We start from the raw sequence: 283,415 nt of genomic DNA on the forward strand, positions 1-283,415 counted from the left end.
TGTTGGTTTCAATAAAGGGGATTGGATTGACACCCTCACGACCCACCCCCAAAAGTCAAAAAACATCATCCCCCACCACAATCCCTACCCCCTCCCCCCCTACAAAAGGTTAATTGAATCCTTTTTTTTTCATTTTTTTAAAAACTCCATTCTTCTTTATCACTTTTTAAGAAGTGAATAATAAGTTAAAATTTTTGAAAAAAAATTGAAATTAACTAAAAATAAGATAAATTTTGAGATATTTCAAGAATATTAATGGTATTTCAATGAGTTAGAAATTTTTTCGTAAAATTAAGAGTAATCTTTAATAAATAAATAATAATAAAGTAAAATAAGTTTTTAAATATCAATAAATTGAATTAAATCTAATAATAATAAAGAAATAACTAAGATATGGGGGGATTTTGTTTTATTAGGACAAAGGAGAAGAAAAATGCTAAAGTTCTTTTTTTTCCCTTTTTTGGTTTTTTAAATATCCTAAATAAAGCATGAAAGGAGGGATGGAGTTTTTCAACAAAGGGGACCGCATTGACGCCCTCGCAACCAACCCTCAAAAGTCAAAAAATATCATCCGCTCCCTCCCCTACCCTCCCCTCAATTAATTGAACTTTTTTTTATTTTTTAAAACTCCATTCTTTTTTTCTCTCTTCTTTATCTTCTTTTTGTTAATAAAAAGAAGTGAATAATAAGTTTAAAATTTTGAAAAAAAAACTAGTTCAAAAGTAACTTAAAACTGCAATTTTTTAAAAAAAAATTAAGAGTAATCTTTAATAAGTAGAAAAAATATAGTAATGAAGTAAAATAAGCTTTAATATATATGTAAAAAGCTAAGAAGAATATATATTTTAGTGTGGGATTATTAATAATATCTTGTCACACTGACATAGGTATAAAAGGAGTAAGACATGAAAATTTTCACATCTTTTGAATATTAATATATTGAATGTCTCTTACCTCACCTTCTTGTTGACTGCTTTTATGGCTTCTCTCTCTTCTTTCCTAACTTTCTAGTCTTTCTCTCTCTTCATCACTATTTTCTCTCTCCTGTGCTCTTATTTCTCTCACCTCTCAATTCCTCCTTGACAAATAATCTCAGACCATAGGCTTTTGATCCATTTGATTTTCTTATTCTAAACATATTTTCTCCAATTTTCCACCATTAAATCTTGGACAACAAGTACAAGAGCCAAACACGGCAAATACTTGCAGGGGTTCTACTTGGAGCAGAGTCTAATCTTAGAGCTTTTACAAAAATCTTAGAGAGATTTAGCAAAACGTGGCTAAAATAGCAAGTCATGCATCCATTATAGGCTATTTTCAAGGTAACTTGGTAAAATAGGGGTATACCAAACTTAGGAGAGGAACAAACTATGGTTGCCTTTTAGAAAAGAACTTCTTCTTCTTCATGTCTAAGATCTCCATGGAACCTTTAGCCCTTCAACTTCATCTTTCTCCATGAATCTTGCTTCTCTGCAAGAATGGATGTTATAGGAAGCTTCCATGGATCAAACTCTACAGGTTCCATACCATCTTGACCACCGGGGATGATGCCATGTGGATCAGCAGGCAGCCCGAAATTTGTGTTGATTTTTCAACGTTGTTGTTCATTATTTCTCCATCTCCTAGACAACATTGATGCTTCTAAATCATCATTGGCACAGTGTACTTCAAGTCTCCGATGTTTAGACTCCCAAATGAAGCTCTATTTCTCATCCTTTTGTTCTCTTGAAACCCTAACTGTGCAGTCCATGGACAGCCATGAAAGCTTCAAGCCAATCTTCAATTTCTCTCAAATTTCTTGAAGATTCTTCATCATTTCATCCCTAGGATTCATTCTAGTAAAGAATTCTTGAAAATTTTGCAAGGATTGAGCAAGATTGTTGGCCAAGATTCCATACCTCAAGAGCTTCCATGGACTCAAGATTTGAGAAAAACGGGTCCAATGCTTCAATCTTAAGCTTCTAAGGTTTCAAGATTACTTCCAAACATCCAATGAACAAGGATTGAAGGTTACTTCAACAATATTGAGCAATCGGAGGCTTCATCAAGCATTTGGGGATCATTCAAACCTTCATCAAGCTATGCAAGAGGTGTTTCTCTTTAATTCTTGATCTCTCTCATTTATCCAATTTTTTAGCTTCATCTATTTGATTGAGAGATTTAAAAATTCAAAATTTCCGTCAAATTTTAGCCCATCATTGGTTAAATCAACCCACTCATGGAATGCATTGCTTACTTGATTCAAACAATGAATTAGAAGCTCTCGATTAAGTTTTTAGAATTACACTCAATCCCATTTATTAAAGACTATCTCATTGATTAAATCACTTAGTCTAATCCAATGATTTGCTGATGATTAATTGATTCATGGTAAAATATATTATAATCCATTGTAAAGGGTAAGTCAACAATGAGTCACTTTGTGGTAAGACCCTCTCCCTATTCATTTTGCCAATTTCAATCCTATTGTATCTCATGAAATGAGCTAAATGGAAATTTCAGTAATGCATATCATGTTGATTGAATAGAGTAGCATATCAGTGCCATATTGAGATTCCTAGCAAGTAAAAAAATGGATGCTAGGGGAGATAGTGGGACAATAGAGAGATGACCCTCCCCACTATTAAAGATCCCGAAGGGGTGTAACCAACCAACCCAAGGAAAACTTTATCCACCTCATGGTTCGAAGCCTGTGTAGGGAGCCTGTCCTGCCATTTTATCCCTCAAAAAAGTACCACGAGTGAAGAATTGAAGATTCAATTACTCTCAAAGATTCAAGTATCTTGAAGATCTAAACAAGGTAAAATAGGGCTTTTACATAACACTATAGGGTATAAACAAGTCACTATAGGTACCATTTTCATTATTGAGACACTTGTGCTGATAGTTTAAGTTGCCATAGGTCCTACCTAGCTCCCCACAGAGTTTGGAAGCCCTTAGGTACAACCATTTTTCTCTCATAGGTCAAAACATGGCATTTACAGGTTAAAACAAGATGCAAGCCTAGACAATTCACAGCCTCAAATATTGGATTACAGAATTTTCTATTCTAAACTTGTTATAACATGTTATAGTTCATCTTAAAGAAGGCATCATTGGCTCTATTTTAAACCAAAAATTTTGGGAATCTAGTTTTCTATCTCAAGTTATAGCCAATTTACTGACAAGGGATCCTACAGGATAGCACTCCTATGGCAAGTCATAAAGGGAAGAGTAAGACCCAGGATGAATATGCCCAACAAATCAAAGATACTTTGCTGGAAAATACACCTCAAGAGAGCCTTGAAGAGCCTCAAATGCAAGGGAGAACTTAGTTCTCTTAATTATACCATGTGTAAACATGAGAATAGACATGCTCAAAGGTATATGGAGCTACTATCCAAAGTTGAACAAATGGTAGTGTCTAGTCATCAAACGAATTCTTCTATTGAGAAGTTGGTGGATTCCACTACCCAAACAAAGGCTTTAATTGATAAATTGGTAGAATTCAATGCACAAATCACGGCTCAATTCTCTCAATGGATACAAATGCAAATGCAAATGGAAACCAAGGATGCTAGGAAGAAAGCACAATCAAACAGTGACATATTAGTCCCACTTTAGCCACCTAATCAAAATGGTTAAAGTCAAGGAATTATTGGAGGAAGAGGCATTTCCAATAGTCAATATGAAGTAGAAGAGACTTCACAAAGGCATGAAGACTATTTGGGCAATATAAATGGTGCCAATCCTCAAACTTATGGGCTGGATCCTCAAGTTTCTAGAGATACTCTATCATCAGGAAAGTTTCACACTAACTCTCAGCCACCTTTTGGAAGAGTACCATCTCATTTTGGAGGTTCAGTGCCTACTAATCGTGATCAAGCTATTTTGGGACAGCAACCTTTTCATAAAAGGGAATTGAAAGACAAAATCATTTTGGCAAATTACAATGGGCAATCATCTTCACCATCTGACCTAGAGGAATGGATTTCAAAATTAGAGTCCTATTTTGAAATATTCCCTAGAACTGATGATACTAAGATCTATTTTTCCTCATTACGTTTGAAAGGGTATATGAACCTTCTTTATCGGCTAATATTATGGCGCAAAACCCCACCACTCTTTTTGAAGCCATTGAGCTACGGAACATTATGGAAGGAAATATAGAAGAGAGTCATCATTTCAACCTAGTTTTGGACAACTAAGGATTATTTTAAAACAAGGATAAGTTGGCAATGTTTATGGCAGCAAAATCATGCACCAAATGAGAGCTTTAGAGTGCCAACTTATCTATCATTCAATGCTTCAAGACCTCAAGGCAATTTCATGATAGCAAATGATCTAAGAGTGGATTTAAAACAAGGGGCCCACAAGTTTAGATCTACTTCAATCAATGTTAATCCAAAGTCTATTCCTATGGGCCTCTACAAAATAGAAAGAAAAAGGCTTATGTTTCAAATGTGGAGAGAAGTATACATATGATCATGCAAAAAAGTGTATATACAAGAATGCAAAAGCCAAGGTCCATAGTATATTAGTCTTTGAAGACTCAAGGGATGATAATGATGAGGCAAATGCATTTATGACTACCATTGAAAATGAGGATGTTGAAGAGGAAGTTGGACAAGAACAGTTTTATGATCTTGGTAACACTTGTTCTTTTAATCCAAGTGGTAGTATTCCTTTTGATTGAGGAATTCTTGATGAGCCACATGCTATCACTAATTATTCCATCTCCATGGATTCTTGGATAAGTTCAAAGAGTCCTAAGACACTTTGTATGAAGGATAATATTTATGAAAATGATGTGTTTATCTTGATAATAGATAGTGGCAATACACACAATTTTGTTAATAAGTCAATTATAGATAGATTGAATTGTCTTCCCACTAATTTACAACAATCCAAAAGAGTTCAAGTAGCAAATGGTAAGGAAGAAATCAACACTCAAATATGCCCATAGGTCTCCTTACAATTGGCTGAAATTTATAAAGCACCAATAAACCTGAATACTCTGGAAATGGAACCCATAGATGTTGTACTCGGATGTGATTGGCTAATGACCTTAGGAAAGATTATTATGTATTTCTCAAAATTGTATATGGAGTTTGTCTTTGATGGACAGCCTATCCATTTATAGGGAATTTCTAGTAAATCTGATTTTTCAGCTTATCACCATTCAGCAACTCAAAAAGGAGTACAAGAGATGCTTGCAAATTTTTATCTTGCACCTAAATAAAAAGGTTGAAGATCAGTTCAAAAATTCAATAGACCATTCAGCTTTGAAAGCTCTTCTTGAAGAGTACATGGATTTGTTTGAAGTACCTACTTCATGACCTCCTAAGAGAGCAGTGGATCACCCTATTGATTTGGATCTAAATTCAAAGCCAATTGATATGCCACCCTATAGATTGTCTAAGTGTGAGCATAACAAAGTAGCCAAGCAAATTAAGAAGCTTCTAGAGATGGGGTTCATTGAACCCAGTTCTTCACCTCATGCATCTCTAGTCTTGTTAATGAAGAAGAAATATGGATCCTTCATTATGTATATTGACTACATGGATCTAAACAAGATCATAGTAAAGAATAGGTATCTAATATTTAGAGTTGATGATTTGCTTGATGAGCTCAAGGGGACTAGATTCTTTACCAAGATTGATTTGAGATCAGGATATCATCAGATCCAAATGCAAAAGGGTGATGAAGTTAAAACTCCTTTAGGACTATCATCGACTATACTATTTTTCTAGTGATGCCATTTGGGCTTACTAATGTTGCAGCTACATTCTAGAGTCCAATGAATAAAATTTTGCAGTCTTTCCTCTTCCAGTTTGTCCTAGTCTTCTTTGAAGACATATTGATTTACATCAAGACTCTACAGGACCATTTAACATATATAAGGAAGGTTTTTGGTGTATTAAGGCATCAAAAAATCTTTGATAAGGAGAAGAAGTGCTCTTGCATGCACACTGAGGTGCAGTACTTGGGCCATATTGTCAGTGATGAAAAAGGGATACATAGTCACCCTAAGAAGGTGCAGTGTGTTAGAGATTGGCCAACACCTACTATCACTACTTCACCTTGAGGGTTTCTTGGTCTATCATCATTTTATCGTAGATTCATCAAGCATTATGCGGCTATCATAGCTCCTTTGACTCATAGGTTGAAAAAAGAAGCTTTCTTGTGGGATGCACTTATAGATAGTAGCTTCAACTAGTTAAAGGAACTCCTTACTTCTGCTCCTATTCTAATATGCCCAGATTTTTAGAATGAGTTTACCATAAAGTGTGACACCAATGGCCGTGGCATAGGGGTTGTTTTATTACAAGAGCATGGAGTTATTGCCTTTGAAAGTCACAAGCTTACATATAAGGAAATGGCTATGAATGTCTATGACCAATAGATGTTGACTATTTTACATGCAATTAAGAAGTGACACCAGTACTTGTATGGCAGCCAATAACAATCATAGGATCCTAAAATATCTCCTCACTCAGTCAAATCCCACTCCTAAGCAGCTTAGGTGAGTAGCTACTCTGCAAAATTATGATTTTGACATCCTTCATACAAGGAGCAAAGATAATGTGGTAGCTGTTTCTCTTTCTCGCATATGGACATGTAAAGTTTCAGCTATTGGATGATTGAGCTACATAGTGATTGGATTGAAGAATTACATGAATCCTATCTTTTGGATGATGAGCCCAACCATGTTTTTCAAAAACTACAGCAAGGTCTCATGGAGAAAAACTTACATTATCAACTTAAAAATGGGCTAATTTGGTTTAATGGCAAAATTGTTATTCCCTCTACTTCTTCTTTTTTACGAGAAATTATAGAGGAGTTGCATTCTTCGCCTTTAGCTAGACATTTTGGAGTTTTTAAAACCTATGATAAGATCAACAAAAGCTTTTAATGGAAAGGACTGTGGAAATATGTTAAGGATTTTGTTATGAAGTGTATGCCTTGTCAAAATAAGGACAATACCTATAAGCCAAGTGGTTTGTTGCAGCAGCTGCACTACCTATTTCTAAGGGCAAATAGATGCACATTACCATGGACTTCATTACTAGTTTACCTACTACCAAAAGGGGATGGAATTGTATCTATATGGTAGTAGATAGACTCACCAAGGCAACCCACTTTATTCCTACCAAGGCGCAATTCACTGCTTCATAGGTGGTTAATCAATTTATGGAGCAGATCTTTAAATTACATGAATTATCCTAGGTGATTGTACATGACAGGGATTCAAAGTTCATGAGTAACTTTTTAGGCGGTATTCAGTTCCATGGGCACTAAATTGGCTCCTTCTATAGCCTATCATCCATAGATTGATGGCCAAATAGAAAGGGTAAATAAGTGGTTTGAGACTTACCTTTTCCATTTATGTTATGATGTGCAACATGCATAGGATTCTTAGTTGCATTTGGCTAAGTTTGCCTATAATAACTCCACTCATGTTAGTATTTGAGTTTCACCTTTTGAGTCTATGTATGGTTATAAAGTACCCTTACCCATAGTCATTTTCAACAAGAAAATCAATACTTGTGAAAAAGAAGAATTGGAAAGAATGTAGACCCTTCTTCAACAGTGTAAGATGAATCTTAAGAAGGCCCAAGATCAAATGAAGATATATGCATATGAGAAGAGATGACCTTTAGAGTTCCAAGAATGAAACTTAGTTTTGTTGAAAGTGCCCAAGTCTCATTACTTTGCCTTAAAGGATGGATCCAGTAACAAGCTTGCTCATAGGTTTTGTGGACCCTATAGGATTCTAAAGCGCATTAGAGACTTGGCATATAGATTGGAACTACTCTCTTCTATTAAGATTAATAATGTATTCCATCTTAGTGAGCTCAAGCCCTTCTATGGTACTCTTGTGGATACAGTTGATGAGCTGCCACCTATAGATGAAGAAGGTCCTATTCAATACATCCCTGAGGCAATCATAGATCAGTGTTAGAAGAAGCTTCGCTCTCGTTTAATCATTGAATATTTGATTAGATGGAGAGGTTTGCCATCCGAAGAAGCTTCTTGGAGGTTGAATCTATATTATATGAGTTTCCTTATCTACAGGATACATTGATGGTGGTTGAAGCATAACTATAGTGGAGCCAATTATGGAGCAGACATGATCGTGAGACAATAATCTATTTTAGAATGGTTTTTATCCTGCCTAATTTTTAGAAATATGCCACCTACATATAGTCAAAGTACTCTTCAAAATCTATGTTTTGACATGTGGCACACTTCATTTGGATAGTTTTATCAGAAGTTATGTGTGGCAAATATTTTCTTCAGCAGGGTCTGTTTTATACAACAAGTTGTCCTCTCATTCTTAAGCTTATTTATTGAAGACTTATAGGCTCCAAACTCTTTTGAAGACATTGGGATCATGTATATAGCCGAGCCTTACCTTTGCAACTTCATTTTAGTCAATATATCTTCAATCTTTCATTCATTTTCATACTTTGTATAGCTAAAAATTGAGTAATATTTTATTTCATCCATCCTTTCTACCCATTGTAAGTTTGTTTCTGTGGGCAAAAACCTTTGGGAAGGGATGGATTGTAAGAAGCTGGGAAGAATATATATTTTAGTATGAAGTTATTAATAATACCTTGTCACACTGACATAGGTATAAAAGGGGTGAGACGTGAAAATTTTCACATCTTTTGAACATTAATACATTTAATGTCTCTTACCTCACCTTCTTGTTCACGGCTTCTATGTCTTCTTTCCTAACTTTCTAGTCTTTCTCTCTCCCCTCGTCACTCTTTTCTTTCTCCTCTACTCTTCTTTCTCTCATCTCTCTCCTTGACAAAATATCAACAAATGAAATTAAATCAAATAAATTGATAAAAATTAGTAATAAGTAAGATAATTTATAAATAATAATAATAATAATAAATAAATAAATAAAGTTAAGATAAATCCTTGTAATTGAAGAAAAATCAAAGTAAATTAAAATAAATATTATAAATTTATACTAAGTAAAAATATTTTAATTTAATTTAAAATTAAATAATGATAATATATTTTGAGCTAATTAAATAAAAATAAAATTAACTCAAGCTTATACGAGGATATATGAGCATATAGAGATATAAAAACTCAATGGTATGCATGTAAGGAGAAAAAAATAGAATGGTCACACATGGTTTTCTTGGAAAATTTTTGGGTATATTATATAAAGCAAAATTTTGGTGTTTGTGGAAGCTCGTACTTGAAGCAGGGAGCGCGAGGAATAAAGCTTTGTCGTAGAGGTTGAGGATTCAAGCTTCTTCTTTCATATTGATGATTGTTTCTTGCATAGAGGTACTATTCTCATTGTTGGGATCTAGATTTGAGTCAAACAAGTACTTGCATTAAGGCTCAATTTGAAATTGCGATAGCCCGATTTGGTTACATGTCAGTAGCCATCAGTGGGTTGGAATTGATGCAATGCTTTAGATGCTCAAGAAGAGATACTAGATGCTTAGAGAGATTGATTATGATTGAAGCTTTCCAAGGGAGGAGGAGTTGGTATTCTTTTCCATTATTTTCCTCTCAAATATATGCGCATCAGAGGAGAAAATGAGAATACTTCTTGAGTGTTCACTTTGGGAGACATTGTAGCCATTTTGAGTGGAAAACAAAACATGCTATATAAGTCATAGACAACTAGGGTGGGCAAGTTGATTGTACTTCAATAGTTTGGCTCATAACTTTTACATTCAATATCGAATTGAGGTATTCCATAGCTCAAAATGAAAAGTACAATGAGAGCTACACATTTAGGTAATCACAAAGTAAATTTTGTGCAATTTTCAATCCTCTATTTTATACAAAGCATAATTCTTGTGATTTGGATAATACCTTCCAATCAAAGGCTCTGCGATTACTCCTAGCTTTGAGTTACACATAGATTCTAAAAATGTTTCTACTAGAAAGATTTAGCATACTAGATTATACTCGTTTTGTAGAGATTATATGGTTTAAATTGATTTGTGAAGTCAATTTATATGTATTTGGTCTCTATTGGTGGTTTTATGCTCAGAGATTGCTACAATACATGGAAAAACTGGCAAAAAAAATTGTTGTCTTTATGAGTAATGAAATATTAATTTGTATAAGCCTTATGTTGGTTTTGAATGGCCATTGCTTGGCTTTGATGGCACTCCATTGTAGTTCATTGGTCTATTTTGAGATTGCATTTGGGTATATCATGTTGTTTTTTGTGTGCAAATATGCTTGTTTCATTATGGCTACTTCATTAATTTCAAAGAACACATTTCACAATATTTAAAAGCTTGATGGAATAAGCTCATTATATTGGAAAGAACAAATATACAATGTATTGGTCTAGAAGAAGCCCATCACATATACTAGGATTAACTGTGAAGACATGGATGCAAATGTATTGAAGGAATTGAATGAGCTGGCACGCTCCACTATTATATTGACACTCTTAAAATATGTGTACTTTAATGTGAAAGACACAACAATTTTATATGGTGTGTGAAAAAAAGCTTGGTGACCTATATGAAAAAGGAAGTGCTGCTTCATAAGTTTATTGGTTGAGAAAACTCATTGATCTCCACATGGAGGAGGGGGCTTCAATGTCTAATCACCTTTACATTTTAGCCAATTGATATCTTAAAATATTGTCTTTCATGATTTAATTTATGCCATATTCTTGTTAGTCACCTTGCATGAGAGTTAGGATACTTTCAAGACTACCATTAGTAACTCTACACTTGTAGGTAGTTTTACAAGTGCCAGTGTTGAGACTAGTTTGCTCACTAAGGAGGTGAATAGAAAGAATAATGCAGGGTCAAAGAGATCTAGTATATTTATAATGAGAGAAAGGTCAAATGATAAGGGAAAATCTTGTGAGAGAGGCAAGTCATGCAACAAAAAGGATATAGAATGCTTCTTTTGTAATAAAAAGAAATACATAAAAAAGATTTCCTTAAAATGGAAAAAAAAAAGAAAAATGCAAAAAGGCAAATGAGGATGATGGCAAAGATTGAGGAGGCAAATGCATGTGGCAATGATGATAGCGATGCTTTGTTTGCAAAGGAAGTGGTTCTCTACTTATGACATTGGAAAGAGAGGATGTGGTTCTCTTGGAAACAACTATGCATGAAGCATTGCTATCATTGGGGATATACATTTGTAATTAGCAAATGATTCTTCTTTTATCTTGCGGAATGTATAACATATTCTTCACTTGACAAAAATTTGATCAGTACAGGGCAACTTGATAATTATGGTTATAGAGCAATCTTTGGTGGTCATGTGTGGAAGATTTACAAGGGATCTCTTATTGTGGCCAAAGGGCCAAAATCTAGTACTTTGTACCCTTTGCATGTTTCTAGTGTTAAAGGCCATATTGTAGCTATCATTGAATAGACATTTGTTTCATTATGGCATCATTGTTCAAGACATATATCAGTCACACTAAAATGAAATCTTTGTGCCATTTGAACTACCTTCACTATCCAAGATTTTAAAACCTTAATTTTTGTGAGCATTGTCTCTTTAAAAAGCAAACAATAATGTTGTATATGAGAGGTAGTGGGGATAGAAGATCAAAATGTATTGACTTGGTTCATAGTGATTTGTGTGGGCCAATGTCTATGATTTCATTGGATGGAGCTTCATACTTTGTTACTTTTATAGATGATGTCACATGAAAGGTTTGGGGTTATCCTCTTCGCAAGAAAAGTGATGTGTTGGATGCATTTCAATAGTCCTTGGTATTTGTAGAGAATCACTCATGCAAGAAATCTAAGTGTATGAGGATTGATAATAGTGAAGAATATGCTTCACATGCCTTTACAAACTTTTGTACAAGCTATGGTATCAAGAGAGAGTTGATAACTCCTAAGAATCCCACTCAAAATGGTATGGATAAGAATATCAACATGACTATTCAAGAAAGGGTCCATAGTATGCTCCCTAGATTCTAGGCTGAAGTTATAAAGTTAGCAATTTTATTTGATCAACAAGTCTCCTATAGTAAGCCATTGGATAGCAAAATACCATGGGAGTTATGTTATGGTAAGAGACCTAGTCATGATTACTTTTGTGTTTTTGGATTTGAGGTATTTATGTATATACCTAATGACAAGTGGAGTATGCTTGATACTGACTCTAAGAAGGAGGAGGGCAAGAAGCAAGCTTTTTAAGTGAGCATTGGAGCAAGCTTTTCTAGGCAACCTCCATTTCTTGTTCCATATAGTCTAATTATTCCACCCCTAGATATTTTCACTACCGCCACTGCCACTACCACCTCCACCACCACTACCACTATCCTCACCACCACTACTACCTTCACTCTCTTTCTCTCTCTCAAATTGCTCCATCTCTTTACTCCCTCTTAGTTTCTCTATGTACATGCAATTTCTCCCCCCCCTCTCTCTCTCTCTCTCTCTCTCTCTCTCTCTCTCTCTCTCTCTCTCTCTATATATATATATATATATATATATATATATATATATATATATATATATATATATACACACGCACACATATATATATTAGTCACTCCCTCTCTGTGTTTATCTCCCTTCCTCCCTCCCTCTCTCTCTCTCTCATGCATGCGATTAGTTCACATTGTATAATAATGCCTCACATCAGATTATGACATGTGTTGTAATAAACACTTCCCCTAAATCATAAATATGTATTTCTCTCCATCTTAGACTCTCTCTCTCTCTCTCTCTCTCTCTCTCTCTCTCTCTCTCTCTCTCTCTCTCTCTCTCTCTCTCATAATGTGAATGCTCATGCAGCTACTTTGTATTATTAGAACTTTAATTGCAATGGATTAGTAGCTCCCTCCTCTCCCCCCCCCCCTCTCCCTTTCCCCCTCCCCCTAATAAATTTAATACAAGATAATTGATACAAGCAATCCAAATGTACATTTATATTACATTAACTTTTGGCAATAGTGCTATTGTTGGACAAACAAAGAGAGAGAAGGTCACCAAAATCTTGTCAAATTTTTTACATAAGCTAGCTAACCAAGTGAATTGTATGGAATTATTTTCTTGATAAAATAAATGTAGTTGTGCTAAGAGGTAGTGTTGGCATTGCATTGTTGGTCACAGTATAGATGGTGTTAGAAAAGTTCTTCTACTTTCAAATATAAAATGCAAGTTTTCTTTAGTGAGTATGGGTTGGTGTATAAACATGTTTACATTTGCATCCATTTCAAGCACTCGGAGGTAAACATAGTACAAGTGCTTGCATGCCAAATATGCTTTTCCTTCTACAACACGGTCCATGAAATCCTAGCAATTACATGTTGGATTCTTTGCAATGGTACACATCATAATACTCTTGCAAGACACTTGAGTTAGGTGTCTCTAGTTTGAAAACCTCATATTTCAAGGGCTTCACCACTGCATGGCCCTCCACAATTGCATCTAGAGCCAATGCTAAGTCTATCCTTTTCCCTATAGCCTATGAAACATCTCTCCGATATCTACATGAGCCCTCGTTAGCATTCACTTCTTATGCTACCTTTTGTAAAAAAAAACCCACCACTCTCCAACATGTGGATTTCTTCTACTATCAAATTTGTGCCTCATGCCACTGGCCATACTTGTGGAACTTTGGACAATGCATGATGAATGGAAGAACAAATGTTCCATGTATGGTCCACACTATCATTATAGAAACACATGAACTAGCGTCACATTCCATGTTGATTACTAGCTTCTCCTCTTGAGCTTGACCACTCCATGATGCCCCAAAATAGAGATGTAGGCACCCCATGCATCGTGTTTTTGATTGGTTTTTTACATTTTTCCTCTCTAGCTCCCAAAGATCCTTAACACTATCTACGACTATGAGCTGGAATCCTTTTTATAGCCCAAACGGTGTTGTAAAGGACTATCTCCACCATCATTTCTTCTAAAGAATTTCATGATACTGCCCTTGATTGGTTGGAAGGCAAGGGTGTCCTTTCTTCTTAAGTATATTTTTAGCTAGATACGCTGGCTATGAGAGGTGTTTGCTTCCTCTAACCCCACTTTCCCATCAACCTTATGTTTCATCACTGTAGGCACATTGTCCCCTCGAAAATCAAGGGGTTGATGCGATTCAATTCCTCTTGCCACCTCCTTAACCATCCTTGCTTTTACTCAAGGTATGGAGCTAATTCCTTGTTTTAGTCTACTCAAAAGCTTCTCTGCACTGGGTCATGCACCATGGAACTTTCTGCCAACGAATGCATGCCATTTTGTTCTCTGTAGTAGAGCATTGGCCAAATCAATGACACATGCATTGTACAAGCTTATAGATATTTTGAATCCCTCCCCTTTCAACCAACTTGCATGCATTGACTCTGTTAAGTTCATGGTTGGCATATGAGCAATGCCCTCCACCACACATGGACAAATACAAAGACAAGAGGATATGAAGTGTGAGAAAACAATTGCACCACACATCACATCCTACTATTATGGATTAGTCTTATCTCGGCAAAGTGTCACCTTTAACATGGATATCTGATATGCTACCAACTACTACGCCAACAATCCATAGCTGGAATATTGCAATCCACAACTTTCCCTGAGGCCCACCAAGCTCGAATGAATCCATATTGCACTGATGCATCATATTCCATGGCTACACACCTCCACATGCGGTACAAACACTTATGCTCATCTTGGAAACTCTTATGAAAATAATGTGATGTGTATATTTGGAGACTTTGTTCCCAATGAAACAAGCAAGATCTCTCCCTTCCTTGCATTATATTATTTGGACTACCATTGAACAATGTGTGGATGGCCCTCCAATTGGCAGCTACCTCATCTGCCACGAATCCTCAAAAATCGGCACTTAGGTTGTCACACTTTCCATCACTTTATTCATCTTTGTTCAGAAAAGTGCATGTGCATCTGTATCCTCTTCCTTCATCTCATGTACTGCCAGAGTGATCAACTCTTGTACACTACAAAAACACAAGATAAGAATTGAAGATTAAGGAAAATTATGTTCATTAAGTCCATATTGTGATGGTAGAATCATGTAAGAGAAACTGCCTTGGGTCATACACATATGATGCCATGGTGGTCCAATCATTAATGTGATGCACATGTTCAAAGCATATCCAAATATTGCATAGGTCCCCAATGCCATTCCTTCACATACGATTCACTAAGTCAATCCCTAAGGCTAGCCTAATCATCATTGAAATTTCGAATATAAAGCACCTGCTTTCATTGTCAATAGCCTGCCCAAGAAATAGGCTACCATGGAAAAATCTATATATACAACCTTGCCTTTAACTTTAGAAGATGAGATTCATTCCTTTCTCGCTCTCACCAAGTGCTACACGGACTAATTACTATTTATTATTATTATTATTATTATTATTGATAATTAATAGTAAATAATATAAAGTAAGTGATATTAAATAATTATATTATTATAATAAATTTATTTATATTTATAAACTATTAATATTGATAGATAATAATATATTAATTAATAAACCAGTGGATATACATTAACTAATAGTGAAAAATAAAGCTTAAAATCCACCTCTGACTTTTTTTTTCTACTCAAGAAGGGGACTACCAACCCTTATTGGGTGGGTGGAAAAAAAAGCCACAAGTGGACTTATGGCTTTTTTTTTTGCTCGAGAAGGGGCTGTCGTCGTCGGCAAGGCCTTCTTGGCAAGAAAAAATAGTACATATTACATGCTCTCTCTCTCTCTCTCTCTCTCTCTCTCTCTCTCTCATCACACACACACACACACTCTCTCTCTCTCTCTCTCTCCCCTTGTTGTCTCTATTCTCAAACTTATGGTTTTATTTTTCACCTAAAAAGTTGTCAAGGATCCTATTTCAGGCAAAAAATAAAGCCACAAGTGGACTTGTGACATTTTTCTCTTCCCAAGAAAAGACTGTCTCAGTGGCAACCCCTTCTCGGCTAAAAAATAAAGCCATAAGTAGACATGTAGCTTTATTTTTCGCTCGATAAGAGACTCTTAGCAATCCATTCTTGGCAAGAGTAAACTGCACAAATCACATGTTCTCTCTACCTCTCTCTCTCCAAGAAGGGGTCACTAGCAATGATGAGAGAGAGAGAAAGAGTAATGAGAGAGAGAGTCTGTGTGTGTGTGAGCATGTGATATTTGCAATTTACTCTTGCCAAGAATGGGTCATCGTGAGCCCCTTATCAGGCTTGGGACCTATGACTTTAATTTTCACCCAATAAGGGACTATCAACAACCCCTTTCTAGCAAGAAAAAAGTACACATATCGCATGCTCTCTCTCTCTCCCCCCTCTCTCTTATCACTCTTTCTCTTTCTCTTTCCCCCATTTTCTCTCTCCTTTGCCTATAAAAGGACTTATCCCCCCATTCACATTGCAAATCATTTTTGTGACTCTCTCTCTCTCTCTCTCTCTCTCTCTCTCTCTCTCTCTCTCTTCCTTTCTCTCTCCCTTGTCTATATAAAAGGACCCCCCCTTGCAATTCAGGTTCGTGATTTCTATCCCCTACCTGTGTGTGTGTATGTGTGTGTGTGTGTGTGTGTGTGTGTGTGTGAGCCTATACTTGGATTTGTTCCTACCTAGCTACTGTTTTTACATATATCACAATTGGTATTTGATGGCAAGAAATCAAGGAAGCAATATATTTACAAGAAGTAAATATAAAACTATCCGTCGTGACTAGATCACATTTCAAATGACAAGATTATGTCACCCTTTTCTAGGGTGATGAAAGCATAAGAGAAGATTTAGTTTGTCAGACATTCGCCTCACTGACATTTCACCTTGGATAAGTGGGAGTTCTTGTCGCCATCGTGCATCATAGAGGTGTGAAGGCCCGTGGCATAGGCAATACTAAGATGACTTCAAGGAAAACACAATTGTGCAATGGCCAATGGAACAGACATTAAGAAGCCCCTCTCTTAATTTTTGTTATGGACACTTTATCTCCCCCTCTTACCTTATTTTGGATCATTATTTTCAAGAAAGAGAGAAATGACCGAACGAGTCTCCCAAGGAATTTGAGTTGCCTCCACAACATAGAGCAGGATAGATGGTTGTTACTAGCAACATTCAATTGAAAGGGGGGAGTCACCCTCCAAGAGTGAGGGGGAGAGTAACTCAAATGGATCATTGACATCCATTGAGCTGCAAGCAACCATTGCGCTTGCATGTGGGGAAGGAGTGGTACAGATGAGGAGAGTGACAACCATCAAAGCATCGAGTCCTTTAGTGCATGACAGGGGTGTAGCCATATGCAAAGCAAGAAGAAGCAAACATAAAGAACTAAAAGAAGCACATGACAAAGGCCAGGCAAGATTGCTCTCACAATCACTTGTGATAAACATATTGTGCAAGATTGCATCAAAGACTAGTTGTGATTTATTTTTTATTTTTTAACTCATATTTTAATTAAATTAATCATTTTACACAATACACTTGTGTAGGGATTTCACCCTCCCCCCTCCTTCCCATCTCATGGTCAAAGTTGAAGAGCTGCAGTGACATCTAACATGCAAGATGATGACCTAGTCCATAACGAAGAACAATGAATTATTTTAGAAGAGTAAGCAAATTTTGGAAACTAGTATCTATTGAATATAGCACTTGTTGAGGAGGAAGATGACTTAAGGGGGAGACACTCTTCCCTAAGGAGGTTAAAAATCTTTGCCCAAATTGAATTGTGCATGACACTTTATTCTACACATCAAGTAGGCCAAAAGAATCCATTCCTCCAAAAATTTCATATCTCCAACACATATGACTAGCTAGAGTCCTTTCTCACCAAACTCATTTGAGAAGCAAGAAGTTTTCCAAATAATAATTAAATCGCCATCTACTTCATCCAACAATGCTATATGCATTATATTTCAAGGAGGCGAGGAGATTGGAATGACAAATCATCAAATGTAGAAGTGCGCCAACAAGGACACATTGCTAACAAGGTGCAAGTGCAAAGAGGGCAAGCTCCACAACCACCTAAAAAATACCAATTATGCTACCGCCTAAAGAGCATGAATAAATTTTGGGGATGGCAATGCAAGGATTCACATTCCATCATAGGGATAAACCATTGAGCAACTACTAATGCATAACACATCATCATTAGAGCTACACTTACAAATTTATTAGGTTAATATGTATGAGGTTACATGACTATTAGAGTCCAAAATAGAATTTGTCAGACTCGAGCTCGGAACTCATTCCTTGCCCGGTCATTTTACTTTCTTGAATGGCTCATCTCTAATAAGTGATTGATGCAAATAGTGATGGTAAAGATGTTGAATAATGGGCTACATTTACTTTTCTATTCAATAAACTTGAGGACCCCCTGATGCTCCACCTCAAAAGTCAAGGATAAGTTTGTGGATTATTGAGGAATGTGCATGATCTTAAGCCGCAAAAGTGCGACGAGGCATTGGAAGAGAAGGGGGCTAAGAGGAAGCAAGTGTAGTTGGGTGGACATTGGTTTGTTGGCTATGATCCTAGCCCCATAGAGGACTCCTCTATGGTGGCTGATCGTTTTGGTGAGAGAGCTTCTATAGAAGGGGCTTCCCTAGAGTTTGTGTTAATGGCTAGGCCTACTCATGAGGAGGATGTGGTTGATGAGAACATGGACGTAGAATTATAAGTCTCTAGCCTTGCCTTGTTTGGCATGCATCTATGTGGTAAATTTGTAAAATTGATGGCCTTGGGCAAGGAGGCAACAAATATAGAGATTGTGGCTATTCTAGTTGTTGAGATATCGAGCTCCACTCGTGATATGCCAGGGTGACCGTTGTGCATTTATGTCACCGACTTGTTAGTTGCAGATGCGGTTGGTACGCCGCCCATGAATAATAGCTAGATGACAGCTATCCTTATCTACTCTAGTTCATGGTTCAGTTAGTATGCCACCTTAGTTATTTGAGTTTGGTTTGAGACCCATATATAGGATTCTTCTATTTCTTTGTATGTGAGTTCTTTTTGGCTTACACAACTAAGAAGAGGAAAACTGTTTTCAGCCTCCACCTTTGTGTGTATTCCCCCATTGTGCAAGCAAGAAAGCTACAAGTGAGACTCCTTCCTTCTCTCCCACAATCTTGACATGGTATCAGAGCCTTGTTCGTGGTAAGGAGCTCAAGAAAGCAAGCCAAGTTCACGGTGTTCTGGTAAGAGAACCAGTGTTGCTTTCATTTTTCTGTTTTGGGAGCAAGTCTCTACAGGTAGCACAGTCGGAAAGTGCAAGAGTGCATTGTCTCAGGTTGAGACGCCCTTCGCGGTGAAGCAAGAGGGCAGTATATGCTGGGGAGAGGGCTTTAGCCCATGGTGACCCTGTTTTTTTTATTTGAGGCCATTTCGGGGCCTGTTTTGGAGGCGGAAGTTTTCTGCATGCACTCAGGAAAAGGCCATGTTTTATGCTGTGCAACCACTATTCTACAGGTCAGTGAAAAGTTACTGTAGAAATTGCATCGTATGCCTATGCGCAGAGACATTGGGAGTTACAAAATCATCATTGTTGCCTGTTGATGCAAAATCGTCACTAGGAAGTGACTGCGTGGTCAAATACCACTTTCGTCAGTTTTGCAGATTTGCCCTTGTGAGGCTGAAGCTGTGTTCTTTGCAGTGACATAATTTTTTTGCAGTTTTTTGTAATGGCATCTGATTCTCTTTCACAGATTGTCACTGAAAAGCTTGACAAGAACAATTTCCAAGCATGGAAGTTTAGAATGACGAATTTCCTTATGGGAAAAGGATATTGTGAATTCGTTGCAGGAAATGAAGAAGAACCAGTTCTTCCTGATGTTCCCAATCAACAATAAATGCAGGCATTTAAAGCATGGCATGAGAGAGCCAGGAAAGTTATGTACTGGCTGTCTATCAGCATTTCAGACTCTATGATTGTGCATATTCAAGATGCAAGTACGCCAAAGGAGGCATGGGATACTTTGTCAAAAATGTATAACACAAATATGCAAGCCAGAAAAATGCAGCTCAAGCAAGAGTTGCACAATGTGCAAAGAGAAAGTATGAGCATCAATGACTACCACATGAAGGTGAAGAAGATTGCAGATGCACTTGCTTCCATTGGGTCGCCAGTGGAAGATGATGATTTAGTTTCTGTGACCTTGAATGGTCTAGGAAAGGATTATGCACAGTTTCGAACATCGATTTCCGTCCGTAAAAGATTTCCTGATTTTGAGGAGTTGATTGCTTTTCTAATTTCTGAGGAGCAGAGAAATGGTGGTGCATCTTCGTCAGGAGGAACTTCAAAAGAAGCTGTCTTCTACTCAAATGCTGGAAGAGGTAGAGGCAGAGGTAGAGGAGGCCGATTTGGAGGCCGTGATAGAAATTAGAATATGCAGCAAACTCAAGAAAACCAGTCCTATGGAGGAGGACGTGGTAACTCTAGAGGCAGGGGAAGCCAAAGAGGTCGTGGTGGATGGCAAAGAGGCCAAAATGCAAACAGCAATGTTGAATGGTACTACTATGGTAAATTGGGTCATATGGCTAAAGACTGCTATAAAAAGCAGAATGACATCATGAATGGAAAATTGCAACAAGGGAATTATGCATCCTCTAGTAGACAGGGTGATGATAGAAATGAGCATTTGTTTATGGTGCAGCACATGACCAATTCTGTGACAAGTGCAGAAGAAAGAAACGATGTGTGGTATGTTGACTCAGGTGCATCAAACCACATGACAGGTCATGCAGAATGGATGCAGGATGTAAGGAAAATGAAAAAACCAGGATTTGTGGAGACTGGTGATGATACTGCACATCCTATTGTGCAGATTGGAAAAATTCCTTTGTCTATGCAGGATGGGAAAAAGAAATACCTGTCGGATGTATTTCATGTCCCGAATATCACCAAGAACCTGATTTCTATTGGTCAAATGGTTGAGCAGGGCTTGCAGGTCAGATTTAATTCTCATGGATGCTTTGTTGAGTATATGAAAAATAAAGATCGCTTGATAGCAAAAGGAAAGAAGAAGGGTAGAATGTTTACGTTGGATGCAGACATGCTTGAATTGAGTGCAGCAATGTTTGCACATGGGACCGGTGTAGTTGCAGATATTGATATCTGGCATAAACGCATTGGTCATGTTAATGTACAGCGACTTAAATCAATGCAAGCCCAAAATATTGTTGCAGGATTGCCTAAATTCAAGGTTGCAGAAATGCATAAGGTATGTGGAGCCTATCAATTTGGAAAACAGGCAAGGAAACCATTTCCTAGACATGTTCAAGAGAGTAAGAAGCCATTGGAATTAATCCACTCTGATGTGTGGACTACTAAAGCTGCATCTCTTGGAGGCTGTCATTATTTTGTCACTTTTATTGATGACTATAGCAGAAAAGTTTGGGTGTATTTTATGAAAAAGAAAAGTGAAGTTTTTGGGCATTTCAAAACTCTTAAAGCTATGGTTGAAAAAGAAACAGGCCTGCAAATAAAATGCCTAAGGTCAGATGGAGGGGGAGAGTACCTCTCAAATGAGTTTGCAAGGTTCCTGCAAGAGCATGGCATAAAGCAGCAATATTCATGCAGTCATATCCCACAACAAAATGGAATTGCAGAAAGGAAAAACATGCATATTGGAGAGGTATCTCGTGCCATGCTCAACAAAAAAGACTTGCCAGATTTTTACTAAGCTGAAGCAGTTGCTACAACAATCTACATAATGAACAGGACTCCCACTGCAGCAATATATGGAATGACTCTAGAGGAGAGGTATACTGGTAGGAAACGAGATATTTCTCATTTGAAGATTTTTTGTTGCATTGCCTATGTTTATGTGCCAGATGAGTTGAGATCCAAGTTGGATCCAAAAGTTGAGAAGTGCATCTTTATTGGTTATTCTCTGTAGCAAAAAGGGTATAGATGCTATAACCCTTCTACTTGTAAGTTTACAGTGAGCAGAGATGTTATTTTTAATGAGATGAGTAGCTGGTATAAACCAGTAAATGTGATTGATAATGTAGATGCACAAAATGGTAATCCTGCACAGAATTCACAGCAGCAGTCACAAGATATTAGTGGACCTGGAGCATCCTCTAGCAGTGGTTCACATTCTTCGCCATGGACAGGCAGATTGAGATCAGGAGAATCTTCTCAAAGCAATGCAGATAGTGGTATGCAGGTATCACGAAAAGGAAAAGAGAAGGTAGATCAGCCCATGTTTGATGTGAATGCAGGTCACTCTTATGTGGATGGTGAATCCAGTGGCTCAGAACAGAGCATTGATGATGAGTTGGGTATTCCTTCTATTGTTACACCTGGAGTAAGGAAGACCAGGGATGTTTTGAGAGCACCTAGGAGTGAACCTACTTTGCGCAGGTCTACCAGAGCTAGGTATCTTGTGGATAGGCTGAAATATGATGGATTTACAGCCATTCACTATGCATATATGGTCAAAGTGATACAGGAACCAGAACCCATTTCTTTTGAGCAAGCCATGGGAAAAGAAAAATGGGAGAAAGCCATGGATGAAGAAATGGATGCCTTGGAAGCAAATGCTACATGGGAATTGGTACCTTTGCCTAAAGATAAGAATGCAATTGGTTGTAAGTGGGTTTATAAGGTGAAAGACAATGCAGATGGTTCTGTGAATAGATACAAGGCAAGATTAGTAGTCAAGGGGTATGCACAAACATATGGCATTGATTATGAAGAAACATTCAGTCCGGTTGCAAGGATGGCAACCATAAGAGCAGTCATTGCTATGGCTGCATCAAAGGGATGGTCTTTACATCAGATGGATGTAAAGAATGCCTTCTTGCATGGTGATTTGCAAGAAGAGGTCTATATGGAGCAGCTACCAGGTTATGTGCATGATGTTCATCCTGAGTTTGTTTGCAGGTTGAAGAAAGCCTTGTATGGCTTGAAGCAAGCACCTAGAGCATGGTCTGACAAGATAGGACAGTATCTTGTCACTATTGGCTTTCAGATTTCCAAGGCAGATTTTTCACTTTATGTGAGAAAAACAGAGAAAGGTATTATGCTACTTGTCATTTATGTTGATGATTTGATTATGACAGGTGACAGTGATGAAGATATCCTTCAATGTGAAAATGCTATTGAAGCAGAAGTTTTAGATGAAGGATTTGGGAGAGCTGCGTTATTTCTTGGGCATTGAGGTGATTAGATCACCAAGTGGGATACGGCTCTTGCAGAGGCAGTATGGATTGGACATGCTGTCTAAATATGGGATGATAGGCTGTAAGCTTATTTCAGTTCCTTTGGAGCAAAATGTAAAGCATAGTGCAGATGCAGGTGAGCTTCCCGAAGACCCTACTATGTACAGACGCATAGTAGGAAGTTTGATTTATATGACTATTACCAGGCCAGATTTGAGCTATGCTGTTGGATTGGTAAGTCAATTTATGCAGGCTCCAAGGAAACCGCATTTGGATGCGGCTAGATGCACACTCAGGTATGTGAAGTCCACATTGCAGTATGGACTACTTTATGAGACTGGGGTTCAGATACAGTTGCATGGATACAATGATGCTGATTGGGCTGGTAGTATTTCTGATAGACGATCTACCAGTGGATATGTGTTCTCTTTTGGGAGTGCTGGAGTCACTTGGAGCAGCAAGAAACAGCCTACAGTTGCCTTGTCGAGCACAGAGGCTGAGTACAGTGGCGCAGCAATGGCTGCATGTGAGGTAGCTTGGTTGCATAAGCTACTTTATGAGATACATCAGCCTACAGATGGACCAGCTGTCATTTATTGTGACAACATGAGTAGTATACACTTGGCAAATAACCCAGTCTATCATGCCAGAACAAAGCACATTGAGGTGCATTATCATTATGTGCGGGAGAGGGTTTTACTAGGTCTTATTGATCTAGTTTATATCAGCATAGAGGATCAGGTAGCTGACATATTTACGAAGGCATTGGGCGCAGAGAAGCTGCGCAAGTTCAAAGACCTGCTTGGTGTGCAGGAATTGGGATTGAGCTCGAGGGGGAGTGTTGAGATATCGAGCTTCACTCGTGATATGCCAGGGTGACCGTTGTGCATTTATGTCACCAACTTGTTAGTTGCAGATGCGGTTGGTACACCGCCCATGAATAATAGCTAGATGACAGCTATCCTTATCTACTCTAGTTCGTGGTTCAGTTAGTATACCACCTTAGTTATTTGATTTTGGTTTGAGACCCATATATAGGGTTCTTCTATTTCTTTGTATGTGAGTTCTTTTTGGCTTACACAACTAAGAAGAGGAAAACTGCTTTCAACCTGCACCTTTGTGTGTATTCCCCCATTGTGCAAGCAAGAAAGCTACAAGTGAGACTCCTTCCTTCTCTCCCACAATCTTGACATTAGTTGCATGCCAATAATGCATACTAGTAACAAGCTATGGCTCAAATAAAAATTCTACAACTAATATATATATAGATAATGGTATGGTTAGATGTCATATGGCATTTGTAAACCTATATTATTGCTTACTAGTACCTATGCTGACAACCTTCTATATCAACTTGGTGATATTAGAATATTATAATTTGTACTTTCCATGATATAAAGTTTGGGTTTTTAAGTTGATCGCTTGCATTTTAAGTGTTAAGGTGATGCATCTATTTATGATGGACCTAGGGATCCATATTCATATAATGGGTTCCATTTGCTTCAATGGCCTATGATGGCATGGCAATCGATCAAATGACTAGGATAGCCTTGTAGGAGTGTCTCTAACTCTTTAATTGTGAAACTATCCACTAGGTTATCTTAGGTTGCAAAAAATGAACATGTAGCAAATGATGTGGTTATAGACTATGGTGGCTATGAGCCTTAGCCTTAGGGTGGGGTATTTTTCTAATGCCACACTAAGCACATAGACTCTAGTCCTAGTCCCATCAAGGTTGACACTTATTATGGATCATTACTTACTTCATGTGCCTATAATACCACCTTTCTTCAAGATCTCCAATTTTGGTAAAGAACTAGGCAAATTTGATGGAAACCTTGTATATTTACCCCTCCACAACATGTTAAATAAGCAAGCATGGAGCACCATCTACTTATTTGATGCATCATGGAGGGGTGAGTATACCCCCCACCCCTCCCTCCCTGCCACCATAGTACCCTTGTAGCACCACATTAAACACATAATGTATCTTGTAGTCCTAGTGCCATCAAAGTTGAGTTTTATTATGGATAATTACTTGCTTCATGTGCCTATAATAGCAATTTCTTCAAGATCTCGAATTTTGGTGAAGAACTAGGCAAATTTGATAGCATGGGCGTGTTTGGAATAGCTTAGAAACCCCCTCTTAAGGTTGAGAAACTTTGAAAATAGAGGTTGGGAGCTCAAGTTACAACCTCGAAGGGGTTTGTAAAAGGTTTAGCTTGCAAAAGCTATTGAACATATTAATATTCAATTTAATAAATAACTTATTGGATTCTTGCAATATTGCCTATCATATACACGAGTGCTTTGCAATGTTGATGCTAAACGACTTGTTCATGTCTTTATAAGACTCATTCATGCCCTACACAATAAATGTGTAGTGTCAAATCCACAAAACTCAAGCCTCTATTCAAGCTCAAACAATAACCCAATGTGATTGAGTGAGATTGTGTTTGGGATGCCTACTTTCCTCATCCAAGCAATCTCTATAGAAAGCATGATCATATTGGAATCTCTTCAAAGTTCTTTGATATCCCACTACTCCACATGCACTCAAGGAAGATGATAACATGTTGGATATTTCACATGCCATCTAATGAGTGCATTACTTGCTACAACATCCTCCAATCCTCCATTCACATCATGGCCACATGGGTCTTTGGATAACAAAAGGGCACTTGGAAAACTTTAGAATGAAGAACTTCATCCAACCTCAATTCCCTTCCTTGATTGGCCACTACATGTTGTATGTTGCACAACCTTCTCATAAATTTGGCTAATGAGCCTTTGCAATTGAATGTTGCATGTTTCAACATCAACAACACACTATTGGACAGCCTATTTGTTTTGTTGTTGGGTTGGATGACTTTATGGTGCCCTATTAGGTTCTAGAATTTATGATGATATTGTTGAGAATCAAGCTCATGATCAATATCACCAACATGACCGATCTTATTTAGACAGTTAGTGACCTAGTGTGCTTTCAGTTATGTGTGATTAGGCTTTAGTCGACATTATGCAATAATGAGAAGAAGAGAATAATGAGAGCATACTACTCTATGTTACAGCTCCATGTCTTTGTCTCTCTCTCCCTTTGAATCTTGAACATGATATCAGAGCCTGAAGCTTGAAGGCTTGGCGGTGGCATTGGCATCGGCATTGCAATAGTTGGAGACTGAAATCAAGAGCTACACTGTGACCTACAGAAGTTCATGTGTTGGCAGCCACCATTGGATGAGTTGGAAGGTATGTTTCTTGTGGTTTATTGGTTCACAACCTATTGAGGCTACGTAGAGGGGTTCTCTGAAATTTGAATAAGCTCTATTGCATGAGCATTGAGGGAAAAAAATAGCTATAAGGTAAAAAATATGACCTGCATAGATTGCACAAGTTTGTTGGTCATCTTCGCTTGCTCCAATTTAGACATTGACAGTCATAAACACACTCTACTATTGATAAACAACTTGTTCGGGATCGAAGAAATCTTCATACGATTGGTATCTTAGTTCTTAGCTCATTTGTGGGATGTTCAAATCAAACATTGGCTGGAAAACAAAGCAGGTATATTGTTAATTATATAGGGACAGCATACATCTACTTGGTTGTAGCTCATTGGGAGCTATATTAACCTCTATTGATTTTTACTAATGCTTGGCAATGTATATGCCTTTACTCTCATGCATTTTGGCATGGCTTTGAGGAGTTCAACACTTAGATTTCAATGGTAATAGCAGGCTGAAATTTGTCCAGAATGCTGGCTGAAATCTGTCCTGAATATGTGATAACTTACACATGAAGTTTTGGAGCATCTTGACACCTATTTTGGTACTTGTAAGTGCTTGGATGTTGGTCCATGAATATAATATATTTTGTGGATGTAAATGAGCTGCAAGAAATTGGTTCTGAATTGCAAGAAGACTATTCCTAAACTGCAATGAGTCAGGCACTTATAGATTGCATATAGCATTGAATACCTTAGTTGCAAATATGGAAAATGCTCAAGGCACTAACAATATCACTCAAATTATGGGAGAGAAGCTTAATACCAAAAATTTTGCTATATGGAAGTTTGGGATGAAATTTTTCTTCATTAGCAAAGGCTACTGAGATTTACGTACAAGAGCTAAAGTGGAACCCGAACTACCTGAACGAAATCTGACTCATGATCAACGAAGAGCTCACCATCGACAGTGGTCAGAAAGAGCGAGCAAAGTGTTACATTGGTCCTCTTTATGCATTTCTAATGCGATGGCTATGCAAATTACTAGTTGGTCAGTCCCCCAAAGAATCCTTGGGATATTCTCATGAAGAATTATGGTAATGTTACTCATGCTAGAAAGATACAGTAGGTTGAAGCAACAATTTAATAACATGTCTAGAAATGGTAGGAGCATTCAAGCTTATACAATAGAGATAAAAACCACAGCAGATCTGCTTGCTACTATTGGTTCTAAAGTCTCAGAGAATGGCATAATTGCAGTTACATTGAATGGACTAGGCAAGGAGTATAAAGCTTTTGATACTTCAATTTTTGTGAGAGTAGATCTCCCTAACTAGGATAAATTACTTGTGTTGCTGCTACATGAGGAAGTTAAACTTGGTTTCAATACATGTTCAAGTATCTCTTAGGGCTAAGATATTGTCTTTTACTCTAGTCAGCAAGCTAGAGATGGTAGAGCTCATGGAGGTTTTGAGGTCGTGGTGACACTCGGAATACATATGGACATCGGCAAAACAGAATGCATTGCAAAGCTCAAATGTGCAAGGATAGCAAGGATCTGGAGCCTTTAGAGGCAGGGGGATCACCTAGAGGTAGAGGTGGCTCTTGGTAATCACATGAGTAGTCTAACAGGGATAAAGACTATCATTATTGTGGAAATGAAGGCAAAAGACTATCATAAAAAGCAAGCAGATACGAAGGCAAAAGGCAAACAACATGGAAATTATGCATCTTCCAATGGTACACTAGATTATCAGGGAGATAGGTTGTTTGCTATGTAGCATGTTCCTAAGACTACATCTAAGCAAAGCAAGAATGAAAAATGATATATAGACGCAAAGGATCCAATTATATAACCCCACATGGTGAGTGGTTTGATGAGATGACAGCAGGTTCCCATGGACACGTATACATTGGTGATGACACACAACATGATATTCAGCATATAGGTACGGTTTCGTTAATCATGTCTGTGTGAAAAATTAGAGTGAAGCAGCCTTGAGATGTGTATAAGAGGGAGAGAAGAGCTTAAAATTACAAGAACAAGTCTTGCTTATTAAGTTGCTCATGAAAGTACAACTTGGGTCACTCTCACTCATCACTTGATGTAAACCCATGGGCTGTTTATATAGCCCAAGATGGCTAGGGTTTGGATTTTCCCTTCCCCTCAAGACCATTCACACTCAGCTACCCTTATCCACCCTTGCATCCATAGGGTTCATATGCCTATCCCTCAATATGGAAAATCAAAGTGAAGCAGTATTGAGATGTGCACAAGAGGGAGAGAAGAGCTCAAAAGTATAAGAATAAGTCTTGCTTATTAAGTTGCTCATGAAAGCACAACTTGGGTCACTCTCACTCATCAGTTGATGTAGACCCATGGGCTATTTATATAGCCCCAGATGGCTAGGGTCAGGGTTTTCCCTTCCTATCGAGACCATTCACACTCAACTACCCTTATCCACCCTCACATACATAGGGTTCACATGTTTGTCTCTCAACACCCCCCCAATGCCAGAGTGGCATTAGACTATAAGACATGTTAATCCCCCCCCCCCCCTTCAAACAAAGTGGGATGCCTTTATAAATCAGGCTACAAGAGTGCTTATGGGTAGAGGATATATAGATTTAGAAAAGTTGATCATCAGGTGGTTTGGAGACAAAGTTGGCCTCCAATTCTTTTGGTGCTTCAGGGTTGGATGGACATTAACTTGTAATATGCCTTGTCTTCTTACATTTGTTGCACTTCATTTTGTCAATATATTTTTTCTGACAAGATGTCCCTTTTTGTTTACAGAAGGAGCATTTAGTGGATACAGTATGAACCAAGACTTGGTCACGGGCTAATGAAGAGGATGCGTAACTAGTGCTACCTTCTTTCTGATTTCTTTTCTCCTCATCTAAACAAGATTGATGGTGCTTTCCAAAGTTGGACTAGGGATATTTGTAAGAGTAGTTACAAGGGTTCGAAATACCTTCTTTACAGCCTTCAAGAGACTTGCAATGGCATCTTCATCATGAATTGGAGCTTGAACTGAGGCTAGTTGTTCCATGAGCCTCTTCATGTGAGAAATGAACTTACCTAGGTCTTCTCCTTGTTTATACTCCAAGCTAAAAAATTTGATCTTAAGGAAAATTTTAGAGTTCTTTCCTGCAACACCATAAAGCTTTTCAAGCTCATCCCATTTCACCTTGGTAGTGGAGAGTTGGTCAATGTGATGGATTAGGGATTCATCTAGATATAGCATGATTATGGCTTGGGCTCTTTCATCATCTTCTACATCAAGTGGGTTTGATGGATCAATAACCTTGGTTCCTTTAATGAAGGGCCAATAGCCCCATTTCATCATTTTATACTTCACTAGTACCTACCATGGATGAAAGTTTTTGTTGCTCATGAAAGTACAACTTGGGTCACTCTCACTCATCAGTTGATGTAGACCCATGGGCTGTTTATATAGCCCTAGATGGCTAGGGTTAGGGTTTCCCTTCCCCTTAGGACCATTCATGCTCAGCTATCCTTATCCACCCTTGCATATGTAGGGTTCACATGCCTATCTCTCAATAGCGTGATGGCCTAAAGAAGAATCTATATGATGTACTACATGTGCCTTCTATTACTAAGAATTTATTGTCGATTGTACAGATGGCACAATAGAATAGAATCTACAAGTTAGATTCAAAAGAGATGATTGCTTTATTGAGGAACATGGAAATGGTTACAAATTGATTGCTAAAGGCAAGAGAAATGGCATAATGTTTATTGTGGATGCATCTATACCTGAGTTGAAAGCAGCCATGTTTGCCCATGATAATGGAGTAGTTAGAGATATAGAAATCTGGCACAAACACATTGATCATGTAGATATTTAGAGGCTAAAAAATATGCAACAAAAAGAGGTACTTGGCTTGCCAAAGTTCAAGTATACTAATCTTGGACATGTCTGCTCTGCTTGTGAGTTTGGGAAAGAAGTAAGGTTTCCATTCATGAGACATGTTAGAAATAGTTTGAGACCTTTGCAATTGATACATTCGGATGTATGGGGTCCTACCCATAATGCATCTTTTGGTGGTGCCAAGTATTATGTGTCATTTATCGATGATTTCAGTAGGTATATATGACTATATGTCCTGAAGCACAAGGATGAGGTGCTTGGTGTATTCAAGGATTTTAAGACATGTGTTGAAAATGAGTTTGGATGTTATATCTCATGTCTGAGATCTGATGGAGGTGGAGAATATGTCTCTAGAGAGTTTGACAGGCACTTGGTAAAATATGGCATTAAAAAAAAGGCAGCTCACATGCAGTTACACACCAAAGCAAAATGGTGTGGCAAAGAGAAAGAATCGTGTACTTATGGAAGCTGCCAAGGCAATGCTTAATGAAAAGAACCTGCCAAATGCTTATTGGGCTGAAGCAGTTGTCAATGTTGTTTTATATACTGAACAGAATTCCTAGAGTTGGAATTCATGATTTGATACCGTATGAGAAGTTATATGGTCACAAGCCTGATATATCAATCACTTCAAAGTGTTTGGTTGCATTGTTTATGTACATGTACATGATGAAAAGAGGAGGAAATTAGATCTGAAAGTTATAAAAAGTGTTTTTCTTTGTTATGCACATGATAGAAAGACCTACAAGTATTATAATCCTTCTACTCAGGAGACCTTGATTATGGGGATGTAGTGTTTGATGAGCTTGCATCACGGTATGGTGGTCTGAATGTAGTGGTTTCTGATGGACTAGACAGCCCTACTCATACTGAAAATGATCCTTTAGCTAGTACTACCATGAGTGGACCTACAAATGATGGTACTTCTACTGCTAGTCTCCTTGGGCAAGACGACTATGCAGTCATGCTTCTACATCCACTTACACAAATATGTCAACGAGGGGAAGATTAGATAAAGGCAAAGAGAAGATAATGTTTGATGATATAACTGGCCCGCTTACAATTGGATACAAGTCACCTGACAGTGACAGTCTCGACAGTGAATCAGGCATACTGTCAGTTATGATGCATGGTGCAAGGCAAAGCAGGTATGTGTCACCTCATGGGAGAAAATCGCATAGTGAATCCCAATCGAGAAGGTCTGAAAGGGTCAGGAAACCAATTGACAAACTAACATATAGTGGGTATCCAGCCCAGCATTATGCATACATGACAAAAGTGATGGGATATAAAGAACCTACTAAGTTCAATGAGATAGTTGCTGATTAAAATTGGTGTGCTACCATGGATGAAGAATACACAACACTAGTTGAAAATGAAACATGGGATTTGGTTAGTTTGCCTAAAGCAAAAACACTCATTGGCTGTAAATGGGTTTAAAAAGTGAAATGCAAGGCAGATGGTTCATTGGAAAGGTACAAAGCCCAGTTGGTTGCAAAGGTATATGCATAATAGTATGGCTTAGACTTTTAGCTCGATTGCAAAGATGGCAACTGTAAGAACAATCATTACATTAGCAGCTTCTAAAAGATGGAAGTTATGGCAGATGGATGTCAAAAATGCATTCTTGAATGGTGACTTGATTGAGGAGGTGTATATGGAACATCCTGAGGGCTATGTACACCCTGACTATTTGACACATATATGTAGGCTGAAAAAGGACTTGTATGGGCTGAAACAGGCACCAGGTGCATGGAATGCTCATATTAGTACTTATTTATAGCAGCTTGGTGTTGGGGTAAAGGCGCCTCTGCCGTGCCGCCCCGTGTATTACTACACTAACAGTACCCACCACTGCACACTGCAGATGGCGGGCGCCCGTCACGTCACTTTATTCTTTACATTCATTTTTTAGTGACTAGTAAATAAAGGAAGGCCCGGTCACACATTGTGACTGTTGGAGTTCCCATTTCTTGTCTCTCTCTTTCTTGCTCTTGCTCTCCCGCCATAGCTCGTGTGCAAGCTTCGATCCTTCTCACCTTTCAACTGGTATCAGAGCTTGGCTTCCTCTTGCTCGAGCTCGACTCTGTGCTTCTCTACCTTCGCATCGACTCCCTTCACGCATTGGATCTCCATCCCGGCAGCCATATCCGATCTCCCTAAGCTCCCGTCACTCCCCGGCTTCCCGAGCACCTTCCCGGCCTATTGAGGCACCTTCAAGGCATTGATACTCAGGTATTTGATCATTCTTTCAGGGTTTTATTTCAGTCTACAGGTTGCAAACAGCAAGGGCAGCCATGGCTTCAAACCCTTGAAGCTTATTCCCCTCATATTGTGCCTTACACCTATCAAGGCTCAAAGAGGCTTGTCATAGGCCTTTGATAGGCCCTTCTTGAGCCCCCCATTACCCCCTTTTCAGCCCATGTGGAGCAGCAGCAAGTTCAGCACCAACAGGGCAGATTGCACCATTTTTTTTTCCAGGCTGTTAGCACTCGTCTACTTCAGCTCCACACTTGGCCATTGCTTCTTACTCTCTACCTTGATCAAGAGGGCTATAGACTTCATGTTTGATGCCATTCAAGCTTTGGGCATTGGTCTTGATCATTCGGGGCTGATTTCTTCAGATTTGGGACTATCATAAACTGTCATAACAGGCTGAAAACAGGGCAGCACCATTGGCATTAGCATTTGTTGCTTATACTCCATTCCGGTTGTGCTATTTGATGCCCGTATGCGGTCTACATGATGCCTAGTGCCTTGGGAATGTATGCACATGATTATGCCATGATTTTGGCCTGAAATATTGGCTGATTTGGGACTGTTATTTACTGTTATACAGTGCTGGAAACAGGGCAGCCACACTTGGCATTGGCATTTGATGCTTATACTCTACTCCGGTTACCTTGTTTGATGCCCGTATGCGGTCTACATAATGCCTAATGTCTTGGGAATGTATGCATTCGATTTGCCCATGATTTGGCATTGTTTTTGGGCTGGAAATTGACAGTTTTGAACTGTTTAGAGCTGCTGTATATGAGCGGGCTGAAGCTCATTTGTCACATGTATTGCTTCTCTATCGATACCGGATGTATGTTATGGGTTATGTCATGATGTATTACACTTTGGGGATCGACTTCGAACTCATGATCGTGATTCCGAAATGCTTTTGAGCATCGCATTTGCTCCATTGTTACTGGTTTGTCATTGGCAGTTTGGTCGACTTGACTGGCATTTGGGCCGCTTATGCCTATTGTCTGTACTTGACGGATAAGCTCTATGCATTACATGCTTTGGTCCATGGTTGATGCCTCTTAGTTCGTCCATGCTTGACAGATATTTTGGAGCTCTGATTTGGATGTTTTGAGCACTTCTGACTCACAGGGATATCGACTTTGGCTTGCTACTGGATGTATTGACTTGACAGAGATCTTGCCATCATGTATGTCATGCTCTTTGGAAGCATGTGACGCATTGACTTGGTCACTTGTCACTGGTACTTTGTCTTGGGTTGCTTGAGCCCTTAACTCGATTGTACGCCTTTTGTGCCAGTGGGAGCATCTTGCATGCTTACTTGATCTTGAGCAGGGATTACATGCTATTGGAGCAGTCTATGTCATTGAGCAGTTATGGATGTATTGAGACTTTGGGATTATACTCCGACAATTGGATGTTGCATTGAGTATATGTCTTGGTTCACAGGATGCTTATGAGCTGAGTCTCAATTTTGGATCCGCTTTCTTTTGAGCAGACACCTATTTGTGTCAGGTTTTGGCAGTTGGTTCTATATTTTGCCTAGATTGTCTGGGGTATGCCTCTTACTAGCAGATGCTATTTGACATCTCTCGGTGTTATGCTCATGTATTTTCACTGTCATTTGGCTTTGCTTTGTCCTCTTTATGCCGGCTTTGGACCTAGCATTGTTTAGTTGACATTAGATCCAGTTTTGGGACAGTTTGCTCTCATTATTGCAATTCTGAAATTTATTACATCAAGCATTTATTGGTGGACTGAGCAGTATTTTTTATGCTAAAATATCCTGATTTGGTGTACCACACCTAGTACTAAGTGGGCAGCATCTTTTGGCACACTTTTCTCGCCATTTGGAGCTCATTTCAGTGGATTTTGGGCATTTTCTGCAGTAAAACAGCCAGCAGTTTTACATTGTCTGTGTATTTCCAGCCTGCATTATGGCATGCCATATTTAACATCACAAAGTTGGATGGTACCAACTACTCTTATTGGAAGAGTCAAATTTGGCAAGTCTTGGTGCAGAAATCTCAGATTAAGCCACTTCGGTTGAGTGGGGAGCAGCCTGAAACTATGGACAATGACGACTGGCTTGAACTTGATGAGCTATGCAAGTCCACGATTGTATTGTCTCTCACTGAACAGGTACATTAAAATGTATTTGAGGAAGCACAGAGTGCATGGAATCTATGGAATAAGATCAAGAATCTTTATGATAAGAAAAGTCCGGCGAGTCAGATGTACTGGTTGAAGCAGCTTATGGATCTGCGCATGAAGGATAATGCGACTATGTCTGCTCACTTGAGCCAGTTCCATGCTATACTAAAGAACCTGACTTCGCAGGATATCACCTTTGGAGAGGAAGTAACTCCTCTTTTCTTGCTTGGGACTCTGAATGTGTCATGGGATGTATTTCGCACTGCCCTATGTGCCTCTAGTGCTACTCTGAAACTGAATGATGTTGAGAGTGCTCTTCTTCAGGAAGAGGTTAATCGCAAAAACTTGGATGCCTCTCGTGTTTCACATGCTTTGACAGTTAGAGGCAAGAATGACAGGAATGATCGTGGTAATAACCCTGGCCGTGACTCGCAGAAGGGTCGGTCTAAATCTCGTGGAAAGTCGCGTAGTAAGTCGCGTGGGCGCAACGCTAATGTCACTTGTCATCATTGTGGGAAAAAGGGACATATCAGACCATAGTGTCATGAGTTGCGCAATGAGAAGCGCAAGGATAAGGGCAAAGAGAAAGTGCAAGAGAAGTCCTCTGATCGCAGCATAGTACCTGCGAAGTCCACCGTCAAGATTGAAGAAATTAATGTCATGCAGACCGAGGATTCCGATGGTAGTGATGAGTTCATACTTGCAGCTAGTTCTTTTGATGCTTCACACTTGACTGAGACACCTAGTATGTATGCACAGTGCTAGTTATTGGATTCAGGTGCGTCCTTCCATGTGACGCCTTACCGTGAGTGGTTTCACTCTTACCGTACTGTATCTGCATCAGTCAGACTTGGAGATGACAGGTCTCTTGATATTGTGGGCTGTGGAGATATTCAGTTGCAGTTTTCCACTGGCAGTTCCTTTTTGCTCAGGGATGTACGTCATGTATCTGCGCTTACGCGCAGTCTTATGTGTGCAGGATAGTTGGATGATGCAGGGTTTCCTGTCTGTTTTGGGGATTCTGCTTGGAAGATTACCAAAGGCAGACTTGTGCTTACTAGAGGCACCAAGGTTGGCAGCCTCTATCCTCTTGTTGTATCTGGGTCTTCTGTAGACCATGTTTTGGCAGTGGGCTCTATCCCACATGTATCACTTTGGCATGCCCGTTTGGGGCATATGTCTTTGAAGGGAATGAAAATGTTATCTGGTTTGTAGTATCTTTCGCCTTTGGACTATGCACGTTTTGACTTGTGTGATCGTTGTCTTTCGCCTTTGGACTATGCACGTTTTGACTTGTGTGATCGTTGTCTTTATGGTAAGCAGAATAGGTCTACGCATAAGAAATCGGGTAGGCCATGTATGAGTGAGCCCTTGGCTTTGGTGCATTCAGATGTTTGTGGGCCCATGCCGTGTATGTCTATGGGTGGCGCGAAGTACTTTGTTACCTTCATTGATGATTTTTCTAGGAAAGTGTGGGCTTATCCCATAAAGCAAAAGTCCGATGTCTTGGCAGTCTTTCAGCGTTGGCTTGCTCTTGTTGAGAACCAGACTGGGTATAGGCTGAAATGCCTTAGGACTGACAATGGGGGAGAATATGTCTCATGTGCTTTTGAGCAGTTTTGTGATGACAGGGGTATTAAGCGTCAGTTGACCGCCCCTTACACCCCCGCCCAAAACGGTTTGGATGAGCGCATGAACATGACTATTCAGGAGCGTGTCCGCTCTATGCTTAGCCATGCAAGCCTACCACAGAGCTTTTGGGCTGAGGCAGTTAGTACGGCAGTGCATGTCATAAACCGATCGCCTTCTAGTGGATTGGATTTCCAGGTTGCAGAGGAAGTTTGGGCTGGTAAGTCACCCTCTTATGCGCATCTCCTTGTCTTTGGATGTGAGGCATTCTGCCATGTGCCCAAGGACAAGAGGAGTAAGTTGGATCCAAAGAGCATTAAATGCATCTTTCTTGGTTATGGTGATTCAGGAGAGATGGGCTATCACCTATGGGATCCGCAGGCGGGGAAAATAGTATGCAGCCATGATGTAGTCTTCCATGAAGACAAGATGCATAGGCAGCCTGAGAAAGTGGTTGAGATCCGCAGAGTGATCTTTCAGGAGGAGCCTAGAGCTTCTGCACAGCCAGTTGGACAGCCTACAACTGCAACAGATGCTCATGGTCAGGGTGTTGGACAGGCAGCTGGGCAGGCAGCAAAGCCTGCAGTGAGACCGGTCTTCTAGAGACAGACGTCCACCTGATAGATTTCAGCCCTCTATGCATTATATTTTGGTTACAGATGCAGGAGAGCCTTTCACTTATGATGAGGCTATGCACAGGGGTGACAGACACTCTTGGGAGAGGGCTATGCAGCCTGAGATCGACTCCTTGCATAAGAATGAGACTTGGGATTTGGTTGCCTTGCCTAAGGGCAAGAAGGCTTTGCCATGCAAGTGGGTGTACAAGCTGAAAGTACCCCTGGACACCCCAAGCCAGCATATAAGGCTAGATTGGTAGCAAAGGGTTTTAAGCAAGAGCATGGTGTAGACTTTGATGAGGTCTTTTCTCCTGTGGTTAAGATGACCACCCTGCGCTTGGTCTTGGCTTTGGTTGCTCAGCTTGACTTAGATCTATATTAGATGGATGTCAAGACGGCTTTCTTACATGGAGACTTGCATGATGAGATCTATATGGAGCAGCCTAAGGGCTTTGCAGAACCTGGCAGGGAGCACCTAGTGTGCAACTTGAAGAAAAGTCTTTATGGCTTGAAGTAGGCACCTAGGGAATGGTATCATAAGTTTGATGCCTTTATGCAGTCACAGGGCTACAACAGGAGTGCTATGGATCCGTGTCTTTACACGAAGAAAGCCCGTGATGGTTCATTGCTTATTTTGGTACTCTATGTGGATGATATGCTGATAGCAGGGAAAGCTCATGATGAGCTAGATGCTCTTAAATCTCAGCTGAAGAAGAGCTTTGAGATGAAGGATTTGGAACATGCCTCTCACATACTTGGTATGCGCATTAGATGCGACAGGCATCAGGCACTCCTCTACTTGTCATAGAGGGAGTATATTCATAAAGTCCTTGAGCGCTTCCGCATGTAGAACGTAAAGCCTATTGGCTGTCCATTGCCTTCTTATGTGAAGGTATCACAGGCCGATTGTCCGCAAACAGATGAGCAGAGGGCCGAGATGGCCCAAATCCCTTATGCTTCAGCCGTGGGCAGTTTGATGTATGCTATGATAGCCACTTGTCCAGATATTGCCTTTGCAGTTGGTGTTGTGGCACGCTATATGGCTACACCTGGTAGGAAACATTGGGATGCCGTGAAGGGTATCATGAGGTACCTGAAGGGCACAACAGATATGTGTATTTGCTATGGCAGCCAGGATACAGGGGTCGTGGGGTACACTGACTCCGATTATGTAGGACATTAAGATAGTAGGAAGTCCACTTCTGGCTATGTATTCACCTATGCTGGAGGTGATGTCTCTTGGATGTCTAGGGTTCAGAAGTGTACGGCTTTGTCTACCACTGAGGCCGAGTATGTTGCAGCCACTGAGGCTTGCAAGGAGGCCATATGGCTAGGCCGTCTAGTTGCTGACCTTGGGATTGATGCTATACCTACACTGCATTCGGATTCTATGAGTGCCATTCAGTTGGCTAAGAATCCGGTCTTCCATGCGAAGACAAAACACATTGAGGTGAGGTATCACTTCATACGTGGTGTCGTGGAGGACAAGTCTGTTGACCTTGTCAAGATCTCCACTAACGAGAATCTTGCAGATCTGCTCACGAAAAGCCTCACTGTGCTGAGAGCTTTGCCTTCCTCAGGAGATTGATGGGCATTCGATGAGATGTTGCCTTTCCTCATCCCTTGTATCTATGTATAGTTGTACTGTCTTTTTCTTTTCTTTCTCTCTCACTGGGGCAGATTCGCCTTTAAGTGGGAGGTTGTTGGGGTAAAGGCGCCTCCATCGTGCTGCCCCATGTATTACTACACTGACAGTACCCGCCACTGCACACTGCAGGTGGCGGGCGCCCGTCACGTCACTTTTTTCTTTACATTCATTTTTTAGTAACTAGTAAATAAAGGAAGGCCCGGTCACACATTGTGACTGTTGGAGTTCCCATTTCTTGTCTCTCTCTTTCTTGCTCTTGCTCTCCCGCCATAGCTCATGTGCAAGCTTCGATCCTTCTCACCTTTCACTTGGTTTTCAGATGGGTCATACAGACCATAGCTTGTTTACAAATAAGACAGAGAATGGTTATGTTTTCTTGGTAATTTACGTGGATGATTTGATCATCACCAAAGACGATGATCATGGGATTGCTGAAATTAAGTCATGGTTACAAGCTGAATTCAAGGTGCAGGATCTTGGAGAGATGAAATGCTTCCTTGGGATTGAGGTTGTGTCTACACCTCGAGGTATATGGTTGTTGCAAAAATAGTATGCTCATGATATGTTGCTAAAATATGACATGATGGAGTGTAAAGCCATGGAAACACCATTGGATTAGAATGTCAAACTTGTAGTTGATGTTGGGAATGAAATAGAGAATGTCACTATGTATCAACATGTGGTGGTTTGGGTAACCTGATTTATCTTACTATCACCCGTCCTGACCTCAGTTATATAATGGGGCTGATTAACCAGTTTATATAGAAGCCTCGTAAGCCACATCTAGATGTAGTCATGAGGATTATGTGGTATGTGAAGGCTAGTGCTGATTATGGGCTATTTTATGAACATGGAAAGTCATTTGACTAAATAATAAGAAGAAAAATGAGGTTGGATCTTTGATTAGTGGGAGCTGATTTAATCATTTTCTTCATTGCATATTACCATTTCACGGTGAGGTTGTAGTAGGCCTTTTGGAGGTCATATTTGGATGCGATGTGGGGAATCTTGAGGATGTTGTAGTACTCAACATCCATGAGAGGGCGGGTAGGCAAGATAAGCATGCAAAGGAGAGAGGATACCCATGAAAGGGCATGCAAGATAGGGATGAAAATGAGAGAGTGGGAATCACACAATGGCAAATTGGAAGACTATAAGAGCCTGACTTGGCCATGAAGGCCACCATAAGTATTGAGATGGCAAGCTCAATACGTGCGGACATTGATGATAGACCACTTGGGCTAGTTGGGTTTGTACATCTACACTTAGCACGTTGGTGGTCATTATGATCCTCACAAGTTATACAAATGCCGATTGGGCCAGTTGTGCCTATGATAGAAGGTCCCAGTGGTTATGCCTTTAGCCTGGGTAGTAGTATGATCAACTGGAGTAGTAAGAAGCAGCCGACTATTGCTTTATCTAGTACAACAATAGTAGAATATAGGGGTGCAACCTTGTAGCCTTAGCGGCATGGGAAGCAAATTGGCTTGTGAAACTGCTTCATGACTTGGGTATATAATTAGACAGGAAGGTCACCTTACATTGTGACAATCTCAGTAGTGTGATGTTGGCTAGCAACCCTATCTATCATGCTAGATCCAAACACATAGAAGTTAATTACCATTTCATCAGGGAGATGGTACTTGTTGGACAGATTGATCTACTCATGTGAAGATAGAATACGAGGTAGCATATATCTTTATACCAAATCACTTGGTAAAGAGAAGTTTGTGCATTTCAGGGAGCTACTTAGAGCACATCGATTAGCTTGAGGTTTAGGGGGGGTGTTGAGAATCAAGCTCGTGATCAGTATCACCAACATGACTGATCTTATCTAGACAATTGTAGTCTTAATTGTTACTCTCCATGCGTGTTGCAATAATTGAGTCGATCAGACTCAACCAGAGTTAATGGTATGATCAGTTAGTGACCTAGTGTGTTTTATCTTGTCTGACTAGGCTTTAGTAGGTATTATACAATAATGAGAAGAAGAGAACAATGAGAGCATACTACTCTGTGTTATAGCTCCATGTCTTTGTCTCTCTCTCCCTCTGAGAGCATACTACTCTGTGTTACAACTCCATGTCTTTGTCTCTCTCTCCCTTTGAATCTTGAAGAGACATTATTGAGTGCATCCACACTTAAAGTTTTGAAATAAATTTGTTCTCAACACCTAAATATTTAATCTAGACTTTAATTTTTAATTGGATACATAAGGGCCAAGGTTCTTTTGTTTTAATCAGGAAGGTATTGCATTTGTTTCTAGTCCTAATATAAATATGCATCTCTAGGGCATTTTAACTTCCTTCATTTTTGCATATCATGGTGCACAATGCACCTTGGCATAACTATGGTAACTTGGCATATTCAAAGGCAGATTCATTTCTCCTAGTAGCAATTGTGTTGTTTATATCACTCACCCTCAAATTTTGAAAGTTATTTGTTCACAATGTGATGTAGACTTTACTTTCTTATTCGATAAATAAAGGTTGAAATCATTTCTTTTGATCGAGAAGATACCAAGATTGTTTTATGAAATGTGAGTCACCAATACATTTGAATCACTTTCTTTAGCTATTAAACATATATTTTGTGGACACTTCTTCACAGGCATATCTTATGTCCCTTAAATATGTACAAAATAGTTTATTGTTGTAATTTCACAGACAATTTCATTTCTTCTAGTAGCAACCATCCCTTTATATGGACCCCTTAGTACCATGAATGTTTTCTAAACATTGTAATATGGCCAGATATTTTTGAGCTACTTTATGAAGGAGAAAATGGCCCTAAACATACTAATCTCTCTTGCTTGCACTTTTAAATTATCCAATATCTTAGTCATTTTAGTGGGGTGGTTGAACGAGTGACCCCTTTGTTTGTCAATATGTGTAACGATTGAATTTATTGGAAGTTTTTTTAACTTCTGTTTAATTAAGAAGTTTTTCTTATGGGATATTCTTTCATACATCAAGTTTACAATAGAACAAATGGCCATGACACTATAAAAGCCAATATAATACGTTGAATAAGATATTTAAAATCATTGAAGTCTATGTATCTCTCCATACCTTTTCTATCATCGTCTTCAAGGATGTAGCCATGCCTTAAATATCATTTGCATAGTTCTTGGAAATTTCAAGCCTCTTCAAGTCAATGGTGACCATCTCCTTGTGCTATTAGGATTGAGCATCCAAGCATATCTCTCCTTCTTTGAAGCCTCGTGAGGTGCAAAGCCCATGTTAAATCTTTAGTGGCCTCATTTATCCTTGTCTTAAAACTAAGGGTCTACTTGCTAGCTTTCTTTGTGAGCCTACCATTGGATGGTGTCTTGTCAAAAACCTTGCAAAAGTGTAGCAAAATTCTTAGCGGTGTCGGCTAGATTGTGAAGTAAGCTATTGTTGTGGGAAGTCATGCACAAGAGGGTAGTCATAAATTCACATCCAAAGATATTAACTCAAGCACATGAGACCATACCATTGTTGTTCAAGCTTAAAGTAATTAGATTTATAGTTCGATCTTATCCAAACAACTCCTCCATAGAGTCACAAATATATTTGTTGAACTTGTTATGGCTAAATCTCTCCTCTATTGAGTGATGTAGTGTTGTCATGGTTCAGTAGCTATCTTTCCCTCGCAGTATTGCGCTCCCAATAAAAAATCTATTTGTGGTATAATAAAAGCCATTTGAACTTTTCATAGGCTTATTTCCATGCTTTTCGCTCATAGTATTGTGCTCCCAATCAAAAATCTATTTGTGGTACAGTAAAAGCCATTTGAACATTTCATAGGCTTGTTTCCATGAGATCCTCAAATCACTATCAATATAAATAACAACCACATCTATCCTTGCATGAGAGCAACGTAACAATGCTTCGCATATCCCAATGGCAGTGCCTTGTTGGTGCTTTTTTCCCTTGCTTCTTGTTTGTTATTTTCATATTGGTTTTGCATCTAGTAGCCTTAATTAGTGATTCACTTAGAGATTGCAAATCTTCATTCATGCTATTTAAAGCCTTGCTGAATGGACCACAAAATCATTTGTTGAGGAGGGCGACTTGGAGGATGGAGAGAGACCACATCTATTCTTGCATGGGAGCAAAGTGATGGTGCTTTGTATATCCCAATGGTACTACCTTATTGGTGCTTTTTTCCCTTGCTTCTTATTTGTTATTTTCATATTGGTTTTGCATCTGGTAGCCTTACTTAGTGATTCACTTTGAGATTGTGAACCTTCATTCATGCTATTTGAAGCATTGTTGAATGGACCACAAAATCATTTGTTAAGGAGGCCGACTTGGAGGATAGAGAGTTGGATGACTTGGTGGATGATTGGGTTGTTGACTTGAGGGAAGGGTAAATGGATGACTCCATTCATAATGAGGCATAGGTGTGGGGACAATTGAAGAGATTGGTGGATTTGGGGGGATAAGAGGAGGCCCTATAGGCATATTTTGGACCTTCAAGATTGATAGAAATTCGAACTCACCATACTGGAGGGAGGCTTTGTGATAGTCTCTCTCCTCCCCTCGACCTTTCTTAAGGGAAAAAAAGGGGCTATTTTAATTTATTAGATTGTCCAAAAGCCTAATCCAATCTTTGTGGCTCTCATTATCAATCCTTTCACTATGCTTAGGCTAGTTACACATAGAGAGGAAACCTCAAGCTTCCCTAAAAAGTGAAGAAGTGTAATGCCACATGAAAGAAAGATATGTCTTGCACATTTTACAAGTTGCAGATAGATTTGGGTGGGAAACTTCCCCCATAGAGCATGCATTGTCCACGTCCAATGCATGTAAGGACAAACAAACTTGTCAATAAAAGAGAATTGCATTTAAAGAGACTTGAACTCATGCCATTGTTGTGTGAAACCATTGGTTTAACCACTACGCCATGTAAATCTTTTCATTAATGTTCAGGCGTTCTAGCTTTTAAACAAATTAAGGTGGATAGGTAGGGGACTTGTTGTATGTAATCAACCTTAGGTTCCAAAAAACCAAAGAGAAGCTTCTAGGCTACGTAAACCTTTTCGTTAATATTCGGGTATTCTAACTTTCCTTTGATGTGGACGAGTAGGGGACTTTATGTAACTAGCCTTAGGTTCCAAAAAACAAAAGAGAAGCCAAGAACCACTAGCTCAAGTAGTAGCAAAATGGTGTAATAAACCCAAGGTCGGGGTAGTGATGCAGCGCCTTGTATGATGTATGATGTGACAATTTTCGCCAGTTGGCTGGTTACTGAGATAGATGTTGTAATGGGACCACTTGTAAAATCCATGGTCAAAAGGTTGGTTACAAATATTGATGTAAACCCCAATATTCAATCAGTACAAAATCATTTCACATCCAAAAAACCAACTAGAATGAAATGTGTGTCTTGTGTTTGACCTATGACGGCAAGACATGTGAAGCCGTTCTTAGAGAGTTCAGGTGCGGCCTTGTTACTAGGGCACTCTTACGCGCCAGCAGTGGCGATTACCTGCCACCGGCCAGTGGCATGTTTCCCTCACAACTAGCCTAAGCTAGGCTACTCCTAGTCGGAAGGTTTGTCTGCCATGGGGCGGAAGAATAAGCGCACTAGGATCGAGAATCGCAAGGACGACCAGGACGCAGAAGCGCCGCCTCAACGCCAGGCGGCAGCGGCAGCACAGGCTTACCACCATCATCCGCATCATCAGAGCCCGTATGCTGGCTGGAGCCGCGCCTATGGTGCTCGGGACCCGAGCTTGTCTCCTTATCCCGCTTATTCCACCACCGCTGGCTATGGCGGCCCGCCGAGCTGGCTTAATCCTTTGCAAGCTCCACGCCTTTCTACGACCTTGTATGGTAACCATTCACCATCCCTTCATCCCGTCTATTCCCCTTTCAATAGCAGGCGCGCCATGGAACCACCTGTTATGGCGAAACGCCTGATACCTGACGACGGGACTAAAGATGAAGGCTCTTCTGCACGTGGCTATAATAATAGGGCTTCTGCCAATTCTGCCGTACTCTCAGACCTTCCTCTGGTGCCTCCGGCCCAGCCTTCGTATATGGACCTGGATAGTGCGAAGGAAAGAGCAGAAACGGCTGCAAGAAAAGCTCAGGACGAGCTTTTGGTAGCAGGAACCGGGGTAACCTTGTGGAAAGTTTCACAAGCTGTGTTGCAGGGCCTTAATGCAGATTCCTTCGAGTCGCTGGGATTCCAGCTATCTGACATCCCTAGCATGCGCAGGCTTATGTTACTTGAAGGAAAGGTAAACTTGTTTTGTATCTTCATATTCCCCCTGAAATTACTGCATTGCTGTTGCTGCTGCTTCTCCTCTACTTTGCATCTTTCCTACTTAGCATTGCTACAAGTTGGATGTGGTGGTGGCAGGTGAATGCTTATATTCAGTGTCATGTCGCAGTGAGGAAGATCACAACATTGCATGAACTAGGCTTGGAGATATCTGCAAATGAGGGTGTGAAAGACTTTGATGCATTGGGGCTTGGTCCTTTGCCAGTTCAGCCCCTGGCTATTCGATATTTTTCTCCTCCAACCGGTTCTGAAATCTGCAAACTAACAACAGAAGATATTCTTCAGTATCTTGGGGATTTCCTCAATAAGCATCAACAGTCCAAAATACAGTTGGAAGATTTCCTTGACTTCATGGTGGAGGCACGGTCTCTAGCATCTCGCCAGCACCTTTGTGCACGTATCCAGAGCTTTGGGTATGAAAGTGCTGTCCTTCACTAGATTTGGTTCTTTCAAGTCTAGCAATCATTTTTCTGTTGAAACCATATGTTTTCATTGTGGTTTTGTTTAGTATCTAGCTTCTTACAACTAAGCACATGTTCTCAAGAAAGAGGCATAGGAAACATGATTATATTTCAATTCTCCAACAAAGCCCAAAAGCACTAGAGCATAGAGAGGGAGTTTGACTGATTGTCTCCTTATCTACTTTCTTATCACACAATAACACATACAAGGATAGAGAAAACAACCAACACGTGCATGCCTTCATGGCTTAAGAGAAGGGTTTAAAGGTTCGACCTTATATACTATGAGCCACTAGTACACATTTTTGTAGATTTACAGAATTTTTGTAGCTTTGCCATTTGCTCTATAAGGGACAATCCCATGTGCAATGTGTTTGTGAACTTTGGGAATAGACTTTCCTCTCGATAGTTGTCATCAAATCCTCTTGTATTCTTGTGGAATGTCCTCATTGATGAAGTTCCTCATTCCACAGAAGAGGTTATATGCGATGTCTTTACTCTGGCATTTGTTGGTGCCATGTATAGTTGGATAGTAGTGCAGATTTGTATTCACTTTGGACGAACTAAAGACCACATTATCCTACAATGGTATAACTCTAGGAACATGATGAACATTAATTTTTTTGGGAACCTTCCATGGAATGCAATCTTAATGGGAAGAACACCATTGGATTGACCATGAAATGATGGAACACTAGAGTGCAGCCTATCACATCCTAAACATAGGCAAAAATAGTTGCGACTTTAGTTGTAGTTTTGGGATATGGGTTTTTTCTTCGGAGGGAGGGGAGATTAGGATACAGGTTGATACCAATGGAACATTCTAGCCACATAACACTTGATAGTCACTTGATTGAAACCTTTGTAATTGATATAGAAGCGTACCATATCATTTTTCTTTTTGGTGAGAAGGATAGGTGTCCCCCATGGGGATTTACTTGGCTCAATATAACTCTTAGCCAAATAATTTTAAAGTTGCCTAGCTATCACGTTCTTCTCCTCTGAGCCAAACCCACAAGGTTGCTGAGAGATAGAATGGCTAGTAGCAAGGTTTCAGTCCTATGGTCTAAGGTTTCTCGAGACGGCGGAAGTCTCCTCAAGTAGCTCAGATAGAAAAACATGAGCATACTCTTGTAATATTGAATCCAAATACTTATTTATATTTGAACTCATATTAAGATTACTATTAAAAGAAATTGAATTACATTGATAATTAGACGATTGAATTTTTTCAACAAAATAAATATAAGTAGTAATAATTGGATAGAAGAAACATTGAGTAAAATGTCAGAGTGCAGCGGTGCGGAAGCGTAGGACTGAGAGAGAGAGAACACAGAGAGAGAAGAGAGAGAAAGAGACAGTGGAGGATGAAGATCTGCTGTATAAAGTGCGCTGAATACAAAGATATGTAGATATATACACGGGCGCAGTGCGCTGGACTGCGTGTCTCCACCTCGACGATGCAACTTGCTGTTCACCTCGAAGTCCGCTGCAGTCTGTACTGTCATGTCAGAGTGTAGCGGTGCGGAAGCGTAGGACTGAGAGAGAGAGAACGCAGAGAGAGAAGAGAGAGAAAGAGACAGTGGAAGTTGAAGATCTGCTGTATAAAGTGTGCTGAATACAAAGATATGCAGATATATACACGGGCGCAGTGCGTTGGACTGCGTGTCTCCACCTCGACGATGCAACCTACTGTTCACCTCGAAGTCCGCTGCAGTCTGCACTGTCTCCTACACTTCTCTGCTTGTAGATTACAGACCGGTGGCACGCGCAGATTCCGTCTCTGTTGGTAAGACAGGCACCTTCCGGTCCATAATCGACTGGAACTCCAAGTCAATCTCTGTAGACATCTTCCCCTGTAATGCCTTCACAAACGCAAAAGCAGCCCCCTCTGACTATGAAAACTCAGTCTGCTAAGGCTCTTCCGCGTCCTGAAACTTCTTCACCCGCCGGAGGCGATGAAAAAGAAAAACCTGCACTTGAATGCTGAAAACTCAAACTTCCTCCGCTTCAAACAGCAGTAAACAGCAGCAAATCCACCACCTGGACTCCTTTCCTGTGCGCCCACATTTGCTTCAGCCTTGTTCCAAGGCGTAGCCCTCCTGTCTGCCCTCAAACGCTGAAAACGCAAATTTGTGTCGCGATAGAAACTCCTCTTCAGGTTGGTTCTGCGCTCAGACAGCCTTTTAACACTGCTCTGATACCATGTCAGAGTGCAGCGGTGCGGAAGCGTAGGACTGAGAGAGAGAGAACACAGAGAGAGAAGAGAGAGAGAGAGAGTGGAAGATGAAGATCTGCTGTATAAAGTGTGCTGAATACAAAGATATGCAAATATATACACGGGTGCAGTGCGCTGGACTGCGTGTCTCCACCTCGACGATGCAACCTGCTGTTCACCTCGAAGTCCGCTGCAGTCTGCACTGTCTCCTGTCTGAAATCTGCGAACAGACGGAATCTGCGCGTGCGACCGGTCTGTAATCTGCGAGCAGAGAAGTGTAGGAGACTGCTGAAGAACTCGGCTATTTATAGCCAGAAACTGGGCGAAAACCAGGGCGCCAGAAATAGCCTGTCGGCTGCATTTAATGTAGCCGATTGTTTGAACAGGTTGGACTGCCACGTGGCAGTCCGATTGCACAAGGACAGCACCTGTCCGATTGCACCTGCTGCTCCTGATCAGGCTGTGATCTCTAACATAAAACTCCATTGCTAAAATCATATGTACATTATTTTTTGTGATTCTAGAGGGTAAACGACCCTCAATCACATGAAAATGACCATTAAGCTCAAAAGAAAATACACGATTTTTATTTTTTCAAAGAACAATGGTATGTCAAGAATGACATTCACATGGTGAAGGCTCATAAGTCGGAAATCCATGATCTAAAGGTATTGTTGGATTGAAAGATCCAAGTTTGGTGCTACTAGATCCCAATGATTCACTGAAGGGACTTTCATATATTGGACATGATGAACTTGGTTAGTTGGTATCGTGTGGAGTAGCAGTCTTTTTGCATCAAGCGAGAATAAATAAAATTATAAATAGGATCATATTAAAAAAAATGTAACGTCTTAGTCATTTATACGGCCAATGACCTTTAAAAGATTATTTGGACCAAAAAGTGAAATTTTTAATTGGACTACTGTTGCTATTGCTAGGATTTACAAAACATTTTTCGAATTAAATTTTAGAAGAAATGCATGGAGTCTCAAGAATATTTATCAAAGACTGAGAAGTAGCCTTTGCCTTTTTAATGGGACTATTGTTGCTGTTGCTAGTATTTACAAATTATTTTTTGAATAAAATTTTAGAAAAAATACATGGAGTCTTAAGAATATTTATCAAAGTCTTGGAAGTAGACTTTACTCTTTTGTTCTGGGGAGTCTAGACTTGTGGTTCAGCAGGCTGGGCACATAGATTATTTAGGCATTTTATTTGTCATTATTTATTGAGGTTTGGCATTATTTGCAGCCAGTCGGCCAACATTTAATGCTAGCCGACTTGTCATATTGTAGGCATTTATTTTGGCCTATATATTGTTTGGTTTCCTCCTCATTCAGTCATTCATTATTGGACAGTCCTTGGAGAGAGGGAGCAGGTGCCAGTGCCTCCACAGCCGGTGACTCACATTGTATCTGTACTATCTCATGTCTTGGTATATGGATTCCATTTCCCGAGCATACATCTGAGTTCTCATCTGTATTGTGTTATGTCTTTCTTTTCTTTTGTCTTGTGTTCAGCAGTTTATTTCAGCACATGTTTATGCTTCCATTGCTGCACCACTTCTGACATGGTATCAGGTTTCAGGATTTGTGTTTCTGCTATGTTTTATTGCTGATTTCAAGACTGTTTTCCCCTTTTCTGATCAGGCGGCTGCTGCTCCATACAGGCGACCTGTTTGACCTGCGTTTTCTGCAGATTTGTCATCGCCTGCTGTCCAACACCTCCTGCTGCCTGTGTTTTCATCATCAGGCTGCTGGCGACAGTTCCGTACACCTGTTTATGGAGTGTGCAGCCTGCGTTTTGTTGTTTTTAGCACTATTTTGGGCTGGGCGACTGGCAGAACAGGCCGTTTTTGCTGTTTTTGGCAGATTTGAACTGATTTTCTGACTTTGTGCAGCAAATTTTGGCTTCTTTTGATCAGATTTTGGGTTATACTGTATGTGAATTCTTGTTTTTTGCAGTCTGTGCTCGTGGTTTGGCTGTGTTCCCTCTCCAAATACTTTCTTTTCTCTACTTCTGTTTTACATCCTCTCTAGATGCCTCCTCCGTGCACGTCCACTGCTGATACGCTACATGGAGATTCCAGTCATGCTTTTGTAGCTTCAGAGAGGGGTTTGAAAACAAAGAAGTCGAAGGCCCAATGTTACCACTGTGGCAAGAAAGGTCATTTACCGCAGGACTGGATAGAGATAGCGGCTTCCAGGAAGAAAAAGGAGCAGAAGACGAAGCGGGATGCGGACTCCTCCGATGAGTCCTTATCTGTCTCAGATTTCGATTCTGATCCTCCGACCAAGGCGAAGTCCAAGGTGCGGCAGGGATCCTCTTCTTCGGATCGTGGGAAGGGATTAGTGGCCCCTTCCTCAGCTGCTATCTAGTGGTGGTGATGAGGTCATCCCTCACGACTCTCTAGTGCCAGAGAGGGAGTGTGAGAGGGTGGTGAGATGGGGCAGCCACGCCCCATCTATATTTCTATACAGATGCACAGGATCCAGAGAGGGACATCCCTGATGCATCGACCGAAGTTTGGCAGGTACAAATCTTGGAGCTGGGATTGACATCCAGGTTCATGATGGGCTGGTTACTTGACAAAGAGCGGGTGGCTTTTGTCTGGAGCTCACATGAGGGGACACTTTGGCGGTCTGGCCAAAGACGGGGAATTCATGGTCATTTATGCGCTGCGGCATTGGTGACAGGATGGTTACGTATGCTACATCAAGGGCATTGTTGACAGATATTGAGAGCTGCTATGATCTTCTCTATCTTCAGGAGTTGGTATGATCGAGATTGACATCAGGTTCTCTCCGAGGCACCTTGGTGGTGGCTTGCACACCCACTACTTGGATATCCATGGTTCTACTATGGTGGACATTGTTGTATGTACTATGATGCGACATTATCATTGTATATTGTATTGTATCCGATCACCCATGATCTGAGAGAGGGTGTTAGCAGATTAGTTAGCTCATGGTTGAGTCTAGACTCGTGGTTTAGCAGGCTGGGTACATAGATTATTTAGGCATTTTATTTGTCATTATTTATTGAGGTTTGGGCATTATTTGCAGCCAGTCGGCCGACCTGTCATATTGTAGGCATTTATTTTGGCCTATATATTGTCTGGCTCTCTTCTCATTCAGTCATTCATCATTGGACAATCCTTGGAGAGAGGGAGCAGGTGCCAGTGCCTCCACAGTCGGTGACTCACATTGTATCTGTACTGTCTCATGTCTTGGTATATGGATTCCATTTTCCGAGCATACATATGAGTTCTCATCTGTATGTGTTATCTCTTTTCAGCACATGTTTATGCTTCCTTTGCTGTATCTGTCCAATGCATTGAGCGTCATTAAATTGATACAAATCAAAATACATCGTCCATTTGGCCACCCATGAATTGATGTTTGTCTCATCACATTTGTCCCCTTTAAAGGGATCGGTTTGAAATCAAAGAGGTAATGTCCTCATGGTTGCAGGCATAAACAGAAAATGGGGAGTGCAAAGCTCAACTAATTGCTGTTGAATTTCTTTTATTTGAGCTTGGAGACTTGCTACGAGGGACGAATCTCTGTGCAATTTGAAGGAAGAAGAGGCTTCGAGATGTTGCCCGTGCGTGTGCTCGGGTTTGGGAGAAGCCGGATCGGTATCGTCCATGTACTGAGATTCAGTGGGAATGGGCGCATCGTAAGGAGACACCTCGTGAGAAGACATGGTATTGATAAGAGAAGAGATTTTGGAGAGAGGATTTTGGAGATCAAGGGGTACGAGAGAGGAGAGGAGAAGCAACATAAATGATTTGCATTTAATGCAAAACTTGGCCTTTTGTTTTTGGAGTGGTAGCAAGCAGGGGGATAATCTTGGTAAGCAAAAAGAACACTTCTTGTCGTGGGAAAGGTTTATTATCCGACCTTTTTTTGTTTGGACCTAGTTCATTCTTCTTTCCCCTTCTTATTTTTTTTTTTTTTGATGTCCACACTCAATAAATGTGTGAGCTGCCTTCCACGAATTTAGTCCTAGAAGGGAATTGTTAGATTATGTGGCAATTAGAAGGCAACCCTTCCCACAATAGCGGCAAACGTCTTGTCCATTTGGAATTGGCTGCCCATTTGTGTGTCGAATCTCATCTCACTTGGAGAGGTGTTTTTTACAATGAGACGATGGCCTGGAGACCTCCAAACAACCGACTTGGGAGACAACTCTCGTCAGACCCTGTGCCGGTTTGTCTGTCTGTCTCTCTCCTTTTGTCATTCCAAGTGGACAATTATTGCTGCATGTAGCACATAGCGGATGGCCCCCCTCTAGGAAGGAAAGAATCCTTTCTTTCACTCCACAACATAATCATTATTCTCTCCATGAATGCTTCACTCTCTTTGCAGGGAATCAGTCCCTTTCTCTCTCCTCAATTGTTTCTTTCAAGACAATGAATTCCTTTTTTACTCCCTGGCGCAAGGTTTCTCTCTCCACATGACTTCCCCACACATTAATAGTAAAATTTAATGTGACAATAAGCATAATGTTAGCATTAGAATGAATGATAACATTAATACAAACATTAAATGATAATATCAAACTAACATTTAATGTCGATAACATTAACACTACAAATTACTATCAATCAAAATATTGATGCTTATTTGGGCTACAAGATTTTGGCTTCTAATGATGGTTTGCCATAGGAGTGGCAGCTCCCAAGCCTTTGATCATTAGAATCATAAAAATTTCTTGTGCATTAGCATTGACTCAACACAAAACCTGAGCATGAGTACAAAACAAAAGACATACCTTGCTTTGTACCCACTACTTGCAACATATGCCCCTCATGCACGCCTCTCTTGTTAGCAGTGGTCCATACCACCCTTAATGAGATAAAGGTGTACCTGTTAGGCGCTCTGAACGGGGTTTTTATGGGTTCTTGGGGTGGAAGGGGGAGGTATACCATGTCACTATGGTGGGTTGGATGGGGTGAGGGATATGATGTCGTAGTTGGTGCGTGCTGGGGGAAGGGAGAGGGGTGCCATGATGTGGTGTGGTTGGTTGGGGTGAAGGACACTATGTCTCTCTTGGTGTGTGCAGAGAGGAAGGGGGAGGGGTTTGTTATGACGTGATGGGATGGGATGGAGTGAAGGATATTGTATTGGCATTAATGAAACGTCCCCGTAGGATCCAACTTGCATATGAGACACGACACAAGCCAAACTCATCATAAAAGGGACTGGACATCTAACTCACCTCCTAGCTATAGAGCCAAATGGGCTCACTCTCCAGCCTAGGAGCTAGCAACACGTTGGGTCACGACCACATCCTAAGGGTTTCTGTCCTATACCACTAGCCCACATTATCCCAGAGTATAGATGCATCAGTCAATGGGCCAAGAGTCCAAGAATGGTGATCACACAATGAATTTGCACAATAGGGCCTTGAGTGCTATAAATAGGACTCGGCTGCCCTAACCTTGAAGTGTCCTTAGTGCATTCGCACTAAGTAACTTTATGACCATTGTGACCAATGCTACTAGGGCCCATCCGGATGTCTAGGGACATAATACATAGATGTTTAGTATCATTATTTGCGGGAGTTGGATTGGGATTTTGAGCTAGTAGTGGTCTATTGTCCCATAGAGGACAATGTAGTGGATCTTTTCACTAAGGCTTTGCCTCAAGCTTCCATGCTTCACCATATGAGTTTGTTGGGTCTTCAAACACTCCCGAGGATGTGAGAAGGTGTGTTAGCCTATTTTATTTCATATTGTCATCTCTTGGTTGTGAGATCCGTTAGAGCCTGACAGAGATGGAGGAGCTCTTACTGTTTCCAGGGTTGTATTTGAGTGTATTTCAGTTTTAGATTGTCTAGGAGTGTGTTTTCACTAGCTGTTCATTAATTCCAGCGCAGGAGAGCTCGAACGCGATGAAGATGGGGTCGTCGCCTGTGCGTCGTGCCCTGCTGCCGCTTGTTTGACCTATCGACCAGGGCCCCTGACGTCGCCCTGTTCTGTGCGCCCTGCTGCCGTTGCCCGCGCGACCTGTGACTCGCGCCCCCTGCCGTCGCCCTAACCTGCGTTTCGCCTGTGTCTCGCGCCCCTTGCTGTCGCCCTAACCTACGCCCTCTATTGCCAGGCCCCGTGGACGCCCGCCATCTGCCCGCCACTTCCGCCGCTGGTCGCTGGTTCTGTGCCAGCAAGCGGCGCCCTTCGCATCTGCCCCTCGCCGTCTGCCTTGTGCCTGTCCCCGTCACGCCTGCCCCGTCCACGTTTGACCGGTCTGCGGGACTTGCACAGAGAGAGAGAGAGAGAGAGAGAGAGAGAGAGAGAGAGAGAGAGAGAGAGAGAGAGAGAGAGAGAGAGAGAGAGAGAGAGAGAGAGAGAGAGCGCGAGTAGACAGCGGTATGGCTGGCCTGGATATGGATTTTCTCGACCGGACGGTGGCCGCCCTTGGCCCTGATTCCGACGCAGAGGAGCCGGAGGATATGGTGCCATGCACGGAGGAGCTGCCTCCGGGTTCTGAACTGCTGCCTGCCGGCAAACGCTCCAAGCATACTTCTGATGAGCCAATGGGTCCTCAGGAACGTTCCTATGCGCAAGTGGCCTCTGATCCTGTGGATTCGCAGGAAATTGACTGGGAACATTTGTTGGACTTTGCCAATACTCTGCTTGGCGATTATGTCCAGCATAACAATGAATCTTTTTCTGATGCGGGAACGGATGATGTGCTGGAAGCTACAGTGGACCCCAAATCAGTCTTGCGATCCTTCTCGGTGTTTTATGACCGTGCAGTTATACTTTTCTTCACTGGCAGGATCCCAGTGCTGTCGCATATTCGCCAGTGGATGCACCATTTATTGCAAGGGGAGTGTGTTGAGGAGATCTTCCTTGGACCTCGCGGCTTTTATGAGGTGCTGTTGAAATTGGAAACGCATCGAGCTGCTCCTGTCCAAGTTGCCACTTTTCTTTGATCGCCGCCTGGTCCATGTTGTACCATGGCGCCCCATGGCCGACTTCCAGCGTCTGCTTCAACAAGAATGCCCGGTGTGGGTGGAAGTGGAAAATTGTCCGGCGGTCTATTGGCCAATGTTGAAGGATGCGATGGCGGTTGTGGGAACAGTGCTGGTTCCCCCAAGCCTCAGGGCAATGAACTGCAACCGTTTATGCATGTTATGGGACACGGCCAGGAAAAGGCCCGCGTGGCTTCGCCTCAATTGTTCAGGCATGCATCCTTTGCATTTTCGCTTGAAATGAGGCAACTTTGCGGGACACTGCTTTTCATGTGGTAAATTGGGGCATTTCATGGCTGAATGCCCTGAAAGGCAACCGTCTTCGGAGGATACGCAGGTTGTGCTGCCCAAGGATGACATGGTGCTTGATGCCCCGCCCCAAGAAGCCCTTCACTCACCTCATGTCATGGATAAAGGCAAACAACAGGTCCTGGGTTTGGATTCCCGTCGCACTGACTGGATTGAGGCACGTCCCAAAAAAGGTAAAAAGTTGGATGCAGGCCTGGTAGATCCTGGGCCTACTGCTTCCCAGGACTCCGTGCGCACCTATACGCGCAGGAAAGAAATGGTCACTTCACAGCAGGCTGCGCGTACTATGGCCCCGTCTGCCCCCGTAATCAGTCTCCAAGGAAAGTCTATACCGACGGCCCCAAAGGCCCCCCTGCTAAGCTGGCGTTTGATACCAAAGGTAATGTGATTACACCCTGGGATCGGCGTTATCCCCGCCCCACTCCCAAGGCTGTGGATTTCCCTTCTACCTCTAAAGCAGGTCGCCAGAATTCGTTTGCAGTATTGGCTGATTTTCTGGATGAGGGCGTCCTGGATGCTCTCGCGGAAAAGGTGAAATCGAGGCAACAGGCGCCTCGTTCCTGACTTCCTTTTTGAAGATACATGAAGATAGCCACGTGGAATGTGCGAGGCATTTGCTCTCGCCATAAGCAACATGCCATGTGGACCGTCTTGCATGAGAACCAGTGGGATGTATTGTGTGCAATTGAGCACAAAAGTCACGGTGAAGCAGGAAAAGTTGTGGATTGTCATGGATTCCGTCTGTTTTATGCAGGGACCCATGCTACGCACTATTCGGGCGTGCTGATGATTGTCCATGAGAAATACCAGCCTGTCCTTGTTAAAAATGATGTGCAGGGCCGCTTTCTGGTAATCGAAGTCTTATTTGAAGGAGAGATTTTATGGTTATTGGGCCTCTATGCTCCGAATGATCCCGCATCCCGGCGGGATCTTTGGTCCACTTTGCAGGCCTCCATGTCACTTGGCCGAAGGGGGTTTTTGATGGGAGATTTCAATATGTGTGTTCACTCTTCTCAGTCCACTTCAGGGCATTCGGTAATGGATGCGCCGGAAAGCCGGGTGTGGAATTCCTTTGCTTTGCACGTACTTAAGCAAGATCTTTGGTCGTGGCTTCACCCTTCGTTTTCAGGGTTTACTTTTCATTCCGCACAATATGCAACTACTTGGTCGCAGCTGGACAGAATGTATATCATGCAGGGGGATGATTTTCTTCCCGAGATGCTGGAAATGAAGGTCTTGCAGCAGTATGCGTTGTCGGACCATTTCCCCCTCCAGCTTGAGATGCGGGCACAATCTATTGCACCTTTTATGCAGTTGCTGGACAGGCTCCCTTTACGTTTCAACTCCTCTCATTTGAAGCATTCAATTTTTCAGGGCTATATGCAGCAATTGATTGAGAGGTTCTTATTGGACTTTGCCTCTGAGGGCTTGCCTTCATTTGCACGGTTGCTCTCTAATGTGCAGCGGGTTGCTCGGCAGTATGGGATCCATCATGCCTCGCTTTGTCGCCGGCGTCGATCTGCAGCAGAGGACTTACTGGCTTTGGTCCGTTCCTTGCTCCTGGATTCCCCAGATGATGATTTTCTGCTGTCACTGGAGAGGCGTTTGGCCCATCTTCTTCAAGTGTTTCAGTTGAAATCTTATCAGCAGGCCAAGCTCCATAACCTGACTGACACATTGCAAGATAGTGCCTGCCAGTCTCATAAGTTCTTTCGCGCCTTGCATGCGTCTCCGGCTCGCGACAATATGATCAGACTCCAGGATTCGGAAGGTCGCATGGTCACTGATCCGCAGACCATTGTCAATATGTGCAGAAATTACTTTATGGAACTTCTTGGTTCTTCTTCCTTACCTTCTAGCCAGGTTACGCATGCCTGCTCGGTCTTCTATCATCTGGTCCGCCAGCAGGTTCCATTTGAGATGCAAGCCGCTTTGGAGGCGGATATTTGCGAGGAGGAGGTTATGGATGTTTTGTTGCACCTGCCTAAGGATAAAAGTCCTGGCTGGGATGGTCTCACTAATGAATTCTTTCAGAACTCGGCCACGCAGTTGGTGAAGCCATTGGTGGTCATGTTTCAGCAGGTTTGGGAAACAGGGGTCATGCCCTCCTCATGGAAAGAAGGCCTTATCAAACTGATTCCAAAGGTCCCTTCGCCGTCAAAGCTGCAACACTGGAGACCAATCTCTTTGATGGGCTCCATGTATAAAATCTACTCCAAAGTGCTGGCGAATCGGCTTCACAAGCACCTTCCTGCTATTGTGCATCCTCTCCAATATGGTTTCATTAAGGGCCGCAACATTCTGCATAATATCTTAAATGTGCAAATGGCTATTGACTATGCGCGACACTCCGGTCAGGAAGTGGTATTGATTCAATTGGACTTGGAAAAGGCGTTTGATTATGTCGACTGGTCTTTCATTGCAGATCTCATGTCTGCTATGGGCTTTGGTACCCGGATGTCCCGATTGATCTACACCATTAGTGCTGCGGCTTCCTCCAGAGTTATGCTCAATGGTGGGGTTACAGACCCATTTGTCCTTGCACGCTCGGTCAGACAGGGTTGTCCTTTGAGTCCTCTCTTCTTTGCCCTGGCGACTCACCCGGTCCTTTCGATATTATCCTCCATGGCAGCTTCTGGTCAGCTGGTAGGGTTGTCTCTTCCTTTGGGCCAGCACTTCATTAGCCAATCTTTGGCTGATGACACCTTTATGATTTTGCAGGCAGACAGGGACAACATTCGAAAGGCATTAGATGTTTGGACGCTTTTTGGTCAGGCCTTTGGGCTTCACATCAATGCCTTTAAGTCAGCCATTCTCAGTTGCACGGAGCCTGATTTACAGTCATTAGGCTGGCAAGGCCAGGTGGTTTCCCGTGGCTCCATTGTCAGGCATCTTGGATACCCATTGGGGGTGGATGTACGGCCAAAGGACCTACTGGAGTGGATTTCACAAAAACTGGCGGCGAAATTTATGTATTGGAAGTCGCAAGCGTGGCCATTCCATGTTCGCCTCAAAGTGGCTCAGACAATTATACTACCAATGCTAACGTATTTCCTGCCATTGTTGCCATGGACGTCTACTACTTTGAAGGCTCTCACTCATCCCATCCGTTTCATGCTATGGAAGAAGGATTCACTGCAGGCAGGCATTTCGTGGATTTCATGGTCACATACATGTACCCCTAAGCGCATGGGTGGTGGAGCTATTTTGGATGCAGAAACTCATATGCTAGCTCTCCGTTGGTCCCTTTTTCGCGCCATGTGTGTGGATCATCACCCGTGGACCATCATAGCCCGTTATTTTCTTGAGGACAGCGGGCTCCGCCATGGTAACACCCGGCTTCGGGCCTCCTGGTGGCATGTCCTTAATGCTGACTCTCGTTTTTCCAGTCCCTCTTTCTCTTTGTTACTGCACTTGGTCGGCTCTTGGAAAGTGGTGCTCCAAAAGGCCCGTTGGCACCCGGTAGGGGACCGCTTGCAGACTAACTCCTTTCAGCTCGAATTGTTGGCAGTATCCAGACTACTTTCATGGGAGGATAAACATCATCTCAGACTGAGATTTAACCGCATGGCCCGTTTAGGTGTGACGTCGGTTGCGGATGCTACCCTTGCCACTCGCAATGTCCTCGTATCATTTCGGACTGCTAGGCGACTTTTCAAGATTCCGCGCGGATGCCGTGATTTATGGGGAATGCTTTCGTCGGAGCTTCAGGGTAGGCAACCCTTTCCTGCCCTGGCTGTGGATTGCCCTTGGCAGGACTGGGACCTTGCAGGCCGGTTGAGTCTGGAAAAGGCCTCTACTAATCAGGTGTATCATCTTCTCATTCAAGATCACCAATGGCTGGGTGAGAAAGCTAATACTGTTTGGGGACTGCGGAAATCGCTGTCATGGTGGCAGACAACGCTGATGGAGGGCTGGCTGAATAAGGCACCTTTCAAATGCAAGGTCTTTCTTTGGCGGGTAATGATTGGTGGTCTTCCTCTTGCCTCCGCCCTTGCCAAGCGCCGTATCTCGAATGGTAATTGTTTCTTCTGTACCACAACGGCGGAATCGGCCCGACATCGTTTTCTTTCTTGCCCGCTCGCCAAGAATATCTGGTCACTCTTGTCGCACATTTGGCGCGCTGTGGTGGGGTCCTCACTAACTCCTTTCGACTGGGTTTTTGTGCGCTCGAAGTATCCCACACCGCCACAGTTGCATATGAAGATCTTATTTCACTTTTTCAGATACTGGGGATGCTGGCACATTTGGACCACGCGCAATGCTTTTCTCTTTGATTCGGTCTCTAATGTACCGCGCCATATTGCCAGGCTTAAAGGGCTCTTGCATTGGCAGCTAGATCTCATCCGACACTCCGACTTGCTCCCTCGGGAGGATTTGCATCCTTGGCATATGGCAATTGCCTCTGGGTCGTTGCCATGATTGGTGTAACCTTTTTGATGCATTACTACGGGGACTTCCCACATGTTGGCCTAGGGCCCTCGTGTCTCTTGTAATGAGAGAGAGAGAGAGAGAGAGAGAGAGAGAGAGAGAGAGAGAACCTCTTCACCTGATGGCTTAGTGTCATCATGTATCTTGTAATCAAGTAATCTTGTATTTTTTTCGTAATTAATACAATTACCTTTTACGAAAAAAAAAGAGAGAGAGAACTTCTCTTCGGAGATATTTGATAGAGAAACTCTAAATTCTGCCTTGAAAATTAGGGTTTTGAACCCCCAACTTTTGCACACTCCAAGAAACTAGCTGATTTTCTTCTTTTATGCTTTGATTTGATCAAGCTGAGTAAAGAGTGCTTCTTGGATGAGTATTAAATAGTTACAAACATAGAGTGAGCCTGAAATCTCAGCAATAGAGCTTGTGAAAGTGAATAGAGACCTCCAATATGTAGGTGTGAAGCTTGGGTGCTCAAAAGTGGAAAGAGGAGGCTATAAAAAACAAGTGTTTGCTGCCAATAACAAGTGTATTGACGATTTTCACTTTCAAATTACACATCCTACTCTAGATGCCAGATGTCAATTTTCTATAAAAAGGAAACTTCTAAACCTTCAGATCTAAAAATATCTAAACTTGTTGAGAAATTGATATAGTTGTTGAAGACAGAATTATTCTTTGCAAAGTTCAAGAGCCTTAGACACAAACAAAATTTCCATTAGAGTTACTTTAAAAAATAGTAACCTCAACTGTTGCTATGCCACATGGCATAGCTAGTTGAATTGGCTTGCTTGACTATAGAGGTGGTCGCAATTTGCTCATTGGCTTGTTCGTTGCTTGCGTTGATTGCTCGCTCGCTTGCCACCCTTGCGTGATAGCCCAAAGGCTGCATGCTGCCCGTCCAGGAGGTGTATTGCTAATAGTTTGATGGTTTGCCAATGCCTTATGAGTTCGGACACCTACTAACTCTTACAAGTTTTTAACACATGACCTTTATGTATCTAGAGAATGAATTTACATTGAGATTATAAGGGAAGCTGCCATCTCATTCTTGCAACCATGGATTTGTATGGGTATTCTATAGGTAGCGTGGGTACTTAGGCCAGCAGAGGAGACTGGATGCATTCTCTCACTTATTGGGTGGGCTGTTCATTTATTGCTGACTTGCTTTTTGTGCCATTTGGGCAATTGGCCGGTTTGTCTTGTGTATTACCCACCTTTAGTCTAGTTATGGCACTATCTTCTCCTTCAATTGATCATACTTAGCATGCTTGCATTCCTGATTGGAGAGAGGGAGATTGGGAGCACTTTGCTGATTGCAACAGCTTATGTGATTCGTACATACTCTCATGTGTTGGTATATGGAGATTGGAAAGAGGAGCTTGGGATCACTCTATTGGTTCATGAAACGTTTCCCTAGGATCCCAACCTACACACAAGATACGACGTAAGCAATACAATGAAAGAGACTGGACGTTAGATTCTTCTCCTAGCCATAGAGCCAAACATGCTCACCCTTGAGCTTGGGAGCTAGCAGCACTAGTCATGAGCATATCTCAAGGGTTGGCTTCTCATACCACTAGCCTACACAATCTTGGTATACAAATGCATTGACCAATAGGCCAAGAGTCCAAGAGCAATGATTACACAATTCATATGCACAATAGGGCCTTGAATCCTATAAATAGGACTCAACTGCCCTAATGTCAAAGTGTTCTCGGTGCATTCGCTTTGAGTCACTTAATGACCATTGTGACCAATGCTACTAGTGTCTCTGTCACGAGGACGTGAAAATTTGATGCTTTGCTAATGTTTAATTGCACATTTGATTAATCCTTTAATCAAATGCCAATTAAACATAAGCAAAGCATCAAATTTCGTGACAGAAAGCCTCTCTGGATATCCAAGGACGTAATACTTTCCTCCTTATGAATGATTATTGTCCTCAACAATATCCCTAGGAAAGGACATTGGAACAAACGTATTGACTTCCATATAGCCTTCACCTTTGGGCGGTTTTTCCACAATTAAATACTTCGGATAAATGGTTCGATGGGATTGCTTAGTTCTAAGGTTAAGAAGCAATTCGGGTTCAAGTGAAATATAATGAGCAATATCCTTAAGTCGTGGGACTTCCTCAGTGGAAGAATCAGTTCACCTTGTCCCAATTGTTCTTTCCAACAACTCATGTAGAATAGATGGTGAATTCAGATTTTCAAAGGTAAATCTAGCTCAAAGGATGCACTACTTATCTTCTTGGTAATCTGGAAAGGTCAACAATACCTTAAAGACAGTTTATAGTACTTGCTCGTGGGCATTGAATCGGATTTTGGGACTTTAAGATAAACCCATACGTCCTTCTGGAGCTCTTGAGGAGTACAATGCTGGTTAGCATAAAACATCGCATGATCGTGGGCCATGTTAATGCTTTTCCTAGCAATCGTTAACATCTCATATATATCGCACAGAAAGTCGACTATGGAGTGCATTCTCACCCCCTTGAGCTATGTGGTGATGGGTGTTTTAGCTCATAACCGTACCTAAGCATAATTGGGTTATAAACAATAGTTGAATACTTAATACTGTTATAAGCAATCTCAATTAGATGAAGATAACACTTCCAATTAGATTGTATATGGGAGACATATACATGCAACATATCCTCCATGGATTGATTTGTCTGTTCTGTCAGTCCATTGGTTTCAAGATGTCTCGAGGATGACATGGACAATTAAATTTTCAGTTTTTGGAAAACCAGTTGATAAAAATGGCCAGTGAATTAGGGTCTTGTCACTAACTATTTCGTTGGTGGGCAAACCATAAAGTTTGTAAATATGTTCGACAAAGAGACTAGCCAACTCGTGGCTTTTCACGGTCGTCTTTGTAGGAATGAATCAAGCCATTTTTGTCAATTGGTCGATCACAACCCTGATTGCATCATGATCTTGATTTGTATGGGGCAATCCTACTATAAAATCCATAGAAATGTTGCTCCACTTTCTATTGGAAATTTGTAATGGATGCAACATCTTTGCTTGTCTGTGACGTTCAACTTTATTAGGCTAACACTGTGGTCACTCATGTATATAAGATTCAACCACAGTCTTAATGTGTAGCCAATAAAAATAATGGGTGACCAAGGCCAAAGTTCGGTACATGCCAAGGTGTTCCAATGCTTGGTGCATCATGGCACTCTTATAAAATTTTCTTGTGAATATCTTGATCATTGAGCATAGACAGTTTGCCTTTTTTAAAAAGTAATCCATTCCGAATGAAATACTTTTCCGCCATTTTTCTCTCAATAACTAGCCTTGGGTGTGCGGTTTGCCTAAGCTTCTTGGGCTACTAGGTCCATCTTGAACTAGTTGCAAGATATTACCAAAGTGAAGATCATTTTGGCAATTCCCTTTGAGAGAAAGATAGAAATTGGTCGAAATTTTGGAGAAGGACACAACATTGACACTAGAAATTTGACTAAGAGTATGGCAACCATATTAATTGCGTCCTTTTTGTAGCGAATTTCAAAGTCAAACTCTTGTATAGCTCGGTCTGTCTCCCCTTGCAGCCATGGAGATTGGGTTGCCTACAAAGGTATTTTAATAAATGGTAGTCTGTCCAAATAATGAATGGGGCGTTGTACAAATAATGACACCATACTTTAAGTGTATGGATGATTGCCATAATTCATTCTCTTTGGCAGTATAATGTGTTTGGGCATCGGTGAGCTTATGGTCTCAAATACAATAGGTCGGCCATCCTAATGCTAAAGGACAACACCTAAAGCATAATCACTTTGATCTGAACTTTAGAAGGTTTATTCAAATTGATTATTTGCAACATCGATGTAGTTGTAACTAGCCGTTTCATTGTTTGTAAACATTGATTGAGCTCAGTAGTCCAAACATGTGGTAGACTAGTGTGCTTCTTCTTGCTTTAGATACTCATAAGTAAACATGTCAAGGGTTAATCAATACAAGCATATTCCTTTATGAATTTTCGAAAGAATCTTGTAAAACCTAAAAAAGATTTCGCTTGCCTTATGATCCCCAGAATAGGCCAATCAAGCACTACTTGAATCTTCTCGGGATCAATTCGAATGCCATCAAATTGAGATGAGATGACCAAGACATAATAGCTTCATAGTTGTGGGAACAACAGTTTGATACTCCTTGCTGTCATAAAGCAGCAATCCGGCTAATTCATTTTATTTTGGGCAAGCGGGGTGAAAAAATTCGCATTTAGATAGTTTGACAAACAATTATTCTCGTCTTAAAAGACGTAAGATGATGTGCTAGTGTTTTGCATACTCCTCTAATGACTTATTATAAATAAGGATGCCATCAAGGAAAACAATTGTTCACTTTTTAAAATACAAACGAGATAAATCATTTATCATTTGATGGAAAGTCGTAGGAGCATTGGTGAATCCAAAAGATATGACAAAAATAACATCTATACCGTGTTCGAAACACAGTTTTTGGGATATCCTTTGAAGCTATTCGTATCTAATGGTAACCGGACCTTCGATCGATTTTGGTGAAATATCCCATGCCACAAAGCCGATCTATAAGGCCATCCATCTTAGATAATGGATACTTTACTCTTGATGGTCACCTTTTTGAGATCTTTGTAATCGACACAAAAGCACATCATGCGATCCTTCTTTTTAGTGAGAAGGACACGTGCGTCCCATGGAAACTTGCTTGGCTCAATAAATTCTTTAGCTAAATAGTCTTGAAGTTGCCTAGTTATCTCGTTTTCCTCATTCGGGCTAAAATCTATAAGGTCGTGAAGAGATGAGATGGCTACCAGGCAACGTCTCAATCCTATGGTCTAAGGTTCCGTGAGATAGCAGAAGTCAATAAAGTAACTTGGACAGAAAGATATTAGCATCCTCATGTAATATCAGATCCAAATATTCTCTTATATTTGAATTTATATTAAGATTATTATTAAAAGAAATTGAATTACATTGCAAATTGGATGATTGAACTTTTTCAACAAAACAAATATAAGTAGTAACACTTGGATCGAAAAAACATTAAGTAAATTCTATTGTTGAAATCATATCTATATTATTCTTTGTGATCCTAGAGGATAAAGAGTCCTCCATCACATGGAAATCGCCATGAAGATCAAAAGAAAGTACATGATTTTTATAATTGATATAAAAAGAGTATTTATTATTTTAGAAGATATACTTGGAACTTTAAGCGTATTTATTAAAGTCTTAGTAGTCTTTGTCTTCTTGTTTTAGGGATACTCTTGATCGCCATGAAAGTGACCTTGTGTTTACCATTCTTTTTTTAAATGCAATTCCAAAGATGGGTGACGAGTTGCTGTCAAGGTAGTCAACTTCTTTGACTTGAAGATAGAGATAGCTCGATGGGACTCATTTTGTCGACTGGCTGTCCCTACTCGTAGCCACAGTATTATCAAAATTTTTTGCATATCTACAGACGTCATCAAGTGAATGAAGTGGATTGCGGAGCACCTCATTTTGATAGTTCGGTGGCAATCCGAAAAGGTATCTCATATAGAGTAGTGCTTAAGGATAGTCCAAGGCCTTTGTTTTGTGCAATAGATCTTTAAAGCCTTGTGAATATGCATCCAAGCTATTTTTTCCCATATCTAGCTCAAATGATTTGAAAATTTTCAATTTGGTCATTGTTCATGAAAATGTTTTCAAAAAACGGATTGAAAATCACCCCATGTCATTGGCTTGGACATAGCCTTGCCCACCAAGCATATACTTCTATTGTAACATGATTTGTATTTGTCCAATGCGCTAAGCGTCATTAAATTGATATAAATCAAAATACGCCGTCCATTTGGTCAGTCATGAATTGATGCTTGTCTCATCACATTTCTTTGTCTCTGTCTCCCTAGGATCCAATCTATATAGGAGATATGACGCAAGCCATACTCACAACGAAAGGGATTGGACATTAGACTATCTCATTGCCATAGACCAAATGGGCCCACTCTTTAGCTTGGGAGCTAGTAGTACTCCGGGTCACGACCACATCCCAAGCGTTGGCATCCCATACCGCGAGTCCATACCATCTCGATGTACAGATGTATTGGCCAATGGGCCAAGAGTCCAAGTGTCACGAGGATATGTATTTTTGAAACCTCACTTAACATGTGGATTAATTTTTAATCACATGATTAAGTAAATGTTGCACATATGAGGTGCAATTGGGGTTAAAGTAAATTTACAAGCCTGAGACCCGAGAAAATCACGAGATGTCAAAGGCAAAAGTTGCTATGAGTTATGCTGCATAGGTGCTTGGTGGTATTTGGTGCCTATTGTTGGCCTAGGTCATTCATTTTGCCATAAGTGTCAGTTGTTGCTGATACTAGAGAAGTGGCGTTTAATGGTACCTAACGCCAATCTGATGATCAAAGATGGCACAGAGACACTCGGGAATGGAAGTTGTCTAGCTAATTTAATTATTGGCCAGTCAAATTATTTTTCAAGGCACCAAAATAATTATTAGATTAATTTTCAGTATTTAAAGACTGAAAAATTGGAAAAACCATTTGGGAAGGTTGCCACTTGTCAAAAATGCCCATGCAATACTGAAAAACGTCTTTAGAGGCTGAAGAGAGGCATTTTCAGTATATTCAGCTTGCAAGAGAGAGGGAGGAGATGTTGCTGGTCTGATTTGCAGCCATTGGAGGACCTTTTGAGGCAGCTAGGGGTTGGAGAAGACCAATCAACAGTAGGTGACAACATCTATAAGCTGTTGAGACAAGGCAGCAGCAGTAAATGACTAATTTTCTTTAATTCTTTGCATGTACAAGCTGTTGTGGCAGGGCAGAAGCTGCATTTGACTGATTTTCAATCATTCTTCGCGACAAAACTCTGAATTTTCTCTCTCTACAGCTTTCTCTCTCATCTCCCAACCATTTCACAGCCTTGCTTCGAAGATTTCAGCATTTGAACCCTTGGAGGCTGAGAAATTGCAAATTTCTTTGCTGTAAACCCTAATTTACAGCAGAAATTAGAGTTTAGCAGCAGCCTTGGGAAGCGTGCCAGAATTTGGAGTCTCCAAGACTTGGATTTATGAGGATTGAAGGTGAATTTCAGCTAAATTCAGGTGGAGGACTAGCCAGCCATTGAATTTGGGGCATTTCCATTGTCTATGAAGTGAGTGAAGGCCAATTAAGTACCCGAATCAAGGGGCAAATCAGATTGAAGACTTGCTGGTCACTTTGGACAGCAAGGGGAGTTTGGATTGCGAAGGGGATTGGAAGAATCCCATTGTAAATCAACTTTTTCTTCAATAAAGCTAAAGAAATACCGAAAGGGGTACCAATTTTGGGGTCAATCGGGTGTGCATTGTCCAAGATCTATAGGTAAATTTGTATTTTCAGATTTGCATTTATTGTTTGCTACTGTAATTAAGTTGTAATTAGGGATTTACCACCCATCCATGGAAGGAAGGCTGGTTTTACCAAGAGTGGTGATTATACAATCCATATGGATAATAGGGCCTTGAGTCCTATAAATAGGACTTAGCTACCCCAACCCTAAAGTGCCCTTAGTGCATTCGCACTAAGTTCGTTTAGGATCACTCTTGTGATATACTTGCCATAGGAATAATTAGACATTAGTATGATTGGGTGGCCCTAGGTCCACCTCGTGGTGAAGCGCTTAGCCTCAACCTACAAGGATTGACTCGAGGGTTTGCAAAATTCTAGCACTTCGTTAGGACGATCACTTTGTAATCGATTGAGATCGAGGGCAAATCAATTGCCACACTTGGTTCATAGTGAGTGAGAAATGAGGGTGTTGGACTTAAACCCTTTACCTGTAAGGCCAAATCTCATTTGTGTTTCCCTAAAATGATGCTTGATTGGGTTTTATGACCAAATCCTAGGGAAGTTATCAATCAGCTCTTGCCCTAATTTTTCCATAGTTAACAAGCACTTGACTAATTGGTCCACCCAGCCATCAAGCGTCTTTGATTACCCATTATCACAGGGTTCGTTTCACATCTTCATTAGTTTGTATACACGAAATTATGGAAACCATTTCTTTCCAAAACAATTTTTACTGATGAAACAAAGTGTCACTCTTTCGATGATTGAGGACATTAGCATCATTCGAAGAGTTAATTGCTTGTCACAACACTTGCGATTGATGTTCTTTATTCCTATTGTTCTTAACCTAACGCTATTAGTCTAGTCTGAATCTTTTAGCTTTATCAGAGGATGCCGAGAATTGATTAACAATCCATTTTTAGAGTATGTTCCTAGGCATTGGATGCACACCAAGACCTCATTTTATAATTTTAAGGACTATTCCTTTGCAATATTGAAACCTTCTGAACGATTAATACTTATGGGAGATATCCTAATCTATTTCATACTCTTACGTATTGAAGAGTTATGGGAAATATTATATGTACCTTGAATCCCATAATACCATACTCATTATTCACCAATTTCTCAATTTGCTTTTTTTCAAAATGAATTTCTTTTCTCTCTACTTTAAATTTTTTGGACTTTCTTTGTTTAATTGGATGCGTATATAGATTAGAAATCACATGTTTTTAAAGAAAAAGCCAGTATCATGTCAATCTGACGCATTAGCGTGTCAATCCAATGCATTAATATGAGCAATAACCAGGATCTAGTACACTTGCTATATGTGGTGACCCAATCATTTTACTGCAACAAGAATTTATACCTCTTAGTTTTCTCATTATTTATTCAATTTAATAATACGTGTAATTTCCTAGGCTGTGATAAATTGTTCGTTTCTTCAATTGAAGCCCTCTTTTAAAACATTTGACTTTAAAATGCTTTTTATTTAATAACACATGCATAGCCTAGATTTTATATGAATACTTGGACTATTTGAATACTAATTAACTTATTAGAATGTGTGCATGAAAATAATGAGAAATCCAAAATGCATCTTTAGTTATTTTTCTTCTTTTTATGAATTAATGAACCTTACATTGACTAAAGATTGTACATCTACTAGAGATTTGTTAAAAGAAACCTTTCTACGATACTAACTTAAATTAAAAAATTAGAGAGTTTTCTTTAAAGGGAAGGGCATAATTTTTTTTGCTAGAATGATCTACTATTTCAATTATTAAAGAAAAAAATTTATTGTCTTCCAAAAGAAATATTTATAATATTAGTTTACATATATTATTCCTAGTGTTTATAGTGATGAGTCATATGAATCACATGAAGAATGCTTGGTTTTGTGCATTCAAGACATTGGTGATGTTGGTCGCATTTGTGGCCGTGTTATTGGTGGTTGATGATGGACCCACTGTGTTGGATGGCCCTGTTAGTAGCCATGTTTGTCTTTCCTTGTCATCTCCTGCTTGTGAGCCTCAGTCTAAGTCAGACAAGGGCTTTAGGAGCTCTGACTTGTCCGTCACTTGTTTTAACGGAGGAAATAGCTCATTCTAGAGCACTCAGTTTATTGCCTTTCAGTGCATTTTGTCCTCTAGTTAGGATTTTGTGTGCATTTCTTGGGCAATTTTTGCATACAATAATCTATCTCATTTGTTGGACATTATCCACTCTTTCTGAGGTTTTTTTGGTATTTTACCAGCATTAAATGCTGGTCGGCCATATTTTGACTTGAGATTTTAGGTCGTCCAAATTTGGGGGCATTTGACTATTTATAGCTTTCTCCACAATATTTTCATGAGATTTTTTGGCATTTTACCAGCATTGAATGTTGGTCGGCCGTATTTTGGCCCAGATTTCAGGTCCACCAAATTTGGGGGTATTTGGCTATTTATAGCCTTCTCCACTTAATTGGCGGATCATTAATCATCTTCCTCATTCCTTGGTAGGTGCACACTCCTACTTCGTCATCTTCCTTTGTCTCTAGTGTTGTTGTCATGATCAGCTTGATCTAGAACCCTCACTGATGCTGTGGGCTGCATGTAGGTTGTATTCAATATTCTTTCCTTGTTCATAGCAGATTTCTTGCTTCTTTTCTTGCAGTCTCTCTTTGTTCCTTTGTCTTTGTGTTTGTGTTCCTTATTCTAGTGCGCACTCATAGGCCCTAACACACGATGAATTGGATGGATCTGCCCTGTTGAGCCTCGTGTGGTAACATTGTCAAGTGGGGAGAGAGAGAGGGTTGGATTTTAAAAAAAGGGGTTCACCTAAGGTATGTTGAGAAATAACAAATGATGTATGCTCTAGGAAGAGATATCTTGAATCCCATATGCACAGTGAGGATAGTGGAGAAGCTGGAAAGTTATAAAAGCATATACTTTGTTCACTTTTTAATGCAATGCTATTGTACTTTGTACTTAGGGTCTGTAACTTTATTTACTCAAGATTGTGTTTATGAGTCCAAGCTAATCTATCTTGGAGCCTAATTCACTCGAGTGAAAGTCTGTGTCTAGTCATCAGTCTTCATGTTTTGCTTACGAGTTCAAGCCTCCATAGCTAAACTGTATTTAAGATCTATGTTTATTAACATGGTATTAGAGCCATGGTGAGCTCAGTTTAGCTCTTCTCCCTGCTTCTCCAACTTCTCATAGCTCAGCTCCAGCTTAGGACAAGTGTTTGAGTTCATCTTCTACTTTATTCTCACACATCTCTTCTTGGCTACCATAGCCAAACTGCACCTACCTTCAGTTGAGCACTTAGATCTCATCATACAGGCGATTGTAGCTCGAGGTGTCTTTTGGGAAACTCTTCATTTGCTCCCAGCGTAGCTCCCTATCACATCAAAGTGTGACATTGTTCATCGTGGAGCTTGACATTACGAGAATTTGACCTCGTTGTCTTGTTTGTGCCAGTTCTCGGTTGTACTGCTGTCGCCACCCACACAGTTCGCCATTCCTCCTGCGAGCATAGGGCAATTAAAGCTTAATATATGGGCCATCTTTTCGTCAAATATTTCGTCGAATGATCCATGCATCGAGCTGCTACAACTGAATACTCAGTCGCCTGTGTAACCCTAATTCCACCATAGCTCACTTACACTAAGAACTCATAAAACTCCTCATTTTTCTCACTCCAATATTTGCCACCTTGATTTGAGTTTGAACTCAGCCCCCAGCAAAGACGTCAGCAAGAGGAAGATTTGAGAAACCTAAGCATCAACATCAAGTTTAACATCAAGGTCTTCATTCAAGACATAGTATCTATTGATACTCAAATAGTGCTTCTTGGCACTTGAGTTTTTCATCTTACTCGAAAGTAACTCATCTTCTGATTCCTGTTTCGAAGATTAGTCTCAGGTTGTGTAATGCTTTAAAGTGACATTGATAAAATCCCTTGTAAATCTCAAATCTTCTTGTAAAAGGATAGAAATTGCCCGAGAAATCTCATGGTAAGACCTTCTACTAAGATGACTGAATTGGAGCAGGTAGCAAAATTTAATAGTGAAGGTTTTCACTCCTAGAAGGAGAAAACCATGTACCATCTCATGAGGAAAGACCTCTGGGATCTCTTTGAAGATGATGTAGATGACAAGAAAGAAGAAGTTAAAGAGGAAGATGTTGCAAAAGACCAACCTAAAATAAAGGCATGAAAGAAGATGAACAACAAAGCTCTAGGTATTATTGCATGGGGTCTATCGGATGATGTATTACACCACATGTTTGGCATCAGGGATGCAAAGAAGGCATGGGAAGAACTTGATAAGATCTTTGGTACACAAACAAAGAACTCAAAGGTAAAATTACTTATGCAATTTTATAAGTCGGATGTAAAAGACAGCTCATCTATGACTATATACATCAATAAGTTCAAGAGCCTTAAAACTTAGCTAGCAACTCTTAAAAAGAACATTGACGAGGATGAGGCAATAGTAGTGCTACTTGCCAGTGTTAATCATGGACCATATGAGAATCTTGTTTCAACACTAAGTAATGTTTCGAGTCTCTCACTTCAAGATATTGAGCACTCTCTCCTTGATGAAAAGAACAAACTAAAGAACAAGAATGCAAAAGATGGTATTGCATTATCTAGGGAAAATCTCTTATAGACCAAAGGATCTGTTGGAACCAAAGGAAGAGGTCGAGGATTCAACACCGACAATAAAAGTTGGATGACATGTCATTATTGCGGTAAGACTGGCCATATAGCCAGTGAATGTTTTCACAAGAAAAGAGCACAGCAGATGCAGAATGACTACCATCAAAACCAATTCATGAATGAAGAAGAAGAAGAAGATGCTTCCGCTACCATCAACAATTTTGACAGATTTTTCTAAGAAAATTTGTTCCCATAGTGGATCTCTATGTTTCCCTTAGTGGATTTGATTTGTAAAAACCCTTGCCAAAGATGTAAAGTCTCAAGCTTTAACTTGACTAAGCTGCTTATGAGCTAGTCTCTTGGGCCATGTTATTATGTAGGGGGGGCCAAAAGTCAGCAAGTGTCCTCATCATTTGAGGGGGGGCGTTGAGAAATAATAAATGATGAATGCTTTAGGAAGAGATGTCCTGAATCCCATATGCACAGTGAGGATAGTGGAGAAGTTGGAAAGCTATAAAAGCGTGTACTTGGTTCACTTTTTAATACAATGCTATTGTACTTTGTACTTACAGTCTATAACTCTATCCACTCAAGATTGTGTTTATGAGTCTAAGCTAAATCTATCTTGGAATCTAATTCACTTGAGTGAAAGTCTGTGTTTACTCATCAACCTTCATGTCTCTTGCTTACGAGTTTAAGCCTCCATAGCTAATTTGTGTTCAAGATCGATGTTTATCAACAAGGTGGACGCAATGATTTCGACCTTTTGTCTTCGCTCTCCCTTACTCTTTCTCGCTCTTATTGTCTCACTCTCTCTTCCTCTCAATGTTTTTCATTGCTGTTTTCCTTTTTAGCATGGCTTCACCCTATGTCTTTCTTATCTCTATCATCTAACTTTGTCCTTTATTTATAGTTGTTTGGTTGCTCACCAAACCACCCTCAAGGCCTCGCGACTAGGAGCATCTGGAGGGTATATACTAATCTAGCTAAATTGTGTGTTTATATCAATTTGTAGTACAAGGACTTTCTCCATTCCAACTCCAATAGAGGGAGTATCCAAACATTTAGATGATTAGCACCTCGTATCACATACACAAAGAGCTCCTTTTGAGTAGAGTGCTGTGCATCCTTCATGGCTCTCCTACACCCCAAGGATTGGCACCAAGATGTGCTGTCCCAAATATAAAACATAATCGTAACATTGTTCACTCTTTTGATAAAGCTTTTTAGGAGATACTTTTGTTTCCTCACATAAGAGATCCCAAAGAAAATTGTTCTATCCTATAGCTTAGAGATCCTCACACTCTCAATCCTTGCCTGCATCACAGGATCTTGAGGTGTCATGCAGTGGCAATAAGGAAGAATATATTTTTTTGAGGGGAGTTTATTTGTCATCTTTTGGAAAAAGTAGAATTTTGATTTCTCTCTTTTTTTAATCTAGAGAGTTCGTGTGTAGGTTAAAATCTTAGATTTTTAGGAGAGTGGAAGTTGAGTTGTCATAGGGAGGGAAAGAGGTTCAATCTTGTCTCTATTTTTTTGTTTTTTTTGTTTCAAAAAAATATTTGGGAGAGGGGAGAGCATGTTGATGTTAGATAGGAGGGTAGGGAAGAGAGATTACTTTTGTTCTGTACACATACACCCCTTCCTCCTCCACACACCCCACACAAACTCCCCCCCACGTCCCCACCCACACACGTGTATGTGGGGGAGGGGGATGTCTCTATCTCGATGTATGGAGGGTGTCTTTAAAAATTTAAAATTTGTTATTATTTCTATTATTTATCTTTTTTGAAAAATAGGGGGAGGGAATTAATGAAGGGCATAAGTGCGGGGAAGAACATAAGAATGACAATACTTTGAACTTAACCAACTTGATCAATTATCACCATGAAAACTTAGGGAGAGAGAGAGAGAGAGAGAGAGAGAGAGAGAGAGAGAGAGAGAGAGAGAGAGAGAACACCACGTTGAGAGGGGAACCGGATCTTCTCATTTTTTAGGAATTTATTGAAATAAAATCACGGGTATTGAGTGCTTGAACCATATGCAAAAGGGCTGATTCGTTGCAATTTTGAAAACTAGGGTTCTGAAATCCTAATTTTTGCAAACTTCGGATAGCAAGTTGATTCTCTTCTTTAGTGCTTGAATTAGATCAAGCTAAGTAGAAAGTGTTTCTTGGATGAGAGATGATAGGAGAGTACAAAGCAAACGACTGAAATTTCAGCACGAGAGCTTGTTTCAAATGAAGAGAGACCTTCAATATATAGGTGTGGAGTTTGGGTGCTCAAAAGTGGAGAGGAGAGGCTAAATGACAAGTGTTTGGTGAAAATGACAAGTGTAGGGATACTTTTCTCTTCAAAATGACATAGGTCCTCTTCTAGATGCCACATGTCACTTTTCTATAGAAAGAAGCTTCCAAACCTTCCACTCTAAAAATCTCTCAAATGGTTAAGAATTTGAGATAGTTACTGAAGACAAAATTGTTTCTTGCGAAATTTCGGAGCGTTTGTTGTGAATATAATTTTCATTTGAGAAACTTCGAAAAATAGTAACCTTCTAAATTTTAGGAGTTGCCATATTTAGATTGTGGAGAGCTTCATTATATAGGTTCATTGGTTCATGGTTTGTTTTTTCGATAATGAGCATTTTAAAACCACTCATTATATAAGCTTCTAGTCAATGTGACTATCTGAGTATAAAAGTCTTAGTCATTTGAGCTTTTTGGTCAATCTGACCGTCCGACTAAAACTTTTAATTTGTCTTGGGCATCTCGTCAATGACGACCCAAGTATAATTATAGGGCATTGTGGCCATTGTAGTGACATGTTAGGCATGAAGATCGAGACAGTCAGTAGTTATGCGCAGCGAGAGACAGAGAGAGTGAGAGAGAGCAGAGCAGAGAGTAAGCGCGTTTTTAGGTGCAATGACGAGAGTGTACCTTCAGGTTTTTAGATAGATATATATATTTGTAAGTACAAGTGCTAAGGGTGTATATTTGTAAGTACAAGTGCTAAGGGTGTGTTTACACCCGAGCACATTTAAAGGCACGAGGCCTTTATTCCCAACAACCTCCCACCTAAAGGCAATGTGCCTTAAGAGGAGAAAAGAATCAGCTAAGTCTAGGTATATACAAAGTTGAAATACATATATCTATCCAACTCCCATCATCTGTTGGCAATGAGTAAACTGCTCTGTTGGAAGACCCTTCGTGAGAAGGACTGCAAGATTATCATCTGTATGCACTTTGACAAGCTCAATGCTCTTGTTGTCAAGTACATCTCTTATGAAGTGGTTCTTCACTTGTATGTGCTTTGTCTTTGCATGAAAGACAAGATTCCGTGCTAGCATAATAGCACTCTGACTATCACAATGGAGAATGTAACTTTGTGATGCTAAGCTCTCCCACCAGACGTGAAATCCATTAAGCCTCCTTGCATGCCTTAGTGGCAGCCACATACTTTGCCTCTGTAGTAGACAATGCAACACACTTTTGTAGTCTGGAGATCCAAGAGTTTACTTCCCCTGTGAAAGTAAACACATATCCAAAAGTGGACTTCCTGCAATCCGCATGACCATCATAGTCTGCATCCATAAAGCCAACAACAGATGCCTTTTACTTCCCAAAGCAGATGCACAACTCCTTTGTGCCTTTGAGGTATCTCATAATACCTTTCATTGCATCCCAATGCTTCTTGCTAGGGGTTGCGATGTATCTGCTAACCACTCCCACTGCAAAGGTAATGTCAGGACGTGTAGCAACCATAGCATACATCAAACTGCCAATAGCTGAAGCATATGGTATCTTGGCCATTTTAACCTTCTCATCATCAGATGTAGGGCTGTCCTCTGCACTGAGTTTCACATATGGAGGCAATGGAACCCCAATTGTTTTCCCCCCCTCCATATTGAAATGCTGCAAAACTTTGGAGATATACTCCTGTTGAGATAGGTAGAGTAAGCCTTTCGATCTATCTCTGAGTATTCGCATGCCAAGAATGTGATTTGCATCACCAAGATCCTTCGTGTCAAAGCTACCATGAAGACTTTACTTCAATGAATCCAAGGCATGAATATCTCTGCCAGCAATTAGCATGTCATCAACATACAAAACCAAGATAATCAGGGTGCCATCTGCTGCCTTCTTGGTGTACAAGCAGTGATCCACTTAACTTCTATGAAAGCCTTGGGACTGCATGAATGTATCAAACTTATGATACCATTCTCTTGGTGCTTGTTTCAGCCTATACAAACTTCTTTTGAGTTTACATACCATTTTTTCTTTCCCTTGTTCAACAAACCCTTCAGGCTGCTGTATGCATATGTCTTCATGAAGATCACCATGTAAAAACGCAATCTTTATATCCATCTGTATAAGCTTCATATCCTCAATTGCAACCAAGCCCAAAATGGTTCTCAATGTAGTCATCTTGACTATAGGAGAGAAAATCTCATCAAAGTCAATTCCATGCTTCTGCTTGTACCCTTTTGCAACCAATTTTGCTTTGTACTTTGGTGAGGAATGAGAAGTGACCTTCATCTTGTAAACCCATTTGCATGGAAGGGTTTTCTGCCCTTTAGGCAATTGCACCAAGTCCCAAGTGCCATTTTTTTCAAAAGATTCCATCTCTGACATCATGGCTTTATACCATTTCTTGCTGTCCTGTTTATTCATTGCTTCCTTGAAGCAAGATGGTTCACCATAGTTTGTCAACATGACATAATCAGCCACATAATTTGCACCAGGAACAAATTTGTCAGGTTGTCTAGTAGCTGTAGACGATCTCCTAATCCAATAATCATTGTTTGTTGGCTGTTCCTGCAAATTTCCATTTTTAGCATGCTATCTTGGTATTTCAGCCTGCAAATCAGCATTAACCGCTTGCTGTCCTGGCTGTTCCTGCACATGTAGTGGCTCATTATCGTGGGCAATAGCTGGCTATTCATTTCCAGCATCATTTTCTGCATTTACAGGTTCATTTACAGCAGGTATTGCTGCTGTACAGTGGGAACATTTTGCTGTCCAAAAGATATTTCTTTCCGAAATACAATCCTACGGACCTCCTCAATCTTTTCGGGCTGTTTATGCATGCGAACTTCCCGGAAGATAACGTCATTGCTGCGTAATACTTTCCTTTTCTCGGGATCCCACAATTTATACCCCATTTCACCCTCGTCACCATATCCTAGGAAAATGCATTTACAGGACTTTGGCTCAAGTTTGCTACGTTTCTCTTTACGAATGTGCAGAAAAGCCTCGCAGCCAAACACTTTCAGATGAGCATATGAAGGTGGCTTGCCCGACCACGCTTCTTGGAGAACTCCCCTCCCCCCCCCAAGGACCTGTTTTTAATTAAGTGAACAATTGTCATAATAGCCTCTGCCCAAAAGCCATGGAGTAATGTAGCATGAGACATCATCGTACGGACCTTATCGTGTATGATCCGATTCATACGCTCTGCAACTCCATTTTGGGGTGGATTATGAGGGGTAGTGAGCTCCCTTTTTATTCCTTTGCTGTCACAAAATGCCTGAAAGGCCTTGTACACATATTCCCCACCATTGTCAGAGCAAAGATAGTTAAGTATCTTATCAATCAGATTTTCAACCAATGCCAAGAATATTTTGAACTTGTTAAGCACTTCATCCTTGCTACGAATAGGATAAACTCATACCTTTCGTGTAGCATCGTCGACAAAGGTGACAATATTTCTTTCCCCCTAAAGATAATCTTGGCATTTGATATACATCTGAATGTACTAACTCTAGAGGAGAAGATTTCAAAGAAAGAGACTTTTATGAGACATCTGTGCATGTTTACCATAAATACAATGATCACAATGCTAAAAATTAGCATAACCAAGTAACCCAAATGAGAAAGTACTTTCATTCCAGTTTGACTTATGTGTCCCAACCGGCCATGCTACAAAGAAACACTTGGCTGCTCGGTCACGACAACAACATGGTCTCACATACTAGATCATGAAGTGGATTCAAAGTATCACTCTTGCAACCTCTGCCAATAATCCTAGATCCCTTATAGATCTTCAATTTTCCATCACCAAAGGTGGTATGAAAACCATCGTCATCTAGCTGTCCTATGCTAATCAAGCTCTTCTTGAGCTGAGGTACATGTCGTAGATGATGAAGTGTGTAGACAGTTCCATGCTAAAACTGCAACTGCACACTGCCAATACTTGCAATGTTACATGCTTAGTTGTCCCCAAGATGGACAACACCTAGTCGACCTCCTGTATAGGCAGAGAACCACTCACGATGAGGGGTGACATGAAAGGAAGCACTTGAATCGAGAATCCAGGTATGCATGTCATCGTCTTTATCTGCAAGTAAAGCATGTGCACCATAATGTGAAGAGACCAAAAGTACGACACTCCGACTATCACTGTCATGAGTGACTACATTCACCTCTTCAATTTTTACATTGCTCTTTTTAGGCTGACTGTCCTTCTTCTCTTCCTTGCTATTATCTGTCTTTTTGCCCTTTCCTTTCTCTTTCTTCCATTTGTAGCAGTCATGTTTAAAGTGACCCTTCTTGCCACAATGATGGCATTTTACATCTTTGCCACGTGATTTATTGCGTCCCTTGCTATCATATTTGCCTTTCTGCTGTGATGTGCCCCTAGTATGCAAAGCACTGGAAGACTTACTGGATGCATTGTTCTGTCGATTCATTTTTTTCGTGAGTAGAGCACTCTCTACATTAGCATTCAAAAGGATCACATTAGAATTGCTCAGAGCAATCCTGAATGTATCCCAACTCTCTGGTAGAGTGCAAAGCAAGAAAGTAGCCTTAAATTCCTTATCAATCATGAACTCAAGGCAACCAGCTGGCTGAAAATGGAGTTAAACTCACTCAAGTGAGTAGACATTGCTGTACCCTCTTTCATACGCAAATCCATAAGCTTTTTCAGCCAATACACTTTGCTTGCAGCACTCTTCTATGCATACAGTTCTTCGAGTCTAGTCCATATAGCATATGCAGAATCCAAACCCTCAATGTTGAACAACAAGGCATCAGAAATCGATAGCTCTATGGTTGAGCGTGCAAGCTCATTCAGCTCATCCCAATCGTCCTGATCCATGTCTGCAGGCTTTGCCCCTTTGGTTTTGATCGGCTTTGCCGGCTTCTTTTGTAAGAGGATATTGTAGCATTGTTTTTGCCACACAGCAAAATTATGTGCGCCTTCAAGCTTCTTTATGTGCAGCAGATTACTGTTGTCATTGTTGCTAGCCATGGTTTTCAGCCCAAATGTGACAAAAAAACCAGCAAATGCAGGCCCAAACAGTCATCCAAGTGACCAAGGTACAAACAAGTACCAACCAGCAATAAATCACAACGTAGAAGCACAGATTTCAGATCTGTAAATAAATTTTCAGAAGCACCAAATCATGTGCTATAGCATTCCACAACTGATTACAGCTGTTCCAAGGGCATATACATCACATTACATGAGAAATCCCAAATTTCAGCTGCAATTTCTGTTGTACATGTACCCAGGGGCATAAAATTTGACACACACGGTCAAAATGTTAGCAGAGTATTTGTCAGCTCATGTGCGAGTCTGAGCTTGATCTGGGCTGGGCATTTTTATTAGGTATTTTAGGTATTTTTCTGGTGTGGCATTTTATGCCAATGGAGCATTTTATGCACCAGTCGGCCAGCTTTAATGCTGTCCGACCAGCATTATTGCTCCCCACTTTTTCAGCCTATTTATACTCAGTGGCTCCTCCTCAGTCAGTCACTTCATCTTCACCATCTGCAGACTCTGTGGAGAGAGGAGCCAGTGCCAGTGCCCACGCAGCCAGTGACTCACTGTTGTATGCGACTGTCTCGTGTTCAGATATATGGATTCCATTTCCCGTGCATACATCTGAGTTCTCATCTGTATCGTGTTCTTTCTTTTCTCTTTTTGTCTTGTGTTTCAGCAGTTTATTTCAGCACATGTTTATACTTCCACCGCTGCTCCACTTCTGACATGGTATCAGTTTTCAGGATTTGTGTTTTTGCTGTGTTTTCTTGCTGATTTCAGGACTGTTTTGTACCCCTGCTGATCAGACGACTGCTGTCGCAGCCAGGCGACCTGTTTTGGGGCTGTTTTCAGCTTGCGTTTTTTGCAGTTTTGCCATCGCCTGCTGCCTCCGCACCCTCTGCTGCCTACGCACCCTCTGCTGCCTGCGTTTTTCATCTGCAGCTGTTGGCAACAGTTTTCTACCTGTTTTTCTCCAGTTTTCAGCCTGCGTTTTGCTGATTCAGTGTCTCGTGGCTGGGTGACTGTTACTTCAGGCCGTTTTTGCTGTTTTTGGCAGTTTTTGACTGATTTTTTGACTTTCTACAGCAGATTTTGTCTTCTATTGATCAGATTTTGGGTTATACTGCATGTGAACTCTCATTTTCTGCAGTCTGTGCTTGTGTTTTGGCTGTGTTTCCTCTCTAAATTCCATCTCTTCTCTACTTCTCTTCTTATCCTCTCCATATGGCTCCTCTGTGCACTTCCACTGATGATAAGTTACATGGACCTGATTATCTCACATGGAGTGCTGTCATGAAAGCTTGGTTTGTGCAGAAGCGGCTATGGTACATCGTCTGTGGAGCTATTGCTCGACCTCTCCGTCCTTTTCCTCTTCCTGAAGACTTTGATGAGGACAACCATGAGGAAGCGGTGCTCACATGGGACTCGGACGATGCCCGTGCTTACTCGGCGTTGCTTCGGTGTATTTCTAAAGTAGTCTTACCGGCGGTTACCTCCTGTAGGACATCTCCTGAAGTATGGCAGAAGTTGCAGCAGATGTACGAGGCACCTTCCACCATGCGGGCCGTCACACTTTATGGCCAGCTCCAGCAGATGAAGTTTGAGCCGAAAGATACTATTCAGTCTTTTCTTCTTCGTGTTACGCAGGTACAGGACCAGCTTCGGCACATGCAATCTGCTCTTCCCGAGGTGCATCTTGTCGGGACGGTTCTCTACAAGCTCCCCCTGGAGTTTGATGGAGTGGCCAATGCTTTGCGGGCGCAGACATCATCGACTCCTGTCAGTTTTACACATATGACCTCGATGCTTCTTGAGCATGAGGCATCCTTGAGATTACAGGGGCGGCTTCCGACACATTATGGAGGTGAGGCTTATGTAGCTTCAGAGAGGGGTGACGGGAAGAAGAAGTCGAAGGCCCAGTGTTACCACTGTGGCAAGAAGGGACATTTGCGGAAGGACTGCAAGAAGTTAGCGGCTTCCAGGAAGGAGCAGCAGAAGACGAAGCGGGATGCTGACTCTACCGATGAGTCCTCTCCTTCATCAGACTCCGACTCCGATCCTCCGACCAAGGTGAAGTCCAAGGCGCGGAAGGGATCCTCTTCTTCGGATCGCGGGAAGGGCTTGGTGGCCCCTTCCTCGGCTGCTTTCTAGTGGTGGTGATGAGGTCATCCCTTACGACTCTCTTGTGCCAGAGAGGGAGTGTGAGCGGGTGTTCAGATGGGGCAGCCGCGCCTCATCTATATTTTTATACAGGTGCACAGGTTCCAGAGAGGGATGTCCCTGACGCATCGACTTCAGTCTGGCGGAATCAAATCCTGGAGCTGGGATTGACATCCAGGTTCATGCTGAGCTGGTTATCTGACAGAGAGCGGGAGGCTTTCGTCTGGAGCTCACATGAGGGGACACTTTGGCGGTCTGGCCAAAGGCGGGGAATCCATGGTCACCTATGTTCAGCGGCATTTTTGACAGGATGGTCTTGTATGCTCATGCGAGACATTGATGATGGACACAGAGACATGCTATGATCTTCTCTATTTTCAGGTGTTTGGTACGATCGACATCGACATGAGGTTCTCTCCGAGGCACCTTGGTGGTGGCTTGATCACCCACTGCTTGGGTATCCATGGTTCTACTTGGTGGTTCTATGTTATATAGTTTCTGATCCCTTTTCATTGTACTATTGTATTGTATCAGATTACTCATGATCGGAGAGAGGGTGTTAGCAGAGTATTTGTCAGCTCATGTGTGAGTCTGAGCTTGATCTGGGCTGGGCATTTTTATTAGGTATTTTAGGTATTTTTCTGGTGTGGCATTTTATGCCAGTGGAGCATTTTATGCACTAGTCGGCCAGCTTTAATGCTGTCCGACCAGCATTATTGCTCCCCACTTTTTCAGCCTATTTATACTCAGTGGCTTCTCCTCAGTCAGTCACTTCATCTTCACCATCTGCAGACTCTGTGGAGAGAGGAGCCAGTGCCAGTGCCCACGCAGCCAGTGACTCACTGTTGTATGCAACTGTCTCGTGTTCAGATATATGGATTGCATTTCCCGTGCATACATCTGAGTTCTCATCTGTATCGTGTTTTTTCTTTTCTCTTTTTGTCTTGTGTTTCAGCAGTTTATTTCAGCACATGTTTATGCTTCCACCGCTGCTCCACTTCTGACACAAAAGCCCCAAAATTTTTGTGCTCAAAGCATCAACCACACATTTGCATTTTCTTTGTCATGCATAGAACATGTCAATTTTGCCAAAATAGAGCAATTTCAGCAAAATCCCCAAATTTTACCAAGTGTTGATGTCCAAATTGCGTGGAATCCAACCTGCATGAACATAAAATGACCAAATGCTGCATAGTTTTTTCCCAAACTGCAAAAGCCCCAAATTGCACGGGGTCCAATGTGCCTCAATGTCGAGAAATTGGGTAAATTTCACCCCAATTTGTGCTTGTACATGAAAAGCCTCAAATGTCGCAAATTCCTGCAATTTCTGAGACAGATATCACTGTTGCATCTTGCTCGCATCAAATCTAGACAAATCTCCAAATTTTCCAAGTCCTGCGTACACTAATTTCAGTGAAATTGAAAGAATTTCACTAAAATGTGAAAAGCCCCAAATTTCCCAGGCAAATGTGCACCAACTTTGCAATTTCTGAGTCAGATTGTCCAATTGTGAGTTGAGATCCCTAAATTCGGGAAAAGCCCCAAATTTTGGAGCACAGTTGCACAATTCTGGCCTTTTGTGCCTAGCGTGCGAACCCCGTCAAGAAAGGGGTGTGAAAGTTGAATTTTTTTTTCTTTAAAAAAAAGGTGTGGTGGGGTCAGTTGACCTCGTGCAGGTCGCCGACTGGACGTCACCTACGCCTACCCGCCACGAATTCGTCGTGCGACTGCTACCCGATGGTCACGCTCTGGACTGTCACGCGCCGACTGCTGCTCGATGGTCACGCTCTGGACTGTCACGCGCCGACTGCTGCCCTTGTCAATTTCTGCATACGCTGTCCGTTGCCTGTCGTGGCCTGCCGCCGTGATGTGTCTCCACTCTAGAGTCTCACGTGGCGCCTGTTCACAATGCGTGTAGCTGTCGACTGTCCTCACTGCCTGCGACTACCCACCGTGTCTGCAGTTGTCTCTTGCCAGCTCTGATACCAGTTTGTAGTGATAGGTTAGGCACAAAGATCGAGACAGTCAGTAGTGACGCATAGCGAGAGACAGAGAGAGCGAGAGAGAGCAAAGCAGAGAGTGAGCATGTTTTTAGGTACAATGACGAGAGTGTACCTCTAGGTTTTTAGATAGATATATATGTGTAAGTACAAGTGCTAAGGGTGTGTTCACACTTGAGCACATTTAGAGGCACGAGGTCTTTATTCCCAACAGCCATTGGCTACTCTTAAATAGAAAAATAAACATTTAATCATATCTTGAAGTATTTAAATAATACAAATTGCCTTTCAAAGTACATGAGCATCAAATTGATTTGGAATCATTGAGCCAATATGTCTTGGTAATAATTGATATGCAAAAGGTTTGTTACAAAGAGGGAGGGGCGGGGGCGAGGAGGGGGGGTGTTATCTTTCGGCCATTTAGGCCATCCCCCCTTTCCCCTCTTTCACCCTCTTATAAAGCCTTTAATAAAGGCTTTTTCATTTTTTTTTCTCTTTAGTTTTTTCGTTTTTAAAAATTATCATTTTATAAGTTTCTTGGATATATTACAATAGTGACCAATGCTACTAGCATCCATCCACATGTTGAGGGACGTAATAGTTTCCATAGCTTGTGTAGTTTATATACACTCTCATGTCCGGATGTCTCTATTACTAAGTTCATATGTGTTGTCTTTTTGTTCAATACATCATACATACACAAGTTGCATGTTTTTTGCTTCCATTGCATCTCTTCGTCTCGCATAAGTATTTTTGTTGGCAATATACAATTTTCGGTGATGGAAAGAGTAGAAAATGTTACGGGGATGTGAAATTTTGAGATGCTTTAATCTTGCTAGTAACATTTGATTAAGTTACTAATCAAATGTGCAAGGTTGTTTAGCACATGTGATGCACATGGCAGTTATTTCATGGGAACATGCCAAGGATCCCGAGGATGCAGTGGGTGTTAAAGGCAAAAGTTGTGTCAAGTTATGCCAACTGAGTTTTGGTGGTTAGTTGGTGCCAGGTTGGACCCTAGGACAATTGTTTGGCCATTAAGTGTCAGTGGTGACACTAGGGACTAGAATTAATTAATTAATTAATGCTAGTCTGAGGGTCAACGGAGGTTGGGAACCACTCCAAGTTGCAAATGGCCTAGCCAATTTCATTCCAGATGGGCATGTTTAATTTTGGGCAGGGTCAAAAGGGCTGAAATTAATTTTCAGTATTATTAATTAATTCTGAAAAATTAATTTAATGGCTGAAAATTCTTTAGGAAGGCTGCCACTTGGCAAAACTTTCCCATGCGATACTAGGGAGAAGGCTGTTGGAGGGTGGTGGAAGTTGAATGGCAGCCATTCGGAGCTTGGTGGAGGGAGAGGAGGTGATCAGATTTGGGTCTGAGAGGCGACGACGACGACTGATCGCGCGCCGCGACAGGACAAGGAGCAGCAGGTTTTCTCTTCCGCCTCAAGAGAGGCGGCGGCAAGAGAGGAGGGCTCGCCCACTTAGCTAGTGTTTTACCCCCCTTTTGAAGCTGTTGTGCCATCAGATTTGTCATCAGAGCTACGAATTTCTCTCTTTCTACAGCATTCTCTCATCTCCTCCAGTCTATCTCAAGTATTCTTAGCAATTCTCAGCCATGGCTAGCAGAGCACAGCCAAATTTGGTGGACAGCAGAGAGTTTACTGCTGTAAACCCTAAATTACAGCAGTAATTAGGGTTTAGCAGCCACCTTGGGACCCATGCCATAAGTCAAAGGCATTGTACACTGAAATCAGCACCGGAAATTCGTGGAATTGTGAGGATTTCAGATGCCAGCCCATCTATTGTGAATTTGGGGCAGCATTTGACCAGTTGGGGTTCCATTAGAGCAAGTCTTGGGTGAAAATCAAGGGGCAATTTGCCCGAATGCTTTGCTGATTATTGGAACAGCAAGGGGCTTTTGAATCAGCCAAGGAGATTGTGAAATCTTGGCTTGTAATTTATCCATTAGCAATTGAAATTAAAGAATAACCGAAAGGGGCGCCAGTTTTGGGGCCAATAGGGTGTCCACTGTCCAAGCTTATGAAGGTAAAGTGAGCATTTCAGTTTATGTTCATTTGCTAATTGCTGTAATTAAGTGCTTAATTAGGTTAAACCACCCTATCCGAGAAGGAAGGCTGGTTTTAGAAAATGTTGTAGATATATGATTGGTCAAAGTTTTGGATGTCTAAAATGGCACTAAATGGTTTTCTTAATGATCAAAAGGTGGGATTTAATGATTTGGCCGACCTTGCAATTATTTTGAAACTTCGGGCTACTTTGCAAAATTTTAGATAGTTTTGGGCTATTTAAAGCAACTCTTGGTCCTTAATTGAGTTGTCATTAGTATCATAACTTGGAGTCCTCTTCTCCTTGGCAAGATCTCATCTAAAGAGCGATCAAGGTCTTCTCCTTGTGAGCCATTAGTAGCAATTGCAAGATGGTGTGAGTGGCGAGTGATTTGAGGAGTGTGGATTGGAGTGTGCATGTGTACATTGCTCCTTGGTCTCATAAACGACTAGCAAGCTTGCTAATTGGTTTGCCCCTTGATTTACCTAGGGATTGACCTCAAAAGCTTAGTTGATCATTGGCGGGTCAAATCTAGCCCCAAATCGGATTGGGATGGGCTGACCTCTTGGAAATGTTGAAATTACACAACTTCTAGCCCTATTTCAAGTACTAGGTCTTCAATCTTCGAGCATGGGACATGAGGTGGTTGCTAATCCTTACTTATTCCTGTAAATTAGGGTTCATTGCAGTAAATACACTTGCTGTCCACCAAACTTGGCTGATTTCTGTACAAATGGTTGAGATTTTCTAAGCAAAGTAATAAAATTTACGTCCTTGTGACATGAGATGCTATCGTTTGCTACAACAGGTCCTTTTGGGGCTGTCACTTGTTGTTGCTCCGGGCTCCTCTGATGGCTGCAATGGCTTCCTAACATTTGGTACAACTCTCTCTCTCTCTCTCTCTCTCTCTCACACACACACACCCCCCCCCCCCCCCCCCCCCCCCCCCCCCCCCTCCAACAGGCTTCTCACCACTGGCATGGAAAAGTTTTGTCAAATGGCAGCCTTTTTAATCCAATTTCAGCAAATTTCGGTCATTTAATTAATTTTCAGAATTAACTAATTCGAAAAATTAATTGCCCTTTGTCCCTACCCAAAAAATTGAGTGTGCCCATCCACAATTAAATTGGCTAGGCTATTTTGACCCCCAAAGTGATCTTGTGCATTATTTGATCTTGAAGTGGCATTAATTTATTAATTAATGCCTAGTTTCTAGTATCACCACTAACACTTAATGGTCAAATAATTGTCCTAGGTCCTAACACCAGGTACTACCAAGTACTTGTGAAGTACAACTTATTGCAACTTTGGCCTTTGGCACCAATTGATATCTTGGGTCCTTGGCTTGCTAACATTGTGAAGTAACCAACTTGCACATCACATGTGCATTTCATATTTGCGCATTTGATTAACAACTTAATCAAATGCTAAGCAAAGCATTAAAATTTTCACATCCTGGTGATGCACGCAATGTAGGAGGAGCTCGATTCAATTGAGTGAAATGAAACTTGGGATTTGGTTCTACGTTTAGGCAAACAAATAGGGCTTTTTGTGAAGTGGGTCTATAAGAGCAAATAGTTGATTGATGGTGCCTTGGACATCCAAAAGGCGAAGCTTGTTGCCAAGGGATTTGGTTAAAGGGCAAGGTTAACTATTCATAGAATTTTGCTCTGATAGCTTGTATGTCTTCTTTTCAGGCCATCTTGGCTCTTACAGCCCACCATCATTGGCCTGTTTATCAGATGGACATGAAATTTGCCTTCTTGAATGGTGTCTTTCAAGAGGAGATTGATGATAACCAGCCTCACGGTTTCCTCGTGCTTGAAGTAGGACCATGTCTATTGCTTGCAGAAGGCCTATACGGTTTGAAGCAAGCTCCTTGGGCTTGGTACTGGCATATTTACATATTTCTTCTTTGTTTTCAATGTTTAGACCATGACCCCAATCTTTACAATCTGTTGGAGGGTCAAGAGTGTGTCTTAGCCATCCTTTATGTGGATGATTTGCTTGTTATAGGTAGCCACACATGGGAGGTTTGAGTCAGGAATTTGATATGATAGATTTGGGCATCCTCCATTTCTTCTTTTTATTGGAGATCTATAAGTTTGCTCAAGGTAGTTTCATTTCTCAGCACAGGTACATATCTGAGCTTCTCTTGGAGTTTGGCAGGGATACATGTAATCCCATAATCCATTTCATGCCCCATAGATCTAGAGTCCAAGTTATCTATTGCAGGTGATCCCCTACAAGATGCTACCTATTATTAAAGTATGTACAGGAACAAACTGTCTAAGTCTTTGTGGTGGTTGTTTTAGAGAATGAGTTTAAGGTTGGGGAGAATGATTGGGTGGCTTGCCCAGTAAGCTTTGCTATTACAATGTATTGAGTTCATAAGGCTAACCCTTGATAGATGTGTGTCGCTTTTAACATTCTGTATTTGTAGATTTGTTCTTTGCCGTCTTGGGTTGTCACCATTGATTGAATGTGCTGGGCTAAAATTATCTGATTGATTGAATGCTTTATTTTAAATTGTAAATCTCATCTTGAAATATTTTCAGAATGTATATGCACTTTATTCGACGAGAAAAAAAAGCAGAGCAAGTAATTGCTAGCCACAGGGCGAACCTAGCTGCAGCTAAAGAATCAATTGCACGGCAGCCTCAAGAGCTGAGTATTACAAAGCGAGTTGACTCATTCCTTACACTTGCCAAAAAGAGTGCTCATGCTTCAGATGATGAATACACAGAAGAGGGCCTTTCAAATAGCAAAGGTGATGTGGGACAAGGCTCCCTTACTCATAATAGCTGTCCCTATCCTTCAGCAGCAGAAGAGCGCATCAGATTACTTTCAAAGATCCGTGCAGATTTAGGTAGTGATTTTCCTGAAAGTGCATATGGAATGTCAAAACAGGCACTTGGAGATTTCATTGCTACTTGGAAAGGGGTCTGCCAGAATCTTTCTGTCTCAGAGGTGGGTTTTTAGGTTGTAATAATAGGCAGCTTGAATGGTGATAGGAAAATTAATGAGATTCTTGACCGATGAAATATGGCTTCAACAATTGCATTGAACATGTAGTCGATATTGTCACTTACCCCAAGGGATGCTTAATTTGAATTCTATTTTTGTAAAAGTAGATGTTTTGATGCTGCTTGAAGATCCTTTAGACCTTGCTGCTAAAGTTCTGAAGGAATGATGGCTTGACAGGTCTATTTTTTGGTGGTTCTTATTTGCACGTTGTAGCTTATGGGTTGCTCAATGTGGGCTATATAGGTACTTGCACATATGCTCTGGTCGTTAGGGGAGTCTCGGAAGAGTTCAAAAAAGAAGAGAAAGCTTGCAAAGCTTTTCAGGCAGAATCCTGCCATTGGGATACTCAATGTTGCGGTAATACTCACCTGTGGTTCAATCTTGTGTTTTCCATGTATACTGAAAGCATTTTGAGGTAGTGATCATGACATACAGTTGGTTAATGGTAAGGGTCTTTCTCTATATGCTGGGACCTAAGAAGGTACCCAGCAGCAGACACATGGGTGCCAGTCCACACATCCTCATAGGATGGTCAGAAACATAAACTTGCAGATGCATTGGGATTGATTGCACATCTTGTAACCTCAAATGAGGCATAATTTGGGGTCTCAGTTATATGCATTTATTGCATTTGTACAAGTGGAATAACACAGTTAAAGTGCCGGGCCTCAATACCATTCAGTGATTTCATGTTAGCTTAGCTTACTATTGACAAATTATAATGGCCAATCAGTAATAGTCCCGCTTGAGTTTATAGAGGCATCTTTAACTAACACTCCCAAACTCAAAGTGTCACATTCCAAGGAACACTCGAGCTCTGCTCATGAAGGTTGGAAACCCTGATGAACTCCATCAATGGCTGCTGAGTTCTAACCATGGAAAAGACCTCCCAAGCCTCATGGTTTAGCAAAAAACTTGAGATTAACTTCTTGGATACCAGGAAGGTTCCCTAAAAAGTTCATACCTCACTTCCGATGAGGTGGGTACTGGGTAGTCCCTAATCAGTGACAACCGGCATGGGTCTCAGAGGCCCACTCAGCCTTCATAGTAGTCAAGTAATCCACCCAATCTGACTCAGTAGTCTTGGTGGTCACATTCTAGGTAATCCCTAGAGAGGTCTGTAACAAATAGCAACCACCTGCTTCTATGTCTTGGCTTGAATTCTGTCTGCGGCTCAGAACCCTTCTGCTGCAGTCATTGAATCTCCTATTGAAGGAGCTGATAACAGGCCGTTCCTGCTCTTTTCAGGCTGCCTGGGGTTCAAATGCAGCCTTTTCTGCTGACCTGAAGAAGAGGAATTGGGAAACTGTGCCATAGCTGTTTGGGTGCAAAATGAAATAGAGCATGCTTAATTGGAGGAGGGAAAGTAGAGCCTGTGCTGCTATCTTCTGACAAAAGCACAGTGGGGCAGATCTGATCTACGTTATTCTGAGTCTGATTAGAGTCAAAACACAAAGCTGGAGAGGCTGCAGCATTGTCACTTTGGTGGCAGAAATTTGGGACTGGTGAAAGGCAGCCTAGGAATGTGGAAAAGGCAAAAATTGCTCCATTTTGGTTGCTGTTCTGTTACCTGCACAGTGCCTTGCTCTTGCTGAAAACTGCTTTGATACCAATTGCAACTGCTCAGGTCACAAAGCTGCTAAGAGCTTTGAACTCATCCATAATGAACAACTTAAACAGAGATGGGGAATACGGATGGAAGAGGGCTGTGCCCAAACTGCTACACATTGATTCTGAGTGACTTATGCATGCGAATATGTCTGCTCATGAGTGTGAGACTGAGTAAATACATATGAGGGTTTACCGACACATTTACCCATTTTGACAACACCTAAATCAGGTTGGACCTGAAAAATAATCAGGTCACAGATAAAACTCCTAAAATAACTCAAGACTGTGAAAATGATAAAAGGATAGGGAACATTATGTTAGATATGCTCAATGCCTTACCCTTGTAAGGTGCCACCAGTGATCCATGGTGCTCAAAGTTGTAAGGCCCCTATTATGAGGAGAAGCCTTGTGTGAGCTTGGACATTGATGGGTCTTGACTTGTATTTCAGATGAGGTCTATGTGTTTGGATGGCCAAAAGGAGACTGTTGGAGGTCTAGCCTTTGGGTTAGACATAGTAGTTAAAGCTGGTAGTAACTCGAGGCACACCAGTACGAGTTGCGGGGTAAGGAAGTTATTAGGGACTCCTATTTCGGATCTAAGGGCAGTAGAAGTAGCCCTTGGCTAGGGTAGTGAATATTCATTGGAATATTCCTTGGTCAACTAGTCGAGGTGCATATGGAAGGTTAACAGACACGTGTGCACATGGAAGGTCAACAGACACAAGTGTATATGGAAGGTCATCCATCATGACCCCCTTCACAGGCTATAAAAGGTAGACCTCTTCACAGATTTCATGATCCATTCTTCACCCAATCAGAGTTATTTCAACTAGCTTTAAGCTTTCCACCTATCTTCTGTCTGAATTGCCATCTAAGCTTCACATTGGAAGCGGATGGGTGGCCAGAGCCATCTTTGTTTCAGATTGTTTGGAGTTAAAGAAAAATTTTGTTCTCCTTCTATTTGATGTGTACTCTCTTTCTCTATCTCTTGCTCATATTCTATTCGTTGTGCCGTGTAATTTTTACATGGTATTAGAGCACAGGGGACTCTAGGGATTGAAGAGTATGTGAGAGGCAAAGGCTTCAATAGCAAGGAGGAGTAATGTTGACTTCTGCAAGTGGTTTTGGCAAATCAAAAAGCAACTTTGGAGATGGTGCTGTTGTATTGGCTATTTAAACATTGAGGATTCGTCCACCAACCTTCAACAAAGGCAAGTTAGATGGTACAAACTATACTTTGTGGAAGCTTAAAATCACTACAATCCTTGATTCTTATGAGCTCTTGGAGACGGTGTTGGGTTCTGGCCCAGAACCACAATGGATCCCAACCCATCAAATTCGAGTGTGATGATTCCTCCAAATGTGGATGTTCTACGATCTTGGAAATAAAGGAACCTAGTTGCATTGTGTGCCTTGGTTACAGGCTATTTTGATAGTGTTTTGACTTTGATTCAACATATAACCAAGGCATCAGAAGCGTGGAAAGCAAGAATAAAGTAAATGCTCCTCTAGGGTTGGTACATGCTGACTTGTGTGGTTAGATGCCTATACAAGCCTTGGGAGAATCTTCTTATGTCATGTTGACCATCGGCGATTATAGTAGGAAGACGTGGGTGTACTTTCTTTGTGATAAGGCTTAAGCTTTTGGTAAGTTTAAAGAATGGCTAAAACTTGTTGAGAATGAAACATGGAAAAGTGTGAAGAAATTTAGAATAGATGGTGGTGGTGAGTTCAACTCAAAAGGAGTTTGAAGACTTTTGCAAGAGGAAAGGAATTAAGCGTTGATTGATGGTGCCTCATACACCTCAACAGAATGGTGTTGTGGAATGTAGAAATCACATCATTGTGGATATGGCAAGGTGCATGCTAAAAGGCAAGGGATTACTAAACCATTTTTGGGCCGAAGCTGTAAATACTACAATCTATATTTTCAATCGAAGATATACAAAGGCTCTCAAGAAAATAACACCTCATGAAGCTTACATTGGTACAAAACCATTTGTCTCACATTTCAAAACTTTTGAATGTGAATGCTATGCACATGTTCTTGATGAGAAAAGAAATCAGTTAAAACCAAAATTCAAAAAATGTATCTGCTTGGGTTATAGTGATGAGCAAAAGACTTACAAATTGTATGACCAAGAGGCAAAGAAGATCATAGCGAGTGGTGATGTGGTGTTCAAGGAGTGGCTGCATACAGTGGAGGAGAAGAAGGTAAGTTCTTCTAGTTTATCATCAACCGAAGTAGTCCACTATGAACTTGTTCCAAGAGCTATCCCTATCCTTAAGGAGGAGGAAGAATCATCTTTGGATGATGAAGAGAAAGTTCACCAACCTAACATCACAACACTGGAAAAACCATTGCCGTGATGGGTGAAGCAATGAGAGAAGTAAATGAGCCATCTAACTTGGAAGAAACACTTGCAGATCTAGTATGGAAGGCAGCTATGCAAGCTGAGTATGACAGTATTATGAAGAATGATACTTGGGATTTAGTGGATCTACCACCAACGAGAAAGATTATTTGCACTAAGTGGGTCTAGAAGGTCAAGTATAAGACGGATGGAAGCTTAGAAAAGTACAAAGCCAGATTGGTTGCACAAGGATTTCCACAGTTTGAAGGGTTTGATTTTCAAGATTCATTTGTTCCAATTGCTAGAATGACCACTATTCGCATAGTAGTTGTAGTGGCCGTCCACAATAAGTGGCTAGTTTACCAAATGGATGTTAAATCAGCGTTCTTGAATGGTGACCTCAAGGAGGAGGTGTGTCATGAGGACGTGAAAATTTGATGCTTTGCTTATGTTTAGTTGACATTTGATTAAAGGATTAATCAAATGTGTAATTAAAAGATGCACATGTGTTGCACATATGAGGTGCAAGCTACTTTTTCACAGTTGAAGGCCGAAGGACCTTGTGAAAAAGATGGGTGTTAAAGGCAAAAGTTGTAACAAGTTACACTTGTTAGATTCTAGGTGAATTATGGTGTCAGTTTGCCCCTAGGACCATTAATTGGCCATTAAGTATTAGTGGTGACACTAGGGACTAGCCATTAATTAATGGATTAATGCTTGTCCAAGGGTCAATTAATGCATGGAAATATAGCAAATGTACCCTTTTTGCAGCAGCCCCTATATGACAATTTAATCCCCATAGGTCCAGCAAAGGACTATGATGAGGGAGGTAAAAGTGTGAAATTTGAACCGTTCAGGGGTGCACAAGATAGGCTGAAAGCTTTGACTTTCATTCAGCAGTTTGATGCAGTCTATTCCGGGTGAAACTTCACCGAATCCTCTAAGATTCGAAAGGCAACCACTTTCTTGAAGGGAAATGCATTGCAGTGGTGGTCCACGCTCTTGATGCAAGGTAGAGCACCATCAACATGGGTACAATTCAAGCAAATGTTTGCATCGAATTGGTTGACTAGTACCTTTGAGGTGGACATCATGACAGCTTGGAACAAGCTTGATGCAAAGGAATGCAAGAATTTAGAGCAATACAATAAGAAGTTTTGGGATGCATTGCTGCCCGTCACTTCTTATCGGTCAGTTCCCCTTTATGAGCAAGTGGAGAAGTATGTATGTGGTTTGCCTAAAGGAATCAGGGATTTTTGTATTAAATCCACTGTTTCAAGCATGTCTCAGCTTATAGAAACTGCTACTATAGCTGATACATTGCTAGGGAAATGGAATTTGATGATGCATTCAAGAATCGAATGAGGGTAGCAACCAATATCTTTGCTGAATTGGCAAAAGATCCTCAGTGTACTCGGTTTTTGAACACTCCTACAAAGGACAACAAGGGCAAGAAGAGAAAATCCTCTTCTAGAACTTCGGGACAGTCAGATGCACCAAAGAACAAGCCAAAGCCTTCTCAAGATGCTCCTAAAGATGCTCATGGTTAAAAGCAGTTGTTGCCGGTTGGGCAAGAAATGCAAATGTAAGTTCATGATGTAAATGCTAATCCTATGGTTTTTGGACAGCAAGGTTTGCATGAGAATTTGGGGCAGCCAGCTTACTTTGGTGGTAGCACAATTTTTCATGCTATGGTGGGTGAGTGACAGAATGTGGGAATGTATGGCACACCTCCCTATAATTTTCAGCAACCAATGCTTGCATAACCCAATGTACTCGGGTATGGCTCATGGAATGCATAATCCAATGTATGGCGGCATCGGTATGATGCCTGGTGTGCAAAATCACGCATATGGGCAAGCATCGGTAACCCGTCGTGCTTTTGGGGCTCCAGGAATAAGTGCTAGTCCTGCAAATGCTCGCTATCATGGAAATTGCCTCTACACTAGCGGATACACTATGCCTTTCATGTGAGCTTGTTGAGGCCTTTTTATGCTGATGTGCCTAAGGATGTATTTGCTGAAATTTAGTCCAATGTAGAGGAGCTGAATGAGATATTGGTATCCGAGCAGATTTTGGCACATAAAGAGAAAAGGTCAAAGGTAAAGCTTCCATAAGCTATTGGGTGAAGTTTCACAACTGTTCACCAATGGATGCTAAATGGATGGAAGAGGATGACTTGGCAGACCATCCTCAGTTGTTGCAGCTTTACCTTGATGCCTTTCACTTAGAGCGGACTTTGGATCGGGCTCTTTCAGGTTCAGTAGGGCAAGGGTCCAGAGTACCACCTGATACTGAAGGGGGAGGTATTCAGCATGCTCTCGTGTATAGTGGATCTCGGATGTATTCAGCATGCATCCAAGGTACTGTGCTGACAGCATGTCTGCCATGAGGTAACTATTCAGTGTACATTGTAGTATGTATGCAAATGGGTATGGTTTTCACTATAGCTCTGAAACTGTACATTGCATCAAGTTATGATCATGAGAAACTGATTACCGAGTGCTAGTTTTCAGTGTATGATCATTAGTTTCAGTGGTATTCAGCTGGTTCTATGGACAATGGCATGTGTATTAAATGCCATTGACAATTCAGCCATGGTTTTGGCTCGGTTTATGCTTTACTATGGTTGTGTAGTCAGCACTGTTGAGAAACAAGAGTTTGGGATGCATCCAATGAGTTTCTAGCAACAATTCTGAACTATTGTTGAGCTTTATGCTATGTTTATGCTGGCTGGAAATTTTTAGCAAATGGTGGGCATATGAGATAGTTAGCCAATAGTGGCCAATGTTGTGTTGACTATGATGCCTTGTGGAAATTCCAGTGCAGTATTGTTTACTTTGACACATTACAGTGCAATCGAGGACGATTGTAAGGATTTCAAGGGGATGGTTTGTCACGAGGACGTGAAAATTTGATGCTTTGCTTATGTTTAATTGACATTTGATTAAAGGATTAATCAAATGTGCAATTAAAAGATACACATGTGTTGCACATGTGAGGTGCAAGCTACTTTTTCACAGTTGAAGGTCGAATGACCCTGTGAAAAAGATGGGTGTCAAAGGCAAAAGTTGTAACAAGTTACACTTAGATTCTAGGTGAACTTTGGTGTCAGTTTGCCCATAGGACCATTAATTGGCCATTAAGTGTCAGTGGTGACACTAGGGACTGGGCATTAATTAATGGATTAATGCTTGTCCAAGGGTCAATTAATACATGGGACCACTTTGGGTTGCAAATAGCCTAGCCAATTAATTTTTGGATGGGCAAGGTCAATTTTCTTGGGCATGGATTAAGGGCTGAATTAATTTTCAGAATCAATTAATTCTGAAAATTAATTAAATGGCTGGAAATTGCTGAAAATGGATTAAGAAAGCTGCCACTTGGCAAAACTTTCCCATGTAAGTGGGGGAAAGGCTAAATAGGGCTGAAGGGAGAGGAAAATCTCGTGTTTTCATTTTGGAGCTGTTGGGAAGAGGTGTTGGACTGTTGTTGCCAACTTTTGGGGCCATTTCCCTGCCATTGGAGACCATTTTGGTGATGGGGATTGCATATTCTTGACCTTGGGAAGTTGGCAATTGTTGCTGATGCACTTTCTCCTGAAGATCACAGTCTCTGATGCTCTTATTCTTGTTGGTGTATCCGTTTGGGGTTGGTATAGCAGGGTAGCAGCTAAACGCAAACTATGGGTGAAGGGTTTGGCGCCCCTTTTTGGGGCTGCAAATCCTAAACGCAAAACGCAGAAATGCAAAAACGCAAACTGTGGGTGAAGGGTTTGTCAACACCCCCTCTTAGGCCCAAAAAAGGAAAGAAGAGAAGAGTGAGGTGGAGATGAAATGCTACATGTTGAAGAATGCTCATGCAGCAGGTGCCACTTGGACAGTGTCCCTTGTGGGGAAATTGTTCACTTGCCCAAGTGCCGTAGTACAAAGATGATGAAAATATGCAATGCATAGGAGGAATGTCAAGCTTTGTGTGGTGCTGAGAACCATAAGGATATGCCCGTACTCGATCTCGGGAGTTGGCTCCATACTGACCAAGTGACCAAGGCAAGAAGAAAAGGAGGAAGAAGATGTAGAGGATCCGTAAGATCCAAGATTTCCACCTGAAAGGTAACGTGCAGTAAAGAAGAGTAGACACAGCGAACTAGAGAACTCGAAACTCAACCTCGGGACAGAAGCCACTAGCTCTGTGTATCCATGCAAGAACGAATACAAAGGCCTTGTCACCAAGTCATGGTTGAACCTCCAAGGCCCCGATCTAGGTAGATCCTCGAGATCACGGGTATCAAAAGGTGAGATGACCGCTGAAAGGAAGCCACCCCATCCAAGGGTAGAAGAAGAAGGCAAAAGGCCTTCGCCAAGGTGTGCGAAGGACTGAGCGATGGGCGAGGACCCCCTGTGAAACTGGAGGAATAGGAGCCCCCTCTAAAGTTGTAGTAGATGTAGATGTCTCCTCCGAGGGCAAAGAAAGATCATCCCCCTTTGAATCTCCCTTTGAGGTAGATAGGGAATCCAAAAACTCATGGATTACGGACTCTGAAATGTCTGAGGATGAAGGAAGTGCCATTGGTCATGCCAAAGAAGGTACCTGGGGTGGTGAAGAACTCCCAGAGGTGGCCTCTCGAACCTGAGTAGGGGAGGGTGAAGGGTGGGGCTTAGACTGAGCAATGAGTGGGCAACAGTCTCTGCTTCTCAATGGAGCGGACCAGGAAGTCGAAGAAGAGGAAGGAGTTGAGCAGCCACTGTCTCTCGAAGGAGTGGATTGACGAGAAGACGGTATCAAACAATCATTGTCTTTCGATGGAGCGGACTGCAGAAGTGCAGGTTGTGGTAGCCACTGTACTCGAAAATAGGTGGAAGAAGACTGCCGTTGGCATTGCGACGATCTCCAAGAGGTCGTAGTGCCAATTGATCCTCCATGTGCTTGAAAGGACTTAGTGCACATCGGATGCGTCTTATTGCCTTGAGCATAGTACTCTGATAGCCGATGCAGAACGATCTCTGTGGCCCAGAAAGGAGAGGTGTCACAAGGAGTGCCTGGTGGAAGACACGTATACTCCGGGGGGGGGGTGGGGGGAGCAAAGGTCGAAGTCAGCAAGCACCCGGTAGTCTGGTCATCTGTTAGCAAAGAAGCCACAGTATAAGCACCCAGTAGTCTAGTCATCTGTTTGCAAAGAAGCCATGGGTACCAGTGTGCCTTGCTGAAGAAGGAAGAGGTCAGCCACGAACCATGAGCCGCAATGTTCGGCTCAAGGGGTGTGAGGGCAGTGTGCAGCACAAATAGCAATGTCCGCCTCAGGGGGTGTGAGGGCGGTGGAAGGGCTGGAAGTGAGTTGTCAGTGGGAGGAGGATGCTACCTGCAGTAAGAGGTTGCAACCAGTAGAAAAACGCAAGTGAGGAGAGAGAAAGACTAAAAACGTAGGTGAGGAGAGAGAGAGAGAGACTTTGCATTTTGATTATTCCTGCCTGTTCCAATTCCTTAGATGGACTGTCTTGTGGCATATTTGGCGTACTCGGAATGTCTTTATTTTTGATTCGGCTTCGGGCATCCATTCTCCTGTGGCCCGTATTCGAGGTTTAGTGCTATGGCACATTTTTTCTATGATATTCTGACCTCGTTCTTTCGGACATTGTTGCCGCCTTGCTGGCTATTGTTTGCTCTACACAGGCAATGTGATTTTCTCTTTGTGTTAAAGTCCTGATAGTCTTTCGTCACTTTCTTTGATGACTTGATGGTCTGATGTAAGAAAATGTAAGAGATTTAGTGAGAATGCTGACCAAATGGTTTGATGTATATATTTTCTACTTAATTTAATTATCTTTACGAAAAAAAGGACTAAAAATGCAGTGAGGAGAGAGACTAAAAAAGCAGGAAAAACCAGCAGTAGCAGTCAACATGCTAAAATCAGCTCCGAATAGTGTGTGATAGGTTGGAAACAGACACGAGATTGTTGTAGATAGCAATGGCCAGCTTGGACTGCGATGTCCTCCGCGTCTAGGGTGTGAGCAATCTCGTAGATAGCAATGGCCAGCTTGGACTATGATGTTCTCCTCGTCTAGGGTGTGGGCAACAAGCTGAAATACCCAAAATCTGCAAAAAAGAGATTGTTTTCTGAATGGAGAGTGATCAGCAACGGTCACCTTGCTGTAAACAGCTGCACACTGTGGGTGGAAGGCTGGAAATAGGTGCTAGACTGTGGATGACAGCAAGGGACAGTTGAGACTGTGAGGTCCTCCACGAAAGGGGTGTGGGCAGCAAGCTGAAAACACTTGAAACATGCAAAAACGAGATTTTGATGCAGCGGAAGAAGAAGAGAAGTTTATGCTGAACCCGCCATCGGTCTTTGCTGTCATTGGAGTGGAGGATCTTTGCCACTGTTTGAACATATCCAGCTTTGATACCATGTCAAAAGATAACGTACCAATGAGACAATAGGGTTTGTGGGGAGGAACACAGAGTGAACTCGGCAAACATGGAGAAGAGAAGAGAAGAGAGAAGAAACTCTGATGAATGGAATGATGAAATTTTGAATCATGGAGGGAATGTGATACAAGGGAACAAGGGTGCTGTAGCACAAGGAAGATGATGAAGACAACCACGAACCACGAACTGCAATGTCCTCTTGAAGGGGTGTGAGGGCAGTAGAGAGGCTGGAGAGAAGAGGTGACGGACTGAATGAATCAGCCATGAGCAATGAATGAGAGAGTGGCCTATAAATAGGCACAGTCAGTCTAGGGTGGCGCCCCTTTTTAGGGCTGCAAACCCTAAACGCAAAACGCAGAAACACAAAAACGCAAACTGCAAGTGAAGGGTTTCTCAACACAACTATCAAGGAATAATCCTTGATGAAGCTTTTGCTCCATCTTGTAAGTCCTAGAAATCCAATCCTGGACATCCTTGATCTTAGTATGCCCTCCTTTGAGACAATGAATCCTAAGTACTCAATCATTTTTTTAAAGAAGGCATATTTGGACTTCTTAGCAAAAAGTTTGTTTGCTCAAAGAGTCTCTAAGACAATTCATAAATGACCTGGGTGATCTTTCTCTTCTTTTGAATAAGTTAAAATATCATCGAAGAAGGTGAGGTGTCACGAGGATGTGAAATTTTAATGCTTTGCTTATCATTTGTTTAAAAGTTAATCGAATGTACAAAGGTAACTTGCATACGTGAGGTGCAAGTTAATTGTTTTATCATATGGGACCTAGGACCTTGAGATATCAGCTGGTGCCAAAGACAAGTTGTGATAAGTTATGCTTGATAGGTATTAGGTGATACCCAGTGTCAAATTTGGGCTTAGACCAATTTATTTGCTACTAATGTCAGTGGTGACATTAGAGAGTACGCATTAATTAATTAATTAATTAATGCCAATGTAAGGGTCAATAATTGCTCAGGGATACTTGGGAGACAAATTGGCCTAGCCAATTTAATTATTGATTGGTGAAAATTTTTTTGGTACTAAAATAATTATTAAATTAATTTTTAGAATTAATATTCTGAAAATAAATTAGATAAGCTGGATAACATTGGAAAATGGGATTAGAAGACTTATACTTGGCAAAACTTGCCTATGCAAATGGGAAAAACGTTTCAATATGCATCTAGGATACTGTCTGTTGATAATATATTTGCTAGGAGGTCACTATTTAGTGTACTAGTCACTGTAGTTGGAATGCAAATGGGTATGGTTTTCATTGCAGCTCTGAATTTATACATTTGCATCAATGTATGATCATTAGAGTATGGTCATCAGATTATGACATCGGACAGTGAGTATCAGTTGCCGGTTTTCAGCGTACGGTCATTGGTTCTTAGTGGTATTTAGCTGGTTTTGTGGACAACAAGAAGCTTTATGAATGCCTTTGGTAGGCCATGGTGTATGCTTAGTTTATGCTTTGCTATAGTTGTTTGGCTAGAATAGTTGAGATATGCTAATGAGAAATGCATTCTATGGGTTTGTGGCAGCAGTCTTGGATTCTTTATGAGTCTTATACTTTGTTCACGCTAGCTGGTATTTTCAACAAATGTTTAGCATCAGCATGGTTAAGCAGCAATGGCGAGTTTTGTTCTCACTATGATGCATTTTGGAAAATTCGAGTGAAGTATGTTTTTCTTTGGCACATTGTAGTGAAATCGAGGAGAATTGCAAGGATTTCAAGGGGGAGATTTGTCACGGGGATGAAAATTTTAAATCTTTGCTTAGCATTTGATTAGAAATTAATCAAATGTTTAAAGGTGACTTGCACATGTGAGGTGTAAGTTAATTATTTCATTGTGTGGAACTTAAGACCTTGAGATATCAATTGGTGTCAAAGATAAAAGTTGTAGTAAGCTATGCGTGACAGGTACTAGGTGGTAAGCGGTGTCAAATTTGAGCCTAGACTAATTTATTGGCCATTAATGTTAGTAGTGAGAATAGAGACTAGACATTAATTAATTAATTAGTGCCGGTCTAAGGGTCAAGCAACTACTCATGGATACTTGGGAGACATTGATGAGTGATTTCTTTTTCTTTTGGGCACTAAAATAATTATTTGCTTGAGTTGATAATGTTTTCCTTTCATTTGCTAGTTCTACTAAAAGTTTCCTGGCAGATTTTGGATTTAACTTTAGCTTTTTTGCACACTTAGGAGAAATAATCAAATGGGAAGCTCTGCAATCAATTAAGATTTAGAAAGGTAACGAGAATTGATGTCCCATACCTTGGTTATTTACAGCTGCATCAATAGATCATCTTTTAACTTCCTCTTCAAGATAAGGATCTACTTTATCAACCACAACAACACATGCACAAACTCTAGCTTCACATCATACTCCTTTGCTTACTCCCTAGTTGGGACATTGAGCTTGGAAGTGGCTAAGTTGATTACATTTATAACATTATGGTTCATTTTCTCGATTTTCACCATTTTGTTATTGCCATTTTGATTCAAAGGAGTGTTGCTGCAAGGTTAGCTCGACCCCAATTGTTATCTCCCTATTGAGAGCTCACTTGAGCTCTTTTGGGATAGGAAAACCTATTTTTATTCTAGTCGAACATGTTATTTTACTTGGAAAGAGTGGCTACTAGTGGTTGCATCCTCATTGAAGCATCCTCTAGACCATTAGGCCTCATCGCCTCAAGTTGGGCATTAGGAGGCGGATTCAGTCCTCGGTAGAAATGCGCCACTTGTTGGCTCATGGACATGTGGGAAGCATACTTTTGCAATGTGACAAAAGGTGAATAATAATCCTCTAGGGTCAATCCATGATGCTTTAGACTAAAAAACATTCATTTGCAGAGTTTGATAGGTAGGTGATAGATATCGGCCTTGAACTGCAGCCTTGATTTGTCCCATGTTACAATGGCTTTAGATGCTTTAGATATTGCATTATCACAGTACCGTTGCTTCCACCATAGGTGTGCTTCCCCTGTAAGCAATCATCACCTGATTAGCCATAGTAGTTTTGTAGCAGAGAAGTAGTCTTCCATTTGCTCAATCTAGGTTTCTGGATTGGTTTCTACCTTCATTTCTTCTCCATTAAATTCAAGGGGTTTAACCTCTTTTAGAAGGAATTTCCTCTCCTTTTCCTATGTCAAATTGGCAGTAGTAGGATAGAGGTTGCAAGTTTGGATCTTTGTACATATAATTCACCTAAATAAAAGCTCCACCACAAATATGCAAAGACTTGTATTACTCACTTTTCTTTTTATATATTGGTAAACAGGACAAGACTATACAATGTGCTTTTAACACACATTCTCATGCTTCTCTAGGGTATTATTCATGTAATGATAGTTACAAACCATGTGGAGGAATTGGTGAATTGTATAACCCATATATGGTGCTTGTAGAAAGCTGAATATTTCATATTGAGGAATTGCTGGTGGGTAATACTTCTAGAGTTGGATTCAGAACGGTGCGAACATATTATGGTTTCTAAGGCTGAGGTGCAAAGGTTGCTGAAACCAGCCTTTCTTCCGTGGATGGGTGGTAATTCCCTGATAATAACTTAGTTACAATAGTAACATTTATTATAAAATTGAGAAATGCAAAATAACTTCCAATTTTGGATAATGGACACTTTGTTGGCCCTAAAACTGGCCCCCCTTTCGGGTATTTCTTTAACTTAATTGAAGAAAAAGTTGATGCACAATGGGATTCTTCCAATCCCTTTCGGTATTCCAACTCCCCTTGCTGTCCAAAATGACCAGCACGTCTTCAATCTGATTCGCCCCTTGATTCGGGCAATCAATTGGCCTTCATTTGCTTTGATGGAGATGAAAAATGCTCCAAATTCATTGATGGTTGGTCCCTCCACCTGAATTTGACTGGAAACAGTCTCAGCCTTGTTGAATCCAAGTCTTGGAGCTTCCAATTTTTGGCATGCTTATCGAGGTCACTACTAAACCCCAATTTCTACTGTAGATCATGGTTTACAGCGGAGAAATCCGAAATTTCTCAGCCTCTAGTGATCTCAATGTTGTAATCTTTGGAGCAAGGCTATGGAAAGGTTGGGAGATGAGAGAATGTTGAGGAGAGAGAAAATCCATACTTTCTTCGCAAAGAATTGAAGAAAATCAGTCATTTACTGCTGTTGCCCTACTTCAACAGCTTGTAGATGCAAAGAACTGAAGAAATTAAGTCTTTCACTGTTGCTGCCCTATCTCAACAGCCTGTAGATGCTGTCACGTGTTGTTGATTGGTCTTCTCCTGCCCCTGGCTCCTTCTGAAGGTCCTCCAATGGCTGCAAATCAGACCAATAGCGTCTCCTCCCTCTCTCTTGTAGATTGAATGGACTAAAATTCCTCTCTTTAGCCTCTAAAGATGTTTTTCAGTCTTGCATGGGCATTTTTGACAAGTGGCAGCCTTTCCAAATGGTTTTTCAGCATTATTCATAATTAAATATTAATTTTCAGTCTTAAAATACTAAAAATTGATCTAATAAATATTTCGGTGCCCAAAAAAAAAGGACAGGCCAATAATTAAATTGGCTAGGCAACTTCCATTCTTGAGTGTCTCTGCACTATCTTTTGACCATCAAATTGGCGTTAGATACCATTAAATACCACTTCTCTAGTATCACCAACTGACACTTATGGCCAAATGAATGACCTAGGCTAACAATTGGTACCAGATACCACCAAGTACTTGTGTTGCATAACTTATAGCAACTTTTGTCTCTGGCATCTAGTGATTTCCTTAGATCCCAGGCTCATAAATTTACTAGTTACACCTCACGTGTAAGATTTACTTAACCATGTGATTAAAAATTAATCCACATGTTAAGCTAGGTTTAAAAAATACATGTCCTTATGAAAACCCTTCTCTTAAAATTTTTGCAATCGTCCTTGATTGCATTGTCAAATGCATCAAAAGCAAAATAGTGGATTGGAATTTCCACAAGGCATCATAGTTAATACAACATTACACGCAATCAATAACCATCTAATAGCCAAAGCTTTTCCCGCACTGTTGCTCAACCATTCCATATGCCCAACACATGCTGAAAACTACCAGCCAATTATAACATAATATAAGACTCACAAAGAATCTCAAAAACATTGCCAGATTATCATGTGACATGTCTATTTCTCATGAGCTCATTTCATCTGGCAAAACCAAACCTTAGCATAGTATAACCAAGCAGAACATATGTTGTTGTCCATGGCACCAGATGTAAACCATTGAAAATTGAGTATAATCTGATCACAAACTGATGACTTGCTGATCTGAGAACTGATCATAAACTGCTGCGAATGTGATCCTAGACTGATCACAAACTCATTGCAAAAACTGACAAGCAATCAATGCAAAAACTGATGCAAAGCTGATCCCAAAAGTGACCATAAATAGTCCTCAAGCCAATCAAAAGTTGAGCTCAAAGTGATCAATATTTTTATCTCAAAATTGGGGCAAAATTCATGCCAAATTGATCATGCCCTTGTTGCCTGTTGCATAAGCTGCTCATGCTCCCCCTGCTAGTCGAGGGAATGTCCAGCTCTAACACCCCCTCTCAGAGCTTGGACACAGCAGAAGACTAAGGGATTTGGAGTGCTATCGAAGTTAAACCTGGGGAAGCGCCTTGGTAAACAAGTCAACAAGATTGTCTTCGGTCTTACAGTATTCCACGTCGATGGTCTCACTCAAAAGCTTCTCCTTGATGAAGTGGTACTGGATCTTGATGTGCTTCGTCTGGACATGGAATACGCGATTTCGTGCCAAGGTGATGCAGCTCTCATTGTCACACCACGAAAGAGTAGGATGAGTCTGGGGGCAACCAAGCTTCTCCAATAATCACCGAAGCTACACAGCCTCACATGTGGTAGAAGATGCGGCCCGATACTCTGCCTCAGTCAAAGAGAGAGCTACCGTGGGCTGCTTCTTGCTACTCCAAGAGATGACACCAACACCCAAGGTAAAACAATACCCTATAGTGGACCGCCTAAGGTCCATATTTCCAGCCCAATCCGAGTCACTCCAACCTACGAGAACAAGATCGGAAGGACATGTACCTACTGGATAGGAAATCCCGAGGTCGGAGGCCCCTCTCAGAAATCATAGTATCCTTTGAGCAGCTTGCCAAAGCACTTGCTGAGGTGCACTCATGAATCCAGCCAAGAGACCTACAACAAAACATAGATCTACTCGTGTGTTGAGGAGCCAAATCAATGATCCAATTAGCTGATGGTAGTGGGTAGCATCTGCCAAAGAAGAATTAGAATGTGAAGTGGCCTTCCAGTTTGGATCCATAGGAGTAGAAATAGAGTGATAATCCTCCATCTCAAAAGTCGCCAAGAGCTCTTGCACATATCTCTGCTGAGAGATGAAAATCCCCCTTTGAGTTTGATAAATCTTGTGGCCCAAAAAGAAATGGAGAAGTCCTAAATCCGTCATCTCGAAGTTCTGATGTAAGGCTTTGTTCGTCTCTTCGACCTTCTGGGCATGGTCACCTATAACAATCAAGCCATCAACACACAAAACAAACAACTCACGACCACCCTTGGTAGTGTATATATAAAGTTGCGGATCGGCCCTAGAATGTCAATACCCGAACTTGGCTTGGAGAAATGAATCAATCTTCTCGTTCCGAGCACCTGGAGCTTGCTTTAGGCCATACAAGGCCTTCTTCAACTTGTAAACCTTCCCATCAGAGGAACCAAAGCCAGGAGGCTGCCCTACATAGATCTTCTCCTTTAAATCACCGTTCAAGAGGACCGACTTCACATCCAAGTGAAAGACGGACCATCTCCTATGACCAACCAAGGCAAGAACAACACGGATAGTTGCCATACGAGCAGTAGAGCAAAAGTATCATGGAAATCAACACCTAGGCGTTGAGCAAAACCTTTAGTAACAAGGCGAGCCTTGTTCTTGTCGAAAGAGCCATCACTATGGTATTTGGTCTTGAAGACCCATTTGACACCAATCACCTTCTTATGAGAGGGATGAGGCACAAGGTACCAAGTGCCGACTGTGAAGCCTCCTTCACGGAGGTAGGCTCTCTATCCTGCATAACATGGGACATCAAATAGTAGTTAGAGCAAACAAGCTCCTTAGAATGTGCTCGGTGCTTCCGTGACCGCCACGGTCCATCCTGCTGTTGCCACTCCTTAGGGGTCCCCTTGATCCTTGAATCTTGGAGGGTGTCACGGGCCCAATGAGGAAGAGGCTGGATCTCGCCTCGGTGCTCTCTATCTACTGGAGTTTCTGGAAGGTCCACTGACAATGGAGGACCAATCGGTGAATTCGGTGGTTGGGAACTAGGCTCCTCATCCGAAGAAGAGTCCTCAAGAGACTTAGGCTCAAGAGGAACAAATGTTGGGGATCATACAATCAATAGCCTTGAGATTGTGAGCTTTAGCCCACAAACACCTGTTTTTTGGAAGCCGCTTCAAATTTGTCACGTTGTGTCTTCGAGATGTGAACATAAGCAGAACCTTAAAATAAGGAACATTGGGCTTTGACCCAAAGTACGCCCCTTAAGGAGTCATACCAACAACAGCGGAAGTAGGGGAACGATTAAGGATGTGAACTACAGTAGCCATAGCGTCAGCCCATAGACACTGAGGTGTCTGATGATGCTCCATCATGGTACGGGCCATCTCGATCACATTGCGATTCTTCCGCTCCAAGATGCCATTCTCTTGAGGGGTGTTTGTAGTGGCAAACTCCTTGTGAATACCACGATTTGCACAAAACCGAGCAAACTCATTAGAAACAAATTCTCCGCCCTTATTCGAGCATAAGGTATTCAGCTTCCACCTCGATTGGTTCTCCTCAAAGAGCAACCAATCCTTAAAGTTGGAGAAATCCTTCGACTTGAGCTTCAAGAAATAGGCCCATGTCATCCTGCTGTAATCATCTACAATGAGCGTGAAATACAAGGTCCCTCGAAGGGATTCCGTCCTCATCGATCCACAAAGATTGGTAGAAACAAGCTCCAAGGGTACTGAAGGCCGCCTCGAAACCTTGTTGGGAACAACATCACGAGTCTGCTTTCCACGGATGCAAGATACACAAGGCTGCTGGCTCACCACAATATCCAGCAAACCTCGAACAAACTGGTCCTTAGACGCCTTCCGAAGGTAATCAATATTGAGGTGGCCAAACCGAGCATGCCAAAGCTTGGACTAAGTTGAGGTAAGAAGAAGAGAAGTCAAGGCAGGAGAAGACCGCAACTTGTAGACTCCATTCTCCTCATAACTTGAAGAAAAAACCTGTCTCGATCTTTGATCAAGAATCCGAAAAGAATCCACATCAAATTCGACCAAAACGTCGAGAGCACAAATCTTGTGCACCGAGAAAAGATGATTTCCCAAAGCCGGCACATAAAGTACCTCAAATGTATGGGCACTAGCACGCCCATCTGGAATCAGATGCATGTTGCCCCGTCCCTGAATTGGAATAGACGAACTATCACCAATGAGAATCTAACCATGAGAAGGCTGCAAATGAGTAACACTTGCAGAAGGAGTCATGTGCCGAGAGGCACCACCGTCAACAATCCACTCATAAGTGAATGGGGCCGTCAACGTAACATCAGAAGCCGGCAGGGTCGAATCCTCAACCACCTCCGAATGGAGGAAAGCAGCTGATGAGGGAGCAGCCACTGCTCCGGAATCCTTTGAAGATTTCTCCTTCTTCTCCTTGTCGGGGCAATCCTTCTTTCAGTGACCTGTTTTTCCACAAATGTGACAAGTAGACTCCTTGTCCTTGTCCTTCTTAGATTTGTTCTCCTCCTTCTTTTGGTCCTTCCCCTTTTTTTGAGAGAATTGACCAACCAGCCTCAGATTTCGAAGCATTGGTTCCTTTCAGTTGCTTCTCTTGGTCCAAGACCATAGGAACCAACTCTTCTCACCGAAGAGTCTTTGACTGCCCTGAAGCAATCAGGGCGGAATAAAAACCAGTGAAGCGAGGCAGTAACTGTGAAAGGAGAGTTATCGCCATGTCTTTTTATTTTTTCGTACTAATATTGTACCATACCTCATAAAATCTTTAAGTAACATTTAGTACTGTATTTTATCGTACCTTACTATATCGTTCTTTTCGTACCTAACAACTATACCTACATGTGACTGACTTGTCCTCACTAGATGAACTTGAAGGGACAATTACAGTTATATGGATAGAGCAGATTTTTCTTGGACGGAAAGAGATGCTGGTATAACAGATTTAAGGAGGTCTTTGCAACAGTGCCTGCAGGTTAACCTGACAGCTAGCAGGTGGTAGCTGACTAGAGTGATGCCATGTTGCTTGGGTTGCATGAGCAAGGCTGTGTGCATGAGGAGGAATGTTGTTGGGCCAACTTCAGGGTGTTGGTGTTTACTTGGGAAGTGTTATCCAGCTCTCCCTGTCTTTGTGGATTCAGCCCCTCACCCTAAATCTGTACCTGGGCTGATGCAAATTTTGTTTCTTAAAAAGGCAAATCATGTTATATTAGCTTCATGAGAGGCTGGTTAACCTGTGACCATGTCATTACATGCAACTGATCCTAGTGTCAGTGCCATGTGAGTGATTTACATCTCTCTCATATGGATGTGTTTTACTACTGCCATTGAAGATTCGGAATTTTTTTTGAAATTAGGTCTCATCTGAGTGTACATTTATGATTTATGAGATAATGAACAGTGGTTTCAAAAGAATGTAAGTGCAGACTCCTCCTTTTAATGCCCACTGCCTTTGATGTTTTTTGGAAAAACCTTTGAAATTAAGCCTTTTCCAATTGTACATTTATGAGATAATGAATAGTGGTTTCAAAAGAATGTATGTGCAGACTCCATCTTTTAAATGCCTAAAACATAATTCCATGCTCATTTTGAAACACAAGTTGGAAAGTTATGTGAGCCATGATTACCTGATTAAAAACACAAATGAACCTTCTGAATAGTGCTAGCTGTGGAATGCTTGACAGCCTCGGCTGAAACACTGCCAAATGCAGCAGTTGTGCCTCAACCAGCTCTGGACTGTCTCATTTGATAAAAACACAGCTTCTCCTGAAGCCAACTGGAGTAAAACACTTGCATGGCCCTGAAACAAGTGCCTCTGCCACCCTGAAATGTCCTGCTGTCTCATGCATGTGAGCAGCTGCTAAGAAGATATTCAGAGGAGGAACCTTGGGGCCTGGTTGAAAAAGCAGAGGCACCAGGGATGACATTGGGCAAATGGAGCAGGTTGAGCCAATGGTGGGAAATGACCCGATTGAGTGAATAGAGGAAGAATAGGAGAGAACCTACTCAAGTTTGAGAAATCCTTGATAGACTCTTTGTCCATGGGAGCCCCCCACCTCCCTTCCCCTGCCCCTTCCCCTTCTGTTTTGAAACTAGCCTTCCTCGACTGAAAGGGTGGTGAATTCTCTGATTTACCTTTATATTACAGCAAGCAAATAAATAATGAATGATCAAATTCATCAAATTAGCATCAAACAAGACAATCAAATAGAGATTGGACCCAAAATTGGTGCCCCTTGCAGTGTTTCTTTAATCTTTATTCTAGAATTGGTTGATACAACAAAGAGATAGCCTGAGCTCCAAGATATTAGAGGACCATGCCATGAACTCAAGGAATAGAATTGAGTTGCTTCAATCAATTGACAATAATGCAGAATATGTCTGTGTTTCTTTTACTGAAAGTTTCCCAATCCTTGGCGAATCAAGCACAATTTCTACAAATCTGAAGCCACTTGCTGCCCCAAACACCCGCTGCATTTATCCTGAATTTGCCCCTTGTTTCTAAATGCTTGGGGAGCCAAATCGAGCTTTTAACATCTGCATGCAAGTCATTAGCTGTAGATAACCCAATCTGTTCAGACCTGATTTGCGATTTGCAGCAACAATTCTTCATCCATGGCTGAAATTTGTTGGCATGTATGCTGAGATGTCATAGTCATAGGTGACGCAAAACAGGGTGGGGACAGAGGATGGTGGACAGGGAGGAATTGCTGTTATTTGTGACTATAGTGACATGGAATGGAAAGTTCTTCTGTTTGTGCCTGCAGCTCAGTGGGTACAATTCAGTGGTAAGGAAAGTACTTAAGTTTAAAACTTGTTAATGTGTTAAGATCTTTCAAGTGAAATGGCAAATTATGGATACACACTTTTCATTAATGACCATCTCTCATTTTGGCATAGGTGCTATCCATGAAGGCTGGGCATTGGAACAGCCTTTATGATGTGTTTGAAGAGGCTATCAATAAGGATATCAAAAGCATTAATGAAAGCGTTGCTGTAGAAGCTGTTGACAGGATAGACATTCCTGCCAAGGTGGTGAAACAACTAATGGCAGAAGAGCCTGGCTCTGCAGGTGTGTCTCTTTTGTAGGTCAAGCATGTGGAGGTCTCTTGTTCTGTTTTCAGTATTCTTGATGTTGCTTGCAATGGTACATGTGCTCACTGCCTGTGCTAACTGGTGCATGTCTACGTGCACTTTGCTGATAGTCATGGTCAAACCATTCTAATACTTTATGAACACTCATGACTGCGAATAAAATCCTTTTGTTGATATATCAACCATTGAACTCAGTATAAGAAACTCAAAAAGGTTTTCTTGGAAAATGATTATGTAAGATAGAAAATTATGATGAAAGGATCTTGAAGACATAGTATTTGTGTATCAACAGTTTACAACAAAAGAGATATAGTAATGTGCAACGACATGGTGATATTTTGTGGATAAATAGAAGTCCTAGGTAATATTACCGTGGAAAGGAGATTCAGACACATTCTAGTTGAAGAACTTAAGTCTTGTTGGATGAACTCCGATTAGAGGGCCTCCTTTTTATAGCTTGTAAAGGTGGTTGGTCAGCCTGATTGACATACTGTATCATTAGTGTTCGCTAGTCGGCTAGGGAATATTTCAAATAATATTTCCTTTATTGTTCCTTGATAACTCCCACACTCCACAACTTGATGCAATGTTCTCAAATTGCTACCAATTTAATTGCTTTATCTAACTTGTAGGCTAGATCCACATAGGTCACATTTTTACCATTTGATCACATAGACCTCTTCTTACATACAAGTCATTGTCAAGCTAAAAAAGGTACATTACACATTAAACCTTCATTAGCTCATTAAGGCAAGAGGGCCATGTGTCTAGTTGGTACGAGTGCGTTTAATGATTCTTTGTTTCAGTGTTGCACCAGACAAGTTTGAACAAGCACCTACAAGAAGCCAATTGCTGTGTGGACATTTCTTGTGGCCAGTCCAGGTGATGTCTTTCCTTTCCAAGTTCCTTCTCCTTAAGCAAGATGTATATGTATACTTGGGGGATGGTTTTTCTTTGTTGGGGACCGGCAGTCAAGGCATGATGTCCCAGGATTAGGTTAGGCATGTCTAGGGAGGTTTGAGTAGTTGGACATCTCCTATGAAGACATTGTTGGGCATGCCAAGATTTGTCTTAGCGGTAGCCCTAGTGACCTTGTCCTACTAGCTTGCCAGGAAACTGATTATGGTGATTCTCAACTAGTGCTCATCAGCTAGGCATCTCATCTAGCTTGTGTTTCACTCTAGTTTGCTGCTGTCGGCATCTCCAGCTACCGCAGTGGCCATCTTGTTGTTGTCACCTACATCTTGGAGGTTCACACAGCTTGTGTTTTGCCCCAGTTGTTGATTGTCTTCATCTTGTCAGCTTGTCAAGGTCATCTACCATCTATTGTCTTCATTCTAGAGGTTCCCACAGTTTGTGGTCTTTGCCCTGCTTGTTGAGATCATCAAGGACCTGTTCAGGCCTGCATTTTGCAGTTGATATGGACACCCTGCATCAGATCCTTCTCTTCCAGCGGTTGCCCGCTCCAGATTGCTACATGTGATCAATTGCCCTTGTCTTCAGCTGGTACATTGCTGCGTTTTCACTTCCAGCCCTAGAGACTGCTTCGTTTTGGTTTCCAGCCTGCTGCCCTGTCATCCGCAACCTCATCTCAGCTCCAACTAGTGGTTACAACACTCGGGATCTATCTTTGGTGGCGACACATTGTGGCACCTCCCTTAGCTTGTTTCCATGAGACCCACCTGCTGTTGGACAGCTCTGCCATTGAGCATCTATAAACTTTCATTTCTTATTCATTCATTTATGTTCATTCAATTTTTTTCTTTCTTGTGTTTTGTGTTTTTGTGTATGTGTCATAGTTCTTTGTGTTTCCTTGCGGTTGTACACTCTTGTGTTCTCTTTTGTAGACCCTTGTGTCTCTCCACATGGTATCAAAGCCAATGCTCTTCTAAAGAGTTATGTGAGGCTATCGTGGTAGTGCTTGGTTTGTTCTTGATTACACTATTTGTCACATGCTGATTCATGATGGCTTAAACCACTTCATCTCGGGATCCTTTGGTGCTTTCTCAAGACTCCTTCAATGGAGGCTCTATTGAGGCATTATGGTCTTGATTTGGAGGACAAGGCTCCATCTTCTAACCTTTCTTCTAGGGATCATTCATCGAGACCCAACTCTTGTCTCATATACCTTCACAAGGTGCATCTCAGTTAGTACACTTTGTTGACGAGTTGGATCACCTCTTAGTTAAGGAAAGACTATCCACTTGGGACACAATCAAAATTTCAATTCTTCACACCCAAGCTCGGTGGCAGGTTTGTGCAATTCATTTTGTGTGTGGTGGTATTCTACACCAGCCAATTTCTGTAATTTCTCTTCTTTTGAAGGTACCAGTTCTTAATTACACATAATACATGTTGTTGTGATTTCTGTTTGCCATTCAGATTGGGTTTGCACTGTTGAGCAACCTGTGACTTAGTCCCTTCACAACAGATGAAAAGTACCGTCTCTAAAGTTGTGCAATAGGCTATGACAAGGTGAGATCTTTCTTGAATATGGGTAGACCTGTTCCGCCAGTTGCAGGATAACATGATCATGAACTGGTGCTGATGTGAGTGTACTACCTTGGGGTGCATGTATACTCATCCTATCCATTCTGATAAAGAATAAGTGGTACCTTGGTTCTTACAGACAAGAGCGCAGGGTTATATCCCTGATACTTGCTCTAACTAGTTAGGTTTCTCCCCTTTTGTGGTTGCAGCGGCTCCTCCCTCCCATCCCTGCCCTTTCCTTTGGCATTCATTGTAGCCTGTGGCTCAATGCACGTACTGTAGCCACACAAATTCCTCACTGTGGCAGTTCAGCTTCTCCATCACTGCAATCTGGTCAGATAGCTGCATCCAGTATCACTGAGACTTCCTAAATCCTCAAATCTTACTAATGATATGCGTGATCTTTGGGTGAGAAGAGTGCAAGGCATGTTGAGGGGTCACATTTACTGCAGCATAATAAGTTTCTGTCTTCATCAGTACTAACACCATATAAGGCAAGATGTTTATTGACTGTTCTAGGTACATATAAACATCATATGTCTATGATTATACCTGTTGCTTTACAGGCAGGATGGCATGGAGTTGGTTTTAAACTGAAACACAGCAGTGTAGGGAAGATGTTGATGTTGAGCTGAGCAAGACGTGGGCAATAAGTTAAATATCTTTTTCTTGTTAAATTCTTTTAGGGCTGTTATTTAAGTCAAATTAGTCCAGAAAATTGTAGTCAATTAAGCCTTTATTTTTACTTGCTGAACAAACCCTTGCCAAGTTATGTCTTCCAGGTTTTCATTGCGCTGAAACTCAGTGCGGGCGAGTATTTTTCTTTAGTGTGTGCCCTCTAAATGTGGCCCTTGTTGTTGACATGCATAAATGTTTGAAGATAGAAGGCACTAAATGGTTATGTAGACATGCTTAAGAATTCACTGTGGTGATATTCCTTATCAGTCTCAATAACATATTTTCTGATCTCACACACAAGTACAATACTGCAGATGTGTGTCTTAAGCAAACGCCAAGCTCAGAGATTGTATTGAAGGAGTTGATACACATTTTTGGTGTCATATGTAATGAATTGTGCACTAGTTCGAGGTTATTCGATGCAGATAACTTTTTATTGCCAATGAGACAAATGGTCAAGGCCGAGAAGATGGTAGTGGATCATTTCCATCTAAAGGAATTTTCATGCTTGAAGCTTGGGGATTTCTATGATTTTGTCCAGCAACATTGGGATGAACTTTCAACTGACATATTGAGATTATGCAACAACAGAGCTAGGATGGAGCAGGGTGAACTCTGCCTGTCCCAAGAAAGGATTCAAAATTTCTTATCTCAGGTCATTCTGGCAACAGGAGATGGGAAAGGATTGTCTATAACGTTTGCTTTGCAGTTACTTTGTAGGCAATTTCACATTCAAAATCTGGGTGAATGGTTCTCCAGTGTGGTGGAAAAATACATAAAGTCTGCTAGTTCTGATAACATCTCCAACAGCCAGATTTTTTTCTCTTCTGCCCTTCTTGCAGGGAAGGAGGGTTGGCTGGAAGCTTCTGAACCTGCAAGAATTTGGCTTTCTCATAATAAGAATGCCAATGAAACACAAAAATTATGTAAAGTGGGCTTGCTTGGAAGTATGTCTAGCTCAGATGCCAAACATTGTTTACTGAAAGCTCCCATGCTTTGTGACCTTGAGAGATGGTTGCAGTGGAATTCAATTTTTTCCCCCACATTGGGTCCATTCTTAGATTGGTTAGAGCAAGAGGGTCCTATTGCTGGACTAGCATGCTTGGCAACATGTGAGGGTGCAGTTCTGCGAATTGATGGTTCAGCAACGGTTGACAGTTTTTTGACCTCTATTGTGGAGGGATCTGGGAAACATGCAGCAGTAGAGCTTGTGTCACTCTTAGCTGTTTATGGAGGAGCAGACCGGCTTCCTCTTTCTCTTCTCAGATCTCATGTATCCCAAGGGATAGACATAATAGTGGGTAAGTGTGACGTAGCTATTGGTAAAGTGAAACGGAAATTCTCATCCATCTGTGAAACCAAGCAAGTGGTTAAGAAGGCAAAGCTGAGTGCCTTTGAAATTACATGCACTCCCTCAAATCCAAAAGAAGGCGAGAACCTCAGTGACAAGTATGAGAAGGCAGTCCAGTTTGCTTTTGACCTGATTAACTCTGTGCCTTCAGAGTTCATCATTTTTACTGCTTCTGTAGTCTTACAACCCTTTTTAGGGATCATTGCAAATGGTTTAGAAGCTCTCCTTGGTCTGTGTTTTACTGCTGAACATCTCATGAGGCTGCATGCAATTGGATTGGCTTTGGGTCTAGCTGAATGGATTAAAGACTACCAGGCTTTATACCTTACCTCCTCAAGGGAAAGATTGTGTGATGATACCAGCACATTAAAACCTGGAAACACTTTCAGTACTAATTTTCTCAGTAGACCAGCATCTGATCAGGACTTCGGTAATGCTGGAGAGCATGTATCCCCTGCTTCAGGGATGGATTTGGCTTCTGATTTGGATATTCAACATCCAAACTCAAAACATGGTGGACATTTACATGGTAATTTCATGAATGTTTGGGATCAAGGTGAACTTGAAAAGGAAGCGAAAGAGGTGATTGATTTCATCAGAAAGGAAGAGTTTGGGATGGATACGAATCTAGAAGGAAAGGAGCTAAAGCTTGTTGCCAAGCAACATGCTCGTATTGGAAGAGCATTGCAATGTCTTTCGCAGGAGCTTTATTCCAAAGATTCACACTTTGTTCTTGAGCTGGTATAGTGTACTCATGCTTTGTCTTGTATGTGTATTATGTTTTTTGCTTGTAGATATGATGTTTAATTCATTTATCTGGGCCACTGTAAATTTTATTTGCTTTTCAGGTCCAAAATGCAGATGATAATCAATATGCACCTGGGGTAGATGCCACACTAGTATTTATTTTGCAAACTGACAGAGTGGTTGTGGTGAATAATGAACTGGGTTTTACTCCAGTTAATATGAGGGCTCTGTGTGACGTTGGGAATTCTACTAAAGCTGGCTCAGCTGCTGGGTATATTGGGCACAAAGGAATTGGGTTCAAGTCAGTTTTTCGTGTAAGGAGTTATCCCACAATTAATATTCTGTTAAGGGTTTGACTTTCTTCCTTTAATTGTATATGCATGTGTATGGTTTGTCAACACACTCGTGTGTGTACATTGTGTGGTGTTGGAGGGAGGGAGGCAGGGAGGGAGAGATTTAACTTCTACTATAGACCAAATTGGCCTATGAGACAAATCAATATATAGGAAGTCCATGTCTTGAGTATCATGTAAAGATTGAAAAGCAAATAATTAACTAGGCCGATGCATCCTATGCTTAGGCTCCATCTTGCATGCTGTACATCTGACCATGCTATCCCTGAAAACAACTAACTATACTAATGTTCATATTCGGAAGGGTGGCCAGCATATGCTACTGTCATGTATCACAAAACTGATCAGTAGGCCTCTCTAAAAATGCTGTAAGTGGTAGTGTTTGGCAAAACTAGTTTGGAGCTAGTACTGAAGAAATCTGTAAGAATTTGCTGGCTCACTGATTCTACCTTTTCTCTCTCCTACTCTTCAAAAGTTTCTCTCTGTGCCTTGGGCACTTCAGTAAAAACAATCTTGTCAAAATATGACTGCTGTGAAAGCAAACCAGAGAGACAATAGGGTTCGTTTGGGGGGGGGGGGGGTGGACACAGACTGTGTACGGCAAATAGTGAAAGAGGAGAGAAACTCAGAAAACACAGAAGAAGATGATGATGAATGATGAATCACTGAATCATGCAGGGGGGGGCGCGGGGGGGGGGACACAGACTGTGTACGGCAAACAGTGAAAGAGGAGAAACTCAGAAAACACAAAAGAAGAAGATGATGAGTCACTGAATCATGTTAAGTGAATTAAGCTGATATAGTGGAGCCGAAGCTCTGAAGATAATTGCATTGTTTTGTCTTAATCAGGTGGCAACACTTGTAGGGAATCTACACAATGAAGGGAGTAAATTGCAGTCCTCTGGCAGTACAATACCAAACGTCATGCTGAATGGTGAGGGAAAGGACAGCCAGCTGTAGAGGGAGTGAAATGCAGCCCTCAAGAGCTGTTAGAGATGAAGGATATGCTGAAATCTTGCTGAGATGATGGCTGGTATCAAGGTGATTGCTGGGCAGCTAGCTGAAGCAGAAACGCAAGAATATTTGATGTGGTTGCAGATAGGCAACTACTTGGCAGCCCTTCAAGAGTGAAGAAAACACAAAAACGTAATGGTGAGTTGCATAACCTTCAAAGCCAAATCTTTTAATAGGGTATCTAACCCTGCTAGACCTGCGTACCACTAGATCACTCAATGGAGCCTTTACATTACTGTGAGCTCTCTGTACACCTGGTCACCTGACTGAAGGAGTACCAAGCTCATCATCCAAACTCTCTGAACCACTCGAGTGGTGCCTCAACATTAAATAATGACCCTAATAAAGCCTTCTTGGTGTTGTAAATGGAAACCAAAATAGGAATGAAGTAGGGGAAATGTATTAAATGACTTGGTTTCTCAACTAGTCCTTGATATCTTCCTCGTACTTGATCTCCCTATGGAGAGGCCCAAGCCCACTCAAAAAAGGCAATGAAATCTCCCTTTGATCTCATAATAAATAGTACATATGCAAATAAAATCTCCTTAGACTCAACCTCTTGAGTCTTGGTGGCATGTTGGCAAATGCATGCATCCTTAGATATGTGCATATCATATTGTCTCAATCCTTAGCTGGTGTGATGACATCCATACTTGTCCAATAGCACTATGTATCCCATGTGAGATGAACATCCATATATATTAGCTTGACCATGAATCCCTTTGTTGACATGTGCAAGAAACGGTGTTGGAATGGTGCCATTTTCATATTGAGAGGTTCTAGGGGGTGCATCCATGTACAACCCATATCAATCTTGACAATATTTGACTTAATAACTCGATTCCATTTTGCAAGAGTGAGATCTAAATATAGGCAATTGTACTGTAGTGGTTGGAGTGCATCCATCAGTAATCCATATATTTATACCATGATTGTATCTTTGCATACCAACAATGGAGCAATTGAATGGAGTGCCTCCCTTAAGGCGTGGCACAACATGGTGACAACCAAGCCACCACGCCTTGACCCCAATCGTGCAAGAATTTGGGATTGTGTCTACAAAGCTTGGCATATAAAGCCATACGAGCCAAGCCAAATAAAGTTAGGACTTTGAAGCCTTTACTTCTCAAATGTAATTGAGTCGAGGGTGGATTGGAATGAAAAACAATAAAGAAAAAGAGTCTAGATGGGCAGACACTGGCTAGCTTGATAGGAAAAGTTGTATTAAGTACCCCAAGTTGTAGTGATGCAGAGACTAACGATAGAAGTTGTGTTAAGATCCCGCTAACTGTGTGAAGGAGAAGAAGAGGTAGAATACTGTGTGAAAGGAGAAGGATGGAAGATAGATGTTAAGTTGAAGCTAGAAAAGATAATGAATGTTGGGAATAAAGGCCTCTTGCCTTTAAATGTGCTCGGGTGTGAACGCACCCTTAGCACTTGTACTTACACATCTATCTAAAAACCTAAAGGTACCCACTCGTCAATGTACCTAAAAATGTGCTCACTTTCTACTCTGCTTGTTCTTGCACTCTTTGTGTCTCTCACTGCGCGTAGGATAGTCTGTCTCGATCCTCGTGCTCAATCGATCTCTACAAACTGGTATCAGAGCCAATGGCTCACTCAAGTTGTTGAGGGGTAGATCAACAGGTGTAACAGTCTTGCGGATTGTTGAGAGGTGTAGGCGACACGTGGCGAGCAGACAACCATATAGTCGAGCTGCTAGACAGGTGACGGGCGACAGTCGCCAGTTGGACAAAACGGGTAGTTGCAGGCGTAATGGGCAAGCGATTGGTCGCGGGCCCAGTATGGACCACGACGCTAGCAGGCTTTGCTGACAGGCGATCACGTAAATTGTCGACTTGCAGAACGACGGGGGGGCTGCATCACGAGGGCTCCACGCGAACTGTCGACTTGTAGAACGACGGGGGGCTGGACGAGGGGGGCTCCATGATTGACTTGCGAACGAGCGATGGGGGGAGATTGCATGACGACCAGCTGACACGGCGTTTTTCTGATAGGAGATCTGACAACGCGACGCGTGACAGGCGACAGGTAAGGGACCCGCATAATTTCTGACAAAATCAAATTCTTCTTGAAATTCCTTTTGGCCTATGACAGATGTTCATGCGTGGAGGCACAACTTCCAAATGTCGTGCAATCTTGGCCTAGAAATTTGGGGCTTTTCCCAGAGTTGGGGAATTTGATGTAAGACAAGCAAATTTGTCTCAGAAATTGCAGGAATTTGTGACATTTTGTCCCCGACATTTGGGGCTTTTAATGCACATGCGCAAATTGGGCTGAAATTAACCCAATTTCTCGACATTGAGGCACATTGGACCCCGTGCAAATTGGGGCTTTTGCAGTTTGGGAAAAATTTGTGCAGCATCTGGTCATTTTATGTACATGCAGGTTGAATTCCGTGCAATTTGGACATCAACACTTGGTAAAATTTGGGGATTTTGCTGAAATTGCTTTATTTTGGCAAAATTGAATTGTCCTATGCATGACAGAGGAAATGCAGGTGTGTGTTTGACGCTTTGAGCACAAAATTTTGGGGCTTTTGACCATTCGTGTCAAATTTTATGCCCGTGGGTACATGTACAACAGAAATTGCAGCTGAAATTTTGGGATTTCTCATGTAATGTGATGCACATGCCCTTGGAACAGCTGTAATCAGTTGGATAATGCTGTAGCACATGGTTTGGTGCTTCTGAAAATTTAATTACAGATCTGAAATTTGTACTTCTGCGTGGTCATTTATTGCTGATTGATACTTGCTTATACCTTGGTCACTTGGGTGACAGTTTGGGCCTGCATTTGCTGGTTTTTTGGTCACATTTGGGCTAAAAATCATGGCTGGCAGCAATGACAGCAGTAATTTGATGCACATAAAGAAGCTTGAAGGCGCACAATATTTTGCTGTGTGGCAAAAACAATGCTACAATATCCTCTTACAAAAGAAGCCGGCAAAGCCGATCAAAACCAAAGGGGCAAAGCCTGTAGACATGGATCAGGACGATTGGAATGAGCTGAGTGAGCTTGCACGCTCAACCATAGAGCTATCGATTTCTGATGCCTTGTTGTTCAACATTGAGGGTTTGGATTCTGCATATGCTATATGGACTAGATTGGAAGAACTGTATGCACAGAAGAGTGCTGCAAGCAAAGTGTATTGGCTGAAAAAGCTTATGGATTTGCGTATGAAAGAGGGTACAGCAATGTCTACTCACTTGAGTGAGTTTCACTCCATTTTCAGCGAGCTGGTTGCCTTGAGGTTCAGGATTGATGAGGAATTTAAGGCTACTTTCTTGCTTTGCACTCTACTAGAGAGTTGGAATACATTCAAGACTGCTATGAGCAATTCTAATGTGATTCTTTTGTATGCTGATATAGAGAGTGCTCTACTTATGGAAGAGATGAATCGGCAGAACAATGCATCCAGTAAGTCTTCGAGTGCTTTGCATACTAGGGGCAGATGACAGCAAAAGGGAAAATATGATTGCAAGGGACGCAGTAAATCACGTGGCAAAGATGTTGAATGCCATCATTGTGGCAAGAAGGGTCACTTTAAACGTGATTGCTACAAATGGAAGAAAGAGAAAGGAAAAGGCAAGAAGACAGATGATAGCAAGGAAGAGAAGAAGGACAGTCAGCCTTAAGAAGAGCATTGTAGAAATTGAAGAAGTGAATGTAGTCACTCATGATAGTGACAATGGGAGTGACATACTCTTTGTCTCTTCACACTTTCGTGCACATGCTTTACTTACAGATACAGATGATGACATGCATACCTGGGTTCTTGATTCGGGTGCTTCCTTTCATGTCACCCCTTACGGTGAGTGGTTTTCCGCCTGTACAGGGGGTTGACATGGTGTTGTCCATCTTGGGGACAACTATGTATGTGAGATTGTATGTATTGGTAGTGTGCAGCCAAAGGTTGCAAGAGTGATACTTTGTATCCACTTCATGTATCTAGTATGTGTGACCATGTTATTGTCGTGATCGAGAAGCCAAGTGTTTCTTTGTGGCATGGCTAGTTGGGACATATGAGTCAAATAGGAATGAAAGTGCTTTCTCGTTTGGGTTACTTGCCTTGTCTTCGTTATGCTGATTTTGAGCATTGTGATCATTGCATTTATGGCAAACATGCACAGACGTCACATAAGAAGTCTCTTTGTTTGAAATCTTCTCCTCTAGAGTTAGTACATTCGGATGTATGTCAAATTCTAGGATTATCTTTAGGGGAAAAGAAATATTTTGTCACCTTTGTCGACGATGCTACACAGAAAGTATGGGTTTACCCTATTCATAGCAAGGATGAAGTGCTTGATAAGTTTAAAAAATTCTTGGCATTTGCTGAAAATTAGACAGATAAGATACTTAAGTGTCTTCGCTCTGACAATGGTGGGAAGTATGTGTCCAAGGCCTTTCAGGCATTTTGTGACAACAAAGGGATAAAGAGGGAGTTCACTGTCTCTCATAATCCACCCCAAAATGGAGTTGCAGAGTGTATGAATCGGACCATACCCTATTCGTAGCAAGGATGAAGTGCTTGATAAGTTTAAAAAATTCTTGGGATTGGCTGAAAATTAGACAGATAAGACACTTAAGTGTCTTCGCTCTGACAATGGTGGGGAGTATGTGTCCAAGGCCTTTCAGGCATTTTGTGACAGCTAAGGGATAAAGAGGGAGCTCAGTGTCTCTCATAATCTGCCCCGAAATGGAGTTGCAGAGCGTATGAATCGGACCATACAAGATAAGGTCCGTACGATGTTGTCTCATGCTGCATTATCCCATGGTTTTTGGGCAGAGGCTGTTATGACAGCTGTTCACTTGATTAATCAGTCACCAAATAGGTCTTTTGGGGGGGGGGGGGGGGGGCGAGTGTGGTCGGGCAAGCCACCTTCATATGCTCATCTGAAAGTATGTGGCTGTGAGGCTTTTGTGCACATTCGTGAAGAAAAACGCATCAAACTTGAGCCAAAGTCCTGTAAATGCATTTTCCTAGGATATGGTGACGAGGATGAAATGGGGTATAAATCGTGGGATCTCGAGAAAAGGAAAGTAGTACACAGCAATGACGTTATCTTCCGGGAAGATTGCATGCATAAACAACCCGAAAAGATTGAGGAGGTCCGTAGGGTTGTATTCCAAGAAGAAATACCTTTTGGACAGCAAAATGTTCCCGCTGTACAGCAGCAATACCTACTGTAAATGAACCTGTAAATGTAGAAAATGATGCTGGAAATGATCAGCCAGCTACCTGTAAATGTAGAAAATGATGCTGGAAATGATCAGCCAGCTATTGCCCACGATAATGAGCCACTACATGTTCAAGAACAGCCAGGACAGCAAGCGGTTAATACTGATTTGCAGGCTGAAATGCCAGGACAGCATGCTGAAAATGGAAATTTGCAGGAACAACCAGCAAACAATGATCATTGGGTTAGGAGATCGTCTAGGGCTCCTAGACAACCTGACAGATTTGTTCCCGGTGAAAATTATATGGCTGATTATGTCATGTTGACTGTGGTGAACGGTCTTGCTTCAAGGAAGCAATGGACAGTCAGGACAGCAAGAAATGGTATAAAGCCATGCTGTCACAGATGGAATCTTTTGAAAAAAATGGCACTTGGGACTTGGTGTAGTTGCCTAAAGGGCAGAAAACCCTTCCATGCAAATGGGTTTACAAGATGAAGGTCACTTCTTGTTCCTCACCAAAGTACAAAGCAAGATTGGTTGCAAAAGGGTACAAGCAGGAGCATGGATTTGACTTTGATGAGATTTTCTCTCCTGTAGTTAAGATGATTACATTGAGAACCATTTTGGGCTTGGTTGGAGTTGAGGATATGGAGCTTATACAGATGGATGTAAAGACTGCGTTTTTACATGGTGATCTTCATGAAGACATATGTATACGGTAGCCTGAAGGGTTTGTTGAACAAGGGAAAGAAAAAATGGTATGTAAATTCAAAAAGAGTTTGTATGGGCTGAAACAAGCGCCAAGAGAATGGTATCATAAGTTTGATACATTCATGCAGTCCCAAGGCTTTCATAGAAGTTAAGTGGATCAGTGCTTGTACACCAAGAAGGCACTAGATGACACCCTGATTATCTTGGTTTTGTATGTTGATGACATACTGATTGCTGGCAGGGATATTCATGCCTTGGATTCATTGAAGCAAAGTCTTTATGGTAGCTTTGACACGAAGGATCTTGGTGATACAAATCACATTCTTGGCATGCGAATACTCAGAGAGAGATCGAAAGGCTTACTCTATCTATCTCAGCAGGAGTATATCTCCAAAGTTTTGTAGCGTTTAAATATGGAGGGGGGGAAAACAATCGGGGTTCCATTGCCTCCGTATGTGAAACTTAGTGCAGAGGATAGCCCTAAATCTAATGATGAGAAGGCTGAAATGGCCAAGATACCATATGCTTCGGCTGTTGGCAGTTTGATGTATGCTATGGTTGCTACACATCCTGACATTGCCTTAGCAGTGGGAATGGTTAGCAGATACATGACAACCTCTGGCAAGAAACATTGGGATGCAGTGAAAGGTATTATGAGATACCTCAAAGGCACAAATGAGTTGTGCATCTACTTTGGAAAGCAGAAGGCATCTGTTGTTGGCTTTACGGATGTAGACTATGATGGTCATGCGGACTGCAGGAAGTCCATTTCTAGGTATCTATTTACTTTCACAGGAGGAGCAGTCTCTTAGATCTCCAGGCTACAAAAGTGTGTTGCATTGTCTACTACAGAGGCAGAGTATGTGGCTGCCAGTGAGGCATGCAAGGAGGCTTTATGGCTTTCACGTCTGGTGGGAGAGCGTGGCATCACAGAGTTATCTGTTCTCCATTGTGATAGTTAGAGTGCTATCATGCTAGCATGGAATCCTGTCGTTCATGCAAAGACAAAGCACATACAGGTGAAGTGCCACTTCATTAGAGATGTCCTTGACAGCAAGAGCATTGAGCTTGTCAAAGTGCATACAGATGATAACCTAGCAGACCTTCTCACGAAGAATCTTCCAGCAGAGCGGTTTACTCAATGCTGACAGATGATGGGAGTTGGATAGATATATGTATTTCAGCTTTGTACGTACCTAGACTTAGCTGATTCTTTTCTTCTCTTAAGGCATATTGGCTTTAGGTGGAAGGTTGTTGGGAATAAAGGCCTCGTGCCTTTAAATGTGCTCGGGTGTGAGTGCACCCTTAGCACCTGTACTTACACATGTCACCTCTATCTATTGAGATTAAGAGTGAGGTTGAAAGAGCATTTAAGGAGAGAATCATGAGAATATGGGAAGAGATAGAAGAATATGATAGGAAAGAAGAAAAACAAAGTTATTAGGTGGAGCCATAGAGAAGATAGAAGAAAAGATGAAACAAGAGGAAAAAAGAAAAGAAAAGAGATAGAGGAGCAAGTAGAGCTAGATAGGAAGAAGATGGAAGAGATAGAGCAAGATGAGAAGAAACAAATAGAAGAAAGTTAGTAAGAAGAATGTTCAAGTAGAAAAAGGCGAGGAGGCAACCTAGTTGAGAGATTTTAGAGAGCTAGAGAGCCAAAGGAAGAAGATGCGAAGCGAGAGGATAGGCTAGAGTAAGAAGAGCAAGTCAAGATAGATCCAGACATGAAGGCGAAGGAAGAGAAAGTGGAAGATGAGGTAGACTTAGAAAAGAAATGGAAGGAAGAAGAGGAACAAAAGATAGACCTAGGCAGGCTAAGCAGATGGAAGAGGAACAAAAGATAGACCTAGGCAGGCTAAGCAGATAGAAGAAAGATAGAGAAAGAGAAGTAAGAGAAAGAGAACGAGAAGAAGAAGATGAAGGCAAAACCAAATGCCAAGGAATGGAGGCAAGCTGCTAGAGTCGGGATGAGGGATGAGACCTACAAAGCTTAGCATGCAAAGCCATAAGAGCCAAGCCAAATAATGTTAGGACTTTGAAACCTCCACTTCTTAAATGTAATCGAGCCGAGGGTGGATTGGAATGAAAAACAATAAACAAAAAGAGTCTAGATGGGCAGACATTGGCTGGCTTGATAGGAAAAGCTGTGTTAAGATCCCCAAATCATAGTGCGGTAGACATTGAGTAGCTTGATAGAATAAGCTTCGTTAAGACCCGCTAATGAGTCAAGTGCTAGACCGGCAGACATTGATCAACTTGATACAATGAGTTGTGTTAAGACCCGGGAATGAGTAAAGAAGACCACCCTTAGATTGCTAAGGACAACAATCCATTGAGTAGGGGTGAGTATAAGTGTAAGGGTGTTGTAGGTATATCATGAGGTTGCCTATGGATGCAACTATATAGGGAGTAGACTCAAGCTTTTGCTTGGGTTGTGCTTCTATATGTAATTTCCTAGGCTCTGTGGTGAATCCTTACATGTGTGGTGTCATGAGGTGCGGTGTCATGACGGTGTAGTTCTAAGATGTGCCTCAATGTTGTATCTTTCTATATTATTTCTAGCCATTTCTATATCTTTCTGTATCTTTCTCTCCCTACAGTATTCTCTCTCTTCTCCAACCATTTCGGAGCTTTGCTCCAAATCTTATAGCAATCGAGCCATTGGAGGTAAAGTTTTTGGTGAATCTTTGATGTAAATCCTAATTTATAGTTGAAATTAGGGCTTAACAGCCACCTCGGAAAGTGTGCCTAGATTTAAAGGCTTCAAACTTGAATTTTCAGAGCTGAAATCAATGTATTTCAAGAGGATTCAAGAGGCCAGCCGGCCAACATTGAATTTGGGGCTAATTTATTTCCCAAGGAGCATGGATGAAGGTCAATTCCCTAGCAAATTAAGAGGCAAATTGATTTGGAGGCTCGTTGTTCATTTATGTTAGCAAGAGGCACTTAGATTATTAAGTGGTAACATGTGGATTTTTAGTTCATATGAAATTTATACTTGCTGTAATTAATGTTAAATTAGGCTAGTACCACCCTATCTAAGGAGGAACATTGCTTTCACAATTCCGATGGTAAAGCATGCAAGATATATGGGTCATGGAACATTTTAAAGTGCCATTTGTGACCGTTTGGGGTGGTTGTAGGTGTTGTTTAAACTTCCTTTCCCACAACACATGTGTGCACACACCAATATATAATGCTCTCTCTCCCGCCCTTGAAATATTCAGCTAGGATCCAACTTGTACACGAGACACAACACAAGCTATATGCACGAATATAAAGGGATTGGTGGACTTCAAACTCACCTCCCGGCCATAGAGCCAAAGAGGTCATCTCCAAGCTTGGGAGCTGGCAACAGTCTAGGCCATGACCACATCCTAAGGATTGGTGTTCCATACTACCAATGTACACCATTTTGGTGCATGGACACATTGGCCCGTGGGTTAAGAGTCCAAGAACATTACGAGCTCTAATATTGAGTTTCTCAAGTGTTTTGATGGGGGAGGCAGCTCTTTCTAGAGCATGCGTTTCTTTTTCAATTGGGTTTTAGGTTTGTTCACACTGGTTAGTTATTTTCCAGCACAATACATTTCTTTTCTAGTGATATTTGATTGCATTTGCACGGGCTGATGATGTGATGAGTTGCTCCAATAGGCAACACCACTTTCCTTATTTTATTTAGGTCGGCTAGATTTTTGGCACTATTGGATTGTAGTCTGCTAGTTTTTAGGATTTTTCGCTATATATAGCGGGTCCCCACAGTTTGCAATTTATTCTATCTTGCAGGTTTCTAGCACACTCCAACATTTGAGTCATTCCTCCATCTTCTAGTGTTGTCATCTGTCATCAGCTTGATCCAATGCCCTCACCAATACCCTGGGTTGTGTGCAAGGATTGATTGGTCCTCCTTCTATTCAGCATTCTTCCAAAGTTTAGTGCATATTCTCTTCTTCCATTCTCTTATTTCATTGCAATCTTCCTCTTTCCTTATTTTCCTATTCATGTTTCCCATTTTGCTCTCTCACAACTTCCCCCTTACGGATAAGTGTTGTCCTAGCAACATCCTTAGGAAGGAAGTGAGGAAAATGACTTTTTAATGAACACACCAACTCCCAAGCAGCCTCCATCTCGTACTGATTCTTTCACAATCCACTTGTCTAAGCATTTGGGATAAACGGTCGAATGTGATTGTTTAGTTTTATGGTCAAGAAGGAATTCAGGTTTGACTTAATGTATTGAGCAGCATCCTTGAACCACGTGACTTTCTTGCTTGGAACTATCATTTTATTTTGTTCCAATCATTCTTTTAAACGACTCATGTGGAACACAAGATGAACTCAAATCTCTTGAGGTAAATCAAGCTCATAGGATGCACTAATTTTCTTGGTAATTTGAAAAGGACAACAAAACCTTGAAGATAACTTGTAGCACTTGTCAATAGGTATTCAATCAGAGTTCTTAGGGAGTTTAAGGTAAATCCACATGCCCTCTTGGAGCTCTTGAGGAGTATGATGTTGATTAGCATAAAACATGGTATGATCTTGGGTCGTTTTAGTGACTTCCCTTGGAATTTTCAACATCTCCTAGATATCATACAGGAAGTCAACAACGAATTGCACTTTTACCTCCTTGAGCTTGGCGAAAATTCGTGGTTTCGGTTCATAACCATACATAAGCATAAACGGGCTATAGCTAGTAGCCGAATGCTTAGTACTATTATAAGCAAACTCAATTTGCGGGAGGTAAGGCTGCCAATTAGTTTGTCTACAGGAGTCATATGCATGTAGCATATCCTCTATAGTTTGATTTGTCCTCTCAATATGGACAATGGAGTTTCCAATTTTTGGAAAATCATTTGCTAGAAATGGTAAGTGAATGTAGGTTCTTGATCATTAACTCTTTCATGGTGCAAACCGCAAGTCTATAAAGATGCTCGACAAAGAGACCGAGCAATTTGTGGCTTTTCGCAGTCGTTTTTGTGGAAATGACTTGAGTCATTTTTATCAATCCATAGAAATGTACTCTACTTCTTGTTGGGAATTAGTAAAGGATGTAATGTTCCCACTTGTTTGTGGTATTCAGCTTTATTAAGTTGACACTACTGGGCACTCACATATATAAGATTTAACCAAAGTCTTTCATGTGTGGCCAATAAAAGTAGCGAGTAACCAAGGGTAAAGTATGGTGTATGCCGCGCCCCATGCTTGGCAGTTCATGGCAGTTATATATATATATTTTTTGTGGATATATTGATTGTCAAGCATACACTTTGCCTTGTTTGAAAAGTAATCCATAATGAATGAAATACTTTTTGGCCATCTTTCTCTCAAAAGTTAGCTTTTGGGTGTTTGAACCATCAAAGCTTCTCAAGCTATTAGGTCCATCTTGAACTAATTACTAGATCCCATTGAAATGAGGATTGTTTTGGCAACAGACTTTGAGAGAAAGATAGAATCAATCAAAATTTCAAAGAAGAACAAGGCATTAACTTGGGGATTTTGTCTAAGGGAATCGGTAAGCATATTAGTTGTGCCCATTTGATAATGAATCTCCAAGTTGAATTCCTGCATAAGCTCTATCCATTTGCCTTGTGATCACAGAGATTGAGTTGCTCATAGAGGTATTTCAACAAATGGTGGTCAATCCAAATAATGAACCTAGCAATGTTCAAATAATGATGCAAATTTTAATTGCATGGATGACCACCTATAGTTTTTTCTCTCGAGCAGTGTAATATGTTTGGGTGTCTGTGAGTGTATGACTCTCAAATGCAACATGTCGATCATCATAATAAAAGATAGCACCTATAGCATAATTACTTGCATCATACGAATCTCAAAAAGTTTATTTAGATTGATAATATGCAATATCAATGCAATAGTAACTAGCCGCTTCAATGTTTGAAAACATGGATCAAGCTCATGTGAGTGTGTGCAACGGAAAGAGGAAAGAACACGGAGAGAAGGAGACAAAGAGAACGTAGAAGAGAGAAGGAATAACGTGTCTGCAATAGCTAAAGGTATAAGGGTGTAATAGTCAGCCCTCGCTATCTACCTCTTGCTGGTATAATTTGCAGATTTGCTCTGCTCTAGGGATGTGGGTTGCTCTCATGGCCTCAATCTGGAGTTGGTGGGAGGATGCCCTAGGCCGGCCAATGGCTACTCGCCTCTCATGTGGCATGCATATATCTACGTATCAAGGTCTTTCAATGAAGCCATCCATGGTAGCCTTCATGAAGTGGTCTTTGGAGTAAGACATCTTTGGGTGAAGGGGCTGCTTGAGTGATGGCCATGTGTGCCGTATGTATAATTAGTAGAGATTCTGTCCCATGACCAAGTTCCTCTCTTTGTGGGAGAGGTGTATGAAGGGGGAGTCAGGATCATATACTGAAAGGGGGGAGATGATCCATGTTGATTCCATATCTTGTAGGCCACTGCTCAATGTGTGCATACCATGAAGTCTCGTCCTGCTTGAGCTAGCTGCCTAGGGCTTCGAAGGACCTCCCAGGTAGTCTATCTGGATGTATGTCACAAACTCTGTGTATGTGACTAATGGTCTGAAACATTATATGTAGATTGTCTCTGTTATACTTTGCTCTCTTCTTTCACACTCCTTGATCTCACATCTCTCTATCTCCAAAATTTGTTTGCTCTCTATGCTTTTTTCCCTTATTGAGACCACGACTTTCCATAGAGACTCTCCTTTTGATCCTTCTGCTACTACCAAACATCAATACATGGTGGATGCCCGCGTCTGGGTTCTCCTGAACCTGAACACACGCAGAGACAGCGTCTCACAGGATCTTCTTCCATGAGATTCGATAGAGATTCATCACTAGTGGCATAGTTGTTTCCAGACTTGTATCGAAAAAATTTCAGACGTTTATAAACATTTGGAAAACAAATATCTGAAATCAATATTTCAGACTTGGCTTTTTTTTGGGGCCTAAAATATTTGTGGAATTTTTACTTAAAAATGATGATTTCAGGTCACTTTTCTCTGTTTTCTGGTCTTTGAGTGTGTGCAGTCTGCAAATGGCTTTTGTGAGTGAAAAATGAATGATTTCAGCCTGCATGAAGTCCACAAACATTGGTAAACATAGCTGCTTGCCTGGAAACACTGCTGCGTCAACAAGAGTGCAGTGTATTCAGCCTGTACTGTTACTGTTCACAGCTGAAAGCTGAAGTTCCCTCTTTTTTTTCGTAATAGTGAAGATCTCTCTCTCTCTCTCTCTCTCTCTCTCTCTCAGATGGGATCGCCTGTACTATCGTTATCAGATGGGATGCTGACAGGATCGCTTGAGCTATTGTGATCACTGAACAAAAATACTGACTGGATGCTGACGGGATCGCCTGAGCTAACATGACCACTGACAGGATGATGGGATCACCTGAGCTATCGTGATCATTGACGAAATGCTGATGGGATCGTGACGAGATGCTGTGACGTGACGGGAGCTCTGACGTGATGGGCTGCTGTGATGTCTCTCTCTCTCATTGTGTGGCTGTGACGACTGCTTGGACACTGGCATGAGGATGCTGACATGGATGGCTGCCCCAGGTGCTGACGTGTCTAGCGTGAGCTCCGAGAGCACTGACGTGAGTGCTGACGCGAAGGCGTTCTGCAGGGGCACGTCTCTGCGCGGAGAGACAGCCACTGTCCTGCAGAGTCACGTCTCTGCACAGGGAGACTCTGGCTGCCCTGGAAGCTGCAGAGGTATGGACAGTTGTTTAGGAAGGGTCAGCAGGGTCCATGCAAGCACATTGAGTGGCTGTCCTAAACTGCGAGATGGCAGAGACTACTGACAAAGAAACCAGTGGACATGAGACCGAGCTTGATACACAACCAATCGGGCCAAGCACAGGAGGTACTGCATCAGAAGGGTGGTACAAGACCCCCACTAAGGATGAAAAGTTCTTTTATAGACAAAAGAAGAGAGCTCGTGAAAATGCCACTCTCACAAGTGCCAAGCGATGGACAAAGGTGCAAAGGCTGATTGCAACAAATGGTTTGGATGACATGAAAGCCCTCATAAGAGCTGAGATTGCAGCAATATGTATGCCAATGTTTGACAAGGTGACAAGTGACATGAATGCGATGCATGAAACACGGGGAAAGGAATTGAATGCTAAAATGGATGCAAATATGAAAAAGTGTGCATGAGGGTGTGTGGCAACATGCAGCAAAAAGTCATGAATGACATGGATACAAAGCAAAAAGATGTATATGGAAAATTGTAGGAGACATTTAGGGAAGAACTAAGTGATGCGGTAGATGCAAATAGGAAATCATGCTCTAATGGCTGGGATGATGCAAAATATAAAGAAATCAAGGCTGACTTGCAAATGGATATGATAGATAACTTGAACAAGGTAAGGGACGCTTGGAAAGCAGATATAGATGCATTGAAATCTGATACAAATGCACGCATAGCAGCCAAGGACATGGAGATTGCTGAACTCAAAGGAAGTTAGAGTCATGTGAGAATGAATTAGTGACATACAAGTCAATGATGGATGCACATATAGCAATGCCAGATGCACCAGAAGTAAAGACAGAGGTGGAAAGCTAAAAGAAGACATGCACACATGGGTGAATGTGGTAGAGGGAACTCAAAAGAAAGTAGAAAATGTTCAATAAATAGTGAATGAAAATGCACAATGGATCGAGGTAGTCAGAAGAAACAAAGGGGTGCCTTAGAACAAAGTAGAAATGATGAATGAAACACTACAGGAGGAAGCAAAGAGGAAACTCCGTGCATTGCGTGTACGTGTGGTGGGGTGGGCTAAAAAAGGAAACCCCCAAGAGGACGCTAAAACACTTTGTGCTAAGATGGGTGTAGAGACGAGACATGCATTATGGATGCTTGGAGGATAGGTGATCTAAATGACCAAAGAGGTCGGATCCTCGTGCTGAAATTTGGGGACATGGATAGCAAAAGGACCTTATAAAAAAGAAAGGCTTTGAAGGGTGAAAAGATTTACCTTGATGAGGATCTCACACCTGCATAGTTAGAGCACAAAAGGGCTTGCATGCCAAAAGTGTTGGAGGCACGTAAAGAAGGCAAGTATGTTGTGTATAGAGATGTTAGAGTAATCATAGCAGAACGGAGGTCACAATGATGATACAAGGCCTATGAGATGTTAAAGATGTCCCTTTGGAATTGTAATGGTTCAATGAAACTCAATGCAGGTTATTTTGAGGACACTTTTCATGGGATAGATATGGCTATGTATATAGAGACACATTAGTGTATAAATTCTAGATTACTGGATGTCGCGGGATACAAATGGAAGAGCGTATACAGACCTCAACCCGGTAGACTAGGAGGAACTAGAGGGGTGGCTATTCTTTATCGTGAGAGCCTCCAAGACATGATTCATGTGGTGTCACGAGATGTGCATGCTAGATACATGTGGGTAAGGCTAAGGATAGGGCACGCGAGGGATCTATATGTTGCGGTATGCTACTTCCCACTTGCAAGTATTGGGGACATAGTACTAGTGGGAGACTTTTATGCTCAAACTGGAAGTGAGCAGTTTGCCTTTTATGATACTGAACATGAAATGTTTAAGGAATTGACATTGGATGAACTAGGGCTTGCCAGGATATCTTAAGATATGGAGGCAACATCATATGGATCCCATCTGCTAGCTTTGGGAAGTGCTCACGAATTGGCTATATTTAATGGCCTATTAAGATGGCTGGAAGTGGATACTTTCACTTGTTGGAACAACAAAAAAGGAGCCAATGTGGTGGACTATGTAATGGGTTCGCTAGGATTAATTCCAAAAATTAAGGATTTTAAGATATCTGATAAGCCGATTAGTATAGCGGCTGACCATGCGATCCTAAAATTTACTCTAGCATGTAGTCAGAGACAAGAAACATGCACACAACCACACACATTCCCACATTATGAATTTCTAGAGCAAACGTCGCATATCTATAGTGATGCAGTACGAGAGGGCTTAAGTGAGCTAGACCAATATGAACCATTGGAAGATGCCACTAGATTTCTAGCGAAGATTTTACATGTTGGAGCTTCAGAGGCATTTCCATGTAAGATGGGCCCTACTGCAATACACAACTGTACTGCCCATAAAATGCTTGGTATGATGATGAGTGTAAACAGACTAGGACCCGTCTATAGAGGGATATTACACTAGGGACATGCACACATAAACAGGCACGGAATGTCTTTCGTTGTCTTGTGTGAAAAAAGAAGAGAGATTATTTAGACAAACTCTAGAGTTAGAGATGTATCAACTCTTTTTGAGCAGAGACAACAAGAGGGCATGGAGGAAATTTCACGGGAGGCAACCCCCAATTCAGTTGACATCACCTATGGTTTGGCATGGACATGCTAGGGCACTATACGATGTTCCATCACAAGAGTAATACCTTGTCCATCAAACTCTAGGCCAATACAGTGCGGTTTCTTTACGGAAAAGATGGTGAGATATGCCATTTGGAGGTTGAAGAATGGGAGAGCACATGATCAAGATGGCCTTGTGGCAGAGCATTTTGCACTTGCATGTTATACACTGGCCTTTATCTTGGCGAATCTCTTCAATAGAGCCGTATGTGAGGGGTTCCCAGTAGGTTGGTTTTGACCACACAATAGTGCCGATTTTTAAGAGTGGAGATCCATTGGTTGCTAACAACTACCACACTAATATGATTGGCCATATGCTAGCAAAGATATATGCCTGTATTGTGGAGCATGAATTGAGTTGGTGGGTTGAAACAAAGAAAATATGGTCTACAGGACAAGCTGGTTTCCGCCATGGATACAACACGCTAGATCATATATTCATGCTAAGGGCCTTGATTGAGGAGGGGCGATCACGGAGGCAAAGAATCTACTGTTGTTTTGTGGACCTCCTCAAAGCCTTTGATACTGTGCCACGTGCAAGACTCATGTAAATGTTGCGAGCCATTGGGGTCCCAGAGGATATGTAGTGGTGTAATTATGCATTGTATGAAACTGTGACAAGGAGAGTACGAGGGCCTCGAGGCACAACAGACTCAGTCTCTAGTACGGTGGGTGTAAAGCAAGTCTGTCCCCTCTCTCCTTTGCTGTTTGGATTGTACATTGACGAGATTTCCGATTACATGCAAAGATGGGGTGGTATGGGAGCTAGCTTGGCTGGGGTATTGATATCAATTTCGTTATATGCCGATGATATGGCACTTATCTCAAATTCACCAAAGGGGCTACAACGGCATTTGGATGCATTGCATGTGTTCTGTGAGGATAAAGGTCTCAAGGTTAATCTTGGAAAGACTAAAACCATGGTCTTTTACACCTTAGCAGTGTGGGTGACATGCTTAGAGCACCACTTTATGTATGACGGCAAGCATGACAAGGTGGTATAGAACCTTCATTAAAGATCATTCCCTGGGAGTCTCTCATTGAGTTGCTCAAAAGGCAGCCAAGATCATGTGGGTAGAATGAGAGTAGGAAAGCTTTGCCAAACTAAAAGAGTATCTCACCACTGCTCCCATGTTAAAGCTGCTAGACTTCATGAAGGAATTTGAGGTCATCACCAATGCTAGCATTATGGCACTAGGATGTGTTATCACCTAGGAAGGACATCCTGTTGCTTACTCTTCTTGTAAGCTCAAATCTTATGAGAAAAATTATGATACACATGACCTTGAGCTTCTAGCCATCATACATGCCTTGAAACTATGGCATCACTATTTGCTAGGTATGTATACCTCGGGGTCACTTTCAAGGGACCACAGTTTTCATGGAAGGAGATTTTAGAGTCTAGGCTTGCACAGGCATATGCAGCTTTGGGTACACTAGAGCGGTAGTTTGCATACAGAGTTTCAAGAGCCTCGTACAAAATTGTAGCTTTTTGACACTTTAGTTTTTTCCCCAATTTTTTTTCGGGTCCGGTGTGCATAAATTTGAGTGAAATGGAAAAAATTTCACTAAAATGTGAAAAGCCCCAAATTTCTCAGGCAAATGTGCACCGATTTTGCAATTTTTGAGTCAGATTGTCCAGTTCTGCATTAAAGTCCCCAAGTCTGGGAAAATCCCTAATTTTCTTGGGCAAAATTTCACTTTGTGCCTTTGCGTATGAACACCTGGTAAAGTAATTGCAGAAATTTAAATAATTTTTTTTGAACAGGAAAAGAGGGAGTGACGGATCTGTCCGGGCATTGACCAGGGCCCGTCAAACGTGACGCCTGGCCCGCGAACTTTAGCTGGACTTCCTGTTCCCTGTTAGTGTATCTATCGTCTGCTCGTCTCATCGTCACGTGTCGCCTGCAGGGTGTCGTTTGCAGCGTCTCGTCGTCATGTGTCGCCTGCAACGTGTCTCCTGCAGCTTGCGAACTGCTGACTGCTGCCCGTCAAGCCCGTCTGCAGCTCGTGCGACACTTGCCTGTCGAGCCTGCCTACGACTTGTGTGTCGCACACCTGCCTATTGTGCCCGCCTTGACTAGCACTCGTCACCTCAAGTGTGTCACCTCATGCCAGTTACCTCATGCATGTCACCCGCTCTGGTACCAGTTTGTTGAAGCCTGACAGAGCTGAGAGTGAACGCGATGGATAACACACACAGAGAGTAGAGAGCAGTAGAAAGGAGAGAGTGAGCACGACACAATGGATATTCGGTACAATAGACTAGTGTACCTCTTTAGGCTTTAGATAGATATATACATAAGTACAAATGTGCTAAGGGTGTGTTCACACCCGTGCACATATAAAAGGCATGGTGGCCCTTTATTCTCAACACATTTCAATTTCAAATTTCAAGCTCTCTATTCTCAAACTCTCTCTGCAAGCTCTACCTCTACTCGCTTAAGCTTTCCATCCTCTCTATCCTTGAGCTCTCTATCCTCGCTACGCTGAAGCTCTATCCTCTCCACCCTCTCACCGTAAAGCTCTCAAGCTCTCCATCCTCTCTATCCTCTCTATCCTCAAGCTCTCCTTATGTAAAGTGCTAGTGTAAAGACTTGAAACTTTGAGTTGTATTGTAATTTGTTCTAAGTCCCAATATTATGTTTAAGCCTTAAAAGTGTATGTACAATTTTTTTGTATTGGATATACATCCAAGATTTATTAGTCCCATTAGTAATGTACTAGTATCAGATGGTACTAATCGGATGCCATCGGATGTGACATCCATGCTCTCGATACATGGCATCAGGTGTGTCATACAAGTCTTGATTTCAACCTATGGATGAGCCACAACCACAACATAACCTGCTCGGGGGGTAGGATGGCCTTCGTGCACAACAAATCTCAACCTCTTCAATGGTGAACACGATGGACAGCAACTACACGCTCCTCCCATGCTCCACAAGTTTCTGTGGCTGCAGGGTGATGACTCTCCATGATGTGTTGCCATGATGCATTGCCTCCTTATATAGATTCTCTCCGTGCATGGCAGCACCCTGCTCATCAATGCAAAAGCATTGCTGTATATTAAAGATTAATTTGTCATTACAATGAATGTGCTATGGCTTATTGTGGGTGCAATCAAATGATAGTTTGTGAATATTGTGGGTTTATTGTTTATGGAGCAGGGTTTGTTGGAAGCATCTTACATTAATTGTAAACCTTGACACTATAGTGAATCAGAACTCCTAGCCTTAATTGTGGTGACGCAAGTGACAAAATATAATGTGATATATGAGATGTTAGGCATATGACGTGATGTAACATGTGTCATACTAAGAGGTTTGTGTGCGAGGCATGATGAAGTCTCACTTGGATCTTGTGAAGATCAGATTGGGACAAAATGTGCTAGGGCAATGAAATAATATGTTGTGACATGTCACATGTGACCATGTACTAGTAGTTGAACAACTAAGAGAATCTTTGGTATTGTTTTGCTCATGTGTGTGCTTATGACAGGATTGTTCTTGAAGATTTGGCTATGCCAACCATGTGACTAATTGGGAAAGTTGACTAGACCCCTTGTGGAGTTCTCATCTTGTGTGCAATGTCTATTTTGCATGTGCTTGCTAGACCCATGTAGAGTCATCATTGAGTGTGCATTCATGTGTGTGTGTGCCATCTATGTTCATTTTACCTGTGCTTGCTAGATTTCTATTGAGAGTGTGTTATGATCACTCTTAGTCAAGTTTTGCATGGAAACTCCTTTCCTACTATTTTAAACATACAAAATTTTTTCATATGTAAGCGTCTCGTACTTATGAAACACGTTATTCATAATTTAATTGCTCAAAAGGAAATAGAAACCTAGCTTTCCAAAGGTAAAAGAGTTGGGCCTGTGAAATGTTCAAAAATCAAGAAGTTGCTTAGCTTTTCTTTTATCTATATAGTATGGTGGGATTCTTCTAATATTAATGCAAATTGATTGGCATATTTCACAATATATTGTATAGAAACTTCTATATGTTTACTCTATATTATATGGAACCTGTTTCTTGCTGTTTCTTTACTTGTAAGAAACTGTTTCTTACATATGAAACCTCCTGCATATATAACCTCCCATTTTCAAAATTCTCGGTTACATTGCTCGTCCTAGAGCTAGCCCCTCTAAGGAGCGATTGGAGTTGTGCATTGTACACAGTGATACAATTGGATGAAAGTTCGATATGTTTACTCTACATTATATGGAACTTTTTTCTTGCTGTATCTTAACTTGTAAAAACTGAGTGATTGGAGTTGTGCATTGTATTCAGTGATACGATTGTATTGTGTGCAAGCACTGAGTGTTTTATTGCTCTAGATTCATACATGTAACACTGCTTCTTAGTATTCAATATTTAAACTTGCTCACTATAGAGACATGTTGTAAAATGTGAGTTGCACCAAAGTGACCTATCGTGTATTAATAATCTACTTCAGTTCAGCTTTTAATTGTGTTTAAGGGTTCCATGGATGTTACAGATATACAAATGTTTTACATTGAGTTGTGAAATCAGCTTTAAAGAGGATCTGTCCTGTGACAGTGGCATGACACTCATTGACAGATGTTTTGTGTGTAAGATTCACACCACAGTGACATACACAGAGATATGCACACACATTGTTTTGTGAGGGAGGGAGGGAGGGAGGGAGGGAGGGAGAGAGAGATCTCATTTCATTGTGTTTGCAGGTCACAAATGCTCCAGAAATTCATTCGAGAGGCTTTCATGTGAGATTTGACGTTTCACAAGGAAACATTGGTTTTATACTACCGACTGTGATACCCCCAGTTAGTGACTGGCATACCATTCAGCGAGTCTTGTCTCTGACTGAAAAGTTAACGGGAAGTGAGAAACAGATGTGGAATACTTGTATGGTTCTGCCCTTGAAATCATCAGTTTCAAGTGGGCCAGACATCGAGATGCTGTCTTCAAAATTTTCTGATATCCAACCATCTTTACTTCTTTTCTTGCATCACCTGCGCAGTATTGTGATCAAGGATGAGGTCAAAGAATCAATTCGTGTCATGCAGCGATGTGACCTTGCTAATGGCCTGGTAAGGGTCATAGATGGTGATGATTGTGCTGTTTGGTTGGTTGTCAAAGAAGAATACGAGGCTGTTATTGAGCGCCGAGGAGTGGAAAAAACTGAACTTGCCTTAGCCTTCCCTCTACATGAAGTTTCTGATAGTGTATATGAAGGTTGTTATGAGCCTCAACAAGTATTTTCTTTTCTACCTCTCCGCTCATATGGTTTGAGGTTCATTATACAAGGTGATTTTGTTCTACCTTCATCTCGAGAAGAGTTAGACATGGACAGTGCCTGGAATCAGTGGTTGCTTTCAGAGATACCCAATGTATGGGTGAAAGCAGTGGATCACTTCAAAGAGCTACCATGCTTTAAAGGAAATCCAGGGAAAGGTGCTGCTCTGCTAATGAAATTTGTTCCTTTGGAGGGTGAAGTGCAAGGCTTTTTTGGTGCACTTCCACGTATGATAATTGGAATTCTTCGTGGGAATAACTGTTTACCTATTGAAGGTAGCAGCAGTGAATGGGTTCTTCCATGCATGCTTCTGGGAGGTTGGGATGAGTTCAGTAGGAAACTGCTACCTGATAACCTCTTACAAGAGTTTATGGGTCTTTATTATCTTCACCGAGATACAAACATCCATCCTTCTTTGGCTTCTAGCCTTGGTGTACATATGTACGGATCTCAGGTGTTAATAAGTTTTATGGAGTCCATATGCAAAAAGAAACAAAAGTTGGAACTGCTTGGGCCTAGATGGATAGGTGCTTGGTTGGTTGCTCTTCAGAAATGTTTCATGAGAGAGTCAAATCAGGCCCTTAGTTTTTCTGCACCAAAAACTGAAACTAAAGAGCTGAGAACATTAAAAACTCTAGGTTTCATTCCTTTGTCAAATGGGACATATACTTCATTGGAGGATGGTCCTGTTTGGTTACCATGTGTTGATATGAGTGAAGCAGATGCTTTTGTACAACATTTCCCTTCACTTTATTCTGAGCTGAGAACTGTTCATACATTGCTACTAGATCCCATAAACATGGACTCTGAACATGGCCCTTCTATAAAAAGTGAGAATAGAAGTTTGGTGTGCTCAATGCTTCATCGACTTGGGATTGGCGAAGTGTTGGAACATGATGTGCTAATGACACATATATTGCCAGGTATGCTATCCAATAGTTTCTGTGAGAAGCCAAAATTGGTTGCAGTGCAGTACCTAGCATTTGTTATGGACCATCTTCAGTCCACTTGCAAGCTATGCAAGATGGAAAGATCAAGTATAATGACACAACTTCAGAGGAATGCATTGGTTGTAACCAATGGTGGGTATAAGAAGGTTGGCTGTGAGTCTCTGCATTTTGGTCCTGAATTTGGTTCAACTATCAATGCCAAGAAAATTATTAGTGGGTTGCAAGCAGCATGGCTTGAAGTTGATCCTGCATATCTACAAGCCATTCAAGGCTGGTCTGAGGAAGTCGCTATTCTGAAGTGGAGATCTTTCTTCAAGGATCTAGGGGTAACAGACTTCGTGAAGTTGGAACATGTTGTGAAAATGGTTCCAGATAAGAGTAAAAGCATCTGGAAGGATATACTTTTGGAAGGCTACGATGAAGATGAACTGGTCTTTCACGATTGGGAATCTACAGAGCTTGTCACAATTCTTGAAGGTCTATGTAATGCCAATTTGGACTTGTCTGAAAGGGTCATCCGGGCATCTCATTTGCTTTCTGCTTTTGATCAGCTCTGGGAGACTTGCTATTCAGAACAGAGAACCACATATTACAAGAGTAGAACTGCAACAGTGTTGGAGAAACAGACTGTGCCTTCATTTATTTTGCAGATGAGGTGTTTTGCATGGGTTCCATCAAGCATTGATGGAAATCTTCATTACCCAACAGAACTCTTCCATCAATGCTCTGCAGTGGAGTCTATCCTGGGGATCCATGCGCCTTATGCTGCCCCTAAGGTGCCTTTCTCAACTTCTTTATTTTGAATCGAAATGTATTTTGAATTCTGTTTAAATTGCTTTTCTAAATCCCTCTTAGTCAGAATTCTAAGTTAAGACAGACGGTACGGAAATCTCATGTGTGATGGTTCACTAGCTTGAATTGCATACTTGTCCTATGCTCTTGTGAGGTTTCCTATCTCGGTTTGGATAGATTGCATTCAGATGCTTAACTTAATGGTCTCATGCAGATTTATTGCTCAAAATTAGCAGAGGCTCTGGGTTTGCGTACCAATGTGTCAGCACAAGAGGTGCTGGAGTTGATAAAATGTTGGAACCAACAATCTTTTGAAACAAGGTCTGCTGTAATGCTTGACTTCTATTGAACTTAGCTGATGAATCATTTCTAAGAGTTGTAACTTGCTTGTGAGTGTGCTTGAAGCCTTATATAATACTGATTTACAAAATTTGACTTATGGCTATAAACTCTGAACCTAACCTGGAAGCTCTCATTTTGCAGTATTTATCAAATGGGAAGGATTTACACATATCTTTTGAATGAGACAACTCAATGTAGAGAACAGATAGTGCAATTTTTCCAGACACAAGCAGCCATTTTTATTCCAGCAACCATGAATGCAAATTTAGATACCCCTGTGCTGGGAAAATTTTTTGCAGTGCAAAATTTGTTTTGGAAAGATGAAACAGAGGCTGTGTCTTTGTTGAAGTGTTCAGAACTTCCTTGCAACGGTAGCAAAAGCAACACTTTTTGTTGGAGATCATTGTATTCAGTATATCCAACGCTACACAGTTTCTTTGTGGAAACATTGCATGTTCAGAACACCATACACTTTAAGGATTATTTTCAAGTGTTGAAATCACTTGCTATGATTTATTCTCCTCATGACATACATGAACAGGTATGTGTTTAACCTTTTTTTACATTTCTTTTGATGCTTCTTTCTTTGGACAAAAGGACTAATATCAACTTGCTTCCAGGTACTGTCAGTTTACTGCAAATTGTCACTTGAGATTGACATGGGGTCAGTTACTTCTGCAGATCTCTCCTTTTGGAAGGAATTTCTACAAAATGCAGAGAACAGAGTACTGCCCACAGTGCAGAACAAATGGGTTTCTCTTCACCCAAGTTTTGGTGTTGTCTGTTGGTGTGATGACGAGAGGCTTGGACAACAGTTCATAGATTGTAGCAATGTTTATTATGTTTGTATAAAATCTGGCACTGCTACAATGGACCGTTCAAAAATTAATGCTGGTCGGGTGGATTCCTTTGTACAGGCAATGGGCATTCCTCCACTTTCGAAGGTAGGGTCGCAAGGACTTGGAAAATAAGCTGTCTTACATCCTTATTTATTCTGTGAGCTATTTTAAGCATGGAATTTGTTTGCTTTTGAAAGAGGGCATACAGTCAAAGTGCAAATAAAAGTAGCCAAGTCAAACCTTTTGTTGTTGATCCCAAGGTTCTGATTGGGCAGATAAATTCAGATCTATGTAGCAAACTTATGATTTCTTTGTAGAGATGTGAATGCTGGAGGATACTAGCCTGAAAAGTAGCAAGTCTTCTCGATAGGGATATTTGTGAGGTCCTCTTCATTTCGAGATAGGACAGAATGTGCTTTCAACCTTGTGGTATAAGTCTACAATCAGTTAAGATTATGTGACAAACTTTTTTTCAAAATATTTAAAACATTGGTAAAATAGATCCATGAGAGAGAGGTCTAAAACAACAACATGGAGCAATTAAATAGAGATTGCTCCATGAGAGAGGTCTAAATCAACATGGAGCAATTCAATAGAGATTGCTGCTGTAGTGGCAACTACCTCTATGTCTGAAACAACCGACACCCAAGAATGCATGATTCCTTTGAGCCCAGGTGGGGTACAAAGCCCAAAATTTGACCCAATTGAAAATTATGGAGTGTCCAAAAAGTTGATGTGAAAATCCACCAAACAGCCAGAAGAAATTCCCAAATCTTTGTGCAGGAAATGTGGCATGTAATTGCTGAGAAAGCCTATCCACAAAATTTTTAGTGAACAGGCAATGCCAAATGAGATGGAGAATGGTCTTAGTAGCATGTGAGCATCTCAAACATTGGGGCAAGGTAATGCAATGCTTCATCAATTTTTGCCCCATACACCTCCAAAGGAATATCCTTTGTCTCAAAGGTAAGTTAGTAAGAGAGTTTTCCACTATGTCAGGAATTTATCCAATGTGAAAGTGCATTGGCATGTACAATTTCATGGATGTCATTGTTGATAGGGAAAGAACACAAAGTCATTGAGTGTCACCTGATGTTCCATTCCGTAAGTCTGTCAATTTCATTGAGAGGAGGGATAGATTGAATAGTCTCTAGCTAATTCCTTATTCTCCTCCAAAGGGTTCTATGATGCACATCATGTGTCTGACATGTACATGGAAAAGAAATTACGCAGGCATAATCATCCACCACATCACCAGTATATTTGATGCACGATTTCAGAAGATTATAAGCCTATTAGGCTCTGGAGAGTTGAACTGCCTAGTGTTCTTTAAAAACTGCTTTTAAGATGAAACTTTCCATGTGTGTTGTGGTGGTGGTCTGCAAGACCATTGATTGTTGTATAGTTCCGTCATTTCAATATTGTAACAATTGAGTTGAATATGGCTCCCGGCAGCCTGCAATTTTTCCTTTATAAGTTCTCAAAACTAGTTTCCAATGATCTGTAATCCGATATCCATATGCCTTCATACTCATTGAGGCAAAAGCCAGAACATGATTGTCCAGGCTGTTTTGGCTCAAAGAAAGCTGTCAACAAAGTGGCCTTTAGTTTTTTTATTTTTTTGCAAAATAAAATGTGGCTAAGAGATGTTTATATGATATTTCTCAGAAGAAATAATGAAGTATCAAGTGCTCAATAGTCTAGCCAGAGTCAAATGCAACTCAAATCATATGACTAGAGGGATTGTGAGGGCAGTGTACAGTGTGGACAAGCGAATCCAAGGTTGGCGAGAGGGGTGTGTAACATGACCAAGCATTACCATCTTATAGAGTAAAAAACAGGCTAAGCTGTCAACAAAGTGGCCTTCTTTTTTTAAAGTTTTTTTGCAAAATAAAATGTGGCTAAGAGAAGGTTATATTATATTACTCAGAAGAAATAATGAAGTACCAAGTGCTCAATAGTCTAGCCAGAGTCAAATGCAAATCAACTCATACGACTAGAGGGCTTGTGAGGGCAGTGTACAGTGTGGACAAGAGAATCCAAGGTTGGGGAGAGGGGTGTGTAACATGACCAAGCGTCACCATCTTATAGAGTAAAAAACAGGCTATGCTAACCGCAAGTATGAAGGAATGATTGCTGAAGCTCTTATTGATGTGAAGTGTCCCCTTCAAGTTGCTCCCAATGGCTGCAGAGAAAATGGATAATGGACTCCCAAATCTTTGCAAGGGTGGCATATACAGATAGACTCTTTCAGTTGTATGGAACTTGCAATGGGCCTTCCAAATGCGAGACCCTATGAGGTTCCGATAAGCTCCCAAACCTGTGATTGCAACAATGAGGGCTGTAATGGCAAAGCATCCATCCCACGACCACACATGAACCAGCCTCATTGATGAAGACCATGTCATGCATCTCTGCCCCAGGTGATTATTCCAAAAAAGTGGCTCACTCACTAGTGACTGCATGGCCCACACCACTGGTGGTTGGCCTACTCTAAGGCTAGAGGGACGCCTTGAGCACATCACAACCTATCTGCTAATACGATGGAGGAAGTAGAAAGCGAAAATAAATCCATTATGAACTCAATATACTATAAAAAGAATTTAACAACGCACTTTCCCTTACATGAAAAGATCATTCCCTTCAAATATTAACTAAATTCTTGATTAATACTTGTCACAGGAAACAGCACTAAGTTGGGCTACGATAATTTGATTTTGAGGCATAGGAATTTGGTTATGTGATGGAGCTATGGTTGTTGTCTCTCTACCAGGGTGATTACTCGCATCTAGTGCGGCAACGATGGTAGTGGGGGCATGGTTGGTGGCAGCATGTGAGCAATGTTTTGGGGCCATGATGTCACTCCACATGTGCCACCATTCAAGCAATGTTTTAGGGCCATGAGGTTGCACGTCTATAAATTCAGCGGGCATTAAAGATTAGACTCCTTGCTTAGGCGTAGTTTTGGCTGGGAAGGGTAGTGTGGTGAGGCAAGAGTTGGCGATGCTCATTGTAGGAGTGTCCTTGTCTCATTCTCCTCGTGTAGTGGCTCCTCCAAGTACTCTTACTTGAGTGGAGGTTGAGTCCGTGTGTTTTTGGTGTGTTCAAAGTGGAGAGTGTGAGTTGTTTCATGTGTGGAGTGTGGAGGGTAATTGTATGCTAGGGGTTTCAAGGGTGTCTCTAAATAGTTTTTGAAAAGGGGGTATGCATTTTCTTTAAATACAACAAGACAAAATGCAAACACAAGCTGTAAGGCCTACAAAACTTATGGGATTTGAGAGGGAGGAAAAGCAAGGTGTTTGGCTTTCATAAACGAGCCAACAAAGCAAAAACACATTTTTTCATGGTCGCACATTGCATCCTCCAAAATACCTGCGCGTGGGACAGAACTTCAAATGGCCACAACTTTTGATCTAGAACTTGGAATTCAAATCCAATAAAAAATGGTAGCAATGGACTCTACAATTCTATCTGCTAATATTTAGTGCTTGCATGATTTGGAAAAAGCTAGAATTTAAGGTAAACCCTAATTTTTGCTGTGAAAGAGCAACATATTCTTGAATTCAGCACCTCCAATGGTTGGAATGACTGAGATTTGTGGAGGAACTTTGGGAAATGGCTGGAGAATGAGAGAGAATGCAGAGGAGAGAGAATTTAGTTTTTTTGGCCGGAATTCATTACTACCCTGCTGTAAATGACTGATCGAGTGCAGCCAAACTTACAGAGGAGCCCAACATTCAGTTGCAAGCCCTTTTGGATGATCAAAACTGCTGTTGCCAGCCCTCAGGAGTCCTTGATCAGCTGTTGCTTGCTTCCAATGAACCCTTTGTAAAGAAAAGGCCCTAACACAGCAGCATAAACAAAAACCATACGACAAAGCACAGATTGATAAAAGAACATAGTTAGGGTTAGGGTTAGAGTAACTTGGAGACAATGAACACAGTGAATAAATGAAATGATATGACTACTAATAATACGATGCTCATGCAGCAAACACACTATGCAGTGAATGAATATTGAACCTCGAACTCCTGTATCTCAAGGATCAGAGCAGGGGTAATGAGCTGGAGAGTGTGTTGTACTCCGAACAGATCCCGAATCGCAGCAAGGTAGCCTTCGGATGTTGAACACCAGGAAACGCAGCAATGTGAGCTGGATCTGATGCAGACTGCAGTTTAGAGAGAGAGAGTGCGCAGAAAACACAGGCTGTAGAGAGAGGTAGAGAGCAACGGCAGGCAGTGTGGAGGCTGGTGACAGCTGAGGAGAGAGAAACTGTCAGGCGCAGCAGGTAGAGAGAGAAAATTGCCAAACGCAGCTGTGAGAGAAAATTGCAGACGACAGTTGACAGGTGAGAGAAAGATTGCAGAGACTGCATCAGGAGAGAGAAAACTTTCAGGGCGGTAGCTGGGGCCTGCAAACGCAACAGTTTGTTGACGTGGCAGGCTGTATGACAGCAGTGCAGATGACCAGCAATGAGTCGCCAGGCAGAAACAACAGCAATCAGCATGTGGAGGGTTGGAAACGGGCGCCAAACTGTAGGGAACGGTGATGGACAGCAAGGGCTGAGATGTCCTCCGTGAACGGGGTGTGGGCAGCAAGCTGATAACACCTGAAACTTGCAAAAATGAGATTAAGGAAAGAGTGGAGGGCTGGCTGCCAATTTATAGAAAATTAGGGTTCTAGATCCTCTCCCACTTAACTCTCTCGATCCGCTCCCCGTTTTAGGGTTTTGGCTAAAATAAGCCTAAAATAAGCATGTTTTGGGGCTGATTAAGTGGCTAGGAGCAATTCTTAGCACAACACCCTCCTATGGCTGAAATAACCCTAAAATAGGTGTCTGCAGCGAGTGGTCTCTCTCTTGCTCCCCTAAGCCTTTAGATCGATGGAATGAGACTCCACGAGCCTCTAGCAACCTTTTCCCCTCTTGTATGGGAAGGTTTTGTCCAGTGGGAGCCTTTTTTATCCGATTTGAGCCAACTAAATTTATTTTTAGAATGATTAATTCTGAACTTGTCAGCCTTAATCCTTGCTCAGAAAATTAAATGTGCCTATCCAGAATGAAATTGGCTAGGCCATTTTTACTCCCAAGCGCTCCTCAGTATTAATTAGCCCTTGAACTAGCATGAATTAATTAATTAACTAATGCCTAGTTTCTAATGTCACCATTGACATTGAATGGCTAATTAAATATCCTAGGCCCAAACTGTCACGAGGTACCACCTAGTACATGACCAATACAACTTATTACAACCTTTGCCTTTGACACCCATTGCCATCTTAAGATCCTTGGTCGATCACTGTGATTTAACTAACTTTTACATTACATGTGCATCTCACATGTGCATATATCATAAAAGCCTAAGACAAAATGCCAAGTACAACATTAAAATTTCACGTCCACCTGACGAGTACTTAAGCCAACTTATACGCACAAAACCTATAGGAATTGTTTATAGAGGTTGTCCATTTTGCACCATCTTGATGTTGAGGATTAGATGTGATCTCATTGCAATTAGGAAAGTAGGAGGTGGTTTGGGGGGTTTTATGGGCCATGCAATCGTGACCATTCTTAACGAGAAAGCGTAATAGAAAACCAATTTGAAGAGGAAGAGGTGGTTTTGTCAAAACAAAGTAGATTCATGTGCAAGTGGATTCAATGCTAGACTCACTATAGGAACCTTTCTTTGATACTAGTGTGGAGTGAAGGTGAGCACTAGAAGATGAGTAGAGATCAAATTTGTAGAAACCTCTCTCTCTCTCTCTCTCTCTCTTTGTGTCTGTTTAAACAAACATCTATGGCTCAGGTCGTCTCGAGAAGAGCCCTTAGGATGGTGTTTCATGGCACTAGAGACTATGATTGCTAGTAAGGACAGTTGCTTGGTTCACAAACATAGGTCCAACTTGTGGGATTGAGGATGTATAGGTGCACCATGACTATCTTGTTTTGGGGCAGCTTGTGAGCATGATTATCATGCTAGATTTCATATGTAGAGTGTGAACTTAGGGGCATTGTCACAAATGGGAGCTCATAGCTAGCATTAATGTTTGCTACTTATGAAGAGCTAGATGTAGCCAAGCTAGTGATTTTTGGGACATACTTATTGTAAAGACTCTCTCCAAGGTTTGGACAAAGATTGTGCACACTCTCAACAGGAGATGGAAGTGAATATAGGGCAAATTTGGAGACTATGAGGAGGAAGAGAGATGCTTCTCTTAGGACATTGGATTTTGGCACTCTTTTCCATTTTTAGACCCAAATGGTCTTGCATTACAGGCCTCTCGATTGGTTGCTCATTCAAGCTTTGTAATAGACTTCTCCTTGCTACATATTTTTTGATATGGAAGTCCCTTATAAGGCTCTTTCTATTTTACATTTTGCCTTGGGATACTTGTTTTAAGGATTGTTAATAGAATTTCTACTTTTCTCTGGGAAAAAACCACTACAAATATATATTAGAAAGAGAAGACGTGACACTTGTTTGGATACGATTCCCCCATGCTAACAGAGGGGCCTCCTCTTAGTATGTGTTTGATTGTAGTCAATTCTTTGTGTGTTAAAGCATACCCTTTTTAGCTTAATCATTTAAACATTTTCCTCTATACATTAATTGAACCTAGCCAAATGTTAGCACAAGAAGCAATATTAGAATGGATGAATTTCTCCACATTGAATGTAAGTTGAAAAAGAAATTTAGTTAGCCATCGAAGTAGTCTAGGTGTACTCCATGGGCTTTCTAGCTATAGGAGCAATGCTTTTTGTTTAGTGAACTCTCACTTTTAAGGCTTAAAATAGGGGTCCTTGCAAAGATTTAGCTAAAACTTAGGCCGTTTTTGAGCCCCCAAAATCATAATGATAGTGTAATGTTTGAACATTTGGCAAAACAATTGTGTTTTGATACACTAAAACCACTATTGTTTACAAGAAAGTATGCATCTCCTCATATAATGTAGTAAAGCATGTTAGAGTATGCTATGAGTTACCTCTTACATAGAGAACTGTTTGATAAATTTCTCAAGAGGGGTGCTTGAGAGAAAAAGAGTGAAGAGTAGTATGGGTGATTTTTGATGTATATGTGTTACGAATTAGCCACTACCAGTGGATATCACCGACGCACATACAAGTGTGAATGCTCGGAAAAGGACATGCATGCCCATCAATTCTGTGCTCAAGGAAAAGCCATCTAAAGCCATCATCGTCTCGAGAACAGATCTTGGCATCAAGGGAGAACCATACAAGGGTGTTATCTTCTTGGCAATAATGCGGCAACCCAAATATAGTCACGTTTCGTATATCGATCCCAAATTGGCATCTCTCTTTGAGAGTAATGTAGTTAGCCACTTTTTTGTGGTTTAAAAGAAAAAAGATAAAGAAAGATATCATCCTTGAAATTGCACATAACTATTATTGATAGATGTTGCAGAATTAGCTTTGCAGGTTCATTGTGAGTTTGAGGTCCTCAATCCAGTTTCCACCATAGTTGTGGGAAATGGAAAGAGAAACAAGAACGTAAATAGAAATGACATAAGTGTGGAGTTTTGGAAATTTTCCAGTAGCTATAGGGATGAGAAAGGTGGAAAAAGAAACATAAATGAGAATGGAAACATAAACGATGAAATGGCAAAAATGTGGAGTTTTGGGGCATTTCTAGTAACTATGGTTTTCATTGTTAAATGGGCATATCTATCAAAATATGATTGCTATGAAAACAAACCAGAGAGACAATAGGGTTTGTGGGGAGAAATAGAGTGTACTGCAAATATTAAGAGAGAGGAGAAACTCGGAAAACAATGAAGAAGAAGAAGAAGAAGAAGAAGAAAAAGAAGAATGTTAAATCACTAAATCATGGTTAGTGAATCAAGCAGATACAATGGAGTCGAGGCTCTGAAGATAACTGCATTGTTCTGTCTGAATCGGGCAATAGCACTTGTAGGGAATTTGCACATTGAAGGGATTTAAAGGAATTCCTTTGGCAGTAGGATGTTGAAGGTAAATGCTGAAGGTGAAGGACATCTATCAAGGGAGCGGAACACAGCCCTCTAAGCCCATTAGAGTGAAAGAAGATGATCACCAACTATGAACATGCATTTCGAAAGTTGAGGATAAATAGGATGGCTGTTTAATGAAAGGTGCTTGTTGGAGTCAATATCGATACTAAAAAGGGGTTTGGATAGCAAAACACCACCATACAATTGACGCTTGATGATGATGAAGGTCGCTAGATGAAGAAGGAGCCGCCAGTTTGCAAAATGCAAATGTGAAGATGAGGCGAGATGGAGTGTTGACGCCAAGTGGAGGAATCGCCAAACACAAGTAGAAAGATGATGTCAAGTGAAGCAGAGCTAATGCTTGATAGAGGAGTAGTCACTAGAGTGATAAACACAGCCCTTGTAGAGGCTAGAGAATCGCAAAGGTAGATGCTTGGAGCTGTAGAAGTTGACACCAACTGTAGAATGAGGTTGCTAATCTTCAACAAGAGAGAGGTTTGCTTTCATAAATGCAAGCTTGAGGGTGATGAAGACAAGGCATGTGGCAGTAGGAGAGATGGAGACGGTGGAAGTCAACTATGAACTGTAGTGTCCTCCTGAGGTTGTGAACAACAATGGAGAGGTTGGAGAGAGAGGGGAGAAATGGGGAGAGAGAATGACAAAATGTTGGAAGGAATGAATGAGTGGGATGAATGAATGGCCACGAGTCACTATTGTATTTATAGGCATAGATTGTTTGGAGTGTCATCTAGTGAAGTCTCTCGGGTGGCACCCCGACTTTTCTGGGAGGCGCCGAGAAAGGCTTTTTGGGGTTGCAAATGGAAACCAAAAATAGGAATGGAGAGGAAAATGCACTGAATGGCTTGGTTTCTCAACAACCTCTCTTAGGCGCAAAAAGCGAAAAAGAGAGTGCGAGAGAGAAGATAAACCGTGGGATCCTAGTGTTCCACATGTAAGGTAACATGTAGTGAAGAACAATAGTGTCCACTTGAGGGGTGTGAATAGAATTGGAGAGGTTGGAGAGAGAAGAGAGAAATGTGGAGAGAGAATGATAGAATATCGGAAGGAATGAATGAATGGGATGAATGAATGGGTGGAGTGAGTGTTGTATTTATAGGCATAGATTGTCTGGAGTATCAGCCATTGAAGTCTCTCGGGTGGCGCCCAAAAAGGCTTTTTGAGACTATAAATAGAAACCAAAACTAGGAATGGAGGGGAAAATGTATTGAATGACTTGGTTTCTCAACACCCTCTTAGGCCCAAAAAGGAGTGAAAAAGAGGAGTGCGAAAGAGAAGATCAACCATGGGATCCTAGTGTTCCATGTGTAAGGTAACATCTAGTGAAGAACAATAGACATGATGAGTTGATAGAACCTAAATCTCAACCTTCGGGAGAGAAGCCACAAGCTCCTGTACTCCATGCTAGAAAGTATATGTAGGCCTAGCCTCCAAGCCATGGTTGAAACATCCAAAGCCTTGAACTAGGAAGAACTTGTAGATCCTAGGTGTCAATGGTAAAATGAGGATGAGTAAATAGATGAGGAAATGGGTAATCTAGTATAGAGATATAAACCTGTTAGCAGATCAGATCCTACGCAGTCGGACTGTGCAGTCGGACTGCCACGTGGCAGTCCGACCTGGCACAGTACAGTCGGCTGCATTTAATGCAGCCGACAGGCCTATTTTTGGCGCCTGTTTCCTGGCTATTTATAGCCGAGATTTCTGCAGTCTGGACACACTTTTCTGCTCGCAGATTACAGACTGGTGGCACGCGCAGATTCCGTCTCTGTTCGCAGATTTCTGACAGGAGACAGTGCAGACTGCAGCGGACTTCGAGGTGAACAGCAGGTTGCATCGTCGAGGTGGAGACACGCAGTCCAGTGCACTGCGCTCGTGTATATATCTGCATATCTTTGTATACAGCACACTTTATACAGCAGATCTTCATCTTCCACTGTCTCTTTCTCTCTCTCTCTCTCTCTCTCTGCATTCTCTCTCTCTCAGTCCTACGCTTCTGCACCGCTGCACTCTGACATGGTATCAGAGCAGTGTTAAAGGGCTGACTGAGTGCAGAACCAACCTGAAGAGGAGTTTCTATCGCGACACAAGGCTGGGTTTTCAGCGTTTGAGGGCAAGCAGGAGGGCTGTGCCTCGGAACAAGGCTGAAGCGAGCGTGGGTGCGCGGGAAAGGAGTCCAGGTGGTGGATTTGCTGCTGTTTACTGCTGTTTGACGAGGAGGAAGTTTGAGTTTTCAGCTTTCAAGTGCAGGTTTTGCTTTTTCATCGCCTCCGGCGGGTGAAGAAGTTTTGGGACGCGGAAGAGCCCTAGCAGGCTGAGTTTTCACAGTAAGAGGGGGCTGCTTTTGCGTTTGTGAAGGCATTACAGGTGAAGATGTCTACAGAGATTGACTTGGAGTTCCAGACGATTATGGACCGGAAGGTGCCTGTCTTACCGGCTCTTCCCGCTGATCAGAAGCTCGATGGTACCGCACTCTCTCTGCGTTCTCTCTCTCTCTCAGTCCTACGCTTCCGCACCGCTGCACTTTGACAAAACCACCCCAAGGGTTGTTGACAAGGTATGTACAAAATGGTAGGATGAGAAAGAATCCCTTCTAAAGCCGAAGGAAAGGGATCCCCCTCTGAAGAAGAAAGATGAGCCCCCTTTGAATTCCTTGTTGAATCCCCCTTTGAGAGAGATACAGAATCAAGAAACTCATGGATCACGGCCTTTGAAACATTTGAAGATGAAGGAAATGCTGTGGGTGGGGTCAAAGAATGTATCTAGGGCTCCAATGGAACAAACGCTAGGTAGCTTTCAAAGGTGGCCTCTGGAACTTTAGTAGAGGGAGTGGAGATAGGGGTATCACACATAATCTCCTCAATGCTCGTATCGTAATCGATGTCTGTGGAGCAAGACAAGGGGGGTAAGGAAATAGATAGCTCCTTTGGGGAGACGAGATGTGGACAATAGTCACTGCCTCTTAGTGGAGTGGACTGTGGAGTTGAAGGAGTGGAAGAAATTGAATAGTCTTTGTCTCTCAAAGGAGTGGACTGATGAGAAGATAGTATCCAACAAGCATTCTCTCTCAGTGGAGTGGATCGCAAGAGAGAGAAGGGAGGAATGTGGAGAGAGAATGACAGAATGTTGGAAGGAATGAATGAGTGGGGTGGATGAATGGGTGGAGTTGGTGTCGTATTTACACGCATAGATTGTCTTAAGTGTCGCCCATTAAAGTCTCTTGGCTGGCACCCAACTCTCTCTCGAGGAACCGAGAAAGGCTTTTTGGGGCTGTGAATGGAAACCAAAAATAGGATTTTTTTGGGGGGGGGGTGTGCGGATGTACTGAATGACTTGGTTTCTCAATACTATCTACATACTAAAGAGTGTCAATGCCTAGAAATGGACATGCATGCTTGTCCGTTCTTCGCTGAAGGGAAAAGTATCTAAACCCATCATCCTCTTGAGAACACACTTTGGCATCAAGGGAGAACCATGCACGACCATCCTCCTCCTTGCAATAATGCCCCAACCCACATATAGTCATGTATCTTCTATCCACCCCTGATTGACATGTCTCTTTTAGAGTAATATAGGTAGCCACTTTTTTGTGGTAAAAAGAAAGATGAAGAAAGGTGTCACCCTTGAGATTGCACCTAAGTTTCATTCACAGATGCTCCAGAATCAGTTTCGCAGGTTCACTGTGGATTTGGGTCCTCAATCCAGTTTCCACTGTAAAATGGGCTAATCTGTAGAGGTATAATAGGTCTACAGTTTTCCTTTCTTGTTGGAGGTATAATAGGTCTACAGTTTTCCTTTCTTGTTGATGAAACCTGGAAGAAGGCTATTTAATGGCATTTCTTTCCCATGCATCTGCCTACTTGGTTTAGAATGTCTCTGCTCAATACTATGGTTGAGTAGAAATCTGGGGGTCAGGGTTTGTCATGGTAAAATTTTCCTGACTTTTGTGGTATTCTTCCTGTAGTAGTTCTGGACAAAGCATTACAATGCTGTAAACAGGTTATCTGACTGATTGAACTGTGCTGATTTGTGAAGGTGGTTGAACGGGAGCCCATTTTGTATGGTGCACAGAACAGCCAACAACTTTTTGATCTCCTCAATTGGACACTTCCTTATGTCCAACGATACTTGCAGAAATGGCATTTTGATACATATAATGATTTGCAGACATCTTTTACTGACAGGCTGGGAAAATTCCGATGTGTTCTTATCGATCAACTATATTTCCGTTATAAAGTTTGTGGGCAGTTTGGTTCTGGCAATCAAAGAATCCAAACAGATTTCCTTCTTCAGGTTCTGCTCTTCTGTTAAAGATTGTTCTTGTTTTCTACATAGTCCTTTTAGTTGCTCTCTTCTCCTGAAACCTGAGATAGATTCATACAAACCTTGAAACCTCTGCTTGACTGCAGTGAAAAGCAAACTAACTGTGGAGGGTGTAGGTGGTATTCTCAGTTGCTGGTTTGGAAATGTGTTGGGCTTTGTTCATTTTTTCAAATTTATTGTGTTGAGGGAAGATAAGAATTCGGTTCTTGTGCTTTTTTTTTTTTGGGGGACGGGGCGTGCGAGAGAGAGAGAGAGAGAGAGAGAGAGCGAGCGACGGTGCTGTCGCCTGCATGCTGGCCCCTGGAACACCTGATCTTACCTGCCTGCTGCCCCTGCGTCATTCTTCATGCACCCAGCTGCCCAATGTCACACACACACACACACACAAAGCATCTTGCCTGCCCGTGCTGCTGCTTCTCTGCCCATGTGCATGGAGAGAGAGAGAGAGAGAGAGAGAGAGAGAGAGAGAGAGAGAGAGAGAGAGAGAGAGAGAGAGAGAGAACTCCAACAAGTTTAATCGGATGGCTAGGTTAGGGTTGAAGATAGTCCGTGATGGTGTTATTCTTGGGCAGCCCTGCCTTTATTCTTTTAGGCACATTTGTCAGTACTTTAGGGTGCCTTGTGGATATAGGGACATTTGGTCGTCCATACAGGACAATCTTCAGAGGTTCTCTCCTTTGCCTGCGTTACAGCCATTGGATCCGTGGCGTGATTGGACGTTTGTGCTTCTTGATGACTTTGAGAGAAGGTCAGCTAATCAGATATATCATTAGATGGTGGAAGCTAAGAGATGGGTCACAGGGAAAGTTAATAAGTTATGGCATCTCAAGGATAGCAAAAAGAAGTGGCGGGAAAGATTTATTCAGCTTTGGAAGTCTAAGGTTTCGTATCAGGGTAAAGTGTTCATGTGGAGGCTGCTCATTGGGGGTCTTCCAACGGGAGAAGTGCTCCGTGCCTGAAAGATCTCTGCAGGTCGATGTGTTTTCTATACTACATGTGATGAGACATTGCTTCACCTCTTTGTCTCTTGCCCTGTTGCGTGACTGATCTGGAATTTCATTTCCCGTGTGTGGTTCTCAGTGACTCAGCACCTCATACCAGTTCGTTCGTGGTTCTCGGTGACTAAGCACCGCACACCAGTTCGTTCGTGGATTATGGGAAATATGTTCTCTATGCCCTCTTTGTGTTTAGATTGTTCCTGCCTATTTCATTTTCTTAGATGGACAGCCCTGTGGCATATATGGCATACTCTCAATGCCTTTATTTTTGATTCAGCATCGGGCATCCATGGGAATGTGGCCCGTGTGCGTGGATTGGTCTTATGGCAAATCTTTTCTATTATGTCAGCTGACCTGGTTCTTCCGGATATTGCTGCTCCCTAGCTGGCGATTGTTCGCTCTACTCCAGCTGTTCCTTCTGCGTGATTTATTAGTATTGGTCATGTTATAGGTTGTTCTGGTTGTTCTGAGAGCCTGCAGGCCTCATGTAAATATGAGAGAGAGAGAGAGAGAGAGAGAGAGAGAGAGAGAGAGAGAGTATATGCTGACCTGATGGTCTGGTATAATAGAATATAAGAGATACAGAGAGAATGTTGACCTGATGGTCTGATGTAAATATTTACTACTTAATTCAATTATCTTCGCGAAAAAAGAGAGAGAGAGAGAGCACAAACCTGCTTATCAGAAGGCCTGCACCCTGTGAACCTGCCACTCGTGTGTGACCCATGCACTTCCCTGTTCACGCATGAGCAGCCCTGCCTGTGGTGGTTGCTCTGCCTGGTGTGGGAAGAGGCTCCAGTCTGGTGGCTGCTAGCTGGCCTACCCGAAAACTGCAGCCCTGAGTTCCTGCTCTGTCTGGGCTGGAGCATGACCTTCTCTTTTGAATATTCTGGATTCTAGTGCTTTTTTGGATCAGGCACTAGTTGAACTCCATCTTGCAAGGGGATTATGTGGAAGAAATCTTTGCTGGTCCAGGAGGATTCTATGAGGTGATACTCAAATCCACATGTCACAGGGACGTGAAATTTTGAGATGCTCTAATCTTGCTAATAACATTTGATTAAGATATTAATCAAAAAGGTTGTTTAGCACATGTAATGCACATGGGCAGTTATTTCATGGTAACAAGCCAAGGACCCTGAGGATGTAGTGGGTATCAAAGGCAAAAGTTGTAAGAAGTTGTGCCTGACAAGTACTAGGTGGTATTTGATGTTAGATATGGGCCTAGAGCAATTTATTGGCCACTAATGCTAGTGGTAACATTAGCGACTAGAGATTAATTAATTAATTAATGCTAGTCTAAGGGTCAATAAGTGCTCAAGGCTGTTTGGAAGACAAATTGGCCTAGTTGGTTGGTGGGATTAATAGTACTAGAAATATTATTAAATTTCTTTTTAGAATTAATATTCTGAAAGTTATTTTGATAAGCTGGATAATCGGATTAGAAGGTTGCCACTTGGCAAAACTTGCCCACGTAAGTGGGGAAAACATTTTTCAGGGGATGGTGGAAGTCTATTCTAGCCATTGTGAGAGAGAAGGAGGCTGTTAGAGAGCAAGGAGAGGTTGCTGATTTGAGTTGCAGCCACCAGGGATTAGTCTCGCAGCATGTGATAGCAGTTTGGAGCCTTCCAAGAGCAGGTGGCAGCAGCCCAAGGCCCTTTTGGTATAGCTCACAGCATAGAGGAGGGGGCAATAGTCTTTTTGGTGGTCCTAAGCTGTAGATGACAGCTTCCATGGTTGTTTGAGCAGGGCAACAATAGCTTTTTAGTGTTTCTCATGATGAAACTCTTATGTTTCTCTCTCTACAACATTCTCTCTCATCCCCTAGCCCTCTCTCAAGTTATCTCAATATTTTCCAATAGTTTGAGCCATCAAAGGAAGAGATTCCAATTAATCTTTGCTGTAAATCCTAATTTATAGAGCAGAAATTAGGGTTTTGATATTTGCCTCGGGGTGTATGCTCAGAATCAAGGGCCTAAGAATTGAATTCCGGCAGCTGAAATTGAGGAATTTTAGGGAGATTCAAGAGACCAGCTAGTCAATATTAGATTTGGGGCTAAATTTGTTTTTCAAAGAGCACGGAGAAGGCCAATCTCGAACCAAGGGGCAAATTGGTTTAGAGGCTTGCTGGTCAATTTTGACAGCAAGAGGCACTTGGATTAGCGAAGGAGATCAGAGGATCTTGGTTGTACTTCTTCCATTTGCAGTATAACATAAATAAATACCACAAGGGGCGCATACTACTTTATATTAGTAGGCTGTTAGATATGTGATTTATCTATGTCACAATGTCACACGAGGACGGATATTTAGTTTGTTGTCTCCTAGTTGAGCAGCTTTATACGTAGCTCTCCAGTATTTCATTGGGTAATGGTGAAGTATATCTTTCGGTATCTTAAAGGTACCCAAGATTTTAGCCTTTTCTACAAGGATGATTCTTCACATTCTTCGCATAAATATTTTAAAAGTGAATGGATGTTTAAATTCTCATGTCTCTCATAGTGGTTATTGCTTCTTCTTGGGTAGATCTCTTGTTTCTTGTCTTTGCAAGAGATAAACTACAATTGTGCTACGTCCAATTGTAAAGCTGACTATAGAGCAGTGTTCACAACTATAGTGGACCGTGTTTTACTCCACAAGTTAGTTGTTGATCTTCATGTGCACTAGACGACTCGGACAATTATCTACATTGATAGCCAGAGGGCTTTGGCCATTGCACGGAACCCAGTGGTCCATGCCCGCACAAAGCATATAGAAGTTCACTACCTTTATTTTTGTGAGTGGATGTCAAGTAGAGAAATAGAGTTGTCTTACGTACTTACAAAAGACAACTTGGTAGATCTTTTCATAAAGGCTCCTCCTCGACCAAAGTTCTAAGCTTTTTGGCAAGCCTTGAACTTGATTCCATTTGTTTCATGATTTAACATACTCTGTACTATCATAGATTGCTATATCCCCTTGGATGAAGAACTTCTGCAACCTTGACCTTGTATTTCCTTTAATTTTCTAGGATTTTGTCATTGTTCGTAGACTAGTTTTCTTATTTTATGGAGAGAAATTTGTAGACCATCTCATGGGCTACAGGTTGATGCCCTTTGATCCATGGTTCAGACTCCCTAAGCATTTAAACTACATTGAATGCAATTGTTACCCCTAGTGTCCTAAGCATTAAATGAGACTAGGGTTAGGGTTTTACTTAGGGTTTTCTATGATGGTTAAGGTGTTAGAGTTTTATTTTATTATGAAGAGATACTTTGTGCCTCATTGATTGTGGGAGCTTTCGCTCAACCGCCAAGACCCACGGACCGCTTATTGCTTCAAGCATTTCAAGCCAAGTGCAATGGCTACCTCTCACATAGCTGTACATGCTCTCACACCTACGAGTGTAGTGAGCTTAGCTCCATGCTCGATCAAGTTGCCTCTTCCCTCAAGGACTCCAATAGCTCCACGATTCAAGGTGCAAGCTCAAGCAAGCTCGATCCTCAAGCTCCAAGGTCCATGCTCCATTGCCGCACGTGAGACAAGAGAAGAGAAGAGAAGAAGAAAAAGAGATGAGAAGATGAAGAGCTTCTCCACCATGGTCCCTCACCCTCACATACTTCCTCCCTCACTCCCTCACACTCCCTCTCTCAAGCACAAGCTCAAGCAAGCAAGAACAAGAAGAAGAAGAGAAGAGAAGAGCTAGTTTTGGCCACACACAAGAATGAGCTTCTTTATTCACTTTTTGCCTTTTATACAAAACCCTAACCCTAATTGGCTTTGGGCATCCATTCCTTCTTACATGACCGTTCATCTTAGCCTAGGTCCTCTTTTCCTTTTTCCTTCCTATTTGCATTGTGCCTTCACCCAATGCCTATCTATATTTACAAATTGCACAGGAGAGAGCATGGCGTTTTTTTATAAGGAGTTAGAGTGCGCTTTTATATTTAAATTGCGCCTTTGCTCTTTTGCGCTTGCCTTGAACTTTTAAGGTTGTCCTTGCGCTTTTGGCATTTTTTCTTTCCATTTCTTGAACTGGGGCTGCCTTTTTCCGCTTTGCCATGCGTCTTTTAAATTTTCTTTTTGCTTTCATTGCATTGGGGCTAACATTATCCCCTTCCTAGCCGAGTGCCAGTCCCATGGTACTTTTTGCACTTGTTGATGAGGGCTCGGGTGTTTGAAGGGTTGCCATGTGGATCGGTGATGGGGCTTTATGGAGATTGGACGGAGAGAAGCAACATCAAAATTGGAGGATAGATTGCGGAGGCCGAGAATAGATTTGATTGGGTAGTGGGGGCCTTGAATGTTGGTGGTTGATCGCCATTGTTGAGTATACTTGAAAAAGAAAAAGGAAGTGCACTGCCTGGGGGTGTGTCTACCTCATTGTGCAGTGTTGCATGGTGCCGGTGCTAGTGAAACTGGGAGTTGGGTTGAATCTCAGGGAAGCCTGTGGTGTTGTCCCACACTTGAGGACCCAGTTTGTATACAGGGGAGGTGCTGTGGGTTTGACTTAGGGAGACAGTTCTAACCATAGGCAAGCACAAAATCCCTAGGTGTGTCTTGCCCTTGATGTGCATGGAGCTTGTTGACCAAGGCCACTAGACATGCCTAACTTGAGGACCCCTAGGTGCAGTGATTGTGACACTCTGATATACATGGAAAAACTCATTGTGCCAAGGAATGTATGGCTTGGCATGGAGTCCTTTTCTCTTTTGACTGTGCTTGTGGCCACGGAGGGGGACTTGGTTTTTGCACTCGTTCTTTCTTTTGTTGATTTGATTTAGAATCACGCAGTTCTTCCTGGACCAGCTTCAGTGGCTTCTGTTGAGGCGGCTGCATTTGTTGTTTTAGCTCCCCAAGCCCTGGCAAGGAGAGTTCCTGTGAGGTTCAGCTAGTTGAGATTAGGGGAGTACATTGCTTCTCTACTGCTAAGTCAGTGTTAGGCTTAAGTGTCGTGGCACGGAGTCCATGTTGCAATGCCCTCCTTGTTAGCTCTAGTTTTCTTTTCAGTTGTTCCAATGTCTGGTCTCCTTTTCGGTTGCGTGACATTGAATGTGCTCAAGGAGGATGCATGTTGCTGCTCTAGCCTTCCTGTCTTGACAGTTGTGACTTTCCTTTCCACCAGGAGGTGTTCACTCTTGGAACGTGCTAGCTTATAGGCTAAATCTTTGATTCCATCTTCGTTAGAGCAATCTCCTCCTCCCTTTTGCCTTGGTCGTTTTTCCTCCTCTTTTAGCGTTTTCTTGCGCTCTTCTTCTAGTCTCTTCGATTCCTCCTCCACCCTTTGTAGCTTTATGTTTCCTTTGGAGGTGGATCAAGTTCTTCTTATGGGTATTTTGGGAGTGATATTTTCCTCTCCCCTTGGCTTGACAATTTTTGAGCATTGTTGCTCACTGATTGTCCTTGTGCTCTTGCTGTTAAGATGGTTGTTCATTCTCCTTTTTATTTTAGTAACTCTCTCCATGTTGTCCTGCTATTCCTTGTGGACTTCATCTCCCCTCTATTCTCCTACTGCTGAAAGTGAGATGATTGGGCTTGATAGGGTGAGAGAGCGATGCTCCTCTCGGATTGGTGATGGTTTCGGGGTCTTCTCTGCTACTTCTCTTCCCGCCTTTCCTAGAGCTTTCGGAATGATGACAGTTAACTCTCCTTCAAAGCCTACACTCGAAGCCTTGGAGGCAGGTTGTTTCCTCTCGCACTTTGCTATAGTAGTCGGAGACTTGTTTTGTGCTACCCTTGGTATTGTGGCTAGTACCTTTACCGATGCATGTATTTTTTTTCGGACATAGGCATTTTAATTTTCCTCATCTAAGGCATTGGCTGCAAGACTCTCCAGCAATGGTACACCTATTTTGTTCATGAGAGCATTACATCTCTGGCTTGCGAAAAGGATATGGGCCATTTTAACTTGCAGGCGAATGGTGGGGTACTTGATGGCCACCGTGTCAATGTTCCTTCTTTCATCGAAAGTTTTTAGGAATTCTATGTATCTCTCGTGGTCAATGTTTTGGCCAACCTTCTCCATGTATCTGTGGAGATTGCACTGGTCGACTATTTGTCTCATCACGTCTTTCTTGTTCACCAGTTCTCTCAAATTGTTGACGATGCGGTACTTTAGTTGGTTGTAGACTTATGTTTTAGTGGCCAATCGGTACGTGTTGTTCTCTTTCTCTGAGAACGGAAGTTGGCCTACCATCTCGAGTTCCTGTTATGGCCCAACAGCTTACAATTAGCTCCTTTGAGAGTACTTTTTGCAAAAAAGTTTAAGATCGAACATTATCGAATAGTGCACTTGTTTTAATAAGAAATGTAAATTTTTTAGACTTCAAGCAATCCACACGTTTTAAGCATGAATTTTGTAAAAGATTTTCTTGAAGAATAAGTTTTCTTTATTAAACACACACATACACACATACACACACACACACCCCTGCCCTCCCCCCCCCTTTTTTTTTTGCTTTTGAAGTTCTGTTTGAAGTTTTGAAGATCAAGGTATGTGTTCCTTTCCATCTTACCCCCTCCCCTACTGTAGAATGATAAAAATCCTTTGTAGGATTGGAGGATGAAGGGTTAAGGGCATTTAAGCGTATGCTTGCTGTGCTTTACTTCGTCATGAGCCAATTGTAGAAGTTTGGGTTATAATTCAAGTGAGCATGATAGTCCATGTGATGAGATCTAATGCCTACGTGTGTAATGTAGGTCAGGACATCAGTGAGGAAGTCATCGAAGTTCATCTTGCTAGCAATATGTAGTTCTTCCTTGGTCGGGATAAATCGAAGTAGGGGTGGGCCATGACATATTCCTGTAAAGGTCGTTCGCACATAATAGCCAAGACTCTGAACGAGGTAGGAGCCAAATAGGTAGGGTCGTACTTAGCGGTTTTGATAGCACGTCTCTGCTCAGCGTTGGTCATGATTTAGCAGTCCTCTTGTTCCCATTGGAGGCGCAGAGCATACCATTTCCATAGAAAGGAAGAGTCAGAGTAGCCTAGCTTTGTCAACTCTTCTAGCTCTTGGCATGTTGCAGAGAATTTGCTCTTGCGATATGATGTGATCAGCCGTTGTGTGCAAGCTTGCTCTCGAGAGATCTCATTATCAATCAATTCCTTGGCTACCTTGCGAATCTTGACGAACATGAACTCATAGTCCTCCCAATTGCATGGCAAGGAGCGCACTTCAATTGCTAATGTGTCATCAAGGTGGCCTAAGTCCTAGCCAGTGTGGTGAATGTGGCATCCAAACATTTGATGGAGGTGACTAAGTCGTCCCTTGTATTCATGGCTAGGTCCATGGCCAACGCAAGGATATATTTACACTTATAGGAGGGTCGAAGGCCTATGGGAGGCTGGAGTTTGGCTGAGTAGGATAGCTCAACTATTGATGCTTGCCTCATGGGTGGTTCAATGAGGTGTCTGTTGGCCACTTGTGTGGTAGATTGTTCTTGCGGCTTGGTTGATATACTGCTCTTGGCTTGTGGAGTAGTTGGGACACTGGAAGTATTGGGTTGAGTTGGCCTAGGGCCGTTGGACTAGGGCGGCCGGTGGCGGCTTTGGTTGATAGACTCTGTGAGGTTCTATGGATTTGGTGCTTTTTGAGGCAATGACTTTCTCATCCCTAGTTGGCTCACCGCTTTGTGGAGATGGGCTGGAGGGATTGGATTGAGGAGTATGCGTACTGTTCTTAGACTTGGGCAACCAAATCTAGTTGTTGCCTTCGTAGTAGCCTTGAGCGCACAATAGGTCTTTGGATTTGTATGAGCTGCATATCTTCAGCTGCAACCAAGCCTAAAATGGTTCTCAATGTAGTGATCTTGACTTGTAGGAGAGAAGATCTCATCAAAGTCAACTCCATATTCCTGCTTGTATCCCTTCGAACCAATCTTGCTTTGTCCCTGTACATGTAGTGGCTCATTATCGTGGGCAATAGCTGGCTGATCATTTCCAGCATCATTTCCTACATTTATAGGTTCATTTACAGCAGGTATTGCTGCTCTACAGCGGGAATATTTTGCTGTCCAAAAGGTATTCTTCTTGGAATACAACCCTAAGGACCTCCTTAGTCTTTTCTGGCTGTTGATGCATGCGATCTTCTCGGAAGATAGCATCATTGCTGCGTATTACATTTCTTTTCTCGGGATCCCATAATCTATACCCCATTACACCCTCATCACCATATCCTAGGAAAATGCATTTACACGACTTTGGCTCAAGTTGGCTGCGTTTTTCTTTACGAATGTGCACAAAAGCCTCGCAGCCAACACTTCTAGGTGAGCATATGAAGGTGGCTTGCTTGACCACGCTTCTTGGGGAACTCCCCTCCCCCCCAAATGACCTGTTTGGTTGGTGATCGATTAATGAAGTGTACGGCTGTCATAACAGCCTTTGCCCAAAAACCATGGGGTAATGCAACATGGGACAGCATCGTACGGACCTTATCCTGTATGGTCCGATTCATACGCTCTACAACTCCATTTTGGGGTGGATTATGAGGGGCAATGGGCTCCTTCTTGATCTCTTTGCTGCCACTAAATGCTTGAAAGGCTTTGGACACATATTTCCCACCATTGTCAGTGCGAAGACACTTGAGTATCTTATCGATCTGATTTTCAGCCAATGCTAAGAAATTTGTAAATTTGTCAAGCACTTCATCCTTGCTACGAATAGGGTAAACCCATACCTTTCGAGTAGCATCATCGACAAAGGTGACAAAATATTTCTTTCCCTCCTAAAGATAATCCTGGCATCTGACATACATTGGAATGTACTGTAAAGAAAAATATCCTAACACAGAAATATAAACAGAAACAGTACGACAAAGCACAGACTGATAAAAAGAACACAGTTAGGGTTAGGGTTAGAGTAACTCAGAGACAATGAACACAGTGAATAAATGAAATGATATGACTACTAATAATATGATGCTCATGCAGCAGACACACTATGCAGTGAATGAATACTGAACCTCGAACTCCTGTATCTCTAGGATCAAGGCAGGGGTAATGAGCTAGAGAGTGTGTCGTACTTCGAACGATCCCGAATCGCAGCAAGGCAGTCTCCGAATATCGAACACCAGCAGTGAGGAGAGTGAAAGACTACAAATGGAGCCTGCAGGAGAGTGAGACTACAAACGCAAGCAGGACATCCTGCAGGAGAGAGAAAGACTAAAAACGGAGCCTGCAAGAGAAAGAAAGACTGAAAACGCAGGCAGAACAGTCTGCCAAAGAGAGAAAGACTGCAGCGACTGCAGACAGGAGAGAGAAAACTGTCAAGGCGGCAGCTTGAGCTTGCAAACGCAATAGTTTGTTGGCGTGGCAGGCTGTACGACAGCAGTGCAGATGAATAACAATCAGTCGCCAGGTAGAAACAGCAGCAATCAGCGTGTGGAGGGCTGGAAAGAGGCGCCAGACTGTAGGGAACAGTGATGGATAGCAAGGGCTGAGATGTCCTCCGTGACTGGGGTGTGGGCAACAAGCTGGTAATACCTGAAACCTGCAAAAACGAGATTGTGAAAGAGTGGAGGGTTGGCGGTCAATTTATAGAGAATTAGGATTCTAGATCCTCTCCCACTTAACTTTCTCGATCCGCTGCCTGTTTTAGGGTTTTGGCTAAAATAAGCCTAAAATAAGCATGTTTTGGGGTTGTTTAAGTGACTAAGTGCATTTTTTAGCACAACACCCTCTCTTGGGCCCAAAATAGGGCGAGAAAAGTAGACCAGTCTAAATTTCGATTTACCCCAAGGCGTCCCACCCCAAAGCAGCCAGGGCATCGGACAAAAGGTGCACGTCGGCTGCCGAGTGACTTTCCCAGACTATAGAGGCGATTGATATCTTAGCAAGGGAGCACAAGTAATCACCCCAGAGAGGTCAGGGCATCGGACCAAAAGTGCTCGTCTGCTGTCCAAGAGTCTATCAAGGCCTACAAAGGCGGATGGAATCAACAATGGAGTTGCTTGTTTTGTTTTGTTTTGTTTTTTTTTTTGAAAAGTGTTTTGAAAATACATAAGTAATATAGGGGCAGCGGCCGATGAAGTGACAGATAGGAAAATATAAAGAGAGTTTTAAATCCAAGTTATTCACAAAACTAGCAAGCCAATCCCTCGCACTGACGAGGATAAGTGCCTAAGGATAATAAAAGTGAGTGTATGTGCCAATCATGTGTTCAATATGTGAGAGACAAAAAAAAACGGTGGGCTTAGCAAGACCAACAAAGCAAGCAAGCAAGCAAGGGTAGGGAAAGTGCCGTTAGGAAAACTGCCATGTGTTATGCTACGAAAATGGTGGATCCTAGAGTGGACCACTCCAAAAGACTGAAAATGGATAAATGCGCACAGATGGATTGACATGAAGAGAATGCCAATGCATAGGGTAATGGAAAGGGAGATGCAAGATGCCATGCTCATGCAATATGCTATGCAACGGTGCCACTGGGACAGTGCCCTGGCATTGGGAGAGATAGGAACATGAGAAGCAACCCTTCACCTTCAGCTTCCTCACCCCCAATGCCCTGCACAGAGTGCTTCCCACTAAAATAGTGGACGAGGTGATCAATGTCGGAAGCCGCCTAAGCCAATAGTGGCTACAAGAAAGAGAGAAGAATCCCACCCTTTGGGGCATCGAGGATGCAGAATACTGGCAGAATAAAGTTTTTGAAGTGCCTCGGTCCGTGTACACGGATACGAGTGCCAACCACTGTGGCGAAGGCACATCTGCGATGACAAAGTATTCACATGGATGGCCTTTTGTAACACTCTCCCTTCAAAGATGAACGACCCTGACTACATGGCATACCCTCGACGAATAGGAGTAGACTTCGATGCAAACGCCCACGGTCGTTATGACTTTCCTGTAATATACAACCCCTGTACCACCACTTTAGCCTAGGCCCTCACCTTCACCTCTGACAGCTTAGATGCCACCATGACACGCTTTATTGCCGATTTCTCCTCCTGCCCGAATCCCACCTTCATCATCATTTGTAACTATCTTAGGCTCCTAAAAATCCTACTTAGGCAAGACCCCACCCCAGCAGAACGCGGCCTTCCTCTGCTCTTTTTTTGTCAGAACACAATCGACAGCTGCGTGATGACCCGCCTCATGATGTGAGCCAGCCTCCTCCCTTCTTTATGCATCGTTGTTTTTTAAGACATGAGCAACAGCTAGTTTACTCACTGTAGCCATCCTTTCCTCTCCACCACTTCTCTCTAGGTTTGCTTGAACCTTAAGAATTTCCTACAGAGTCGGAGATTTTTGATCCACTTCATTAAATCTCCTTCACCACCCCCGTGAGGACGAGGACTAACAATTCCCTATTACTAAACCCAATCGAAAAAAAAAAAAATCCTCATCTACACGCCGGTCCGGCATATTGCTCACAATCCCTCCACCTAAGGGTCCTTAAGTTAGGTGCATCTGGTGACTGCGGTCAGTCGGCCTCGCTCCTAACCCCCTTGCCCTTTTCTACCCACACTTCACACTTAGGGCACAACAAGGGAAGGACACACCTAGGGAGGTAACACTTGCCTATGGTTAGACCTGTCACCATACGCTCCAGAGAGGACGGAAGAGTCTGAAAGAATGAAACCTACTCCGGATCTTGCTCTCCAAGAGGGGGGCCCATCCCTGATGGAGGTCTCGACGGCCCTGCAATATCATCAGACTTATGTGCAACATCTAAAGAGCGAAATCCATATAGACCTTCATTTAGAAGCTTTTCTTGAAAGGCAATCCTTCGGTCGAGCTGCTCAATTTTCTTTTGTCGATAGGCTATGATCAGTTTATATTCCTCAGAGGTCAGCTTGTCTATCTTTTCTTCCATGTACTCAGATGTTTCTCCCACCATGTCGGAACTTTTTGGAGCAAGTTGATCGGCCCACTCTCGCTCGGTTCTCGTTATATGTTGATCTTGAGAGTGAGTCGGTGTTGATGTGTTCGAAGTCATTTGAACCTACTGTTGTTCTTCCTTTTTGCGAAAAGCTTTTAGATCAAAGGCCTAGGTTTCTCAGAGAGTACCAGGCTCTAATACCATGTAAAGAAAAATACCCTAACACAGAAATATAAACAGAAATCGTACGACAAAGCACAGAGTGATAAAAAGAACACAGTTAGGGTTAGGTTTAGAGTAACTCAGAGACAATGAACACAATGAATAAATGAACTGATATGACTACTAATAATACGATGCTCATGCAGCAAAGACACTATGCAGTGAATGAATACTGAACCTCGAACTCCTGTATCTCTCGGATCAGGGCAGGGGTAATGAGCTGGAGAGTGTGTCGTACTCCAAACGGATCCCGAATCGCAGCAAGGCAGCGTGCGGATGTCGAACACCAGCAAACGTAGCAGTGAGAAGTTGGATCTGATGTAGACAATAGTGAGGAGAGAGAAAGACTAAAAACGGAGCCTGCAGGAGACAGACTAAAAACGCAGGCAGGACAGCCTGTAGGAGAGAGAAAGACTAAAAACGGAGCTTACAAGAGAGAGAAAGACTGAAAATGCAGGTAGGATAGCTTGCAGGAGAGAGAAAGACTGCATCGACTGCAGACATGAGAGAGAAAATTGTCAGGGCCGCAGCTGGAGTCTGCAAACGCAGCAGTTTGCTGGCGTGGCAGGCTGTACAACAGCAGTGCAGATGAACAACAGTCAATCGCCAGGCAGAAACAGCAGCAATTAGCGTGTGGAGGGCTGGAAACAGGCGCCAAACTGTAGGGAACAATGATGGACAGCAAGGGCTGAGATGTCCTCTGTGACCGGGGTGTGGGCAGCAAGCTGGTAACACTTGAAACGTGCAAAAACGAGATTGTGAAAGAGTGGAAGGTTGGCTGCCAATTTATAGAAAATTAAGAGTTCTAGATTCTCTCCTACTTAACTTTCTCGATCTGCTTCCCGTTTTAGGGTTTTGGCCAAAATAAGCCTAAAATAAGCATGTTTTGGGGCTGTTTAAGTGGCTAAGTGCATTTCTTAGCACAACATGTACTAACTCTAGAGGAGAAGATTTCAGTGAAAGAGATTTTTTATGAGACATTTGTGCATGTTTACCATAAACACAATGATCACAATGCTCAAAATCAGCATAATGAAGACAAGGCAAGTAACCCAAACAAGAGAGCACTTTCATTGTAGTTTGACTCATGTGTTCCAACCGGCCATGCCACAAAGAAACACTTGGTTGCTCGGTCATGGCAACGACATGATCACTCACGCTAGATACATGGAGAGGATACAAGGTATCACTTTTACAACCTCTGGCAATTACTCTAGATTCCTTACAGATTTTCCATTTCCCATCACTAAAGGTGGTATGAAATCCATCGCGTATGTCATTCCCATTGTCACTGTCATGAGTGACCACATTCACCTCTTGAATTTTGACACTGCTCTTCTTTGGTTGACTCTCTTTCTTCTCTTCCTTGCTATCATTTGTCTTCTTGGTCTTTCCTTTCTCTTTCTTCCATTTGTAGCAGTCATGTTTTAAGTGTCCCTTCTTACCACAATGATGACATTTAACATCTTTGCCACGTGATTTACTGTGTCCCTTGCTATTAGATTTGGCTTTTTGCTGTGATCTGCCTCTAGTATGTAAAGCACTGGAATACTTACTGGATGCATTGTTATGCCGATTCATTTCTTGCATGAGTAGAGCACTCTCTACATCAGCATACAAAAGAATTGCACTAGAATTGCTCATAGCAGTCGTGAATGTATCCCAACTCTCTGGAAGAGTGCAAAGCAAGAATGTAGTTTTAAATTCCTCATCAATCAAGAACTTGAAGGCAACCGGTTGGCTGAAAAAGGAGTTAAACTCACTCAAGTGAGTAGACATTGCTTTACCCTCTTTCATACGCAAATCCATAAGCTTTTTCAGCCAATACGCTTTGCTTGCGACACTCTTCTGTGTATACAATTCTTCCAGTCGAGTCCAAATAGCATATGTAGAATCCAAACCTTCAATGTTAAACAACAAGGCGTTAGAAATCGACAGCTTGATGGTTGAGCGTGCAAGCTTATTTAACTCATCCCAATCGTCCTGTTCCATATCTGCAGGTTTTGCCCCTTTTGTCTTAATCGGTTTTGCTTGCTTCTTTTGCAATAGGATATTATAGCACTGCTTTTGCCAGACTGCAAAGTTATGTGCTCCTTCAAGCTTCTCTATGTGCATGAGATTACTGCTGTCACTGCTGCCAGCCATGATTTTCAGCCCAAATATGACAAAAAAATTCAGCAAATGCAGGCCCAAACTGTCACACAAGTGACCAAGGTACAAACAAGTACCAACCAACAATAATTGACCACGTAGAAGCAGAAATTTCAGATCTGTAAGTAAATTTTTAGAAGCACCAAACCATGTGCTACAGCATTCCACAACTGATTACAGCTGTTCCAAGGGAAAATACATCACATTACATGAGAAGTCCCAAATGTTAGCTGCAATTTCTGTTGTACATGTATCCACGAGCATAAAATTTGACACGCACAGTCAAAAGGCCCAAAATTGTTTGTGCTCAAAGCATTAACCATACATTTGATTTGTCTTTGACATGCATAGAATAGGCCAATTTTGCCCAAATAGAGCAATTTCAGCAAAACCCCCAAATTTCACTGACCAATTTGTCCCAATTGCATTAAAACATGTTCCCGAAAGCATAAAACGTCAAAATTAGCAAAATTTCACAAAAATTTGCAAAAGCCGCAAATTTCTCAGGTCCAATGTTATCTAATTTGACTCAGCTGAATATAATTTCACCAATACAGGTAAATCCCCAAATTTTACGGATGCAATGTTGAGAAATTTCACTCAGATGAGCAAAATTTCAATTATTTTGGCGGAATCCCCAATTGAAATGTACACAATGTCTGCAAATTTTGATGCAGATGCCTCAATTTTGCATGAACAGTACTCAATCTGGAGAAGCCCCAAATTTCTGTGCTTAGATTGCACAAAAATTGGAAGCTATGCCTCCACGCATGAACCCTGATAGGTGAAGAGAAATTTCAAAAAATTTTGAAGAAGAAAAAAAAAAAGGATGACGGGTCCATTGACCTATTAGTCGTGCGCCCGTGAGCCCCACTGATCCTGTCTGTCATGCACCTGGCTGCTTGCAGTCGCATGGTCGCCACTTGGTCACCTGCAGTCGCGTGGTCGTTTGCAGCCTGTTAAGCTTGCGAACCAGACTGTCGTTCTACCTGGGTTGCGACCTGTCGACAACTGCTTGACCGTCGCGTTGGTCCTGTCTGACTGACATTGACCTGTCAGTTGTGTTCGCACGCTAGCAGGCGCCCACTGGTCTTTCACTCGATTGCTCTTTACACTTGTTGATTGTGGACTGTTGCTTGTCGAGTCCACCTGAGACTCCTGCAACACCTGTTGTCTGCTTCGTCTTGAGAAGTGTGCACTCCTTGCCGCTCTGATACCAATGTGTAGTGACGGGGAGCGCAAGGATTGAGACACGTAGGGATTGTTAGTAGCAGAGAGAGACAGAGAGTGAGAGTGAGTACGATTTGTGGGCACAATGATGAGTACACCACTGTAGGTTTTTAGATAGATATATATATGAAAATACAAGTGCTAAGTGTGTGTTCACACTCGAGCACATTTAGAAGGCATGAGGGCCTTTATTCCCAACACCTAGGGCACTCGGCATACGAGTGTGTGATTCCATACTTATGGCATCTCAGGTCAGCGTTGTCTCGTTTAGCTTGCTCCCTTTTAGGACATCTAGATGAGATGTGTCTTGGGTGATCTGAAGTCCAGCATGTGATGGGTTCTTGGTTTTGTTCTCCTAGATCTCTACCCCTTTCCTTGCCCAATGCCGTCACTGGCACTTGTTTGAAATCCATCAAGCTGGGATTACCCTCGTTGTCATACGAGATGTAAGGGTATAGGTATGCTTCGTCCTTGTTCGGCTTCTTTACATAATGTATTCGTCGGTGGATGAGTGCAGGTGGTGTAGGTATTCTTGTGGGGTTGATGTCCATCCTAGGGATAGTTGGCTTTGAATCATTGGGTGTTGCAAGAGCTAGTGGAGCTCCCCTTCCGTAATGTGGCGGTTTACTACTTCCTAGGTAGTAAGGCTAATTGTATAGATGTGGGTATGGCAACCGCCTTGGTAATCGGCTATTTATTGCATCATATCCAAACCTACCACAATTGGCACAAGGTCTAGATCTAGGATCCAAGCACTTGGTTGGAAGGTGGTTTTCTCCGCAATGCACGCATTGCACATGAGGTCGTGCGGGCCTTCTCATCATCTCTTGCAGCTTAGCCAACTCTAGCTTCACATCTGCCAACTTCTGGCTCTGATCGTCATTCTTTCCCTTGTCATGGGTCCTTTGGTTGGATCTTTCACTAGCGGTCGGAGCTCTTTCTAAGGTTCTAGAGGCAGTGATGTCTTGGGTTGTGGGTCTTGTGAGTTGCTCACCAAGGCTTTGTAAAGCTCTTCACTTCTGATTCCACTTATGAACATAATGAAAACCGTTTGTTCGCTAGGTCTCTCTGCGGCTGGGATTCTCTTGAAGAGACTCTGCACATGGGTGACGTAGTCTTGGATATCCTCCTTTTCCTTTTGCATGACATTCATCAATCTAACAATGATCCCGCCTCAGAGAATTTCTTGATGAAGAGACTCTTGAGGGTATTAAAGTCATTGCGTTCGGCATAATCTAAACTAGTATACCACGTTCCGTCCTTTGTCTCCTAGGCAAAGTTCGAAGGCTTGTGGGCGTTGAGCAAGGTTCGTGAGGCCGTTCGCCTCGCATACTTGCTCAAACTGCTCCACAAAGTTGTACAGGTCATTGTCTGTGGGTTGATATTTGTCGAGTTTCTTAGCAACCACATGTATCTTGGTCTGGCTCCTAGAGTTCGGGGTGATTCCTAGCCTTGCTAGCAACGTAGTCGCTTAGTGTAAGAACAGTCTCTAAGCCTCTCTCCCTCTCAGCATTTGGTCCTATCCTGGCTCTATTAGCGAGAGCTAACACACGTTGGATTTCACGCATTTCTATGTCTTGTCTCAGCTTTTGAGCTCGTTGCTCTCGGTTGTAGGCGGCCATGCTTTGCAGTGCTTCCCTTGCCAACCTTCTCTCCTCCTCTAGATTGCCTAAGATGTCCTTGATTGGTCTACCATGATGCTCCATTTTGGTTTGTAGGTCATACCGGGTCGTCAGTTGTTGGGTGTCGACTGGGAATTCTCCTGCATGAAGCGGGTTGGGATTGGTTCTTGACATATTACTCACTTCTTGAGCAACTAGGGCGTCGACCAGATTGATCAAGTTGGGTGGAGTGTCCCTAATCGTGCCTGTTGTTGTTCTTCCTAATCGGCTTGACGATTCAAGTCTCTCAGTCTCCGGTGGTTGGGGTCGTTGGCCAATGTTCATTCAGCTTATTTTATCTTGGGTGAGTTTCTTGTTATTTAAAGCAATTCTTAATGTTACGGGCACTTAAATCCTAGTGGTGTGCTCTTCAAGATGCGCTGTGCGAAATCAAGCTTTCATCTTTTGTTTTTTTTTTGTGCGTGTCAAATGTTTAATTGATGTAGTATGCAAATCCAATGAAAACAATACAGTGCAGCATACACTTTCCTGATTCTTTCGTGCGTTTAACAATCACTCTAGGTGGTTTGTTCTGGTCTCTATAGCTTCCTAGGCATGTGGTTTGAGGGGTAGCAGGTTTGGTCAATTAGTACGGGTCTCTATCGGGATACAAGGCTGAGGGTCAGTGGCTGTAGTTGTTTTCTGGACTGTTACATGTTAGCTCTCGAGTTAATTAGCTTTATTGTCCCGTTCACTCACCTAGGAATCCAATGGGATGTCCTATGGCTAGGGCTTTTGGCCTCTACAGGATCCAGTGAGGTCAGAGTTTGTCAAAATTTGATGTCCTGTTTGTTGTCTAATTTGCAGGTTTTTCTGTCCGATTCCCAAAGTCGGCTGTCCAATTCTGGCTGTTTGATTTTGGGCAGTCCAATTCTAGGAATCGGACTACTCGACCACGATGGCGAAAACACGTGCAGACTCGACGACGCATCGCACTCGATGCTTTCTCCTAGTCTCTAGCAAGCTCCAGAATCAAACAAGAAGGTGTCAGGAATCATCACAACTCACCTATAGCCTTTGAATGCGCCCGGTCATAGAAATCGAAGCTCTCATTGCCTTTTTTTTTCTCTGTTTTGGGCTTGCTATTACAGCAGACAACATGCTGTGTATTTCTTTGTTTTTTTTTTCGCCCTTACGTAAATGCATTTAAATCACAAGTAACAACTTACACTACTCTAATCTACTTTCCTAAATCCAAAAATGGGAACAACTTACTTGCAAAGGAGATTGAATGCCTCTTCAACTGTCTTGCTTCGTACCTATCTCAAGCACTGGAGCAAACTCTACTTCAATACTTGATTTGAAGCGCGCAAGGACTCAAAGCTTGAATCCGTTGGTCATGGCAACAAAACCAAAATGTGGGAGCTTTAGCTCAACCGCCAAGACTCATGGATGTTTTATTGCTTTAAGCGTTTCAAGCCAAGTGCAATGGCTACCTCTCACATAGCCGCCGTATACGCTCTTATACCGATGAGTGTAGTGAGCTTATCTCTATACTCGATCGAGTTGCCTCCTTCCTCAAGCACTCAGGTAGCTCCACGATCCAAGGTGCAAGCTCAAGGAAGCTGAATCCTCAAGCTCCAAGCTCCAAGCTCCATGCTCCATTGCTGCACGCGAGAGAAAAGAAGAGAAGAAAAGAATAAGATGAGAGGAGAAGATGGAGAGCTTCTCCACCACGGTTCCTCACACTCACACACTACCTCCCTCACTCCTTCACAGTCCCTCTCTGAAGCACAAGCTCAAGTAGGCAAGAACAAGAAGAAAAAGAAGAGGAGAGCTAGTTTTGGCCACACACAAGAATGAGCTTCGTCATTCACTTTTTGCCTTTTATACAAAACCGTGACCCTAATTTCCTTTGAGTACACATCCATTTTTATATGACCGTCCATCTTACCTAGGTTGTCTTTTCCTATTCCCTTTCTATTTGCATTGCCTCTTCACCCAATGCCTGTCTACATTTACAAATTGCACAGGAGGGAGCCTGGCGTTTTTTTACAAGGATTTAGAGTGCGCTTTTATATTTAAATTGCGCCTTTCCTCTTTTGCGCTTACCTTGAACTTTAAAGGTTGTCCTTGCGCTTTTGACCTTTTTTCCTCCCATTTGTTCAACTGGGGCGGCCTTTTTTCGCTTTGCCTTGCGTCTTTTAAATTTTCTTTTTGCTTTCTTTGCACTAGGGTTAACATTGACACATAAGTGTGGCATTATTGATTTTGATCGCCTTTGGTGTTGTATTCTCTCTTACTCATTAGTGCATCACCTCTCTTTTTGTCATGGAGTTATTGTCCATTGATTAATTCATTCTCTATCTTTTATTCACTATCAATTAATTGTGCAAGTACTTCATGCTTAGGCCAACATGTAGACATCTCGTGGATGTGGAAGTGCCATGTTTACACTCCTAAAAGTATGGGTGGTGGGGCTATCCTGGATGCACACACTCACATGGTTGCTCTTCGATGGTCTCTCTTTTGTGCTATGTGCATGGATCTACATCCGTGGGTCTTTGTTATTCATTTCTTTTTAGAAAAACAAGTTGTGGTCATAGTAATACAACCATTCGGGGTCCTTGGTGACATGTTCTTAATGTTGATTCCCCTTTCTCCTCATCTTTCTCCTTTGTGATGACTGAGTTGGTTCTTCAAAAGGTTTCACTGGCATCCTATTGAGGATCTCTTGGTTTTTAATTCGTTTCAAATGGAATTGTTGGATGTTTCCACGAGCTTTTGTGGGATGGGAAACAAGAGGACTGTTCTAAATTTGATTGTATGACATGCTTGGGTATATCTTCTGTTTTTTATGCCACTTTGGTGAGTTGCAGGGGTTTGATGTCTTTCCGTACCGCTAGAAGGCTTTGTCAGAACCCTCAAGGATTTAGGGACTTGTGGTGCTAGCTTCAAACAACATTGCAGTCCAGGGAGGCCTTCCTTGCCTTTGATTATTGAGAGTGCTTTTGTCTCTAATTCCAAGTCTGGTGTTCAGAGACAACTTGCTAAGCTCAAAGGTTTTCTACATTGGCAGTTGGATCTTGTTCAACATGTTTCTCTTCTCTCTAGGGAAGACTGGTCCCTTGGCATACAACAATTTTTGTTGCTACTTTGCCGTGAGGTTTGTACTCTTAGTCATGTGACTTTTCTGTAATGTTGTAATTATTTTGATATAATATAAATCACTCATTATGTTGGGGGTGGGGCTTGAGAGATGAATTATGATGATATATTAACATTTGCAAAAGGCGACCCATGAGACCATGAGTTACAACCATTTGTTTGATGATGCAATTGTTGGAAAAAGAACAGTAAATGTAAATAGACATAGGCAATAGTGATGAAACCCGATGTACAAAAGTCTAAGTCTAGGAGTATCATGGAGGTACATATGGCCTAGCTCTAGCTCAAGCAATGATCTTCTGTATCCGCACATGTATGTGCCAGAGACGTTTGTCAGTGTCTAGGATGTCTGGATCGGCCAAGTTGGATGGCTTGATCAATCAATGTCCCTTGTGTAGATGCTATTGTGGCAATGTTGAGGTCTCCTTGATGATTCTCATATATCATGGATCTCCCTTGTGAAGAAATCTGTAAGCTGCTTTGGGATAGGTCTTGGGTGTCTTGGGGTTGTACTCTTGAGGAGTGTCTTTCTAAGCTATCATATCTCAAGGAGAAAGAGGCCAAGGCATCTTTGATTAATGTAATACATGAATCTCGATAATGGTCCAAATTTGTCTTTGAATAGACAATGAGAAGCCTTGAATCTCATAGTATGCTGGTCAACCGAAAATGCAATGCTGGACTGTGGTATATCTATATTTGCTAGTCTCAATCTCTAACTGATATGAGGAGGGGTGTAGCTGGCTGATAACACATGTAATTCCATATGAAGGGTGGCTGTCTGGTATCTAAGGCAAACAATAAAGCCATTATCTATAGCATGGAGAAGATACTCTTAGTAGAAAGCCATCTTTGTCCCGAGCTTTTGCAGCATTGGTGCCAACCATGTCCTCCTGGTATCTAGTTGAGTGAGAGTCACCCAAATGATCTTGTCAATCTTTTATGGCTCAAAGTAAGAGATGGTGCATCGAGGAAGTGCTGAAAGGGGGCTAGTTTGTCCATTCAAAAGCCATGTAACTCAAACGAGGTTGATATCTATGTATACAAACATGAGATATCTCCCTCTCTGGCAAGTTGTGGCGAAGATTCAAGAGCCAATTGTGTGTCTCTATGTTTGGATAGATCTCGTAGGCCATGTACATTGTATGAGATTGATTGGGTGAGGGCTTCTACTATGATCAGTGTAGTCACTAACTCAGTTCTAATGATCTGACGATGAACCAAGGCCTTACATTTGATCATCTTAAGAGATCATGGATACAAGGAGTCTCTCCTTTGATCTCCATCCATAGTAAGTGTGACTTGATTGGCAATGGTGATCAAGGTTAGACCCCCACATCTACAATCCATAGAGGTGGATCCCAATGCTATCTCTCTCTGTAGGCGAGCTTTGGTCTCACAACACTCGTCATTGTACTTGCTGTTTTGAGGTATCATACCTAAGGAGGCTCTCTATGTGGGCATCTTTTTGTAGTAGTATCTTGAGTATCGATGGACCGCATGATGGGTCTATCCATGGGTGAATTGGAGATCTATAGTGAATGACAAGTAAGCACAATCCACTGCAACTCTGATAAGGCGTGATGAGACTGTAAAATCCAAAATATGAGGTATAAGCATCAAAGGGGCAAGTACATAATCTAATGTGCTAGCACCATGTTGGTGGGGGTAACGGGTGAAGGCACTTGGTAGGGGGTAGCTAGCTAAGCCATTGAGTATGGCTTGTCCATGTGCTGTACCCATCTTTACAAGATACCTCCCATGCTTCGTGAATTCCACTATCATGGGATGTTCTCTCTATTTGTAGCTTTGAGACAACTTGCTCTTGTAACATCTCCTCAGATGCATCAAAGAAAGGACACTTGATGGGTAGGCTGTCTTAGCTTGAATGTCCTGTAGTAGAATGACATCTCCTTACCTCGAGAACTCCCATATAGCCTCATCAGGGCTATGTATGGTGGTTGCCCCTGGGGTGGACCGTATTAGGACATCATGGAGGGGAAGTAGCATATGGCAATATAGAGTATGCTCTTTTGCCCACACTATCATCCACATATACCTGATCTGCTCATTGCTGCGAACTATGAACTACTTGGGTCATCATTTGTAGCTCTTTTTTGAATAGCATTGCTACTTCACCGAAACTATGGCAAGTGTGATCTATGCATGGCTATTGTGATTTGTGAGCACTAAAGATGGCCTTTGCATGCCAGGGAGATGGCATCTTGTACATCTGATTATTCTTTAAGTTTATCAACCTTTATGCAAGAAATAGTTAACATTCAATCATGTGTTCTTGGTTTTGGGCGAGGTGTTGTCTACAGTCGGAGCATACCCTTCTTTTTCATTTCTTGCATTGAATTGATCTTTGGCACATCTAGTGGACATGCAGTGCATTTATTTTTGATTCAGCCTTAGGTATCTGTGGTCACGTGGGCTGCGTTTGAGGATTGCTCTTGTATCAAGCTAGTTCCTTGTTTTTGGGTGGTGTGATCCTTAGAGAGGGGTCTGCTTTGTGAAGGGATATCACTTATACCACCCCAATTATGTCCACTCCATGATATCCTTCTTTTGCTGTTATAGCCATGCATTTCTTATCGCCTTTTGGCTCCATGTGTTGCTTTCTACATATATTTGGGTTCGCTTGGTTGGCTAGAAGGCCCTTTGTAAATATTTCAATTTAACAATTCAAACTTGATCATAGAGAGAGAGAGAGAGAGAGAGAGAGAGAGAGAGAGAGAGAGAGAGAGAGAGATTACACTACTTGGATAGTCTCCCCTTGTCTAGACTCTTTTTGTGCAACTTCTAGATGGTGAACAGGTGGTCTCCATAGATTACCATTTTTTTATTTTTTAGAATTCTCTCTAACAGGATGAAGATAAAGCACATGTGGCACGTAAAAAATCTAAGAAGAGGAGATGACAGGACGATTAATCTGTTGCTTTTCTGTGGAGGTGGAAGTGATAGGAAGCCTGATGTGAGGAGATTATTTCCATTCGTGACCGCGAAGATGGCAGCAGCCGACATCTTTTGTGTTCTTGTTGATCCTTGTCTTCAAACACATGTGCTTGTGTTGGTGCTTCTTTATGTTGTTATTATTTCTTGCTTCTTGGTCTTTTTAGTCTCTCATGCTTTTTGTTGGTTTCAGAAGCATCATAGACCTGTTTGTTAGTTGGATCAAAGGTTGGATCATCAATCATTTTCATTATCATCATCATATTCATCTTGGTTCTTATCATGTGCTACCTATTTCACAATCTCTACCCACCTATGACTCATCTATGCAATCAATTATCTGGCACTTCACTTGCTTTTAAAATGAAGAGAAAGGATCAAAATACTATGTATTGCCTACGAATGAATTGGATCCGCCTAGTAGGCTTCTTAGGATCTTACCAACAAAAGGAAAAAGAGATCCTACTCGTGCTGCAACTGTTGATCAAGTCCCAAGCTAGATTTGGTTCTATACTCTTGACAATCTAGAAGTGGGCCTTTGCGTTAACCATAGTAGCTGCAAGGTTGTTGCCTTAATGAGAAGAAAGGTAAGAAGGTGAACCCAATGTCAGTTCTGGTACAGAGGCGCAAGAGAATTGAGCTGGAGGAGAAGAAAATAAAGAGAAAGACTATGAAGCTTATACAACAGCCAAGGGAAAAGCTGTTAGATGCAGAGCAGAACAAGTCAAAGCTTGGCAAGCCAACGGCAAAATCCCAAAAGAGAATAAAATTAAGTGCAAAGAAAGCTAGTTTCATCTCTGCGTATTATGTCTTGCCATCGACAAGAAAGGGAAGCTTTCTATACATTGTAATCACCTCTTTGTGTTCCTTATGCCATTGTTTCACAAGCTTGCACAGACCCGTTTCATGAAACAATGGCAAAAGGAAAGGGAAGAGTGGCATGAAGCAAGCGAGCAAGAAAAAAGGCCTCTACTCGTTGTTGTTGTAGCTTTTGTAGCCTTATTTGCTTCTTCTAGTTACTTGAAGGTAGGAAGCAAGGAATCTCTCTTTAGCTTAGTTGGCAGCAAGTATTGCAAATGCAATTCATAGTACGACCATAGTAACCAAATAATAGGGCGAAACACAAAACCTTGAAACATGCGAAACCTTCGTTTCATTTCATAAAATGGATTCATGAAACGAAAAAATATTTGCAAAACAAAATTTGAATTTCCACACCCTCGTGTGATCGATCACCTTGTACTCTATCTAGTCTTGGTTTGTTTTGTTGCACGAAATGGGGTTAGAAAAAAAAAAGTTTTTAAAGCATAAAGCCAAATGCATTAGAAACGTTTAGAAACGAAATGTTAGGAACGTGTTTTGTAAGTTTCTTTCAAGAGGGGATAAAATAAGAAACATGGGTTTTTTTATATAGGGATTTAAAAATAGTTTTAACTAGGGAAAGAGGTTTTAAACCTCTATGGAACTCTCTCTTAAACAAAGACAGGCCAATCAAGCTTCAGTGATAATACATGAGAGTCAATTTAGAATAATATGTCACGTATCCATGATCCATTATTGACTTATGTCAAAGTTAGACAAGCTATACTATGGCCGAAACCTCAAACATTATGATTCATATATAACACACGGAAAATCAAAATAAACATGTAAATAGCTCATGTGCAATATGGACCGAGTCAAGTTGCAACATCATGATTCTCATTTCAAAATAAACTAACAAAATGTCAAAATTCAGAATGAATCATAATATATCATCAATAACTCGTAAATGAGACTAAAGTCGTATAATAATGAACTCCCAAGACTAGAATAGAACCTAGATACTAGATTGATAAAGTCCAATAGCTAAACAAAATCCCGTAAAAGTAAGTCTGTCATCCAAAATCTTGAGTTCTCACGAGTCATTACTCATCATCATGATCATGTTTAACATTGCCGAGCAATTTATATCGGAAAACCCATTTTTTTGGGTCCCCCCTCAACAAAAAAAAACCCAGGTTTTTTAGTGTAAAAAACTTTTTTTACTTTAAGAGATGTTTTGTTTGAAACTCAAAGAAACACGTTTCTTTGTTGCTATGTTTTGAAGGGTTTCTTTTATTTTTAAAAACACATAGGCTGTTTTTCTTTTACAACTTGTGTTCTTTTCGATGCCCTCCTCGCATAGACAATCACCTTCTCCTCCTCCTCCTTCCCCATACTCTCCTTTACCTCTTCCATAGATGACTCCTCCACCTCCTCTACTTTAGGCTTGTGCCTCTTGACAAATGCCCCTCCGCAAGTATTTGACTCATGAACGTCAGTTTTTACTTTTACTTTACAGTATGTATTTTATGTATGTTGTAGCCTATATGTGTGATTTGTAAGCCATAAATAGTGGGAAGGCAAGGAGTAGACTGCCGTAAAAGGTGGAATGAATGTTTTTGCTTTACGCTTCGAACTTTCGACTCTAGGACCTATGTGGAATGAACATTTTAATTTTATGAATATATTTTCTTTCTCTAACATTGCCACATGTAGATCTATTTTTCTTCCTCTAATATTACAAATATATAGTAAGTCTAATGATTGTAAATAATATATTTTGAAGCCTTGAAACCTCAAGGTAGCTAAGGAAATGAAAGGCAAAATGAAACCTCAAAATGTCGAAACCCAAAACAGGACGAAACATTCCCAATGATGAGTAAGGCTGATACGAGAATAGGCATGATCTACCAAAAATAACAACAGCTAGGTGAGGAGGAGAGCATTTAATGCATTATGCTTTGGGCCTCCATCTGCTTGACGGACAAATGCATTCCCCTAAGGATTTGACTTATGAATATCAGTTTTTACTTTTACTTTATATTATGTATTTTATGGATGTTGTGGCCTATATGTTGGGATTTGTATGTATGTCATAAATAGTTGGAAGGCAAGTGCCAAGGAGTAGACTGCCGTCCAAGGTGAAATGTATGTCTTTGTTTTAGGCTTCAGACTTTTGGTTCTAGGATCTAGGTGGAGTGAACATTTTAATTTTTGGAATCTATTTTTTTTCTCTAATATTACCATATGTAGATCTATATTTGTTCCTCTAATATTGCTAATGTATAATAACTCTAGTTAATATAAATAATATTTTTCAAAACCTTGAAACCTCAAGGTAACTAATGAAGTGAAATGCGAAACAAAACTTCGAAACTTCAAAATATGAAACAGGACAAAACGATTCCAGTGATTATGAGTGAGGCTGCTATGAGGGTAGGCATGATCTACCAGAAATAGCAAGACAGGTAAAAACTGGAGCAGAAAGATGTCTGTTTTAGTATTTAATGTACGAATGTGATGGCATGCTTAAGATTAATGATAAAGTGATTAGAGACTAAGCTAGTGTGAGATGAGCTCCTAGGATCTAAAATGACTCTAATACCAAATGGAAAAGAGTATGAAGGGAGAGTATCATTCATTGTGGGAAAGAAGGTACGATGACATTGCATAACTCATCATCCTTACCCAGCCATATGTGCATACTTATGCTTCCACACTATTAGTGATAGTTCTTATTTGCCTTTATCTTCTAAAAGGCACCACACACATGCAACATTAATAAACATTTCAACACTAACTATGGAGTTGCTAGATTGAATAAGCAATACTTTGGGTATCTGCTTGACATTTTCCAATGACACACAACCCTTTGGCACCCCTGTTCTTGTCAATGCATTGACTAAAGATGTTGGAAGGACAGTGCCTAAGAGGGAACTGAAGTCCACCATGATTGTGTATGGGGTGCTGAGGTAACCTATGATGAGATCCAAAGGCGGAGATTATGAAGCCATTGTACCATCGGTCATCCCCTTTACAGACACCATAGGGGGGACCTGTGTTGCATCCACAGATGTGAGATGAACCATGAAGATGCCTTGTCCCATTACAGTGGAAGGGGGGAGCAAGAAAAGACTGGGAGGTAGAGTAGGTGACGGGTAGAGGAGCAGTGATGGCGGTGATTCAGAAGGGGACTGGCGGGAGTGGTAGTGCAGGCCTGATGCAGTGAGCAGGTGGTGACAAGCCAGGAAGGTGGGCAGCAAGCAGGCAGGCATGTGGTGACTAGTCAAGCTAGGTGCAATTGGTGCTGAGTAGCCGTACAAGGTGAGAGAGATAGAAGGTGGAAAGAAGGCACAACGGGTGGGAGGGTAGTCATCATGTGTATTGGCGCAGCAAATCTCTTGGGTTGAGCAAGACCGTGGCCCCTCGCAGCCATGATGCATGTTGTACTAGATACAACCATCGATTCATGTTCCCCTTGTTCACATCCATCTAATATATGTTGAGGACCCTTGTGGTGAGGTGGGAAGCTAGCTTGGGGAAACTCTATGCTCACCAGCAATGATTGTGGCTTGTGCAAAATGTCCAGGCATATTTCCCTCAAGGAGGGGCTAGAAACTTATCACCCATCCTACAGGATACTGTCTTGCTTATAGGCTGTTGTGTTTGGTTTAAGAACTTATACGAAGGCATGCATCTGCCAAGTATATGTAAATGCTTTCCTGGGTTTGGGTTTTGAAGTAATGAAGAGGAAAAGACAAACCAACCAAGCAGAATGCTTTTTGCGTGAAGTTTCCTTGAGGCAAAACTTATCTTTTTTCACTGTTGAGGATTTGATTGAATGATGCAGTGTTTTTACATTATGTAATATGTGGTTTGTTTTTGTGCAGGGTGATACTTTTTATGCTAGTCAGCTTGAGAATTTGAACTCCCTCTTTTTGGAGTTTTCCAGATTGTTTTTCAATGGGACAACAAATTTACAGCTTGCAAACTTTCTGCACCTAATCACTTTGTCAGTATACTCTGGAAGTCAGCAAGCTGAACTTGAAGCCTTACTTTCATCCCAAGGGGTTGATCCATTTCCACAGGAGGCTGAAAACCAGTGGTCATTTAACAGCAAAGTGGTAGTTGACACTCCTCCAGTGGAGCAAGTGCCTGTTTTAGATCGAGGAAAGCGACGCCATGGGAAATTTTTTACTGATAATGTTTGGCCACCGCATTCTTGGAGTCTAGCCACCAAGAAATCCCCTGCTTCCCAGATAGACAGGTATGCAGCTTGTGAAAAGTCACTTGCTTCAGTCCTGAAGGAGATAGAAAAAAAGAAAAAGACGAAGCTTCCAAAGGACACTAACTATGCAACCCTTGAGTGTGATCCATGTAAATCTGGCAGTTCCAATGCAGTAAATAATCCTACCACAGCGGGAAACACAGAGAGCATGTTCCAACAGGCGTTTGCTACTACTGCAGTGAATTACACCAAAGCAGATATGATACCAAGGGAGGGCCTTTTGGAAGGCTTCAATGTTGGTTTTCCTGCATCAGGTACCACTGATCATATGAGTTTTCCTGATAGACCACAGCTCTCTATTGGCCGGGCTGATGAACAATATCAAGAAATCACTGGCCGTTTGGGAGAGGCAGTTGTGTTTGACTACTTGTTAGAGAGGCATGGACCGCAGTCTGTTGCATGGATAAATGCATCAGAAGAAAGTGGTTTGCCATATGACATAGAACTTCATGGTCTGGATGGGGAAAGCAAGCTCATAGAGGTGAAATCAACATGGTCTGAAAATAAGGATTGGTTTGAGATAAGTAATCGTGAGTGGGAGCTCGCTTTGCGGGCCGGTGAAAGGTATGTAATAGTAAGGGTCTTTCTTATTGGACCTCAAGGTGCAGCTAGGTTTTTATGGCTGCCTAATCCAATAAGACTCTGTCAAGAACGGACTATTAAACTTGCTCTTATTCTTCCACAGAGTCAGCAGCCAGCTGGCCTTTCTTTACCACCTAGATAAAACTAAAGATTGAAAAAAGATGTGTATGTAGGATTTGCATGTAACGAAGTATTAACTACATCCTGGACTAATGATAACTGGGTACGGAATTTTTACATATGCACTGCCAGTTATCTTAACCTTTGTGCGGGTGTATTCGTTAATGCTGCAATGTGCTGATGGAAAGTGCTTCACATTTTATAGACTTGCCTTCAGCCACGTGTTTGTATGCGTGCGTCTGTGCGTATGTGTACATGGGTGGGCTTGCATGCATGTGTGTGTGGTATGTGAATTGACTTGTCGATGCAGCAACGTGTGTAGATCCCTCGCATTTTATTGATATATTTTTGAGAGAGAGAGAATCATCGCCATGTCCAGCCTTTCCTGGCAAAGATACACACAACCTGCAGACTACAACGTGACAGAGATCAGATGACCTGCCTCCTCAAGACACTTAAGCAATGAGTAGGGAGCTGATGGTTTGCCTCCTCAAAACACTTGAGCTCTGATGACCCAAACACTCTAGCGCCTCCGGTGCGCTCGTATACCCAGGTCACCATCCGATTGGACGATTCTTAGAATCTGGAGCATTCGTTGGAATTTACCACTTTCTTGTTGGGTGAGTATGTAGAGCATAGTTGCAATAATTTTCTGGACTGTGATAGAGGATGATGAATTGGTTATTGAGGTGGACGCAAGAATGTGCTGCACTCTTTTTCGACACTTCACAAAAGAGGTGTTAATACCCTTTTTCACGGCCAAGATTCTTTTTACACCAGTGGGGGTCGGCGGGCTGGCGTTCCTTGGAAATCTCCACATGCCTTAGAAATCCAAGACATGCCGCATCAAATTAGATCAAGTTGAGAAGTTAGACCCATTATGACCAATCTAATTTGTAAATGGATGCTTGGCATATGCAAATGGATGTATGGTTGTGTGAGATGGGGGATAGAGTGGGTGGCGTAGGATCGAACTGTGGGTGGCTAGATGCTTTATGTGGCATTGAAGTGCCTTGCATTGTGACTCTAGGTCTATGTCCCCAAGGAAGTGACTTGAATTGTGTGGTCCAAATCTACAAAGAGTCCTAATGGTCTTTTAGGGAAGTTGGCTCTATTTTTTAATTGTGGTGGGCCATAATTGATTTTGAGTGTTTGCTTCAACAAGAATGCCTAGTATGGGTTGAGGTTGAAGGGTGTTCAATACTTTTTCGCCCTTTATTGAAAGATGTGATGATTGCCATTGGCGTTGTTTTGGTGTTTCCAAGCATGTGGGTAGCAAATTGAAATTGCCCATGAATGTTATGGGATGCTACACGCAAAGGTCTTAGTTGTTGCGCTTGAATTGTTCTAATGTGCATCCCTTGAGGTTTAGACTTGAATGCGATACTTTTGTGGGTCATTTTTATCGTGGAAAGTGGGACAATGTCATGGTTGAATGCTTGGGAAAAATGGATGCCATGGTTCATCTTCACTCTGATGTAGGCTTGATGGTTGATGGGTGTAACATTGATGAACACCTTGCACAGAGATTTGGTTAATGGCAAATAAACATGTTGTCTTTAGCTTCTGCAGAGTTTGGTTGGATTGATGTTCATACCAAAAAGGGGAAAAATCTTGATGGTAGTTGCCAGTTGGCACGATGAGAGGATCTCAAGCCTCCTTCCATATATATGTATATGGAAAGGATAAGTCTTCTCATTAGTGCATTGTAATTGATATGGCTCCCCTTAGTTTCAAGTTGTTTGGTAACTCGAGATTGCATAGATTGCTCTTGGAATTTGCCACAACTTGCCTTTGATAAGAAGGGCAAGGTGATTATTCCTTGGGATTGTTGCTATTTGCAATTAGCTTCTAAGATGAGGATAAACCCTTTACCTCCAAGTTTGATCTTCGTTGGTAGAATGCCTTTGTAATGTTGGCAGATTTTCTAGATGATTGGATGCTCAAAGTATTGAAATGCATGGGATGTGTTATGCATTGTGGAGTATAAGAGTCATAAATCAATAGTTAGATAGGATTGTTTAATATCATGGATTCAAGTTGTTTTACCTTGGGGGCAAAGTGATGCGGCACTTTGATGTCATCATGGTTGTTCATGAAAGATTTCAATTTGTTTCCTATTGCTCGACTCTTTAGATGATACATTTTTGTTACCCTTGACTTCACACGAGTGATCTTAATCACATTTAGTTACAATTTTTATCGATAGGCCATGCTTAAGGCTTTGATAGGTTTGCAGCAAAACTTCTATCTATCATATTCCTTTTATCACAAGTTGCATGTATCCTTTGCACGAGAGAATATAGTGTGGTTATAGAATGTTTATAAGTCGATGGTTAGAGATCCTTAGTCTATCATGCATCTATCTAGGCAATATTTTATGGATCGTAGCTCATGGTAGCCCCATGTTGATCAAATTACCCACTCTTTTGGTGTTTTATGCCATTGATCTGGGATCATGTTCCTTTCAATATTCATGTTGATTTGGAGGTTGCTATTCATGAAGATGAGGTCATGGATGTCTTATAATATTTGCCTAGAGAAAAAATTATTGGTTTGGATGGTCTCATGAATGAGTTCTTTGAGACTTATGCTACTCACTTAGCTAAGCATTTGACAACTATGTACCAAGAGGTTTGGGCCACTAGAATTATGCATGCATCTTGGAGGAGGAGGTTATTAAGTTGATCCCCAAGGTTCCTTCCCTTGCAATGCTAAAATCTTGGAGATCAATCTCATTGACGGAAAGCATATATTATATCTTTTTCAAGGTGTTGGTTAATTGTCTTAATGAGCATCTCTCTACTATTGTGCATTCGAATCAATGTGGCTTCATGAAGGGTAAGATCTTACATAACATTGTAAATGTATAAATGGGTATTGAGTATGTGTAGTAGTCCAATCAAGAGGTTGTTCTTATGTAGCTAGAATAAGAGAAGCTTTTTGATTATTTAGAATCGTCCTTTCTAGCTAAACTCTTGTAGACTATGGGTTTCGGGTCTCACATGTCTCACTTGATGTATACTATCAGTAGGGATGTCTCTTCTCGAGTCATGCTAAATGGTGGGATCATTGAGCCCTTTGCTAATGCTCAATTAGTTAGATAGGGTTGCCCTTTAGGTCTCTTGCTTTTTTCTTGTACTACACCTTGTTTTCATGATGTCACATTTGATTGATAATGGGTAGTTAGTTGACTTATCCCTTCTATCAAATTAGCATTTGTTGGATAGGCATTGACTAATGACACCTTTATGATATGGAACAGTGAGTGATTGGGATAGCGTTGGTATGGCACTAGACATCTTGGACTTGTTTGGTGAAGCATCCAAGTGACATTTTAACACTTTTTGGTCATCTCTTATTAGCTACATTGAATTTGATCTATATGCCTTGGCATATCAGAGAAAAGTTGTTTAAAAAAGCAATATTACAAGAAATCTAGATTATTCATTGGGCATTCGAAATTCTTCATTGAAAATCTCAAGCATGGCTTTTTCATGTGTGCCTCAAAGTGGTGTAGATAATCATGCACCCTAAGAGCAGTTTGTAGGAGATCACTCCGGATATCCACTTTATGCTTTAGAAAAGGGATTCCTTACATATTGGTATTTGTTGGGTTTCCTAAAGGCATGTTTGCACTACCAAAAACATGATTGGTGGTGCTAATTTGAATGTGGACATTGACATGAATATAAAGAGATAAGAAGAGAGAGAGAGGTGAAGCAACCAAGTGTACACACACAATGGAGACTTGAGCACATAGAGACGTAGAGTTGAAATCTTCTTCTTCTTCTTTATTCTTTTAAGATACATGCATATGCAATTGTGAAGTGTAAATCCACTAAGAATAGATGAAGTGGCACAATGAATGTATCATGACCAAGAGTGGACTGCGTAGGGTAGTCTAGTTGTAGAATCACTAGCATACCTTCCATATCGGTCACTTAACATGCTAGTGAGTAAATTCTTGCCACATCACAAAGGTATGCAGCTCAATGCTTTCCCTAGAGCGCAATATGAGCTCATGTGCTCCAAGCATAGTCCTTAAGTGGTAGAGCTTCTCAACTCTCAAGGCCTTAGTGAAAATATATGAAGTATAATCCTCTACACTAGCATAAACCAAGTTAATGTCACTTGTTAGAACTTGCTCTTGATGAAACGATAATGGACCTCAATGTGTATGATTTATGCTTGATACACTATATTCTTGGCCAACTAAATGCTACAAAGGTTATCACAGTAGATGATAACCTTCATGTCCATTTATAGCCCCAAATCACTAACTAGCTTGTGTAGCCAAGCTACCCCACATACTATAATTGCAACAAACTTGTTCTTTGCCTAAGTTCTAAATAGTGCAATTGTAGGCTTTTTCTTGCTACTCCAAGGAGCAACACCACTCCCAAAGAACAACATAAATCCACAAGTAGACCACCTCTATGAAGTACTACCAACCTAATCTGCATCTGTGTAACCATGCAAATCCAATGGTGCACGTGTAGTATAAAACAAAGTATAGCCAAATGTAGACTTGCCATAGCACAATGTGCATTGCATTGTATCCATACAGGCTTTCGTGGTGGCTATATAAACTGAATCGCCAAACCAAGTGTATAGTTTAGATTTAGCCTAGTGATCGTCTAATAAATAAGACTAGCCACAATATTTCTATACATAGATAGTGGAGCCTTGAATCATATCACCCTCATGTGCATTAAGCTTAGTATTAATATCTAGAGGTATCGAGATTGACTTATAATCAACTAAATGTAGCTTTCGTGGTGGTTGCATAAATTGACTCTCCAAACCAACCATATAGTTTAGATTTGGTCTAGTGATTGTCAAATAAATAAGGTTGCCCACAATTTTTCTATACATAGTGATGTTCTCAATCACATCATCCTCGCGTGTTTTAATATTAACATTGACATTCATAGGTGTTGAGATTGGCTTACAATTAGCTATTCCATACTTTTTTAATATATCTAAAGCATATTCTCTCTTTGACAACCATATATTTTTATCATCAGTATGGATTATCTCTATAGTAAGAAAATAATATAGCTCTCTCAAATCTGTCATTTCAAATAAATAAGGTCACATCATCCTCATGTGTGTTAATCTTAACATTGACATTCATAGGTGTTGAGATTGGCTTACAATTAGCTATACCATACTTTTTCAATATATCTAAAGCATATTTTCTCTTTGACAACCATATATTTTTATCATGAGTATGGATTATCTCTATAGTAAGAAAATAGTATAGCTCTCTCAAATCCTTCATTTCAAACTTAGTCTTGAGAAGACTCTTCACATGATTGATTTCTGTCTCACTATCATCCATGAGAATCTAGTCATCTACATATATAGTAATGATCACAATATTCACATCACTCACATATAAAGTAAGTAATCAACTTGTGCTGTATGAAATCCAATCCTACAATGTATTTCACAATCTTGTCATACCATGTTGTGGATGGTTGCTTTAGTCTATATAATGCTTTACGAAGCCTACATTTATAATCATAATAACTAGTATCTACATAACAAGGTGACTGTTTAACATAAACTTCTTGCAAATGCCCATGTAAGAAGGCATTTTTAACATCCATCTGATGCATGATCCAACCCTTTAATACATCCACTACTATGACAACCTTCATAGTAGCCAATTAGTCTTCTCATAATTAATGCTATAAGCTTTTGGCAACTAGCCTTGCCTTAATAGAACTCAATAGATTCATTAGACTTATGCTTCACCTTGTATTTCCATTTGTACGCAATATCTTTCTTGTCTTTTGGTAAAGGTACAAAATTTCATGTGTCATCTGTCTTAAGTACAACCATTTCTTCATCCATAGCATTATCTGAATGCTCATTATCCACTGCATCTTCAAAATTAGTGGGTTATACATTTTGCACAACCTTAGCTACGTATGTACAATGATGTGTTACATAGAAATCATATGTTAATCATCGCATGGGCTTTCTTATTCTGGTTGACTGATCTTTATGAATTTGGATCACTAGTAGGTGTCGTAGTATCCTCTTATGCCTTCCTCATATAAGGTGTCTTAATAGAGGGAATTCCAAACTCTTCATCTAAGCTTTGCTTAGAACCATCTGTATCCACATCAGTGATATACTAGTTTTAATAGGTGATCCTAATCTTAGCCATCGAAGACCTATCCCAACCTTCTCTTTGCCTTTTCCTTGCCTTTGCTTGACACCTATGATATATTTGATTACTGACCTATTTTCTACATAATTATACTCTTATACATATCAGATCCAACTCTATTCTGCATATGACCATACTAGCTACTCCTTTAATCAATGACAACATCTCTACTAACTCTCAACTCTTGTATAGGGTTATAGCATCCGAATTCTTTCTGCTCAAGAGACTATCCACAAATATAAAATTTTCTGCTTAAGGATTCAATTTGCTATATAACTCACAGGGAATATGCATGTAATCAATATATTTAAATACTTTCAAGTGGGACATATTTGGGATTTTTTAAATATACTTCTTAAGTGTCATACCAAATACATCAATCATAGATGCCCAATTTATAATGTATACATCAATAGCAACTACTTCAACCCAAAAGTAATTAGGTAAGTCTCTTTTAGACATCAATGCTCAAGCCACCTATGTAATATGTCTATTTTTTCACTCAACAACTCCATTTTATTGTGGAGTGTACCAACATGTAGGCTACCTTTGAATACTTCTTTTTTGCAAAAAATAAAACTCATTGGAGTATTCTCCTCTTCTATCCAACTTTAGATATTTAATATGCACCGTTGTCTCTTCAACCAAAGCTTTAAAGTGAGTGAACACCTCACCTTTTTGTGCATACTTTTCAAGTATGATCATCAATGAAGAAGACATAATAGTGGCAACCACTTTGCAGAATCCCATGCATTAGAATGTATAAACTCAAGTGACTTCTTGCGTACATGCTTTTCATGTGGACATGCATGCCTTACCTTCTTTTCAAATTGATATGTTGTATATACTTTATGCATCCCATCAACTTTGAACGTTGGTAAGCCATCCCACGATCTGTTTTGACTACATACTTTTCAAACACTGTAAGTTTACGTGACCAATTTGCTTGCACCAAATTTCAATGTCAGCTACAACACCTAAATGCTATGTAAAAATATGAGCATCTATTTTAATTTTCAATGTTAGTAATGGGGTGGATAATATCGTTCCTCATCTTTCCATAACTTAGAGACTTTGGACTGTGCATCTCTCTAAACGACTCTTCATGTGCATACCATATATCATTCTTAGATGAATCATCAACATCCATAAGTATTTGTAAAATTCTACATGATCGAGAGCTATTCACTTATCTCATCATTGTTTTTGCCAGTGGAAGCATGATTACCTTGTTGCTTCTTCCCATTTCTAATCTTAGCCTTCTTATTGAATATGTTATTATAGATGTGACCTTTCTCACCACAATGCCAACATTCCCTATTATCACTAGAATTTTATTGCTATTGGTTAAAACATGTAACTTGCTCTCTTTGGCTCCCCCTTCCTTACGACTCCTCTATTTTGCTATGTACCATAACTTTGATCATGACCACCACCTTGGCCTTAGTTATGATCTCTACTTCTACTAGTAGAGTAAAACACATTTTGACTTGCTTTTACTTTGAGAAGAGGAATCCAAGCCAATATTCTTCTCCTCAAGTATTAACATTGCAAAGTCACGGATTTCATTCCTTGTATTCATAGATGACCTGAAGCTCTTGTACTCATCTCTAAGTCTATTTAAGCATACTCACACAATAATATCATCATTAACTGCTACATTGATATGTCAAGAGCCTCGTGCGGCTATATTCCAAAGCAAATTAAACAAGATGGAAGAGCTTCTTACCTATTACTTTCTTACTTGATTTCCCACTTCATTGTATTAAGCACTGCACAACGATGGCATTGTTGTAATACTATGCAAAGAGACAAGAGAAGAGAGAGGTGAAGCAACCAAGAGCACATACACATAATGGAGACTTGAGCACATAGAGAAGTAGGGTTGAAATCTTCTTATTCTTCTTCTGCATAAAAAAACTTATTCTACATCATGATAAAATACTAATATATGAAAGTACTAAAACATATGTATGTATAGTTACTCAGTTTAAACATGCTAAGGTAGATGAGGTGGCATAAAAGGCATGTAGTGGATGCCAACTCATGTGGAGCTCAGTATCTCAACACTGGTTACTCTTTTTTGGTCGTGGTTTTAAGCCATGTGTGCTAGTCATTGGCCTTTGGTCTCTATTGCCCACTATTTTCTTGAGAACCATGGTATTGTGCATGGGAATGCTAAAATCTAGGGCTCCTAGTGGCATGTGATTAACATTGATTGATCAGTTTATTGTATGACATTTTCTTATATTACCTCATTTGGTGCACTTGTGGAAGGCTGTGATTTTGGCATTGATTGATTTATGCCAACTCTTTACAAGGGTGAATTATTGTTGTTTCTAGGCTAGTCTCTTGAGAAGGAAAACAAGGCAATTGCCCCAATTTTAATCAGATGGCATGATTAGGATTGGTTTCTATTGCTAATGCAACAATATTGGTATGAGGTGTCGATGTCTTTTTGCACCATTCAATGGGTGTTTTTCAAAATTTTCGTGGATATTGTGGTTTATGGGACATGGTTTCCTTGCTTCTATAGGATCAAAATATTTCCCTATCCTTGCCCTAGATCATCCCTAGCAAGATTGGAGACTTGCATGCCATTTGTACTTGGAGGATGCTTCTATTAATTAGATCTATCGCCTAATAGATCATTAGTGATTGGCAACTAATCTTAATTTTGCCTTGGGTTTCAAAAAAACATGTCATGGTAGAAATTAACTATTATGGATGGATGGGTTAATAAAACTCCATTCAAATGCAAGGTGTTTCTTAACAAAATGTTGATTAGTGGCTTGCCCCTTATTTTGACTCTCTATAGAAGACATATTTTTAATGGCACTTGCTTCTTTTGCACTATTAATGTGAAGTCTTCCCAACACAAGTTTATGTCCTATCCATTGTCTAAGAAAATCTAGTCTCTCTTGTCCAAGACTTAGTGAAAAGTGATGGGACCTCTTATGCATCCCTTTGATTGGGAGTTCACCAAGGTGAAATTTCTCATTCCTACAAGCCACATATGAAGATAATGTCCCATTTTCTCAAATTCTAGGGTTATTGGCATAATTGGGTCATTCGGAATACCTTTATTTATTTTTTCTAGTTCTAGTGTTCAAAGTCATGTTGCTAGATTGAAAGGTATTCTCCACTAGCAACTCGATCTTATTTAGCATGCAAACATTCTCCCATAGGAGGATTTAGTCCCTTGGCATATGGTAGTTTCCTCAATTGTTTTTCCATCTCTTTAGTTTTTTGTGACTCTTGTATTTTCATACTTTTACAATAATTACTACAATTACTCCACACACACACACACACACACACACACACACACACACACACACACACACACACACACACACACACACACACACACACACACACACACACACACACACAGTTGTGTTAGTTTCTTTTATCCATCTCAATGGTGTATAGAACAAAGTGAGACACATTAATATTTTTGTTACAATCCACTTTAGGGTGACATCGGCATGCAAAGAAGACTTAATGCTTAGGCCTTTTGAACTCTTTAGTTTTTTCATACACTTATACTTTTATACTTTTACAATAATTACTACAATTACTTCACACACACACACACACACACACACACACACACACACACACACACACACACACACACACACACACACACACACACACACACACACACACACACACACACACACACACACACACACACACACACACACACACCCACCCACCCCGAGTTGTGTTAATTCCTTTTACACATCTCAATGGCATATAAGACAAAGCGAGACACATTAAGATTTTTGTTACAATTCACTTTGGGGTGACATTGGCATAAAAGGGAAGTTAATGTTTAGGCTTTCTAAACTCTATGGCTTTATCACCTTGATAAACTTCTAATTTCCCCTTCCTTCTAGCTACATTTACTTTGGTGATCTCACTTGATCATGCTTTGCACTATGTTGGTGTAGTTTCAGTTGTAATCTACATTTTGGTTCCATTTGGACATTTCGATTACTTTAATACTTTGACTTTACCTTGCATTTTTTCAAATGTCAAATTTTCTTGATTCTTTGCTTGGCGGTTTTCCATGGTATCATCCGATTGATCCTTTTTATTTCAGAGTTGACCTTATTTTGTTCTCTAGCATGTATGACTGTGAATCGTCTTGGAGGTTTTCATCACCTAGCTTCTCTTGCATTTCTTCATGTCATCCATTAGTGAGGCCTCAAAATTAGGACCTACTAGGTAAATATGCTATTCATAAATACCTTATTAACATATGGAGGGCTCATAAAAATAGTATCAACACTTATGTATGTAATTACTTGAGAAATGAAGCATTGATCTCCAAAACTTCCCCTGAATGTTCGCCTTGCAGGTAAGCTACTCCTAAGTTGTTAAAGATGTTGCTCCAATGTACTCCTACCTAGAGATTTGGTTAACATAACTACACAAGTGTCTTTAGAATGAGAACATTGCAAATCCACCTCTCCATTCGTAGTAGCTCTCATACATAACAATTGAACTTTGACATGTTTTGTATGAGTGTGAAACACATGACATCTTACAATTTCCATAAAACTCTCATTGCTATATAGTAATTTAATAAGCTCCTGTACTACCTCCACATATCCCAAAAGCCTTTTTCAAGCATAAGGGCTCACATGTGGTAGAACATGTTGCTTTATACTTCACTTCAATCGAAACAAAGCGTAACTATAGGCTGCTTATTGTTAATCCATGCACATTAGGGTCAAAATGCTTCAAGAAAGGCACTTGTAAGAAAATGGTTAAGTTGATAATTAGCTAAGGTTTTAGAATCATGAACCCTCTAAATTTGACAATTTAGATGTGATTAATGAGTGAATACACAACTCAATCTAGAGTTCAGGCAATTAAATACCTAAGCTCCTTAACTCATGTTAGAGGCCAGTTTTCAACCATTATCCTTTCTTTTTGAATGGTTAAATATTCTATTATCACATTTTTCTACTAAAATTACATGTATTTCTTTATTTGAGTCATTTGAATTATTGTTCTCTTGTCTTCTCTTGTGTTTCTTGCTTCTCATAATAGACTATACTCAGTTGTAATTTTTTCTACCAAAATCACATTCATTTCTTCCTTCCTTCTCATTAAATATCATTATCTCTTCTTCTCTTTCATTCCTTCTTTCATAGTATATTATACTATGTTGTAATGTTAACCAATGTCTTATTAGAAAGTACAAGAGTATCACTAGACAAAACAAGGGTAACATATTACAATTAGAAAGAAGGAAGCATATTGCTTTTTGGGTAGATAAAATTATGATTTAAATAGTCTTTTTATTGATAAACCTCCTCCATTTTCAAAAATTCATTGTTCATTATTCATTTTTTAATAGAAGGTTTAAAAAATCTAATCTAACAATAGATAAAACTATTAGTGATATTGTGCATCATAATAACTTGAGGGTTGAGAATATCTCATGTGTGCATGATGCTTTAGAGGATGCTAAAGTTGCAACTTCTTATTGGATATTAGCTCTCATGATTTTTCTCATCATATCCTCAGTTGCAATCCTTAACAATGCTATCTAATTTTTAGTACTTGAATGATAGCTTGATATCATGGGATGACATTCCTTTTTTTTTTGTTCCTATCCTTGCAAATCTCTTAAGATCTTTTCCCTTAAATGGTGGGTTGATGTCGTGGGATGATGCTCCCTTTGTTTTCTTATTGTTACCAATCTCTTAAGATCCCTCCCCTTCTATCAAAAGAAATAGAAAGAGCTTGGCTCTACTTATTCCTCTCACAACTTTGAGCATAATTCAAACTCAAAATGTATAGATTGGGGAACATATGGAAATTATTTTGGTGGTATGGATTGCTCTCTCTAGTTATGAAGATTTAGCTTTTTAGGTATGAAAGCATCTTACATTACTAATACCTTATCTTTGTATACATTTCTTCTAATATAGTCAATCTCATGTTTAACAAAAAAATGCTTACAAATTGTGTAGTAGTGATAGATAGAATAATTAGCAAAGGACTAGCTAGAAGAATATATTATCGAAAAACATATGTAATTGTTCAATACCTCTTCTATATTTTTTTGTGGATCAAGAAGATAGACAAATTTATACAATTAAAAATATATATATCCAAGATTGTGTTTTTTTGGATCCAAACTATGTAATGCTAAATAAAATAAATAGCAAAAGATTGGTGAAAAAATTTTCAAGCCTTATTATACTTAAGGAACTTCAAACTACCTAGAATAATATTTCCATTAGGTAATACTCCAAACTAAATGTAACAACCTTTGTATTAAGTCACATTAACTAAGAGTTTTACTAAGACTCCTTTGATAAGCTCCTTAAAAACATATATTCCTCCAAGTTATGGAAAAATTGATATACCTCTATAGTCAAATGAAACACAGTTTTCATTTTGATAATGTAGATGATAATATAAACTATATATTTTTAGGAATTTTTAGAGAAAACTCAAAAATACAACATACATAATTAGGACTTTTTTTGGTAAGTTATTGCATATGACACATCAATTAATTTCCATAGATGTAGCCCTATGTGCCCAATCATTGACACCATTTTGGAGCTCTCAAAGCTTTGAGAGCTCCAAAATGGGGCTAGCTATATTTGCATTTCTACTATAATTGTGGGTGGGAAAGTTGTGCAGCCTGCCATTAGCCATAAACTCGGCACCCACAAAACTGATAGCAAGGAGGGCAATGTGAGTTTAGGGTAACAGTATTGTTGCAATTCAAGAGGGCGAGATCTACGCAAACCTATTACTTGTAAGGAGAAAGTCTAGGGTCTGGATTGCATGTAGATATCCTAGGGGAGCTCGAGCCTTATCTTAGCCTCTGTGGTACATCTAGAAGGGAGAGAGACTACATATAAGCATTAAATATATCATCATAATGCTACAAGAGCAACATTATTTTGCACAGAAGCGCAAATAGGAAGCTGCGAGTGACTAATTGGGCAAGAGGTTGGTGGTTTTACAAAGATGTATGGTTGCTACAAAGTCCAAGGAAGGGGTCATCATATTCTTAATCCTCTTTCCCATTTATTCTAGTAATTTCAAGTAGCTTTTCTAATATTGAGAGTAGTCATCGAAAGATGATCAACTAGTTGGTTTGATTAGAGAGGTGGTTCCTATCTAACTCACAATTCTATGCAACAATGGTAGAAACAATATGGTTGTTTTCATGACATGGTGGCGATAAGAAGGTGTAGTCCCATTGCAATACCTCTAAAACAGTCAGCCATTGAATATTGTAGAGTGAGGCAACGAATGTTTTGACCTATGTGCAAAGAGGGAGGGACAATAGTGGTCATGATCCTAAGGAAGTTGTTGATCATTGAGTGGAAGGAGAAAAAATTAGTTGAGAAGCAGAATCAATGAGAGTTGCTGTGTTCTTGAGATTTGAAGTTTGTTGCTATCTAAATCAACTTAAAAAGCATAATTTTAAAGGTGCTATCATCTTCATCTCATACACCGTGCATTGACAAGGCCCTCCTAGTCTTTCCACTAATGGGTATGAATGCATATTGAGTGGGTAGTCATCAAAATTCATTTTCTCCTTTCCCTAGTCTTGAAAGATCTTAGCCATTAACTATTCTTATTACATTACTAAACTTGTACTATATATGCGATTCATTAGTTTACTATCGAGACTTAGACTTTTGCAACTCCTTGATTGAGGTTGTGCTGACTTGTAACTTGAATGGATACTTAGATTGTTATATGAGGAACACAATACTAAAACCTTAGACATTAAACTTCATGGAGTTATGAATATAATTTCACATCTTTTTACTAGCAATTGTATTGACCACCAGGATTAGCCACTCAAAATGAGCCAAATAGCAAGCAAGGAAGAAGTTCAAGAGTACCATATGGATTTAGAAATGTAGGCACCAAATATTCATAGTTGTAAAAAAAGGTCCAAAGTTGAGAAGTCTTTGCAAAGACTTCCCATCCAACCACCAAGATTTTTCCTCAATCAACAATATGTAAAGCTTCATAAATTTTGGTTAAACTCTTGAAGGATTGTTTCTCTATTAAATTTGATGGAAAAATATCTATAAGGAGAGAGATATATATAAATAGATGAAATTCATGATTACAAAGAAACTAAACCAAGAAAAGGAGTATTAACATGGAGACTTATAGTTAGATGGGAATACATGATATGTATCATTAGGGGTCAGCTCAAAATCCTTTGCACTGTAAACATGTTGTACTCTTGTAGTTACACCTTTAAAGGAAAAATAGAAAAGAAAAATGTTATGGGAGAAAATGACTTTGGTCCTTGCCATATCAACTTCTCTTTGAGAAATGTTGTATATACCCTCAAGAATAGGGAAAAGAACAAAAGGAAGAGAAAAAAAAGTCATGCTATAATGGAAGAAAAGGAAGCAATTCCCTATCCTAACATGCCCCACTCCAAGAAAAGGAAGCAATTCTCTATCCTAACATGCCCCACTCCAAGAAAAGGTGATACCACCCTTGGGATGGGAAACCGATTTAGGAAAAGGTGGTAAAACCCCTTAGTTCATTCCTTCTAATGTACCAAGTGCTAAAAGGAGGATAGCCCAAAGGAACCAAGCTAGATTCATCACAAGCCTTATCACCAACAATTGGACCCCAAGACGAAACCCTCTAAGAGGACTCATATCCAAAATTAGAAGTTAGATCTCAAGAGGAACCCCAGCCACATTCGAATCTACCTTTGTACCAAGGGGAGTATTCAAAAGATGGGAAAACAATCACTATAGGCCAATGCCAAGTGCATCTTACAAGTCGGCAATGTCAAATACATCATGATGGAGACCCAAGCCTCATCAGTGTCACAAGAGCAACCCACACTACTAGAATAGATACCCCATGGAGGACATAGCATCAAGTGGATCTAGGGTAGCAAGTGCGAGTGAATATGGAGGAGATAAAGCACAATCCCGATGCATTCAAGAGATCCCGAATGGGAGCAAGGAGAACCAAGATCATCCAAGAGTAGGTACAATAAGTGTACGTCTCTCCGATGCATGGTGGCACAAGTAGCAATAGTACACCACTTGTATTTGAAGGGAAGAGAAAGTGATCAGGATCAAGTATTCATGGTGGGTATAAATCAAATCACAACTTTATCACCCTTGAATGTGTAGCAAGGCATGGACTAAGATTGACCAAGGAACCAAAAGGATTACATTAGGGGAGTTTTGAGGTCTCGAAAATGCCTTGTAAGAGATCCTAGAGAGAGAAAACAATTCAAGAAACAAAATCATTTTATAGAATTTTTAAAAGGTTTATATTTTGGTAAGTTAAAATATCAAAATTCGTTAATAAGTCATTGTCGTGATATTCTCGTGGTCACATCAAACCTAGAAATCTAGGTCGCCATAAAGTTGGCAAGGTTGTCATAATGAAGATCTTACCTCTCCTCATTAAAGTGAAAAGTAATATTCAATTTGAATTTTGGTGGATACTCGATTGCCTCCCTCCATCGTTTCTCTCTTCTTTTTTTCTCCTCCTTAGTAGTCTCTTATTTGTTTTCGTTCTTGCTTCTAATCATATCCTTAGCTATGGATAAATCACCCAATGATCTCTGTAACTCAGCTACGGATCAATCATCTAATGATCTCTGTAGCTCTCATAAAAGACCTCTCTATCATCTTCATATTGAGTTGGATAGTGAGTATGAACCAATAAGAAAGAGAACACAATCTATCACGGTTACAGAGTCTATGAAACATATACTGAGGTTTGAAGGAAAGAAGAATATTGATCTTTGGTTAGATGGAAAGCTATATCCCAAAGATCCTAGCAAAAACAGCACTCCTCCTTTCTATAATAGCTCATCATTAATGAGGTTTATTGGTGATGGCTACAATGGATTTTTAGGTTATACACAATCTTGTTGCAGAAAAGGATATCCTTGGACTAGAGAATCATCTTTTGATGAAACACAATATAGAGTTGTTGCAGAAGCTAGAGGATTGTTAACAAAAAATTCATTAATTGGAAAAGCGTATCAAAGCTTATCAACGAAAGCAAACTTTATTAGGCCTTCGAAATCGACAAAGAGCTCTTAAAAATATTGAGAATCTCAAACGAGAAGGAGGAGGTTGTGGTAAAAGAATCCAAGCAGCAAGGTATATTTTTTTTCACTTGAAAAATCTTAAATATGGCTTTATTTAAATTAGTTGCATTGATTTGTGATGTTAATTTTGCTTAGATATCTTCTACAACCAAATGCAAGTGAAAGAGATTCTTTAAAAGCAGCTCAGTTTTATTATCATCTTCTTCCTTCAGTAGTTTCAAAGGATATTTTGGAGAAGAAGAAATTTAAAAAGGCAAAGAAACAATGCTTGGAGTCATTTGTAAAGGATCATTCTTTGGATTCTGAGTTAGTATAGAAGACACTGGATAGTATTGGTATCAGTCGAGATGCTTATATGCAACTTTTCCAGCTTTTACAATCAAATATGAAGCAAGGACAGGTACGCAATTGCATACTTCCGAAGCCATTTGTGGTTAGGACTATCACACAGAGAGTTAATAACAAAGTGATGGGGATTCTAGGTGAGGCTTTTCATATCAAGGCTAGCTTCAAGGGCAAGAAAAAGGAGGTTACATTCAATGAATTTAACAATATTTTCCTTGACTTGCCCACCCTACAATGCTTAATGATCAAATTTTATGACTTGTCAATAGTAGCAGAGGCACAGGGAGTGGCTAGATTTGTGATTAAACTTGATGAAAGTGAGATTCTGAAATGTAAAAAATTAGAGAGAATCTCTATCACCTTGATGAATAGAGCACTTTTGTTAGGTCATTGCAATCACTCAACATCATTTATTGTTCAATCTGAATATAACATCTAGTGGCTAGGAGCATTTGAGGTAGATACTGAGAATTTTGATATACTATATTGGGTTTTTCATCAAACATCAATACCTAATGTTATTCAAAGGCAACAAGTAGGAGAATAGCTATTTGTTGAAGGATTTGGGAACTACAGGATTGAGTGGCACATAGCTGGTGACCTAAACACACTCAAATGTATGTATAATGTATCAAAGGGAGCCAACTCGAGATCTCCTTGCTTATACTGCATGTCACCAGCTGCAGAGTTAAACTCAAGCAATTGGAATAGAGCTCCCTCTAGGCACAATAAGGATCCACAGTTTAAACTAGTCTTGGACATTCCTTTAGCGAATGCCCATATTTGTACACTTCATGCACTTTGCAGGATAATTGAAAAGCTTGTTCATCTCTATATAGGATTTGCATGGAAGCTGAAGCCATTATCAACTAGAACAGATGCTATAACAAAGGTTGAAAAAGTTCTCTCTGCAATTGGTTTGCATGGTGGCAATGTTGTTATTGAACCAGATCTTCAGAAGTCTAAGGATGGTAATTGTGTCCCAAAAAAACCATCTATTGGTGGAGTAAAGGCTAGAAGGTTTCTAGGCTTTCATGGGAGACTTGGCAAGATAAACTCGAGAAATGGTGGCTCAACTATTAAATTTAATAAGTGGAAATCCCTACATAATGCAGTTAAGGATCACACTGATAATGAACAAGCTCGGAATAGAAAAGATAAAGTTTGGGAAACACTAGACAAAGTATTTTTTTATTGTGATAAGACTGAATGGAATGATGATGATCTCAAAGACTTTAAAAACCAATTGAATCTTTTCAAAAAGGCGATGACAGAAGCTTGGGGTGATCAACACTTTACTCACTACATGGTAAGAAGTTTGTATATGTTTGTTTCTTCATTGTCGAACTCATATAATGTTTTTTAATAACTTTCTTTATTTGTTAACTATGCAGCATATTCTATACAACCATGCTCCATACTTTATTAAACAATATGGATCTCTATCTATCTGGTCAACCCAAGGTATTGAAAAATCACATTATCAAGCAAGAACAAAATATTTCAGACACACAAGACATGGAGGTGGAAGACACAAAGCCAACAGTTTATTAGAGGTCTTTCAATGGTTCTATCGACAAATTTGGCATAAATTCAAGCTTAAAGATACAACCACATCAAGCAATACATCATCTTTAGCAAGGACTATACAAATTGTTACCCAAAGAAGAAAAGATAGATATTTAAATTCTTGCGCAAAGCAACGATTTACAGAATGGTTACAAACCAAACAAAGAGTTGGGAAAAGATGGGTTTCAAGAAACCCTTAATCTTTGGCATCTTCTAGTCTGATTGTGTTGCAGAAGAGTCCTTAGTTTCAGGCACCTCAACAGGGCCTTCAGAGGAGTCCTTGGTTTCAAGTAGCTCGACAGGGCCTCTAGAGGAATCTTTTGTTTCATCCCACTCAATAAGACCTCTGTATTTCAAAAACTCATGTTTCCGATAGCCTGGAAGAAGCTTCAAATTCTTACTATCTCCTACATAAGAGAGAAAATAGGAGCCAAGAACTCCAAAATATCCAGCTCTAGATCCACTATATCTAGGCATGAAGCCAAAAACTCTTATGGCTTCTTCCTTCTCCACTAAAATGATCTTGTCCAAACCTCTGCTGAAAACTTGAGATCCAATTACCTTTGAGATAGCTCTCAAAGCCATCATTGGTAGACTTGGAGAGCTTGACAATCTACTATGATATATTACAATTGTTTGATTGTTTGAGTTTCCAATATAATGGCCAAGGCTTTGATTTTTTCCAAGCTTCATCGGCCTAGAGCCCTTGGCCCTTCCAAGAAAGTTGTCTAGATCTTCAATTTCAATCTACACAACAAACCACAACAGTACAAGATATAAGATATTTATCTATAATGTATAATAAAGTCTAACATAAACTCAATGGGTAACTTCAAATTATATTTCATACCTTAGGGTGTTTGTCTTCTTCAAGAAGATTATCATCATAAAGATTTATTGAACTCTTGGGCTTCTCATCTGATGGAGACTTCAATCTCTCTTCATACCCTACATCATCAATATGAAGTTTCTTCTGGACCTGCAAGAACTCTTGTTCTGTAGGTAGCCCCCCCTTTTCGTATTCTATGATCTGATTAATACATGTATGTAAGGCTATAGAGCTATCTTGGAAATTCTCTCCCTCAACATCAATACTTGCTAGTGGTTCTTGTTCATAACCTATAAAATTCATGTCATTTTTGCCCCAACCTGCAAGGATTGCTAAGCAATAATCTTCTCTAAGATCAAAAAGATGTTGAATATCATTTAGCAACACATATCTCTTCTTGTTGATAAGATAAGTGGGAAATGTTGGAACACATGCAAGAGGACCTTCTTCATCAACCTGTGCACTTGGCTCGATCTCCTTTTCTTCCACCATTGTGATATTGTCACTCTTGAACAAACCTACATCAAAACCTTGGACAAGTTGATTCTCAACATCTTCTTGGAACATCTCCTCCTTCTCTTCGACCTCCTTATCCATACTTGCAATATCCTCTAGCTTTCCCTGTTGGTCTATATTTGGAGAAGAATTTTCCATGTACTGAAGATACACAATAAATCCAATGTCCTTGTGGATCAGAAGGCATTGGTGTGTTGATACCAGTGGAAAGGGAAACATGTTTCTCTCTTTCTGAATTCCTCATCAATGAGGTTGAACCTGCCAGCAAAGTTGACCTCGATGTACTGGTGGCTCCCATGACATCACTATAATGAACAAATCCATTGACTTCCAAACCTTGCACATGTCTATCATAAAAACATATGTACTCCTTAAGTTTATCTTCAAGATCCTCCAATAACTCCTTCAAATCAAAAGGAACATTGAAAATTTCCCTGATATAGCTAAACTTGGAAGAATTTCCAGTGGTGTGTAAGAAATCAAAGAGCCTATCATCAGAAGTCTCCATTAGCTCCTCCTCATCCATTCCTTCTAGAGATAGCTTCCTCTTTGTCATCTTGACCAGGAAAAGATTTATCCCTGAAAACAAAGCAAAATGGCAACAATATCCAATAAAACAAGATGGAACCATGGAAAGAGGCCCCAAATTTGCATTTTTCAAGATAAAAAATCAAAAAATGAGAAATTTTTTAAGTTGACCGGTGAAACGCGAAAATAAAGGTGTTCAAGGCAAATACCGGTGAAGAAATCGCGTTTCACCGGACACTACTTGAAGACGAAAATTATTTCAATATCTCACCGGTGAAATGCGATACTTAGAAAAATACCACTAACAGGGACATTATTTCGCGTTTCACCGGTCAAAAGATGCAAAACAAGAAGAGAAACATGAACTATAAATTAATTCTATTGAAACATAGAAATTTATGATAAAATCCTTTCTGGAAAAACTATGCTGCTTTCAAAAGATACAAAGCACATAACATCTGTAATTTTTCAAGTGTTATTAACAATTCTTTCTATATTAATCAAATTGATTTTGTTAAAATACTTGTAATAAAAAAAATTTGTTACCTATCAAAGATTGTTGAACTGCTCTTCACACAGGAAGCAAGGACCTTGAAGGGAAGTCGAGACGAAATTTCGGGAGAAAGGAAGACAATGTCGGAGAAATGGCTTCGAAAAGCTTTTATATTGACCATTAAGCATGTGGTGATAGTTCCAACGAAAAAGTTTGTGTAATGATTGAAAAATAAACGGGACCGCAAATTTGGACGAAATTTCTAATATTTTTGCATGCACGAAATACCTCAAAATACGTGCACACGTGTCTCACTTAATACACCGTATCAAATTCCTCAGAAGACGTGTGTACTCCCTTTTTTCGAAAATACGTCACATGTGTGTTACTTAACACTTTGCCAAGTAATGCTTGTACCATCGATGAAAAAATTTCGGTAAGCAAGAATACGTCACATGTGTGTTACTTAACACTTTGCCAAGAACGTTGAGTCCAGTGCAAATTCATCGCCTTCGCCTTTCACCGCATTTCCAGCAAGCAGAAAACATTTCTACTCCGCCTTTACTTTTGGTGTTCCTTCCAATCTCTATGCATTTCACTGTGGAGCCCCAAGAGAGACATCAAGGAAATAGGGTTTCTATTGCAAGAAAATCTATCTTGTCATCATCAACAAGCTTTTTTATTAGATTTTATATGATCACAATGAAAAAAAGAACACCAGGCACAACAAATCTTCATGCAGCATCATATAGATCTCCCACGGATTTTATAAAATCAACCATAATCTTCATAATCTCCATCAAAATAACAAAGAACACAAAGGAATACAGCATCTTTGAATGGAAATACATCACATAGTATTCATCTTCAATGTCTTCATAGTTCTCTCTCTCAATCTCTCTCATATACAATCACAATGTTTTCATAGATTTTACTATCTCTGGCTCTCTCTCTCTCTCTCCATCAATAATACATCATATCCTCACTACAATACTCAATAATCACTCTCAATAATCCTTCTTAGGTCGTGGATACACCTTCCAAAAGGTATGTCTGATATGAAGGGTCACTAGAGACTTCATAGTGTCCTGTGAGATTCTGTCTTCTGTCACTGTCTTCTGTAACCTTCTGTAAATCTTCTGTAAATCTTCAGCAGTTACTTCCTCACTTCAATTAGCTTATATAGAGCTTCCATTCATCCTTTCCTAAGACAAAAACACTTCCCAAAATATCCATACATCCATCATAACACTCAACAGAAACAACAGAACAGAACCACAGAGCAACAGAAGTACAGAACAACAGAGCTACAGAACTTCACAGAAGATCAACAGAACCCATAAAAATCATAAAAACCAAAACAAAACCAATTCAGTCTTTCATAAACCTCTCCACACAACTTCAATCATCTCTCAAAACATTCATTCAACCATCTCTACTACCAAAACAGAAACAAAATAGAACAAAACAGAAGAAAATTAGACCTTACAGAACCAAACATCCTCATCAAAAACCATAAAAAACCCTTCAAACTTATCCAAACCTTTCCAAACACTTCAAAATAAACAACCATTTATCATTAAAAACAACAAAAAATCAGCCCAAAAACCAACATATTTCACACTCAACATATCCCCACACTTAGAAAGTAAGCATCCTCGCGACCTCAGGAAAAAATGAATAAAAGCTCTAATCTTTTTGCTTAAAAATCTTCAATCAACACAATGTAGCAGGTATAGTCACGACCCCATCATCAGCTTCATAAAACCTATATAATATGTTTCAGCTTCCAAATCTTCAACTGTAACTTCATCCAGCTAATAAGCAACATCATCAATCTTCACAGCTCCATCTTCATCAGCTCCTCATCCACCAAGAGAAACAACAATACCCAATACAAAAAAATACCCATACACAAATATAATCTGAATGGCACATCTCCTCAAAAAGGTTGAAGAGAAAGAAGAATTTTCCATTAAAAAGAAGAGAGTGGATACAATCAAGAAAACCCTCCTACTAAGTAGGATGAAGGTATTTCTTCTTAAACTGCAAACTAATTTTAAGACGGTCCAAAGCTTTGTTTTCATCCACAAAGTACCGAGGAACATTTTCGAGAAATTGTAGGCAACACATCCTTTCCAATAAAATGATGAATCTGGTAGGGAAGGCCTGTGCAAAATAATATAAGAGATCCATCTGAGCAACTGCTACATCCTCATTTGGATTAATCATCATCTAGGGGATACCCTTACGAGTATTCAAATGTGATTGATGATGCATGAACACAAGATACCAGTAAAAATGAGCAGCAAGACGAACTGTGGTATCTCTAGAAGTACCATGTACCCTAGCAAAGTGAAGGTAAGAATTGGAACAAGCTGCAGAAGTATCCTAGGACCCTGGAATGAGAGGCCAATTAAACACTGGACCTGTCACCACTGAATCATGTAATGTCCACGGTCTTCTACGAAGGATGTCACCATCATACCCTGGGGTATCCAGCACTATTTGGGGAGGAAGGTTAATGTAATCTATCGGAGAGGGTAATGGAATGAAAGAAGAGCATTATAATGGAGGATAGGACAGATCATAAAAAGAGGGTAATTGAAGGGATAAAGAAGGTGGAAAAGATGGAGAATTCATCAAAAATGTATGAAGGGATTCTGTTGAAAAAACTGAAGGAACAGGAGGAACAGTAGGTGGAATGTTAGTGTAGGATCAGCAATGAAAGGACATGTAGTGAACACTGGAATGTGAGGAAATCCTGAAGGGGTAAATGATAAGAGAGGAATATTATCAGGGCTAGATGAAAGAAGAGAAACATATAATGGGAAACGATAAGACATTAGGGAATATGATAAAAGATCAGCAAGATCTAAAGGATAAATAGAACATCGAAAATTTAAATCCTGAAAGAAAGACTCAGTAAATAATGGGTTATCAGCAATAAAGCTCAACAACTGAGATTGAAGAGGCTGGATATTTGATTTATGAAAGACACTTCTGAGGCGGCGAGGTTCCAAAGCAACATCCTCCAAAGGTGGATGCCAAGCATATCCCTTGCACCAAGACGTCTGCTCATGATAAGTTCTTAAACTCTCTGCTAACAGAAGCTCAACTGAATGTACATATATCACTGCCTGTAAGATGACATCTCCCACATAAACATTTAAATCTTCCTCATCAGGGATCTATAAATAGCCTGTAAGATACATGAAAGAGAGCAACTGGACCTCATGGGAAATCAAGTCATCCACAAATCTGTCAAAAACAGCTCGTAAGAGATCCGCAGGCCAGAGATTGGGACCATCCATCCTCTGGAGGCTCCAAATCCACATTGCTCAAAGAAATATATAAGGCAAACCTTTGTTGATGATATTTCACCCAAAATGATGGAGGAGGTGACACCAATTCAGTATAATGGACAAAATCACTCTGCACACAATCCATCTGCTCTGCTGAAGGTGATCAACCTTAGTTGAGAACCCATCACAGAGCTTAGCCTTATGTTGCAACTGATTAAGCTCCTCTTGGGATGACACCACAGAAGATACAGGAGCAGGAGTGGAAATAGAAAGAACATCCACCTTCTGATTAAGTTCTTCAATGAGCTTTTGTTGGGACTCTACAATGTCCTGAGATTGTTGAAACTGACCCTCACTGGTAGCAAGCTTAGTAGCCAAAGTGACCATCTCTGCAAGGGCAGAATTCTTCTCAAACATCACATATGCATTCTCCTCCTCTAGTTTAACAACCTTAGCTTCTAGCTCTTGAATAGTGACCTTCTGTGAATCCATTAAGGCTATGGCAGTAGTCATTTGATTGTGGATATCACTAAGGGTAGCCCTTTCTAAAGACAGATCCTCCAATGCCTTACTCAATTGACTAGTGAGGGAATCCACATTGTCTTGCATAGAAGTGTAAACACTGGTGTATAGTGTCTGAAGACAAGAAGTAAGGGAAGTTTCCAGAGTAGACTGGACATTAGTAACCATCTGTGGAAGCATGGGTCCAGCTAATATGGTTTGTAATGAGGAAGGGATTTGTGAATCTAATCTTCCTTCCTTTTGAGCGGCAAACAAATTGGTACAGGAAATGAATGAAGGGAGGGCACTGCCAGACACATCAGGAATGGATGTTTGCACCAGTGGATCTTGGACAGAAGGATTGGAAGGTTCCTTTGTGCGAAGGCATTTCTTTCTAGAAAAAATAACAGGCAACTCCTCATCTTCTGAATTAAGCTGCATGGGCCTAGGAGAAGAAACTGAAACTGTAGGCTGCATTGGTAAAGGAACTGGATCTGGCACTGGAACACCACCAGGAGGAGGTGCAAAAGTAAGGATCTTCTATAGGAAGGCACCATAAGAAACAGTACTATTTTGACCTTTCTTGACATGCTGGAAATGCTGATCCATCTTAGATAACAGGAAACTTGCCCAGTTGAATTTAGCTCCCTCCAGAATCTTTACAGAAGCTGTGAGTAATTCTTTTGACAGGTATTTGGATGCATTCTTCATGAACCGGTCCTGTAGGAACTGGCATAAATGCTTCCAGACTGGAGAAGAAATGTGGGCAACAGACACCCCTGAGCTATTAATGAGTTGGTTAAGGAGCAAGGGGGTGGAAGTTTCCTTCTTCATCAAGGTGACTATCTCCTCAGCCGTCAGTAGCTAGTTACCACTGGGCACAAAGGAAGCAGATAAGGGCAAGCATAGTGCTTCACTGATATTGGCTACTGATAAACAGAATGTCCGGTTGTAAGCCAGGCCAGAATGGTTTTTGTAAGAAGCAAGGAAAGGATAACACAGCTTCTCATCCACGGGTGGTAAAGTGAGGGCCATAAATGAGCGAAGGCCAGCTCGTCGAATACAATCTGCCTCTAACAGAAGAGAATAATCATAGACCGCAAGAGGAACATGCTGGACCACAATTGGAGGCGTAGAAAGAGGTGCCATTCAGACTATATAAAAGAAAAACCACACACACCACCAAGAAAACAAAAAGAAAACCTGCAAAACACAAAAACAAAACCAAGACTGAGACCATTGACAGGAAATCGTCCAATTAACACGACTGACTGGACCATAACAACCCCCAGGCAAACCACATCCTAGAAAAAAAACAGCATGACCTCTACACACGTGCGACCGAAAGCTTCATGCTATGCAAACATACATGCACCCTGTAACCCCGTATCAGGCAGAAAATAAAATAAAACTACATTCGGTAGCCCAGACAGAGACTCAAAAAAAATCATGACACAATCAAATATACCATGTGGACCAATGTCACATTACTATTCCCACTCCCACGTAGCGTTCACGTCCTACAGTGCGGTGGAGTGTGTGAGTGAAACTAACGACTCATTTTTTATTATGTAAACAATTAAGCATCGTTCATTATTACATTAACCCGTTAATGCATGGTGAGTCGACATCGTAACCCAGCTCCACTCAGATTTTTACATGACTGACTGACTAACTGGGTCTCTACTAATTCATTTCCTTGTTATAATTAGATGATGTGTGGCACTTGCATGCATGCATGCGTGACTTCGGGGGTTGATCTTAATTACAAATTAATGTGTCTGAAACGCGTGTGCGTGTGCATTTGTGAATTGATTTTAATTTACAACTTATGTGGGTTAGGGTGCAAAGGTGCACGTGCAACAGTGGGGATTCTTTTTACAATTAACGTTCGGTTCATTTTAGTTACAATTTATGAGGTGCAGTCTGTTAATTATGTAATTATATTTACAATTAATATGTGTTATTGTGCAAGTGAGAAAGGGACAAAGAAAAGAACCTGGTAATGTGTGGGTCTGTCTGCAAAGTCTGAAATCACAACCTCCCAAAAGTGGAATGCCCAGTCCACAAAAATCTAGAAAACTGTCAAACAGTCGACTGCCAAGAGTCGTCCTGTTGGATAGAAAAACAAAACAAGCTAACACCATGACCATGACAAAGAACAATGAAACGGATGACCAAAAGAAAAGAAGAAAAAAGAAAAAATATGTCTTGGATTTATTTGGATGTGTTGATTTGTAGTTATGTTTTTGGTTTGTGGTGTTTTTTGTTTGTTTGTGTTTGTTTGTTTTTTTTTTTAATGTTGTTTTAAAAAAAAAACCAAGAACCCAAATTTTCCCACTACAAGGACAGAAACCCATATTGTTTAAATGTGATGGAAATATTTAGTTAATGTTGGGGAGTTTCGAAAAATTGTGATTTATAATAAATACATTGTCATAAGATGTTGTAAAAAGAAATAAATTTCCAACAGTATGTAAATATGTTTTTGTCAAGAAAATTTCCAAAATAGGAAAAAAGGATAAATATGATTTTTTGAAATTTTTTTCTAATTATTTTCTGATTTTTATGTATTTTTCTGTAATTTTTTATCAATTTCCATCAAATTAAAAAGATTTTCAGCCAATTTGAATTTTTTGGAATTATTCAATATGATTTTTCAGGCAAAAATTTTATAAAATGGTGGGAAAAGGTTTCAGTAAAATTTTGGTAATTTTTTAGAATTTTTTTTTCCATTGTTTTCATTTTTTTTCTAATTTTAAATGTGTTTAATGGAGTTTTGGATTAAAACAATGATTGTCAGGATTTCAAAAAGGAATACTCGGACACACGTGACAGCTGCGCGTGCACGAATTAGCACGCACCACCTCACGGACAAATCCAAACGCATGTCCCGCGCGTGAACAGTCGCTAAAAGACGCTCCCACGTACACACACGCGAACAGCCGCTAACGGACACGCTAAAAAAAAAACACCACACGGGTGGTAGGTGGTGTAGATCCAGTGGTTTAGTTGTTGGACTTCGCTGCGGGAGGGGGTGAACAGGGGCTAAGGGAGGGAAGGGTGGGCTTAGGAAAGGGTTAAGGTATGGTGGGGTTTAAAAAGGGTGGTGGGAATGGGTATTAAGGGGAGGGGTGGTGGGAATGGGGATTTGGGTAGGGGTGTGTGAATACAGGAGGGTGTGTGTATGAGGGGGTAGGAAAGGGGTGTGAATGGGGGTTTGGGGGGGGTGTTGTGTGTGACTGGTGTTCGAAGGGGGGGGTGTGTGTTTGGGGAGGTGTGACTGGGGGGTTTGTGGGCGTGAATGGAGGGCTAAGGGGGGGTAAGGGTGGTGATGTGAATGGTGGTTTGGGGGGGGGTGATGGAAGTGGGTGGTAATGGAGGGGAAGTGTGGGGAGGTGGAGGCCCTGGGGGCGGGCGGCAAAGGAGGTTAGTAGGGGAGGAGCAGGCGGCAAGAAGGGGGGCAGGCGGCAGAAGAGGCGCCAGGTGGTGGGCTGCTTCGGCGAAGGGAGAGAGGGCGAGGGCTCCGACAAGTGGGCAGGCGAAGTCAACGCCAGGGGCGTCTGCGGGGAGGGAGGCGCCAGGGGGGAGGCGGGCGACGAGGCCGGAGGTGGGCGGCGAGCGGAAGACCAGGCGGGTGGTGTACCAGGCGGTGGGGCGGCACACTAGCAGCGGCGACGGGCGGATCCCTTCAAGCGCAAGGCGAGGCTGTAGGGCGACCATCGCGGGCAGTAGGGAGGAAGAAGGGAGGGTGGAGGGGGGAGAGGAGGGAGGGAGAAGGAGGAGGATGGAGGGAGGAGGAAGGGAGAGGATGAATGGGGAGAAGTAGAAGAGGGAGCGGGAGAGAGCAGAGGAGGAGGGTGGAGGGAGGAGGGGAGGGAAGGGAGGGAGAAGGGGGGAAAAGGAAGGGGGAGGGAGTAGGAAGGAGGCAGGGAATGGGGGAAATATGGTGGCGGGAGGGAACAGAGGAGGAGGGGGAAGGGAGAAGTTACGGGGAGAGAGAGGGAGGGGGAAGAGAGAGAAAAAAAGAACAAGAAGAGAGAGATAGAGAGAAGGAGAGAGAGAAGAGGGAAGGGGGGAGTTGGAACGGACGCCCGGGAGGGGGGCAATAATTTATTTTTTACAAAATAATAAATATTTTTTTGTTAAAATAAGCAATAAATTAAGGAAACGAAAGGCGTGTCCCCCGTCCCGCGCGCGTGCGCGAGGTGGGGTAAAAAAAATTTGCAGTGGCGGGAGCAGAATGGCGCCAGGACGTTGGCACGGGGTGCGCATATGTGATCGGGCGTGGCAAGGCGCGTAAAACCAAAAATGCAGGCGTTCACGCGCGAGACGAGTCACGCGAAACCTAGCAAAATAAAGAAAAATTAATATCTCACAATCCGATCGTCGAAACAAAATGATGTAAAAACAAAAAATGTACCAGATGGCAGGGGGAAGATAGGGGAAAAGGTCAACGGGGGTTCCGGGGGGAATAAAGGGCGTGCACATGAAAAAAACACGAAAAACGGCCCCGAAAACACATACGGGGATTAATTTTGGGAAATTTGCTTGCCGGAGTGCAGGGCAGAAAGAAGGAAAAATGTGCAGAAGAACGCGCCCGACAACCTATCACGTCGAAACACCATTGCGACTGAAATAAGACGCGTTTACATGGGAAAAATATAAAAATGATACACGAAAATACGGTCGGAAATTAATAACAGAAGATCAGTTCACCGAAACAGAGGGAAGAAAAATGACAAATGTGCGGGGGACGGGGTTGCACAGGACTGTCACGTTAAAACGCACTTCCGATAGGGTTAGGAGGCATTCACATGCAAAAAACACCAAAAAGACACTCAAAAACACTTTTAAAATTTAATAATAAAAAATCCAAAAGTCAGAATAAGGGGGAGAAAAAAGGAAAAATATAGAGAAAGACGCCTGGACACGGCTGTCAAGTCAAACTGGAATTCCGATGCAAATAAGACAGGTTCACATGGAAAAATGTCAAAAAGACACACGAAAAGGTCCTGAGAAACCGCAAAAATTAATATTGGACAAACTGTGCATCGGAAGGACATGGAGTAAAAAGGAAGAATGTCAGGGGAAAAGTGGTTGTCAGGGCTATGACGTCAGATCACGGTTTCGAAGCAACCAAAGTGCGTTCACATGGAAAACTGACCAATTTATACAAAATCCGTAAAAAATTAATAACTCAAAAACCGTGCATCGGAACAGGGGAGGGTAAAAATAAAAAATGGTCATTCAAAGGGATGAACAGGGCTATAAGGGCAGATGGGGAGTCCGCTGAACGTAGGGTGCGTTCACATGGAAACACATCAAAATAAGGGAGAAAGAAAAATAGAGGAGGAACAGTCCCAAGGGAGGGGTGACAGGGGACGGTTGGGTGGGGAAGGGACCCTATTAGGGTAAAAACAGGGCAGGCATAGATGCATTATCAGGTTAAGGCAAATGCAGAGGGATATGCAATGTAGACGCGTAGGGATGCGTCCCCACACTTAAAACCTTAACGGATAGGGGTGACCGAGCAACAGGGACCTAATACCACACAACAGACCAACCGCTAATGTCCCCACACTTAAAACATGAACGTCACTGACAAAAAAAAGTGTAGGGTTAGAAAAACTTGGCCCATGTTATCGAGAATCAAGGTTGACTGTCGATGGCATGTCCACTGTCGTTGTCGGCTGCAGGAGGTACCAAGGTATCTTCACAGCATACAACCATCGTGGCAGGGACCATGCGGCAGCACCCAGGGAGGTAGCTGATGGATGAATCGCGTCGAGTCGGTGTCGTTGAGGAAGGATAGTCACTCAGCTTACAGCACTCAGCTTACAGTACTCAGATGGGATGAGAGAACAGTCACTCGCCCCATTACGGACATCACTCGATGAATAATGATTGAAACCCATATCTCACACCCGGTTTAGGAATCGACAAAGGAATGGTGCCAAGGGAGTATGCCAGGGTGCACAATTGATGGTGCATCAGTGCGTCCAAACCGGCTGGCGTAGGTGCAGACAAGAAGGAAGGCCAGGGAGCCTTATAGTGCAGTGTACAGAACAGGGTGACGTGTCCTGTGATGTCGGTAGAGACCCACCCCGTGGGTGCATAGGGAAAAGAGAATATACCTTGCACCAAGGGTCGTAACGTCTCTCAATCCTCACCTCTCGGTAATTGATTGAAGAACTCCAGTCACACTCAGCCCACCCTCTGTCTCACGCTCTGTTGAAAGATACAGAGGGCAGCCATGTCCTGAAACCCATTGATGTAATCCTCACGGTCACTTGTGCAAAGGTTGTATGCCTTGTGCGCATTTGATGGTGCAACTGTGCATCCCGCCCTGTGCTGGCATACGGTGCAAGAAGAAAGACTAGGTAGCCTTATGGTGTAGTGCACAGAAACAGATCGTGCTTTGTGCATTTAGAGGCCCATCCCGTGCGTGCAACACTTCATTCACACTTCGCACCTCTCATTTGATTGGAAGGAAAAAGACTAGTCACTCACCCCACCCTCTGTCTCATGCTCGTTTGATAGTTATAGAGGGCAACCATACTTACTTCCCCATCCGGTTAGGATGAAAGCTCACGTCACTCGATTGTTTGTCGATGAAGATCGCGTTGTCAGTTGTTGAAGAGGCGTACCCAGGGAGGTAGCCATCAGATTGAACGTTGTGTTAGATAGGAACATGGTGTCTGCTAGAGGACTGTCAAACACTCTGCAGAAAGGCACAGGACACAGCGTACCAAGGGAGGCAGCTTCGGAACTGGATCCTGAGGATGTCAAATGATGAATCCACTTTCTGGACTGCTGGGTGTTACTACCTTTTCCACAGCCAGCTTCCCGCCCAAGGGTGTTGATCACCTTTTCTTGGAACGAGGCCTGCTATGACAGGGAATTTCTTCCTTTTCTCCCATAACAGTTTTTTTTTTCTTATTTTTTCTTGTTTTTTTTTTGTTTTTGGTTTTTTTCTTCTCCTATTCCCGAGGGTCTCTTCACCTTTTCTCGAAGAATAGGTCGGCATGACAGGGACCGAAGTCCTTTTCTCCCATGACCGATATATATATATATATCTCTCTCTTTTTCGAATTAAGTAAGGGAATGGTAGAAATACCATTTGTCAGAACCATCCTCGCTACTGCCGCTGGTGGAAAATAGAGGATAAGAGAGCAGTGCTGGAAGGTGGGGCTGAGGGGACAAAGGGTTGCGTCCACCTCATCAGGAGCGGCTCAAGAACGGCTATCAGAAGTAGCATCATAAGAGTTACAGTGCCACGCCAACGGGGGAAAGGATCAGATGATTGTGATTGTCAAGATCCCCAAGGAGGGAAGTACTTCTTCAGGCGATATCCATTGATCAGGAAGGGATCATCAGAGGCATCAACGGTCTGCACCTGAACAGAGCCATTAGGGTTGACAGTAAGTACCTTATATGGGCCCATCCACCGTTGTTGAAGCTTGCCAGGAAACTTGCCAAATCGTGAATCATAGGCTAGGACCAAATCACCTTCTTTGAACTCATTGTGCTTGATAAAGCTGTCATGGTAAGCCTTACGTCGAGCTTGAGTGGCTTCCATGCACTGTAGAGCCATCCTGCGAGTTTCGTTCTAAACATTCCAAGTGTAGGAGACGACGTTGCTGTGAATCATCGTCCCCCAAATGCTCTTTGAAAGCCACTCGCAAAGAGGGCAATTCCAGTTCAACAGGGAAAACAGCTTCTATACCATACAGTATCTGGAAGGGTGTTTGTCTTGTAGCTGCTTTATGGGAGGTTCTGTATGCCTAGAGGGCCTCTGTAAGTCGATCATCCCAATCACGACGATGTGCGGCAATTGTCCTTGTCAGGATTGAGCAGAGGATGCGATTGGTGACTTCGACTTGGCCATTGGCTCTGGGGTAGTAAGGAGTAGACTTGCGATGGCGGATCTTATACAACTCTGTCAACTCTTCCATGACTTTATTAATGAAATGAGTGCCTCTATCACTTACCAGCTCTAGAGGACTGCCAAAACGGGTGATGATATTCTCGTACATGAACATGGCCACACTGTTACCATCGTCCCACTTTAGGGCTTTAGCTTCACACCACTTTGTGACATAATCCGTACATACCAGAATGTATCTGTTCTGTTTCCTTCTGGTGGGATGATCGATTGGGCCGATGAAGTCGATGCCCCACTTCTCGAACGGCTTCAAAGGAAGGATAGGTTGCAGTGACATAGCGCTGGTCTTGGTGGGTTTTCCCATCCTTTGACAGTCATCACATCACTTGCAGTAGTCATAGGCATTCTTATGAATGGTCGGCCACCAGTAACCTGCTAACAGAGCCTTCCTGGCTGTCGCTTCTCCTGCAAAGTGGCCTCCACATGGCTCATCATGGCAAGCCTTCAAAACAATCCCAATCTCATCTCCTGCAACACATCTTCTAAGCACTTCATCTTTTCCTTTCTTGTACAGTGCATTGCCTAACAGGGTGTAGGGGGCTGATTCTAACATAAGCTTCTTCCTTTCCTGACTAGAAATGCCAGGAGGGTAATGTTGGGTTGCCAGCAGATTGGCAATGTCTGCATACCAGGGGGGTTACAGTTTCTACTAGGAATAGGAAAGCATCAGGGAGGTCTGGATCATCCTGCTCCTCGTCTGCAGTCTGTGGGATACGCGACAGATGATCAACCAGAACATGGGAACGACCAGGTTTGGTAATCACCTCAAAGTCGAACTCCTGGAATAGAAGGAGCCATCTCATCATTCGTCCTTTCACGTCTGCTTTGTTCATCAGGAAGGACAGGGCCTCATGATCCACATAAAATTTAAAGTGGGTAGATAGTAGGTAGTGGCGAAACTTCTCTAGGGCAAACACCATTGCCAAATACTCCAGCTCGGTCACTGTATAGTTCCGCTCTCTATCAGTGACTTTTCGGCTTGCATAATAGATGGGTTGATCTAATTTCGAGGGGCCCTTTTGACATAGGACAACACCTAGCCCTTCAACTGATGCATCTATGTGTACATGAAACTCCTTCATCCAATCAGGAGGTTGCAAGATGGGTGCCTCAATCAGACACTGCTTCAGAGTGTTGAAGGCTTTGTCACATTCTTCCGTCCAAATAAACTCTGCATCTTTCGTCAGAAGCTTGTGCAAGGAGGTTGCCTTTGTTGCAAAGTGCGCTATGAACCTTCTGTAGTAACCCACATGGCCTAGGAATCCCCTCAACTGTTTAAGGTTGGTGGGTGCTGTCAGAGCTGCGATCTTCTCGATCTTTGCAGGGTCTGTTGATATCCCTTGTGCAGAGACAATGTGGCCCAACAGAACTCCAGAAGAGACTCCAAAGATGCATTTGTCGGGGTTGAGGGAGATCCCATACTCCCGGCATCGGTCAAAGCATTGTTCCAAATGTCCCCAGTGTTCACGGATCAAACTATAGACATAGAAGTCATCCAAATATACCTCAATAAAGTCGTGCAGATGATTTTGGAATGCGGCCATCATGACTCACTGGAAGGTAGCAGGGGCATTGCAGAGCCCAAACGGCATCACTTGGTAAGCGTAGGTCCCCCATTCTGTGGTGAAGGTTGTTTTGGACTGATCCTCTTCTGCTATTTGCACTTGGTTGTATCCACTGAATCCATCCAAGAGGGAATACAGCTCATGTCCTACCACTGTGTCTAGCAGCTAGTCTGTAAAAGGGATAGGAAAGTGATCCTTCTTTGTCTTGGAATTCAACTTGCGAAAATCCACACATATACGAAGCTTGCCATTCTTCTTGGGTACAACCACGATGGGTGAAACCCATTCACTGTTGGCCACCACTGGATAGATGAACTCTGCTTCCAAAAGCTTCAGTAGCTCTGCTTTCACCAGTGTGGAATAATTCGGGTTTATTCGCCTTTTTCGTTGCCGTACTGGCTTGGCATCAGGCTCCAAGTCAATATGATGCTGACATATTGTGGGATCAATCCCCTTTAGGTCTTTGTAGGACCATGCAAACACGTCCAAATTCTCTTTCAACAAGTTGTACAAAGTTGACAACTCCTCTTCTGGTAGGCTGCTACCCACCTTCAAGTGGCGTACAGTGCCATCTACATCCACAAAGGTTAACTGCCTTTCACCTTCTACTTCAGGATGAAGGTCCCACGGACTGCTTCTGGGTACAGATCCGATTCCTTCAAGAGGGTGGTGTCCTCTTCTGATGTCCCACTAGACCCAACGTCTTCTTGCAGTAAGGACTTAGGTTGCTCCTTGAAGTGCTAAAATGGGATCAGGGCTGTCTCGGTTTTGGTTTGAATGTTAATTACCTTAGAGCTTGAGGGATCCTCTTCAGAGGATGCATCCAGGAATGTTACATAACAGGGGCTCTCGAAATTCTGTTGTAGCCTTGGGACTGGTACTTGTTGACAAGGAGCATCATCATCAGCCTTTCTTAACAAGTGTGAATGGGTGCGACAAGAACCACTGATAAAAGACGGCTTATTTTGCTTGATCCACTTCCTATATAGGCTCTGCCTATGGAAAGATCCATTTACCAATCCAAAGGGTACCATTGCCATTTTATCCCACAGCATGGAGTCTTCTTCTTTTGAAGCTTCTGGAACTCCCTCCTCATCTATGCCTTCTGTGGGTGGAGTGATTTCTTCTGTCTCGTTTTCAAAGTCTCCTTCTTCAGATTCATCATCATCCTCTTCAGACTCCGGCTCTGCCTCTGTAGGCGCTCTGTAAGAGAAGAACATGTCCTCTAATTTGCCTTTTGCCTCTGTCTTTGGCTCTGCTATGGGCATGTAACAGGGAGAGCAGTACATCCATGCTTCTATCTCACTGTCAAAAGTGATTTCGAAAATTGTTCCTGGTTGAGGCAGGAAGTATTCACCCATTGATAATGGCTTTGCATCTTTTGGGAGTTGGCTTACAGTACCCAGTATTAAGAAACGTGCCTCTGTTTTCTTGGGAAGGATCTGTTTGACAACATCTTCTTCTTCTGATGTTCCATATGTAGCCTCATTGGGGGAGTCAGAAGATAATTCTAAGGAGGTGGGTCCATGTCCTTTTTGAGTACCATATAGCTTCAGCACCACTTTATTGGGTCCTCTACCCAAGGTCAAGGTTCCTTTGAACCAATCCGTCCTTGCTCTGGCTTCAAAAAGCCATGGTCTGCCCAGTAACAGAGGGTAGGATGTACCATAAGAGTTTGACTTCACCACCAGATAGGTTAGCCAATAATCTTTTCCAGCCACTGTAGTCTTCACATATGGGAGAATGCCCAAAGGCTTGATTCTACTCTGATCTGCCAGTCTGATGAGCCATTGAGTTGGTTGCATACCTTGTAGGCCTAGATCCTTCATTGTCACATCCGTCATAATGTTCACTGATGAGCCACCATCAATCAGTGCATTTGCAATAAAGCAACCTTCTATCCATACGCCAGTCTCTGGGGTACCAGGATCTAGGAAGGCGTTAGCCACATCCACTTCTTTTACAGGCTCTGGAGCTTTGTTGGACTTTGTTTCTGTTGAGGGAGCAATCCTTAAGCCACGTCTTCTTGTCAGTATACTTTTGAACCTTTTTCGGCAACTGGGAGACAACATCAACAATTGTCGGAATGTGAGCTTTGGTTTAAAGGTATCTAGATCTCTGACTAGATCGTATTCCTTAATAGGATCCACTGGCTTCTCTAACCGGTTAGGGAATGGGGTGACACCCATCTTCATTTTCCTTTTTTCTTCCAACAGGGGCATCATGGGGACTTCTTCTGCCACTTGTGGCACTTTCTCCCCTTCTATCTCCTGGACCTCTGGTCCTGTCTCTAGAACTGTCTCTATGACTCTCTGCGGCACTGTAGTGCTCTATACGGCACTGTCAGGCTCTGTTCTATTCTGTTCTTCTGTTGGAAGATTGAACTTCACTGTTCTGGGAGGAGGATAATTTTCTTTCTAGACAGGTGGTTCCTTCTTCTTTGCACGCGTGATGGCAGCAACTTCCAATTCCACTAAATTGGAGGTAGGCTCTTGGGCCTTGGACGAGATTATCAATAGCACTGTTTTTCACTGGGGCTGGGCTTGGACAGTCTTTTGTAGTATGGCCTTCTCCTTTGCATCGACTGCATAAGGGCTTGTAATCCACTGACCTTTTGGAATTTGGACAATTTGGTGAAATGTGTCCCTTTTCTCCGCATCTGTAACACTCCACTTTTGATCTCTGACCACTGCCAGAATGTCGTCCTCTGTAACTTTGGGATGGAAACCTCCTTGGACCGAAATTAGGACCAAACTCTCTAGGCTTGGGTCCAATATCCTGTGTTGTCATTTTGGATTCTAGCAAGTTGAATCTTGCATCTTCTTCCTTCCTTCTCCGTTGATGCATCTCCTTCAAAGAGCAAATATCCTCTGTATGGTTCTTCCTAAGACAGTAGGAACAGAAGGCTCCAGGAACTGTTGGCTTTCGTGTACATTCAGTGGCTAAATGGCCTGCTTGATGACACTTACCACACCAAGTATTTGACCGCATCACATCTCTTCCTGCCCCTACAACGTTGGATATGCTAGCGGTATTCACTTTCAGTGTCTGCAACTGCTTTGTAATCACATCCATCAACTCCTTTTTTATATTTGCAACTGAGTTGGATAAATAATCCTTCAGGCTTTCTCCTCCGGAGGCACTGGCAGTAGGGTTTTGAGGAGTCTCTGTAATCACTGCATAAACAGGTTGAGCTGGCGCAGAGGGGTCTTTGTTCTGATTCTGATTCAGAGCTTCTATTTGAACTATTGGATGTTGGCTCCAGTTGGTAGGGTTCCACTGTTGCTGCTGAATTGGCATTGGGAGAATTGTTTGGGACCATTGTTGTTGTGGTTGAACCATCATTTGAGGCATTGATTGTGGCCATTGTGGATTTGGTGCATTGTACTGTGATACTGGGGGCATCTGTTGGTAGGGGTAGGGGACAGTCCCTAGGATTGCATTTGGTGGGTACATCATTCCTGGCATTAGAGGAGGTGGGACTCCTCTTCCTGGATTCATCGCCAATCTAGCTTCCACTTCATCATACAGTCTTGCACCTTCTGTTGTAGCTTGCAGTGTGGCTGGTCTTTGCAGCTCCACAAACTTACGAACTTCTGGTTGTAATCCTCTGAGAAACACTCCCTTCTGAATGCCATCATCTAGATTATGGTTGGTCCATCTCTTCAGGATGGATTCCATTCGTGAGACATAAGCTTCTACTCTTTCTACAGAGGACTGACTTAAATTCATGAATTCCTCTCGTATCCGCTCTTCAAAACCTTCACGCCTGAATTTAGTGAGAAAGGCCAACTTCAGGTCGTCCCATGTGCCAAAAGTTCCTGTTGCTCGTCTCTCATACCATTGAAATGCCGCGCCCTTGAAAGTGGCGGGGAATATTGCTAACCAATGCTCAGGGGTTCTGGCATTGTTAGCCACACATGCTACCATAAACTCTGCTACATGAAGATCGGGGTCTTCATTGTACTCTCCCTTAAAAATTGGCAACGGGACTACATTCGTTGGCCTGTCATCAATATTTCCAGGATGAATCTGGCTTGGAAGTAGACCTCCAGCAGGAGGAGGAAGGGCTTGATGTGCCATTGGGACTTCTGTAAAGAGTTCCGCAAGGGCATCAAAGGCGGCTTCTCCTGCTAGCTCATTGTCGGTTTGATTCTTGCTTTCTCTCTTCTCACGTACCTCTGGACTCGTTCTAACACTTGCCTCTTTATTGCGTCATTCATCAGGGGGTTGGCTCCACTATGTTGTTAGTGCTCCACAGAGGGATAACAGAAGGCTTCAGTCTTTGGAGGACTCTCTTGCCAACATTTCTTCTACTTCTTCCTTTTTAACGTCTCTGAATTCTGCTTTCATGCCACTGCACAGAGGAAGGTATTCGGTTCTGAAGGTGTCAAAATGCATGCGTCTAAGCATTGTGGTGGTGCCATCATCATAGTAATGCCAGCTCCTGATGGTTTCAATAGTGTATGTTGTAAAGAACACTTTGTCTACCAACTTCCAGTGGGTTGCCAATTGGACAAACAAAAGATTGTCAGAACACCAAGCATCCCACGTATCTTGCTGTTGAGCGTCTATGAACAAGTCCCAACTCTGTTCCTTCTTATTTTTGTGAACCTCCACAGACCACGACTCCTGAAGCTTCTTGACTATTTCCCACTTGATGATGTCTGGAAATTCTTCAATGAAGGCCAAATCCTCCATTGATACTCATTCTCTCTGTTTTACTCTTCAGTTTTGTGGGAGGAACTTTGCAACTATGATGCAACTTTCTACAGCTTCAGAGGATAGTGAAAACAGACCGTCAAACAGAGGGACTTCATTAGAATGGCATTGTGCTTTCTCCATTGGGGAATGAATCTTTTGTAGAATGTTGCCTTGGCAATGAAGGCTTGCAATTCTTCAATAATGGTAGGAACTCTACTATCCATTGATTTACTTCTTTTTCCACAGTGCCACTTCTTCCATTTTCAGCCTCTGTTTGTGCTTGTTGATGGCAGTCTTCCCCGGCTGCGCACCAAAAACATGGAGCCCCAAGAGAGACACCAAGGAAATAGGGTTTCTACTGCAAGAAAATCTATCTTGTCATCATCAACAAGCTTTTTTATTAGATTTTATATGATCACAATGAAGAAAAGAACACCAAGCACAACAAATCTTCATGCAGCATCATGTAGATCTCCCACGGATTTTATAAAATCAACCATAATCTTCATAATCTCCATAATCTCCATCAAAATAAAAAACAACACAAAGGAATACACAATCTTTGAATGGAAATACATCACATAGTATTCATCTTCAATGTCTTCATAGTTCTCTCTCTCAATCTCTCTCATATACAATCACAATGTTTTCATAGAATTTACTATCTCTGGCTCTCTCTCTCTCTCTCCATCAATAATACATCATATCCTCACTACAATACTCAATAATCACTCTCAATAATCCTTCTTAGGTCATGGATACACCTTCCAAAAGGTATGTCTGATATGAAGGGTCATTAGAGACTTCATAGTGTCCTGTGAGATCTGTCTTCTGTCACACTGTCTTCTGTAAACTTCTGTAAATCTTCTGTAAATCTTCAGCAGTTACTTCTTCACTTCAATTAGCTTGTATAGAGCTTCCATTCATCCTTTCCTAAGACAAAAACACTTCCCAAAATATCCACACATCCATCATAACACTCAACAGAAACAACAGAACAGAACCACAAAGCAACAGAAGTACAGAACAACAGAGCTACAGAACTTCACAGAAGATCAATAGAACCCATAAAAATCATAAAAACCAAAACAAAACCAATTCAATCTTTCATAAACCTCTCCACACAACTTCAACCATCTCTCAAAACATTCATTCAACCATCTCTACTACCAAAACAGAAACAAAATAGAACAAAATCAGACCTTACAGAACCAAACATCCTCATCAAAAACCCTTCAAACTTATCCAAACCTTTCCAAACACTTCAAAATAAGCAACCATTTATCATTAAAAACAACAAAAAATCAGCCTAAAAACCAACATATTTCACACTCAACACACTGCTTCCCCAATAAAGGAAACCTTCGAGCACATTCTCGTCATCAGGCTGCGGTTGTGAAGAATAGGCTCCAAAGAAGGTATGGTTTTCTGCATCCTCCTTTTCAATAACAGACTCCATTTAATGCATTTTTTGATACTTTTCCTTAATCTTTTATATTATTATGAGCTTATCAGCACTACAAAAGAATTTTTTCCATAGTGTGAGCATTCCTTAATGTTGTGGAGATTTAAGGCAATCCTTCAAAAATTTTCCTTAATTCTGTGGATATTTTATGTAATTTTAAAAGCATTCCTTACATCAAAGTTTTTTTTTTCTTCGTTTTGTTGATTACTTTGCTATTTATGAGTTGTTCGGTGAAATGCGAAAACAACGTGCTTCAAGGAGGCCTTCTGTCTGAAATTCACATTTCACTGGACACAATGGACAAGAAGTCCGGTAAACGCGAAAAGAAGCAGCTGCAAGGAGGTGCCTTACCTGACACTCGCGTTTCACTGGACATGCTGGAGAAAAAGTCAGCTGAAACGCGAAAACGACATGCAACATGGATACCTCTTGTCTGAAACTCGCGTTTCGCTGGACATGCTAGAGAAAAAGTAACATGTCTTTTTTTGGCAGATGGCTAGGACTAAGGCAATAGCAAGGAAGGAGAAGATTGATCCTAGGGGCTTAACATCAAAGATTCATCAATCTTCAAAGCCTCAGAAGCTCTCTAGAAAGTCAAAGCCAAAGAGAAAGTTTTCTCAAAATGTCAGGTGCCTAAGGGAGATTAGGAAGGCAATAAAGGCTCTTGACAATGCAATTCCAAAGTTGTCTTTTCAGAGGCTTGTCAGGGAAATTTGTGACAAATATAGTTTGGATAGTTTCAGATGGACAAGAACAGCTCTTAATTGTATACAAGAAGCCACAGAGGATTTTTTAGTTGAGTTTTTTCAAGACGCCTATATTTGTGCTGCTCATGCTCAGAGGCTCACACTCATGGACAAGGACATGGTAATTCTTAGGAGGCTAAGATATAGATTTTCAAAGGTCCTTGAGCCAATTCCCCTCACTGATGTGAAGGCATTTAATATCCTTAATGTGCCCCCAGCTAGGAGAAAGAAAGATAATTCTGGTCTCAGGGTTGAGGATATCACCCATGAGAGGGATACAAGGCAACATGAAAAAGAGGAGAAAGCTAAAGAGGAATAGGCAGATAAATGGAGAGAGTATAAAAAGCAAAGGGTTGAAGAAAGGGAAGCAGAGCAACTAGAGTCCTTTGAAAATGAGCTGGCCACCCTTTTTGAAACAGCTAATCCAAAAGGATTCAGTGTGTTTTGTTTCTTACCTGGTGACTTAGGCAAAAGAACTGAGGTTATCTCCTTTGATGCTGCATGTGTTCAGATTCTTAAGGATAAAAGAAGAGAAGTAAATGACAGTATTATTCTTGTTGGCCTAAGGTATATCCACCCATAATTACTTATACTTTTTGATATTTTTTTAACAATAAGATTTTTCTTGTTTATACTCACTATTTCTATGCCTTTTCTAGGTGTATAATGCATGAGTTTCCTTTGGATATGCAACAAAAAATTGAGGTTCTTGATCCATCTATCTCATTCTGTATGAGGAATGAGCTTGATACAAGTTTTATTGAGCACTGGTTCAATCTGATTGACTTCGATACTTTGGAGCTCCTTATAATTCCATATAATGAAAAGTAAGTGATTCAATATTCTATTAGAGTTTTTGAGATTTTATCCTACTAATTTGTTGAGATATGATTGCTTTTAGTTCTCATTGGAGCTTGATTGCAATAGACCTTGTGGATAAGCAATGTTTTTTAATCAACTCTATGAAAGGAAGCCATGGAAATGCTAAATTGTAAGTTATATTATCCAAGGGCTCCTTGATGTTTCAATTCTTTTTTTTGTAAGTACTCTAAATTTCAATATATTTTATATATAGAGGTGCCAAAAGATTAATTGAAGAGCTAGAGAAAAGACCCCCTATGCCGTCTGATTTGCTTGCAACAATGCAATATAGACAAGTTGCGGTAAGTTATTGATTAAAATAATTGAAACATAAGTTTATTCTATGAACTACCATCCATCCTCTTTATAGTTTTACTTTGTGTTGGTGGTTGCAGTGTCCCCATTAGGATGATAGCCATTCTTGTGGCTGGAGGGTGATTGCAAATGCTAGAAGAATGGTTAACTTTGTTTATCTTAATGATGATAAACATGTAAAGGTAATATGAAAGATGCTAAACTTTAAGATAGATATTAATTGCAAATAGTCCATTGATGATAAAAATATAATCTATTGTAAGAACAATAATGAACTAAAACACTTTTTTCTATAAATGTGTGACAGTTTTCGAAGGATTGCTATGCATCTAAGCATGTTTGGTATGTCAGAGCAAAGCTCTTGAAGTATATAATGGTCAATTATATACAACCAACAACAGAGATTGGTGGGGATTTGCACCATGAAGGAGATGCGGTGCCTATAACCACGGAAGGCAAAGCCACAGCTTCAACATCTTCTATACCCAAGACATCAAAGAAAGGCAAAAGGACTCCTAGAAAGGATAGTTCTCCAAAAAAGAAATAGCTTTGCCATATCGCCTTGTAAGCCTTCATATATAGAAATTTTCCCTTTAGCCCTTATATATCTCATAGAGATGGCAAATAGACATCTGCTACAAAATTTGTACATATATTTTATATTGATAGTAAAGATATCTTTTCTTGAATGTCCTTGCAGTGTATATTATTTTCTCTCCTTTTCGATATTTGCAAAAAATAAATTACAAATTTTTGCTAGTTAGGAAGTGAGATCTTGATATACATCTAAGTAGATATAATATGATGTGAAGACTTACTCGTTTCTTGTCAAGTTGGAATACAAAGGAGCATGGTAGTTCAATGTCTTCATTTTGTAAATCCATCCTCACTTGATGTAGCGTACATGATTTCCTGATCTTTAAGATTGCAATAATATCCTCGTTGAACCAAATATCAAGATCCACTATAGGATCTTTGCTGAAATCATTAAGATTCTGGTCTAAAGCAACTAGACTACTACCAAAAAAATGCCATCGACTATAGTAAAAGCTAAGGATAAAATTTTGAAAAGCAATCATATATTTACAAGCTATAGAGTCTTGATCTATCTTACATATAATTTTTCCTTCTGTCCTTGTATCCCATCCTTCATCAACAAATTGTATGATATGATCATATGTTAGTCTCTTCACTGAAAGCATGGTTTTTGTTATTCTTATCTCCATATTAGAGAAGAAATCAATATTAGATTTTAGTGCTTTCTGGATCTCAAAAAATATCTTACATCTATATCCCTCACTAGTAGTTGGACTTGGCAAAGGCCACTCAAAGCTTGAAAAATCTGGCAAAGGAAGGAGGTTTATCGATCCGCATTGGCAACGCCGCATAGGAATAACATAAGAATGGTCATAAAAAAATATTCCATTCTCTGCAAGCTCTGTCTTCTTTCTACCTCTATACATTTCTTCTCTAATTGAACCATGTATAACATCAATAGTATCAATAATAGACTCCACTGGTTGCCATTCCTCAAGATTAGAGGGATAGACATCTACAAGACAAACAAATATTATAATGGAAAAACCTAAACCATGTTTAAGAAAGGAAAAACTTTAAGAATCAAATTCTTACAATTTGGTCAATGCATTGGAAGCTTTGAAGATCCAGGTTTCAAACACAACTCTCTATGCATGAACACATGTTGCATTAGTACCTCTTTGATGCTATTCTTATTTGCTCCAAGCTTAAAATCTCGGATTCTGCCCTTCCAAGCAGAGATAAACGAGCTCTCATGTCTTTGCCTTTTTCCACGTTTTGCTTGTTGCATGGTGATCCAACTACCTTTGCTAATGATAGTAGGAATCCATCTTCCATCAGTTTGGAATGAGTTAAACACTGATATGGATGTGATTTGGGAGCTTGGACGCCTTGTTGAAGGTCGAATTTCTGTATCCATGGTAGAAGAGAGAGAGACATGCACAAAGAGAGAGAGAGAGAGAGAGAGAGAGAGAGAGGACTAGGCTACCATAACTGAGGGAAAAACAATAGAGGAATAAAAGAAAGGAGGGAAAAAACTGAGCGCCATGCTTTTCACCAATTTGAATTTCGATTACATCAGTCATTATCATTAATCTAGAAACATCATTAAATAAAAGTAGTTGAGACTCTATGCCATTAATGCAAAAGATGTCATAATCACGAATATAAGAGACTAAAAATAGATAATAAAAATACAAATTTGTAATATTATTATATTTATATATTTTTGTAAAATGATTTTTTAAATTTTTTAAAATAGAAGTTCCGTTACGGAGGCTTTGCTCTTATTGGTCTAGAGCACTCTCTTTCCACATCCTAAAAGGCATTTTCGAGACCTCAAAACTCCCCTAATGAATAGTGACCTTTTGTGCAAGGAGAAGCAAAAGAAATGAAAAGTATTTGCAATTTAGGTGAAAGAAGAAAAACGGAGGCCAAGCTCAACTTCCTAGTGATACCTATCGATGATTTTGGAGTAATTTTGGACCTTGAATTTCATGACAAGTATGTCATTACAATGTTTGGGAAAGGACTCAATGAGATGTTACTAGATATGCAAGGAGAAGGAGTACGAGTACCATGTGAGAGAATACAACTCCCAAACAGATCCCCAATCAAAGTGCAAATGAAGGAAAACAAAACAGAAGCCTCTTGTCAAGCCCCAAAGTTGGGACCTAATAATCCAAGAGCTCCAACTCAGTCAATTCATGAACTTATCATAAGCATTCAACATTGCATCATGACATTCAATGCCAAGCAAGTGGAGAAGTTAGTGAAGTAGGGGGATATGGTGTACCTATGTATGAGAAGACCTATGGAGAATGAGTCACCCAAGGTACCAAACTACAAGTATGTGACAAAGAAGTAGAGGAATCGCTAAAGGAATATGTAGATGTGATGCTCCTAGAACTACCTAGAGATGTGGATCATAAGATTGAGCTAACCTTAGGGTCAATTCCACTTATCGTTGCTATGTCCCCATATAAAATGAATCGCATTAACTTGATGGAATTGAAGAAGCAACTACATGAGTTAGAAGAGCAAGGCTCCATCCCACCAAGCAAGTCACCAATTCGAATGTTGTTGTTCATCAAGAAAAAGGATGGATGACTTGGGCCGTGTATAGACTATAGGGCACTCAACAAGATCACCATAAAGAACATATACCCCATGCCCTTAGTGGATGACTTGACAAATAGACTTCATATAGCCAAATAGATATTATGCCAAGCTACCACCAAATCCACATAACTAAAGAAGAAATCCCAAAGACTACATTTCACATTAGAAATGGCTAGTCTTAGGATTCAAGCTTAGCAATGGACTGATAATATTTTGTGGATTGATGGATGGAGTATTCAAACTAGAGATAGATGTATTCATCATCATTTACATAGATGATTTTTTAATCTATAACAAAACCTTATAGGAGCACATAGAATATCTATAGTTAGTATTTGAAAAACCAAGACAATACAAATGGTATGCCAAGCCAAAAGAGTGTGAGTTTTCAATAAAGAATTTAGAAGTCTTGGGGTTTATTGTAGGGGAGGAAAGAATCAAATTGGACCCAAAGAAAGTAGAAGTAGTGAAAAGAAGTGGCCAATCTTAAAAATAGTTTAGGAAGTTAGAAAATTTCTAGGCTTCACAATATTTTGTAGAAGGTTTGTAAAACATTACATCATATTCATAGTCTCATTATCTTTTGCTTACCAAAGGAGAAAGAAATTACAAGTAGAGGAACAATCAATAAGTAGCTCTGACATTATAAAGGAGTGTATGAGCAAGCCCATGTGCTTAAAGTAGCAAACTTCACCAAACCCTTTGAGGTCTCAAGAGATATCTCAGATTATGGCATTCAAGAGTGTTGATGCAAGATGGACACCCAGTTGCATATGAATCCAAGAAATCTGCAGAAGTAAAAACTTGGTGGAGCACCCATGAGAAGGAGATGATAGCAATGATACATTACCTTAGGAAGTGGCAACATTGTATGTAAGACAAACACACAATAGTCTTCATGGACAACATCTCTCTCAAATACTTCTAGTCTCAACCTAAGCTGTTTGTCAAACAAGCAAGATGGCTAGACTTCCTTGCAGAATTTAACATTGAGATCAGCAAAAGCTGGGGGTTCCACAAATAAAATAGCCAATGCACTTAGCTAAAAAGAGGGAAGTGAGTGTAGCCAATAGCTATTTTCTAGAGTTTGTGAGGAGGAACTAGAGCATAATAAGGAGATACACAACTTGATAAAAGAAGTGAAAGCTGAGAAAATACCATACGGAATGTGTACACTTGAAGAAGGAATCCTTTTTGGAGGCAAGAGACTATACATCCCTAATAGTGTGGAGTTGAAGAAGATCATCTTACATGAAGTGCATGATGGGAAACTAAGGGACACAAAGGACTGAGCAAGACCTTAGAGGCCTTAAGGAGGAGGTTATTGAACTATGTCAAGACATGCCCAACTTGCCAACTAGTGAAAGCTCCACGCACAAAGGCAGCCAGCTTGCTTCAACCAATGCTAGTATCAAGCCATCCATGGGCCATCATAAGCATGGAATTCATTGTGGAACTCCTAGAATCCCATGGGTATACCATTGTCTTTGTAGTGGTGGATTATTTCTCCAAGCATGCACACTTCATACTAGCCAAACCACCATTGAATGCCAAGGAGGTAGCCCACCAATTCTTCGCCCATGTCTTCAAGTTACACGGACTAACCTTATCCATTGTATCAAAATTAGGTTCTCATCATCCTTCCATCTAAAAAAAAGAGCAAATAGACCAAGTGAATCAAGGAATCGAGGACTATCTCAAAAGCTAAGATCAAGCCAACAAACCGAGGAATCAAAGACTATCTTAGAAGCTATGCTCAGGTGAATCAAAAGAGCTCAAGCCACTCAGTAACAAGTTACACATGTTTTGATTTAGCCACAAGAAAAGAGGTCATTATCCCCTTGGCCTTAGCCTTGAGAGCCACCTAGAAAGAAGATCTTGCATAATATTTCTTAAGGAAATGGAGAGAGAGAAATGTAGCAACCAAGAAAAGTTTAGAGAACATAAAAATCACCATAACAAAACAAGCCAACGAGAAGTGCAAAGTAGTCATTTTCTTAAGGAAATGGAGAAAGAGAAATGTAGTAGCCAAAAAGAGTCTAGAGAGGAGAAAAATCAGCATGATAGAACAAGTCAACAAGAAAAATAAAGTAGTCCTTTTCATTAAGGGGGACATGGTCTTTGTTAGCTCTAGGCACATGTCTTTACCCAAGAATATAAGCCCAAAGTTCAATCATAGATACTATAGACCATAGTGGATTGCCCAAGTTTTGAATGATATACAAGCTAGATCTATGGGAGAGTATCTATGTGTACAATGCCTTTCATGCATGCCTTCTGTGAGGTTCTACTTAGATACACAATGGGAGCGGCATATTTTGCTACTCTATTCCAATGGTCCCTTAGAAGTAGAGGCAATTTTTTGGTGCCATCTCAAAGAAGCCACTTTGATTTCAGAAGGAGAGGCTTGCAAACGTGGTAAAGTGGCCTCTCTAGTTGGCTCATGTAGAATCCCAACAATACTTTCGATGTATCTTGAGCATTTAGATTGTAATAACACTATGAATAAATGTATATTTTCTTAGAAGTATCTTGTACTAGGTTAGTAAAGCATTGTAATAAGTGGCATATGTTCCCAATATCTTGAAAGGGACTTCAAGCTCTTTCAAGGAGGAGTAAGTGTGATGTCCCCTCTCCCCCTTCCCCACTTTGGAGCTTTGTAGCTATTCCTTGGCATTGCACCCAAATGCACCTATATAGGGAGTAGCAGTGACTCTGAGCTTTACTGGTTTCCATTGTGTGTGATTCCCTATACTTAGTGTGGTGAACCTTCACTTGTGTGGTGTCACAAGGGTGTAGTCCTAAGATGTACCTATGTTGTATCTTTTCTTTCATTGAGTAATATAAGAATATACTTTTCTCTCACGTATCATTTTGCCTCATACCATGTTGAATGAGTGATTGAGTACAGGTGCATTACATTCCCTCCTCTAACTTTTACCTTTGACAACATGGTCCCCATGCTAGGTGGGATCCACGAGGCATCCAAGGTGGTGAGGGAAATTTTGAATTTTTTCTCTCCTCTCCCAAAAGGCCACTTTTTTCTTTAAAAAAGATATTTTATATTGTGTATACTCAAAGAAAAGTTTTTTTTCTATTTCTCTGAGAATTCCTTCTTCTTTTAGCATTTTCCCTCTCCATTCCACAAATTCATCCATCAAATCTTTTCATTACCTCCTTTCTTCCACATCCATAGCCATAGCCACAAAGGCACCATTATCATTTGGTACTCCATAGCTACCATTTATTCCTTTCTTGCAATTAGCTCTCGGCCTTCTTTCTCCCAAAAACTACAAGTTTCTTTTTGTTGAATCATTTTGATTGCATTTGCAAGTCATCAATGGTGTAATATCCTTATTTTTTATGCTAATTTATGTTCATAATACAAAGGAAGAGCATGGAAAATGGATAGGAACACTAAGGAATAAATATTCATGGGATATATGCAACTAAGAGCAAAAGGCCCTCATTGAGTAAGACATAGTGATCTATTGAAGAATTATTCAAAAGATAGTTTTTTGGAGTTTGTGGTTTGAGATAGTGGTCTGATTGCAATAGTATAACATGTTTACATAGCAAAGGACTTGAAGCTTAGCCTTATGATACACATAATGTACTTTGTTAATTTGTAAGTCTCCATGGTGCTTATTTTCTATACAGGCAAAAAGTTGATGGCTAGGATGCCTTCTCAAATTCTTCTCAACTCTTTCTAAAAAAACAAGTAGAAATGTTTGGTGCCTGAATGTTTGAATCCATATGGTGCTCTTGAGCTTTTTGCTTGCTTGCCATTAGACTCAAACAAGTGGCCGATCCTTGATCAGTGCGGTCAATGAAGCTACTATCAACAAGGATGTTAAATGATATTTATAGCTCCATGAAGTTCTCCAAAGCCTCAATATCTATTGGCCTTTCTTGGTTTGTGCCAATTCATGTTTTCATGCATATTTTTAAGGCTACTTATCCACATTGTTGTCCTTCTATGCTCATTTGCAAATGTATAGGTGAAGATTTCTTTACATATATTTTTAAAAAAGATTGGGATAAGGTGCATGATGTGCATAGAGGTGATGTGTAATCATGTAAGGTCCCTGACACCAGCATTATGTCTCGTCACTCCATTGCACATCTTCACTGTATATATGCTTTCATTATCAATGGTGGATGAAAAAAAGGAGGCAATTGGATCCCTTTAGAGTCCAGCAAAGGTGGAAGGCCAACCTTCAATATTGAAACTTCTATGTTAGATGGGTTGGTAGAGAAAGTCTTGGTGAATAGGTATTGGAGTTTATTAAATGTGTATGAACATATAATATGATGGTGGGAACTATGGATATTGATTATTTTAGCTTGTAAGATGGACAAAAAGGTGCATTTGTTAGCATTTTTCTATGATCTGCTATGTTTTAATACTTGCATAATAGTTTTGATTTCTTTTCTAGGTGGGAAAAGAAATAGAGAAGACCCTCATGGTGTCATATCTTTGCATGGAGTTGAGATCCAAGTACAATTTGATGATGGAATTGAAATCCAAGAATGCTATATCATGTTTCCCCAACACACTAGTTTTTTTGTTTATCCATTTTCTTAATTTTTAGTTTTTTAATGGTTGTATCCCTTTTCTTTTTAAATGGTCTTACTCTATATTTACTAGTTCACAAGTCTCTCATTTTCATATTTCAAAGCTTTCTCTTTGCCTCCCTCTCACCTTGTGACCCATACCCTCACCTCCCTCCTTACGCAATACACAAGTATAGAGGACTTCCAATTATGCAGTTTCATGGCTTTTTTGGAGAGAAGGAATTTAAAGGTCATGGAGACCTCTTCAAATTTTAAATTCTCACACCACTTTCTATGATAAAATACTCTAGTATGGGGCTAGTCTCAAATGTCCCACTGAATACATGAACACCAATCTTCAAGAATACGCTGTGATTTTCAAGGGATCTTGACCTCATGACATATATTAAGGATGCCTTTCAAAGTAGCTCTCTAGGTATGTGAAGAGGAACTCATCATATGAGAGCTAGGGAACTTGGGATTGACACATGTAGTTGCACGAATTCCTCTCATAGACAACCACATCTATTCTCCTACTCAATAAGTAAGAAGACCCCCCCCCCCCCCCCTCTCCCCATTTTCTAGATCAATGAAGAGAGTCAAATTGGTGGTTTGTTGAAAAATGTCCCGAACCCCAAGCCATAGTCATCATTGGACAAAGGTTAGGATGAGGAGGTTGTAGCAAAAGAGCTTGTCATAGTCCATTGAACAAAGCATAGAAAGAGAAAGAGGATAGGGCCTCTGAGTGATCCTCCCTACAAAGAGTACCCACAGTCTACTCCATAGCTCAAGACAAGGTGGATGAGAGCATGAATGAGGACTTGAGGGTGTCCAATCTAGTCAAAATCTTTGTATTTCTCCATGATGTGGATAATATATTTGATGTATAAGAGGAGGAGGCACTCTACATTCTTGGCAATGGCATCTGACTTCCCTTTGGACACTATGCCAACATTATTGCCTCCCAATTCATCCCCTAAGCTTGAAGAGATCAAGGGTAGAATTGATGCCCTAGTGGCTATAATTGACACCTCTGAGTAAGATGTAATTGGGACAAAAGAATTCAAGGCCACACACACTAGGTGATGTGATGAGACACGCCACCCCTGCATCTTAGGTATCACCCCCTAGCACTACTACAGAATGAATTGAAATCCAATGTGGGCCTTATCAAAGAGGAAAAGTTTGATGCTAATGAAGACTAAGAGGTAAATTTATTTATTCGTATGTAAATCTTTGTTTAGTTTAATGAAATTCCATCAATGGTTTTTCTTATAACTGGAGGAAATGCTAGATATAAATAAGTTTGTTAGTAGATAGGGGATCGAGGGGCATTTTGAAGAGACACCACCTTGGCTATTTACATAGTGCAAATTACCCCTCTATACATTGTTGTAGTCCACATTCAATTCACCCCCACCACTAATGCCCAACATGGGATCTCACTGCGCTTTCAAAGGTGCTATATGCATCTCAAGTATCACCCTAAATGCTAACAAAATCGTCCTTGTTGAGGAGTTGGTGAGATACATTTTTGGCACAAAGGATGAATTAGTAAGTTTCCTTACTTTATTCTATGCTTTGAATTTTTCTCGTGGTGTCTTCATTTTTTCATGGTTCACTTAGTCTATTTGGTTAAGTAGTTTAAACACACATGAATTAGTTATTACATCCTGAGGGATGAAATTGTCAATTATGCAAACATAGGTGAGGAAAGCATGAAGAATACTATTTGAGATACTTGCCTAATAGATATCAAAAGTTGATTGCACAAATCAAGAAAGAAGAATGCAAAAGGGGTTGAGCCATGGTATCCTTTGATAAGGCATTACCTAGAGAAGCTTGTTTACAATGTAAGTGTGCAATACACCTTCCCATAATTGTGAAATACACATTCCCATGTCTTCACTGCTTTGAATCTTCTTGTTGCAAAGAATAGTCTTTCTTTGTCTTGGAAAGATTCAAACAAGTCAAGGTCTTATGAAGAAAATAGATCAATTGAAGCTTACTTTGTCTCAAAGTGAGTTGAAAATGGCAAAAACAGATTCATCTCAATGAGTTGGGCTCATGTTATAGGGAATTTATATCAAAAGTAAATAATTTCAATGGTTTTTCCATTTTCAGTTCAACATCTTTTTCTTGCTAGGTAAATTGATCTAAGCTCTCCTTGTTGATGCCTCTTTGCTTAAACCATCAATTGTAGATTCTGAATGTCATTCATCCTAAGCTAGAGAAGTGAGTGGTGTAAAAAACTATTATTTGTCAAGTGGTGTCACATTCGAGAAGTTAAGCATGCTTTCTCTTTTGTAATGTTTGTTTGGCCACAAAGACATAATGCATGTCTTCGCTTGAATCAAATAAGGCTACTAGAATCTCCCTTAGCCTTACTTGGGATAATCATTACTATAGATTGTGCATGCTATAGACTTGCTTTGAGAATCTTAAATGTCTTGTGTTGTGCATTGACAATTGACAAACTAAGAAAGTGTTTTATTTTGTTATTCTAGATGGCTAAAAAGAAAGGTGATGTTTGAGAAAATATTTCAAAGGCTCAAAGTATTTGCTTGACTTTGTGTGGATGTCCCTAGATGTGTGAATGTTCCATGCAACTATACATTGTTCAACTATTTTGAGGAACTGAAGGAAGAAAAAATTCATTCTTCTTAGAAGTTCATGCTGAGTCAAGGAAAAAATGAGAAAATTTTAAAGTATGAAAGAATTTGGACTTGGTGTAGTTGTTGCTCAAGGGCTAATTTCAAGGTATATGCATTGTTCTCAAATGTTGGTTTACAAGGAACTCCATATATTGGTGTCTAAAAATGATGGCCTCGCACTATAGTTTATTATTCTTTGAATTATTTATATATGTGTAGAATTTTTTTTCATTTGAAGGAGGAAGGCCATATTGATGTGATTTCGATAAGGAAATGGGTTTGGCTCCTCGTTGAAAACAATGATGGTAGTTGTATGTATTCCCCCCTCCTCTGCATAAGCTCCCTTGGTGGGAATTCCCTTGGTGGCTAAACATGGACCAAGTTGTATGTATTCCCCCCTCCTTTGCATAAGCACCCTTGGTGGGAATTCCCTTGGTGGCTAAACATGGACCAAGGTGTTATACTCGAAAGGGAAAATGAGCTTTACTTGGGCATGAAGAGTGATAGGAAAAACAATGTGGAGGAGAGACACTCAAGAAGAGAAAAGGGAATAGACACAGTGCATTCTCGGTTTTTGCTATGTTATTTTGGAGGTGTTACAGGCATGATATTTGAATCTTTGATTTTATAATAATATTATGCAAATGCACAAGAAAAGGATAGTGGTTGACTTCACTTTACAAACTTTGATCTTTGAAATTCTACAATTGGAGTATCTTTAAGTATTTTGTTATTTTTTGAGTTGACATGTACATGGCATCCAAAAAGGGCATCAACAATATATTTCAAGACTATAGGCAAGAAAGACAAGAGGATTCGTAGTATCCCACAACATAATCTTCTTCAAAATACTAAAAACTTAGACAAGGAGTGCATTACATTGGCTGGAGACTATGTGAGCATAGGCAATGCTTTCTTGGATGGAAATAAGAATATCACATTTTCAAACATTCACAAGTTCATGTTGGTTTGTAGACATGTTGAAGAAAATTATACTAGAAAGTAAGTTTTGTAGAATGCGTAGTAGATCTCACATTCTTGGACCTTCCATTTGGAGGTTCATGTTCTAGTGATATTCCCTATCCTTCATGGGATAGAATTTCAAAGGATCATGTGCACTATGATATTTCTTTGGCCTTTTCTATTTTGCCAAGTTTTAGATTGTTGTGCTAGTGATGGCCTCCATTGGAGGCAATTTTTGCTATATAATAGCAAGTTTATTAATCAATAATAAATGTTTTGTAGCACATACAATTTGAGGTTTCCCGACTATCTAGAATGGGATGTATTGCAGAAGGGTCCACCATTAGGTGGGTTGAGTGTTATGTGCGTGACTATGATTTGGAGATAGTGCATCAAGTGTGGTGGTTATTCATCACTCCTTGTATAGTTTCTATGAGTGTGTTGGTCATTGCACAAAGGCAAGTATGTGAACACAAGTATTCTTACTACCATGGCTTGATGGTGAAAAAAAAAACTCAATATTGTAGTGCTTTGTATCAATGTTACTCATGATTGAAAGATGTGCAACACAAGCAAGTCTTTTCATTAGAGAGAGCACATCAACGTTTGAGGTATTGCATATGCAATCTATGGATACATTGGCCTATCACTGCTACATTCTAGATATATCACTAGCCAATTGTCCTTCTGGGGGGTGCAATGGCATAGTAGATTAGAGAAGAGCCACATATTCTTGGCTTCCTTTGTTGTGATTTACTGTCATTAGGGTGGAATACATCTTGAGTTGTGATGTGGTACATCCCATGTACTTAAGGCATGCATGAGCAATGGAAGACTATATGCATCCATTGATGTGAATGAGGATTTGATTACATCATTTATTCAACCCTTGCTTTTCTCTAAAATGCAATAAGGACATGAATATACAAGTACGCTACACATTGATGAGGAGGTGGGTGATTGAGTAGGTTCCAATCCCTATGAGTCATAGTGAGGTTTTAATCCTTTGACTATACACATGTTTTGACATTTATTATGTTATTACTCTAGGCTATTCTCCATGATGAAGCTTGATCATAGAGATATGTAAGGAAAGCAACATAGGATAGTTGGATGGTTGGAACCAAAAGCAATTATGATCTTATATCAAGATGATGCTTCATCTTGCTGATCTCATGCACAATGTCATTTTGCTAACATTACAAATACAAGCTCTTTTTTCAACAACTTGCTCAATTTTTTTTCCACTCGAAATACATAGCTTCAAATTCGTTAATAGCATGGCAAAGCCCCAATATAAAGTGTGATTCAAGATAAATCTAAAAAGAGGAATTTAAAGTTAACAAATATTGTAATTGTTTTTCTTGAAATGATTGAAAAAGGTTTTATTATGTGTCCCCACTATGAGGATGAGTGAAGGGCCATTAGAAATTTTAGATGTTTAGGGGGCAAAGGGAAATTTAAAAAGATTTTAAACATGCGTTGAGTTGGATGGGGATATTTTCTATTTTTTTGCCAAATATTAGTCAATGGAAAAGTAAGGATGATTTACAAAGGAATTAATTTATATATTGAACACAACATATATCATGATGCATGATCAATGGAGAGGGGAAGGAAAAAGGGGCACTAAGTTTATATCCAGAAGGATGTATGTGTTTTCATATTTTCATTATTATATTTAATAATTAATTTAGAAATTAAAACCAAGATAATCAAAGACACTAGAAAAAGAATTAAAAGAGAGGAAAGATAATCGAAGCCACCAAAAAAAGAATTAAAAGAGATGTATGGGATCTCATCATTGAAACAAAAATCTTTTCAAAGCTAGGCATTGTCTTGACAAGAAATCCTAGGTATCGCCACAAGATGGCAAGACTACTTTTATAAGGAGTCTTTTTGCTAAGAGATGGGAAGAAGTTCTAGAGCCTAGGCTTAGAACTCTAGTCCTAAATTGACCTACCTAACCTACCCTAGAGCAGTTATGAGCTAGGAAAAATCAAGTTCCATCTACAAAATCTAGAAAGAAGGGGAGTAATTATTCTAAAAGTAAGTTTTTTGCACTATTTAAGGTAGTGCTTGTCTTATTATTATGCTACTCTTGAAATTCACTGCCCATAGCTTAAGTATTTGTGAGCATGCCAAAATTTTTTAGCTTGTATCTTCCCAAACGAGGCACTTTGTACCCTTCTTAGTACACTAATTAGACAAGGTCTTAGGGATAGTTTAGGTTGAGGTTTTTTCGAATGTTATTAGGTAAAGAAAAGAAAAGGGTTGTTCATGAGTGAGTATTCGGCTTTTGTTCTAAGAAACTATTTTTGTTGGTTACCCCAAGATTGTCAATGGGGCATCCTAAACTTAGCTTGAGATATTGATGTGATTGAGTGTGGAAAACTATCTACTTTGAGACACTATATAGAGTTGGAGGAATTATCCACATGGAATTGGATGTTTGCTAAAGTTGCACAATCCATTGTACTCTCACCTATTCATTTTGACTTAGTTGAGGAGGTTCAATTTAACACAATTAGTACCTCATATCACTACGATTGGTACCATAGGAGCTCTTATGGGACATATAGGTCTGTGAGTTAGAGTGACATTGTATCTTGGTTACAAGATCAAGAAGGTATAGGATTAGCTTTGATGATAGAGATTTAGTAGAAGTAGAGGAATTTTAGGTTTAAGGAAAATCCCATTCGAAGAAAAGGAAGAACATGATGAGTTGGATTACTAGATAAGAATGTATTAGTCTTGGAAGGTTAGGTGTAAGAGAAGAAAGGAAGTATTAATCCCTTTCATGGATAGGTGTGCATGGAATGGCAAATTAAAGCAAGGCATATTGTGTAGATTACTTTAGTTGACATTACTATTTTTCCTTAAAATTGAAGAGTCACGAGGATCTGATCAGCCCACAAATATCAACACTGATGTTATATCCTCCCATAACACCGCTATATATGTAATTATCTATCTTTCTTTTGTTACACCTCACTAAGACCAATCTAGTAGTTTGACACTTATTCAAGTTCCATTTTCAAAGTGATCTAGATCTTATACATGTGCTCATTGAGTAGCTCAAATCAATAATAATTTGAAAACCTAAAGAAATGTACTCAAGTCTCTTTGTGCGATAGTGGAAATATGCACAAGTAAATTTAGATAACCAAGATAATGCATAGCCTTTTTGCCAATCCACGTCAACTAAAAAATATGTGCATCATTAATTGAAAATTGGAAATTGGAAATTGGAAATTGAATAGTCAAATTTGAAATTTGAAATTTGAGAATTGAATTTGAAATTAAAGAGGGAAATTGGAGCTCAATGTTTTGACATTGATGCTAAGGAGGGCAAACTAGAATACTTGGTAGAAACTTTGCATAGGCCTCTTAGAAGATCAACTTTGAAATTAAGCCCCAAGGAGAGAAAAGCATAAGATGAACTCTTAGAGTGTAATTTCCCCGTCTATCATTCTTAAATTTTATTGGCTATTGAACAATGGCCAATCTATATATAAAGTATTTTTCTATTGACTTAAATTTTGTTGGCCTTCAAATCAAGTATCCCTCCTCTTGCTCCATAAGAATAGTTTCGATTCTTTAAGTCATGTGAATTCCCTCTCTTTAGAAGGGTTAAACCTTAATATTAAAGGTAAAACTAGTAATGCAAAATATTTATTTTCCATCAATGAATTGGTTATAAAACATTGTCATTTTGAACTCATGAGATGTTGCTCTAGGCCCTCTTGATCTAAAATCTAGCAATCATGACATAGAAAAGAAAAAACCATGCTTTTGCACTAGGATTGACATCAATAATGGAAATGCAAGTGCTAGGATCACCAATTAAGCAAGCCTAAGAGGAAAAGCAAGGGACTGCTTTCAAAATCACCCCCCTGCCCTCCCCCAATTAAAATGTGAACTCATAATTTCCTTAATTAAATTAAAACCAATCCTCTCCCCCACAATTGTTTAAGGGATCCCTAACCACTCCTAAACCTAATGAGAGGGGGAGGGGGGGGGGAGAAGATGTGAATGTGAGAGTGGTATTAAAATTTGCATTTAAAGACTTGATATGTATACATAATGGGCACATGTAAAGCAATGGGCTACATGTGTGAAGGAATGTGGTGACATGGCTGTTGACATCAGCATATGCAAGGGCCATGCATAGCTAGGTAACAAAAGCGAAATTGTTTTGCCACTAAATGCTAGCAAAGTGCCTTTTTTTTTGTAATACTTCAAATATCTATGCATTTCTTCATCTAGTCAACTGATTGCAAAACGATGCATCTCTTGAATCTCTTATACTAGAAGCTAGCACAACATGATAGGAGTTTCTTAGAACTATTTGGGAGGCATTTTCATGTTATCTAGCTTTTTGTAAGTTTAATGAAGCCTTTTTTTTTTTTTTGAAAAAGTCCCATACAATGTGATATTTGACCTTTCTACACCATGAGAAAGCCCTAATTGCACTGTGCTAGTTCGAGAGTATGATAAGGGCCTCTGTTGCCTTGTGCTAGTCCTAGATCAACATTATGCAATTATGGGTCTCCAACAATATCAATGACTCAATATAAGATTGTGCAAGTCTGATAACACCACAATGCAATTAGAGATTCATTGATAATGGTTTCACATCACATTATGGTGGTTTTGGACCAACATAATGCCATTAGGGATCCTTGCCCTAATACTAGTTTAAATCATATGGTGGTGGTTTTGCACTAGCACAAGACAACAATAGCAAGGATCCATATTAGATTGTGCTAGTCCAAGACCACTCTAACTCGATTAGGGGTCTTTGATAGTGGTTCTAATTTCATTGTGCTAGTCTAGCACTAGTAGAATGTGATAGGAGTATTCAAGACTATTGGGGACCCCATTTCACTTTGTTGTGGTTCTCGGCCCCATCACAACATGCCCCTAATACTTTCAAGGACAATATATCACATTTTTTTGGTCCAAGATTAACACAATGTGATTAGGTTCTGTGACAGTATTAGAGACCCCATATTTAATTATGTCATTCCTTACCCTTGGTGTCCTAGTTATATTGGATTGTGTTATTCCTTACCCTTGGTGCCCCAATTATATTGGATCGTGCTATTCCTTACCCTTGGTGCCCCAATTATATTGGATCATTTTATTCCTTACCCTTGGTGCCCTATTCATGTTGTTCCTTTGTTTGCACATGGCTCACATAAAGGAGACCGAAAGGATGACTTCATCAAAATATCCACATGTTGTATGAACATTTGGCAAGAACATACTATAGTTATAGGCTATTTTTGAGTGGAGGCAATACAAATAACACGATTTCTTCCTTAAGGATATTTAGAGAGTACTTATCTATGTTCTTATTCCCATTTCAAAGCTCCCTTAGTGTTCAAGGTGATTTTCTTAGAGAACATCCTTGATATGTGGTTGGCAAGCTTTGATATATTGGTTACTTATAAGAGACCACAAAGAATTTCTTGATTGAATTTTTTTGGGATAGCTATACTTTGGCTACAAATGCTCTTAGGGTCTTTGTGATGTCCAAGGATTTCACTTCTTTAAGGTTTATGTATTTTAGATATAACAAGTTTATTTGCCATGTAAAAACGTCAAATAGAAAGATGCATTGTATCTTAGAGATTTTGCTTGTTGGACCTAAGATGAAGACTACAAAGGTGACAAAGGTTCCATCCTATTCTTACATTACAAGATTAAAAGCATTGAGGTTAGGAAGAGGTGAAGTTTTGAGGACTAAATTCATTCCCTTTTGATTAGGAGGATATCTTAGCACTAACCAATATCTATATGAGGAAGTGGACAAAAAAATGATGATAGTAGTTAGAGCAAGTCCTCCTATTTAAAATGCATTGTATGTTTCCCATGGAAAGTAAGTGGCTCTTTGTAGTTATTTTTTATAGTTTCATTGTAGCAAATCATCAATATGACCATTAGCCAAAATGCAAGTCCTAGATTCTCTTCTATCCAGTGTTCTCTCATTAGAGAACTTCATATGCAAATGTTACATGTTGATCTAGATATAGTGAGCTTCTTGTTGTTGGCATATCAAGAAGGGTAAGTGTCACATTGAGATGTATCAAATTGAGTTATTGTGAGTTTATTTATAATTTTCTAAATTTTTGATATCCTTTTCCTTGCCATATAGATTACATTGGAGTTTGATAGTCTGGGATTTGGAAAAGAACCTTACTACCTAGCAATTTCTTTATAAGGTTAGCATAACAATGCCAAGAAATAATATAAGAGAGCTAATTTATCATTACCAAGAAAATACAAAATAGGCTCTAGAAATTATTTCAATGGTGGACTTATTCAGCTCCCTGTAATCAATGCATATATGAAATATCCCATATTTCTTCTTCACTAAAAGTGTTGGTGAGGCAAAAGGTCACTAGCTTGGTTGTATCAAACCCATTTGCACAACAACTCTTTAACTTGCCGCTCCACTTCTTCACACTCAAACTTAGACAATCTGTAAGGAGGTTTATTAATGGATTTGGTATTATAGGGACCAAGTCAATTGGATGGTCAACCTCTCTCTTAGGTGGAAAATGAAGATAGGGACTAAAATATGTATTTGTATTCCTCTAACAAATGAATCAACGCTAATTTCTTCTTCTTTTGAGTAGGTGTGGCTTGATTTTCATTCCCTTTAGAAAGAAGAGCAATGAATATACAAGACTTGGAATTGATCTCTCTTTTTAATTTCTTCAAGGGAATGAGCTCCATGCATTTATGATCCACTCCTTGCAAGTTCATTGGCCATCCCAAAAGAATTTTATTTGCATTGCATTAAAATCCATAGTGAATCTTCCAACTGTTTTCAACCAATCACATCCAAGGACTGTATCAATGGGTCCCATTTCCAAGGCTATGAGATTTGCTTGTATAGTGCATGATAGTGAAAGCTCGATAGGAGTGCATGGGTGCACTTCATGGCTAGCTTCAAAATCCCCATTGGCAACATGTATCCTCAATGGTGCCTCCATATCCTTAGGTAGTAGCTTCAGCCCTTCTAAAGCTTTTGTATTCACAAAGTTATGTGTGCTACCCATATCCACAAGAATATAGCCAACTTTGCCACTTACAATCTTTTGAGCCGAAGAGCATTTTCGCCTCTCCTTTGCCCATGCATCATGAGATATTGTACATAAGATAAAAGAACCACTCAAGTTAAAAGGAAAACAATCCATAGAATCATTAAACTCTTCATTTTCAGCTTCTTCATCTTCATGTCCTGTACTATAGGTATGGCCGACATTTGAAAAAGTTCACTCTCATTTACTTCTTTATTTGATCCCTCTTCTATGATCATGTTGATTTTAGCTCCCTTTGATTTGCATTGTCTTATAGCCAAGGGTCCCTTTCTCCCTGCACTTGAAACATAAGCTTTGGTATACATCTCTTTCAACTTGTCATTAGACATACGATTTCTTTTTGAATTATTGGCAATAGGTTTCCCTTCAAAATCTATTCTTCTAAAATCTGATTTAAATTCAGTATTAGGACTTGGGTTTATTCCTTCTTTTGTGCCTTCTAAGATTTGATTTAAATTTGATATTAGGCCTTGAATTTCTTCCTTGTTTTGTGCCATAAACTATGGGAAAAGCTAACCTTGTTGTAGGTATTTTTAGAATGTGCCCTCTTGTCTAAATGACTCCCTTTGCTGGCTAAATTAATGGTCCCAACCTTGAAGAATAATTTGAAAGTATAATTTCCTATAGTTTTGGGTTGAAATGAAGACATATCCCTACACTACTTTTGTGTATACCTTTGAGCAAGTTGGATTTCTTGATTATGTTCTTGGGCTACATTGCACCTACCTCCAAAGAAAGATGTAAATCAAGCCCAAAATTGTACTTATTCAGCTTGGCCATATCATTGATTTCCTCTATATACATGGATAGATTCAAGAACATATTTAAATAATCTTGTATGGACATCCCTCTTTGCTTCAAGTGGTACCACTTTCTTTACAAGTTTTCCTTCTCCATTGGAGATACAAACACATCAAACATTATCCACTTGAATTCATCCAAAGTACCAAACCCTTCCCAAATCTTTTGCATATATCTCCACCAAGTGTGGGCATAACCTTCAAGGTGAAGGGCTACATAATAAATCTTAGCTTTATCGCTCCTTGGGTAGGAGTCTAAAGTACCTTTCAAGCTTATTAATCCATTCTTTCCATTCGGTAGGCAAAGAATTATCTCCCTTGAAATTGGTAAGATTGATTTTCTCCTTATATTCACAGTCATTGTAAGGTGACTGATTGGAATTGGGTTGTCCAAATGATTGTTGCCTCCAAGGCTCTTTGTTCCATGAATTTTGCTTATGATAGGGCTGCCCATTTTTATTGCTACCAAACCCTTGATGAGGGGACTGACCCTTGCAATGATTAGAGGGTCTTTGAAGTGATCGTTGCTCTCTTGGGAGTTGATCGTGCATAGCTCTTCGTCCTCCATCATGTCTATAATCAAGATTGGCTTCCACTCTTCATGGCATAGGAGTGAGTTGAGTATAGAATGAATTATAAAAGGGATCACATCTATATTCATCTTCATCAACTCTTACTTTCCTTGTATGCATATAGTCATTCTTTTGGCTATCTTTAGGTCCAAGTTTATCCTTAGGCTGATATGTGTCTCTAAATTTGGAAGACTCTTCCTTCTTAAAAATTGTGGGGTCAAGAAATGGAGTGGAATACGGGTCTCTTGGCGAGAATACTACCAACAATAGGTTGCGTTTCTTGTGTTTTTCCTTCCAAAGTCTTGATAACAATGCTTAGCTCATCAAATTTACTATCCATTGACTTATTCAGTAAGTGTATTTCCTCAAGAATCCCATCATTCATGCTATTCAACTCCTTTGACAGTTGTTGGTAACCACCAGAGCCTTGGGACACATCAAATTCTATATTCTTTGGATGACAATGTTGAGCATTAATTGCACTTGTACCATAATCATCATCTCCATGCTTTTTGAGTTCAATATTAGATCCATTAGGCCCAGATTGATTGATCTTGACATCCTCATTGATTGTTTCCAAAATTTGGTTCTTTCTCTTGTTCTTGGTCATCTTTAATATAGACTCTCTATAGTGACCGATAGTCACAAAATTTGCACCAATAACTTTTGATTGCAATATCCACATGGAGTGAGTTTTGGCTTGAAACCTTGGCAACAAAGTCCTTTATCCACTATAGTCACAATTTTCCATTAGAATCATTTCTCTTATCTTGGAACCAAATTCAACACCTTGTCCATAATAGTTCAGGCACCTAATGGAAAAGCCTACCAAATCCAGCACTATGCCCCTACAACCTATCCTTCCCGTAAAGCCGTTCGAGAAGTGGGGAATTGACTTCGTTGGTCCCATTGATATGCCAACCACTAGAAGGAAACATAATAGATACATCTTGGTCTATACAGACTACGTAACCAAGTGGTGTGAAGCCAAAGCTCTGAAGCAGGATGATGGAAATAATGTAGCCCTATTCCTGTACAAGAACATCATCACCCGTTTTGGCAGTCCCCTAGAGCTTGTAAGTGACAGAGGTGCTCACTTCCTCAACAAGATGATGGAAGAAATGACAGAGCTGTACAAGATCTGCCATCGTAAGTCTACACCCTATTACCCCAAAGCCAACGGCCAAGTCAAAGTTACTAATCGTATCCTCTACTCGATTATGATAAGAATGATAGCCACACGTCGTCCTGATTGGGACGACCGACTTACAAAGGCCCTCTGGGCATATAGAACCTCCCATAAGGTTGCTACAGGACAAACCCCTTTCCAGTTGGTGTATGGAATAGAAGTCGTCTTTCTTGTTGAACTCGAGCTACCTTCTCTACGTGTGGCCATCAAAGAACGCTTGGGAGATTACGAGTCCCTACAACGCCATCTCTTGCACTTGGAATGTCTAGATGAGACCCGTAGGATGGCCCTACAATGCATGGAAGCCACGCAGGCTCGTAGAAAGGCCTATCATGACAGCTTCATCCAAGCAGAAGGAGTTCAAGGAAAGTGACTTAGTCCTAGCCTATGATTCCCGATTTGGCAAGTTTATAGGCAAGCTTCAACAACAATGGATGGGTCCTTATAAGGTACTTGCCATCATTAACCCTAATGGCTCTGTTCAAGTCCAAACATTCGACGCTTCGAATGACCCCTTCTTGATTAATGGCTATCACCTCAAGAAGTATTACCCTCCCTGGGGATCCTGACAATCACTGTCAATAGCTTTCTCATTTCTTGCACGATGAGCGATATGGTTTTACCCAATACTCCTAATAGCCTTCTTGTTGATCCTGATGATGATGATGTGGCTTCGTTCTGTTAGCCCCTTATAGCCACCTTCCAGCCCAATGTGGCTTCCTTTTCATCTAATCCAATAGAGGTGACGAGGATGGTTCTTATACATGATGTTCTTGCCATTCTACTCTTCCAACAAAGAAAAAAGAAAAAAATAATAAATATATATATCGATCATGGGAGAAAAGGACTTTGGTCCCTGTCATACCAACCTATTCCTTGCAAAAAGGTGGAAACACCCTCGGGAGTAGGGCAAAAGAAAAGAAAAGAAAAAAAACTGCTATGGGAGAAAATGAAGAAATTCCTTGTCATAATAGACCTCATTCCAAGAAAAGGTGGCACACACCCTTGGGCGGGAAGCTGGCTGTGGAAAAGGTGGTGATACCTCATAGTCTAGGAGAGCCAAATTTCTAGCAAAACTCTTGCAGAAGAAGTTTCCAAGTCACCTCCCTTGGTGTACTAGATTCTGTAACCCCATTAGTGCTTCATATTCCTACAACAGACTAAGTTTCCAACATGCAATTCAAGTACCAACCTTGTTGGCTACCTCCTTGGGTATGCCTCTTCATCAATCGATCCAAGTAACATTATCAACCTACTAACATTGATCTTCATCCACAAACCTAGAGTGATGTGAGCTTTCATCCTAACCGGATGGGGGATATGAGTATGGGCTACCCTCTATATTCATCAATATAGTGAGATAGAGGGTGGGGTGAGCGACCAGTCCTTGCCCTTTATATCCAATAGAGAGGTGAGATGTGTGAATGGAGAGTTGCACACTGTTGAGATATCGAGCTTCACTTGTGATATGCCAGGGTGACCGTTGTGCATTTATGTCACCGACGTGTTAGTTGCAGATGCGGTTGGTACACCGCCCATGAATAATAGCTACATGATAGCTATCCTTATCTACTCTAGTTCGTGGCTCAGTTAGTATGCCACCTTAGTTAGTTGAGTTTGGTTTGAGACCCATATTTAGGGTTCTTCTATTTCTTTGTACAAGAGTTCTTTTGGCTTACACAACTAAGAAGAGGAAAACTGTTTTCAGCCTCCACCTTTGTGTGTCTTCCTCCATTGTGCAAGCAAGAAAGCTACAAGTGAGACTCCTTCCTTCTCTCCCACAATCTTGACACACACATGGGATTGGATGGGCCTCTCAATGCACAAAGCACAAAATTGTTCTTGCGCACGGCACTATAAGGCTCCCTGGCCTTCTTTCTTGCATCATATGTTGACACATCGCATTGCCTTGGCTAGCTGGATCTTTGGTTTACATGCTTCTCCTTGAGTTATAACTAACTCACCTTTAGGATTTCAAAAGGAAACTTGGCCCTTCCCACAATGGATGTGAGCATTGATGGGGGCTAGCCAATCCATCCCGAGTAGGCACTCATGGAATCCTAGATTCATTACCTTGAACTTAACAAATGTGGGCTCTTTTCCGAGTAGAAGTTCCACCTTAGCAATTTGTCTAATGCAAGTAATTTCTCTCTCATTTGCTAGTTCGACAAGAAAAGTTGGTGCAGCTATAGTGGCTATCCCTATCCTTCTTGCACAAGCTAGTGAAATGAAAGAATGAGTATTGCCACAGTCAATCAAGGTTTTGAATTTCTCACCTTGGTAATCTGATGGAGTTTGGATCACTGAAAATTAGTGATTCGGTCCCTTTTAATGGAGAGAATTTGCCCTTGTCTTCTTCCATTGGCTTTAACTCTCTCCTTGTGTCCTTTTAAATTGAGCCTTCAACATCCCTAGATTTTGGTCTTTATGAGACCAGGGTCTATTATTCTTGGACTTTGGTTGGACTTCTTAGGCAATGGGTCCTGCTCTTATCAATGCATCTTGTAAATCCGAAGGACGCATTGATTCCAATCGAGTGTTCATTGATGGATTCAGCCCATCACAGAACTTAGAGACTTGTTGGGAAATACTCATTGTCAAGGCATATTTTAACAAGGAGACAAATTTTGAGTAGTATGCCTCCAAAGATAGACCCAACAGTTTCAACTTAAAGAACTTATTCATCTTCTAAATTCTATATGTAGGTGGCATGTACCTTCCTTGCAATGCTTCTTTTAGCTTATCCCAAGTTACAGTGCTTTCCGTGACCACTTGATCTTTACACCACTACTTCCACCAGAGCCTAGCTTTGCCAGTGAGTTTGAGCTTGGCAATCACAACCTGATTTGCAGGTGTTGTTCCTGCTACTCTGAAGTAATCCTCCATGGATTCAATCCATACTTCGGCATCACCTTCAACAATCTTCCCTTTTCCATCAAATTCCGGTGGTTTGATTTATTTGAGAAGGAATTTCTTCTCTTGTGCCTCTGCCAGCAGGCACTATTCCAAGTTTACCTACGGGTGTGTGTCTACCTTACATGTGTAGTGTTTTGTGCACCTACCTTGAGGTTGTGACATGGGAGAAGGGAATAGGGTATTATCTTAGGTGTAGTGATTGTGCATGTTCTTTTCTATGTTTTCCCTTAAGAAAAATAAATGTAAATACAATACATGACAATGTATAAGAGAGGAAAATTCACTCAGGAAGTGGCATGAGCATGCATTTAAGACACCTTTTTTGAGAAGATATTCCTTGGCGTGATCACATAGCAGTTGTTGTGGTGATGTCTCCATGGCAAAAGGATGCATCCATATAGCAAACTTGCTATCACCGTGTTCTCCAATAAACTAGGTACAAATTTATTAGGATACGGAGGTGAAGGCAAATGATTACTGCTTGATCAATTCTAGAATTGATATAAAAAAGAGAAGAGACACTTTGTCTTTGTGAGGAATTATTGGTTCTTGGAGGAGCTTGATGAGGAGTCGAAGATAGTTGAAGGTGGTGATGAAGAAAGAATCAAGGCAATTAGTAAATTCTCTTATAAAATGAGCAAAGGAAGAAACTAGGTCAATGGGCTAAAATAAGTAGGACTTGTCAACATGGGTCATCACATGATATAAGGATCTTTGGAAATTTTTACCTACCATGCTCTTTTTCCTAACACCCTTGGCCATGCCTCCTTGGGTAGGGATAGAAGAATAATGGTAGGGATAGAAGAAAGCTTCACAAGCTCTACCATCATTCATCAAAGGAAAGCTTTTCTTCTTAAGACTTTTGCTTTCTTAGGACCCTAGTGATGTAAGAAATAGACAACCATTAAAACTTGGCAAAAATTTCTCAAATACAAGTGGCTTTTGCCTTTCTTCATTGCTGGAGGTTCTCTATAGCAAGACTTTTTCATACCCTTGCAAGATTTTAAGTCTATTGGCATCGTTGGAGTCTATTAAGCTCCATTGGAGAAGAGCTCTTGATCCTTTAATAAGCATGGAAATCTCTATTTTTGTAGCATAAAGATAGCTAAAGTCCTTTGGTTTAAAAGACTTTACATTGTTTTCCTTCTTCATTGCCAACATTGGAGCTCATATACTAAATATTGAAGGCTATTCATCCTCCATTGAAGCAATATTGAGCTTCTCTTGCTAGAATAAACAAGGCAGCATCAAATACTCTCATCTTCTTCAACAATTGGAGCATCAAGAGCCTTTTCTAGTGCTCAATGTCAGTCCAAACCATGGCCATAAGTTTAGCATTCAATTGTTTCTCTGTAAGGGGCCTTTAATTTCTCATCAAGAGTGCTTCAAGATAGAAGTCTTTTGTCTTTTGGGGGTCAAGAACTTTTTCCACGGTAGGGATTCATAATGATTTTACAAGCTTGGTTGCATTGGAGGCCTTTTGTACACTATAAGGTTGAATTTAGGGGATCCATCAACAACCTTTCAATTCCCTATTTATGAATACTTGAGGCAAATGAAAGCATTTTTACTTCAAGGATTATCCATTAACAAGTCAAGATTTAGCTTCATGGGGATCTATATTAGTTATGGGAGCCATTGCAAGCTGAAATTGGACCCTTCAACCTACATCAAATAGTAAGAGGATATTTCCAAGACTTAATAAGTGCCATATGGGTCTTTAATTTCTTCCCATAGATCATATATAGGTGTGTTAGTATTCTACAAAGTGCCCTTGACTTAAATAGTGAGCGACATGGTTAAAGAGGGTCAAAGTTAGATCTATAGGTTTCTTATAGGTTCATTTGGACATGGACAAGTTCTAGACAATTTCTATCAGCCAACTTTGGGCTATTAAAACTTTTTCTATCTTGATCCAAATTGAGGGGTTAAGTAAATTATTTGAAGAAAAAGTAAGCTTTGATTTGAATAAAAAATTTCATCACTGAGAGTTTCCTAGCAAAAGTTATGACCGATTCAGTGACAATAGGTACTACAAGATTGAACTCTAGACTAGCAAGGAAATAAATGATTATGAGCATTATCAGAGAGATTGGTTCTAGCAAGCTAGATGTTCATTTGGCTGATATAATATGGGTACTTTGGCACGTGCATTTATGGCTTTTGATGAATCTAAGATGGCAGCAAAGGTGGTAGATGTGGAAATGATAAAACAAACACTTGTCTATCAACTAAACCCTCATGCTTCTCAATTGGTACGACAAAGTATCACGCAGACTCTCATTGATCTTTATGAAAATATTATTTTCCAAGGATGTATAGGTAATGTGGAACCCAAAAGTATGTTGGTTGGACTGCTAACCATGGTCAATCTAGAGGTTAAAGTTGAATTATTGGTAGCAACAATACTACCCTTTTGCAATCTTTTCAAGATAGGGATGTACTACATTTTCTTGTATCATTACTAAACCGGTCATCTTAGTAGTGATTAGAATATGTAGTGGTACTACTCTCCATTCTTATTGCAAATATAGATGCTAATGGGTGGACCATGGTAATTTGCACACCTCCATTGGTTACATAATGGTCATGGGCTTTGTTGTGGAAGGGAAATTAGCATTGGAAATTGCAAATGTAGGCATAACTTCATTGGTCAAGCTTCTTGAGAGAGGTTCCACCAAGATCAAAGAATATGTTGCTTTCATATTACTCTATCTTTGTACTTACAATGAAGATCTTCGTGCTTGTGTTGTGCAGATGGCAATAAATATTTTGCTAAAGAATGTTGAATTAAAAAAGAAAATGCTTTCATTGATTTCCATTTGGTGTAGTCACAAGGGTAAAATTCAGCCATTTCTACAAGATGTGATCATTGGGGTAAAGAGTTGAACTATGTTGAGCCTCTTGGTCCAATAGAACCTCCACAGCTCATACTTGAGGTTGCTAATATGGTTGGCATGCATGGAGTAGTTAGTAAAAGTCCTATACCAACCCATATACTTCATCCACTAGGGCGAGCATGAAAGAATTGGTGGTGGGATAGAATGAAGATCCAGTTTATTGACAAAAAACACGTGCTCTCTTAAGGGGGTAAGCTACACTATGAGTGTACTTGGTACACAAGGGAAAACATCAAACGAAAGTCCTCCTGCACAAGATATCAAGTATGAGCAAATGCCCTAAAACTTTTTTTTTTACTACTTTAGATATTTAGTTCCTTATTGAACCACAATTTGGTTGAAGATTATCCCCTTATATTTTTAGAAATTATAGGTCATAATAATTGAGTCTCATATTTTATTCAATCTTAGAAAATTTTCCTTTCGATTAACAAGGTATTAGTTGGCCTAAATTTGTATTGGCAGATTGAAAGAGGTTTTGCTAGGGTCCATTATGTACCTTCTAAGAGAATTTTCATTTACATCCATGACTAAGAGGAGATAGTCTAGGTGATGATATTTTTGTGTTGGGGATGAAAGAGTTGTGAGGTCACATTTCAATGTCATTATGATTTACATTTTTTGTAAATCTTGAATACACATACTCATGCTAGTTGATCAGTTGCTTATTTACAAAAATAAGGGCTTTTGAGTCTTTGGTTTTGAAGAACCAAAAGACTTCGACCAAGTTGAGCTGTTCAGGAATCCAAGCTCTCAATATATCATTCTCAATGTGCTTGATCTTTTTAGCATCCATTAGGTAATTTCGATTACACAATTTTTGGCTTTCCTTTTAGATTTTTGGCCAATCCAATCTGACCATAATCTTAAAAATGATTAAGGTAATGCTATACCTAAATAAAAAATTGTTGGATTTACAAGCCATAGTGTACATTGCTTGAAATATCTCACAGCTCAAAAGTTGGTTAAAAGACCCCTTTAAAAATTTCCCAACTTTAGTAAACTAATGCAACATTGAATTTTATTTAAAAATTTAAAAATGATAAATTAATATCATCATATTGATAGAGCATATCAAAATTTATTCTCTAATATAACGTGAAACATACCTATCTCTAATTTAAAGGGAGGATAGCTTGGTAGTCATCTAGAGACTTGATTCTAATCACCACCATCCATGCTAGCTTTGAGCGTGCAGATTTAAATGATTAAGTGTTCCCTAAGTCTATCTCATAAATCAAAGCATCTATCCTCATCCAATGAGGATTAGATGACTCAGGACTCAATCCTAATCACCATCATCTGTGCTAACTTTGAGCATGGGATCTAGGCAACTGGGTGTCCCTAGGTCTACCTTGCAAGAAAAGTATTTAGCTCAAATGAGGATTGATTTTTAGATTCCTAAAGACACCACCACTATGGTCTCTAGTAGCAATCTACCATTGAGCTAAAACGATCATATTTTACGAGTTGTTAGATACTCGAGGCGGCAAGCAAGCACCACACTTGATTCAATGAGTGAGCAATAAGGGAGAGCTGAACATCAACCCCTCTTGCTATAAGATATAGGGTCACGCTAGCCCCCTAAAATGGTACTTAATTGGTAATAGGATTGACCCTAGGAAAAGTCACACTTGTTGGTCCTTTTCTAGAATTAGGAAAAAATCCACATGGCTAATTGGGTCTATCGATCATAGTGGTTTCATTAGGAGAATGTCCATTTGCTTTCCATAAATGGCATGGCATATTTTAGTGATTTAAACAGGTATACTACCATGTTGTGATGACATATAAAAACAACTAATTAATTAATTTTGTACAAGGTTCATTGGCACACATTTTAATATGGACACTAAGAAATCCTTTTTGAAAACATAGCCATTTAAATTTATTCTCGTATGTACAACCCACTTTGAGGAGCGAACCAACCCCAAAAATTGGGTTTTCACCCTTGCCATGTTCATCCCAAGCCTTCCAATGCTCAACCACATTAGACTCATATAGGTTTCCTTCCCTATCTTAAGTTTAGAATCAAGATTACAATCTCAGACTAGAGCCCCACTCGTTCTACTAGGGAGAACCTTCCTATATAGAAGATCAAATGGACCTAAGTGGTGGTCGGCCACTAGATGTAGTATATATATACTTTTGATGAAGAGTATTTGAGACAGTCCTGGAGATGGCATGACCCCTCATTCCCATCCAGTCTGTTGGAGGCAGGAACGTAATTAGTATAACTTTTCTATGCAACCACAATCAGTATCTAATTTCCTAATAATTATTCCTTTCAAAGTAATGATTAACTAAATTTCTAGCAAATCAAAATCTTATAATGGAATTTTCTCCCTATGTTTTTTTAATTCATCACTAAGATTCTATTTCAAAAAGGAAGTTTAACTTCGTGCACTGTACATATTAATGCAAGGTAATATTCTATTTCCGTATGTGAGAGCATACTATAGTATTGTGTGTGTGTGTGTGTGTGTGTGTGTGTGTGTGTGTGTGTGTGTGTGTGTGTGTGTGTGTGTGTGTGTGTGTGTGTGTGTGTGTGTGTGTGTGTGTGTGTGTGTGTGTGTGTGTGTGTGTGTGTGTGTGTGTGTGTGTGTGTGTGTGTGTGTGTGTGTGTGTGTGTGTGTGTGTGTGTGTGTGTGTGTGTGTGTGTGTGTGTGTGTGTGTGTGTGTGTGTGTGTGTGTGTGTGTGTGTGTGTGTGTGTGTGTGTGTGTGTGTGTGTGTGTGTGTGTGTGTGTGTGTGTGTGTGTGTGTGTGTGTGTGTGTGTGTAAGATAAGAAGGAAATGAAGCTTATTCTTTTTGGAAGGAACTATAAAATGATTAATTTTGCACATTTTTTATTTTCACTAAGTATGAAGGAAACAATATTATCCCTACAAAAATATCAATTTTTGAGACATGAATTTCAAGCTACGGTAATAAGATATCTATTTTTTTAACTCAATATCTCATGTTTTTAATAAACAAACTAGTTATAATTTGATAAAATATTTCACAAATATTTAAAACAATTTTATATAAAAATAAGAATTCTTTAATTTTTAAAAGTATTTTAAAGATTTAACTATTTTCTTAATTATAAGCACTTTTGTAATTATCAATCTAAATTAACAATAATATTTGTAAGCCTCATTTAATTATCATAAAAGTGAGCTTAATTTTTTGACTAATTTATTATTATTTTTTAACTTTAACATATTGATATCTAAAAATTTTGATACTATTTGAGGTGTATTTTTAAATTAAGAAGTTATAAAATTGAAAAGAAAGAAGATATAGTTTAATTTATTATTTAAGAGAGTTCCTATAAATAAAAAAATAAAATATTTTTAAAAATAAAATATTTTTAAAAAATATTTTTAAAAATAAAATAAAAAAGTGTACATTTTCCATATTTATGGTTATATTTTCAACATCATGGTTGGTTGATGGTCCCACCATGTAGATAAACTTGTGTGGGGTCAAAGTGGATAGAGAGAGTGATAGAAAGGAAAGGTTTTGGGTAGGGTGCTGATGTGTGAATTGGTCCCATAGGTTATTAGGAGTATACATATCTACATGAGCCAATAATTACCATAGCAAAATGTACAAAAATATTATTTTCAATTGTGAGAGGGTCCCATAGGTTATTACTTAGGGTGGTAATCTCCAAGGTATAGCCTTCCATTGGGGTTGCAAAGCAAGGATATTCTCACTAGGTTAAGTTATCCAAAATGACTATATATTGAGTGAGATCACTTGAATTTCTATTAATCACCCTAATGTTATTCTACTATTATTTGAAGATGCATATGGACTATATATCGACATGGGAAATATGAACACTTCTTCAGTAATTGAAAGAGTGTACAACATTAAATCTAAAGATCCTTGTGTACATAATCTTCCATCTAACCATATATATATATATATATAGAGAGAGAGAGAGAGAGAGAGAGAGAGAGTGTGTGTGTGTGTGTGTGTGTGCACATGCACTTTCCAAGCACGTGCCTATGGGGGGATTCCAATTGATTATGTACCCATTTATTTATATAGATTTGATATTTTAAAGAAAACCTAGTCTAAATATTAGCATAGTTTGGACACTAATTAAAACTTATCCAAAAAGAAGTAAATCTAGTTATTGACATTTATTTATAAACTTATAACTGTAAAATTAGGATCATCAAATACTAGAGCCAAATAGATCAAGTATATCTACTAATAAGGTTCCGAAAGCAATCAGATAATCTTCTTGGTGGTGATCCATGTGTAAGGCCTATCCAAACTCAAGTATGCATGGCAATAGTCATGTATGCATCATGATAAAGTAGATTGTATAAAAGCTATGGCACCTTTGCATCAACCGTATGGAATCACCCTACCCTAGTTGTGTTAGGGGGGGGGGGTCATTTTGTACTAATCAAAGTCCTCTTTGCTAGAAGGAGAGGTTAAGTCAATCGCTACTTGGAGAAGGTGTTGTATGTCCCATCAATGCCAATCCATCCCAAAGGTGAGATAAAAGCTTGTATTCTATGGGATAGGTGGGTTGAGCCTCCAGAAGCTTTCGAATTGGTCGATGCATTGGGTATCTAGATTGTATGCACTATTGAATTTTCTCATTTCCCAAATTCTTGTTATATTTGCCATCAAAATGATCATTTTGAAAGAAACTGACCAAAGAAATCGGATTGAGGTTGTGGAAAAGAAAGAGGAGCCTAAGAGTGATGCAAAAGGAAAAATCTTCTACTATGGAGCCACATAAGAGAGCACCTTCTTTGAATGCCAGGGGCAAAGATGCTCATAAAGAGATGGAGGTGCCAATGTTAGATAAGGCTATAGATAAACATCCTAATAGTCTTGTTGGCACTAACAATAAAGAGAATGTTCCTCTTATTAAATTAGAGTCAGAAAAACAACCAACCAAAGGCAAAACTAAGGTGGGGGGACTCTATTTCTCTTAAGAAACAAACAAGGCAAAACCATACCTTTATTAATATATATGCCCCACTGGGCAATTTGGATCCTAAAACTTAAATACTTTATGCACAAGCTAGAGGTGGTGTCTTGTAATCTATGAGGTTTTAGTTCAAAGAACTAATTAGAACAAAAAGAGTTGGAGTATTTTCCCTCCAAGAGTTTAAGTAAGGGGAAAACTTGCTCATATGTCTCAAAGGGTTTCAAGCTTTTGTGAATGCCCTTGAGAGAGGTTTAGGAATTATAGTGATATTCTATTGTTTTGATCTAGACCCTAATCTAGTTGCTATTAGTCGGGGGTTATTTTGTAGTAGTCAAATTTCTCTTTAGAGGAATTGAGATTTTTTCAACCTTTGTTTATTCTCCAAATGTCTCTTCTCAATGGTCCCAAGTGTGGGAAGATTTGTCTAACTCAAAGCTGAAAAGGAGGCCATAGTTTCATTCCAGTTGGAGAAAACATGCCAAATAGCCATGGCCCAAAGGGAAATTAATGAGTTAAAGGAGCAGCTACAGGCTAAAGAGGAGACGGAAGTTGAATGGCAGGCAAGACTGGAAGGAGAAGCTGAGGCCATATGGCACCTACGAAGACACAACGAAGAGATCGTGGGGCTATATGAAGATCTACAAGTTGAAATGGAAAAGATCACTAAAGCCACAAAAGAACTAGAGGCACCAAGGGAGGAAAGAGCATGCAAGTACGAAAAAAGAGGTGGAAAATTTGACACAAGAGGCAATCTCAGCACAGGAAGAGTAGCGGAAGCTGAGAGGAGAAATAGAAGATCAAGAACGCAGGTTGACAGTGCTAGCTCAAAGGCAGGGGGAAAGCCTCGAGGACATGAAGAGGAGTGCAGAAGAATGGGACAATTATAATGAAAGAAGAGTTAAAGCCTTGACGCATCGTTTATCTCAGGTGGAGAAAGACAAAGTATTGGCTGAAAGCAGAGCAGCGGCTGTCCACATGAGTTTCAAGGCCCAACAATGCGCCTTCCTCAATACGCTACTTGATGTCACTTACAGACATAGGAAAGGGAGGCCATTGAGACAATTAAGAAGAAGCTTGGAATTCCATGCAGGGCCCTGAAGGCAAGCCTGCAGATGCCAATGCAACCAGTGGGAGTCTGCCTAAGCTACGAAGAAAAAAGAGAGTATATGTTGAAAGCAAGCCTAACCCCACAAGAGGTGGATGCATTAGGGTTCGCCAAAGGGGCGCAACAGGAAGCCCAACAAGAGGAAGAGACTAGATTGAATTTTGAGATGGGACCTCATGAAGAGGAATTAGTCCCACCACCTCCTTCTCCAACCCCAGAAGACTAGCAACCAACGGACACCTCCACGGAGAGGAGAGCAGCGCTGAAAGAAAAAAGGAAACAAATGATGAAGGAAGCTAAGAGAAGATTGAATGCTAGACCATTAATAGGGCCGACTGTACCCATTTCACCAGCCTCAGATGAGCTCCCAGCCAGCTTCCATGCAGATCTCATCATCTAGGAGCAATAGGAAAGTGCACGACAACCTTTTAATCTTGACTTCCACTTCCCCACCAACTTGTACTGAGTCCTCCTCATTAAGGTTGTGGAAGAGGTGATTGCCATTGGAAGCAAGCCAGGAGATAGATGGCTGAAGGAGAGACAGCAATACCCCACCCTCTAGGGCATGAAGGGTGCAAAATTTTGGCAGGACAAGGTTTTTGAGGTCCTGAGATCAATGTTGGGCTAGGAGTGCCATCCTACATGGAGAAGGCACCTCTGTGACATAAACATTGACACTTGGGTGGCATTCTGCAACACCCTCCCATTCGAACGCAGCAACCTGATATTCATGCCATACCTCCAAAGAATGGGAGTGGATTTTGATCCCAATGTCCACAGCCGGTACGACTTCCCCATAATCTACAACGCAAATTGCACCATGCCAGAGGAAGCCCTTATCTTTACCCCAGAAAATTTGGGTGACTCTATCGTCTGTTTTGTGGATGAATTCTCCTCATGCCCCAACCCTACATTCATTACTACCTGTAATTACCTTAGGCTACTTAGGATACTACTTAGGCAAAGTCCCACCACACAAGAATGCAACCTTCCACCCCTTTTCTTTGATCCCAATGCCATAGACAATTGCGCCATGGCTCGACTAATAATGCGCGCCACTTTTATCCCCTCATTTTGTTTATCCCTTCTAGAGGATATGAATGATAGCTACTTTATGCATTTCAATCATCCATTCCTCTCTACCACCACTCTGCAAGTCTGCATGAACCTCAAAGGGTACTTGCAAAGTTGGAAATTCCTAAATAAGTCTCTTAGGCCCCCTTTTCCACCCCACTCGGACGACAAAGCTTAGTTCTTGTGTTTCCAATGGGGGGATGAGAGAGAAAGAAAAAAAAAAGCAAAGATGAAAAGCAAAAATCATAACGAACAACAATTTACCCCACATACGCCACATCCATTGCACTTAGTGGTCCTCAAGTTAGGTGCGTATGGTGGCTTCGGTCATCCGGCTCTATCCCAAATCCCCTAGACTCATTTTGGATCCCAACTTCATGCTTAGGACACATCAAGGGCCAGACATACCTAGGGAGGTAACACTCGCCTATGGTTAGACCGGTCACCCTAAGCTACCTGCACTGCACCTCTCTTATGCACAAACCGGGTCCTCAAGTGGGGGACCACACCCAGGCTTGCCCATGGTTTTTGACCCACCTCCCAGTTCCACTAACACAAGCACAATGCACCACACGGAAAAGTAGACATACCCCTAGGTAGTGCACCTTCTTTTCTTTTCAAGTCCAACCACCAATGTCAGAGGCCCCATCATCCATGCAATGCACTCCCGACCTCCACCACCCTAACCGGTTGATTAGTTGCTTCCCAAGACTAATAGCCCCAAGACCCCATCATCATTGACTCACATGACTTCCCTTTCCAATCAATGAACCTTCATTAGCTCCAAACCGCAAGTGTCTTGGAACTAGCACCCATCTAGGAGGGGGTCCTCTTACACGACATGTCACCATGCAGATCAAACACAACAGATACAGACCAAGGCAGCCCCAATCAAAAAGTGAATGAAGAAGCTCATTTGGAATAGTGTAGGAAAATCCAAGCTCAGAAAAAGAGGAAGCCCCACTTATTGTGATGAGGTCCTCTCAAGGATGATGGAGGCCATGTCTAGGATGAAGGATGCTCTCTCAAGGATGACGGTAAGCACCAAATATTCTAGCAAGGCTCTCTCAAGAATGAAGAAGAACCTTCGAAGGCCCCCACAAGGAAATCACGAGGTGCAATGTAATTCATTTTATGAGGAATACAGGTTTCCTCGTGTGTAAATGGTGAACTCTGAACAGACATAGGCAAAGAGATAAGGCAACTTGAAGGGGATCGGTTCCGCTCATGTTGTTGCAACCTCAATCGGCGAGAGGGAGATCCGTCCAACACCATATTCAAGGGACAGATCCACTCCAGGTTAGCGGCAGGGAAGGACGTGCACCAACTATATATTCAATTTCAAGGCCAGTCCACCCAACACCATCCCCTGCAAGGGTTTGTATACAAACTCAAAAAGGCCATCTGGCTATACCCATCCCACCTTCCAACTACTACCCATCAGTGCCATGGGACTGGCACTAAACTAGGAAGGGGGTAATGTCAACCTTAGCACAAAAAGAAAGTAAAAGCAAAAAAAGAAAGTGAAAAAGTGAAAAAGCGCAAGCTAAGTCAAAGGTAGAAGCACATTCTTAAATGCAAGGCGCCCCAATTTTTTTTTGTAAAAGAGCGCTAAGCTCCCTCCTATGCAAATTGTAAAGGTAGATGGGTGGTAGAAAGGAAGGCAAATAGAAGGCATATAGAAGGAAATGGAAGAATGGCCTTTCCACAACGGCCGGTCATGTAAAAAAAGGGGACAAGGGGATACCACCCAAAAGGGATTTGGGGTTTTTTATATAAAGTTGAAAAGTGAATGAAGATCCCATTCTTTGGTGTGTGGCAAAGTAGACTCTTCTTCTTCTCTCCTTCTCTTCTCTTGCTTGCTTGCATGTGAGTGCATGAGGGAGGTAGTGTGAGTGGGTGAGGGAGTGAGTGTATGAGAGTGAGGGATCTTGGAGGTGAAGCCCTCCACCATCTCCTCTCTTCTCTTCTCTTCTCTTCTCTTCTCTTCTCTTCTCTTCTCTTCTCTTCTCTTCTCGCACGTGGCTATTAGAGTGCATCATGAATCATGGAGCTATCAGAGTGCTTGAAAGAGGAAGCAACTCAATCAGGCATCAAGGTAAGCTCACTACACTCGTAGAGAGGGATAACGCATCGACTATATGAGAGGTAGCAATTATTGCTCGCTTGAAACACTTGAAGGAATAAGCAGTCTGGGGGTCTTGGTGGTTGAGTGAGAGCTCCCCTTATAGTGAAAAAGAAAGAGGAGCCTAAGAGTGATGCAAAGGCGGAATCTTCTAGTATGGGACTAGATAAGAAAGCACCTTCTTTTTTATGGCAAGGGCAACGAAGCTCAAAAAGAAATGGAGGTGCATATGTTAGACAAGGCTACAGATAAACATCCTAATAGCCTTGTTGGCACTGACAATAAAGAGAATCTTCATCTTACAAAATCAGAGTCAGAAAAACAACCAACCAAAGGCAAAACCTTTAGGTGGGGGCTCTACTTCTCTTAAGAAACAAACAAGGCAAAATTAGACCTTTATTAATATATATGCCCCACTAGGAAATTTGGGTTCTAATATTTGAATACTTTATGCACAAGTTAGAGGTGGTGTCTTGGAATCTAAGAGGGATCAGGGTAGATTCAAAGAAGTTATAGTTTCAAAGGACTAATTAGAACAAGAAGAGTTGGAGTATTTTACCTCTAAGAAGTGAAGTGTGGGGGCCCAAGTGTGCAAGAAACTTGCCTATATGTCTCAAAGGGTTCCAAGCTTTTGTCTAAGAGATATCCAAAAAGTACATTGATACTCTATTGTTCTCATCTAGACCCTAACCTAGTTGCTACTAGTGGGGGGGGGAGGGGTTTATTTTGTAGTAGTCAAAGTCATTTTTAGAGGAATTGTGATTTTTTCAACCTTTGTTTATACTCCAAACATCTCTTCTCAATGGCTCCAAGTGTGGGAAGATTTGTCTGAGTGGATTTTGGTCCTTTTGCTATTTTTCCTCATGATAGGAATATGGTACTCTCTCATGCAAATAGATCTCATGAATTAGAGACTAAGCGTTATGATGATATTCAAGCTTGGGATAAACTCAATTTAATACAAGATCTTATATGTTGAATGTTGAAATGACTTGTGTTTTTTGGTTTTTTTTGTTGTTTTTGTGGGCTGAATGGTTGATTTTATATGATAATTGATTGTTTTGGAAGTGGTTTGAGAGCATTTTGGAAAGGAAGGAATGGTTTTGATAAGCTCATGATGTTTTTTAGTAGAGATATGAGGCTCTCTGATGTTCTATTAGGTTCTATTTGATTCAGATTGCTTTTGTTTTGTTCTATTTTTCTTCTGTATGAGGGGTTAGAATGATGATTGATTAATTTTCAGAGTGTTTGGAAGCTTTTTGATTGATTCTCAATGGTTTTGAATGATTTAAAGTGAGCTAAAGACTTTCTAATGCTTTCTATTAACCCTCTGTTGACCGTTTGTAGAGCCTATGTTCTATTTTGTATGTTTCTGTATGTGTTCTATTGGATGAGGGTGTGACTTTGGGAAAGTTTTCTAACCTTGGAAAGAGGTGAATGCAAGTTCAAAAGAGCTCAAGGAAGTGAAAGGAGTAGCTATTGAAGACTCAAGAGAAGACAGGAGTGAAGTGACAGTAGTGAGCTACTATGAAGAGTCACTGTAGTGGCTCTGGTGACCTTTCATATCAAACATAACTCTTGGGCGGGTATTCACGACCAAAGAAGGGTTATTGTGAGTGATTATTGAGTATTTTAGTGAGGATACGATGTATTATTGAGAGAGAGAGAGAGAGAGAGAGAGAGAGAGAGAGAGAGAGAGAGAGAGAGAGAGAGAGAGAGAGAGGTAGCCAATTCTATGCAAAACAATGTATCTATCTATGAGAGACTGTGAGAGAAAGCTATGGAACATTTGAAAATGAATCATATGTGATATCTTTCCATTCAAAGTGGAGTATTCTTTTATTTTTATCATTTTTATCAATGAATTCTATGAAGAATATGAAGAGAATAATGGATTTTGTTAAAGTTAAAGCCGTGGGAGAATTGTTTTTATGAAGTTGCGTGAAGATTTCTTATTCGTGGTGTTCTTTTCTTTGTTAAGATCATATCAAATATGAAAAATATGGTTGTTAATAGTACAAGATAGATTTTCTTGCAATAGAAACCTCATTTTCTTAGTTTCTCTCTTGGGGCTCTATCATATTGGTGCACAGTCGAGGAAACAGTGCCATCAACAAGCATCAGAAGAGGCTGAAAATGAAGGAAATGGCATTGCCAAGAAGGATTCAATGGATGCTTACAAAGTTCCTTCTACCACTGAAGAATTGGAGATTCTCATTGCCAAATCCACTTTCTATAAGAAGTTTGGGAACTATTTTCTCTCCCTGTTGTTGAAGCAACAGAGACGTGCGTCTTGTTTGAAATTTGTTTGGGAACAAACTGAAGTGTAGAAACAGAGAGAATGATCATCCGTGGAAGATTTAGCATCCATTGAGAAGTTTTCACATAACATCAAGTGGGAGATCGTGAAGAAGCTTCTGGAGTCGTGGTCAATGGAAGTTCATGAAAACAAGGAAGAAAAGAGTTTGAATTTATTCGTGGGTGCTCAACAGCAGGACACGTGGGATGCATGGTGCACTGACAATCTCCTGTTTGTACAATTAGCAATCCACTGGAAGCTAGTAGATAGAGTATTCTTCACAACATACACTATTGAAACCATTAGAAACTGGCATTACTATGATGATAGCACTACAACAATCGTCAGAAGAATGAGTTTTGGCACTTTCAGAATGGAATATCCTCCCCTCTGTAGCGGTTTGAAAGTTGAATTCAGAGACATAGAAAAGAAGGAAGTAGAAGAAATGTTGGCCAGTGAGAGTCCTCCAGATACTATAGCCCCCTCTAATTTTGTTCTATTGAGTGTATAGACCAACTGGATGGAACCAATTCCCTAATAAAATCAAAGCCGAGAACAAGCTAGCACCAGAAGCCTCCTTTGACGCCCTAGCGGCACTCTTTACAGAAGTCTCCATGGTGACTCAAGGTCCCCTTCCTAGTCAAATCCGTCTTGAAAATATTGATGATGATAGGCCAACGAATGTAGTCCCATTACCCATTTTTAAGGGAGAGTACAACAAAGATCTTGATCTTCATGTAGCAGTGTTTATGGTAGCGTGTGTGGCTAACAATGCCACAATCCCTGAGCATTGGTTGGCTATTTTCCCCACCACTTTCAAAGGTGCAGCATTTCAATAGTGTGAGAGACAAGCAGTTTGAACTTTTGGCACATGGGATCTAAAGTTGGCCTTCCTCACTAAATTTAGGTGTGAAAGTTTTGAAGAGCGGATGCGAGAGGAATTCGTGAACCTAAGCCAATCCATTGGTGAATGAGTAGAAGCCTATGTCTCACGAATGGAATCGATATTAAAGAGATGGACAAACCATCACTTGGATAAAGGCATCCACTAGAAGTTTGTAAGTTTGTGGAATTGAGAAGACTAGGTAACCTGCAAGGTGCAATGAAAGGTGCAAGACTGTATGATGAAGTTGAAGCAAGGCTGTTGATGACCTCTAGAAGAGGAGTTCTACCTCCTCCCATGCCAGGAATGGTATACTCAACAAATACAGTCCTCGAGACAGTTTCCTACCGCTACCCCCAGATGCAAATAGTGCCGCAATGTAGTGCACCGAATCCACAGCGGCCGCAAATGACTGTGCCTCAAATGATGGTTCAACCACAACAAAAGTGGCCTCAAATAGTTTCCCCAATGGGGACTCAATAACAGTGGAATCTTACCAATTGGAATCAACAACCCCCAGTCTCAATAGGAGCACAAAACAGAGGACCAAAACAATTGGAATCAATAGAACCAAAACAGAGGACCCTCTGGGTCAACCCAATCAATGTATGCAGTGATCACAAAAACTTCCCAAAACCCTACTACAAGTGCTCCAGGAGGTGAAAATTTGAAGGACTACTTGTCCAATTCAGTGCAAGCATAAAGAAGGAGCTTATGGATGCGATTATAGAATAACTATAGACACTGAATGTGAATACCATCAATATATCCACTCTTGCAGGAGGTGATGCGTTCTAATACATGGTGTGGAAAGTGCCATCAAGCAGGACATTTAGCCACTGAATGTACCCGAAAACCAACCATCCCTGAAGGATTCTATTCGTACTATTTGAGAAAGAACCATACAGAGGATATCTGATCTCTGAACATTAGGACCAAAAACACTTCAAAAAAGGCACTTGTAAGAAAATGATTAGAAACGACCACAAGAGACTATAGAGTCAGAGGATGAAGTTTGCAAGAGAAAAATCGATGTCCTTGGTCCTGTCAATCTAAAGAGAATGGATGAGGTATACAAGCAAATGGTTGTGAATGTCTCTTGCATTTCTTCAGAAGACTATCTTAGTATTTCCCCTGAGGACAAAGGAATGTTTGTTAAGAAAGATATTCAGTTGTCAGATTCAGTAGTCTTTTGTTGCATAAGGTAAGGATTTTTGGCTCAAATTTTTTTAATTGAATGATAGTGTTGTTTTGTTCATTGCAATTGACATTCATTTGGTTTTGCTTTTGGTTTTAGGGCGTTGATTTCTTCTCTTAGCCAAGAAATCTCTAAAACTATATTTATCGTTGATCCACTGTTATCAGTGGAATTGTTTTCAAAATCTCCTTCAAACCTAGAATTATTTTTCAAATTGTTTGATCCAATTACAAACTACCATATTTTTTTTCCTTATGTTGAAAGGTATGCAATTTTGCAAAGGGTTTAGCGTATACTTCTTTATAGTATGCATTTCTTACTAACATTTAACTTTGCAAAGGACATTGGAGCTTAATATATATTGATACTTTCACTCGAGAAATTATCCTTATGAACTCTCTTAGGGGTATCCACAGTCAAGCAAAAATGTGCGTTGAATACAAATCCTCACTTTTTGGTTTATTGTTTATTTTATTTATTGTACTTTTTTTATAACATGTTTCCATTGACAGTGCTGGGAGGTTGGTGGTAACCTTTTTGGATACTACATATGAGGATATTACTGATCCTCAAAAACCATATAGTTTTCTCTTACAAGAAGTACCCTTACAAAATGATGCGTATTCTTGTGGATGGAGAGTAATTTCAAATGTTTGTAGGACAATAGATTCAAAGATTCTCAAGATAGATGGGGTTAATGTAAGTATCTTTCACATTCTGTTTTGAGCAACATTATTAGATTTTGAGCAACAACATTATTATCAAATTTTATAATCATTCCATTTATTTGTTTTTACTCCCTACAAGTACGAACTTTCACTCACCTTACAACTTATTACAATTTTCCTTGCAGTGCAAAGATTACCCCGATTCATACACATGGTGGATAAGAGAGAGATGTATTGAGTTAATTTTGGATAGGGCAATCACGCCAGTGGACCTTGACTCTCCTCCACATAGATCCTTAACTAAGAGTAAGGCAAAAGGCAAGTCATCTGGAAAGACAAGTAAGGCAAGCTCCACAAAGACAGAAATGCCAACACTTTCTCATCCATCTTCTCATCTACCCCCTCAAGAGAAGAGGGCCCCTGTCCAAGTTAAATTCTTCAACCAACCAAAAAAAAACGCCACTGCAACTACAAGATCTATTTTTTCAAAAAGTGACGAAGAAGTTACAATGATGAAAGAAGACAAATAGATACAAATGGCAAGATCTTTGTATATCTACAATTCAATTTTGTAACTCTTCATTCAATGAAACCCTTTTTGTCCAATGTAATGTTTTCAATTTTATGGCTCAAAGCTTACAATTGAAGGAGGTAAGCAACTCATACAAGAGAAAAAGCATTCAGCTCTTTTCCCTACTACTTTACCGTTTACTTTGAACTTATATTCTGGGGATGTATAGTCTAGCATCTCCAAGGTATCCCTTACATCTTTAAGATTCCAATTGAAAGTGATATTTATTTCCTTTTCTATAACTTGCACCTTAAGATTGAAGGGCATGCAATCTGTATCTGAATCCAAGGGAATCCACATGCCTAGTTTAAGTTTGTATCTCCTATAATCAAAACCCAAAGCAAGAGTTTATCGTGCTATATTATAACACAGAGACAAGGATTGGGGGCATACAATACACCTCATGGTGTCGCCCTTATGGTCAACATCTCTAGATTTCCAAAGCTTCCCTATAATGTTATCTAGTTCTGCACTTGCAAAATTTCTATTGAGCCAAGATACTTTTGTTCTCTGTAAGTTTGCTATTTTGAAGCAACCCACAAAGATATGTAAGGGGATAAACCATGACAGGCATATTCTTCTTGAGATCCTTCCAACTGTCATGGACTTTTGAATATCTTGATATATTTTGAATTTAAAACTATGCATGGTTGCCTTATCAGGAACCTCCCAAATAAAAGAGGAGAGACTTGGCAATGATAAATCCTCGATATGTCCACATGTAACCTCTTTAGATGGAACCACATATTGTGCATAATATATAAAAATTATTCTCTCATTGAAAGAACCGACGGTCTCATCAGCATATATAATGTCCGAAACGCCTTATGAATCACATTCAAAGTTCCACTCAAACTCTCCACAGGTTGCCATTCAATACTTGTTGATGAAAATATATCTATAACGAAGAATTCAATATTAATACTTGCTTACATTTTTTAAAAAATCAAATATGTTATCAACTTAAGACTTACAATGTGTTTGCTGGCAAACACCTTCATTAGGAGATAAGTGCATATCCCTGGCCATGTAAACATGTCGCACTTTAACTAACCACCCTTCATGCACAATTTTGAAAGCAATGATACACCCTTTCCAGTGATGTTTTATATCCTCAGTTTTTCTTCTTTTGACCTTGTGAGAGCCTTTGCAAGAGGGCAACATGGTCACCCAATCGTTTATGCAAAAGGTTTTGGGCTCCCATTTTTCGTCTACTCCTTGGCCATAGACAGTGCAGGAGTTTACTAAACTAGATGGGCGCCTTTTGGATGCCATACTTAGATTGAAATCACAGAGAAAAGTGCTCATTGAGAAAGGCAAATGAGCAAAGAAAGAAGCTAACCCAAAAAGACGAATGAACAAAGAAGAAATAGTGAAAAGACTAATGAAAATATAGTCGGGGCACCAAAAGCTCCCGACTTTCAAAAAAGTTAGTATTAACTTCACAACATCGTTATCATAACCAGTTTTGTCAAATTTTATAATTAAATAAGGATTTCAGGACCATCAAAATATGTCAGAGTTTGGAGATTTTGGCTAAAAGAGAGAAGAGAACCACAGAGTCCACTCTACTATCTCCAAAAAGGAGGAGACAAGAATACCATATTCTTGCACACGTGGCAAACTCTCTTTGATCCTTTCCTTAATCCCATGATTAACAAAAGTGCATTTTTTGAAGCGTTTTTGGCCCTAATGAGGAGTTGCATGATAGAAGCCCTAATTTCAGTCCAAGGAGGTTTCCATCTGAGTTTTAAATAGAGTTACAGAGGACAACAGTCTGGGCGTGGCCAGAGATTAGAGGTGGAGTGTTACAAATGTGAAGAAAAGGCTCATATCTCACCGAATTGTCCAAACCCTGGAAGATCCATGGACTACAAGCGCTTACACAGTTGATGCAAAGGAGAAGGCTACACTGCAAAAGACTGTCCAAGTCCAGCTCATGTGAAAGCTATCCCTGATACCCAATAGAAGACCCAAGAACCTGCTTCCAATTTGGTGGAATTGGAAGTTGCTGCAATAACACGTGCAAAGAAAGGAGAATCTGTAGTTTCAAAAGAGAACATTCCCTCTTCCAAGACAGTGAAGTTCAACCTTCCCAAGGAGAAACAAAATAGTGTAGAGCAAAACAAGGTAGTATAGAGCCCTCTAGTAGCACAGAGAGCTACATAAATAGTTGCAGAGACAGGACCAGAGGTCTAGGAGATAAAGGATGCTGAAGTACCTCTAAAAGCAGAAGAAGCATAGATGTTGTTGCTCCTAGAAGAAAAAGGAAATATAAATGTGGGTGTGGCCCCATTTCCTAGCCAATTAGAGAAGCCTATGGATCCTATCAAAGAATATGACTTGGTCAAAGACCTAGACACCTTTAAACCTAACCTAAAATTCCAATAGTTGTTGATGTTGTCTCCTAGCTGTCAAAAGAAATTCAAAAGCATACTGACAAGAAGAAGAAGCCTAAGGATTGCTCCATCTGCAGAAACCAAGTCCAACAAAGCCCCAAAACCCATAAAAGAAGTGGATGTAGCTAACACCTTCTTGGATCCTAGAACCCTAGAGATTAGCATATGGATTGAAGGATGCTTTATAGCAAACGCATTGATTGATGGTGAAGGCTCATTAGTAAACATAATGACAAATGTGACAATGAAGGATCTAGACTTGCAAGGAATGTAATCTACGTAGTGGCTTTTCTGATTGGCAGACCAAAGCAGAATCAAGCCTTTCGGTATTCTCCCATACGTAAAGACAACCCTTGCAAGAAGGGATTATTGGCTGACATACTTAGTAGTCAAACCAAATTCCTACGGGACCTCATACTCACTGTTGCTGGAAAGACCTTGGCTTTTTGAAGCAAGAGCAAGGAAGGATTGGTTCAAAGGGACCCTAACCCTAGGCAGAGGACCCAATAAGGTGGTGTTGAAGTTGTATGGATTGCAAAAAGGCACCTCCATTGAAGTTACAACAAACTCTTCCAATGAAGTAACAGATAGTACATCAGGAGATGAAGAAGCGATCAAAAAAATCTTTCCTAGGAAAACAGAGGCACAGTCCTAAATAGTGGACATTGTAAGCCAACTACCGAAGGAATTAAAGTCTTTGTCAATGGGTGAATACCTCATGCATGAACCCGAATTGACTTCTAAAATTACCTCTACAGCAAGATAGAATCATGGATGTATTGTTCCCCCTATTGCATGGAAGTATCAGAGATAGAATTAGAATCAAAGACAAAGATAGACATAGAAGCGAAAACAGAGAACATAATAGAGAGTATGTTCTTCTCTTATAGAGCCCCCACAGAGGTAGAAACAGAATCTAAAGAGGATGAAGATGATAATGTAGAAGAAGACTATGAAAGCAAGCTACAAGAGTCTATCCTACTCACAGAAGGAAGAGATGAGATTGAGGTTCCAAAAGCCTCAATAGTAGAGCTGAAGATCCCTTTCTCTTCGATAGAATGACTATGGTACCCTTTAGAATGATTAATGAGTCACATCATATGCAAAAGATCCATAAGAAATGTATTAAAAAGATTAAGCCTTCCTTTAGCAGTGGTTCTTGTCACTATAATACACCCTTCTCATGAGAAGATGATGATAATCCATCTTGCCAACAACCACCAATTCAGTAGCTTAAATAGAACTCAGAAGGTTCCTGTTATGTGACGTTTGTGGGTGCATCCTCAGAAGATGAGTCCTCAAGCCAAGAAGTAACTAATCCCCAAACCAAACTTGAAACCATAATGATACCCTTTCAGCTTCCCAAAGAGCGAGTTACGTCTCCATTGAAAGGGGAAGTTGGTTCCATTGAAACATCAGAAGAGGAGACCACTCCCTTGAAGGAGTCGGGATCTCTACCCAGAAGTCGTCTGTGGGACATTCATCCATGAAGTAGAAGGGGAAAAGCAATTAATGTTTATGGACGCTAAGGGTACTGAACGGTACCTAAAGGTGGGTATAAATCTTCCAGAAGAAGAGCTATTGGTCCCTCATGATCTACCAAAGGAGAGCTTGGACGTGTTTGCATGGTCCTACAAAGATCTGAAGGGGATTGATCCCATAGTATGCCAACATCACATCGACCTAGAGCTTGATGCCAAACCTGTGAGGCAAAGACAGAGTCATATGAATCCAAATTATTCTGCCCTAGTAAAAGTTGAATTACCAAATCTCCTTGAAGCTAAGTTTATCTATCCAGTGGCCAATAGTGAATGGGTTTCACCCATTGTGATAGTACCCAAGAAGAATGGAAACCTGCGAATATTTGTGGACTTCCAAAAGCTGAATTCCAAGACAAGGAAGGATCATTTCCCTATTCCTTTCACAGACCAACTGTTGGATATAATGGCAGGCCATGGGCTTTATTCCCTCTTAGATGGATTCATCAGATACAATCAAGTCCAGATTCGAGAAGAAGATCAATCCAAAATGACCTTCACAACAGAACGGGGAAGCTAAGCTTATAGAGTGATGTCGTTTGGACTCTATGACACCCCTGCTACCTTTCAACGAGTGATGATGGCCGCATTCAAAAACCATTTGCATGATTTCATTGAGGCGTACCTAGATGACTTATGTGTCTATAGCCTGATCCATGAGCATTAGGGACGCCTAGAGCAGTGCTTTGATAGAGTCGAGAGTATGAGATTTCTCTCAATCCCGACAAATGCATCTTTGGAGTCTTGTTTAGGAGTCCTTCTGAGCCATATTGTCTCTACACAAGGGATAGCAACAGATCCTACCAAGATTAAGAAGATTGCCGCCTTAATAGTACCAACCAACCTCAAACAATGGAGGGGATTCCTTGGCCATGTGGGCTATTACAGAAGATTCATTGCACACTTTGTGTGACAAAGGAAACCCCCTTGCATAAGCTCATGAGAAAAGATGCAGAGTTTACATGGACCACTAATTCCATGTGCATACCAATGCATCAGTTGAAGGCCCAGGTGCAGTTTTATGCCAGAAGGGCCCTTCAAAGTAAGATCAACCTATTAATTATACTAGTAAAAAAGTAACCAATAGAGAACAAAACTACACAGTGACAGAGCTTGAGTGCTAGCAAAGGTGTTTGCCTCGGAGAAGTTTCGACAATACCTGTCGTCGACGCACTTCAAATTCAACATGGATCATGAAGCCCTGTCCTTCCTAATGAAAAATGCCGATGTGAAGGGAAGAATGATGAGATGGCTCCTCTTGTTTCAGGAGTTCGACTTTGAATTGGTTACCAAACCTGGTCGCTCCCATGTCTTAGCTGATCATCTATCGCGGGTCCCTCAAAGTGATGAAGAAGAGGAGCAGGATGATTCATACCTTCCTGATGCTTCCTTGTTTCTAGTTGAAACTGTTAACCCATGGTATAGAGACATAGCCAACCTCTTGGAAACCCAACAGTATCCCCATGGTATCTTGAGCTGTGAGAAGAAGAAGCTTTTGTTGGAATTAGCCCCCTACACCCTGTTAGGTGGTGCTCTATACAAGGAAAAGACGAGGTCTTGTGAAGATGTGTTGCAGGAGAAGAGGTTGGAATCGTGCTGAAAACATGCCATGATGAGCCCTGTGGTAGACATTTCACAGGAGAAGCAATAACCAGAAAAGCCTTGCTTGCAGGATATTGGTTGGCCAACCCTCCATAAGGATGCCTATGACTATTGCAAATGGTGTAATGCCTATCAATGAATGGGAAAACCTACAAAATCCAATGCCATGCCCTTGCAACCCATTCTTCTCCTAAAGCCGTTCGAGAAGTGGGGAATCGATTTCGTTGGTCCCATTGATCCTCCAACCAAAAGGAAATAGAATAGATACATCTTGGTTTGTACGGACTACGTAACCAAGTGGTGTGAAGCCAAAACTCTAAAGCGGGTGATGGCAACAGTGTGGCCCTGTTCTTGTACTAAAATATCATCACCCATTTTGGCAATCCTCTAGAGCTCGTAAGTGACCGAGGTACTCACTTTCTTAACAAGATTATGGAGGAATTGACAGAGATGTACAAGGTCCGTCATCATAAGTCCATACCTTATTACCCAAGAGCCAATGGCCAAGTTGAAGCTACCAATCACATCACTGTGATTGGGACGACTATCTTACAGAGGCCCTCTGGGCATACAGAACCTCCTTTAAGACTGCTACATGACAAACCACTTTCCAGTTAGTGTATGGAACAAAAGCCATCTTTCTTGTTGAACTCAAGCTACTCTCTCTGTGTGTGGTTATTAAAGAATGCTTGGGAGATGATGAGTCCCTGCAACGCTATCTCTTGTACCTAGAGTGTCTAGATGAGACTCGCAGGATGGCCCTATAGTGCATGGAAGCCATGCAAGCTCATATAAAGGCCTATCATGACAGCTTCATCAAGCAGAATGAGTTCAAGGAAGGCAACTTAGTCCTAGCCTATGATTCTTATTATTCAAATTTGGCCAAATTTCTAGGCAAGCTTCAACAACACTGGATGGGACCCTACAAGGTACTTGCCATCAACCCTAATGGCTCTATCCAGTCCAAACAATCGATGCTTCAAATGATCCCTTCCTTATTAATGGCTATCACCTCAAGAAGTATTACCCTCCTTGGGAATCCTGACAATCACCGTCCATAGCTTCCTCATTCCTTGCATGATGGTTGATACGACTTTATCTAATGCTCCTGATAACCCTCTTGTTGATCCTCATGATGTGGTTTCATTCTGTTAGCCTCTCCCAGCCACCTTCCCCTCCTTCTTGGCTTCATTTCCATCCGATGCATAGAGGTCGCGAGGATGGTTCTGATACATGGTGTTTCTGCCATTCTCCTCTTCCAATAGAATTATATATATATATATATATATATATATATATATATATATATATATCGATTATGGGAGAAAATGACTTTGGTCCCTGTCATGTGGACCTGTTCTTTGAGAAAATGTAGAAACACCCTCGAGAGTGGAGCCCAAAAAGAAACACCAAGGAAATAGGGTTTCTATTGTAAGAAAATCTATCTTATATCATCAACAACCATCTTTTTCATCTTTTATATGTTCTCAACAAAGAAAACAACACCAGGAATAAAAAATCTTCATGCAGCTTCATAGAAACAATTCTCCCATGGCTTTAACTTTAACAAAATCCATCATTCTCTTCATATTCTTCATAAAATTGTTTGATAGACATAGAAAACAAAAAATAATACTCCACTTTGAATGGAAAGATATCACATATGATTCATCTTCTAAGATCTCTTGGCTTTCTCTCACACTCTCTTATAGGTAGATACATTGTTTTGCATAGATCTCTCTCTCTCTCTCTCTCTCTCTCTCTCTCTCTCTCTCTCTCTCTCTCTCTCTCTCTCTCTCTCTCTCTCTCTCTCTCTCAATCAATCAATCAATCAATCAATACTACATCATATCCTCACTACAAAACTCAATAATCACTCATCATAATCCTTCTTTGGTCGTGGATACCTCTTCCAAAGGTGTGTCTGATATGAAAGGTCACCAAAGCCATTACAGTGACTCCTCACAACTCACTACTATTACTTCACTCTAGCCTTCTCTTGAGTCTTCAGTAGCTACTTCCTCCACTTCCTTCAGCTCTTTTGAACTTACATTTCACCTCTTTCCAAGGCTAGAAAACTTTTTCAAAGTCTCACATACATTCCACAGAACACTTACAGAGGCATATAGAATATAGCAGAACATGAAAGGCTCTATAGAAGCTCAAGAAAGGATTTACAGAAAGTAAACAGAAAGCATCAGAACCACATAACTCATACTAAAGCCATTCCAAACTATCAAAAACCATTCAATGAGATTTCAAACAATCTCAGCCTTCATCTATCATTACTTCATGCTTCATATAGAAGAAAAATAGAACAAAACAGAAGCTAAACAGAAGCTATCACAAAGTATCAACATAACCTATCAGAACATCACAGAGCCTCATATCTCTACTGAAAATCATCATGAGCTTTCGAAACATAATCAACCTCATCCAAAAAACTCTCAAAACACTTCCAAAACATTCAATCATCATTCAAAATTCATAATTATCAACCATTCACGCCTCAGAAACAACAAAAATCAACCAAAAAACAAGTCATTTCAGCATTCAACATATCCCCACACTTAATAAGGGAGCATCCTCATGACCTAAGAAAAAGGGAATACAAGTTCATCAAAGAGCTCAACTCGATCTTCTTTAGCATCTTCAAGAAACCACCCAACCATGACCCCAACTTATAACTTGGATCTAATAAAGAATACAACGAAAGGAGAACCCTTTATCCATTAACACATCTTATAAACAATAGAAAATCATAATAAATTCGTAAAGGATATAAGAGGTTCTACATCTTTGCTTCTTAAGCTTTCCATCCACCATCACCATCACTGCAATCTCCAAAAATATAGCTCTCAAACAAATCCAACTTTTCAACCACCACAAACTCGTCACATAGAGAAATTAACACAACACAAACACAAAACAACCATCTGAATGGCACCTCCAAAAGAGAGATATATCATTATGAAGCATAAAATATATATCCAGAGGTATCAGTGAAGATGGTCCCTCTTGAAGACTTGATGATTACAAAAAACAATCCATGGATAAGGATTGATCTACAAAGTTTTTGGAGGATTCTGGAAGATTTGAAGGCAGCACATCCTTTCTTATAAAATAAGGTATCTGCTAGTAGGCAAACAAAGGGCATGAAAATATAGTACATCTAGTTGTTGGGAATCAATGTTCACATTGACATTCATATATAACTTTGGAATGGCATTTTGATCATTATGTGAATGCCTATGCATATGTGCTAGGTACCAAGCAAAGTGAGCTGTCAGTCTCACTAAAGGATCTGGAGATTGTGAATATTGTTGGGCAAAATGGAGATAATTTTGGTACGCTTGACTAGTAGTCATCCACTCCCCTGGAATTAATGGCCAATTAATTTGCCGTCCAGTAAGAGAATCAACTGAGCTCCATGGATGGGTATTTTTGAAGGTTCCCAAGTCATGTTATGCTTCTCTTAAATGAGGACACGACAAACTTACTCATAGGCTTTATGGTCCTTATCATATTGTCAAATGAGTTGGGAAACTTGCTTATCAACTAGACTTATCTTCAAACACAAGAATCTATAATGTCTTTCATGTGTCTCAGCTTAAAAAGTATGTGGGACCTCAAATTCAAGTTCTTGAAGAACTACCTCCCTTGGATGATGATGGTTTGATAATCTATGAGCCCGAGAAGATTATTGGCAAGTAGGAGAAGGTTCTAAGGAACCGTATTCTTGTGGAATACCTTATCAAATGGAAGGGTTTGCCTATTGAAGAGTCTTCATGGAAAAAAGCATCATATTTGGAACAATTTCCATGGCTTCAACAAGAGGACAGTTCATAAACAAGGCAGTAAACAACTTGATGTATTAAATTTCTATGAGAAATTAAATTGTCTTATCGGCATCAAAATTCGATTTTCAAGGCATGGCTAGATACTACATGTTGTCTCTACATTTCTATATCTCGCACATGAAAATTGGTTATTTCTAGCTCAAGATATGGCCAATTTTGTACTACATCCTATTTTGGAAAATTTACAGCAGTCTGTTTCATTTATATGGTTCATCTTCATCAACTTCTTTGATCTTCATCAATATGGAGCTTTATTTCAGCATGATTCTAAATTCTTCAAGCTATCCTTGTAATCATCCTTGTAATTTTTTCCCAATTCAGCTTTGAGGACAAAGCTCTTTTAGGCCGAGATGGCTTGTAATAAAGCATAAGTCACCTTAGTCTAGAGTAGGCTTAGGTTAAGTATAAAAGGTGGAGATGTAACTTGTGAGGGATCTTTTTGCCATTTCAAGAAATACATGCTTTGAGATTCCTTCCTCCCACCAACTAAGAGGGTGCATGCTCTTAGCCACCAAGATATGGGGTGCATACTATGTCCCACCTTGACATGATGTGAGTATTCGTGTTGCAACTTGCATCTATGATTCTCAGCCTTCCATGGCAATACTAATTCATGCCTAGCTACCTTGGTTATGGCTTCCTTGCAAACATAGTGTATTTCTTGTATTTCTTTGCAAGCATGGTGTAATTCATAAATTTTCGATTATTTGACTTGCTGTGAGAACTAGTATATTACAATCTCTAATCCTGTGTGGAAGCAATTATGCCAATTTCTTTAAGATAGGTTTATGCCTACCAAGACGCCCTCTAATTACCTTTCAAAGGAGTTGTTTACAGCTTCCAGAATGGCGTTGAAAGGCATAACTATTGATTGGAGTTCCTACCTTTTGTCAAAGATGGATCAACACTTTATCAGAGCCACAAGGGGTAATGTAACTAATGTTACATTTGGTTCCTACCTTTCTATCTTCTTAACATATGCCGCCCCTTCGAAAGAAGTTCCTATCTTGATAGTCAATCCACCAAAAGCTCCTCCTTCTATTGAATACGCTGATGTTGTCATTGAGGATCTTGATCCTATCCCCCCTGTGGTAGTTCAAAATAAATGCCTTAAACGAGTGGTTGAATCAACCCTAGCTCCTCCTCGAGTCTCCATTCCTATTCAATCTAGCAATCAACTACCAGCTTTCCTCACAATGTTGAATCTTTTCAGAGCACATTGTGATGGTACTTTTGAGATTTTTATTCCTTCAGTACAACTCTTGGTAGTTGGAGATGCAATTCCCTTTCTATGTCAATACATTCAGTGTTCTATTGAGCTCTCGATGACTGCATGTATCTAGTAGCTCTATTCCTCTTGTTATGACAAAGTTCAAGAGACCAAAGAAGAGCTGACAAAAGAAAATGAGTAGCTTGTTTTTGCTCATGAATGCTTTTCTAATCTTTGTACCCAAATGGAGTAGTTGACTAAGATCATTGATGCTCAAAAAATGGAAATTTCTAGTTTGCACACTCAGTTGGTTGATACTACAACCCAGGTAGTTAATGTGACTAAGGAGAGGGATAGATCGTTGAAGGAATCTCAAGAGCTTTAAGCTTTGATAGCTGCCCAGACAGAGGAGCTCAAATTAGCACATACCACCCTAGAACAAAGCAACATCCAAATTCAGCAACTTAACGATCAGTTGGTTCACTCATGATCTTCTTCACTGAGTCTTATTGTACATCCAGTTCCTTCTTTGTCCCCCCTGTAAACTTAGTAGTTCTTCAAAGACAAGCCACGTTATGCCCTTTGTTCCAAGCTAAAGTGGAAAGGCTTCAGTCCAGGATGGATTTATTACGGTCTTCATTTGAGTAGTTTCAGGAGTATGTTCCTCCAAATCACTCATTTTTTGTGCACTATCAGCTACAAAAGTTGGCCTTCTATATTAAGCTCTCAACGATGGATCTACCTCTTCTAGAGGATGGATGGAGTGGAGCACGGTCTTTTGATTTCTTGACTAAAGTCGTCCGAATGGCCTTCTATATTAAGCTCTCAACGATGGATCTACCTCTTCCAGAGGATGGATGGAGTGGAGCACGGTCTTTTGATTTATTGATTGAAGTCGTTCGAATGGTCTTTGAAGACTCTGTGACTTTGAATACAATGTTGATGTCTTCTATGTATTTGAATATATTGATTCCAGATGATGAAAATCTAGCTTGGTATGTTGGGGATGCGGTCTTATAAGCGTCACATTTGTCATTATGTTTACTAATGAGCCTCCATCAATCAATGCATCTACAATAAGACATCCTTCAATCCATATGCCAATCTCTAGGGTTCTTGGATCTAGGAAGGTGTTAGCCACATCCACTTCATTCACGGGTTCTAAGGCTCTATTGGACTTGGTTGCCATGGAGGGAGCAATTCTTAGGCCTCTTTTTCTTGTCAGTATGCTTTTGAATTTCTTTCAACAGCTAGTAGACAATATCAGCAACTGTCAGAATGTTAATTTTGGTTTAAAAGTGTCTAGGTCTTTAACCAAATCATATTCTTTGATAGGATCCACATGCTTTTCCAATCGGCTGGGGAATAGGGCCACGCCCACTTTTATCTTCCCTATTTCTTCTAGGAGTGGCAATATAAATGCTTCTTCTCCTTGAGTAGGTACTTCATCCTCTATCTCCTAGACTTTTGGTCCCATCTCTGCAACTGTCTCTATGGCTCTTTGTGGCTCTATAGCGCTCTGTACTAAACTATTATGTACTGCATTGTTTTGTTTCTCCCTAGGAAGGTTGAACTTCATGGTCTTGGTAGAGGGAATATTCTCTTTTGGAACTATGGGTTCTCTTTTCTTTACTTGTGTTATTGCAGCAACTTCTAATTCCACTAAATTGGAAGCAGATTCTTGAGTCTTCTACTGGGTATCAGAAGTAGCTTTCACAGGAGTTGGACTTGGACAATCTTTTACAATATGGAATTCTCCCTTGCATCAACTACATAGGGGCTTATAATCCACAAACCTTCTATGGTTTGGAAAGTTTGGTGAGATATGACCCTTTTCTCCACATCTGTAACGCTCCACTTCTGATCTCTAGCCACCACCAACATGTCGTCCTCTGTAACTTTGAGAGGGAAATCCCCTTGGACCAAAATTAGGACCGAACTCCCTAGGCTTTGGTCCAATGTCCTGCATTGTCATTTTGGATTCTAGCAAGTTGAATCTTGGGTCTTCATCTTTCTTTTCTCTTTCATGCATCTCTTTCAGAGAACAAATATCCTCTATATGGTTCTTCATCGAATAGTAAGAATAGAAGGCTCCAAAAATGGTTGGTTTTTGGGTGCATTCAGTGGCTAAATGTCCCCCTTGATGGCACTTTCAGCACCATGTATTGGAACGCATCACATCTCTCCCACCCCTTGCAGGAGTGGATATATTGACAGTATTTACCTTCAATGTTTGTAGTTGTTCTATAATCACATCCATAAGCTCTTTCTTGATACTTGCGACCGAATTGGATAGATAGTCCTTCACATTTTCACCTCCTAGAGTACTTATAGTAGGGTTTTGAGAAGCTTCTGTTATTACTGCATACACTGGTTGCATTGATCCAGAGGGTTCTCTGTTCTGGTTCTGATTCAAAGCTCGTGTTGAGACTTGGGGTTGTTGATTCCAATGGGTAGAATTCCATTATTGTTGAGTCGCCATTGGAGGAACTGTTTGAGGCCATTGTTGTTGTGGTTGAACCATCATTTGAGGCACTATGGATTAGGTGCACTCTAATACTGTGGCACTATTTTCATCTGGGGGTAGGGGTAGGGAATTGTCCCTGGGACTGCATTTGGTGGGTATACCATTCCTAGCATGGGAGGAGGTAAGACTCCTCTTCCTAAAGTCATTGACAACCTTGATTCAACTTCCTCATACAGTCTTGCACCTTCCACTACAGCTTGCAAATTGACTGGTCTTCTCAATTCCACGAAAAACTTGCGAACTTCTGGTTGTAGGCCTCTGAGGAGAACTCCCTTCTGGATGCCTTCATCTAAGTGATGGTTGGTCCATCTCTTCAGTATGGATTCCATTCACAAGACATAAGATTCTACTCTTTCTCTAGAGGATTCACTTAAGTTCATGAACTCCTCTCGTATCCGCTCTTCAAAACCTTCACACCTGAATTTAGTAAGGAAAGCCAACTTTAGATCATCGCGTGCGCCAAAAGTTACTGCTCCTTGTCTTTCATGCTACTGAAATGTCTTGCCTTTGAAAGTGGCAGGGAATATTGCTAACCAATAGTCGGGGGTTATGGCATTGTTAGCCACACATGCTACCATAAACTCTGCTACATGAAGATCAAGATCTTCATTTTACTCTCTCTTAAAAATGGGCAATTGGACTACATTTGTTGGCCTGTCATCAATATTTTTAGTATGGATTTGACTAGGACGGGGACGTTGAGTTGCCATGGGGACTTCTGTAAAGAGTGATTTTAAGGTGTCAAAGGAGGATTCTGCTACAAGTTTATTCTCGGCCTTGATTTTTTCCTTCTCTCTTCTCACATACCTCTGGACTCATTCTAGTGCTTGCCTCTTGATTGCGTCATTTATCAGGGGGCTGGCTCCAACCAGTTGGTCTGTACTCAACAGAATAGAATCAGAGGGGGCTTCAATCTTTGGAGGATTCTCTTGCTGATATCTCTTCCACTTCTTGCTTTTCTACATCTCTGAATTCAGCCTTCAAACTACTACAGAGAGAAAGATATTCCATTCTGAAGGTGTCAAAACTCATTCTTCTAAGGATCATTGTTGTGCCATCATCATAATAATTCCAACTTCTGATGGTTTCAATAGTGTCGTGAAGAATACTCTGTCGACCAACTTCCAATGGGTTGCTAATTGGACAAACAAGAGATTGTTAGTGCACCATGCATCCCACATGTCCTACTGTTGAGCATCCACGAACAAATGCCAACTCTTTTCTTTCTTGTTTTTGGAACCTCAACTGACCACGATGCTTGAAGCTTCTTCACACGATCTCCGACTTGATGATGTCTGGAAACTTCTCAATGAATGATAGATCTGGTCATTCTTCCTCTTTTTCTACACTTTAATTTGTTCACAAACAATTTGCCACCAAGATATACGTCTCTATTGCTTCAATAGAAAGAGGAAATAGTCCACCACATAGAGCTTGCATCATAATGATAATATGTTTCTGCCATCGTGGGATAAACTTCTTGTGGAAAGTGGCTTTGGCAATGAGAATCTAAGGAACTTTGCAAGCATCCATTGAATTATTCTCTTCTTGGCAATGCCATTTTCTTCATTTTCAATCTCTTTTGATGCTTGTTGATAGTAGTATTCCTCGGCCAAAAACATGGAGCCCCAAAAGGAACACCAAGGAAATAGGTTTCCTAATACAAGAAAGTCTATCTTGTGTCACCAACAACCATATTTTTCATCTTTTATATGTTCTCAACAAAGAAAACAATACCAAGAACAATAAATCTTCACGTAGCTTTATAGAAACAATTCTCCCACGGCTTTAACTTTAACAAAATCCATCATTCTCTTCATATTCTTCATAGAAAACACAAAAGAATACTCCACTTTGAATGGAAAGATATCACATATGATTCATCTTCAAAGTTTTAGCTTTCTCTCACTGTCTCTCATAGGTAGATACATTCTTTTGCATAGAATTGGCTATCTTTGACTCTCTCTCTCTCTCTCTCTCTCTCTCTCTCTCTCTCTCTCTCTCTCTCTCTCTCTCTCTCTCTCTCTCTCTCTCTCTCTCTCTCTCTCTCTCTCTCTCTCTCAATCAATCTATAGTACATCATATCCTCACTATAATACTCAATAATCACTCATCATAATCCTTCTTTGGTTGTGGATACCTCTTCCAAAAGGTGTGTCTGATACGAATCACCAGAGCCATTATAGTGACTCCTCACAGCTCACTACTGTCACTTCACTCCATTCTTCTCTTGAGTCTTCTAGCTACTTCTTCCACTTTCTTAAGCTCTTTTGAACTTACATTCACCTCTTTCCATGGCTAGAAAACTTTCCCAAAGTCTCACATACATTCCACAAAACACTTACAGATGCATACAGAATAAAACAGAACATGAATAAAGGCTCTACAGAAGCTCAATAGAGTATTTACATAAAGTCAACAAAAAGCATCAGAACCGCATAACTCATACTAAAACCATTCCAAACTATCAAAAACTATTCAATGAGCTTTCAAACAATTTCAACCTTCATCAATCATTACTTCATGCTTCATACAGAAGAAAAACAGAACAAAACAAAAGCTAAGCAGAAGCTATTAGAAAGCATCAATAAAAACTATCAGAACCTATCAGAACATCACAGAGCCTCATATCTCCATTGAAAATCATCATGAGCTTCCAAAACATAATCAACCTCATCCAAAACACTCTCAAACACTTCCAAAACAATCAAGCATAATTTAAAATCCATAAAAAATCAACCATTTAGGTCTCAAAAACAACAAAAATCAACAAAAAAACCAAGTCATTTCATCATTCAACAAGGAGTAGGGCAAAAGAAAAGAAAAGAAAAATTGAAAATAAAATGGTTATGGGAGAAAATGAAGAAATTCCCTGTCATAACAATCCTCGTTCTAAGAAAAGGTAGCACACACCCTTGGACATGAAGCTCACTGTGGAAACAGTGGTAACACCCCACAGTCCAGGACATCTGCATCTCTAGCAGAACACTTGCAGCAGAAGTTCCAAAGCTACCTCCCTTGGTGCATTGAATCCTGTAACCTCATCAAGTGCTTCTGATTCTTCCAACAAAAGATTTTCTCATATGCAATCCAAGTACCCTACTTATTGGCTACATCCTTGGGTACACCTCTTCATCAACCAATCCATGTTGACATCATCAACCAAACAAAGTTGATCTTCATCGACAAACCTAAAGCGATGTGAGCTTTCATCCTAATTAGATGGGGATGTGAGTATGGGCTACCCTCTAAATTTTTCAGTAGAGCATGAGACAGAGGGTGGGGTGAGTGACTAGTCTTTGCCCTTTATATTCAACAGAGAGGTGAGATGTGTGAATGGAGAGTTGCACGTACGGGATGGGCCTCTCAATGCACAAAGCACAAAATTGTTCCTATGCACGGCACTATAAGGCTCCCTGGGCTTCCTTCTCGCACCGTATGCTGGCACATGGCAAGACAATTGCACCATCAATTGCGCACAAGACATAGAAGGGGTTGCCCTCCTGTATCTATTAACAAAGCGTGAGATAGAGGGGGAGGCTGAGTGTGACTGATGTTTCCTAAAATAATTATTTATTGAGAGGTGCGATTAAGGGGCATTACGACACTTGGATTTAGGTACGTTTTCATTTTCCTATGCATACACAGGATGGGTCTCTGCCATCACCACAGGACACGTCACCCTATTCTGAGCCCTGCACTACAAGGCTCCCTAGCCTTCCTACTTGCACCTATAC

The 283,415-nt window shown here is 40.7% G+C and overlaps 1 protein-coding gene across 7 annotated transcripts; it reads left to right on the top strand.

The window, feature by feature from the left end:
* The first annotated feature begins 43,969 nt into the window (after positions 1 to 43,969).
* On the top strand, positions 43,970 to 183,076 carry LOC148019207 (protein NO VEIN-like). Of its 7 annotated transcripts, none has more exons than XM_087660751.1 (13): positions 43,971 to 44,752; positions 44,875 to 45,209; positions 87,241 to 87,652; positions 87,953 to 88,066; positions 109,289 to 109,460; positions 112,966 to 114,743; positions 114,851 to 115,063; positions 137,119 to 139,416; positions 139,647 to 139,753; positions 139,916 to 140,315; positions 140,395 to 140,718; positions 152,653 to 152,910; positions 181,757 to 183,076. In XM_087660751.1, exons 1-13 carry the CDS (start codon positions 44,072 to 44,074, stop codon positions 182,876 to 182,878), a joined length of 8,214 nt encoding a protein of 2,737 aa, XP_087516877.1. In that variant the 5' UTR covers positions 43,971 to 44,071; the 3' UTR covers positions 182,879 to 183,076. The 7 variants fall into 7 exon arrangements, with proteins under 7 accessions (XP_087516879.1, XP_087516877.1, XP_087516878.1 ...); XM_087660754.1 differs by having other exon boundaries at positions 44,621 to 44,752; positions 44,906 to 45,209; XM_087660753.1 differs by lacking the exon at positions 152,653 to 152,910 and having other exon boundaries at positions 43,970 to 44,752.
* Positions 183,077 to 283,415: the final 100,339 nt, after the last annotated feature.

The sequence above is a fragment of the Lygodium microphyllum genome, chromosome 20 (assembly GCF_053477565.2).
Source record: "Lygodium microphyllum isolate KBCC chromosome 20, Lygodium_microphyllum_v1.1.10, whole genome shotgun sequence".
In the NCBI taxonomy this organism is placed as follows: domain Eukaryota; kingdom Viridiplantae; phylum Streptophyta; class Polypodiopsida; order Schizaeales; family Lygodiaceae; genus Lygodium; species Lygodium microphyllum.

Coding starts and splice junctions, on each gene's coding strand:
- LOC148019207 (XM_087660751.1), top strand. CDS start 44,072: ATGGGGCGGAAGAATAAGCGCACTAGGATCGAGAATCGCAAGGACGAC. Junction 139,754..139,915: donor CAACAATCTTTTGAAACAAG/GTCTGCTGTAAT, acceptor CTCATTTTGCAG/TATTTATCAAATGGGAAGGA. Junction 140,316..140,394: donor CTCATGACATACATGAACAG/GTATGTGTTTAA, acceptor ACTTGCTTCCAG/GTACTGTCAGTTTACTGCAA.